This window comes from Macaca fascicularis, chromosome 5 (assembly GCF_037993035.2).
Source record: "Macaca fascicularis isolate 582-1 chromosome 5, T2T-MFA8v1.1".
Taxonomy (NCBI): domain Eukaryota; kingdom Metazoa; phylum Chordata; class Mammalia; order Primates; family Cercopithecidae; genus Macaca; species Macaca fascicularis.
In genome coordinates this window covers 100043057-100286849 of record NC_088379.1, presented here as the reverse complement: position 1 = coordinate 100286849, position 243793 = coordinate 100043057, and the positions used below count along the sequence as shown (strand labels likewise).

The following is a 243793-nucleotide window of genomic DNA, read 5'->3' as shown; positions in this document are numbered from 1 at the left end:
TCCCTCACCCTTCTTCACCATGCTCCATTTACCATCTGATATTCTGTATATTCAGTTGCTAGTTGGTTTATTCTAGTTGATTTATGCTGTTCCAATTAAAATGGCCTGTGCGTTTGCATTTGCTGGTTAGACCTTATATTGATACAGGAATGTATATCCATTTGCTACATCTCTAATATGATACATGGAATTAGAAGTAATGTAATTTTGCTGTTTTTTAGGAGACCTCTTGGTCCGTAAAAAAGACTAAATACTATTGTAGCAGAATGTCTCGCTCCTGACTGGATGTCAGCTTTAAGAGGGTAGAGACTTGTACTTTGTTTATTGCTAGATCCCCAGTGACAAATATGGTGCATGGTAAATTCTAGGTGCTCCACATATCTTTGTTCAATAAATGAATGTGTGAAAGGGTGAATGAGGCACCAACATATGTGGTTCATATTCTTTCAACTCCCTTGCAGAAACGTGTTGTGAGATGACAGTATTCTGCTCTTAGAAAGCGTTGATTAAAAAAACATGACTTTATGTAAATAACGGTCTTCCCTACCCATTCAGAGTTTGAAAACATGGGCCATTTTGTTGCCCAATGTCTCTCACAGAAGGATTAACACAACAAATTCCTTCAAGAATCCAGGGCTTGGCGATTTCTCCAGAGTAACACTTATTTGCATCTTTTGAAACTGACTGTGCAGACCACAGAGCACTTTTTTCTTAGCTTAGCTGCCAGGAAAATAATTTAATACCACTGTTGCTACTAAGTCATGGAAAGTGTGTGTGTGTGTGCATGAGCCTGCACAGGATGCTGTTCTAATTAAAATGACCTGTGCTTTTGCACTTGCTGCTTAGACTTCATATTGATAGAAGAATGTATATGTATTTGTTACCTCTAAGATGTTATACAGAATTAGAAGTAATGTCATTTTGCTGTTTCCTAGGAGACTTCTTGGTCTTTGAAATTGCTTCTGAGTCCCCTGAGATGGCAGAAACTAAAAAATAAGACCAAATATCATTGTACTAGAATAAACCAAAAGGAGAGCCATCTGCCAGACCATGGGCAGATGAGAGAGAGAGAGAGAAAGAGAGAGAGGGGGGGAGAAATGGGGAATTAAAAGAGAAGGACCGGTACTGATAGAAGTAGGGGAAGATTGCATGCTATGGCCTCAAAGCTAACCAAACGGTATCCTGGAATATCCATTACTCAGTGGAGTACAGCATTCACGTTGGCCTCTGTCCAAGCAGGTTTAGTGGGAAAAGTATTAACACCTGCAAGGTGGTCCCACAGCAAGGTCCCTGAGGACAGAGGTTCCAGTATAGCTGGGGAAGGCAGGAGGAATAGGCTGATCCCAATACCACAGAGCCTGCTGCTAAGTGACAAGGCACTATATCATATAACAAACTGCAGCTTTAGAATGGGAGATGCTGGAGGAATGATTGAAACCCATGCGTCCCACAGATGGACATGGAATGAGTGAGCAGGACTGCCCTTGGAGAACATAATCTACATACCAGAACAGGCATGGGTTTGTTTAGGTATAAGCCATGGCAACAAATTTTAGCTTTGCAGCTCTCAGAACAGCTGTACAGCAGGGGCCTTGGGCAAGGCCAGCAATGGCGTTCCTGGACTCCCTACTCTGGGTTCTGTTGTATTATATCTTCAAACAGCACCTAAGTGTTAAACCTTCAGTTCATTTGCACAGCACAGCTAAGAAAACAAAGCAACTCCCAGACCTCCCCGTGCGGCTGCAAGACAACCATTCCACTTACCTCCTCTCCCAGAGTGAAGCAGTTTTCAATAGTTTGAAAAGAAAAAAAAAAAAAAATCTGCCTATTAGTTTTAAGGGGGAAAGCATTGAAGAAATGGATTATGATTTAAAACAAAAACAAAACTCTTCTTTAGGAGAAGCCAAAGCCATTGTGGGGAGTTTGATTGGGTGTGCATCAAACAGCACAGACCCTCAATCCCCCACAGCTGGTTGAATGTGTGATTAGAAGAAATGTAGGAAGCTTACAGCTGAGTCAGTTACAAATCTTGTTTGTGAGAACTGGAGGAATTCAGAGGCCTTCCAGTGGTTTTGCAAGTTAGAGGTATCTCCTCCTAAAAAATGAAGACATGAAAGTGCCCAGTGCTTACTTCCTGCTTGTTTCTTGTATTGAGTTCTCAAGGCTTTTAAAAGAGTCACTTTTGCCTTTTCAATAATAGCCATTCTGTGCTTAAAAAGAAATGTGTTCACATGGACATAGAGAGTAGAATGTTAGGTAATGGAGGCTTGGAAGGGTGAAGGGCTAAGGGTAGGAGTGGGGAAGACAATGATGTGGAATTATATATAGGGGCAATGTTAATCAGTTGATACCCTTAAAGTCCTAACTTGACCACTATGCATGTAACAAAACTGCACATGGACCCCATAAATTTGTACAAATAAAAAGGAGGCCGAGTGAGGTGGCTCACACCTATAATCTTAGCATTTTGGGAGACCGAGACAGGCGGATCACTTGAGGTCAGGAGTTTGAGACCAGCCTGGCCAACATGGTGAAGCCCCATCTGTACTAAAAATACAAAAAAAGTAGCTGGGTGTGGTGGAGCACACCTGTAACCCCAGCTACTCAGGAGGCTGAGGCAGGAAAATCGCTTGAACCCGGGAGGAGGAGGTTGCAGTGAGCTGAAATTACCCCACTGCTGTCCAGCCTGGGCAACACAGTGAGACTCTGTCTCAGGAAAAAAAAAAAAAAAAAAAGGAAAAAAACCCCTAAAATTAAAAGGAAACTAATTTTAAAAACAGAGTTACGAAAGCAAACTGTAGAAGACCTCCAATCTAGTGGATTTGTATAGAGAAGAAAGCTCTGCTCAAACCTGGTCAAGTGACTTTTGCAGTATCGGAAAAATATTAAGTGACCAGCCGGCCAAAGACACAAATTCATTGCCTCCGGCTCAGTGTACGCTCTTCTGTAACTTACTCCTGCCATACTTCCGTGAGGTTTATTGTTAAATATTAGAGAAATTAGCATTCCTAATCTGGAATGATGAAAAAAATCTACCATTAACTGAATTCCAAATTCCCTTGCAGGGCTTACATCCATTGCTGGCATTTAGTGTTCTGGCTCTGCCAATAGCCCATGCAGGCTCTGTTGTACCAGTTTTACTTTTCACCAGTGTCATAGAAATTCTAAAAGAAAAAAAAAAATGATGAAAAAACCTTAAAAAGCTTTCAGAGGAGATCATATTTTTCTGTGTATCTAATTTTCAGAAATCAAAGCATGATTCCCTGATTTTAGACTACAGAGGAGGAGAGAAAACATTGGGCTTTACCTTCAGGCTCACAAAGTCCCTCAGCATTCTGTTTTGTGACATCTAAGCCAGACCCTCAAGTGTGACCACACTTGTCGGAAATGCACACGTATTGGCCCCACTCCACTCCCACTGAATCTGAATCTCTGGAGGTGGGTCCCAGGTGAGTCATTGAACACAATCCCCAGGTCCTTTGTTCGCATACTAAGGTGAGAAGTGTTGGTCTAGATCTAGAACAGGTGCTTCCCAAACAGTGATCCCAGACCAGCAGGATCAGTTTCACCTGGGCACTCGTTGGAGCTGCAGAGTTTCATCTTGCTCCAGACTTTCTAAATCAGGAACTCTGGGGGTTGGCCCAGCAATCCAATTTTAAGAAGCCCCCCAGAAGATTCTGATGTACACCAAAGTTTGAGAACCACTGGTCCAAAATGTGAAGAGAGGCACAACTCAGGACATTCACCCTAAACAAACAGAAGGGATGAACCAGTGTTTCCCAAGTTACATTATGTAGAATAGGTGTTCTTTAAACAAGGAGTCCATGGTCAGATATATTTTGGAAATATGTAGTTAAAACTGTGCAAGACTATTCAGCTTAAAGATGTATTATGAGTCTCTGAGATAAGACAGTTGATGGTAATCCCCAATTTATTTGAGATCACTTAAGATTTAAGGAATAGCAATCCATTCACGTATTTCCTAATATGTCTCGTTTTTCTGAACAAAAGATTAAAAATTTGAATTTGTTTTTTGAGTAATACCTCATCTGTATTCTAGGAAAAAGGGCTGAAGATGTTGTCTGAAGCTCTGGTAGTGTCACACACACTATCTCATTTGTGTCACATGGTTCTCCAAGACTGAGAATTATCCTCTAAGATGATGAGGGAACACACTAATGAAGAAATGAAGGTTCAACCAAGTTATGTAGTTTTTCCAAGGCCAGAAGATTCCTAAGTGAAGGAATATTGGTTAGAGTTGATCAACTGGACAATTGCCCGGGGTGCCAGTCCATGAGAAGCTCTAAGACATTGCTGGAAACATTACAAGATGGAGACGATAGGGTGGCTCTTGGTGAGAGAACTGTGTGGGGCTGGATGTGGTATTCTGATAAGCAGCCTAGAGTCAGGGATTGAAGACTCCTAAGAGAGATTCTGGAGCAACACCTGAATCTCTCCTGGCCAAGGGCTGCTTTCCTGAGTGGCAGGGGTAAGTGAGGGACACAGCTAGGTGATCAGAGTATTTAACAGGCTGATCTTTGTTCCCAGTTATTCTCTGTTTCTTCCCTCCTCACGACAAAGTGCTCAGTCTTCCCTCTACATAAATGTGGAATAATGATTTAACAAAGCAACACAATTGACTTGAAAGGGATCCAAATTATTAGCCAGTCTGTGGCACTCCTACATATAAATTCAACCTGAGTATCATCAAGATTCATGCTCAGGTGGGTTTTTAAATGCCAGTACCTGTGTTCCTCATAAACAAGATCTTTTCCTTTTAAGAATTTGACTGTTATATTTACATATAATTGCTATATTCAATTACTACTGGTTAATGCTTCTACTTTAATAGCAGTTTAAGTTGCTCTTGAGATAAACTGTAATCCCTGAACATATCCCATTGGCTACCCATCATATTGGTGTGAGAATGACATTTATTAGTAGGAGAGTGAACTTTATTACAATGCTTTCAGGAGAGATTCTTTAGTGATTTTTTTTGTTTTAAAAATTTTGGGTAACTAAATATTTTCAGGACCCTTTGTTACAACTTAGAACTCAGGCAAGCATTCCAACAAAGTCCTAGATCTTAAATGAGAGTAAAGTCAACTCACACAGGTTTCTGAAATATAATAAATGTAATAGAACTCTAAAACACTATTTCATCAATGTTATTTTAGTTTGAACCAGTTTAAGAGCCTAAACACTTAAGATTCAAGTCACAGCAGTCCATTCACATATTTCATAATATGTCTCATTTTCTGAACAAAGGATTAACAACTTGAATGTAAGAAGCAGGTGTGAGTACTCTCAATAGGTCAGATCCTTAACACCACCCAGACTAGTCTACAATTTCTGGGCACAGTACATGGCATGCGTGAATTTTGTTTCAATATGTTTTCCATAGCTATAGCTTAGAAAGTCACATAGCCATATCCTACCCAGACTTCCATTCCTAGTGGCAGAAGTATTTGCTGATGATTAAAAGGTCATGCAAAACAGATGTGAGGGCAGCTGGATTTTCCAGCTATGCTTCAGTGGACTTAGCAGTGGTGCCTGTCATTACCAAATAGTAGAGAGATTTTATTTCAATTGAATAAAACCAAGAATCTTATACAACCTTGTCAATATAATTGGGCATACATGCAGTTTCTTTCCCCTCTCATGGAGGTCTCACCTTCTCCATCCTTCATTTTTCAGACTCACAGTCTGGAACTAAATCCATCAAACAGAAAAGGTAACAATTAACTGGGTGTCAACCATTCTGACCTGTTTTTCCAGCATCTTATAAATAGGTATTATTGACCTTGCTGTGTGAAAGTAATTTTAATTGCATTTCCTATAGTCTTCTAATTTGTTTGATACCACATTTGGTATTATGCACACTTCAAATAAACTTTCTCTTCTTATTTCTGTGGTTGTTTTATATCCAGTGTATAGACTGTGAAATGTAGTGAAAACACAAAGAACAGCAAATGGTGCATTGCAGAGAGGACTATCAATTCACAAATACCCTTGAAGAACAGATGGTCCAATTGCAAACCTCACAGATATTGACATCTGTGTAGCAGGCAACTGCACAAGTCATATAGAGACAGTCTTTAAGTTTTACATACTGTAGCAAAACTAAATACTTTCTAACGATATCCTTTACTAACTTAATATATGGGAATTGTCCCTTATTAATAAGAAGGACCTTAAGGGAATGTGGATAAAGTAATACATTTCCTCCCTGGACTATTAGAAAGTCTAAGTCTCAGATTTGCTTTAATAACTGTTTTTAGAGACTCATTTTGCTGAGTTTTCATATTCTCATCTGTAAAATGTAGATTTAAAAATACTAGACTCTCAGAGTTTCTCCAATTCTTAGAACTTTACGGTATACTAGTGTACCACGTAATATAGCACACAAATTACACAGAAGATACAACAAATGTAAGCTGTTATTATAGATCTGCTGGGCTTGAGCCCTTCATGGTTTAGTTTATTGAGAAAGGGGACTTGTTTATCTCCTTGCTTTCTATTGCTAAATATGAAAATCATTCATTTTTTTCTATATGACAAGGATTGGAGTTTATACAGAAAAGCTTCTATAAACTGAAATCCCAGTTAACTAACATAAGCCTTCAATTAAGAATGTTTTACTCATTTTAACTGTAGGAAAAGCATTACAGTAAAAGAAAATGAACTAAAAAAGAAAAAAAACCCCAAATCTTCAGTCATATCTTAGTATACATCCAACTAAATCTCTTGAATATTCAGAACTATTTAGTTATACTGAATATTTAGACCTTGAAAAACACAACCAATGCAACATTGTTAACTTTGCACACTGAAAGCATATTAATGAGAGGATTTTTGATTAGAACAAAGTTAGAAGAATTTCTTGTTTAACTTTATAATTCACCAAGTATATGCAGTGACATTCTGGATAATGGAAGTTTCAATATAGTTGAGCATCTAGTTTCTATTTTGCATTCAAGAGTGCCGATTATCAATTTACTGACTTGCACGTCCAAATTGCACCCTTTACTCTTCAGCACCAGCTTTGTGATATTAATCATTTCTCCTTGACAGTGATGAGGAAGCTTTGTCCCGAGGGAGCAGAAGGACTGCTGCAGAAGGGGCCTCTCTTCCTGGGTCTAGGTGTTGCATTTGTTTTTTTCTGTGTGGACCATCAGAGCGCACGTATGTGGAGACAACTGGTGGAGCTCTGCCCCAGCTGTGCTTCCAGCGTGCACAGTCCCTCAGAAACTTCACGTCCCGGGCTGGGGCCTTCACATCACCTTGCTTCATGACGTGGGTACTGTGTATTCCGGGCCTGTGCCCACAGCAGCACCCAGCTCTCTTTGTGCACTCACCCATCAATCTTGTCTGCATTCCAGAGGATTCTTGCCTTGTCCGCAGAACCTCAGCAACCCAGAGAACGGTTATTTAGTGGGCTGAAACCAGTTTCTCCAACAAGGTCCTACCCCCAGTCATGAGGAGGGCATCTCCTTCTAAGCTTATCTTCTTTGGGTCCTCTCTCAGCCCCAGGCTATCCTTTAGAGGTCACTTTGTATTTTTAGTTACTCTCCTATCACAGCTTAATAATTCCTTATACTAGACTCTAAGTTATTTTGTGATTTCTGTCCTCCTGATTGCATTCAGACTGATCTACCAGGAGTAACCACCTTTCCCCCTCAGCTGTAATTTATATTCTTGATTATAATCTATGTTGATATGGTCAAAGGTCATCCAGAACTTCCCAGATACAGGCGCAAACAAACTATAAGAGATTCAGATCAATTTATCTTTTCTAGGGGCAGGAGAATTCAAAGCATTTATAATGGTATTAGAAAAATCACTAAGCAGTAGCATTAATAATTGAGCAAAGCAGAATGAATGGTAAGTTCCAGTTAATTAAGCTGGAATTAATTTAACTTATATTTCAAAGTTCATACTTGAAAAGCTCCATGGATTCCTCTGCTCTCCGTTTCATTCAATTAAGGAGACTAAAATTGTCAGGATTCTCAAGGAAACAGGGATAGAGAAAGTTTCCGGGGTTAGATGACATCAATATAGGTTAAGTAAGCAGTTTTATTATGCCAAAACTAATATTGCTGTGATGTAACTGGAGTTCCATTTACTTTCTCATTTACCAAGGGAACAAATGGGCATATTAGTACTAAGTTAGGGTAGAAAATTCAAGACACACCTGAAGGTATTATAGTCTACTAAAATACTTTAAACAAAGAAACAATGGTATTTTTGAGTAAGTTAGAATAGCACCAGTTGTGTGTGCTTTGCAAACAAAAGAAACAAAGAAAAAAGGAAAAAAGAAAAAAAAAACCCATTATATTTGAACTAGAGAGCGAACATGACAGTTCAGATGAAAAATAATTTGGAACTCAGGAAACTTCAGACAGAAAGAACAGAAACTTTGTCCTTTGAAACATAGATGCATAAGAGACCGTGTCAACCAACTCAAGGACCCGGCATAGAAGTCGTTTCCCTTGGGAACTATATTTACCATATTTGAGAAATTGAAAAATTATACTCCCTGAGAATTCTGAATTGCTTTATTTATCCCCCCGAGGTCAGACAAGTGGTTTTCGGACATGGAAATACTCCATTCTACACTAAACAACAGCTCCAAGCTTTATTGTGTGTTATTACATGCAGTCACAGACAGGACAAAATAAAAATTGCCTTCTTGGCAAACTTCTGTTTAAGAGGGCTTCTCGGCCGGGCGCGGTGGCTCACGCCTGTAATCCCAGCACTTTGGGAGGCCGAGAGGGGCGGATCACGAGGTCAGGAGATAGAGACCATCCTGGCTAACACGGTGAAACCCCGTCTCTACTAAAAATACAAAAAATTAGCCGGGCGTGGTGGCGGGCGCCTGTAGTCCCAGCTACTCGGGAGGCTGAGGCAGGAGAATGGCGTGAACCCGGAGGCGGAGCTTGCAGTGAGCAGAGATCGCACCACTGCACTCCAGCCTGGGCGACAGAGGGAGACTCTACCTCAAAAAAAAGAAAAAAAAAAAAAAAAAAAAAAAAGGGGGGGGCTTCCCTAGTGCTCTGCCTTTGGCGCAAATCACAAAATTCATCTCACTTTTCCCCAACCCCATGTTCAAGGTATGAAGGCTGGCCACACCTTTCTTATTAATCATTGATGCAATCTTGCCACTTACCCAGACAGATTCTAAATCTCAAAGACTCAAAAGTTCCGTAATATAATACTATAGACAAATGGTATACGGTGCTGTAAATTCTCCTCAGAAAATGAACACTTTGGCAAATCAGGCACTTGCCACATTAAAAATAATACGCATATCTCCTTAGTACGATAAATATACAGGCAACATTTGGGCTCGGTGCTTACTGAGTTAAATCCTCTCATTCATATGTACAGCACAAAACCGTATCAGTCTGAGATTTCTGTTAGGTAGCCATGTGTCCTAGCCCCTTTCCTCTGTTAAATTTTAAATACTGCAAAGGAACCATTTTCCCTGGGAGGCTCCCACACTTGGGATGAAACTTTCTCTGCGGAATTTTGGCACCCTATTAATTAGTGGTTATGAGTGGGAGCTGCTCTCTCTCAGCAACTCCTATTCTGCCATCAGTCAAGTGTGATTCTGCAATAAATTTCCACGAAGCAAACTATTTCTGGTAATTCTCCCTAATTAACACCAGGCCTGCTAATAATACATCAGTACCTATGTGTTTCTGATATAACCAAGATCTTGTCTGAGACTACTCAAAAAGTGAAACCGCCAACCCAAATTAAGCTTTTGCTGGGAAAAGGATTTTATATGTAGTTCTGTAAGAAAACCTTTGATAATCTTATATTGGGGACATTTTGACTAGAAAACACTGAACGACAGGGAGGCTTGCTGTGGTTTGAGCACTGAATGGGGATTTATTGTGAACACACAGTTGAGACTTAAGCCTATAAATCTTGTACTGGATTACTGTTTCTTAACGAAGGAATGACAGATCTCTTATTTTGTCGGTGCATTTTAATGTGCAATGACGTGATTGATAGAAACCAAACAGCAGCTATTAAAATGTCAGATGCAGACTTGATGCCCTTAAAAGTTTGGCTTCTGGAGTTTAATATACTGTGAGCAAATAGACTTGAATTTTTCTTTTATTCCAAACATACAGCGTGCAACAGAAACATTTGTCTTTATACAGTTGGAAAAAAATCTTACTCAAACTAATAAACAAATGAGGAAGAGGTGAGCCTACCTAGTTGTGGAACAGTCAGCTAATGAGATTGAGATGAATTAAGCATCCCAATATCTAATGCAAAATGTGGAAATATGGATGATTTATGTTCTTTGATTATGTTCTAATATAATGTTTGATATGACAGGTTGTTCCAATAAATCATTTCAGCAATAAATATTTTAAAAAGACAATTGAACTTATTTATCTATTAATTCATAAACATTGGGTACATTCTACATGCACAGCATAAAAACAGAGAGAAATACAATAAATGTGACAGTGTTTTCAAATATTTTGTTTCTGAGGCATTTTGATAAGCAAGTATCATACTAGAAGGGTTCTTCTGAGAATTATTACATCCTATCCTAACCTGTGAATATGGAACTTGATTTTTTTCCCATGATGACTTGATGGAAACCACTCACCAACCAAAAACAACAAAAAGGAGAGTTCATTTACAACAATGCAGTCATTTATTGAATATGTGCACATTATGGTATTATTACTATACTGATTATACTTATCATGTGACTTCTAATTAGAAAATATATCAAAAAGCAAAACAGCAGATAGACAAAATTAAAGAGACAGAAGATAGAGATTAACAGATAAGGCAAATTATACATTAAGAATCCAAATCCAATACCTTTAAACATTTGGGAAATGAGGGGGACAAATGGAAGCCAGATCAAATTTGTGTAAAAGTATTCAGTATGTTTCTTTTGCTTCATGTCTGAAAAGTCTCTCCCCTTCAATAGGGATGACAAACTTCAAATGCCACACAAATGTTAACAGAATATACTAGATTCACACTGGAACAGGGGTAAAGAAGAAATTATTTTCTATAAAAGGGCTCCTAATGTAGTACTGCTTGAAAATGGTACATTTTTGTTGTAGATTATTTTAAACATAATGCTACACTAATATTTTGAAGATCTGAACTGTTATTTCCATTTGTTTTTACACTGTGACCAAATGATTAGGTTTTAGTTTTAGACTCTAAACGGAACCTGATTTAATAGGAAATAAACATGGTACTATAGTGGTCCTATGGTATCCCCATGGGCGATGGGTTCCAAGGACCCCCTAGGATACTGAAGTCCGTGATGTTCAAGTCCCTTAGAGAAAATGGTGTAGTATTTGCATATAACCTATGCACATCCTACCATATACTTTAAATCATCTCTAGATTACCTATAATAGCTAATACAATGTAAATGCTTTGTATATAGTTGTTATACTATATTGCTTAATGACAAAAAAAGTTTGTACATTTTCAGTAAAGGCGCAACCATCCATTTTTTTCCCCAAATATTTTTGACCCACAGTTGGTTGAATCACAGATGCGAAGCCTATGGACATGGAGGGCCAACTGTAGAAGCATAAGCAGAGGCTACTTTTTAGGTTGCTACTTCAGCAGGCAACATTCTGTCCATGTAAGTCCAGAGAAAGATTATAAATCTAAACTTATCACTAAAAATTTTAAAATGGGAACTAAATCCAAAGAGTTTTTAGTCATGCATTATGATTTTAATCTATGATATGCCAAGTACAGCATTCCAAAATATACATCTAGAAAGACTAAAAGTAAATGCTCTATAGTGAAGAAGTAATAATTAAAAAATGCTACTAATATAGAAAATTTATAATCAGAAAAATAAATATTCAGGGAGCTCACCAGAAGAATAAAGTGCTCTGCCAGTTATTAAAGGATTACTGCTGGTGAATTAAATACGGCATTCCCTACTGGAAATACAGAGATTCTTCTGGATTATGTTCAATATTTATTTCACAGGATTAACTGTTTTAGGAACAGATATAAAGCTTCGCCACGGAAGAGCTGGACAAAGCACAAAGACAACATGATATCTTAGGAAGCAATACTACCCTTTCAGGCATAAAATTTGTAGAAATGCAACATTATGCTTCATGAATAATATGTAGAAAGAAGGTCTAATGAAAATGACATCCTTAATGTAAGATAACTTTATAAGAAATGTGGGTCAAATAAAATTCTTTGAAGAAAACATCCAAATGCCATTCACTTACCAAATACTATCTTGGCATATAACCTATGAAGGCAAAACTAAACAAACAAACAAAAAAAGCTCACACCAAACAAAACCATCAACTTATTTTGTATTCTATAACGTAAAAGACTAAAGATGTGACACTGTACATTATATGACAATGCACATTAGCCAGCAAGTCTTTTGTAGGTGGTTTCAGCAGCAACGATAAATAATGCAGAATTCAGTTCCAGCACTTTATTTCAAAAGAAATTTCCTGCCTCCCTCCAAGATGCAGGGTGAGGAGGTAGCTTGGGGTTGCTATTGGAGAAGTATTCAGTTTGCTACTTTGTGTCACCCCTTGCCATTCTTTTATCCCCAGTTAATTATTATCTGCATATAATATAAATCTGCTAGACCATAAATTAACAGCTTTCAGGACAGATGCCTTGAAAGTTCTTAGGGAGGTTAAACAAATATTGTAGCCTAAAACCTCCTCTATAACAAACATGCACACAATGGAAGTGATGTCGTAAGTGAGTGATGGGGCAGGAAGGACCTAGGGCTCTGTCTCAACTATAAAAGCACCTTGCCTCAACCAAATTTAAATTATAACTTAGGGGGTTCATGGACTTTCATCCATTCTGGAAACAAAAAGAAAACAAAGAGAAAACCCAAATCAAATACCAGAATCTGTTTTCTCAATGGGCAAATAGCAACAGGATCCACAGTTTTACCACAATTGTTTCCCTGTCTCCATGTGGTATCTACATAATTCTTTTCCCAAAGGAGGAAATAAAATAACAGGCCAATCTGAGTAATTAAACACCCCTCCCAACACTACCAAACCTCTGTGAATAAGAGCTTTCAAACTTTGTGATCATATTTGAAATTGGTTCACTTATTATTGAGAGAAAACCACAATAAGTCTCAATTTCATCACATCCTCAAGCCAATCTTTTAAATTTTAAATGTAGAAGAAGAAACAAAATGAAACAAAAAGATTATTCTGCAAAGAGCTCTCAACTCTTCATCAGCCAGTGGCATAATTCAGAAACTGATTCAACTAATTTATTATTTGAGAAAAGGGGATTGAAAAAATTGGGGGGTACAATCTTCTGATTCACAATTCCCAGCCCCATTCCTTTCTACTTATTCTCTCTCTCTCCCTCTCTTTTTTTTTTTTTTTTTTTAAAGAGACGAGTCTTGCTCTGTCACCAGGCTGGAGTGCAGTGGTGCGATCTCAGCTCACTGCAACTTCTGTTTCCCGGGTTCAAGCGATTTTCCTGCCTCAGCCTCCCAAGTATGTGGGACTACAGGCACGCCCCACCATGCCCAGCTCATTTTTGTATTTTTAGTAGAGATGGGGTTTCACCATGTTGGCCATGATGATCTTGATCTCTTGACCTCATGATTCGCCCGCCTTGGCCTCCCAAAGTGCTGGGATCACAGGCGTGAGCCACCGCACCCAGCCCTCTATTTATTCTCTCTAAAGAGACAGAAAACTATTAGAGGCCAAGATTATTTAATTAAATCTTTATCTTAGCACAGGGAAGGGAAAAAATAGAATCTGCCCAATATAGGTGATGAAGCATACACAATGAATAGAAACAATCACATTTTAGTAAAAGGCAAAAATTTGAGACTTATAAGCTATATGGTAGCTTATTTTTGAGTGGGGAAGAAATGAGAAAAGAATATAACATCTCTTACTGGCATGACACATTTTCATAAAAAATTTCATTGCCCTTTCCTACTAGAATGATCCACTGTAAGGCAAAAATAATATACAAGCAATTTTTTTTTTTTTTTTTTTTTTTTTTTTTAATGAGATGGAGTCTCACTCTGTCACCCAGGCTGGAGTGCAGTGGTACGATCTTGGCTCACTGCAACCTCTGCCTCCTGGGTTCAAGTGATTCTCGTGCCTCAGCCTCCTGAGTAGCTGGGATTACAGGCACGTGCCACCGCATCTGGCTAATTTTTGTATTTTTAGTAGAGATGGGGTTTCACCATGTTGGCCAGGCTGGTCTCAAACTCCTGACTCTCAGGTGATCCACCCACCTCGGCCTCCCAAAGTGCTGGGATTACAGGTGTGAGCCACCGCACTCGGCCTACAAGCAAGTTTTAAAAAACTGACACCTATTACTGATAAAATTCTCTGTTTAAAATCCTATTTACTATTTTAAAGATAAGTATTAGTTTTTTTTTTTTAATACAGTGATTCTCTTATTGATAAAATTTAAGGCATTTTCATTGCCTTTTGCAGATTTACTTATAACTACCTAACAAGGAAAGAAGGTATAATTATTTCAGATTGGATTATTTATTCTAAAATTAAATTCTTCACTAATTTATTCTAAGATGAATTTAATAGTCCATCAGGAAATTGGTTTTTATAAAAGTTATTTTATGGGCATAAAATACAGGAAAAAGTAATAATAAATGCCAAACTGTCTCTTTACTTTATGAAGCCAAATATTTCCTCAGACTTGGTTTTTAAAGCTGGAATTTATTCCTTCAGGGCCACTATTATTTTTCAAAACTCCATATAAATATTGAATCTAAAAATTAGTAATTTTAATTTTCCTTTTTCTCTTCAAATTTCTTCTCTTCTCTTGAACTGTTGCCTTTCAAAAATTCACAGAATGAGCATGTTTCTTACACAGGGGCTTGTCCTTCTTGGAGAAAAAGGTCTGACCTTCTAAACTTTCACAACACACCTGAAAAAGAAGCAGTATTTAAGAGGATATTATGCATTATTTAAGAGGATATTAAGAGGATTTTATCAAGTATGCTGGAGAAGGAGAAAGTGATTTTTTCTCCCACTGGATAATATGACAAAACACTTTAGTTGGTTAAGTTAGACTCCCTAATATTTCACGGTTACTATGACATTAGATATAATCTTTCAAAAGCAATGAAAAATAGCTTTTTCCTAGAATGTATTCTAATTTATAGAAAGCACTGATCATCACTTTTCTTTATCCAGAGGGAAGATTTATCCCTAACTTAAAAATCAATATAGAAAGAGGGCTCGTTAAATATATTTTATCTCCCCAAATTATAAACATCTTAATTTTGCTTCGTGTTGTAGAGACTCATTTGCTTTACCAAATCCTCTCAAGCCCAACGTTAGCTTGCCCCCAGTTAACACAGGCACAGCATACCTGAGACCTTTTTTTTAAGGGCTGCCTTGTGTTCAAGCTGAGATATCTTTTGTTTGTTTCTTATAGCAAAAAACCAGGCCAATATCTGGCTGCTGAGGATTATACAGTCAGTCCACTATCTACATTTATAGCTCCTTGTTCTTCCTATTGCCTTTGTTAATTAGAATGAACAGCTTTATTAGAACAGAAAAGGTAAATCTGCTAAAAGTTTTGCTTTTTATAGACTTTATGAAGTCTAAGAGATGGATGAGGTAAACAATAAAAAGTTCAATGGTAATGTTTGGGGAAATCATTAGGCATCGATTAACATTACTTTTGCCCCCTTTGTACAGTGGGTATTGAAAACTGTAGATATGTTAAATCTAATTTAAAAAAAATCAAACACCTGAACAGAGCACGTTTACTGGATATTTACTTCCTACATTTAGAAACTATATATTTTGATCTTTGAATCCATCCTAATCATTAAACATAAAACCAAACATATTAAAATATCAAATGAATAGGCAAATACTTTATTACATGTTTATTGGACCATAGTCTCAAAAAGAAAAGAATATCCAGGGGCAATTGTTAAGAAATGACTCAACATATAGTTTATTCCCAGTGTTAATCCAAGAATCGATTTTTATAATTATTTATTTATATTTTAAGAAGTACTTAACATTTCCAAAAACTACAACAAACACTCCAGTAACAGAGGTTTTTTTTTTTTTAAAGTAAAGGAATCTTACTGTTTTAAGAAATACATAGCTTCTCCTTATAGACAAAAATATATTAAATTATATTTTCTCTAAGGGCTAAGGATCTCACTGTGTGCCAAATAATTTCAAAAATGCCAAAAAATTTAATAAACAACTTTTGAAATTTACAAAAAAGTAAAAATAATTTTTCTTTAGGTTTGAAGGACTGAAAGACACAAGAGCTGATGTTTCCATTAAATACTAAAGCTAGAATTGGCCATACTTTACTCCTCTAATTAGGAAATAAGACATTACTTACTGAGCATACAAAGCAAGTGTCATGCCAGGTGTAGCCCAGAGCTTCCAGGAACATGTCACCAGCTTCTATGGGAAATTCACATCCATGGCATATAGTACCGAAGAGGGCATAATAATCTGTATTGAGGCAGGGCAGAGAGACATAAGTTAAATACGATGAAGTTTTAGAATGATCGTTCCTAGATGGCAGCAACAAAATCAGGATTAGATGAGATGCTGAAGACAAAGATATTAGGAATTTGAAAAATTTCAGGAGATGGTATAACATTTGGCTTGAAAGATATGCAACCTAACATTCTTGATTATAATTTTCCATGTAATACTTCTCACTTCTCACCAACTACTTAATTGCCTAAATACATATAAAGAACTGTTCTGGCTGGGCGTGGTTGCTCACTCCTGTAATCCCAGCACTTTGGGAGGCTGAGGTGGGCAGACCACGAGGTCAAGAGATTGAGACCATCCTGGCTAACATGGTGAAACCCCATCTATACAAAAAATACAAAAATTAGCTGGGCGCGGTGGCATGTGCCTGTAGTCCCAGCTACTTGGGAGGCTGACGCATGAGAATCACTTAAACCCGGGAGGCGGAGGTTGCAGTGAGCCAAGATCGCGCCACTGCACTCCAGCCTCGTGACAAGAGTGAGACTCTGTCTCAAAGGAAAAAAAAAAAAAAAAAAAGAACTGTTCTGTGTCCAGTTAGCAGTAGACAAGACTGTTCTGAAGAAATACAAAGGACTTCTAATAACTAGCAACAATAAGACTAATGAACAGAGATCAAAAATAAAATCTGATATTGGCAAACTTCATAGCGTATCTGACTTGGTCAAGGAAGAAAAAAGAAATGTTACAGGAAACTATCATGAACAAGTGCTATGACTGAGTTTCTAGCTAGACTGTATCACAACAATATTAGCCACAATTTATTTTGCTGTATTTTCCTTTCAATTTTATGACTTCATGTTGAAAACTCTTAGCCAGAAAAGACCATTTACTTGACATAGATTACAGTTACAAGAACACTAACAGGATTTCCTTCTAATGAAAGCAGTTTTGAAAAGATGTTTCTCTACTACTAAATTAGAATTTTCTTTTCTTTTCTTTTTTTTTTTTTTTTCATTGGAGAGACATGGTCTTGCTCTGTCACCTAGGCTTGAGTGTAGTGGTATGATCATAGTTCACTGCAGCCTCCACCTCCTGGGCTCAAGCCATCCTCCTGCCACTGTCTCCCGACTAGCTGAGACTACATGTACAAGCCACCAAGTCCAACTAATTAAAAAAAAATTTTTTTTTGTAGAGACAGGGTCTTGGTAGGCTGCCCCTGGTGGTTTTGAACTCATGGCCTCAAGTGATCCTCCTGCCTCGCCTCCCAAAGAGCTGGGATTAAAGGCATTGAGTCACTGTGCCTGGCTCTAATTCTCTTTTCTTTTTTGTCTTTTTGAGACACAGTCTCACCCTCTCGCCCAGGCTGGAGTGTAGTGGCACGATCTCGGCTCACTGGAACGTTCACCTCTCGGGTTCAAGTGATTCTCCTGCCTCAGTCGGGATTACAGGCGCCCACCACCACACCTGGCTAATTTTTTTGAATTTTTAGTAGAGACAGGGTGTCACCATGTTGCCCAGGCTGGTTGCCCTAATTTTCTTTTATGCAGCTCCTCTCACTACTGTGTTGTCTCATGGTTCAGCCTTTGGCCTCTGACATTGTCAATCCAACCTCAGCTGGAGAGGAAGGTGGCTATAATTTGCAATTTGATTAACCTTACTTAGCAACTGTCAATGTTTAGTATTCCTTAGCACCATTTGCTCAGCATAAATCCATGCAGTCTACTGTGGGCCAGGCATTGTTCAAGGCACTGCAGGGGTACAGTGGTGAAGAAGACAGTTGAGGTTGCTTTCCTCATGGGGCTCATATTCTCATTGGAAAGAGGATGTCATGATTTATTGAATTTAAAAAATAAATAATAAATCATTTCAGAGTATGATAAGTACTATGAAGGAAAGAAAATAGTAATTTAATATAAAATAATTGGGGGTCACTACACTATTAAGGAAAATTAGAAAAGGCCTTTCTGAAGAGGTTAATAGTTGCAATGAAACGTGAATAAAGAGGAATCGCCACAGAAAAGCTGATGAAGAACATTCAAGTTAGAAGAAACAGTAAGCACAAAAGCTCCAAAGAAGGAAGGGTCTCGGCATGTTCCAAAAAAAGGCCCTGGGGCTGGGTATGGGTAGAATCTGGTGACAGAAGGTAAGGTGAGAGGAGATGAGGATGGCAAAACAGGCCCTCTGAGTGTAACTGGCCGGGCGCGGTGGCTCACGCCTGTAATCCCAGCGCTTCAGGAGGCCGAGGCAGGCGGATCACTTGAGGTCAGGAGTTCTACACTACCCTGGCCAACATGGTGAAACCCCATCTCTACTAAAAATACAAAAATATTAGCCGGGTGTGGTGGCAGGTGCCTGTAATCCCAGCTACTCAGGAGATGAGGCAGAAGAATCACCTGAACTCGGGAGGTGAAGGTTGTAGTGAGCGGAGATCTGGCCACTGCACTCCAGCCTGGGTGACAGAGTGAGACTCCATCTCAAAAAAAAAAAAAAAAAAAAGTGTAATTTTTTTCTAGTGGAAGCCACTAAAGGGTTTAAGTTTGATCTAATTCACATTTCAAAAAATATTTCTATAGCTGCTCTGTGCCTGCTGTTTGGAGGTTGGAAGAAAGGGGAGGGGCTATTCCATTTTAGTGCCAATTACAATGCCCAAAGGGTGAAAGCAAGTTAGGTTTAGTGACAGCTGAGATGGAGAGAAATAAATGAATATGATATACACTGGAGGTAGAGCTTCCAGGATTTACTATTTAGATTGGATAAGGAAAGAACAGGGGAAAAAGCAGAATCCAACACGGCCTGCAGGGTTTTGGATAGTGGATGGTGGGGCTATTTATTGAGATGGAGGAGACTGGGTTAAGAAATCGTCTGGGGGTTAAAAGAAGAAAAAGAACAAAAATAGACCAAGTTCATTAGATGTGACATTTAAATAAATATTCAATAATGTTTTTCCTTTTCTATAATTATTTGGCTTTTAAAATTTGACTTCAAATACATTAAATATGGTATTAAGGCTAGACTGTTTTGTGTTTTGGCTAGACAGGGGCTACCTGCCAGTTAGTCAAAATGTCTTCCAAAGCTGCTAAAACAAACAAATCAAACTAAAAACCAAACAAAAAAACCCAACTCCTTCTTCAGAAAAATTAAGTGGAATTACAAAATGTGGAGTATTCTGGTTGAATCGAGGAAGGCAGCTTGTGGCCAACCTGTCCCCAAACAGCCCATGGGGTACTTCACTGGAATTTCCGGGGTTCCTGGGAGACAGTCTGGAATATATCCAGGTTGGTTCAAACTAAGGAACTGAAAGGAAGATGAAAATAAGAGAATACTGAGTGGGCAAAGAAGGGCTGAATGATTATGGTACAGCTTCAACTTAGAAGCTGACTGCTCCTTTAACTCCATTATTCTGGAATAACCCCTTCTTTCAGCACAGAGCTTTGAACTGTGAGGTAGAATAACAATAAAAGTAGTGAGAATGCAGTGGTAGTGAATAGAGCATGATAAAGGAAACATGTTCTACATTTTGAAATCTGTATGTGGTAGTAATATCTAAGTAAGGGCAATATTAATAAATAAATGTTATTAAAGTTCACTGACAGACTTTGGGAAGGAAAAGGAAACGTTCTGAGTTTGTGTGATAAGACAAATGTAGTAGATAGGTCCTTAGAGCCTAGTTTATTAAAAATCATTTTACCAAGGGAACAATCCAAGTCAGGATTACCTTCTCATTCAGTAAAAGTAAAAAAGGATCTCAAGTTTATTTTCAAGGCAGTTGCCTTAAAGGGCAAATCAATATCATATTCTAAAGTGGAACATTTCTGATGTTTACAAAATTCACTACTGGACTATAAGAAGTGGCCTTAAGGTACATGATTTAGTAGAATTTATATCCACAAATTATTGGGAATTCAAGCAAAATATTTTTCCTACTAAGTAATGCTTACATTCTCAATTCTAATAATAAAGTTAGGAATATCTGTTTTGACAAAGTCACATTAAAAAGTCTATATAGGGCTGGGCACAGTGGCTAATGCCTGTAATCCCGGCACTTTGGGAGGCTGAGGCTGGTAGATCACCTGAGGTCAGGAGCTCGAGACCAGCCTGGCCCACATGATGGAACCCTGTCTCTAATAAAAATACAAAATTAGCTGGGCATAGTGGCACATGGCTGTATTCCCAGCTACTTGGGAGGCTGAGGCAGGAGAATTGCTTGAACCTGGGAGGCGGAAGCTGCAGTGAGCCGAGATTACGCCATTGCACTCCAGCCTGGGCAACAAGGGTAAGACTCTGTCTCAAAAGAAAAAAAAAAAAATCTACATAGTTTTCTCTATATGTTTAGAGTAACACTAAATGCTCCCAAAACAATTAAGAAAATAACTTTGCCTAATATTTTCATGAGCTTTATAGTAATATAAGGGTTAATGCTTTACCTTTATTCAAAATTCAAGAAACAAATGGCTCCCTGATCTTACCAGTCTCACAATAGGGTTCACCATCCTCCAAGTGAAAAACATTGTTCCGAATGGGCTTTCCACAGGCTACACACACAAAACAGGAAACATGCCAAGTTTGTTTCAACGCATTGATGACTTCCTGTTACAGAAAGATAAATGGATGTAAAAAAAGAAGATGACAATAAATACATAAATGTTTACTCTAATATCTGTACCAGTAAATCCCTGTAAAGCTAATCCAAAGTAGGCACACGTACTTCATTTTTGTCTTGAGCTTTCCCTCAAAGTAACAGGAGATACTTAAGAACAGACTCACAAATCATCTAAACGGATGCATGTTTAGATGTGTGTTCTTTACAAATGCCAATCAGTAAATTTAAACAACGATCACTATGTTATTTATACATTATATGTACAGTGAATAAAGTAAGCATTTCATAAATGCTTCCTACAAAACTTTCTGCTTCTTCTCAAAGGGTGTCAGGAAACATTAACTTACAAAGGTTTTATGGTATTATCTGCAAAAGTTCTGGGGGAAGGCGGAAGCATTTAAAAATTAAAACAAACCTATACTTTGGTGCCTTCTAGAAGCAATAATATTATATATAATATAACAATAAAACATAATGGGGCCAGGCGCAGTGGCTCACACCTGTAATCCCAGCGCTTTGGGAGGCTGAGGCGGGCGGATCACAAGGTCAGGAGATAGAGACCACCCTGGCTAACATGATGAAACCTTGTCTCTGCTAAAAATACAAAAAATTAGCTGGGCGTGGTGGTGGATGCCTGTAGTCCCAGCTACTCGGGAGGCTGAGGTAGGAGAATAGCGTGAACCCATGAGGTGGAGCTTGCAGTGAGCCGAGATCCAGCCACTGCACTCCAGCCTGGGCGACAGAGCAAGACTCAGTCTCAAAAAAAAATGAAATACAAAATAAAATAAAATAAAATGTATATAATTATATAAAATTGTATATATATTATGTGTACATAATGTATATAAATGTATACAATGTAATAAAATATAATAAAAATATAATATAATCCAATCAGTTTAACACGTATTTAGGCTTTTGGAAATCAGCTAAGATGGCACTAAGCACAGACTCGAATGTCTAAAATTTGGACCATATTCTAGACAGCAATGGCCCAATGGTTAAATATACCAAGTTAAAAAGATTTGGGCCAGCTATTAATTAGTAAAAGATGTTTTGGGGTGTTGGTTTTACAAGAAATCATTTCTTTGTATTGAGAGACAGATGGAGCCATTAAAATAATTTCTGATGAATAGTGAATATTCTTTCATAATATTTTTTTTTTTTGGAGACGGAGTCTCGCTCTGTCGCCCAGGCTGGAGTGCAGTGGCGCGATCTCGGCTCACTGCAAGCTCCGCCTCCCGGGTTCACGCCATTCTCCTGCCTCAGCCTCCCGAGTAGCTGGGACTACAGGCGCCCACAACCGCGCCCGGCTAATTTTTTGTATTTTTAGTAGAGACGGGGTTTCACCGTGGTCTCGATCTCCTGACCTCGTGATCCGCCCGCCTCGGCCTCCCAAAGTGCTGGGATTACAGGCGTGAGCCACCGCGCCCGGCTCTTTCATAATATTTATCACAAAAAATATTATACATAAAGCACGGTTACAATTTTGTAAACAAATTACTAATAAAGAGCAAACTGGAAAAAAACACATCATACGGTTAACAGTAATTATCTGTGACTGGTAAATATTTAGGTCATTTAAATTTATTATTTAAATTTTTTGTGTTTTCTAATTGTTCTTGCGTGAACTACTTTCTTTTATAAAAAATATCAAAATAAAATGAAATAATACAGAATTATTAGCCATAGAAATTGTCACAGTTCACCACTGAAGGACAATGGGAAGAAACAGACATTTAGATCCAAAAAATTCACCATGAACATCTGTAGAAGATGTACATTGAATCAAACTATCTCCCAAGTCTTCCAAAATATTCTTCACTTTCCATCCTTGAGACAAGTCTTTAACAGGTAATCAAATAACTAAAAACCAATCTAGACAAGCTTTCGCAGTTCTGGCCCATCTCCAAAGCAATGAGTATGAGATTTCCATTTCCTAGAACTTTATTTGGGTCTAAGACTCTAACTTCACTTTGTTTTATTATTCTAGCATTCACAGAATACCCGGATACACTAAAACCGTATTAATGAATATTCTATTAATTATTTGTTATCATTTGGGAAGGTACAGTCTGAACCATTTCCACTTCTTTGTTCCCAACATATTACGCAAATTAATAATCTAGAAATATTTCAGGTGGCATATATATAATTTTAAGTGTCTTCAATGTTTTAGAAATATTTAAGGATATCCTAAGAGATATCTTAAGACTACTCAATAATTCACATTACCTATTCTCTCAATTAACAATAATTAGAGTTTCATTATCATATTTCCACATTGAGAGTATATTAGAGTTCAGCAGGGCCATTTCCAACTTTTGTGTGAAGCCAGGTACTTTGGCTTCTTCTGAAATCAGATTCCAGCTCCTAGTCACCCATAAAGTATGCCTGGCCCTTACTTTTTCATTAGAAACCAGGTATTCCAGAGCAAGAAATTCATGTATTCACCATTATTTATTATGTACTGTATCTGATTCCTAAATTACTCCTTTTTTTGCGAAAAAAGGAAAAAAAATATTTTCCATCACATGTGTACTCTCATAAAACTGAGATTATATTTTTAAACATTGTATGTATTCAAGAAAAATATATCATTTATAAACCTCACGTTTTATATATTTCATGAAATCAGTGTCCTGTGCTTGAACTCTGACAAGTGGGGAAATACTGCTCTTATAAAAGCTATGGAATTTAATTTAAAACAGTGAAGGTGTCAGTTCTGAGAACTCAGATGTGTGTGGTCCTATGCGACCTCTTCATTCCTGAGCAAACAGGCTCCTGTTGAGGAAGCACACCCACAGTAAATTATTTTTTCCCCACAGTGGCTAGACTTTCACCAGACAAGCCAGCACTCAGTGAGACAAAACCAAAGACAACCTAACCCCAGGAGTCCGATATATTTCCACAGAGGTCTATTTAGTTTTGCTTTACAATAATAAATAGTGATGAAAGCAGAGAAGGCATAAAGCAAGAAGAAAATAAAAAGTTAAAATGATAGAAGAGTTTCATATCAAAAAATTATTCTACTTTAAAACTCATTGAGAATAAAAACGTTTCCATTACTTACTCCAAGGATCTTCCTTTGGCATCGACCACATTCAGGAGCAAAGAATTTCTCATAGCACAGCTCACAATACAGGGCTCCTTTCTCCTCTACAAATCCAACGTAGGCCATTGTATTTTTGCAGTGAGCACAGTTGAATTCTTCTGGGTGCCAAGATTTCCCCAGTGCCACTAAGAATGGTCCTCTGACAGAAGAAAAAGAGGCCAAGTTTGAGAATAAAAGTTTCTAGGGTTAGCCTGGATAGGACCTCTTTTATGCAATGTCCAACCAATTAAATACTTGCTCAATTTTCCTTCCTAAGGACTGAACTCATGGGCGTTGGGTGTTGTAAATTCACAGTGGGACTCTGCATTGATGTGAAGAGAAAAGGGGAGAGGCGTACTTTAGGGATTCCTTCAAGAAAGGGCACTCCCCACCCCTTTTTCTGTCTAAGGGAATTTGGTGATATGTTTTATTGAGCTGAAATGAGGCAATCTGTCTGCACCATGGGTAGGATTGAGAATGAGGATGCTAACTGTGACTGTGACAGAACATGAGGCAACCAGAAAAAAATACATGGTTTAGGCAGAGATGAGACTTTGACATTTCTATAAAAGAAACAAACAAAAATCTCAATTCGGTAAGTCAAAAGTGCTAAAAATAGTAGTAACTATTACCTGAGACAATTTCTCTTCCCCACAATCATTTCTCTTCCCCACACATTCTTTCATATACTTATTTCTCAACTTTACTAAACACATCAAATCCTCACCCTCCAAAATGACTACAGAAAGTGTAAACTAGATATCGATTGTCTGAAACTACTCGGAAAGATTTCATTTCATTCAAATATAACTGATTTATTTCAAAAATTTAATTTTATTGTGGTAAGAACCCTTACAATGAGATCCACTCTCTTAACAGATTTTTAAGAGTACAATGTAGTATTGTTAATTATGGGCACAATGTTGTACAGCAGATCCCTAGAACTTATTCATCTTGCATAATTGAAATTTTATACCCACTGTGCACCAACTTCCCTTTTCCCCCTCCCCACCATGACTGATTTTTAACACACATTTGTATCAAGGTAACAAATGTTTGTAAAGAGATTTTTTTTCCCCCATTAAATACTTTATGGTCATGAACTGATAAGATGGGCTTGGTTTGCTTGGCAGGAATCCATTATGAACCCTTATCTAGTCATGAAGCCTGCAGAGACTAACCATTCTAGCCTCTGCAACATACTTTTCAGTAGCTATATCACACTAATTTATATTCATAGAGCAGCTTTACCTCCAAGGCACTTTTACACTTATCTAATTTGTCCATGCAACATTCCTGTGAGATAGACCAGGACAGTTATTATGAATTCAGTTTAACAGATGGAGAAGCCAAGGTACAGAATGTTCACAAGATATGACAAATATCATAAAATCACTGACCGAGCCAAGGCTAGAAGCTGAATTTCCTGATTTCTAGTATGCCACTCTAGTCAACTGATATTCTGCCTTTGACCTCATTAACATCACTTATCATCCCTAAGCGACCACATGGTAATTGTTAGTAAGCATCAGATACCAGACTTCTAGGCAGATTATTAACAGGAGAAGTCATAGCAATGAGTATCACAAAGTCAGAGCAGTTTTAAAATTCTGACAATAACATAAACCTTGCTATTCAATAATTATCTCCCACTGCAAATTCTTTGTCAACAGATTGATGTTTACTCAGAATCAGCACCTAATTCTGCAAGAGTCACAAAAGGAGAAAGGCTCTTGATGAGTGATTAAAAATTTTAAGTGGGATGTAAGAGGGTATTTTCTAGCCCTACTTTTTGTTAACTTGTTTCTTATTAATAACATGATGCCATTTTGTATAAACTAGTACATATCATTCTCTTAAGTTTGAGATAGGCAGTTAATTATCATTATTTTTAAAACTTTAGGGTACCATAATTTTGTTATGACTAATAAGGAATGCCTTTGTTTACTAATTCCTGCCAGAAAATAAGGGCTAAAGATCACCGATTCTGTAATCGAATATATTACTTTTGGTAAGTGGTCCGTCATTTTTAACTGACTTATAAAATAACAGTCCTACTCAACGAGTTCCTTCATCTGATTTTCTCAGTATATGTTTGGCAAGTAGTTTATCAACAAAGATAAACCAGGAATCACACTGCTCAAAGCCAGACAAAGTTTGATGAGTGTCCTGTGTTTTTCCACCAGGTGGGTAACTGGTTATATAGGTATGAAAAAAAAAAAAAAAAAAAAAAGAAAAATCTTCCATGCTCAATTTACTGTGACCATAACACAGAGCATGGTAGAGCCTTGGGGTTTCATGCTACTCTCTAGGTGCACATTAAAACAGATTCAAAACCATTTACTAGGATGAGTATTTTACTAGGGCACATCTTCAGCTCATCCATAAGGCTGAAGGACTCTTGAGGCTAGTATTCTTTTTTTTTTTTTTTTTTTTTTTTTTGAGACAGAGTCTTGCTCTGTCGCCCAGGCTGGAGCGCAGTGGCCGGATCTCGGCTCACTGCAAGCTCCGCCTCCCGGGTTTACGCCATTCTCCTGCCTCAGCCTCCCGAGTAGCTGGGACTACAGGCGCCCGCCACCTCGCCCGGCTAGTTTTTTGTATTTTTTAGTAGAGACGGGGTTTCACTGTGTTAGCCAGGATGGTCTCGATCTCCTGACCTCGTGATCCGCCCGTCTCGGCCTCCCAAAGTGCTGGGATTACATGCTTGAGCCACCGCGCCCGGCCGAGGCTAGTATTCTTATTTGGCTTCTCAGTTTTCAAAGAAGTCAATCCAACTTCAAACTGCATTCTGTTAAAGCATAAGTGTTGGTATGTACCTGGAACAAAATGAAAAGCTCTGCTCCTGGAACATGTCTATCAATGCTATCAAATATTTGACAAAGTTCATCTGAGAAGAAAAAAAGACATTTAAGAATAACTGACCAAGGAAAATACATTCCATTTGCCAGATTTTCTAAAATATGTGCTGAATTCAAGTCAGATCATCAGAAAACTGGGTTCTGTGAATCACAGCATATTGGGCCTGCTGCACCCCACAGGATTATTCCTTTTACGAACAGTGCTTGTTGTGATACATGAGCCTGTACTGATAGTTGTTACAGGACACAGCTCTATGAAATTCACCCTTGCTCTTCCTGCAAGTTGTTGCTGGAGTGTTGTTAGATCACCCAGCATCATTTTCACATGGACTCATTCAGAAAAATTCCTCTCTGATTTTTGTAGCAAGAACTATTATACTTTTCCTCAGCAATAGTCTTATTTTTATCTTATTGTAAATTGCAAAACTACCTTTCATTTTTGGTAGACTACTAGAAGGCCTAAAGTCAAATTTACAGTCCAACCAGAGGTAAGTGGGCAAGTCATTATTTTAGTGTTGTCCAGTCTGGACATTAGCTTCATTTTTAATGAGCCTATCCATGAATTTAATTCTTTTTCCCCTTTTGTAATTTATAAGATTATATTTCACATACCTGTAAAAGTCTTTCTACAAACTTGCTGGGATATAGTTCACTATAAATACATAAATTAAAACTATAGTCAATTAAAAGGATGATTTTAAAGTATTTCATTAGTTCCCTTCAAATAGCAAAAGGAATTTTAGACAGTAAAGAAATTCCCATTGCACCTTTAAAAAACAAGTTGAAAATGACGCTTGCTCATGTCAGATCTGCTCTCTTAAACAAGCATGCTCAGGGCAACTACTGGCCTAACTTGATACTTCTTGACTGTCCTGAAAGAGCATCTTTCCCCATCAATGCCCTTGAAATTAAGCATAGATTAAACAATAAAATGAAGCTTTTACATACAGCAAAGTGTTCTCTTCTCTGTGTCAGCAAAGACTAATTTAACAAATTCATTAACACAGGATTAACACTAAATAAGTTTTTCTTGTTCCAGGTAGGATTGGGTTTCCATTTGTGAACAGGAATGACAGACCTGGATAACTGCAAAGTGGAATTAAGTATTCAGCTATCTCTTCTAATACTCGATGTCCTGTGAGCCCTTACTAAGTTTACATGTTGACTGACAAATGGAGGGCGAGGAGGGATTTAAAGCATTTGGTTGGCTGACAGAGAAGAGCTACGGCATGAAACTTTTCACCCTGTTTATCCTCTGTGAGACCTATCCAAAAAGCGGGGGCAGCTGGGGAGAAGAAAGGAAAGGTAGGGAAGGATGCCAAGGAAGAGTTCAGAGAAAAAGGAAAGCTTACAAATACAAAGGTGAAAGGAATTCAGATTTCAACAGGCACAACCTAACTGGGATTTAGCTTCAAAATCCGATGCTTATTTTTTGCTTCCCTTTGTTATTTAATTCTCACAATAACCCCAGTGATAGAAATTAACTTTTTCATACACATGCAGATAAGGAAACATCAGAGAAATCAGCCAACTTTCCTAAGATCATATGGATGATGAACTAACTGTAAAACTGGAATTTTTCAAAGCCCAACCACAACAGATTTTATTCGACTGAAAATTACTGTATCAATAGAAGTCAAAAACAAAAGTTTCCCAAAGCTATAAAAAATTGACATGCTCAAGAATAAAAACAGAATCTGATATTCTACTTAGTTAAATATACTAATACAAATGTACAAACCACTTTTATGTTTTTGTTTTGTTTTGTTCTTGCCAACATTAGGAAGGGCCTGGCATGAGCAAAAGAACAACACAGCCACAGGAATAGAGTGAAATAGAAATAAGATAATTGGGAGAAACTGCACATATATACATTCACAAACATTTACACACAAAGACACAAGCAGGAAGAGAGTAAAAGAGAATTAAACACACAGTGACTATCGTCTTAGAATATTCAAAACTGCAGACAATAACAATCCTTCCTAAAATTTGGAAACACTGTATTTGTCACTCTTAATTCTTCATTTCCAGTGGATTATATGCAAACTTTCCAATTTGGAACATTAAAAAAATAATTCTTTCATTGAATGTCAACTTTAACTTTTGGTCCTTTAACATACTACATTTAAAGCATTGTGAGGCCACCTATAGTTTTATATCTGAAAAGCGTAAATGACTTGCTTCTCAAAAATAAATGCACAGGTAACATCAGTTTAAACATAATAATGAATACAGAGAACAAGTTCTAAAGGAGGTAACCTTAACTGAAAATTTTTTAAAAGTCTACTGGAGACAACTACAGTCAATTCTTTTTATTGAGATTATAATAAAAATCTGCAAAGCAGGATAAATGTAATTCAATAATAAGACAAGTGAGATATAATTTCAATTTGGCAACACTAATATACGTTCTACAAATATTTAAAAGTTCATCAACTGAAAAAATTTACTAAATGCAGTATGTGCTAGGCACTGTTCTAGAAACAGGAAATCTGGCAGGGAACAAAGCCAAAAAAATCCCTGATTGCATGGAACTTATTATATGCTAACATAGGACAGGGAGATGACGTAAGATAAATAAAATATATGGCACGTTAGATATTAAAGACTGACAAGAAAAATAAAGCAGGGAGGGCAGAGAGGAAGATGGTATATGTGGTAAGTAGGGATGAAACCAGAGAATTTAAATAGGTGACCAGGAACACTCTGATATTTGAGTAAAGACCCTCTCCATGAGTGTGGGTAAGAACCTGTGACCATGATGGGGTATCACTTCTGTGATTAGATAACTTTGAATGGCAAAAAGGATTTTGCAGATACAATTACATCCCCTAGGTTAGGCATGGTGGCTCACGCCTGTAATCCCAGCAGTTTGGGAGGCTGAGATGGGCGGATCACTTGAGGCCAGGAGTTCGAGACCAGCCCGGCCAACATGGTAAAACCTCGTCTTTACCAAAAATACAAAAATTAGCCAGGCATGGTGGCGCGTGCCTGAGGTCTCAGCTATTTGGCAGGCTGAGGCAGGGGAATAGCTTGAACCCAGGAGGCGGAGGTTGCAGTGAACGAAGATTGCGCCACTGCACTCCAGCATGGGTGACAGAGTGAGAATCTGTCTCAAAAAAACAAAAACAAAAAAACAAAACCAAAACCAAAAAAACAATTACATCCCCTAATCAGTGGATACTGAGTTAATCAAAAGACAGATCATCCTGGATGGGCCTGACCTAATCAGGTAAGCCCTTAAAAGAAGTTAAAAAGCAACAGGAGAGGCTCTACTGCTGGCCCTGAGGAAGAAAGCAATTATGTTGTGAACTGTCTAAGGTGGGGACGGCCTATAAGGACGTCAGTCCCAGAGCTGCAAAGAACTGAATTTGCCCAACAACCTGAGTGAGCTTGGAAAAAGATCTGGATCTCTAGATGATAACTTCAGCTCAGCTGATACCATTATTTCAGCCTGGTGAGATTCTGAGCAGGGTACTCAGATAACCCATAGGCTCACAACACAGAAACTGTGAGATACTGGCTGGGCATGGAGGCTCATAATCCCAGCATTTTGGGAGGCCAAGACGAGCGGATCACTTGAGTCCAGGAGTTCGAGGCCAGACTGGCCAACATGGTGAAACTCTGTCTCTACTAAAAATACAAAAATTAGCCAGGCGTGGTGGTGCAGGCCTGTGGACTCAGCTATTGGGGAGGCTGAGGCAGGAGAATCCCTTGAACTTGGGAGGCGGAGGCTGTAGTGAGCTGAGATCCCGCCACTGCATTCCAGCCTGGGAAACACAGTGAGACTCGGCCTCACAACAAAAAACAAAAAACAAAAACCTGTGAGACACCTTAGTGTTATTTTTAGTGATTTGAGTCTTCTTTTTTTTTTCTTGGTAGTTTAGCCAATGTTTGTCAATTTTGTTGATCCTTCCAAGGAACCAAATTGTAGTTTCATTGATTTTTTTAAATTCTCGATTTCATTCATTTCTGCTGTAATCTTTGTTCTTGCCTTCCTTCTATGTTTTGGATTTAGTTTGATATTTCTCTAGAGTCTTAAGGTAGAAGGCAATATTACTGATTTGAGATCATTCTTCCTTCTAAATGCAGACATTTGCCAGCTATCAATTTCCCTCTAACCACTGCTTTAGCTGCATTCAATAAGTTTTAGTATATTATATTTTCATTTTCATTCAGCTTAAAGTATTTTCTAGTTTCCCTTGTGATTTCTTTTCTGACCCATTGACAGTTTAAGGAGTGTGTTTTTTAATTTCTACATATTTGTGAATTTCCCATATTTTCTTCTGTTACTGATTTCTAATCTCATTCCATTCTGGTCAGAGAGCATACTTTGTATGACTTCAGTCCTTTTAAATTTATTGAAACTTGTTTTATGTTTTAACATATGGTCTATTCTAGAGAATATTCCACATACACGTCAGAAGAATATATAATTCTGCTGGATTCTGCTGTTGCTGAGTGGAATGTTCTATAGATACCTGTTAAAGTCTACTTGGTATTTAGTGTTGTTCAAGTTTTCTAATTCTTTTTGCTATTCTGACCAGTCATCAATTATATCCATTAATTAATGTGGAGTGTTGAAGTTTCCAACCATTACTACTGAATTATATATATTACTCCCTTCCATTCTGACAGTTTTTATTTCACTTATTTTGATGCTGTTAGGTAAATATATGTTTATAACTCACATTTTCTTGATGGATTGAACTTTTTATCATAAAATGTACTACTCTGTCTCTAGTAATTTTTTTTGTCTTAACATCGATTTTATCTGATATTAGTATAGTCATTCTAACTCTCTTACGATTACTAATTGCATAATTTTTTTCTATACTTTTACTTGTAACATATTTGTATCTTTTATTTTAAACTGTTTCTCTTGCAGACAACTTATAGTTAGATCGTAATTTTATCTACCCTTTCACTCTCTCTTTTAGCTGGAGTGTGTGATTTATTTATGTTTAATGTAACCTACTGATAAAGTAGGATTTATTAGTGGCATTTTGCTATTCATTTTCTCTATATTGTATGTCTTTTTTGTTCCCTTTCCTACATAAAAAAGTGAAAGAGGAATCAAAGTCATCAGCTAATAGTGAGGATGGGAAAGGAGATTTTAGAAGTTTGAGGAGAAAGAAGATGTGAAATGGGTTTTTGGGGGAAAGTAAGCATATTAGAGAAACAGCAGTCTTTCGTTACTATTAAGAATATACCCAGGGAAAAGAAGGAACATACCTGAGATTAGTAGTGATGAATTTAAAAGGAGACTGGTAAGTGTGATTGTGGGATTCCTTCCAATCACACCCATCTGTTCGGGTGTGAGCCTGGGGTATGCTAGAAATATATACCATGGTGCCAGTATGGTAACTTGCATAGAAGTTTTCAATGGACATTTGTTGTACAAAATATTGATTTATGAATAGACTTCTGAACCTTACTGCTTTCCATTCTTTTCAAATAAAATAAATTGGTTTGTTGAAGTTGGATAATCCTCACCTCTCCTTTTTGCACCGATGTAATCCTAGATGTATCTCTATTCGACTTAGCATATTAATTTGTTAGTTGATTTGCTTGTCTGTATTTTTGATTAGACTATAAACTGAATTAGTTTGCCAGGACTGCCTTAGCAAAGTACCACAGACTGGGTGACTTCAACAACAAGAATTTATTTTCTCACAGTTCTGGAAGCTAGAAATTCAAGATCAAGATGTCAAGAGGGCCTCTCCTCTTAGTGTATAGATGGCCACCTTCTCCATGTGTCTTCGCATGGTCTTCCCTCAGCATGTGCCAGTGTCTCAATTTCCTCTTATAATGACACCAGTTAAATTTAATTAAGGCCCACCCTACTGATCTCATTTTACCTCTTTAAAGACCAAATGCCCTCTTCAAATATAGTCCCATTCTGAGGTACTGGAATTTGGGATTTCAGCAAATGAGTTTTGGGAAGACAATTCAGTTGATAACAGTAACCTTCTTAAGGAAAAAGAGCATGTCTTTGATTTCTGTGCCAGTGATACCTAAGGAAAGCAACACACAAAATACTCAATGAATGTTGCTTATACTCTTGTATTAGATGAGAAACTAGAAAAGTGAGCCCTAGGTCACCTATATGAGTTTAAGAATACTTACATGTGGTACAAAATAATTTTAGAGGGGAGATGAGAATATTTAACTGTTCAACTTGTTTATTATCTATTCTCTTCTTTCTCATTCAAACACTATGAATAAAAGTACATTGCCTTACTCTTCAGTTATGGCAGGTTTACTGAGGGTGTTTTTCTGATTTAATACAGTAATATATATCATTGTGTGTATATTTACTAATCACAAACACACAAACACACACACCCCTGTGCAATAAATTAGAAAGACTGAAGTCAGAGAGAGAAGAAAATAAACATCACATCAAATCCAGTTATCTGGGGATTATAACTCTTAATTTTGGGGTATAGTTCTCTTTTGGTCTTTTTCTAAAGCACACTGGCTATATGTATTGTTTACTATTATATTTCTAAAATCAGTGGGATAAAACAGTGTCTGGTTCATTATAGGACCCTCAATAAATATTTAATGAATTAATGAATGTATTTCAGAATCAAACAGATGGGTTCCAGCCCTGGCTCTACTATTTAACCAGCTTTGTGACTTTGGGCAAATCAATCTAAGTCTCTGTATTCCCATCTGTAAAACAGGCATAAGAATATATCTACTAACAGGAAAAATAAGTCAGTATATGAAAAAGATACTTGCACATGCATGTTTACAGCAGCACAATTCACAACTGCAAAAATATGGAATCAGCCCAAATGCCCACCAATCAATGAATAAAGAAACTGTGGTATATAAATACAATGGAATACTACTCAGCCATAAAAAAGAATAAATTAATGGCATTCACAGCAACCTGGATGGAACTGGAAACTACTATTCTAAGTGATGTAACTAAGGAATAGAAAACCAAACATCGTATGTTCTCACTCGTAAGTAGGAGCTAAGCTATGAGGAAGCAAAGGCATAAAAATGATACAATGGACTTTGAGGACTCGGGCGGAAAGGATGGGAAGGGGGTGAGGGATAAAAGACTACAAATTAGGTTCAGTGTATACTGCTCAGGCGATGGGTGCACCAAAATTTCACAAATCACCTCTAAAGAACTTACTCATGTAACCAAATACCACCTGTTCCCCAAAAACCTATGGACATAAAAAATTTTTTTAAAAGAATAATGTCAATTCTCTGGAGGTATTTTGGGGATCCAGTAGAATGATACTAATAAAGTTCTTGGAATGGGCCAGTTGCGGTGGCTCACGCCTGTAATCCCAGCACTTTGGGAGGCCAAGGCGGGCGGATCATGAGGTCAGGAGATCGAGACCATCCTGGCTAACACGGTGAAACCCCATCTCTACTAAAAATACAAAAAATTAGCCAGGCATGGTGGCAGCGCCTGTAGTCCCAGCTACTTGGGAGGCTGACACAGCAGAATCACTTGAACCCGGGAGTTGGAGGTTGCAGTGAGCCAAGATCGCACCACTGTACTCCAGCCTGGGTGTCAGAGGGAGACTCCGTCTCAAACAAAACAAAACAAAAGTTCGTGGTATGATACCAATCATGTTCAATATATAGTAGTTATTTTTATTGTTATCAGGCTTAAATACATATCTTGGTGTATAGTTTCTTTACACAAAATTGGAATCATACTTTAGAGTTCCTTATTTCATTTTTGCCATATTAATGTGATACTATAAACATTTCCTATGTAGTGGTAGTGAAAAGCATGAAAAAAATTAAAGTTAGACAAATCTGGGCTCAAATTCAGGTTCTATTATTTACTATATATGTAACTTCAAACAAATACATAACTTCTCTGTGCCTCAATTTTCTCAACCTTGAAGTCGAATAATCATAGCAACTGTCTCACAGGGTTGTCATGAAAATTCAGGCAAAATTCTTAGTGCAATATTTGGAATATGCTAAAAACACATTTAACATTAACTATTATCTGAAAATTACATTATATAGATGCTGCGCATTTATGTTCTTTCTAATCTTTCACAACACTAAATAGTGAAATCTTGGTCTCTGCCTTGCTTATGAGTCTTAATCAATGTCTTTAGTTGTTTCCTTAAATACAAGGGCTAATACATTGCCAGGAGGCCTTTTATTTTCAAGTCAAATCTTAATCAGTGGGGATGATAAATAAAACCTATAAATAAAGGGGTGCTCAGAGACTGAAATAAATAGTAAAACAAGCAAAAAATTCTGCATGTTTTTCCTTGGTAAACTGAGATGGTGCTCCTCAGAGCAGGTCTGAAAACCACTGAGCAAAAAACAAATCAATAATGTTAAATTTTTTTCTCTCACTGGAACAAACAATGGACTGGCTGTATATGGTTTTTCTGGTGATGTACTGTAGGCCAAGACAAAACAATAGTAATGTGGCTATTTAAGCATTCCATATTTAAGAATAAATTCAAGCACTATAAGCCCCTTACTTCTTTCACAAAGATGTCAAGAAGCTGAACATAAATAGTTCAGTTAACTCCATGTAATACAAATGGTCATGTAACACTTAAAGAAATAAGCTAGATTGTTCAAAACCCCATTCTACCAGGGAAACTGAAATATGGTTTTGGCTACAACTGCCTGATTTTCTATGATTCTCTATTATCCTAGCACTCCAACAGTCAATCTATTCACAAGTATGAGTCAAATAAATGATGCTTCTATCATAATTTGACTGAAAATGTCCCACAGCAAACTTAAAGCTTTAACAGAAGTTCCTAAAATGTAACTTCCTATTCATTTGTAGCTAAAGTGATGTCTCCATAATACAATTTAGGCAAAATATCCATAAACTTTTCACAATTCAAATAAACCAAAAAATTTTCAAACTTTAGATCCAAATAAGATTACGGAATTTTAAACTGAATGTGTTCTATAAAGAGACAACCAGTTCAGTTCTAACATTCAGATTGCTGAGGTTTTCTAAAACAATCAACTCTGCTGAAAAAAAAAAATAATAATAAAATACAACATAAAATGTGCTTTAGTTTGCCTTTACATAAAAAAAGGTTTTTGGCAAATTTGAAATATTGAAAAGTAAATATAAAACAAAACAATATAAATTAGTACAAACAATATAAATTATATGGTAGAAAACTCACAATATAAATTATAAATTTAAACTTCTCCAAGCTTGCCAGGGTATAATAGTCTACACTGAAGGTATCAAGCCTGAAACTGCAGCTTGTTTTAAAAACAGGTGTCCAAGAGAATGTCACTTGATCTAAAGCCTTCTTGCTTTGGTAAGTAATAGTGACACTGAGGCCAATAACTAGAATTATGCTTTGACTAGGCCTCTGAACTGACCACAATTGATTCAAGCTGCTTAAGCATTTGAGCACCAGGCAAATGTGCTATGTTAATTACTGTTACATGATCTTGACATGAACTAATCCCCATTCCTATTAACTTCCTTAGTAAATGATGCTTTAATGCTTAACTGATAACAAGTACTGGATAATCCAGAACAATATAACATTTAACAGATGAGGGAGCAATAAGTGATGGCTACTCATGTTAACATAACACATATTTATTTTACACGGCAGGCTGATTGTGCATTAAAATTGCATCCTGGCCTGGCGTTAAATTTAAAACCAAGGCAGGTAGGGGTGGTGAATGTAATTTCTACTTTGATCTTCACATTTTCTCCATACTAAGTTTTTTAGAAGTGCCAGAAGTGGTGATTACATGATATCATGGAATTTGATAACTAGACAACATGAATCAGCAACTGATGTGGTATGACATTTTGTTAACTCACCCAGTAATTACTTGCTTACAATAGCATACAAATAACAGCAGTGACTCCTGTCTCCACAAAGGGTGTTTTTATCCAGAATACAGTATCCCCAAGCATAAGTCTAGGCAACCAAAGTACTATAACTTACAGAAGCCATGTTACAAGTCAGAGTTTGTTTCTATTTTATCGATATTAAACCAAAAATATAACAGCTAAATGCAGGTAGTATTAAAACATTGTTTTCTTTATTAGGATAAAGGAGCAACATACTAGATCTTATATTAGTTTAAATATTTCTATAAGACAGGACCCCATACTAGTACTTTCAGGAAAATGACTAACCAAATTGACATTATGGCCTAAATGATGAATGAATGGGTCTAGAGTCATGTATGATCTATGTAGTTAAATATTTCCTGAATGCCTTCTGTGTGTTGAATACTGCTCTAGACTTTGGAAACCTTTACTGATTTTCCCTTTCTCCCCAAACCCACTATTACCACTACCACGGCTGCTGGCTAAATCTTACTAAGCAGGTACTCACTCTGAAAAATACTATTTAAAGGAAAAATAACAGCTTACAAAATACTGTATTAAGATTCCATTTTTGTAAAATAGTATCTGTCCTTACGTGTGAATGTTTTAAAAGTCTGAAAGAAAATAGTAATAGCGGTTACCTTGGGAGGTGCGATTATGTGCAAACTTTGTTTTTTGTTTTTTGTGTTTCTATGTTTTCTAAATGTCACAATGAACATTGACTACCTTTAAAATAAAACAAAAACTATTCAATTTTGAATGGCATACTGTGTGCTATGTTCTTGACACATATATTATTCAATTAATAGTAGGCTAAAGAGAGGGGTGTTTATATTTGACTCTTAAATGAAGTATTGAGGTTTCCTGACTCCATTTTAAATATTACCTAGAAACATTATGCTATAATTATGTAATAGAAGAGATGAAAATGCAATTAAGTTTTAACCTTATTCAACTTTAGAGAAGTCACTGTTTCAATTATTTCAAAGTAGGATAAATTTTAAAAGAAGAGAGCTTGAGAAATCACTTCAAAGGATGATTTGTTTCTGCCAACAAGGCAACTCATGAAGTGCAACAAGGTCCTTTGGGTGGGATGTCTGCAATCAGCATTGGTGCCTACACTGCCTAACATTCTAAAAGCCCCTTATTCAGAAATACTGAGAGATCCAATAAGGTGCAGTACAGTGCATTCTTAAGATCTCTGAGACTTTTTCTTCTTGTAATTAAGAGACAATAAATAGATTTGGATAAAACATACTTTAAAGAAGCAGGTCATTACCTAATCTAACATTCAAAACATTTATGAACAGGTCTGAAGGTACCTTTCAGTGCTTGTGTACTCAAAAATCCAATCTTCTTTTTCTCTAAGGCTCAAAGTTATTTAATGTCACTAGTTATTTTTCATCTAAATGAATGTCCTCAGTTCTATAATTTGTAGAATAATAAAATTAGGATAAATGACTTTCAGGGTCCCTTTGAGTCTTACAATGTTATTATTCTCTGAAAGGCCACATTAATCACTTTTTCCTTAGTTCTAATAGGAATTGATAACTGACAACGAATGCAATTAGTACTTTTATTTTCACAGACCTCTGTATTACCTTTCATTAAAATAGATTCTAATGGATAGATATTCATATTTATCTACTCAATAATTAGTACTCTATAGGATTATGGCAAGAAAATTTTCACTAATTACATTACACATATTTCAAAATGCAAAAAAAAAAAAAAAAAAAAACAAAAAACCCTAATATTGATATTAAGTACTTTCAAGAAAATTTCAAAAAACAACCAACCTGATGACCTGGTTACACTGGGCGCACATTGGAGTTCGTTTCCCTGCTGGAATGTGCTCAGCTCTTTGCACTAAAGTGTCCTGGGCACTTGGCTGGGGTTGTCCCAAAGCTGAGCTGGCTGGTGCCACTGATCCTGAGGAAGTGGCGCTGTTTGAGATTCTTCCAGTGGAAGGCACTAGGAGTTAACACAGAGAATCAGAATGAGAATAAGCCACATATAAACTTTTCCTAACAATCAAATAATAGAAATTATTATTTTAACAATAATCTATTCACTTGCTATTCACTCACTCACATTTACAGTGAGGTTATGAATCAAACACTAGGCTGTGACTATGTAGGTGAATAGGAAAGAAAACCAAAGATTCCAACAAAGTAAAAGAATTATGACAGATATATGCACAGAATGCTTTAAGAAAAGCAGAGTTACCTCTGCATTTTTTTTTTTTTTTTTTTTTTTGAGACAGAGTTTCGCTCTTGTTGCCCAGGCTGGAGTTCAATGGCACGATCTTGGCTCACCGCATCCTCCGCCTCCTGGGTTTAAGCGATTCTCGTGCCTCAGCCTCCCGAGTAGCTGGGATTACAGGCATGTGCCACCACACCCAGCTAATTTTGTATTTTTAGTAGACACGGGGTTTCTCCATGTTGGTCAGGCTGGTCTTCAACTCCTGACCTCAGGTGACCCATACCTCTGCTTCTATGAGGAGATATAGTTAAGGTAAATATTGAAGGTGAGTTATTTCTAATGATCTAGACATCTCTACTAACCATTAATTAGATTTAATTCCAAATATAGTCATAGATATATTAAAAATCCCAATGTGTTGAAGATAACAAAACCAAAAATTAACTCACTATATTCTCTGTTCCTGGATTCTCTAAGTAGACTGTGCAACCAGTCACCCAGGAATAGAAGGCAGCTACATAAGAAGCATCCTTGGTCCTTCCTCCCTCACATTTGTAGTAATAGGTCCTGCTGCTTTGATATTCCACACTGTTCTTAACTTTGCCTCCTCTTCCCTATTCCTATAATACTGTCTTAATTTAGATCCTCAATGTCACCAACCTCGACCAGCTACCAAAAATGTCTTGTCCTCCTTATATTCATCCTCCCAGCTGCCACCTAAGACTGAAATCTGACCCAATAGCATTTAAGGATCTCCCTATTTGACCCCTGAATGTAGTCTCTGCTTATATGTGCTGCATACAAATGCCCCGTCTCTGCTTGCCCCACAAATTCATCTTAACCGCTCTTTGCCTTTCACTTTATGCTCCAGTAACACTAAACTGCCTCACTTTTTCTTGTGAATGGGTCTGTGTATGCTCAGGCTGTTTTCACCATCAGTAATGGCATTTTCTACCCTTCCTCCTATTTACCTAGTAACCACTACTTCATTGTTTAAGTCTCAGCCCAGAAGTTGACTACTACAAAAACTCTCCCTGAACTACATTTCTCCCCAACCCTTTCCATATAATCTGGATTAAATGTTTCTCTTCTGTGTTCTCATAATTTTCTGCTGTCTTTATTACTGTTTCTGCTGTATTATTTCTGTGCCTTTCCTTCCCCTAACTAGATAGTATACTCCTTGAGGGCAGAAATTATGTCTTATTCAGCACCCTAGCAACTTAACAGTGCCTGGAGAGAATGAATGAATGAATAAATAAACTGGAATCAATACAGAAGTGAATGAATGAGAAAACAGTGAGGATTGAAACCAACACACGGCCTATTAAAATCTAGTGGAAGAGAAAAGGTGCATATGAAAGTAGCCTAAAAGGAACAGCTTTTAAGAAAAGCATACAAATAATACAAATTAAGAGTATATTTATACAGATGAATGTATTTACATAAATATACATATATATGTAAAAACACATTGACAGTATATTAAAGTGTAGTTGGAATTGGGAAAGATTAATTAGGATAATTGATATGATAATTCTCCCTCACTAGAATAAAGCCTGTTTGCAATAATGTGCAATTACAGATCCAGAAACCCAGCGTTTATAGACACTTCGCACATCTTCTACAGTGCGCTGCCTGGCACTTGATCTATGAAACGGCACTTTCTACTATTGCCCATGTTTCAAGTAAGTCAACTGGACTAGGAACACGCTTCCATTCTCTTAGACCCACACTTTCTCTTATAGAAATGGGGAAGAAAAGTGTTGTAATATTCACTTAGTACACTACTTTCTTTCTTGTTACCTAATTTGCCAAAACAGCCCAACTCTTACCTCTGTGCATCTTTAATTTCTATATCCAGGCCTGATTTCTTCTGAAGCACCAAATACATATTCTCAAGGGCATTTTCAACTCTAACACCAGTTATTATCTTTAAATTCAAGACATGTAAAATATATTTATTCTTCTTGTACATACGACCAGCTCTTGCCAAGAACTCCTTAGATGCTTGCATTCTCCCACTCACGCAGGCACAGAACTCGGCCTCCTATGTCCCCAAGGGTTACTCCCTAGACTCTAACAACTGTTTCATAGAAAATGTTTCTTTCTCAGGTCTGTCCTTCCTTTCTAATTCAAACCCAACCTCTATCTTTTGAATTCTGGTCTTGAATTCCTCAAATCTGGACTATTGCAAGTCTCCTAACCACTCTCTGCGGCCAGCCTCCTCTTCTACCTATTCTGCTAGATTATTTTTCCAAAAACACTACTCTGATCATATGTTCCTGCTTCTAAAATAAAGCCTCTGTAACTCATTACAAACTATATGTAGTCCTGAAAGTCCAGTCCCTCAATGAGCCCACTCTAATCTTCTGTAAAACCTTGTCCTTGCTGTTTCCCCACATATCACTGCCATCATCTTTAGACTAAATTAGAGTTATTTAATATCTAACTTGTGCAATTATTTAATCCTATTTGAAGGCACTCGTATTTATTTATTTATTTATTTATTTATTTATTTATTTATTTTGAGACGGAGTCTCGCCCTGTCGCCCAGTCTGGAGTGCAACGGTATGATCTCTGCTCACTGCAAGCTCTGCCTCCAGGGTACAAACGATTCTCCTGCCTCAGCCTCCCAAGTAGCTGGGATTACAGGCGCCTGCCACCACGCTGGGCTAATTTTTGTATTTTTAGTAGAAATGGAGTTTCACCATGTTGGCCAGGCTGGTCTTGAACTCCTGACCTCTTGATCTGCCCGTCTCAGTCTCCCAAAGTGCTAGGACCACAGGCATGAGCCTGGTCTTGAAGGTACTATTCTTAAATCCTTACAATAGCCATATGATTTTGGTATTAGTACCACTTTTTAAATTTATGAGGAATCTGAGGCAAAGAGAAGTTTAAAAATCTGCCCAAAGTCACATAGCAAGTAAAAGTCTTGAACTTGGGCTGTCTGGCTCCAGAGTCTGCTCTTAAACTATGCTATAGCTTATTCACTATCCCTTGAACATGCCACACCAGACATTGCCTCTGTGACCCTCAGCCAAGGAAGTGTCCCTTTTTCTACTGCTACTCATAGTTTTCCCATTCTGTAAGGCCCACAGAAGTTTCATTTTCTTCTCCCAAGTCTTCTCTGACCACCCCAGCTAGAAGTAACACCCCTCACATGTATAATTTATCAGCTATTTATCAATATCCTGTCAATATCTTTTCCTCTCTAAGTTAATTATTAATTATTTAAAAATGAGTATAAACTTTATATACTTCTTTATATCCAAGCCAAAAATTACCTTACAAATAAATGATGAAATTAAATGAAAAAATGAATATTCCCAATCTCTTTCTCTCTCTCTCTCTTTTTTTTTTTTTTTTGCCTTTTTAAAGAAGACTATAGAGATGGATATGTTAAAAATATGGATTAAGTTCAGGATTTCAAAGAATGGGAAAGTAACCAATTGGAAAATCTGAAAATCGGACCTCAAAGAAAGCCAAACTCTTTCATCTACCACATGCCTTTATTTTATCACACTATCTATGCATAAGCTCTAAAGTACTAAGTCACTGAGATACTATTAGCAATAAAAGAGTGTGGTAATTCTCCATCAGTCATTGTAAAATGGGACATAATCCATCTGGCCCATGCCTCAAGGAGAAGGTATATGGGGAACTAACTTATTTAGCATGAGAAGCCATTCTTAAACGTGAAACATGTGACTGTATCTCAAACACACATAAAAAGGCTCTAAGCTCTACCACTATTCCTTTCTTGGGAAGAAAAGCCTTGCTTTCTGTTACTGCCCCATTTTAACCACTTTGGATATGAAACAAATTCTCACACCTCCATTTGTTTCTGCGTTGCTAGCACATTGGCCCGCACACAAAGCTACACAAGCTCTATTAATTACCAAGTCCTGAACATTTCCAAGGCACAGTTATTTCCTGTATGAATAAAGTGATGTTTCATTTCTTCAGACTGAATTTCTCACCGCTCTAGCACAGGAATGGGCAACCTTTGAGCAGTCAAGTGCCAGCCTCCTAGTCTCTGCTCACTTGGCTTATGGGGAAGAGGGAAGTGTAAGAGGGTGAGGTCTTGGGAGAGGGGAAGCACCATAAATGAGCCCTGCTTCCATTATAATTTTGTAGAGAACTACACTACCATACAAAGAAAACCAGTCTTCCATGGGTAGTACATTGGCCTCTAAAATGCTCCAAATGCATTGAACCCATTGCAAAAACCATCTACTTCTATGTAGAAAAAAAAAAAAATACACCTCTTTAGAGATAGCTTAAGGATGACAATCTACTTGTTTGTAATACAGTTTTTTTTTTTTCTTTTAAGTTCTAATGATAACATTAAACAGGAGCATTGAATCAGCCCTATTTCACAATCTAGGAATGTAAGTCACAAAAACTGTGACTTATTTGAACTGAATAATAAGCAAGTCAGGAAACTGTCACAATGAGAACATTAGGAGGAAACTGGTTCTTGACTCAAGATTTCCTTTTTAACCTTAAACTTGAGCAACTTTCATTAAATATTGGCTTCTTTTATGGCTAATCTCTACTCCCTGGGAGTTTGTTTGAAAATTACTTTTTTTTTCTTTTGTACCAAATACATTTCACCACCAGAAAACTAGAAATTCAAATCCATTAGCTTCTCTCCAAACCAATAGTGTTGGTAAGAATCTCTTTTGTTAACTTTAGAATTGCTATTTATGAGTCTTCTAAAGGTTCAGAATGATAACATTCATATTTAATCTTTTCTTTGGATTTTCAACACTATGATAGTCAAACCTAAGATTACAATAATTATCATTAAATAAATAAACATAAATTTACTGGAAAACCTAGCAACATATTAGAAAACTTTCTCAGCATACAGTATATAAATTTGTTAAGTTTATCCAGTAAAATATACCTAATCCACAATATACAGAGTTGCTAGAGTTTCCAGTGAGAAAATATTAATTAAAATCCATCAAGTTCCTGGTAGTACATGTGTGAATTTTTTGAAAACAGATGTTTTCTCACTGGATTAAGAATAAAGTGGGGGTTATTTGATATTTTTGGTCTCTGTTCCTGTTCATAACGGCTGTTAATTCTAAACCGACACACTTAAAAGACAGTAGTGAGGATTATAATGCATAGATTAAGCACCTGGCCAGACTGTACCTGAATAGGCATGAAATTAATCAGTTGATTCTTTGGTTCAAATAAAATTATCCAACTACCAGTAAAATATTCTTACTACCGACATACACTATGTGAAAAAAATACTACATTCTGTCAAACTATACTTGAAAACTTAACATAAGTCAGCTGGGAATGGGGGATGATATCCCAAAGAATAAACTTAAACAATAACAGATGTTGCTAGTGTCTTCTAAGGCAGCTTACTCTTATTAGAAGTAGTGCTTCTGTATTGCTAAACATAAGCAGTAGGAGAGAAAGTTTGGTGTTCGGAGATGAACTGCTCATGATAATACAAAAACCACATCACATAATGACGTCTCACCACCTCCATAGCACATCTTGGTCCAAGCCACCATCTTCATTTCGTGCTTGGATTAGAGCAGTGACTGCCTATAGATCTTGCTTCTACCCTTGCCACCAACACAAAAGTCAGTAAAAATGAAGTCAGTATATAATTGGAGGGTTTTGAACAGATACTCCTCTGTTCAAAACTCTCCAATAGTGACCGTTTAACCCAGCACTAAAACCAAAGGTCTTAGAAAATCTGACCTCTGCTATCTGTCTGACCTGATCTCCTGCCACTCTATCCCTGGCCCATTATATCCTAGACACGCTGGCCTCCTGATTATTCCTCTGTACTGGCCAGCGTGCTTCTGATTCAGGGCCTTTGTACTTTCTGTTCCCTCTGCCTGGAAATCTTTTCCCCAGTTGTTCACATGGCTTGCTCCCTTACTTCCTTCTGGTCTCTACTCAAAGGCTATATTATCAATGTACCTTTCCTGGACCATCCTATACAAAACAGCACCCCATTCCCCACAAAGCAGCAGTTCCTATATTCCTCAGCAGTTTCTCTTTATCTACAGCACTCATGTTATATTCTTTTTATTGTTTATTCTGTCTTCTCATACCTTGAGGTCAGGGATACCATCTATTTTGTTCATTGCTCTATCCCTAGCACCCAGCATTCCCTGGCATATTGCTCAATAAGTCTTTATTCAGAGAAAAAATGACTCCTGCACCAGAATTATTGTCTTTCTACTAAAGGGAACCAGAAGTCTTAGGGAAATTGCTGATTCTAGGATTGGAGCAAAAAATGAATAAGGAGAGTCTGGAATGTCCTGTCAAATTAGAAAGCAAGGAAAATGTTCAAGACTCACAGAGTTGCATCAAAATAACTTGAATAAGTAGATGGGACAGTTTGAGCATTAAGAAAAATAAAAATAAGAACTACAATGGATTGAAATACTTCACATATAGCTAAATCTATGAGTTTACAATGATTCTAGGATTTTTTTTTAAAATCCACATTGCTTATGTGTAGAGGATGCTAAGGAACCAATTCATTATTTGAAAAACTAGTACAACTTAATAAATGGAAAAATCAAGCTTTGTTAATCATTGCTTCATAATTAGTCACGTTTCCCTAATATCCCACTTGCTCCCCTGCCATCTCTGAACTATTATGAAGCAAATTCAAGATATGCCATTTAATCTATACTGTAAAATAATCTCTAAAAGAGTACTCTTTTAAAAAACATAATCATAATACCATTATCACACTTAAAAATATTCCCTAATATCACAAAACACCCAATTTCCAATTTTTTTCTGATTATCTGATCATCAGTTTTCTATTGCCACTGTAACAAATTACTAATAACTTACTGGCTTAAAAACAACACAAGTTTATTACCTAAACCTAACAGTTATCCTACACATATATAACTGGGTCAAAATCAAGGTGTTGGTAGGACTGTTTTTCCTTCTGAAGGCTCTAGGGAAACTAAGCCTACCTAGTTCTCTGGTTCAAAGCCCCTTCCACCATCTTCAAAGCCAGCAAGCACGGGTTGCATTGTTTTCACCTAGTATCACTCTGATCCTCTCTTCCGCCTCCCTGCTCTTCCACTTTTGAAGGCCCTTGTGATCACACTGGGTCAAACCAGGATAATCTCCCCATTTTTAAGGTCAATTGATAAGCAATCTTAACTCCATTTGCAAACTTAATTCGTTTTTGCCATATAACATAACATAGTTACAAGTTCTGTGTTCGTGGACATCTGTAGAGGGGGCATTATTCTGCCTACCACACATCTCCCAACACAGTAATTTTTTTGTTTGTTTCTACTTTAATTTTTTTTTTTTTTTTTTTTTAGAGACAAGGTCTCACTCTGTGGCCCAGGCTGGAGTGCAGATACATATATTTGAATATTTTTCTATAGTAAAAAGTTTTGAAAAGTGAATAACTGAATTGTTTCATCTTTACAACATTTCAAGGTACTGTCAACTATTTAACAGATCAAGAATATAAACCTCTGAAAGGATAACTAACTTGCCCAAAACATGCAGAATCATGAAATAAGGCAAATGTTTTCTGAACAACTACTATATACCAAACAATGCACTGGCTCTACCAATATGAACAAGACAAACATGGTTTCTGCCCTTACTGAGTTTAAAGAGGGTTATAAGCCAGTAAACAGTCAATTATGTTATAGTGGGATAACTGCTAGAAAGGTGGAAAAATGCTGACTTTACCTATAGATATCTTTCACTCACAAGTTTATGCTAAGAGCCTGTAATGAGGCAGATGCTACGCTAAGCATGTATTCACAGTGGAGGACAGCACATGTATGTTCAAGTTGGAGGCGCCTGTGGTCCATCCAGTACAGATCATTTATTGAATATGAGAACTCAGGAGAAGTACCTAAGCTAGAAGAATTGATTCAAGAGTCACCAACCTATTGACGACATTTGAGTCTGTGGGGTGAACGAGACTATTTCAGGGAAAGTACAGCATAAAAACAGAAGAGCTCCGTAGGCAGAAAGCAAGTAACACAAATACCTTAGGGACTGATAGAGAGGCAGGAGAAAAACCAGGAGAGTATGTCATGGAAGCCAGTGGAGGGGAGCAGAGAATACGAGATCCAAAACCATGTCTATTTGACTCCAAACACTATGTCCTTATGCATTAATTCATCAATAATTATTATGTACCTACTGTGTGCTAAGCTCTTTGCCAGTTAATGTCTTGATCCATTAAAATATGAAGTCAGAGCTCCTTAAATGTTATCTAAATCTGGTAGTACTCACTTCTGGACCAGTTTGGAGGAGGGGATAGTGATAGTTGAGGTGATTTATTTCTGCTATTTTAATTTCCTTACCGAGCCTGCTAGGACAAATGTAGGAAAAATGTATGAAGGTGTTATTTTTTAATTTTCCTTGAAGTCTCTAACAGCTTAGATTATCACTTTTAAGCCCTTCATGTATTCTGTAAAATATGAGTTTCTTAGAGAAATACTACTTATTTCCATAAACCTGACTGCCCAAAGTTTTTAGCCATTATAATTAATGGCTGCAAAGTTCCTGAAATAAAACATATGGATAAAAGGCTGCATTCTTCACATTTTGAGAAACATTTAGGAGAATTTATATAAATTGCTTTAGAAGAGAAATGTGGCCAGGTGTGGTGGCTCACATCTGCAATCCCTGCACCTTGGGAAACTGAGGCAGGAGGCTCACTTGAAGCTTGGAGTTTGAGACCAGCAACACAGTGAGACCCCCATCTCTACCAAAAAAAAAACAAAAAACAAAAAAAAACTTTGGCATGGTGGCATGCACCTATAGTCCTAGCTACTCAGGGGTGTGAGGCAGGAGGATAACTTGAGTCCAGGAGCTCAAGGTTGCAGTGGGCTGTGATCACATCACTGCACCTCAGCCTGGGTAACAGAACGAGAAACATAATTACAGATGTAATACTTTTGCTAAGGACAAACAGCCTTAAAGTACTAAATCTATTTTATTGTATAAACTTCATATCGGTGTGAATACTTCAACTACTACATTTGGATTAAGGTAAAGCAGCAAAGAAAGTTATGGGGACAAATCTACAAATAACCATAAAAAACTTTTTGATTCCTTATTTTAAAAATCCTATAATACTTCATTCTCATTAAATCAGAAGAAAGGCTGATACTGAAAATATCAATGGATACTAGGTTGGGTGCAGTAGCTCACACCTATTATCCCAGCACTTTGGTAGGCTGAGGTGGGCGTATCACTTGGGGTCAGGAGTTTGAGACCAGCCTGGACAACATGGCAAAACTCTATGTCTATGAAAAAATACAAAAATTAGCCGGACGTGGTGGTATGCATCTGTAATCCTAGCTACCAGAAGGCTGAGGCAGGAGAATCGCTTGAACCCAGGAGGCAGAGGTTGCAGTGAGCCCAGATCGCACCACTGGACTCTAGCCTGAGTGACAGAGGGAGATTCCGTCTCAAAAAAAAAAAAAAAAAAAAAAAAAAATCAATGGATACTAATAGTCCCCCTGATAAAAGACAAATGTTGACAGCCCCAACAAGGCAGAGATCATACGTGAGATTTTCTGGTGTGAAAAACAACTGGCTCAACTGCAAGAGATGTTCTTGTTAAAAACACTGAGGCTAATGTTGTGCTTGTATAAATAACTGGGCTACATCAAAGTGGCACTCTTGGGGAGATAAAGTATTATAATTCAACATCTCAGGAAGTATGTTCTCAATGGTATGGTAGCAATTTTACACATACTAAATTGGGTAGCAGTCACGGCAACATGCTTGCATACTATTGTGTGCAGCAAGTGCTTTCTTCTCTGCCCCTTCCCCAGCCATCTCAAACAGATGGTGGCCAAGAGAAGCATAGAATATGTGCATTTTGTCTGTCAAGCTCCTTATGTTGAAAGCCTAAACAACAGTCTACTCTTCATAATCCAGGCATGAAATCATATCCAACAGAAATGGAGAAAGTTAAGCCAAGATCTGGGATCAGAGGAAAGCACATTCTGGAGACATTTGTGCAATTTTTAAAAAATGAAATCAAGGACTTTTTTTTTTTACTCAGTGATTAAAAGCAAATTGGACAGATTAAACTATTACCATTTCTCTAAGCAGTGGAGAATGCTGGTATGCACACTAGAAAGCACTGGAACAGGTGCAACCAAGGCTAAGTATCAAATATGTCCACATCTTCAGGAGGCTTCAGGAGGCTAGCTTCCTCCATTAGCAAACCAGCCTTTCAACTTTAAGAACCCAGATTAAGCTGGATCTACAATATCTTAATTAAAGTGAGTGTGGGGACTTGGATTATGTTCAGTTCTCTTTTTAATTTCTTATACCACACATAATCAAAATTCAGTACACATCGACTTGCCTTTTTGTCCTAGCTGATCTTATATAGAAAACTTCCATTTGGTCAGAGACACAAGTAAAAGAGACCCAGTATGTACCTTGAAGATAAAGATATGAGATCTTAACATATCTGGTTCTACCAGCATTCAATTAAGTCAACAAATTATTTATCACAATGTACACAGAATTTTCTTTCTTTCTTTTTTTTTTTTGAAACTAAGTCTTGCTCAGTGCAGTGGCACGACCTTGGCTCACTGCGACCTCCGCCTCCCGGGTTCAAGCAATCCTCCTGCCTCAGCCTCCCAAGTAGCTGGGACTACAGGCATGCGCCACGCCCAGCTTATTTTTGTATTTTTAGTAGAGACAGGGTTTTACCATGTCAGCCAGAATGGTCTCAATCTCCTGACCTAATGATCCGCCGGTCTCGGCCTGCCAAAGTGCTGGGATTACAGGCATGGACCACTGTGCCTGGCCCAGAATTTTCTAAATCATCTTAATATCACTGTTCCATTTTCCACTTAGAGTGGGAAGACAAGTCTATGCTTTTATTGTAGGAGGCCGATGTGTTTCATTTTCTTAAAAAAAAAAAAAAGAAATAAAGAATAAAATTAAAATATTTTTAAAAAAACAAAAACAAAACTGAGAAATAATTCATGACCTCAGGAATACCAAAGATCAATGGTAAACTCATATAGACTTTGTAAGCTTAGAATATATTTAAAATATTAAATTTGTACAATTTTGCTCATATTTGGATGAGAAAACCATAAGGACATACATTAAACTCATTTTATACTCATATTATGTCTAGAGTTCTGACATGTCTTACTTCCAAAGTCACATGAAAGCTAAATGGGTTTGGCTTTTACCATTTTCCCACCAATTTTCAACCATTGATATAAATGAGAAAGCAGCCTAATTTCAGAAATGAAGGAGAAAGGTACCTATGGTTTAAGTTGACCATATAAATAGAGTTCTAATCATGTAGGGGGAAAAAATGAAGCAGGGAAAAAAAAAAGAGAGAAATTTTAAGATTTCTCCATGTCAATATCCACAACGTCTCTAATGATGAATACAAATTATTGCAAAATATAAAAACTGGGATACACCTTACATTTCTATTACTATCACTAATTCCCTAAGATATCTCTCAATTAAAGTCATTAGGTCTCCAAAATAAATGATACTTTATCATTTTTCAAAGTTATGTTTTAATTTAGTATCTTTTAAAAGCAGAGTTGGTAGGTCAGCTATTTTATGGTGGAAGAAGAAGTACATCTAGCATAAAATCTAAATTTCAAGATACACAGGCTCCTAGTTCTGGGCTTTCTAGCTGTGATGTTAATATGTCAGCATTCTGGGTCTTAAGTTACCTCATTTGTAAAACAGCAATAATAACTACCTCAAAAGGTGAGAGGATTAAATAAAGTAGTAAAAGGGTTTACTTACACTTCCTTGAATCGGTAAGAAATGCTTTATAAGAGTCAATTATTATTACACTCTGACATAAGATCTTACATAGTTAAAAAATAAAACATCCACTCATTCAACAACTACTTAGTACATACAACGTTTTAGATGTAAGAAGTCTTCTGGTGTGGAAGATACATTTAAGGATAAGATATCTGCCCAGAAAGAGTTTATCTTCTTAAAGGCACTACAGACAAGCAAATAGGCAATCATAGTATCTCAGGACTAGTGCTACCAAGGGTGTTGATGGCTGTCAATGAAGTCTGCAACTACTATGCGGAATTATCAAGTATCATTATTCTTATTCATGCGTTTGAAAACCAGGGTTAACAAAACTTTTTCCGTAAAGAGCCAGAGAGTAAATATTTTAGGCTTCGTGGGCCTTACAGACTCTTGCAACTATTCACCTCTGCCACTGTGGCATGAAATCAGCCATAAACAATATGTAAACAACTGTACTGTAGCTGTTTTCCAACAAAACTTCGTTCACAAAAATCAGTGGTGGGCCAGATGTGACCAAGGAACACTGTTTGCCAAACCTTGGTTTAGACCATATGCATCAATTAATAATAACAATTCTTTATGAAAAGCATATATGAACAAATATAGATGTCTGCCTTATAAAAGGTTTAATATTTTAGTCTCAGAATGAGAAGAAAACGGGGAGAAAGAATAGCTTTCACAGATGATGCCTTGCATCAGCACTGGAAAGCTTCCAACACAGAAATAAATTTCAATGAAGGAACAATTAGAAGAAAAGAAAACAGGCAATTAATGGTTGTAACTTTTATTTTTTTCCCGAGAATCAGAAACAAAAATCTACTTGTTATGTAAGGAGATGGGCATATTTACATGTTTCACACCCCAGTTTTGACAATGGACAGCTCCAGTCAGGGCTTTATGGCAAGTGGGATGTTTAGTTTAATGATGTCAAAATGCAGGGGAGCAGATGGCAATAAAACATTATTAGAAGAGCTGAAATACACGCAACTGGTAGCAGTTTACTTATTCATATAAAAATTTTAAAATGGAACCAATAAATCTATCCATCTTAGCTAAGCAAATCTAGTTATCTCGATTTATTACTGTAGTGCAAAGCCTACAATGAAATTTGGGATGGTTGTAGAAACAGTAATTTCCTTTCTCACCCCTATCTCCCTTAGACTTCAAATAAAAGATAGAATTTATATCCACTTATAACTGAGATGCACATCATTCAGTCTTTGATCTAATCAAATCTCACAAATATATTTGAGTCTTTCTCAAAAAAAAAAAAATTAAAAAACACCAAAACAACATATCAGATCTCTCCAAAGCTCAGTCCATAATGAAGTAAATAAGCTTTTCTTTATTGCTAAATGTAGCACATACCAGAAGCAGGGTATGATCAAAAACAAAAAAAAAGCATATTAACTAGAATCTTAGCCAAATGATCTAAATTTCAAAAATGGAGTTTAGATGCAAAGAAAATGTTACTTGAAACAGATCTTAGCAGTTGCCAGTCACTTGAAGCTCCCTATTATCCAAGGCAAGAATCCTTTCTATCCCATCCCTAACAGATATAGTCCTCTTTAAGTATGTTCACTGATATTGTCTTGTGACTCAGGAAAATACAGTATTCAGAGTCAAAACAGCTGGGTTCAAGTCACTACAGAACTGTAAACAATTCTTCTGACTTTTCTCAGAGGCTGTTACCTCATTAGATAAATAATGCCCATTTACATTTTAAATTTTAATGACATTACCTTATTGTGCATTCTTATAAAAATATCTGTTACAACTGAAAGTATTATAAAAACAATGATTACTACTAATCAATGATAGTCATCATTCTACTGTGAAATGTCAAAGGTTTGTTCCTTTTAGGCACCCATTGTATTCATGAGTTCCCAATCCTCAAATAGGGATGATGAGAACCCCTCAGATGAGGTACAACAGAAGCAAAAATTAACTAACTTTTTATTTTGAAAAGCAAGTTTGTGTTTTTCCCCCTTTTCGTTAGATCAAAAGAAATTTACACTGTCCCCAAAAGACCTTCAAATGGTCACAACTTTTATATTTATAGCTTACTTGTATCATGCTTCTTCAAAACACAAAACAACTTGTATTCTAAAAAAGAATAAACTTTTGTTTTTACATTCTTGTCAATTAAGAGCCTTTGTCTTTACTACATATCCAAACTGTTTCATAGAGAAAAGCAAATCACTAAGATAAAGCTTACATACTATCACCTAATTCACATAAAGGGAATGGTGCCTTAACAAGACTGTAGGGAAATTGGTATCTGTTCAATACAGAATATCAGAGGTTAAGAATGTCTAATATTGGCCGGGCGTGGTGGTTTACGTCTATAATCCCATCACTCTGGGAGGCCGAGGCGGACGGATCACGAGGTCAAGAGATCGAGACCATCCTGGCTAACACAGTGAAACCCTGTCTCTACTAAAAATACAAAAAAATTAGCCGGGCGTGTGGGCGGGTGCCTGTAGTCCCAGCTACTTGGGAGGCTGAGGCAGGAGAATGGCATGAACCCGGGAGGCGGAGCTTGCAGCAAGCCGGGATTGAGCCACTGCACTCCAGCCTGGGCGACAGAGCGAGACTCTGTCTCAAAAAAAAAAAAAAGTCTAATATTAAATGATAAAATACTACTGCCTTGAGTATGTCGCCATAATATCATATCAACTAATATCAATATACGCTTTTATTTTCCTCAGTAGAATGCCTGCCTCCATGGACACCTTTAATAATAAGAAGAAATCCACTAATTTCTTGTCAACACCAGGGACATGAGAGTAAACAGGCCTCAACTGGGACTTGTGTGTACACATAATTAAAGAAAGTATGAAGGTAGCATTCTAATATGCTATAAACTGAATATAATACTCCACTGGTGTTTTAACAGAGGATACATAGATACTCTATAGGGAGTCAAGCTCCCAGGGAGGGCAATGGTTAAAACCAGCAGCCCAGTTAGGTTAAAGTATAAATACCCTGCAGTCACCCTGTCCAGGGAATTGTCTCCAAAACACTGCCACTGCCACTGCCCAGTGCAATATTCATTATCATATCTCCAGATTGGATTACCTGAATAACTTCTTAAATGGTCTCCAGGACTGCAATCTTTATCTCTACAATGAAGTCATGATGATCTTTTAAACACATTAATGCTATAATAATCTTTTAATAATGCAAGTCTGATTTTGCCACTTCCGGCCTATAAATCTTTTAATAGTTTCCTTTCAGCATCAAGTCCACACTCTTACATTCAAAGCCCCCATTAATCCACCCAATCTTCTCTCTGGGCCACTAGACAGTCTTGAACATACCGAACTACTTGCCTTTCCTACCCGAAGCCAAATTCTCTCAGTTTTCGCCTATGTTGCTCCCTCTACAAATTGGCCTCTTCCTAAAAATGTTCAAGCATCGTTGACTACATGCGATTTTGTTTTAGGCACAAACATTAAAATATTATTTCTGCATAAAATAGGACTTCATTATAAACAAACACATACTTTACCTCAAGATTGTATCCTCAGAACTTTAAGTCTTTTTCTTCCCTTTCCACTGATCCACACCTCCATGCCTCTGACCTGGGACTCATAGTCTGATTTGACTCTTCTTTGCACCTTTTTGATAATTTCTATATTATATACTGGTGCTTTGCATCTAAGTTAATTCGTCCACAATGACAAAATAGGCGATTCCACATTCCTAATATTTCCTCTGTATTCCACTGCTTGGTTCCTTATATGCAGTAAATTATCACATTTTTTTAGATGGGGGTCCAGCTCTGTTACCCAGGTTGGAGTGCAGTGGCACAATCCTGGCTCACTGCATCCTTTGCCTCCTAGGCTCAAGAGGTCTTCCTATCTCAGTCTCCCGAGTGGCTGAGACCATGGGCGTGCACCAACATGCCCAGCCAACTTTTTTTTTTTTAATTTGTGGAAATGGGAGTCCCACTATGTTACCCAGGCTGGTCTCAAACTCCTGACCTCAAGCAATCCTCCTGCCTTAACCTCCCACAGTATTGGGATTACAGGTGTGAGCCACAGTGCCCAGCCCTCATACTTTTGAGAAAAAAAAAATTCCTATCATAGGGCTTTACAACTATTATTATTTTTTAATTTCTGAAAATAAATAACGTATTACTAGTGATAGTACTGCTCATGTTCACAATCTTAATTCTGAAGAGAGTTAAATGCTTCAAGGAGAGTGGAGCTCCCTTTTCCTTAGCAACATGCTTATTTTCTAATAGCAGCCTTTGGCAGACAGTGCTCCCACCTTTTCAATGACTGTGGTGGGAATTTCAAGTTTGGTAAGAGGACAGAACAATATCTTGGCAGATGAATTCTGCATCCTTCAGATCGTATGATGTCCTAAATAAGACAACTGACTTCTCTACCCACTCACTTTCTCGGGGACATTTACTGAGGGCCTATAAACTGTGCCAGGCATTGTTTAGGTGCCATAAAACAGAGATCAGTATGAGTTGGTCCCTGTCCTCAAAGGAATCTAAAAACAGTCATAAAAGACACCTATGTAAACAATTAAAATGAACAAGATGAATGCTATAATAAAGACTATTGAAATTTTGTAGGAGCATTGAAAAAGAACAGGTAACAAGAGGGCTCAAGAAAGCTTCACAAAGGGGGAACAACTGGTCTTAAAGGATAAAGAGAAGTTTGTCAGGAGTAGAAGGGATGGAAAAGCATTTCAAACCAAAGGAGCAGCTTGTACAAGGCAGAAAAGTGTGTGCCAAGGAATGATATGAACTCATGAACTTCAGTGTGAGTGGACTATGGGGAACAGTATTATAAAATGAAGCTGGAGGAGAAGGTTGGCCTGAGATTGCAAGGGGACCAAAAGTTCTGTTAAGAAGCTAAGCATTTTGACTGTGGGCAGCAGACAGCCCCAAACATTTTCAAGCAGGGATGTCATATGAGAACCAGTTTTTGGACGGTAACAATGTAAGTTATTAATGCCATTAAGAAAAGGAATAAAGGCATAGAAAGTTAACCTCTGAGTATCCTCTAAGTATCTGCAGCCTAGTTATATCATTTGATTTCACAAGAATGCTATAGGAGAAGTTTTTAAGGTCTTTATTTTAATAGTTAAAGAAATGGAGGCCAGGCGTGGTGGCTCATGCCTGTAATCCCGGTACTTTGGAAGGCCAGGGTGGGTGGATCATGAGGTCAGGAGATTGAGCCTGGCCAACATGGTGAAACCCTGTCTCTACTAAAAATACAAAAATTAGCTGGGTGTGGTGGCAGGCGCCTGTAGCCCCAGCTACTCAGGAGGCTGAGGCAGGAGAATTGCTTGAACCCAGGGGGCCGGAGGTTGCAGTGAGCTGAGATCCCGCCACTGTACTCCAGCCTGGGCGACAGTGAGGGAGGGAGGGAAAAAAGGAGGGAAGGGTGAAAAGGAGGGAGGGAGAGAGGGAAAAGGCTCACAAAAATGCTAACCTTCTGAAATTCATACCGGCAAAGGGTAGGCATTTCTATTTTGGGGGGCCACCACCAGTCAGAAAACTGGCTCAATTAACAATGGGTCCAGATCTTTCAAAGCGTTGCTTATATTCTAATGAATTAATCATTCTCATTTTGTATATGATTAAACTAAAATTAGAAAACTGATGTGTTCTAACATACAAAGGCTCTTCATGACTTTATGACTGAATTTTTGAAAAACATTTCATTACATTTGTAAGATAGTAATATTTTATATATATATTTGTATCTAATGAACCAAATTTACCTAAGCTGGTATCCATAACTTAAACAGGAACGCATGAACACATGATGAATCCGCTATCATCTTCTAAATCAAGACTTTTTCATTTGCATCAGGAAGCTTTTGAAACTATTTATCTAAGACTAACAGTACATTTTGAGATGATTTTGTTGTTATTGCCTTCAAAATATGGTATTCCATTGTGTAGGGCAGCAGAATTTGAGTGGCTGGGAATTTTGTATTTATTTTTAAATTGTCCAAAATAGTACAAAATAAGTTAATTTTGCCACAACATAATAACTGATAAAATGCCTGCTTATAGCACCTGGAGCAAGATAAATTAAATAAGAGCTCAGTAAATATTTTCAAAATTGAGCTAAGAATTATGATGTAATTCAACTGTGACTTCACAACAGGAAAACAATCTTTTTATAATTTTGCTTTATAATGTTATATAATGTATAATGTTTTATACTGTTGTAGTTTTGCTCATATAAAATTCATTTATATTTTCTAGAAAAAGCATAATGTTTTAAATACTAACCATGTGACTCATTATTATATTTGCTAATATTGGCCTACTTTGATTATTCTCACAAATTTAATTAGGCTTGGAGAAAGCACTCCATCGCCCTCTTGTGGTAATTTTGCTGTACTCTATATTCACCAAGAGTTCAAAAGAAATGAATTTTTTCTTTCCACTTAAGAGGCAGAGCAGTATTTTAACCATAAACTTCTGAACTTCCAAAAGCCGTACATAAACTTTCTGTCCTCCACTGTCCATATACTTTGCGCCTTCTCTTCAGTTTCTACCTCAGAAATTTAGTCTTTTCGTTGCTTTTTACAAAACATTCTCCTGTTAGCTTCCAATTACCATACCAATAGCATTTTTCTGAAAATTACTTTCTGTATTCAAATGCACAAAATAATTACAGAAAATCTTCATCATCATACATAGGCTTTAAATAAATAGAAATAACTAAAAAATGTATGGGGCTGAGCTTGGCATTTTTTCCCCAAGAGAATAGGTTATGCTAAGTCAGTTAATAGTCCAGAAATTTCAGAGACTAATAATATTAGACTAAATATTTTAAGTTTTTAGAAGTAATAAAAGTCTTTCCTCTAAAATAGTCTAACTCATATGCCATGGCCTGTCCTCTTTCCAACACAACAGAAATATATTTCTTACTTCTTTTTTTTTTTTTTTTGAGACGGACTCTTACTCGCCACCCAGGCTAGAGTGCAGTGGCGTGAACTCGGCTCACTGCAACCTTTGCCTCGTGGGTTCAAGTGATTCTCCTGCCTCAGCCTCCCGAGTAGCTGGGACTACAGGCGCCCACCACCACACCCAGCTAATTTTTCTTGTATTTTTAGTAGAGATGGGGTTTCACCATGTTAGCCAGAATGGTCTCGATCTCCTGACCTCGTGATCCGCCCGCCTTGGCGTCCCAAAGTCCTGGGAGTACAGGTGTGAGCCACTGCACCTGGCTAGTCTTTCTTCATTTTGTAGATCAGAAAACTGAGGGTATCAAAGAAGCTATGTGACTTTATTTAAAGCCGTTAATCTGTAGAAGTCAATGACAACTCAGGTTTCCAGACTGAGGCCAAGATGTTCCATCCTGCTGCTCAAATGCTCTTTCTAGTGCTGTGTCCTTCTTCCCCTATGCTACATAAATTGTGAGAACAAGAATTGGAAGATGCTTTCTTCAGTTATTGTTTGATGGCAATAATGTTTCTGTGGTTATTTGTACGTATCATCAAAACTAAAATGTTGTATTTCCAAGCATAACCTTACAACAATATATTTTGTTATTAAATAAGACCCAAATTTACAATTCAACACATGCTTCCTGAGTATTCTGGGAAACAAGGAAATGCCCAATCCTACAATTATGAATAGCAAATGCAACTGTATCAAATACACACAAAGAATGTTTATGAGATGTCTCAGAGAGAAAAATAGCTATAGTTAATCTTGACAGTCCTTTCTAAATCTTAGATTATTGAGAATGGGTTTTACCAGTGAATTCTACCATATATCCCAGAACACATTTTCATAATGACACTCATTATGAAAAGCAAGAACTAAGAGATTTTTTTGGGCTACCTGCTTGGTTTGGCCGTTGCCAGCTTGGTGACTTGATGACACCGGTGGATCCTACAGGCTTGAAGGCAGCTGCAGTTGTGAGGCTGGCTACTCCTGGTCTGCCGGAGGCTGGGCTGTCCAGGCTTTCGGGCATGCTCCGTGTGGAAGCTACTGAGGAAGTCAACTGTGGAGAAGGCTCCTGAGAGTTACTGTAAAGGAAATAAACATCTTTGGTGAAGCGGTAGCAACATAACTTAGCAACAATCCTTTCTTTTCAAAATCCATGAATCAATCAAAATCCATTGGTTAATTGATGTTTTAGAAAAGAAAATCTTTAAAGTCATGACTGAAGGACTGCCTCTCTTTAAAACAGAAAAAAAGAAAAGGGAGTCAGATTGCATTTGTTTTATGCTTTGAAAATTCTAAAAGGTCTACCACGAGAAATTAGACTATTGAAAATTTACACAATTAATCTTTTAAATGATAAAAATTTCCCTGATACCTCACCCCTTCCCAGTTACGCTTCTTCTTCTTCTTCTTTTTTTTTTAGATACAGGGGTCTCACTATGTTCCTCAGGCTGGTCTTCAACTCCTGGCCTCAAGCAATCATCCCACTTCAGCCTCCCAAAGCACTGGGATTACAGGTGTGAGCCACCATGCCCAGGCCAGTTACTCCTTCTACTCACATACTCACTCGTTCATAAATATTTAAGCACCTATTATATGCCAAATGTTGGTTGTGCTATGCACTGGCCACAAAACAAGAAACAAGAAACAACATCCCTTGCCTAACAGAACATCCAGTGTTATGCATTCATAATAAAGGGAAAAAAGAGACAAGACTGCCATTACCTTCTTTCAACCAGAGTTACCTGTTTAAACAGGAGGGCTTATCTATGCTAGTTCCAGTTTGGTTTTGAAGATCATATGGCCTTTATTACCAAGTCATTTGTTATTTATAATTATATATAACATCATTTCCAAAAAATAATAATTATAGGTAGCCTAAATTATAAAATATATGCTTTGGTATGATATAATATATAGCAGTGGTTATTTCTATCAAGTAAAGTATAACAATAATACTTAAAAGTAATACTTTCAGGCTGGGCGTGGTGGCTCACACCTATAATCCCAGCACTTTGTGAAGCCGGGTCTGGCAGATCACCTATCTCTACTAAAACTACAAAAATTAGCTAGGCATGGTGGTGGACGCCTGTAGTCCCAGCTACCTGGGAGGTTGAGGCAGGAGAACGGCTTGAACCTGGGAGGCGGAGGCTGCAGTGAGCTGAGATCGTGTCATTGACAGAGCGAAACTCCATCTCAAAACAAAACAAAAAAAACACAAAAAACAAACAAACAAACAAAACCTTTCTACTACTTAACTTTTCAATGCTGGTTGCTTAAAAAATTCCATACACAGAAATTCAAATTATTTCAATACCTGAAATCAATAGCTGGAGGAACAGACTGATAAAGACAGGGTAATATATTAACAAATTCAATAAAATACCCTTAATTAAGTAGAAATTATTTTAATAAAAATAAATTTCAAATTAAATATTGTCCATATTATCAAGTGAACAGTAGTTTATAATTTCCCCAGTAACTCTTAAATCTTATGTAAAACCTAACATAGTAAGCCCCAGACTGCCCATCCATAGAAGACTTAGTTGCAAAATTGGCCCTTGACTGGCATCTAGGAACTTAGCTGGTAAGCTGTGGCCAACAGTGACATAAAAGTTTCTCTAAATGCTGGCTGGGAGCGGTGGCTCACACCTGTAATCCCAGCACTTTGGGAGGCCAACGCTGGAGGATCACGAGGTCAGGAGATTGAGACCATCCTGGCTAACACGGTGAAACCCCGTCTCTACTAAAAATACAAAAAAATTAGCTGGGTGTGGTGGTGGACGCCTGTAGTCCCAGCTACTAGGAGGCTGAGGCAGGAGAATCGCTTGAACCAGGGAGGCGGAACTTGCAGTGAGCCGAGGTCATGCCACTGCACTCCAGCCTGGGCAACAGAGTGAGACTCCATCTAAAAAAAAAAAAAAAAAGTTTCTCTAAATGCTAAGAGTAGCTCTCTGCACCTTAACTGTTTGGATAAACAATACGGTTGATGTTGAACATCTGCTTTCCTTTTGAGAGTCTAGAATCTTGGTAGAAACTCACCACGAGGTGCCTATGTAATAAGCCCTTAAGAAACCTTGGGTATGTGGTCTCTACTGAGCTTCTATGGCAGCAACGCTTGGCATGTCTTGCCACACTTGCTGCTGGAGGAATTGTGCACTCCCTATGTGACTCTACTGGGAGAGGCCTCTTGGAAACTTGAGCCTCATTTCCTCCAGATTTGGTCCCATGCACCTTTTTCCTTTGCTGATCTTGCTTTGTATTCTTTTGCTATAATAAATTTTAGTCATGAGTGCAACTATACGCTGAGCCCTGTAAGTCCTTCTAGTGAAACAATAAACCTGGGAGTAGTCTTGGGGCACCTCTGACACTGAACAGTTTTGAAAAACTATACGAATGATTTTCTTGAAATATTGCTCCCTATTCTTGTTCTCTTAAATCAAGCGTCATAGAGCCATCAGCTTTTATTATTTTTGATCAGTTTAATTAAAAAAACGAAAACCTGCTTGATAATAAAACACGCTATATAATAAAAAACTTTAAGCACTTTAATAATCTTGATCATAAATAAAAAGTCAAAGACTGCCTCCCTCATGGGAATATTGAACACGATTATCAGTAAAGGCAACACAACAAAAAGCATTAATGGAATCAGGGTTCGAACATTAGAGTATAGTGGTTATGAGCATCTTTTACAAATTATTTTACTTCTCTAAGCCTCAGTTACCTATACTTTAAGTGGGAGTAACATTTTGCTCATAAGATTTCTATGAGACTTAAATATGATAATTATGCATAAAGTCCAAGGCACAGAATATAACCTTAACATATAAAAAGGATAATTACCATATTAAAAAATAAAAGTAAGCCTTATTTTCAACATTTTTACTCATCACAAAGAAATGATTTTTGAAATACTTATATATAGGTCATTTTCATTCTAGGATTAAATTACTCTTGCAGATTTGATTTTTAAAACTAATTAATAATGTATATAATCATGGTTCTAAGAAAAAAAAATTATGACCAAGCAATGCTAGGAATTATCGATGAAACAAAAATATATAGTCTGGAAAGAACAAAACCCAATCCATCACCATTTAATGTGTAGTCATCTGAAAGAATTAAAATTTAATTCCAGGAGAGCTGCCAGACAAACTGACTTAAAAAAGAGGAATTCAGTGTCAAGCTTAATATAGTTTGGGTGAAGGAACTGGTAATAGCAGCCCAGGTTATGAAAAAACCTAGAGAAGCATGACAGCCATCCTCAAATGTCTGACATGCAGATTCACTCTATGTGACTACATTGTTTGCCTAATTTCAAGGAGTGAAATCTACAGTGAGATGGATTTGCTTCAATAAAAGGTGCTTCCTAATATAAAAAATCTTCCAAAGGAAAAAAATCTGTGCCTAATGAGGCTTTCTGTGAGAGCCCTGTCACCAGAAGCTACTTAAGCAGAGGATGGAATGCTGCAGAACGAATTTAGCCATTTAGCCTGTGGGAGGCTCAGTTATGTTTCAGCATGACACACAAAGCCTTCTAAGATAAAACTACAATCTACCAGCCTAGATTGTATCACTATGCTATACAAACTATATTCTGGCCACCCCTACTGTCTGTCCACAATTCTACATTTTTTTTCCAGATTCTACATACGAGGTACATCTACCTACTCTCTCTCTACACCCATCCACATCTTATCCATAATAATAATAGAAGTAAATATAATATGCATCATGCACTGTGTTCAAATTAACATATATTATTTTGTTTAATTATTCAAGCCTCCAGCAGTAGAGACACTCCTTTTAATTCTGGACATTTGTTACCTGCATGGCATATAATTTTACACTGATTTGTAATAGTTGTTTTAAAATTACTATTAATAGTCACTTCTTTATGCATCTTGTCTCCTCCTCTACATTATAAAGTACCTGAGGTTGGGGACTTTACTGTGACTGTAGGTAAATTATTTAAACTTGGCAAATTTCCTCACCTGTAAAATGGTATAAAAATACCACCTTTATCCCAAGGTTACCGTTAATAATGAAATAAGAGATGAGATAATACATACAAATTACTTAGCGCAGTGCCCAGCACAGAGTATATGCTCAGGAAATAAAAGAGATTCTTACTTCTACATCCTGTAATATCTGGTTTGGTGATAATAAAATTAGCTATAAGTACATTTACTAAACAAGCATCCTTCATCTGCACTCAGAAATTTGCTTCTTGGATGTACTGTGGATCATTTGGGGGCAGGGTATTGACCCCAGACAAAATCTTGCTTCCTCAGTTCAGTTTTAAAAACACACAATACTTCTTAAAGTTCCCACAGGGTATCATACAAGCTAAATAAATTTCAGTTTTTGATATCTTTTGCACAGAGGTTTGTATACATTCTCTTTCAGAGGCCTAAGATGTTTAAATCTTAAACAGTACTTTAGTTACAAAGGGCTTGGAGTAGACTATAAAGAATTCATAGAAATCTAAGTTATTACTAAGGCAGTTTTTCCATTTATGCTTAAATCCAGAATTGATCTGAAGTTCAATTTCCTCTGAGGACAGAATTTAATTGAACCATTTAATGTTGTAATGGAAGACTATTAGGGTTTATCTAGACAATCACATATCTGAATATATGATGCCCAATCCTCTAAAAACCAAACATTTTTCCCCTAATTTTAACGATTAGCTACTATTTAAAGAGAACACATAAACATGTGGTATTGGCTGGCACAGTAGTTCATGCCTGTAATCCTAGCACTTTAGGAGGCCAAGGCAGAAGGATTGCTTGAGCCCAGGAGTTCGAGACCAACCTGGGCAACACAGCAAGACCTCGTCTCTGTAAAAAAACAAACATTGTACTAAAGATGAAAGGATTGGCTGGGCGCGTTGGCTCCTGCCTGTAATCCTAGCACTTTGGGAGGCTGAGGTGGGTGGATCACGAGGTCAAGAGATGGAGAGCATCCTGGACAATATGGTGAAACCCCATCTCTACTAAAAATACAAAAATTAGCTGGGCATGGTGGCGCATGCCTGAAGTCCCAGCTGTTTGGGAGGCTGAGGCAGGAGAATCACTTGAACCCGGAGGTTGCAGTGAGCTGAGATCGCGCCACTGCTCTCCAGCCGGGTGAAAGAGCAAGACTCCATCTCAAAAAAAAAAAAAAAAAAAAAAAAAGAATGGATTAAAAGTCACTGGCCATATTATTTTATATGTGGGAATAAAATATTATCAATAATCACTAGCAACACATTTCTAAAATTAATGATTAATGTATTAATATAGTACGGCATTGTTACTTAGATTGCTATTTTATTTCTGAACTCATGATTCAAATGTTTTTTCTGAATCTAAATTGTTTAAGGTGTACCTAAATCCTAAATAAAATTTAAATGTTTTCTAAATAATTCTAATGAGGAAATTGGTATAAGTCCATAAATACCCTGGGCTGATACCACAGATACTGATATTAAAATATGGTTATTTTAACTAATCTGCCAAATAAACAAGGACTGAAATGAAATAATAAATTGATATGACTTCTATCTTAAGAATACCAAGATTTTTGTTTCATTTTTTCAAAAACTGAAAATAGAGACAAATACACTAATAGAGCAAAAGTTTATTTTCAAGATGGAGCTAATGAGGAAAAAGAAAAGGAAGAAAAGCTAACTCTCAGTGTCAGCAACCTGATTTATCTTGAGTTTACATTCCTTTCCCACATTTGTTTAACTATTACAACAAATAAAGCTCAGATACAGATTAAGAACACTTGGGAATTTTAAGTCTATTTTCAAAAGAAAAACTCTGCTTGAAGAATACTTTTGAGAGTAACTTATTCTAATTACATGTTTACATTTTAAAGAAGACAACTGTACATCACAGGTTTAATTATCGATGTTTAAGTTAAACAGTTTTTGGCTAAAGTCTTACCAAAAAATGGTATACTAATATACAGATTCTGAAATGGCAGGAAAGGAGTATTTCTGGAAAGGCCTTAGTTACGAGCAATTGTTTATTTTATAGAATTCCTCTGTCAGGACTCCTTTAAAGGACCTGGACATGTAGAGAGAGTAACGAGTGTCCTTCCTTCCAGAATTCCATATTTAGAAGAAAATTTTTAATATTTTCCTAAGCAAAATTCTTTAACTTAGAGTTTGTAAACCAAAATTTAAAATATGATGTACTAACATATATTATAATGGAAATATATTTTAATGGAAAAATATATTTTAATGGAAAAAATAAATTTGGTATTATACTATATTTACACTTTTAAAGATTACTATCACACAAAAGTAAAAATCAAGATAAAATGTCTCTGACACATTTTATGATTACTCTCATACAAGATAAAATGTATCTGGTCTTTTGGGTACCCCTCTCACTAAGTTAGCAAGGGTCTCCTCAGGAAACCCCAGAATGCCAACTAGACTATCTTTTTAGAAACCATTTCCCTCTCTCAATATCAAACTATATTTTGTCTGTGTCCTGCTGTTAATAAGCAATGGTGATGACTACTAATACTTGCTCTAGAGGTGGGGCCACAGATAGCACAGTCAGTCCATAAATGCATGCACACTTTTGCATGTATATGCACACAGGTACTTTTCTGGAGAGAGGATCTATAGCTTTTACCAGGTTCTAAAAATGTGGTATAAGTGTACTCAAGTACTCAAAGCGTACTCTAAGCAACGTCAGTAACCTGCCTCTGTACAATCTCAGCCCTGACAATGAAAGACTTCTGCTCCCTGAACACTTACAATTCTGCAAATATATAATTTCAGGTGCTGTCTTAGAGAAAAATGTACTATCATCTTTCTCCCTTGTTTAAACACCTCCCTTAAAAGTTACCCAGAATAAACATATGTATATTTTGTTGTTGTTGTTTTGAGACAGAGTCTTGCCCTGTCGCCCAGGCTGGAGTGCAATGGCACGATTTCGGTTCACTGCAACCTCTGCCTCCTGCGTTCAAGTGATTCTCCTGCCTCAGTCTCCGAGTAGCTGGGATTACAGGCACCCACCTCCACACCCAGCTAATTTTTTGTATCTTTAGTAGAGACAGGGTTTCACCATGTTGGCCAGGCTGGTCTCGAACTCCTGACCTCGTGATCCGTCCGCCTCGGCCTCCCAAAGTGCTGGGATTACAGGTATGAGCCACTGCACCTGGCCCAGGTAAATATATTGAAAAATCTCTATAACAGTGGTTAGAATACAAACATCTAATCAATATCAGTTATATCAGTTATATAGCCTAGTTATATCAGGTTTTCACTAAGTATGTTGTATACTTTGCCACTGATTTTATGTTCTGTCGAAAATCATTGTATACAGTTATTTCACTGAGTTTATATCTTTAGTAAACACTTGTGATATTTTTATTTTTATATTATGCCTAAAAATTTCTGGCTTAATCCTTAAGCTTAATAGAAAAATCTATTTTGGTGTTTAGCATTTCCCAAATAGTGGAAATTAAGTTGCTTTTCCAAGCAAAACCTTCATATTTAAGAACTAGAATATGTAGTCAATCAAAATTGATCATTATTATTTTTTGTTTTTCCAAAAGGTATGTCTTACTAAACATTTGAAGATTCTAATACAGCTATATCTATGCAATAAAAGACAGAAATTCTACTGCAATTTAAATACTTGTACAATTACGTGGAATTGCACACCAAACATCAAGTATGCTAAGGAAAGATGTCACAAAAGGTTAAAAGGTGAGTTAATAATCATAGGACATACTGTGCTTGTGCATTAGCATGGCATTGACATTACAGTTAATTCAAAATTGGGCGCAAATCCCTAGAGCTCTAGGATGTTGTCACCCGGCCTGTTAATACAGTGGTGATGTGTTAGAGAAAGCAGTATCCTTAACAGCAAACCACCACTTGCCATATCTGCTCCCACAGTACCTTGTTTTCTTAACATGGATAGAGCCAGTTGATTTCCTTGAGGACTGCAGATAGGAAAAAGCTAAAGGCTTGGAGACAGGACTGATGCAAAGTGCATCCAAGAGCGAGTGATATCTTTCAGGAGTGTAGAGCCTGGTAAGCATTTAGAAAGAGTTTTAAGTCAAAAATCGCACTACCAATAGACGACAGTAGTTTTTAAGGTCTGTGATTTGAAACATTTCCTTTATGAGAAAGAGGGTGGGGAGAGAGAGGAGGACGGAGGGGAAGCACAAAGCAGCAAAGGAGGATAAAAGAAGCACCAAGAGTTTATTCTATCGCTTTACTCATTAATATAACATTGATTAGATTTTCACCAAAATGGTCACAGCCATCATTTAGAAAGCATTTGAAGCTCTAAAGACTATAGAAATTATCTAAAACCCCCAAACCACGAAAATAAAACCAATTTATTTCTTTTTGGGAAAGGATGCAATTTTATTTTTTTAGGGGACAGTAGTCTTCAGATCACCCTTTAAAGGTCGTGGGAGAAGATAAAATCAATAGAAACTTAAAATACTCATTAATACTTTATTGTTTCAAATATAAAACCTGAAAATCGTAAAAATCCAAGTGCCAATAAGCACACAACATGTAATAATCCACGCAACTGAGAAATACCATCCATAAATAGCAGCAATGGAGAGATTAAAAGGTGATTTTTAAGAAATAAACAGTAACAAATACTGTGAGATTCATCCACAACCTAAAATATCCACTACACAATTAAGAGCTCACAATAGAGCTATGATTGCTTCAAACAGATATGTTTTCTTTGAGGTGAATTGTAAGACAATGAAGAGCGCTGAGATTGCATCAGACAGACGCTGCACGTGTAGTTCTACCTGGTTTTTGCAGCAATAACAGCAGACACAGTAGCAGCTGCACTGCTCAGAACTGCAGCACTGTATCTAGCAGGAGAAGAGAAGGTAGAAAAGTTTCGAAAACCTTCGAAAGAATCTTCCACATTTCCTGTGGAGCTGCTTAAACTGACAGGTAGGGAAAGAAAAACAGGAGAGGAGCAAAAAGGAAAGTGAGAAAGGGTAGCATAATAAATACAAGAGAGTAACCATTCCATATTAATATCTAGGCATTATAAAAGTGTGAAGTGTCAGAAGTGTAATAGGAGTTCAGGTCATTTAGTTACTGCTGCTATGATTTCTCTCAGAAGATAAAAGCTGATGTATAATCCTCCATAAAGCTGATTTTGACATACAAATACTTTTGAATGTATTTAAGTTCACTAACTGTATTCCTATTTAAAATTACCTTGTATCACACATTTGAAGACTGACTTGCCAACAACTTAGCAGAAAATAAATCTAAACATGAAGTTTGAATTTCTATAAGCATAGAAAGAAGAAAAATTGTTTTTTCCCAAAAAGCCTCTATATAACGAGCTTTATGTTAGAGACGATATACACTGACAACATGACATTTTAATAAGGCTTATGTTTTCAGGAGAAGCAGGTACAACTGACTGCTTATTGAGAAGCAGCAATATGTATTAACATGAAAAGAGATAATTGTTTAAAATATTGAGAGTAAAGCTATTTAAGGAGGGAAAGGACCTTTGCAAAAATAAACAGATGTTCCAGTGAATATGATCAAAACATCACCTTTTTTGCTGAGTTTCATATTTCTATTTTCAGTTAGTTCTGTAAGCATTTTTAAATGCAGGCATAGCATTTTATCTTCAGAACTAATAAGTATTTATTACTTAAAATAATAATTCTCCCTTGGCCTTTCAGAAAAGAACAAATGCCTAGACAGGAATGAATATCCTATCATTACGACTGTAATGATTTTCAAATTGGTTATTAAGTAAAATAAAAAGAGTCTAAAATGCATAGTGTGAAACTTGTAGTCTCTCTTCTTCATTATGGGTGCAAGTTATCAATGAGCATCATCACTACAGTATGACCACTTTTTTCAATAGCCACCAACACAAAGTAATTACGTAGCAAACTCAACCTCTGGTTAAAGTGAGCTTAGATGTCTGAAACTATGAGGGTTGACATAAGTCTCTTTTTCCTATCACAAGAATTTGATAAGTCATTCTTCCAAGTTCCATAGGCTATAACTTTACAAAAACCATTAGAAAAAAAATTAATAGTTGCAAGCTATGTTTTCAAAATGACACAGAATTAAGTAATTTTTTTGATCTATCTAAGTCTATCCATTAAACTAAACTGTATGGCTAAGTTTTGACAACTGTCGTGAATGGTTAGAAAAGAAAACATCAGGGGCTGGAAAGAGAAAAGAAAGATGTTATCAATGGCAGAGCAGGGTAGGTAGCATGAATGTCAAAGGGAAGAATAAAGTTATCATGTGATTCCACTTCTGAGTTTCTGAATTACTCTGCATCTTTGAGACAATGGTTACTATTTGGAGACGTAGTGGTGAATAATAAGAATTAGAAAATCTAGTTAGAAATTAGAAAATTTTAGTCTATTAAAAATCACTTAAAAAAATAATTCAGCTAATTTATTCTGCTCCAGGAAGGAAACAGTAATGAACTTCTTTCATCATAGTGTATCACAAATAATAGAAAAGGATTTAGTATCAGCAGAATCTAGTGATATCTCATAAGCAGTTACTTATCTGAATATCTTAAGAAAATGGCTGGGCACCTGGTAACATATTGTGTATGATCTTTACCTGTCTTTGAGGCAAATGCTCTAATTCAGAAAAGGAGACTTATGACAAAGCCAGCAAGTTAACTTTTCCAATCACAAAGTGAATAAATAAAAGAGATTTCTTGATTCTATATTAGAAGTTATAAACTAAACCAAAATAAAAATACAAAAGCAGTGAGAAGTGCTGTTTTGAGGCTGAGTGCTAAACTTTCTCGTCTATATGTTAATGATGTCAGTTCTGTAATCGACAATCATCTTTTCTTTTTCAAACAGTTTAGTATACTTAAATTCACTACCAGTTTTGAAATTTAGAAACAAGAAGGAAAAGTCTACCTAGAATAAGTAGTTGCTACTTTAGAAAGTATGGCCACTTGGCTACCAATGGTTAACACCTGAGGAGTTGCAGGTGGGTGAGGTCCACTCTTAGGCAGGTCTTCCAGAGAACTGTCAAACCTAAGTTTTCAGAAGTAAAATATATAAGGCAAAGGAAATAGTAATGAAAAGTACAAAAGACATTTATCATCTATACCATCTTTTAAATGTCTATTAGTTCAATTTTGGGAACACTGTTTTTTTTTTTTTACTTCACATCTACAAATGGTTAAAACAAAAACCAACACTTCTGCCACCACAAAATATGGGCTGTTTTCCCCCAAATTCTTTAACATGACTACTTCTATGTAATAAAATATTATGCTTACAGGCGAAAAGAAAGTGGAAATTCCCATTCACTGACTATGTATTTTGAATGCTTTAAAAAAACTTAGGCTCCAAGAAGTTAATTAAGTTGCCCAATACCATACATCTAGTAAGGGTCAGGTGGAATTTGGACCAGGTCTGCCTGTACTATTTCCACTATATAATGTTTTCCAGCACATTGTGAGGCAGCTGCCTAAAAGTGTCCTATAAGAAAGCAACCAAAAAGTTCACATCAGAATGTTGTGTTTGTAGATCTGAAGTTATATGGATGTTGTTTGTCTTGATGTAAACAAACTATTTTATCTGCTCGTACAACAGATGGTGGCATGCAATCGCAGGGCTTTGTTTTGAGTATTCTTTACTTTGATTTTTTGTTATCTGTACTATTTTTTATTTAGAATGCCAGAATTAAATTTTAGAAGAACTATTGCCAGGTAAAGAAAAAATGAAAAACTCAGTGTTAAGTTCAATAAAAAGAAAGCATCAAGTATAAAGCTTTGGGAAGAAAAATAAAACAGGAAAAATACAAAATTAGCCATTAAAAAAAAAAAAAGTCTGCGGATAAAAAAATAGAATGGTCAGTCATTTTACACTGATTTTCAAATGAATTAAAAAATAGAAAAGGAGAGGTTCTATTCCTGTTTTTTATTCCACATTAGTCATACCTTTACCAGAGTGTTGAAAAAATGTAGACAGTTGAAGAAAAATGTTATGATAGAACTAAAACATTATTTAAGAGATAGAGCAGAAAGGTTAAGAGAATAAGAAACATAAGAACCATAACAAGGGTCAGCAAACCATGGCATGCTGGCCAAATTCAGGCCCTGCCTGTCTTTGTATGGCCTAAGAATAGTTTTCATATTTTTAAATGGTTAATGGTTAAGAAAATCAAAATAATAATATGATGACACACAAAAATTATATAAAATTCAAATTTCAGCATCCATAAATAAGGTTTTATTGAAACTTTACTGGAACACAGCCAGGTTCATTCTTCATATGTCTATGGCTACTTTCATATGATATGAGAACTGACCAATTGTGACAGACCATATGGCCTGAAAAATCCAGTACATTTCCTATCTGGACCTTTACAGAAAAAAATTTGCGACCCCTGTCCTAGAAAATAACTTCTCCACATAGCTACCAGAGTGAACTCTGAAAAATACAAATGTGATCATGTCTGTTGCTTAGTCTAGCCCTGCTCTAAGTGATCCTGGGCTACCTGTTCTTCAGTATTATGTCATGAAGCTTGTCCACTCTCTTTGGCTTGCTCCAGTCCACTGGGCCTTCCATTTCTTTTTGAAAAAGGCCCTGCTTCTTTCCCCCTCCTGGCCTCTGCACAGTCTCCTACTCCTCACTGTCTACAGCCCTCGCTCTACCACACCTTCACTGGGATAACTCCTAAGCATCCTCCTGGCCTCAGTTTAAACGTCACCTCCTCCCAGAAGCCTCCCTGATTCCCCAAGCCACCTTAGCTGCCCCTGTCATGTGCTGTCATAGCAGTCTGTACTTTTTACTCATAGAATTTGTTATTATTATACAATTTGTGTCATTATTTAAATCCAGACAATCTCAGTAGACTAGAAGTTCCCTGACATCAATAGTTACTATTATACATGAAGTGTAACAAAATGCTTACCATAAGGTTAACAAATATTTGTGAATAAAAGCTTGAAATTTATTTTTTCCCAATAATGAATTCACAATATTTGTATATTGAAACACATTTGTACCTTCTAAAGACTGTGTCACAATTCTGACTAAACAGATTTTTGCATAAGTGGACACATGATAACTTCAAAGGAATGGATAGTGTTCCAAAAATACCTTTAAAGAAATGTCCTTTATGATATTAAAACATTACAAATATTTCAGGAAAAAAGAAAATATGCGTATGAATTATTATCAATATCTACATATTACCACAGGACAGATTAAAAAGAAAAAAAGAAAAAGGATTTGGAGAAGTTGAGTCTTCCAACATCTCCATGAAATATGCTGACTGGAAAAAGCTGAGTGCCATTTGAGAATAAATTTCACATAAATCATGAAACACCTTTGGAGATGATCTCCATGCTTCCAAGCAAATGCACTTGGGAGGTTTCCCATGTGTTACACATATTGATTATCTCTTCGTTGCTTAGCCAAACTCTTAAAACCTGACTTAAGACAAAATCTTAAACTACCTTATTTACTATGGAACAAACATCAGTGTCCGTTCTCACTCTGACATTCCCCAATGTTTACTCCTTTTAGGTTGGAAGAAGCTCTGATTAACAGCATATCTGCAGCAGCCAAATTTTTGGCCTTGTCTTGCTTAAATGAGTTTTCATTTCTCACCACAGAGAGGTATGAAGACTTTCTCTTTCCCAGATAAAGTCTTTCCCTTTTGGCTTGCTTTTCTCAGGATACAAGAACAAAAAGCTATTGATGCAATGTGTCTTTTTCTGCACAATCTCTGCACTTGTTCAATAAGGTCCCTTGTGAACAATCTGTCCAGCAAATCAGGTGTGAGTTGTCCATCTACTAATTTACCATCCTTACCATCCTGTAGGACCAGTAAGAAGAATTCTTTTTCTATACCCTAGTCCTGACAACTGCCCAATAGCAACATTCTTATGCTGTGTACTCCATCTCCTCCCTTAATCTCAGTGGCCTCAATTATTCCATCTCTCCTCCTCTACTGGATGCTTTGAGTCCTCTTTTAAAATGCTGTAGTTTCTCTTAAAAACAACAGACTATCTTTACCTTCTATTTTCCTATTCCCCTTACCAGCCAGACTCTGAAATAACAGTACACTCACTTGACTGTCAGTCTTCAGTCATCTCAACTAGACTCCAATCCCCAACACTCTATGAAACTGCATCTTGCTAAGGTCACTGATGACCTTTTTGTGGCTAAATTCAATGGACAATGTGCATTCCTCATTTTAAAAACTGTGGTAAAAAATACGTAACATGAAACTTACTATCTTAACCATTTTCAAGTGCACAGTCAGTAGTGTGAGGTATGTTCACATTATTGTGGAAGAGATCTCCAAAAGTTTTTCATCTTGCATATTCGAAACTCTATACCCATTGAACAACTACCCCTACCCTCTCCACCTAGCCCGTGGTAACCACCACCATTCTACTGTTTCTATGAAGATGACTACTTTATTTTAATTCTTTTTTGGAGACAAGAGTCGCACTCTGTCACCCAGGCTGGAGTACAGTGGTGCGATTCCGGCTCACTGCAACCTCCACCTCCCTGGTTCAAAGGATTCTCCTGCCTCAGCCTCCCAAGTAGCTGGGATTACAGGCACGTGCCACCACGCCTGGTTAATTTTTGTATTTTTAGTAGAGACGGGGTTTCTCCATGTTAGTCAGGCTGGTCTCAAACTCCCAACCTCCCAAAGTGCTGGGATTACAGGCGTGAGCCACCGCACCTGGCCCAAAGATGACTACATTAGATACTTCCTATCAGTGGAATCATACAGTATTTGTCGTTTTGTGTGCATTCCTCATTTTACTTAGTGTCTGGCTCAACTGACTACTGCTTCTCTTTTCCTGTCATCTGTGCCTCAACCCTATTCACCTGCCTGTTTTTATTATTCTTTCACTGGCTATTCCGTTTCCTGAGAGTTCTCTGTCCTAGGCTTTATTTCTCTGTACTCTTAGTGACATTACTCTCTCCTGTAGCTTCAATACCACCTAATGTCCAGATTTATATCTAGCCCAGCTCTCCCCTATGAGCAGTAGCCCATATTTTGAATTGCCCTTTAGTTATTAGTACCTCTAATATCTCTCTATCTCAAATCATCTTTCACCATGTCCCAGTGACTCTACTTCCAAATTTATATTTTTAATCCATCGGTGGTGTGACGGGTCCCCTAGCAGGTTACTTAAGGGTATTATATTCAATGCTTGAACCTTGAGGGCCAGGCAGTTAGCTACGGCCATGGTGCCTAGCCAAGGAGCAGGTGTCCCTGAGAACCCAAACATCCTGAGGCATGGCTGGGAATATACCAAGGAAAACAGTCCTATTATATGCACACACGCACATGTGTGGGCGTACACACACACACACACACACACGGCGTACACACAAACACACACATACACACACATGGCAAAGAGCCAGAAAATTAGCTTAAAAGCAGCCTAGGGATGGGAGGTGCTGTGGGTCTCTTGGAGCCATACTGCTGCTGTCCAGTAGTGACCTGTATGTAAGTCCTCATAAACTCATCTACTCATCAAGCTGGACTTGCCTGAGTCATTCTTTAGTCTCTTGGCAACTTCCCAGTTTTCCCAGTTTGCAGAGGTTGGGGGGGGCATTATAGTCCCAAGTTTTTCTCATTACACCATCCATCTATCCCACTTCTCTGCTACCACCCTTTCTCATCTAGACTATGATAAGCACTAACTTATACTAGTGATTTAAGAACTGTCTAACTGCTCTCTTGCTTCCTCTCTTGCCAAATCCTGTCCCATCCAGCCCCTGTGTTTTCTGGCATGGTTTAGTATAGCCCACATGCCTTAAGAAAAAACAAAACACATTTTATCAAATCATTCTTTTGATTAAAACCTTGCAATGAATTCCTACCGCAGTTAGGATAATACCCAAAATGCTTAACATGCTCTACAAATCCCCAAATGACCTGTTATGATCAACCTCTCAAGTACCTTTCCACACCAATTTTCCCTTTGTTCACTGAACTCCAGTCACATTAGACTACCTGTTCAATGTCTTGAACAAACTAAGTTCTTCCATAATTCAGGCTCTTGGTCATTAATGATAATTTATAATAATAAAAGCATATATTTTTTCATCACTTAATATGTATCATCATATTTAATCCTTCCCAATAATCTTACAACGCTGGTATTAAAATTATCCTTGGTAATATGCTAAAGTCAGTAGTTTGGTATATGGTGGAGCTACTGTACTAGCACCCATGGTTAGAATAACTTCAGTGGAATGAGGAGAACAGAAACCAGGCTGCAGGGGCCTGGCACGGTGGCTCACATCTATAATCCCAGCACTTTGGGAGGCCAAGGCAGGTGGATCACCTGAGGTCAGGAGTTCGAGACCAGCCTGGTCAACATGGCAAAACCCCGTCCCTACTAAAAAAAATATAAATGAGGTTGATTTTTTGTAAGAGCAAACAAGGACTAACTCAAAGAAATCATTTTTCTAGGAGCTTCCCACTTACTTAAGCAAGGAAAAGATAAGGAAACAAAAAAGGGATATTGCTGAAGGAATTGGAACTTACCATTTGTTGCTATACAGTGAATGTTTGTGTCCCCCCACCCCCAAATCATATGTCAAAATCCTAACCCCCTATGTGATAGTATTAGGAGGTGAGGCCTTTGGGAGATGATTAGGTCACACAGGCAGACAGCGCTCATGAATGGGGTCCCTTATAAGAGATACCTTAGAGAGCTCCCTCTCTCCTACCATGTGAGGACACAGTGAGAAGGCATCATCTATGAACTAAGCAGCAGTCCCTCACCAGACACTGAGTATACAGGTGCCTGGATCTTGACTTCCCAGACTCCAGAACTATGAGAAATAACCGTTGTTTAAGCCACCCAGTCCATGATATTTTTTTTCTAACAGCTTGAACTAAGACATTTGTGTTAGGGGAAGAGTTTGCTCTTTGATGACAATTTCCATTTTCTCACATCTTTCAAACTCTGCCTTAACTTGTACACATTTCTCTGCTGTTGCCACCCTATAACGGATTTTATCATTATTAAGTGTTCAGTACTTAGTATTTTGTAAATTCTTTAGTTATCTAGAGTATTCTTTGATCTCTACATAGAAAATGTTCTATAGGGTCTAAAGCCAGGTAAAGAATGAGCATGTATTATATCTATACAAAATGCAAATATAATATGAAGATTTTAAGGTGTAACGACAACTTAAAAGTCACTTGGAGCAATCCCCTGATAAAAGCCTGACTTCCTCAGTAACTGCAGGGCACTTATCACTAACTTTAGGCCCTCTCACTTTCCATCACCAATTTCTTCACTGGATCATTCTGATCCATGACTTCAAAAATTTATACTAGTTAGAAATAGCTTCTTATATGCAACAAAAATCTGCCATTTTGTAGTTTTAACATAATCCTAATATTAGAAAAAGAATTTATAAACAATAAAGGTATTTTTCAGATTCGGGATAAAGAGGAGAAAGGCATGTATTATTTAATGAATAGTGTTGAGTCAAGTTAGCTGTTTGAAAATATAAAAGAATATGTCTGAATGTGTACCACTGAACAGCCACCCACAGTGAATCCTTAAAGAGGCCACATTTCTTGAGAAAGCCACCACAGTACCTCACGCTCCAGTGAGAGTGTCCTGTTGGCATTACAGAACAATAGCCAAGTGGCTACACACTCACTAACCAAATATTCTGGATCATATGTCCTGAACGCACCCATTCAATCACTCATCGCGTTCACTCATTCATTCAGTAACAAAAAACAATTACTTGAATTCCCACTTTGTGTCAGGCACCTTCACACATCCTATTGTCCACTTTAATTTCCTGCTTTCATGAAGCTTACATTCCAGTATCCATTTTCCTGTAATGGACTCTGAGGATTAATCCCATCAATCTTCCCACTTATCCTTGTTTACCTGCCACAACCAGAAGGTCAAATCCCTTGGGTCATCGAGCATCTCCTGGACTCTTACTTCTTTACTGCTTTGTTCATCTCCTAATCTAATCACTTCACCATCTATCACAGCCCTCATAAACCCTTTACTGTTTTACTATACCTTCTTTGCAGTCTCTTCAAACAGAGGTTGCTTTTTCTTTTATATGCCTTATTCTTATAAACCTGGAGATAGAGCAAGTGTGCTCCTCGTTACTGTTTTAACTACTATCAGTCATCTTCGATCCTCTAAAATCCCAAGTCCTTGGAGACTCACTATACCATTCACTATATGGCCTTCCTACTGTCTTGTCTCTACTTCACCCACTGTTTGTTTTAGCTACTGACTGCCTTCCTCTTTACCCCATTCCAACAATCTCTCATGATTATTTCAATAATCATGTACAATCACTGAATAAATAATATTACTATTAAATTCTTTGACTTCTTCACTTCAATGATATATTCCTCTAAGGCTAAGCCTTACACCTGGAATACATCAGGCATGCACTCCAAAATTCATAACCTTTAATTTTTCATCAACAAGTACAACATCTCTGAAATTTAAATTTTAAGGACCCTTTTTTTCTCAGTCTGCTATCTCTTGATTCTATTAGCTTTTTTTACTGTACCAAATTGACTCTGACCATTCTCATTAACTCTTATCAACTGAACTAGTTCTTTACAAATTCACTGACTTACCAATTTTCCACTCTCCATTACCCTCCACCTCAATATTTCTACACACCTATCAGCTCTTCCTCTAAAATACAAACCTATCCAATGCTCTCTATCTCCACAGCCACTACAATGCTTGCCTGAACTATGGGGATACTCATGACAGTCTCCTGCTTTCATTATTTCTCCCTTACAATGAATTTTCCATAGTATTCAGGGTGATCTGTTAAAAATACACATCAGATTTACTCCTATGACTACAATCCTATATTGGGCCTCTCATTTAATTAGGAAAATAATCTAAACTCCTTAACACAACCTACAAGGCAATCAATAATCTGGCCCCTGACTACTTCATGTACTCTCTTATCATTTTCTCTCTTATTTACTATGCCCCATTCATAATGGCTCTTTTTCAGTTCCTTAAACACACCAACTGACTCCTGTCTCAGGGACTCTGCATTTGTTCTTCCTTCTGCCTGGAGAGGACATCTCCATATCCTCATGACTGACTCCTTCAGGGCACTCACATTTCAGCTCAAATTATCTTTTTCTCTAACTAGAGTCTAATGACCTTACTCTTCCCCTCCCCTCATTATATTGATGTTGTACTATATTACTTTATAGAATATATCATAACCTAAAACTGTATTTTTCCTTATTTTGCTTTTTCATTGCATGTCTGCTCTACTAGACTAAGTTCATAATAGCACCTTCATTTTCCTAGAAACCAGCACAAATAAGTGCCTGATAAACATTTGTTGGATGTATTTATTATATATAATATATGCTAAACATGAGCAGGGGCCACTGCTAATAAGTGAGGCCTGAGACTAAACTAGAATGTTTAGGGAAAAAGACCCGCTTGGATTTAGGTCAAATAACCAGCCCAGATTATCATCTAGTATCAACTTCTCATATAACTGCTTTTCACCCAAAGACAGCTTAATTGTCTCAGTGAGTCTTCAGTTGATTTTCTTGGGATTATCTATGTAATTGTCAGAGATTAATGTCAAGGACTAGCATAATATGCCACCAGGTGGGATTTACTAGTGCAAAACAGAACTATTGCTTATCATTTTAGGAGCCATACGACATGACTCACTCTTACTGGGTTTATTTTCTTTTAAAAATCCTTCTTTAATATTTAGTTTTGCCAACCTTACTGGTTACTGAACATGTATGCTGTATCTCCCTGCTTCATGGTACTCACAAATATGGGCAGCAAATTGTGGACCTCCTCATCCAAGTCACTAATCCTTTAAACAATATTCTTTGGCTAAACTCCTTCAACCTTTTATGCATTTACAAACTTGATACTTATCAACCTCATTTCATTATTAAATTCAAAAGAATTTTAAGGGCCTTTCTTTGATTAATTGTTAAAATTAACATCTCCCCCCACTCTATCCAAAATGTGTTAAGTTGGATGTGATGTGTTTCTTGAGAACTTATTCTGGGTCTTGGCAATTCTGCCCTCCTCTTCTCAGTGCTCACTAGCCATGCTTTTCAGAATGCCTGCTTGACTTTTTTCCAGGTGATCTCAAGTTCAAATTAGTTTATGGTTAAACGTTCACTTTTTTTTTCTTTTTTGAAAATCAGTACTATATTTTCCTTTTACCACTCTTCTATTTTCTTTCCCCTACAGGATTTGAAACAAACGCAGATAGTACTCAGTGAATCTCATCTGTAAGTCGTCTACATACACTGAACTGTAAGTCATTAGGGAAAAGAGGCTAGCGAGAACCATTTAGAATCACTTTCTATCTGGGGCTTCAAATCCCTCCAGGATGTAAATAAACGTCTGGATTTCGGTTATTTTTATTTGCTATGTCTTTCAACACAGAGCATTTATTAGTTTCACAATCACCCTTGACAACATCACTTCTTTTTTTTACTTATCCCTTGAATAGATGCTATCTGATTGTTTTACCTTTCATATATAAAGGATTTTTGGTTTTACTGTTGGTGGGTGTACTTTTTTTTTTTTTTTTTTTTTTTTTTTTTTTTTTTTAAATTAATTTATTATTATTATACTTTAAGTTGTAGGGTACATGTGCATAACGTGCAGGTTTGTTACATATGTACACTTGTGCCATGTTGCTGTGCTGCACCCATCAACTCGTCATTTACATCAGGCATAACTCCCAATGCAATCCCTCCCCCCTCCCCCCTCCCCATGATAGGCCCCGGTGTGTGATGTTCCCCTTCCTGAGTCCAAGTGATCTCATTGTTCAGTTCCCACCTATGAGTGAGAACATGCGGTGTTTGGTTTTCTGTTCTTGTGATAGTTTGCTAAGAATGATGGATTCCAGCTGCATCCAAGTCCCTACAAAGGACTCAAACTCATCCTTTTTTATGGCTGCATAGTATTCCATGGTGTATATGTGCCACATTTTCTTAATCCAATCTGTCACTGATGGACATTTGGGTTGATTCCAAGTCTTTGCTATTGTGAATAGTGCTGCAATAAACATACGTGTGCATGTGTCTTTATAGCAGCATAATTTATAATCCTTTGGGTATATACCCAGTAATGGGATGGCTGGGTCATATGGTACATCTAGTTCTAGATCCTTGAGGAATCGCCATACTGTTTTCCATAATGGTTGAACTAGTTTACAATCCCACCAACAGTGTAAAAGTGTTCCTATTTCTCCACATCCTCTCCAGCACCTGTTGTTTCCTGACTTTTGAATGATTGCCATTCTAACTGGTGTGAGATGGTATCTCATTGTGGTTTTGATTTGCATTTCTCTGACGGCCAGTGATGATGAGCATTTTTTCATGTGTCTGTTGGCTGTATGAATGTCTTCTTTTGAGAAATGTCTGTTCATGTCCTTTGCCCACTTTTTGATGGGGTTGTTTGTTTTTTTCTTGTAAATTTGTTTGAGTTCTTTGTAGGTTCTGGATATTAGCCCTTTGTCAGATGAGTAGATTGCAAAAATTTTCTCCCATTCTGTAGGTTGCCTGTTCACTCTGATGGTAGTGTCTTTTGCTGTGCAGAAGCTCTTTAGTTTAATGAGATCCCATTTGTCAATTTTGGCTTTTGCTGCCGTTGCTTTTGGTGTTTTAGACATGAAATCTTTGCCCATGCCTATGTCCTGAATGGTACTACCTAGGTTTTCCTCTAGGATTTTTATGGTATTAGGTCTAACATTTAAGTCTCTAATCCATCTTGAATTAATTTTCGTATAAGGAGTAAGGAAAGGATCCAGTTTCAGCTTTCTACTTATGGCTAGCCAATTTTCCCAGCACCATTTATTAAATAGGGAATCCTTTCCCCATTTCTTGTTTCTCTCAGGTTTGTCAAAGATCAAATGGCTGTAGATGTGTGGTATTATTTCTGAGGACTCTGTTCTGTTCCATTGGTCTATATCTCTGTTTTGGTACCAGTACCATGCTGTTTTGGTTACTGTAGCCTTGTAGTATAGTTTGAAGTCAGGTAGCGTGATGCCTCCAGCTTTGTTCTTTTGACTTAGGATTGTCTTGGAGATGCGGGCTCTTTTTTGGTTCCATATGAACTTTAAAGCAGTTTTTTCCAATTCTGTGAAGAAATTCATTGGTAGCTTGATGGGGATGGCATTGAATCTATAAATTACCTTGGGCAGTATGGCCATTTTCACAATATTGATTCTTCCTATCCATGAGCATGGTATGTTCTTCCATTTGTTTGTGTCCTCTTTGATTTCACTGAGCAGTGGTTTGTAGTTCTCCTTGAAGAGGTCCTTTACATCCCTTGTAAGTTGGATTCCTAGGTATTTTATTCTCTTTGAAGCAATTGTGAATGGAAGTTCATTCCTGATTTGGCTCTCTGTTTGTCTGTTACTGGTGTATAAGAATGCTTGTGATTTTTGCACATTGATTTTGTATCCTGAGACTTTGCTGAAGTTGCTTATCAGCTTAAGGAGATTTTGGGCTGAGACAATGGGGTTTTCTAAATATACAATCATGTCATCTGCAAACAGGGACAATTTGACTTCCTCTTTTCCTAACTGAATACCCTTGATTTCTTTCTCTTGCCTGATTGCCCTAGCCAGAACTTCCAACACTATGTTGAATAGGAGTGGTGAGAGAGGGCATCCCTGTCTTGTGCCAGTTTTCAAAGGGAATTTTTCCAGTTTTTGCCCATTCAGTATGATATTGGCTGTGGGTTTGTCATAAATAGCTCTTATTATTTTGAGGTACGTTCCATCAATACCGAATTTATTGAGCGTTTTTAGCATGAAGGGCTGTTGAATTTTGTCAAAAGCCTTTTCTGCATCAATTGAGATAATCATGTGGTTCTTGTCTTTGGTTCTGTTTATATGCTGGATTATGTTTATTGATTTGCGAATGTTGAACCAGCCTTGCATCCCAGGGATGAAGCCCACTTGATCATGGTGGATAAGCTTTTTGATGTGTTGCTGAATCCGGTTTGCCAGTATTTTATTGAGGATTTTTGCATCGATGTTCATCAGGGATATTGGTCTAAAATTCTCTTTTTTAGTTGTGTCTCTGCCAGGCTTTGGTATCAGGATGATGTTGGCCTCATAAAATGAGTTAGGGAGGATTCCCTCTTTTTCTATTGATTGGAATAGTTTCAGAAGGAATGGTACCAACTCCTCTTTGTACCTCTGGTAGAATTCGGCTGTGAATCCATCTGGTCCTGGACTTTTTTTGGTTGGTAGGCTATTAATTGTTGCCTCAATTTCAGAGCCTGCTATTGGTCTATTCAGGGATTCAACTTCTTCCTGGTTTAGTCTTGGAAGAGTGTAAGTGTCCAGGAAATTATCCATTTCTTCTAGATTTTCCAGTTTATTTGCGTAGAGGTGTTTATAGTATTCTCTGATGGTAGTTTGTATTTCTGTGGGGTCGGTGGTGATATCCCCTTGATCATTTTTAATTGCGTCGATTTGATTCTTCTCTCTTTTCTTCTTTATTAGTCTGGCTAGTGGTCTGTCAATTTTGTTGATCTTTTCAAAAAACCAACTCCTGGATTCATTGATTTTTTGGAGGGTTTTTTGTGTGTCTATCTCCTTCAGTTCTGCTCTGATCTTAGTTATTTCTTGCCTTCTGCTAGCTTTCGAATGTGTTTGCTCTTGCTTCTCTAGTTCTTTTAATTGCGATGTTAGAGTGTCAATTTTACATCTTTCCTGCTTTCTCTTGTGGGCATTTAGTGCTATAAATTTCCCTCTACACACTGCTTTAAATGTGTCCCAGAGATTCTGGTATGATGTATCTTTGTTCTCATTGGTTTCCAAGAACATCTTTATTTCTGCCTTCATTTCGTTATGTACCCAGTAGTCATTCAGGAGCAGGTTGTTCAGTTTCCATGTAGTTGAGCGGTTTTGAGTGAGTTTCTTAGTCCTGAGTTCTAGTTTGATTGCACTGTGGTCTGAGAGACAGTTTGTTATAATTTCTGTTCTTGTACATTTGCTGAGGAGTGCTTTACTTCCAATTACATGGTCAATTTTGGAGTAAGTATGATGTGGTGCTGAGAAGAATGTATATTCTGTTGATTTGGGGTGGAGAGTTCTATAGATGTCTATTAGGTCTGCTTGCTGCAGAGATGAGTTCAATTCCTGGATATCCTTGTTAACTTTCTGTCTCGTTGATCTGTCTAATGTTGACAGTGGAGTGTTGAAGTCTCCCATTATTATTGTATGGGAGTCTAAGTCTCTTTGTAAGTCTCTAAGGACTTGCTTGATGAATCTGGGTGCTCCTGTATTGGGTGCATATATATTTAGGATAGTTAGCTCTTCCTGTTGAATTGATCCCTTTACCATTATGTAATGGCCTTCTTTGTCTCTTTTGATCTTTGATGGTTTAAAGTCTGTTTTATCAGAGACTAGTATTGCAACCCCTGCTTTTTTTTGTTCTCCATTTGCTTGGTAAATCTTCCTCCATCCCTTTATTTTGAGCCTATGTATGTCTCTGCGTGTGAGATGGGTCTCCTGAATACAGCAGACTGATGGGTCTTGACTCTTTATCCAGTTTGCCAGTCTGTGTCTTTTAATTGGAGCATTTAGTCCATTTACATTTAAGGTTAATATTGTTATGTGTGAACTTGATCCTGCCATTATGATATTAACTGGTTATTTTGCTCATTAGTTGATGCAGTTTCTTCCTAGCCTCAATGGTCTTTACATTTTGGCATGTTTTTGCAATGGCTGGTACCGGTTGTTCCTTTCCATGTTTAGTGCTTCCTTCAGGATCTCTTGTAAGGCAGGCCTAGTGGTGACAAAATCTCTAAGCATTTGCTTATCTGTAAAGGATTTTATTTCTCCTTCACTTATGAAACTTAGTTTGGCTGGATATGAAATTCTGGGTTTAAAATTCTTTTCTTTAAGAATGTTGAATATTGGCCCCCACTCTCTTCTGGCTTGTAGAGTTTCTGCCGAGAGATCTGCTGTTAGTCTGATGGGCTTCCCTTTGTGGGTAACCCGACCTTTCTCTCTGGCTGCCCTTAAGATTTTTTCCTTCATTTCAACTTTGGTGAATCTGGCAATTATGTGTCTTGGAGTTGCTCTTCTCGAGGAGTATCTTTGTGGCGTTCTCTGTATTTCCTGGATTTGAATGTTGGCCTGCCCTACTAGGTTGGGGAAATTCTCCTGGATGATATCCTGAAGAGTGTTTTCCAACTTGGTTCCATTTTCCCCCTCACTTTCAGGCACTCCAATCAGACGTAGATTTGGTCTTTTTACATAATCCCATACTTCTTGCAGGCTTTGTTCATTTCTTTTTCTTCTTTTTTCTTTTGGTTTCTCTTCTCGCTTCATTTCATTCATTTGATCCTCAATCGCTGATACTCTTTCTTCCAGTTGATCGAGTCGGTTACTGAAGCTTGTGCATTTGTCACGTATTTCTCGTGTCATGGTTTTCATCTCTTTCATTTCGTTTAGGACCTTCTCTGCATTAATTACTCTAGCCATCAATTCTTCCACTTTTTTTTCAAGATTTTTAGTTTCTTTGCGCTGGGTACGTAATTCCTCCTTTAGCTCTGAGAAATTTGATGGACTGAAGCCTTCTTCTCTCATCTCGTCAAAGTCATTCTCCGTCCAGCTTTGATCCGTTGCTGGCGATGAGCTGCGCTCCTTTGCCGGGGGAGATGCGCTCTTATTTTTTGAATTTCCAGCTTTTCTGCCCTGCTTTTTCCCCATCTTTGTGGTTTTATCTGCCTCTGGTCTTTGATGATGGTGATGTACTGATGGGGTTTTGGTGTAGGTGTCCTTCCTGTTTGATAGTTTTCCTTCTAACAGTCAGGACCCTCAGCTGTAGGTCTGTTGGAGATTGCTTGAGGTCCACTCCAGACCCTGTTTGCCTGGGTATCAGCAGCAGAGGTTGCAGAAGATAGAATATTTCTGAACAGCGAGTGTACCTGTCTGATTCTTGCTTTGGAAGCTTCCTCTCAGGGGTGTACTCCTCCCTGTGAGGTGTGGGGTGTCAGACTGCCCCTAGTGGGGGATGTCTCCCAGTTACGCTACTCAGGGGTCAGGGACCCGCTTGAGCAGGGAGTCTGTCCCTTCTCAGATCTCAACCTCCGTGTTGGGAGATCCACTGCTCTCTTCAAAGCTGTCAGACAGAGTCGTTTGCGTCTGTGCTGAGGTGTCTGTGTGTCTTAGTTTACTGTGCCCTGTCCCCAGAGGTGGAGTCTACAGAGACAGGCAGGTTTCCTTGAGCTGCTGTGAGCTCCACCCAGTTCGAGCTTCCCAGCAGCTTTGTTTACCTACTTAAGCCTCAGCAATGGCGGGCGCCCCTCCCCCAGCCTCGCTGCTGCCTTGCCGGTAGATCACAGACTGCTGTGCTAGCAACGAGGGAGGCTCCGTGGGTGTGGGACCCTCCCGGCCAGGTGTGGGATATGATCTCCTGGTGTGCCTGTTTCCTAAAGCGCAGTATTGGGGTGGGAGTTACCCGATTTTCCAGGTGTTGTGTGTCTCAGTTCCCCTGGCTAGGAAAAGGGACTCCCTTCCCCCTTGTGCTTCCCAGGTGAGGCAATGCCTCGCCCTGCTTCAGCTCTCGCTGGTCGGGCTGCAGCAGCTGACCAGCTCCGATCGTCCGGCACTCCCCAGTGAGATGAACCCAGTACCTCAGTTGAAAATGCAGAAATCACCGGTCTTCTGTATCGCTCGCGCTGGGAGTTGCAGACGGGAGCTGCTCCTATTCGGCCATCTTGCTCCGCCCTCGGTGGGTGTACTTTTTTAAAACATACCTGTGATTCTGCTCCAACATCCCTGCTAAGAGCTTTGCTGATTTTAACAAGTATGTGATTCCACTGTTGTAAGCCAAGGCTAAACTTGATTCCATCAAATTTGTTTAAGTGTTGCTTCTCTGTATTAAAGCTTCAAGTTCACTCACTGTCTAACCAATGATATGCAACTACCTGAAGACATTAAAATCTTTCAGAAATTTCTTCTCAATTTTTTTCTTCTTAAAAAGTACTAGCATTTCAGGATAAAGAATGAAGTATGTGAAGAGGCAAAATAAGTGTGTACCACTAACTTGAAAATTATGCAACAGGTGTCACCTTAGTTTTAACACATTCTTCTGTTCAAAGATATAAATTCAGAATCTTTGGGAGTAGTCAGTTAGGTGCATCTGTGAGATGAACACTTATTACTGAGTTGGACACAGGAGTAGCATTCAAACAATACCCTTTAATACATACAAAAATAGAGAAACACAAAAGAGAATACATGGACACGTGAGACTAATTTTAAGATAAATGCAATTTGTAGATAGTTCTTTAATTTGACCAAAAGGAAAATGAAGATGTCCAAATATCCTTATCTGTCATATGCTTTATACTATATTATGTAATATATTGGTTCAATTTTCTTTTATAAAATCATATCATTCTAATAAACAAACCTTCACATAATATAAAAGTAGAAAAACTCAGACTTCTTAAACCTTCAATGTGACTGAAATACATAAAATAGAATAACAGCAAAAGATAGAAATTAAGCCTTCCATGATTTTGAAGACTGCCTTTTATCAATGTTCGTAATTAATTTTTAAAGTTGTGATTTCTTTTGAAGTAAAAAAAAAAAAAAAAAAAAAACTAAAGTGCAGAAGTCTTCTTCAATACTGAGTTTTAGTAAAGATAAGTTTCTTTAATTTTCTGGTTTAATTCAATAAAATAATTTTCTGTGTAATTTACTTCTCTAAAGGTGAAATGGAAAACAACTTATCCAAACAGCATTACAAGAGAAGAATTACCGGTCTGACAAAATTCTGCCTCTAAGGAACTTGGTGAATATTCTGGGATTATGAAAGCCAACTGTGCATATTACGAACACTTTTATAAATAACAGATCTTTGTAAGTGCTAATAGTACAAGTTTAATTTGGTAAACAACAACAACAGATATTTCCAGCATTAACAGAGAATTAAACAATTGTATATGAAAATACATAGGAACTATGTTTCTTGCCTCAATAATTTTTAAGTACTAGTCTCACAAGGAACTGAAGTGTAGTAATTACTTATGTTCAATAGATGGCGACCTTTACATTGTAGTCAGCAAAACAGTATTTGCATAAAACAGTATACTCAACCAGCAGAAAATCAAAGATCAATTAGAAATATTCCATTATTTTGCAAGAGACAAAAACTACTTGATCATATACCCATTTTTTTGACCCGTGGTCTTTTTTTACAGGTTGGCAAACATATTTTGTGAAAATGTATCTTGCTGTTCTATATTTTGGGGTAAATCCAATTGTTAATTCTTACTTCATGAAAATATGTGCAAGTATTAGGCTAGGGAATAATTCCTGCTTTCTTCGCATAGCTTATTAAGAATAGCAGCTTTAGGTAATATACTCAACTAATGTTGTCTTACTTAATAAGGACATGTCACAAGAGACCAGTATGTTTGTGAAACACAGCAATAATGAAGACACGGGATGGGTCAGCAAACTGTTTCTTCATTAATCTATTTAGTGTGGGTCAATGAATATTAACAAACAAAGTTTTCTTAAAAAACTTACAAAACAGTATGTTCAGAAATATGTAATTTATGCTTCCTAAATTTTCAATGAATGTACAAAGGCAATAGGTTTCTCCTTATAAAGTAACTTTAACTCTATTCTTCCAGTTCTAAAATTTCATTCTGATGGCCTTCAGCCAGAAATCATGTGGACATTATTTGGTGCTAGAAGATAGTCTATAAGAAGATGGTTTCCCCCCCTCAACATAACTGTTTCAGTTTGTGTATTGTAACTGGTAACCTGAGTTTGAATTGTTTTTCTACTAAAGGGAGAAGCAGTCACTCTTCTCCTAATGAACATTTTAATTCTTTGACAATTGGGAAGCCATATCATACCTTATAATTCTTAACCATTGATATGGTTTGGCTCTGTGTCCCCACGCAAATCACATGTCAAATTATAACCCCTACGTGTTGAGGGAGGGACCTGGCAGGAGGTGACTGGATCATTGGGGTGGTTTTCCCATGCTATTCTCATGACAGTGAGTTTGTTCTCACGAGATCCGGTTGTTTAAAAGTGTGTGGCACCTCCCCCTTCTCTCTCTCTCCTGCTCACCATTGTGAAGATGTACAGTTTCCCCTTCACCTTCCACCATGATTGTAAGTTTCCTGAGGCCTCCCAACCCATGATTCCTGCTAAGCCTGTGGAACTATGAGTCAATTAAACCTCTTTTCCTCATAAATTACCCAGTCTCAGGTAGTTCTTTATAGCAGTATGAGAACAGACTAATACAACCATAATAAATATGTGAAAAATCAGAACCCATCATTCTTTAAGCAAGGGAGATAAAGGAACGACTGATAAAAATAAGTTTTGATCATTATTTTAGATATCCTTTTGCTAAACTAAAATGCCACTTTATTTATATATAGCATTAAAAATTTGAAACTACATAGGTTGATATTAATATTATAATACAGTAGAAAACGAGAACGTGGTGAGATCAAGAAAAACATTTTTTAACTTAAATTGCACTTTGACAATATGATTTTTCGGCATAAACGTGTGTGTGTGTGTGCGCGCGCGTGTGTAACATAATTATCTCTAAATAAAATTTTCTATGGTCTCCTATAATTCTCTATTCTGGTAGGCCATATATTAATAACTTTCTATTATTAATATGTTACTGATAAGATGGCTGTTGCCTCTTTTAAATCAATGTTGTAGATTAGATTCTTAAATTTAAACATTTCCTTATTAATGATAAAATTTTCTCAATTAGTATTTCTATTCAGAGTACAAACTAAGCATTTCATGTACCTATTTTTAAAATTGTTATTCTCTCCTCACAGGAATCACCATGCTCTTCATGTTGAAACACACCAAAAACACAAAGGAAGACATTAAAAAACAAATGTTCATTTAATGAAAAAAAGTCTTTCACAACTAATTAACAAACAGAAAATATCAAGATAAAAATGTCAACTTTTGGCAATTAGATCACTCCAACAAAGGACAACTCCCCTTTCAAGTGACTTAGGTATGGTTTCACTTTACTTTCAATATAGGTATCAATGTTTTGATATTTTAATGTCTTGATATTTTTATTGAACTTATATTCCATTAGAGATAGTGTGTGCCATGCTGTAAACAATTTCCCTAAAATTCAACAATTAGAGAATTGGAGAAATACGCAATTATATGTAATTAGTAACTTTTAGTACCAAACATGGTGGGGCATACTAAAATTCTTATATTCAAAGAGCATATACTCTAGTTGAGGAAAGAGAACATGGAGACAGATACCGGTCATCCAAAGGAAAAAAGGAAGCACCAAAAGAGAGGTGACAACAATACTTCCAATTGGGTTCAAGTCAATTATTCTACTTAAGAATAACTTTTTCTTAAATGATAATCTGTCAAAATGAAGATTAGTATACAAAGACAGTTGGTGTATGTTATGGACCGAACTGTATCCCTCCAGTATTCATATGTTGGAGCCCTAACCCGCAATGTGACTATTTTGAGATCGGTCCTTTTAAGAGGTAATTAAGGTTAAATGAGGTCATACAAGTGGGACCATGTCCTCATGAGAAAAAGCGACCCCAGAGCTTTCACTCTTTCTCTGTGCCCCAACAGAGGAAAAGCCACGTGAGGAGACACAGTGAGACAGTGGCCATCTACAACCATGAGGAGAAGCCTCAACAGACACCAACTCTGCTGGCACCTTGACCTAGAACTTAAGAGTCTCCAGAACTATGAGATAATAAGTTTCTACTGTCCCAACTAACCAATCTGTGTATCTTGTTGTGGCAGCCTAAGCTGACTGACAACAGTGTATTTCTAATTGAAGAAACAGTTTACCAGAGATGAATTTTATAATCTTAACAACCATCTTCAAGATGAGTCATTTCATTGAATAGCTAGGCCTTTACTTACACAGCTACAGTTGCATCCAGGAAGAAATACCATGACTATTAGAATCCCTTTTCCTTCCAATTTATACTATTACACTAAGATTCTCATTTTTAAAGAGCTCAAACTTTAGTTGGAAACTTAAGACATGTAGACAAATATCCATAAGACAAATTACAAAAGTAAGTGTCAAATGAGAGGTAAAAATTATATAGCATGTAAGTTCAGAGGTGAGAAGATTATTTCTACTGTGGGGTGGGGCAGTGGAGAGGGCGCTCTATAGGTGAGAATGTATGATTGTGGGAAGGAATAAGAAAATCTAGGCTAGATGTGATGGCTCACACCTACGATCCCAGGACTTTGGGAGGCTGAGGCAGGCAGATTGCCAAGAGTTCGAGATCAGCTTGGGCAACATGGCAAAATCTGCCTCTACAAAAAATTGGCCAGGTGTGGTGGTGTGTGCCTGTAGTTCCAGCTACTTGGGAGACTGAGGTGGGATGATCACTTGAGCCTGGGAGGTCGAGGTGCAGTGAGCCATGATAGCGCCACTGCACTCTAGGCTGGGTGACAAAGCGAGACTCTGTCTCAAAAAAAAAAAAAAAAAAGGAAAAAGAAAAACAACAACAACAACAAAAAACCAACTTGGAAAAGGGAATATTTACACTCAATCCAGTCATTCTCAGTAGCACACAACTGGTATATTGGGCTGGATGATTCTTCCGTCTGTGGGATTCTTCAGTGCATTACAAGATATTTAGCCACCATTAGCATCCTCCTTCCTTTTAACATCTGTACATTACCCTACACATTTCCAAAGGCAACAGAATCTCCCCAGAAGAGAACCAGAAGTAAACTTTTAAGGATGTGAAGAAAACAGCAGGTGTGTTCACACAAAATTCATTAAGTGAAATTAAATGGCTAATACATAAGATTCCAAATGCTATATATGGAAGACTAGAACACGTAAAATCATAATATTCTAAGTTCTGCTTTCCTGTTTTAAGTGTTCATTATATTTAATTGGTAAATCCTAATTTCCCATTTTGAAGCTTCTCATTTCATTGCTTCATTCACATATCTCTGATTATATTTGATTTCTAAATACATTTGCTGGCTCATTACTCTTAGGCTGCCTGTGATGAAGTCAACAAATAAACATCCTTAACTTGAGGCAAAAAAAATAAAGTAAATGCATGTTCCTTTTGACTTTCACATGCCTTTCAGTCTTCCCTTAACTGATCTTTTCTTTGAAGACTTCTAGATGCTGTGTTTGTGATCTGGGTTGAAGATTTAAGGAGAAAAGATAAGAAGTGGCCAAGATGAAGAAAGTGACGAGAAGATGAATAAAAGAGAACCTGTGCAACTGAGGTCTAAACTGGGGTCTACAAAAATATGATTCTTTTGCAGATCAGGTTCTCCAGAAAGCAGAGCTTAGCATGTAGGATGCTTATTAAGAAATGTCTCTAGGGTCAATAACTGTGAAGGGGAAAGGACAGAAAAGGAAGCAGGAATGGGCAGGAGAGGTGGAGTTGCCAAACAAAACTTAGGACAGCCTCAGCTGACTCCACAGCAGCTCTGGAGCTAGAACGGTCCCTTCAAGTTGGTCTTAATTGGGATGAAATAACCAGGTTTTTTACTTCCCTCTCTTCCCACTTATCAATCAGTTCACTGCATGTGGGCAGACCCACCAAGCCTAGGGTCTTGAAGAGGGACTGTCTGCAGCTGAGGTGATTTGTGAAGGGGCTGGCACATGAAGGCTGTTTGCCTACCACACTCCCATCAGCAGAGGTATCAAGTCCTCCACTGAAGTGATATCTGAGTGGGCAGCACAGTGTCTACCACAGATTCTAACTCCAGAGAAGTGGAAACTTGGGGGCAGAAAGTAATCAGTGAGTTACAAATCTCAGTCTAAAACTCAGAATTTATCACTTGCTGCTTCTTACTACTTCTAACCAAGAAAAAAAATACTATAATTCCTACTTTGGAAAGAATGTGCAAGGAAATATTTACTTGCTTTAAGGAATTTTCTGGAATGGGATAAACAAAAGGAAAGTGTCCAGCCAATTCTAGCCAAGATTTTACAGAGCAGCTAAATCCTCAAATTCATCACTATTATGAAGAGCATCATATGTCAAATTTAATACATCAAAGTGTTTTCGTATTTTCTGTATGGTTTTATGTATGCTCTGTAGGATATTCTGTTTGTGTTCCCTACATACATGTTATCAACATATATTTATGCCTCTCTTTTCTAGGTCTTCATTGGGTCTCAACAGGAAAAATATTAAATTGTTAATAATCAGGGCTGGCACCAACTAGGTGAGTGCACTGCAATTAGCCACCTGACAGGAACCCTCCCTGCTTCTTCATTTTCTAATTTTATTTGCAAGCAGTTAGATATGATATCATAATTTCCCATTTAAAACGTTATGGATAGGAATGGGAACATAAGTGCTTTGTCTATGTACAGGAGTTCTAGCACGCTTCCCTGCCTAGCCTGGACTCCAGTCACAATGACCTTTCTGTTCTGTGTTCTTGCATGCTCCTTTCCACACTTGTCTCCCCACCTTCCAGTCATCACACGGCTGACTCCTTTTTTCTCCCAGCTGCTGGCATTAAGGTTGTCTCTTCAGAGGTCCACATAATCTAAAGTAATCCTTCCCTGACTAAGCCATACTTATTTTATATTAACTTATTATCTTGGTAACACAATTACCTTAGCTCATCTTGCTTATACATTTATCTGTTATTCATTACTGTATCCCTAGTACATTGATTAGTGCCTGGCATTTACATATACAGCAATTATGCATTTGAAAGAATGAATGCTGGCAATGAGTAAATATTTATGATTTATATGATTTTTAAATACACATCAGAAACACAATAATTACAAAATTACATACCTGGAGGGAAAATCAATTCATTCTATATTTTTGAATAATTTTGAAAAAAAGAAAGAACTGCTACTCTGTGTCCTAACACCACAATTTGTATTAAATAAACTCTAAGATGTCTATATATCTGAGCCTTCCTAAAGGGCACAATGATGCATGAAAGAATGCTTTTGTTTCCACAAATACTATAATTTTTGAGGTAACAAAAATACATTGGACCATGTGTGAGACACTCAGTCTTGTGAATAAAACACTATAAGAAAAAAATGTTGAGGCCGGGTATGGTGGCTCACGTCTATAATCCCAGCACTTTGGGAGGCCGAGGCAGGCGGATAACTGGAGGTCAGAAGTTCGACACTAGCCTGGCCAACATGACGAAACCCTGTCTCTACTAAAAAATATATGAAAATTAGCTGGGCATGGAGGTGCATGCCTGTAATCCCAGCTACTCAGGAGGCTGAGGCAGAAGAATCACTCAAACCTGGGAGGTGAAGCTACAGTGAGCCAATATCGCGCCACTGCACTCCAGCCTGGGTGACAGAGCACAGCTCTGTCTTAAATTAAAAAAAAGAAAGAAAGAAAGAAAGAAAGAAAAAAATGTTGAAAACATTCTTAAGAGCAACTTCCCAATTTCACTTTAAAAACAGGCCTATAATGAAGAGTCTGTATAAGAGAGACAAACAAAAACAAGTCATAAATTAGGTCACCAGATTTACAATAATATTTTTGCAAGAAGCTTTTATAATTTTTGGCTAGTGTTTAAGCTAGGAATATAAGATGTCCCAGGAGATTCACTGAGCTCAGGAATTCATCTTCTGACAGGGTCAAATGGAATGTCCTTTATGATCCTGGCTGAATATTTGTCCTCATACTCAAGTATGGATCATTCCATTTATCTAAGTCTGTGCTTTCAATGAAATACTAAATACTTCATTTTTAATTAAGCAAGGTATTAAATTTTTATTTTAATTACATCTGTTTTAAGTTGTAACTCTATACAGGTTCTCTTGTCTGTATTAGGGAAAATTTTTCCCATTTACCTAAAGTTCTTTTGAGTTGTTCTTTCTGTCCACTCTGTAGTTATTCTAGAAATTGGATTATTGTGGAAAATACCACGTTTACTCAACCACACCATTTATTTTTATGAGGTTTTAATTCTATAGTTTCTCAAACATCATCTTTTGGGATCCTGGAAGAATTACTGGGTATAGGAAAGCCTGGTCTAAGAAAGTAGATTTTCTTACAGAGGCCAGAGACACAGTTATAACTGGGATTGATGTCAGCATCATAAAAACACAAGCAGGCAGGACATCTGTCTTAGTATCTGAAGAAGAACTAATATGACAAAAGAAAGATGTCTTATATATCATGAGGTATACTAGAAATGAGCATAGATAAATCCTAGAATTATTTTTAAAATGCATTTGGCAGGCCAAATTTTATCAATCACTATCTAAAATTAATGTTAGTTTCTCCAAGTTCTCAGGCAGTTGTACTAGACTATTATGTCACTAAAGTGAAAGAATACCTGGAAAAATAAAAATAGACCCTTGAATGCAGGCAAGGTCCTTCAGCAGTAGTTTCACACGAATAATAATTCTATATTGCACAACAGTCAACTGATCTTATGTTACTCACATAGGATACTACATATTGTAGTAATTCAGGGGGAAAAATCAAACATGATCCTTTACCACATTTTATTTATTTATTTATTTAGAGATAGAGTTTCGCTCTTGTTGCCCATACTGGAATGCAATGGTGCGATCTTGGCTCACCGCAACCTCTGCTAGTGAACCTCCCAGGTTCAAGCGATTTTCCTGCATCAGCCTCCCGAGTACCTGGGATTACAGACATGCGCCAACATGCCCAGCTAATCTTGTATTTTTAGTAGAGACAGGGTTTCTCTATGTTGGTCAGTCTGGTCTTGAACTCCCGACCTCAGGTGATTTGCCCGCCTCGGCCTCCCAAAATGCTGGGATTACAGGCGTGAGCCACTGCGCCTGGCCTGCCATGTTTTATACCCATATTTTAGTAACCTCACAAAGTTGAAAGTGTTTTCCAAATGAAATGTCAGAGAACTGTTTATTTTACCCAGTTATACTGTAACAACTCCTGGATGGCACTGTGTCTAGCCTCAAGGAAACAGAACCAGTACAAAGCTAAGTTAAAGGCAAGTTTATTACAATACTTTTCCAAACTTCAAAATGCATTTATTACTAAATGTAGCTCTAATATATAATACACTATATTACAAGGCAGAAAGCATTTCTGGTCATATATTTAGCTTCCATGTATTGCCCAAAACACAGCTTCCTAGGAATAGCAGCAGTGCACAGTAGTTTATATCACTAAGTAAAATATTTCTCTGATGTCTCATAATCATTCATATTATAATTTATGTTCTTCTGATTAAAAAAAGCAAAGCTATCTTTTCTATATCTTATTAGTTAATACCTAGAAATTGTCTATACTCTAAAAACATCCACTAGCTTAGAGATATTTCCTTTGATAGGAAATAGGATTTGAAAATCCAACCAAACCAAAGAATACTGTATTTCTCCATTGCACATGGGGTAAAATTCTCTTCTTTCCTTTTCCAGGAGCCAAATCTGGACCTCCTCCTCTTCATAGAGCCATCCTGAATAGTACCTACTTTAAAAGATACCTAAATCTACACTGCGTGCACTCTTCTTTAATAAAGTCTTCTCTGTTTATTCTTGCCTCCTTATATTTACTTATTTAGAATAATTTACAATCAACCTTGAATGTTACATAATAATAAACTTAAAAAGTAATCTTGGGAAATGTTAATAACATAAAGGAAGTATTTTCCAAATTAGACAAGGACATTATTTGCTCATTATCCTCTGCTTCAACCAACCAACCAAATTCAACTTATGAAAATAATTCATTTTCCAAGGTTACTACCCTAATAACAACAAAAACAGATACAAATCCACTGAACAGATCTAGTCCCTTAATATTCTTTCTTTCTTTCTTTCTTTTTTTGGTTTTACATTTGTGAGCTACCAGCTAGCATAAAACATGTTCATCTTCCTTTTCTCACAACAATAGGAAATTGTTAGAAAAGTATAGAAAAAGTTCTATTTTTTCGTAAGGCAAATTTAATACAGATTTTGCTATGAAGTTGAAAAAAAGTAAATGAAAAGGTATGTGCTGGCTGCTTGGGGGACAAGGCTCATAAATCACTGTACGTTAAGAGCACGTGCTGAAACTTCATGGTGCCAGTCACGTAATTTTGTGTATTTGGGACTAAAGACGTGAAGGGGTATCTTTTCCCTGTGGAAAAAAAAAAAAAAAAAAAAAAAAAGAGTGATAGAAGAGTCATAAGAAATAGAAGGAAAAAGGTTCTAAACTAATTCCATCATGCAGAAAACATGCCTTATAAAAGCTTAATTTCACATAGCTACTTTATTAAGTGGCAAAGATTTTAAGGGTAGAGCATTTTTAGAAATACAGAAATTAATCCATAGATCCCTCTTGGAAACATATATTTTTATGCTCAAAATAAAGTGACTGCAAGACAACACACAAGCACATTCACAGACATATGTATTGTTAGCAAAGCACCCCAAAATACACCCTTCTGCCCACTTCTTATTTCAATACTAAGGAAAACACGCCTTAAAACCCAGACAATACCCACTACTTTAAAAATCTGCAAGTTGTACATTTAGGTCACACAAAAGGCACCAAAGTTAAATGCTTAGCTTCTAGCTGCAAAGACGAAATGCCATACCATTACACTTGACAATCTGAAAAACCAAATTGAGACCATTCATGAAAGGAAAACATTCAATTGACAAAAAGATAGAGAACTTACTTTGCCTTCTTTGTATTATCAGCTTCAGATTCTTTCACTGAAATATAATAAGCAATATCCAAATATTAGTTTGTTTTGTTTAACTTCAAAATCACTTAAGCAATTACCTGCACCAATCAATATCAAATGTTCAACTTCCATGGAGCCACTAAAACGAATTCCACAGTAGCCTGTTGTTGGCTATAAACTATAGTTAGTACAACTACTATTACGTCTATACTTTTCATGGGCTGGTGATTTATTTATTTATTTATTTATGAGACAGAGCCCCTCCCTCCGTAGCTCAGTCTGGAGTACAGTGGCATGATCTCAGCTCACTGCAATCTCTGCCTCCCCGGTTCAAACGATTCTCCTACCTCAGGCTACCAAGTAGCTGGGATTACAGGTGTCTGCCACGATGCCTGGCTAATTTTTGTATTTTTAGTAGAGGCAGGGTTTCATCATGTTGGCTAGTCTGGTCTCAACTCATGACCTCATGATCCTCCTGCCTCGGCCTCCCAAAGTGCTGGGATTACAGGAATGAGCCACTGTGCCCGGCCTGGGGTCTTATTTATATTACCCATGTTATGCACAGCATAATTTAAAAGCAAACTGTCTCGGGGTTGTTTTCTAACAACTACCAATCAGTCTCAATGTTACTCTCTGTGGCAAAAAAACACTCATCCATTAGGACACCTAGAAGTTCACTTACAATGTTCAGTCCCAGTGATCTGGGCAAGGATTCGGAAAGAGCGAGACTGAGTTGTTCCAGTCCTTGGACGCCAGTCTTCAGTATCCTCAATCAGTCTCTTCTTGCTGGCATCACTGTGAGTGGGTATATGATAAAACTCTGTATTGCGCTCCACAATGTGTTTTCTTGGTGGGCTAGGGTTAAGGAGAAAAAAAAAAAAAATTTAATTGTAAAATTATATTAAAAGGATAAAATATCTTCTAGTAAATTATTTATAATTTATATGATTAATCTTCAATGTTCCTTTTATATAAACAGTTTGCTTTGCAAGTATATTCAGTCTCAATTTTTTAAAAGATCTATCTAAAATAGGCTGGGCATGGTGGCTCATGCCTGTAATCCCAGCACTTTGGGAGGCCAAGGTGGGCGGATCATGAGGTCAGGAGATTGAGACCATCCTGGCTTAACATAGTGAAACCCCATCTCTGCTAAAAGTACAAAAAATTAGTTGGGCATGGTGGCATGTGCCTGTAGTCCCAGCCACTGGGGAGGTTGAGGGAGGAGAATCGCTTGAACCTGGGAGGTGGAGGGTGCAGTGAGCCAAGATCGTGCCCCTGCACTCCACCCTGGGCAACAGAGCGAGACTCTGTCTCACAAAAAAAAAAACAAAAGAAAACAAAAAAAAACCTTTTAAATTATAAGTAAAAAACTGCACTTACAATGTTAATATAAAATAACGCTATTAGAATGTATTCAACAGAAAGATTACCGTTTAGGTGGGATTTTCCTTTTAATTGACAGAGGAAGGCAGCAGAAGAAAGATTTCCAACATGAAGAAAAAGGAAAGGAAAATGATAAGAAAAAAAGAAAACAACTAGAAAATGAAAGTCCATAGTAGTCAAAATCAAACTTCCTGAAATTATTTGTATTGTTCATTGTATGCCACATGAAACATAGATGTGGACTATATTCACAACGACCATTAATATCAATATGCTGGTAGAATGTACTGGCTTTCATGAAATTAAATGATCAAATCTTCACTAGGCCCAGGAGCCAAGTATGGTTTAGTAGAGGCTAAACTAGCAATTCCAAATACAATTTTGAAAAGAGTCCAAACTATTCCTTTCCACAGTTTTCTCATTCATATGTACAGGTATTCCCTATCCTAAAGATAGCTATGTGTGGGATCAGCACAGTGAAGAAGAAGTACGGCATATGAGCAACTACTGAAATAGGTATTAAAAGATCAGAATTTAAAGCTTGGCTCTAAGACTCTTTAGAAAGTCAGTCTCTTGAATATCACATACAAAGTAGTGTTCTGAGGATGTGTAAACTACAGAGTTCAAGAACTTTGAGTTTGCTATGAACATTCATTTTTATTTTAAAAGGGCATAAATACAAAGGAATTTGCAATGTGTATTTTAACACTGTATGATATACTGAGCATAATGAATAGTCTCCACTTCTCCCCCCTCAAAACAGGGCAAATGCAAATTTTTGGAGGCTATGAGTTTAATTTCAAGAGAAAAAGGAACATGAGTCTGGACTAGGAGACTACTGGCACAAGATCTGAGTACAGAAAGTGTTATAAATGTGGTCAGATGTGAGTGGCAACACCTGCTAGGTTCAACTCACCATGAGAAAACAATAGTGCTATCCGCAGGCCACATGACTGTTATCATTTTAATAGCTACATAACCAAAACTGTCTCAGCACACTGGAAAAGCTTTTCTCCAGTGAAGAACAGGATAGAATTACAGTTAGTAACACTGGCTTTAAAGTCAGATTCAGTGTGTGCTTTATGCAAGTCATTTCTCTAAGCTCAATTTCCTCATTTGAGAAATAAGACTTGCATCTTAAGGGGTTATTTAAGAACAAATAAGATAGATAATGTATGTAAGGTGCTTTCTGCAGTATATAACATGAGGTAATGATCATCATAATGTATTCTTTTATGATTACTAGAAAATCAACTGCAATACATGTTTAAGACTATGAATAATCTGCATATACAAAATAACAAATCAGTAATATTTATGCAAAAAATCATAAAAAATACTATAACTTGTGGTAATATGCTAATATCATATGATTCCACAAATAAAATATCTAAAAGACCTTCCACTAATATTGAACAAAACCTAGTTCTTTTAAAAATGAACAAAATGTTTTAAAATTAGGAAACAAGCATAGATTTCTTCATAAACACACTGCCTTTGGCAGACATAAAACAGACAACTCTTTATCTAATGCAAGTACTTGAAAAATTTTATATTCAGCTATTAAACTTATTATAGTTTTAAATTTCTCCACAAGTATTGAGTGTAGTTTGCTCTTAAATGATGTTAATTTCAAGTGTAAGACTATTTTATCCTCTATAAAAGGTTTGATCTCTAAAAACAAAACAATGGTGTCAAGCTAAGATACCACGAATAATAGAACGACACTACCTAAGTAGCATTTTTAGCTATGACACACTTGTAAAAAGTACACTACCCCTTAGATTCTTTGTGTTGTTTACCACACCTTAAGGTCTTATGCAAAATGATATGAAGTTTGTAAACATTTAGTGCTTTCTGGTTCTGAAACTCCAGAGTGTGATAACTATGATGAAAGAAAAGAAAAATTTCAATAATTTTATTTTAAAAAATACATTTGGTATAGAATGTAAAATTTACTCTCAGGGGCAAGTAATTTATTTCAAAATATGAACATTAAAAATAATAATAATAAACTAAAGGAAAGCCCAAACTACAGTTCTAACTCCGGTATACACTGTCCATAATACTCATCTATCTCAATGAAGGTTAACTTACTAAGTTTTTAGTTACAGAAGTGTGGGTGTTCTAAACATACCACTGATGCATACGAAATTCTCTAGCATAAAAAAAAAAAAAAGCTTCTTATGCTCCTTAACATTTTTGAAAATTCTTATGAGAAAATCCTAACAAAATTTGCTGGTAGTATTAAATTGAAAGCAAGAAGGAAAGTTACAGAGACAACTACAAACTGAATCATTGGTTAAGTACTTACACAGTGCCAGGGTTACTGAGGGAAGAATAATACACACAAAAAAGATGTGATAGAGAAGAGAAGACATTGATGTTCCCCGGAAGATGACCAACAGACAAAGAGGGGAAAAAAGAAGAAAAAGAAAATAAAATGAAATTCATAACACAATGATTTTCAGTGAAGATGTTACACAAACATCATGCTTCAAAATAATCATGTAAACATAGACAAAAAATGAACAAATGTTAGTAAAAATTCTACTACACTGTTATAATCAAGACAACACTTTTGTTCCCCCATCCCACAAAACACTGAAAACTATTTTACATATTAATGCTACTTCAAGTATCAAGTGACTGAAAGATCCACTATTTTTTTAATGCACAAGGTTTTATAAAAATCATTTAAACATGAATCCAAATTCTTATGTTCTTAACAAAGGACAGAAAACAATCAGATGTAAAATACAGAAACAGATCATTTTAGAATCACTTTTAAAATCAGAAAAGAGTAAGAGAAAAATCTTTCAGTCTCACATAATAGAAGTATATATTAATAGCAAGTGTAATTTCTCACATGAATTATCTTGAATCATATGTTATAGAAGAATAATTTGTTATTTGAATTTTTTCTTGTTTCTATGATGAAAAATGTAGGAAGCACAATGGATCACAAATAATGAGCTATCACTCAATTTTCTTACTCTCTCCTGTCCCTCATTAATACCACCCTCATTCACAAGCAAGTTCCAGTAACTTTAGAAGTGATTTGTGGGAATTCCATAGTTCTGCATTATCAGTGACACAATTATTGCCCAGAAGGCATGTCTGGTAAGACATGGTAAAGGAACTAAGTTAGTAACACCTGAAGCAGGAGAACCTCAAAACATAATTCATTCACATAGCCTATCTTTTCAGTACAGAATCATTAACAACACATTCATATTACAGTAGGGATAGAAAAGACTAAAGTATAAACTGTATAGTTTGCCAAATAACACACTGTAGCATTTTTCAATTCTGCAATGACGTTTAGTCAGAGTAAGTGACAATTCACTACAAACATAGTAAGAAAAACTGCCTACCAGTTTTAATGCTAAGGCTGGTCAGTGTTGCTATATTTCCACATATCAAAATCAGTTTCATAAACTCAAGAGAGGGTTGAGTTACACTGAGTGAGTGTGAGATGCAGGATAAAGTTGATCTCAATAGTTTGCTTGCATTTACTCTTCTGTAGCCACAATGCACAGTATTCTCTCCTCTGCCTTGTTATTTTAAGTAGCAGGGAAATAGGTTTGCAAAATAATCTCATCCTGAACAGAGTTGAGTTTTAGATGTATATTTAAACATTTTAAAGTTTAGGAAAAATGTTTTATATTAATGTGAAATTAAGTGGGGGTAACTGTTCAATGGTGTGGTGGAGGGGCAGCAAGTGCAGGGTTGACTGATTTCAACCTAAAGGTGACAATTTGAGTATGCCAAACAAATATTTTTACATATTTTAGAAAAAATGCCCAAATGGAACAGTCCAAAATACACAGCAGTGGCAAATGTGCTAACATGATAGTCAGGTGATCTGGTTTCTCATTCTGGCTGTGCTGCTCACTTTCCCCCATGCCCTGGGCAAACTGCAATCTACAGAAGCCTCATTTTCCTCAACAGTGAAATCAATGACAATTTCTCTGTGTTTCAGACTTCCTCTAAGGGTTGATGTTTAGCATATTTGAAGACACTTTGAAAACTACACAAATACAGGTTTACTGTTGGAAAAGATTACCCAACTGCTCAAAAAAAAAAGGGGGGGGGAGTATCTAACCCAATTGTAGTATATGTACATCAACTGATTCATATAGCTTCAATTCAATTCTATAATCATTAAGAATAAATACGAATCCAAAGTGACAGAAATAAGCCCAATCACAAGCAGGTGACATAGGGAAACACACATCAAAATTTGGCTTCAAAAGACCTAGGCTCAAATCTTAGCTCTATTACTTATAAGATGTGTGACTTGAGAAAAGTATGTAATCTCTTGGCATCAGAGTTTAGAGAACCAAATCACATAATGCATTTAGAAACACCTAGAACAATGCATAGTAATACCTAACAGATTAATGAATCTTAATCTTGAATTTAAAAAAATTCTATCTAACCTAAATGCTTGTTTTTCCAAATCCCATTCTCCCCCTTTACAAGTCAAACATTTTTACACTGGAATCTAGTAACTAGCCTAAATCTCCATCCAGAAGAATTAACTTTAAATGGACATAAAATAGAACAGGGTTTGGGGATGTTTACACTGGTATGCAATACTCCTATATATATAAAACGTAAAACTGTTCAATTAGTGAGACCATAGCCACACTGGAATGAAGTTGCTCTGATAATTCAGTAGTTGATTCTCTTGGATGTGTCCCAGGAGAGATACTTCGTATGTCCAATTCTACTTTATAGGATGATGGTAAAAAAAAAAAAAATTTAGTACACGTTCAGAATAACTATAAGTTAACTAGTAAAAATTATTTTAGGTTCTTATCTAATGTGATTTTTACCTATTTTTTGTTGTTGTTGTTGTTGAGACAGAGTCTCGCTTTGTCGCCCAGACTGGAGTGCAGTGGCCGGATCTCAGCTCACTGCAAGCTCCGCCTCCTGGGTTCACGCCATTCTCCTGCCTCAGCCTCCCGAGTAGCTGGGACTACAGACGTCCGCCACCTCGCCCAGCTAGGTTTTTGTATTTTTTAGTAGAGACGGGGTTTCACCGTGTTAGCCAGGATGGTCTCGATCTCCTGACCTTGTGATCTGCCCGTCTCGGCCTCCCAAAGTGCTGGGATTACAGGCTTGAGCCACTGCGCCCGGCCGATTTTTACCTATTTTTAAAGCTAGTAATCATCAGCCAGTGTAGTGTCAATACCAATGGAACACAAAAGTGAGGTTTGAAAGTTATACCATAGTGATTCCCAACATCTACACCAATAGTGACATTTAATCAGTTGGTATTTATCTCTCTTAACAAATTTCAAAAGTATGTGGACTTTCTACTATCCACTGACACACAACTGTACCTATAGAGGTCTGAACCCGTCAGCAACATTGAATTAAAAATCTCTAGAAAAATCATAAAAGTTCTTAAGAGACCTTACCATTGGCTTTTGACACTGATTTGGACATCAACTCAGTTTTACATGTTATTCACTAGTTGTATAAATGTTTATGCTTTCTCTTCTGTCTTTGTGTTCTACCAGTCTCGACTAATATAAATTACATTCTCCCAAGCACTGTTTCTTTTAAGCCAATACATAGCAAAACCCACACACATTTTATGACTTATGTTAAACACTACTATTTACTACTATAAAGCAATTCACCACAACATAGCAATACAAACCAAGCTTACTGAAAATACTAAATGTGGTTATTCTAAATTATGGCTCTTTTGCAAAATTTAACTTAATTTTGCAAAAATCAGGCATTCATGCTGTTTACTCATATATAAATCACCATATTTCCTCTCCAGTAATGTGGATACTAACTTTGTCACTTGTGTTTTCTGCAAAGAGAAAAGTATTTTAAAATATTACTACACTATCATTATTTTTTTAATCTTCCAAGGCCAGGTTCTTCAAAATACCACACAGGAGCTGTTAGAAGAAATTTCAGTCCAACAAAATTAAAATTATTATAACAGACTAAAAGACTTACCTCTTGAAAGCAGCGGCACATTATAATGCAAGGATATATGGAAAAGGAAAACGTAAATCACTTAAACTACTTGATGCAAAACAGCAATCCTTCCAGTTTGAAATATAAAGTCCCACTTTGCTCTTAGTAGAGTAAGGAGAGTAGTAAAGAAAGCAGCCAGTCATGACCAATAATTTGTACATATAGAAGAAAGGTTTAAAGTTTCTTAACATGCCTTAATCCTTACTCATAGGAAGAAACAGGAATGCTTACATACTATTAATTTAAAATATTCTAAAAATATCAACATTATGTACAGATTTCATGCTATTAGGATGAACATCTAATTATTTCTTAGTAATGATGCTTCATTAATACGCATCTGTTTATGTCTTATGTTTATCAATGTTATACAAATCTGTGTGGAATAGCTATCAAATTAGCTTAAAAACTAAAAACTGATAGTCCTCCTGGTGCTTTGAGGAAAAAGACAACCTAAGCATTTAACTTTACATCCTTCTGAACTCTTACCATTTTTGGTCATTGGTATGTATTTTTTTTTTAATTAAAAAGTAACTAATATTAAGTAACAACTCTCGACTTTAAAAGAGTTTTGTTGTAGGTATTTTGCAACATTATAAAAATCTGGGAAATATAATAGTAACAAGTTTGACACTGACTCCAGAAAAAGTTTCACAACTTATGCAAAAAATGCATCCATTAACAGCACAGAACACCCACTCTTCAAAATGACACATCACTGACTAGTAAAGCATGTAATTTATTTTTATTTCTACAATCTAAATATTGTGAGAGAAAGGGCACTACCAATGAATGTGTCTCAGAGTTTCACAGACAACACACTTTAGTTTCAGAGTAATCAAGTTTTTATTGTCCTAACATCTAGACATTTTAAAATCAAGCTATTTTTAAATATATGCAGTTTGCAAATGCAAAGCAGTAACTTGCCTGAAAATGATGCAAAATATGTAGTAATCTCTTTTCTCCTGAATTTTGCACAGTGCTGGACAGCAGGCATGTGCTTAATAAACATGGTCAATTGATTAAGAAGCCATCATAAAGGCTCTATAATACTGCCTAGTTTCAGTTTAAAAATAATAAGCTTTAAATCATTTCAAGTTTTATCACCAAAGCCGTGCTTACAAAACACAAAACTTAAGCTTGGTATTTTCAGATGTTTTAAAAGCAGTACTTTTCCATAACCTCAGTTTGCTTTTAACTCTACAACTTTCCATTAAGAAGAGTTTTTTATGAGATTTCAAGAAGTGCTAGTAGAAAAGATTTTAGTTAAGACACTTCCTTCAATGGATGTTTTTCTACTGAACTTGGAATTTAATAAACGTAATAAACTTCTGTTTTAGTCTTCTGTGTGGTTTGCATTTAACAGACAGCATCTTTCTTTGCAGGGTATCTACCCTGATTACTCGAAAATATATTGTCTTAAACATACTTAAAAAAAAAAAAATTACACCTGAACACTCCGTACTGTTTCTCTTCCTCACATGAAAGAAAAAATAACATTCTGTTTTGAAGGATACTAGTTTTCCTCTCTCTTTCTCTCTCTAAATATATATATATTTAAATATATATAAGTATATATTTAAATCTCTCTCTCTATATATATATATAGAGAGAGAGAGAGAGGACTATATATATATATATATACAGAGAGAGAGAGAGAGAGAGAGAGAGAGAGAGAGGACTTTAGAAAGCCACCCACAACCTCGAGACCGTATGTACAGCCCAGGAGCTGTTCTTCCAGAGCTCCTGCTCTCCCTTCTCTCAGCAGCAGCCTGGAGTTTTGCCACCTTCTCTTTCAAAGCCCCAAAGTTGCCATGGCAGCAGTGCTACAGAAAGCACAGCCTCTTCATTACAGGAATTAACATTTGGAAGGGATTATCTCAGAGAATGGACCTATCCACACAATTATTTTAATTATATTTTCCTGGGAACTGGCATTGGTAAAAATCATCAGGCCTGTAGACTATTTTCCTTTGTTTTCCTTTTAAGGTACATTTTTGTCACAATAAATCTGATCAAAATGATTTTAAATAAATGACTGCCTTAGAGTATCACCCCTGAATTCCAAAAGGAACAGAAAGACCATCATTATTTTCTCTCTTTCCTTCTTTAGTTTTTACTTTGCAAGTAGGATTATATTATAGAAAAGAATTATTTTTTAAAAAGATACTGTACATGACCTCTCATGGCCAACTTAAATCCTTGCTCCTCAACATAAATTCCTATCTGATAACATTACATTTGAACTGGAAGTGTTAAAAAAATAAATAAACAAATAATTAAAGGTTGCTGAAAGAGAGACGTGTGATCTTATAACTATGTGTAGTTCAAATAAGTTAATAACTTCAACCAATTTTTTAAATAAATACATACCCCCGAAAGGGAAAAACAATATGAAACAGATTTTCAAAATGTTCTGCTAACATTATATATTTAGTGTCCAATAGTTTAAATTTACTCATTTTAAAAAACCTTTACAATGAATATAATTTTTATATTCATTGTATTTTTATAATTTTATAATTTGCTTCTAATGCTTTCTAAGCATGCCTTGTTTCATTACTGTCTGCTTTTAAAGAATAAATTCTAACTTAAACTTATCTGAAAACAATGTTGTTAGCTCTCTGCTCTAAGCTAATGCTTCATATATAGACATGAGTCAAAAGTAGACTGGTTTTCCTAAGATCACTTTCTAGAAAAAAAATCACTTACAAATTCATGATTTACCCTCTCCTTAGGATGAGCTGCATAAGGTGACAACAACTGTAATCACTGTTTGAACTTTTGGTGGCCTGTTTAAAAGGATGAAAAAATTGAGGAAGAAAGATTCAAGATTTGCCTTGCATTATAACTGCCAGCTGCTCAATGCTGTGTCAGGACTTGCAGAAAATGAGTTACAGAGATGTTACATGGTTCAGAACATGTCAAAATGCACAAGTAGGTTTTGAATAAGTGATAATTGCTTTGCAGAAAGTACCCTATGTATATAAAAGCCATATGTTAATGAGGCAAATAACACTTCATCTCCCTTCAAAGAAAGCTGGTTTTGGGGGAGGGGAATGTAGATTATTTCCTGGAAATTACCTGAAAGAAGAGTTCTGGTAAGAGCAGAAAGCACCCTTAGCCACCTACCCATTTTGCTGTTTACTGTCACCCTGGGATCCTCTTCTCTGTCCCTCTGCTAGCTCCTGAGAAGTCTCGGAACACACGCTGGTGACTGTGGGCTGCCGTGGGACATTAACTGCAGTTTTACCAGCGCTCAGTGCAGATGGAGACTGGTCAGCACTAAGATTGGCATTAGCATGCAGTCCAGATGCAGCAAACAGGGGAGGAGTGACGGCAGCCACGGGTGAAGGGGAAGCATGTGATGAAGTGGTCGCATGGGCTGGGGTGAAGGCAGACGATGGTGATGGGATGGATGTGACTTTTGGTGAAGACACAGAACCAAAAGGCCGTGGTGCCTTATTGTAGGCCATGTTGTTTGTGGAAGTGACTTTGGACACAGCAGGAGATGTAATGGGCACAGGTTTAACTACTTCTTTAGGTTCTCCCTATGTAAAACAAAAATAAACATACACAAAACCACACCAAACACATGCAAAATATATTTCACTAAAAAGAACACAGAGCTGATTTTTTAAAAGACAAACACAATCAGGTTAGCAGCTCAAACATCACATTTCCAAATAAAAACAATGGGCTGATAAAGCACAGCATGCATGCTAACTAGTCCCAACATGCATAACACAGATGCACACACTAAGTATAATTTTTAAAAATAAAAATGAAAGTAGTTTCAAAATATTTCGGAAATACAGCAGGAAAACTATCAGAAAGCATAAAGCCCATCATCAGTTTCAACCTAGGTATACTCCAAAGAAAAAAATTTTAAATACCCTACGATAAAAAAAGCATTGCTAACTGAGGTGGTTTTTTATTTTAAAATATCCAAAGCCCATCTTTCCATCTTTCAAAGCCCATAGTTCCATTTTTCAAACATGTTTAATTTCTCTCCAGAGTGGAATTATTTGTTTCATGCAGGAGAATCAGCACATTTATAACTCTTTAAGTTAAAAAACAAAACGAACAAAAACAAAACAAAACAAAAGAAACAACAGGGAATAAGTTTCACCTAACTCAGTAATGTGCAAGCTCTAATTAATAATCTTAAAGAATGTGAAAAAAAAACTTTAAAAAGCAAGCAAATAAACAAAACAAAATCATTTCTTTCCTGTAATCCACCTCCGTTTCTCTCTCTGAATGTTTTAAGATACAATTCAGAGATAGAATAAAATTCTTTTCCTTTTCCAAAATAAATATCTAATAGTTACATGAAGAAAAAAAAAATCTTCAAGATTTCCTCATTGTCAGCAGCCAAAGAAAAAACAACTAGTAAGAAAGGTCAGCTCCTCCTAAAATTACCAGAATTTGTATTTGCAAATCCTTATTCTAAAACATATTTAAAGTTAAAATCAGACTAAGCTTCTACAACATTCAAGAATAAATCCCAGGAGCGGGGATAACTCCAAGGTAGAGCATTAGACTTCGGATCAAGAATAAATCCCTACTCTACCCTACCATATCAAAAGAAAATCAATCAAATTTTTGAAAAATCACAGAATGGTGGTTCTCTGTTTAATTTTAAGAAAAAAGGTAATCTCAATTCATCCTTTTTTTTTGAGATGGAGTCTTGCTCTGTCGCTGAGGCTGGAGTACAGTGGTGAGATCTCAGCTCACTGCAATTTCCACCTTCCAGGTTCAAGCGATTCTCCCACCTCAGCCTCCTGGCTAGCTGGGACTACAGGTGCGTGCCACCATGCCCGGCTAATTTTTTCATATTTTTAGTAGAGACGGGGTTTCACTGTGTTAGCCAGGCTGGTCTCAAACTCCTGACCTCGTGATCCGCCCGCCTCGGCCTCCCAAAGTGCTGGGATTACGGGCGTGAGCCACCGTGCGCAGCCTCAATTCATCTTACAGAAAGAAGAAAACTAATTGAGAAGAATAAGTAGCTTAGTGCCCACACGAATCAATACAGGTTGAGTATCCCTTGTGTAGACAGCTTGGGACCAGAAGCATTCAGATTTCAGATATTCTCAGATTTTTGAATCTTTGTAGAATGCAGGAGCATCCCTAATCCAAGAATCCAAAATCTGAAATGCTCCAATGGTCATGTGAGCATGTCAGTACACAGAAAGTTTGGGATTTTGGAGCATTTTGGATTTTCTAATTAGGGATGCTCAATCTGTATAATGAGTAGTTCAATAAATGGGCACAAACAAAATTAGGGAGAAAGCACCCAGAAGCATAAAACAGATATATATGAATAGTAGTTTGAAATTATTTTGAAGACATATATGCAAGAAAATGGATACTTGCCAATAACCTAAGAATACTCTGAAATGTAATTAAGCACTTATTAATAAAATGTTATTAAAGACTTATTGTGATAATAATTTTCAGTAACCACTTATTTATTCTCTTTAGAAAATATATGGATATTGATAAAGATGGGCACATCAAAATGAACAGAAATGTAGGAAATCTGACATAAGTTATTGTAATATATGGCTTTGGAAATAATGTTTTATAACATGTATAATTACAAATGGTATGTGCTGATCTCCATTTTCCTCCTCATCCCTGAAGGAAAAGAACTACAAGGAAAATTGCACTGAGACTATAAATTAAATGAATGTCAGTATGGTCTGAGACAGAAATGGGAATTACAGTAGCTCAGCAAGGACAATCAAATGATACCCTGGATGCTAGCTTAGAAACATACCTTTTGAACAGGAACCGGCTCAGGCTTGGGTGTAGCAGATGCTCTGGGGAAAAAAGAAAGAAAAAGAAAAAAAAAATGAATTTTTATAAACTTGCAGACTTCTTAATGGAATTTTTACTATTATAAGCCTTAATATACTGAATCATTGGAATTTATAGTTTCATAATTCATAGTTTTTACTATTCACAATCTTCCAATTTGTTCGTGTAAATCAAATGCTGCAAGATTCAACATTTTACACACTAGGTATTCAATAGCAGTCTCTGGTTCTCTACGCATTCAACTGAGGAATGACAAACATCAATCCTGTTTGTGAGTGCACCCATGTTTAATCGTTAAGGCTATCCCCCATCTAAAAGGGTAAAGTATAATAAACATGACCTTCTGATCTTTGAGTGGCTCCTCAACCATCTAATCTGACTCCTATCTCCAATAGTATCTGTCTTTTCTCCTAACATCCATGAACAACATCCACAGGATATTGGGTCTCTGTGAAGATGCTGAATACATTCTGGTTGAATTGGGTCAATGAATGAATATTTATTCTGTATTCCTATTCTTAAGTGTTTATGCAAGTTAATACATTTATTTTGCTAAAAGTAAACTGTAAGTTCTTCTACTAGGCTATAATTTCAGTAAAGGCAATGACCATGTCCCATCTGTATATGTATCAGCATAGAGTCTGGAATGTAATAGGTCATCAGTGATGAGTATGTAAAAGAGAGAGTGAAGAAAAAGACAAAAATTTATGTATATATTTCCAAATTCAAATTAATTTTTATTTTAAATATATGCTTTTGTATTATGTTATTATTGTGCCTTTGGTTAGCATGGGCTCAACAGTAACAATAATTAATTTGGAGAAATTATCTCTTATAATCTTAACTATACCCAAGTAAAAGCTATCGTTATCCTAATTTTTCAGAGAAGAAACCTCAAAAGAAGTGTAGGTAAATTACTTAAGATGGAGCTGAGGTCCACAATTGTTAAATATAACAATATACTGGTTGTATTCAAGGACAGGAACTAAATGACTGGGAAAGCCTCTAACGTTTTAAAGCCTATTTACTTAGTGTTAAGGTATATGTTACGTTTAATATGCCAGTAGCAATTTGATTCCTTTCATACCACACCAGCTGGAAGATAACACATCAAGCACAGAATTCAAGAAATAGAAGCATAGCAGGTAAATACTAAGTGATGATAATTTTAAGCTATAAACCATGAGCTTGTTTTACTTTAAAGACAACAGATCACAAACAGAATACACTAGCACAGGATATTCGGTTTCTATGAGCATCACCTAATAATGAACTCTGATCAACATTTTTAGCAACTGAATTTTCCAAAAACAGTTAATTTGGTTAGCTATGGCAAGCACTGAGAATTGGCTAACCTAATGAGAGGTAGTAATGGATGTTAATATTCAGTTACTGCAATACAGATTACACTCTGTGAAGTTGCCTAACCTTCCATGTGTACTATTTAATAGACAATTTCTCTTTTAGCTTGTAGGGTTATTATAAGGAGCAAAGGAAACAAGTTCAAGTAAAGAACAGTGGAATCCTCCTTTCACAGTGAAATTTCATAGTAAGACAAGGATCTACTCATTAAAACCACCAAGACATTACAGAAAGTGTGCCAATAGGGATGATGGTATCCATTTTCCATCTGCACCCCAAGGTGCAAGGGGTGCTTCTTGTAAAATAAAAGCAATTTGTAAAAACAGGACATGATGTTTAACAGTCATTGGGCTACTAAACTTAGATAAAATGAATATATTCTATGTTTCTAAAAACAAACCCCTTAGTTTTTTATAGGTGTCAGGCTAATTTAGAGTGTTAGCAATAACAAAAGCATTAGAATGATTAGTTTTCATTAATTTTGGAGTCTAACCTTTTATTTTGTTGAGAAATCATAAAATGAGTCCCAATATATTTTACTAACTGAAAGCTCTATAAAAATACTACTGGAAATTTTCAATTCACACATAAAAATCTAAATCTAAAATTTGAATGTTTATCCTGCTTGCCTTCTGATAAAGTCTCAGAAGTGCAATGACATGAACTAAGACAAGCAAGCAGGGAAAGAGGGGCAACATGCCTTCAAAATCCCTAGGTTGAGTCCATTACACATTAAAATCGCAAACACCTTTTTGCAGAGAAAAAAAAAATGGACTGGCTTATAATTAAATGTCAGATAAAATAACTGACATTAGATGCAATAAAAATTGGTTCTTCTAGTTTAACCACCAAATGAGTCAAAAATCATTTGAAACTTAAAAAAGAAGGTTCCTTAGAGTTACTTTATTATATGCTAATCAGGGGGTTGTCTGACTTCTGTTTGAATATTTATAGAAGCTCATAATTTTGGCCACATAAATTTTGAAACTTCTGCTTAAATGGTCTTCATCTTAGTGTGCTATTTGCTTACTGAAGTAAACAGAAGAAATCAAATTATCCACATTACATTAAAAAAACTGGGAAAAACATTTATAACACACAGTATATGTATATAAAATCTAGGCCAGGTGTGGTGGCTCACGTCTGCAATCCCAGCACTTTGGGAGGCTGAGGCAGGTGGATCACCTGAGGTCAAGTGTTCAAGAAAAGCCTGGCCAACATGGCAAAACCCTATCTCTACTAAAAATACAAAAATTAGCCAGGCATGGGGGCAGGCGCTTGTAATCCCAACTACTCAGGAGGCTGAGGCAGGAAAATCGCTTGAACCTGGGAGGTGGAAGTTGCAGTGAGCCGAGATGGTGCCACTGCACTCCAGCCTGGGTGACAAGAGTGAAGCTCCATTTCAAAAAAAAAAAAAAAATCTATAACGTGTACTAGTTACACTTTAAAAGATCAGTAAGCTACAAAAATCTTATATTTAATTACATATTCTTATGAGACTACGACTACTGTGGTTCAGGTAATTTAGCATACATAACAAATGAAATCTATAAAACAGATGAATAACAAAGACACTAGTTTTAAAAAGCAATTGTTACTAACTCTCAAGAAACAAAATATAAAAATATACCACCTTTTCCTTAACAACTGTGTACAGATTTTGTTAATGTTAATACACAATGCTTGTGAATACTTCTAAATGTATTCTTCTTCCAGTATTGGGGAAGAACTATATATTAATACAGCTCTTTTGGAAAATGGTATTTGTTGGTTAAAAGCCCTGAAAAAAGATCATGTCCTTTGACACAATAACTTCTGGGAATCTATTAGAAGGAAATAATCTGAAATATGAAAAATACAATGTATAAAGGTATTCATTTGCCACAGTATAATTTATAATAGTGCAAAATTAGAAACACCTATTAAATATACAGCAAAGAGGAAATGATTAATTTTAATATAATACGCTGAAACATTATGCAATAATTAAAATAATTCTTAGAATTCTGCCTTGAATGAGAAAATGCTTACTTTATGATATCAAGTAAAAAAATATATAAAATGACATATATACATAATTGGTAAATGGAAAAAAAACGGATGGAAACACACGAACATTTAGGAGAGGTTCTCTCTGAAAAGCTATTTTTTTCTCTTTCGTGTGTGTTTTCCATATTTTATATAAAACAATGTATGTGTACTATATTTATAATACAAAAGAGTATTTCTCAAAGTATATTTCATGGAAAAGTACTTTCCAAAAACGTAAAAGATTCTGTTATCAAACATATCTGGAAAATATGGAATTAAAGTTAAAAGCATCTTAGCTAACAGGCCTTCTCAAAGTCTTTAAATGCCTAAAGAAGAAAATACTGTGGATTGTTGCCCATGCTCATTTGAAGGAGAACTCATTATTTAGGAAACATTTCTCCAGACTAGAGTTAGGAGGAGAAGAAAAACCCTCCGGGAAATGTCATTTTAAAAAAATATTTAAAGAAAGAGTAAATCTTTGTAAAGTCTGAAATGTTTATTAAGTCTCCTACAAGTGGCTAAAATTAAGGGAAAGAAATATTATAATCTTTAAAATTCTCAAACCCTTTTCTTATATGAATTATCTTTCTTATCAAACTAGTACTTTCTTGAACTTTATGTTTAAAAGACCAAGAGCATAATTTAATCAATGCTTAAGGAGGAAAATCCTATTTCCTTCACCGAAGTGAAATATATCTATTTCTAATATTCCTTGGGGAGAAAATCCTAATATGTGAATAAGGAAACTTATTTCTCAAAATTAGAATTGTTGTAATTGTCTTCCTTTTCTTTTCAAATATTGAGCATCTTTTACTTTAACAATGTCATAGATTACATAAAAACAAAAATTTTTAAAGGATGTTTAAAAAATTGAGGTATAACTATGAAAAAAATTCTTCCTACATTTTTCTCTTCAAATCCTGGCAAATATACAATGGGATGACAGACCCCCTTTGAACTACAGTGTTCATCACAAGTCACTTTTGTGTAGTGTGAGCTTCAAACCAGCAGAGAGAGATCTTGTCAATGGCTTTGTGCTACGGGCTCAACAATTTGCTTACTGTTCACTCTCCTGGTGTGAAGACACTGTTCAGGAGTAAGCCATGATGGTGAGATACGAGCGCCTTAAGCCCAGTAGTATCCTCAGTTCATGAAATTCAAAGAACAAAGCCATCAATGTGGCTAGAACAATCTATCTGAAGTTGATTGACTTCTGTAAAAGTAGTATCCAAAATAAAAATCCCTGATACATTATAACCAGTTTCAGAAACTCTACCTGAACAGTTGAAGGGAGTTTTAAGTGATAACTGACTATATTAAAAACTAAAATTGTGATGTACCAGTTAGAATAACACATAGGAAAAATTATGCCATGAATAAACTGCAGTCTTATCAAGAATTAGATGCAAATGAATCAAGCTAAACTGCATCTTTTGAATACCCAATGCAGTGTTATACTTAAGTTATGTTTTTAACTAATTAATGTAGTTTCCTAAAACTGCTTTATAAAATAACGTTTTTTAGTTAATAAGGTTCTGAATGTTCACATTAGTGTTTAAGAATGAGGAACTAGACAACAGAACTAGAATGATAAAGATTATGCACATTACTCATTATGTCTTGGTGACTCCCTCAAGCATCTAATATACTTAACTCATAAACAATCATACAGAAGAAAAGGAGGGTGTTTGGTTCATCTGCTATGAGATGAGCTCTTATCTAAGTTTCCCACAGCATGGCCATCTTTGGATCCACTGACCTTGGGACCCATAAACACTAGGGTACATCATTAATCACTTTAATTGCAAAGTTGTCAATCTGTAATAACAAAGCAACTCTAGAAGGAAAAAAGTGAGCACTCGAGTGCAGAAGGATGTCTTTCTAAACAGTTTCCTCACACTTTCTTGCATACTCAGCTAGTCTACTGTCCCAAATACTCAAACCTTAAACATTTAATCACTATGGCAATGTATTAGTAGGTTTTTCTAAACGGTTTGAGATTAGTAAAGATTCTATTTCCTATAAACAAAAGTACAAAATAGTTAAATATCAGCATAACACTCTGTGGCTTATAAAGACTGTGCTCTTCACATACACACGCACTCACACATACTCTCACTCCTTTGCTCTATCTTTGCATCTTCTCTATCTTACTATAGGAACTAATATGTACATTTTTTTTTTCCTACAGAGAGATAGAAATAACCCATAGCTGGTCAGGCTTTTTGAAGAATCAAAGAAAGAAGGAAAAAAGACAAAGCAGCAGAATTGCTTTAGCCCACGTGAGTACCAGTGGCCCTCTGTGCCTGTGCTTGATTTTAAATTGAGTGTGGCTCCAATACATATCCAGAACAGGCAGTTACCATTTCATAATTATAATACTTCTCTAAGTATACCTAATTATAATATACCTAATTATAATAATTCTCTAAGAATTATAATTATAATAATTCTGTAAGTAGGGTGAGTGCTTTTCTTGTAATAATCCTTTTCAGGTGGCCATGCAAGTTTATTAGGGTTTGAGAAGAAATTTTCATCAACCAGATATAAGTCAAGCCAGAGAACCAAAGAGAGAAATAAGAGGGTATTAGGGCAGAGTATGAGTGATATCACCCCAATTTGTTATTTTAAAGTTCAAATGATTAATACTTAAATACCTGTAAATCACTAAGAAAGCAAGCATTTTGTCAAGCAGCAAGCAATTCAAGCAAATTTAAATTTAAGTAGTGTAAGTGGAAACAAAGACTAACAGCTGTCTTAGATTTACTCTATGTGCCAGGCACTCAACCACATACCCATATACTATATTTTTCATTTATGATAATCTCATGACTTAGGCATCATTTTCTCATTTTACAGATAAGAAACTCAAACGCAAAGGGGTAAAATTGACAGGCATGCTGGCTCGTGCCTGTAATCAATCCACCACTTTGGGAGGCTGAGGTGGGTAGATCACCTGAGGTCAGGAGTTTGAGACCAGCCTGGCCTACATGGTGAAATCTCATCTCTACTAAACATACAAAAATTAGCTGGACGTGGTGGTGTGTGCCTGTAGTCTCAGCTACTTAGGAGGCTGAGGCAGGAGAACTGCTTGAACCTGGAAGGCAGAGGTTGCAGTGAGCTGAGATCGTGCCACTGCACTCTAACAAGACTCCATCTCAAAAAACAAATAAATGAAAAAACGAACAAATGAAGGGGTAAAATGACTTTATCAAGTCACCCATCCAGTTTGGAGTGGGAGACTAGTTAACATCCCAAATGTTCTCCAAAGACTTTGCTCTTCAGCACAAATTGTTTGAATTTCTAAAATCAGTGTCAACCCAAGCAAAATGGCTTTCCAGTATCACCCTCTCTTCTAACCCCTCACCATGGAGGGGGCCATTTTGTGGGAAAGGCACTTATTCCATATGGGTACAGGTCATCTCTAAAGGTAACCACAATCCAAAATTATACAGAATCGTGTCATAGAAGAAAAAGAATCAACAAAGATGTCATTTCACTCAATGTGCCAAAAAAGAAGAAGTCCAAAACAAAATTCACTGTGGGCACACCCCAAATTGACTTCGTGAACTGGTGATATTCCATGTAAATTCATTTGGTCAAAGCCTCAATCTTCTAAAGTATTCCAACAAAAACACGACAATTTGTTATCTCCGTAGGTATATTTATTTTAAAATATTAGTATATGACATATTTTTAAGAATAAGTGTTTTATATATCCCATAATTTATTTCCATACATCTTTCTTAAAGCTGTTTTCAAATTATGTGCAAAATTTCACAATATTTTACTTGATTTCAGAGGGAGAAAATTTATTGTTGTAATTCTACATTTATTTCCATAGTAACAGTTTTATGAGGGAAAAAAAAATTTCATTTGCCCATTGTGCCTCATTTCCACACTCAAAAATAACTTCAGAATCTTTTAAAGAAAAAAACCCATTTTTCTAAAGAGTATTTATAAAATTTTTACATCAAAAGAATGAAGAGACTGCATAATTTTAGATGTATTCAAGAATAAAAGAAATTTCAAATTTAAGAGTAATTCATTATTACTATGGAAAAAATTTCATTACAGTGAAAATAGCATTTCAATAAACAGTTTTCTACAAACAATCTATTTTATATGTCCCACTGTTAAGAAATGGCAAATTTTATTATACAGGGCCAGAGAGTAAATATTTTAGTCTTTGTGTGTCAAATGATCTCAACTATTCAGCTCTGTCACTGTAGAGAGACACAGACAAAACCTAAATAAGTGACCATGGTTGTGTTCCAACAAAACTTCAGTAAAAACAAGTGGTGGGCAGGATTTGGCCTGTAAGCCATCATTTGACAGCCTCTAGTTTCGATTATAACAAACTTTCTAGTAAGTAATTCTACATGATCATGGCTCTTTTGGTCTCTAAACCTCGTAATCATTCTGCACAATGCAAAGCCCTAATTATAATATGTTCAGATACTGATATAAGAAATGAAAGTGAAATGTATTATTCCTTCTGTGGTTGCAGGACACTACCTTTAAATTCTTCTTATCTCCTCTACCTAAAATGTTTACACTGTTTATAACTCTTTAGATGATCCATCTGAACTTCCATATCACCCATTCAAATGAAATTCATACCACACAGCACTGATATTGAAGTTTGGTGAAGGGTCAGATTTAATATTATTGGACTAGAATAATATTTTAAGCACTATTTGTAACTCTGCTAGTCAGCACTGCAGTTCATTTGCTAATAAATGATAAAGAGCGCTAAAGACGTCTTTTATCCCTGCTTCTACGTACTATAAATGGAGCTACTAGTAATTATTTTTTTTAAAATCCTAAAAGAACAAGTGAAAAGGATGCACCCTGCATTTTTACGCAAGGGAAGAGACTGACAAGTATAATTCCCTTCTCTCCCATTCTTTTCTACCAAAACTCTCTATTTTTTAACAGTCATGAATTATAGTACCTTTAGGAATGAAAAAAAAAAAAAAAAAAAAAAGAAGCAGGAAACTGTACTAGAATTGCACTCTCTGAAAACTTACTAAGGTCCAATGGTAGGTAATTACTTCCACTTGATAGATTTTCTCTTCCAACTTCAATCAAGTAGATAAAAAATACATTTTTACCAACATAGTACTTCATTACTAATATAAAAATAATAAAACTTGCAAAGCAAATTATCTGCCTCTGAAAAACTAAAAGTCTACATTTTATTGGCCTTTTCGTAACACTACTAAAATGCCCTTAAAACATATAGTTAAGATTCCTATTAGGAGACTAAGTATCAATAACAGAACCATATTCAAAATTCTATTTCACAGGCTTTAAACAATGTATATAAAATTAACTGCTTCAGGAAAACCTTGATAAAGGTCAGATGTTGAATGACGGTCATATACAGGATAAGAGTAGTATAAGTCAGCACAGTTCATAACCTCAAGTTTGACTACTTATTTTTTTCTTCCTTTCCAGAAAAGCTTAGAGCCCTAAAGAGACACAGAGTTCCTGCCTTTTATATTCAGGCCTTCTCTTATGAAACTCTTTGTTGATACAGGAATTCTTTGAGGAACAGAACAAATAGCTGAATAAAGGTTGCATTAGGCACCACATAGTTTATTTGTTGACACGAGTTTATTTGTTACCTCCCTTGCAGAACCTTTTTGAGGATGGAATGAGGTAATTTATGTAACATATCTAGTAGAGTGCTTGACACAAAGTAAGCAGTGATAGATGGCACCTTCCCTGTAAGCAGATGACCTGACTCTGGAGTTCTGGAAATTATTCTGTGGCTGATTATATACTGTTAGAATCAAATTACTAACTGGATCAATTTCAAGGAAAACAATAACAACAAAAAAACCTAGAGATAAGCAAGAAAATATCACTTAAAGAGTACCTACCAAATGTCAATAATTTCACTTGACCCATTATATAAGTTATCTCATTTATTTTTCCTGACAAAGTAGTATGTTCTCATTTTAAATATAGGAAACAGAAGCTCAAATACGCTAATTTGACCAAAACTTAGAATATGAAAGTGACAGAAGCCGGATTAGAACCCAAGTCGTCCAGAAGCCTATATGCAGCCCTAACATTCCACCTTCTAGCTGCCTTCCGGAATAACATCAAAGAGAAAGTTATAATATAACTTTGGTAAAGAACTTCAGAGAGTAATGGCTTCAAACAATGAATAACTACTTTCTATTAACAAACAGCTATTCATTTTCAATGACATGTTTACAGAATGTCATTTTCGGTTTAATTCAAGTAAACACAGAAGTTACTCATTGTATATAATATATATATATGTCTTTGTGTCATCAATATATACAGATACATAATATATCTACCTCTCTATAGACTGAACATTTTACAGACTGTACAACATGCATATAAATAAGAGAGTAAGTTCTTCAGAAAATTCCCAATGAAAGCTCAGTAAGTAGATGCAAAAACAAAGAACTGGTTTCAGTCCATTGTTCTTTACTTTTCTGGAAAAGAGGAGTACTTTTTCCCCACAGCAACGGGAAATCTCTAATAATTTCATTTTTCAGCAGGATGGGGTTGGAGGTTCCTTAGTGAGTATCTGCTCTGGTGCTAAATTGGGTGTTCTATTTGATATAGTAACCAGCTTCTGACATTAGTAGTGATGCAGATCACAAGATACCACATCACATAATCTTCTTGTGGGTCTTGAGAAAATAAAGGAAGTGGCATCATGGTCCCCATTACAACTATCGATGGTGACATGCTACCAATAACAGAATAAAATTAGATTTCAGGACCGATGTGTGCCCCATGATACAGGGCGTTGCATACTGAGCATGCAAGATTTACAGAAATAACTACGATGGTTCCTTTCTAATTTTGTTTTGACTACACATTCATATAACTGCGTATATACCTAATCACTGAATAATACATTTTTTATTTTGTTCAGCTCTTTTTGAATCGGCCTGTACTTTTATAAACATATAAACAAACACTCTTATGTTATAGTCAGAATCCAGCTCCTGTCAACCTGTTAATCCTTAAGGATTACTACGGCCTTCTACATTACCAGAAACTATTTAACCAATCAACTTATCATTCCTGACTGATAATTATTTTACTCAGCATCGTCACTTTAAGTTCAAGGGCAACACTCGTGCTGTCTCTTTTCCTTAAAATAATTTGTTATTTCATTAATTTATTAATTAATTCCACAAATATTTATTAAACCCATGATACAGAAGGCTCTATTGTAGGAGGTGGGGCAACAGTAATAAAACAGATGGGCTGGGCGCGGTGGCTCATGCCTGTAATTCCAGCACTTTGGGAGGCCGAGGCAGGCGGATCACAAGGCCAGGAGATCAAGACCATCCTGGCTAGCACGGTGAAACCCCGTCTCTACTAAAAATACAAAAAAATTAGCCAGGCATGGCAGCATGCACCTGTAGTCCTAGCTACCTGGGAGGCTGAGGCAGGAGAATCGCTTGAACCTGGGAGGTGGAGGTTGCAGTGAGCCGAGATGGCGTCACTGCACTCCCGCCTGGGCGACAGAGCAAGACTCCGTCTCAAAAAAAAAAAGGGACAAAATTCCTCCTTTGACGGTGCTTATCATCCATTTGAGAGACGCAGACTAACAAGCAAAATATTTCACATGGTAGCAAGTGCCATGGGGCATAATAAAGCAAGACACAGGAAAGGACACACTACTTTATACAAAAGGGTCAGAGAAGGCCTCTCTAATGAGGTGAACTCTGAACAGAAACCTGAAGTATGGAATTCCTGGCAGTCCAAATATCGAGTGCAAAGTCCTGAGGCAGGAATGTACTAGTGGGGCTAGAATGGTTCCAGGAAAAGCTGGGGAAAGCAGTGAGAGATAAAGCTGCAGAGATGGCCGGGGGCCAGAAGACATAAAGTACATGAACCCATTACAAGAACTTGGTCTTTTATTCTGAGAAAGATAGAAAAGTATTTCTAAGGCCGGGTGCGATGGCTCACACCTGTAATCCCAGCACTATGGGAGGCTGAGGTGGGCAGATCACAAGGTCAGGAGATCTAGACCATCCTGGCCAACATGATGAAACCCTGTCTCTACTAAAAATACAAAAATTAGCCGGGTGTGGTGGTGCACACCTGTAGTCCCAGCTACCCAGGAGGCTGAGCAGGAGAATCGCTTGAACCCGGGAGGTGGAGACTGCAGTGAGCCAAGATTGCACCACTGCATTCCAGCCTGGGCGACAAGAGTGAGACTCTGTCGCAAAATAAAAAATAAAAATAAAAAAAAAAGAAAAGAGAAGAAAAAAGAAAGAAAAAAAGAGGAAAGTATTGCTAAATGCAGTACTTCATTTTGGAAGAAGGTTAAATCCAAATCTCAGTGTTAAGCAATAAATTAGCCTATATATATATACACACACACATACATACACACATACATATATATATGATCTGTAAAAGCCTACTTACTAAAAGAAAGGAAGAGAGAAGGAATAAAAACTGCCCCAAATCTTAAATGTATTGTGATGAACAAATAGAAAACAACAAAATATCTAATTTGTCTTCCATCTTTTCAAAGTATGAGACATGCTATTTGATGTTCACCTTTATATGCACCCTGTCCTATGCTAATACCAGAGGCACATCTCTTTTTCTATTCCTGTCCAGGCTAAACATGTTAAATGGCAAACCTTTTTTGTAAAGTGAGTATTTTTAAGTATTTCAATAAAATTTAAGGGGATAAGTATTCCAGCACTCAACACAGCCTTATTAGGAAAACAAAGTCAGTCTGCTATCTTGTGTGTCAAACACATGAAATGAGGATTCTTCATAATCTCAACTTAGCTTTTTCCAGTTACGTAACACTTAAAAAATAATTTTGGGTGAGTTTAGATATTTTTAAAAATCTGGATGTATTCAGAGTCAAGGAATTTAAAAATTAGTGATCAAATGTGGTTATTTTAGCCATAGATAGGCCAAGTCTATCCTTGTTTAATAACTTCAAGATGAGCCTTTAATTTCACCTTCATTAAAAAGTAGAATCTTGTCCAACATCCTTATCACTAAATCTCATATTATTAAATTAAGTCAAGGCATTCAAAGTGATAATAATATCTACATCTAAAAACAGGAATTTAAAAGTCAGCTAAATTTTCAAATATTTATTTTTACTACTTCTTATATTATTTGTGATTTATCTCACATTTATACCACCACAGAACTGAAACTCACTCAACTGTTTATTAATATTCTTTATTTTTGTTTATAGAAAACTGAATTTTGTTTATAATAGAAGACTTTTTTATATTACTGTTGATAATTTAATGGATTTTGTTGAAAATTTAAGCTAAATTAGAATTCCAAAGCTTTTCAATATTAACAAAGTATTAGTACCTTTTTCTCTAACAAGGGAACCACAGAAAACATAAATTATATTCTTCTTCTTCTAATACCTTTTCTATGTTATAGTTAAAAAAATCTGAAACCACAGCCAATTAGCAACACATTATGTCTAATTTACCAAAAGGTAAGCTTCTTAAATTCCCAAGAGAATTAATGCACCCTCTCTCCACCACTCTTTGAGTCTAATAGATTAGGAAATGACCTAAAATGCTGCTAAACACACACAAGTCACAACGTATGTTACTACTCATCATGGAAGCTCAACACCCAAACTGGACTATACTTATTCAATGGGACAAATCCACTAAGCAAAAAGCTTGAAAACTGTGGCAATGTGAAATTGCTACAAAAGTTCCTAAATGCTTATTCTCAATTTCAGTGCTTATCTCCCTGCAGACCAGGAACAAACAGTTCAGACTGGTAGCTGTCCAGGACCCACAGATTAAACAGCACTGACCTAGAAAACTGTTTTCACACTTTTATCACAGCAAGTATCAGAAATACATTTTGTATCATTTATCTACCTAATACAAGTATGAAGCAATAACATACATATTTTCCTGTGGAACCCGTTAAAGTATATTATTTTTATTTACAAAACAAAACAAACTAGCTGGGGGGAGAGGATGCTGATCTTGACCCAAAAAAACCCTGAATATGTAAGCCTCAGTTTAATAAACACCAACCTTGACTCAAAGGTGGAGATCTCAGAAAGGTCTGGAGGCCTCAAAGGTCACATAATAAACATGATGACTGGCTAATAGAGGTCACAAATGAATTGCAGTGAAAAAGCCCATTCATAAAATACTATTAAACTATTTTTAAACTATTCTAACTTTTAAAAAATTCTGCATGCAATAATATCCTCAAAGACATAAAATAAGCAGATCTACCAACAACACAATAATTAACACAGAGCTCTGGCTAGGACATGTCTGTAAAGCTCATCGTCACCAAATTTGCTTTTGACATAATCAAAATTACTGAGAAGAATAGAAATGCTGACCATAGATTACTGTATGTGTTGTGCCAACAATAACATCCTGTAGCAAGTGCTTATAAAACTGAACTAGACAAGAGAGATTTCCCCTATTTGGCCATGAGTAAAAATGTGAAGACACTGATGCCTATCTCTTAAGATAAATAATCTGAAAAGTATTAGATTCCTTGGTAGGAGAAAAACATACCCTCTAATCCGAGTCTTCCTTACTTTGGCTCTAAGGATCCCCTAAAAGACTGCCAGAGAATGGGAATAGCAGATTCCTGTCATATTAATTTCCTCTTTTATTAGAGTCACGGAAAGATCTGAGACGTTGCAAAGGATAATAACCAGTGCATAGAAAAAAACACATGTTCTATGCTGTGATCTTTAAAAAAATTATGATAAACGAAAAAGCACGTATATAACTCTAGCATCAAAGTTACTGACTCCTTTCAAGATAATGATCCGTTTCTCCCAGAATTATTTTGTAACTCTTTTGGCTGCTTTTCTAAAATGTTCTTGCTGAATACCAATGGTGAGTTTTTAATTCAAAAAACTTTCCCTTAATTAGCATCGTCTAACTGGAATAAGCTGTATCACTGTATCAGGGGTTCTTGAGGAGGGGGAAGGATGAATTGGCCCACAAGATCTCTTCAAGCCCAAGGGAACTTGAATAATAGCACTACCACACAGCCTGTATCATGCAGTGTTCTTCCTCATTCTGAAAATCTGTCTATATTAGTTAATTATTTTATTTTTCTCAGGAGCATATTATTTGTAACAAGGTGGAAGGAACTCAGCACAGACTGGCAAATAAACCTGACACTAATACTGACTTCAAAGACAAGCAAATCATAGGTACATTTTTAAAAAATCATCTAAGTCAGCCAGGCGCGGTGGCTCATGCCTGTAAACCCAGCACTTTGGGAGGCCGAGGCGGGCAGATCACGAGTTCAGGAGATCAAGACCATCCTGGCTAACACGATGTAAACCCCGTCTCTACTAAAAATACAAAAAATTAGCCGGGCGTGGTGGTAGGCGACTGTAGTCCCAGCTACTCAGGAGGCTGAGGCAGGAGAATGGTATGAACCCAGGAGGCAGAGCTTGCAGTGAGCACTCCAGCCAGGGCAACACCAAGACTCAAAACAAAACAAAACAAAACAAAACAAACACCTAAGTCTTAGCCAGGTTAATTTGATAAGAAGTATAACACAGCCTCAAAAATGTCTAGTATTCCAGAGCTAAAAGCAGACTGCCCAGATTCTAACCCTAGCTCCTCCATTTACTAGTTGTTCAACCTGGGGCAAGTTACTTAACCTCTCTCAGTTTCCTTGTCTGTAAGATGGGAACAGTAATAACAAGGTATTTATAAGAATAATAATAAGGTACTTAGGACACTAAACCCAATACTGTTTTGTGAAAGCCACCTCACCAGACTTATTTCAAAAAATGTCAGTTCTTGGCTGCCATAATAATGGGAGAGTATGGGAATAATGAGAAATGAAATAACTCAGGTCCAAATTATCCATAATATATAAAATCACCCCTAAGTTCCTAGAGTGAAACTAAAGTCCACCTGTCTTCTAAACAGTTTTCCCAATTAGCAACAACCAGGGTTTGGTGGCAGCTACATTAGTTTCTGTAAAGTTCAATCAAAGAGAAAGCAGTTATATGCTGAGTCACCAAGGTGAACTAAATGACTCCTTTTCTGAATTCCTCCCAGGCCCTTCACTGAATCCTAGGTACAAGGACAACACCTAGGATCACCATAACCTAGAATTACATGCATTTGTCCCCAAAGGCAATGTTTGGGGGACAATGTAGGCCTTGGATGCTTCTGAGCCATCACAATGATTGGCAATGGAGTCCACGTAGATAAGAAACAGTCACAGTCTGGCCAGAGAAGAAGCTTTGCTCCTAGTCCCCACAAAAAAATCCAACATATTAAAATTTTCTCTACAAGTGCTTCCAACTATTAAGCTCTATGAATAAAAAAAGTTATGATGACACAAATAGCCAGTGCCAAAAACACATATATTACTGTGTATCCAACATGTTTCTTCCTTTTTCATTTGCATCAATGGTTATAACCCAAAGGCCCAGTCATAATGGCAATAAAATACAATAATTACAGAACAGAGTAGCAGCTGCATTCATGGACCACACCCAAGGCTGTGGGTGAGCTGCATACCACAATTAATGTTGAGATCCATATTTGAGGAAAATTGGACTTGCATTATAATCTTTGTTCCTGTTTCGACATGCACAACATCTAAGAGTTTGGCTTTCAACCACGGCCTTGTTTTCAGCCGTCTGTCACATAAAATTTCAATTTAGCATCTCACTGATCTGTTTTCTAGGGAAACTACCCCAAAGCAAACACTGGCATATGCTGATGCTTCAGTGTTCCAATGAAAACAAGATGTAGCATGATTCGCTGCTCTTCTTGTTGAATCTGTGCCTTATGTGAGTTCTAAAGAGATCAGCAGTTAAATGTGCTAGAATATTGATGTGTATGGGTAGAAGACAGAGTTATAGAAGAAATGTTTGACAGTAAAGCAGTCTTGTAAAAATAGCACTAGATAGAAGGTCGGGTTCAGATAATTACAACTTTCCATCTCAGAGCCACCAAAAACATCTGTTATAACCTAGATACTTGCTGTAGCCTATGTTCAATAAAATTGGATACTAAGAAAACTAGACTAGTTTCTGAAATTTCACAAAATTCTCAGAAAAGGCTTGAGAAATCAAAGGATCATAATAAAATCTTTTTTATTTTTTTCAGGTTTCATGATAGAAAACAGTAAGTTGGTCGATGTGAAACTAATCACAATTTCTTACTAGGCTAATCAAAATCCTTATCCTATATTTTCTTTAGTTTACCAAAAATAATGAGCATAAAAACTTAGTCAACTTAAATTTATCATTCCTATAGCTGAAATGCTTTAGACAAAAAAAATTATCATAACTACTTTCAGAGGTGACCCAACACATGGTTTCATTAAAAACATTTAAGATCAACATCTACTTAACATAACTTAGTTCTGATTAAATTTTTTACTAACCACCCCTCCCCAACACACACACAAAAAAGACCATGACAGTTCATTTTACAGAACAGTGGAATAAGGAACTGATTTATTAATTCACCTAGAATAAAAAATAAAGCAACAAGAAAAACCAGAAAGCCCACATTTTTATCCCCCAACAATGTTAGTATTATAATTCTTAGTCATATTTGACTATAATTCAAGGTTCAGTATATAACACAAATAAAAGCAAAGCTTCTCTGGTTAAAATACAAGTATAGGCAGAAAACTCAGAATGTACTCTACTAGGCTGCTGTACCACCACCTTAGGATACCTCAAGACAGACTCTGATATAGTTGAACACTCATATATAGACAGGAAAACAGAAATTCAGCAAGAATAGGTTGACTACTATTTTATTGCCCATTCTACCACACTTAAATGCTAGCCTTTTTTTTCTATGCCTAGGTCTGCTCATTTGAGAGATGGCTATAATGATTTCCATGCATCTACTTCACCATTACAAAGAGACAGCATAATATCAAGAAAATAAAGAACAGCATGAATTTTACTTAGAGCCAAGCAAGACTTAGGTCTCAACAATAAACTTGCCCAAGTTAGTTAACTTCTTTAAATTAGTTTCCTCATCTATAAAGAGGTTAATACCACCTACCTCACAGGGTTATCCCAAAGATTAAATGAAGAAATCTATGAAAATTATCTTACCCTATACCTATACCTTGTAGTTAATAAAATAACATAGAATTGGTACAGGATATCCTTTACAATATGAATCTTTTCAATGTTACAATCATTATATGGTACTTTCATGGGGAAATTCATTATTAACAATTTATCTCACTATTCTGGCACTTCAGTAGTGGCTGAAATAAAAGATTTAAATGAAAAAGGTTATAAACTAAAGTTAAAAGCACAAGGATTCTTCACACTAATATTCAATTCTATCAGACCACAATTCTATAATGAAATAACAATTGACAAATTTACATACATCGCAGAGTAAGTTTTTCTCCATTTATATACAGATGCTTCTAGGCTAACGATGGGGTTATGTCCCAATAAACCCATTTTTACTTGGAAATATCATAAGTAAAAAATGCATTTAGGCTGGTGTGGTGGCTCATGCCTGTAATTCCAGCACTTTCAGAAGCCAAAGCAGGCGCATCACCTAAGGTCAGGAGTTCAAGACCAGCCTGGCCAACATGGCGAAACCCCATCTCTACTAAAAATACAAAAATTAGCCAGGCATAGTGGCGCGTGCCTGTAATCCCAGCTACTCAAGAGGCTGAGGCGGGAGAATCACTTGAACCTGAGAGACGGAGGTTGCAGTGAGCAGAGATCTCTGCCACCGCACTCCAGCTGGGGCAACAGAGCAAGACTCCATCTCAAAAAAAAAAAAAAAAGAAAAAGAAAAAGAAAAATGCATTTAACACACCTAACTTACAAAACATCAAAGCTTAGCTTAGCCTACCTGAAATGTGCTCACATTAGCCTACAGTTAGGTAAAATCATCTAACAAAAAGCCTATTTTATAATAAAGTATTGAATACCTCATGTTATTTAATGAACACTGTACTGAAAGTGAAAAACAAAATGGTTTCACATCATCGTAAAGTCAAAAATTCATAAGTCAACCTTTGTAAATTGAGGACCATTTGGTAGACATAGATACAGGTATATATAGATACAGAATGTATCTATACACACACATTGCATATACCAAAGGTATTTTATTATATTTTAAAGTAAACTTTAAAAACAATTGATAAAACCTCTTCACAAATTTGATAATGCTACTCCTTCCTTAAAACTGTTCATGTTCTTATATGCATTTGTCAAAATTAGAATTATGTGATTGTATACTGAATAGCTCCTTTATTAGCTAGTGTGGCAGTTGCGTGGCAGCAGGTACCATTTCTCTCTTGTTCACACCTATCTTCCTGAAGCATGTTTTGAAAGAATGTATAATCTGTGCCTTTATATATACATATGTATGAATGTATGTATGTATGAGTGTATATACATATATAAATGAGTATATATGAAGAAAAAAACGGCTAGATGGATATCTACCAAAATATGCTTATTTTCTCTAAAGGGCAGATGAATTTCTTTTTTTCTGTATCTTCCAAATGTTTTTCAATATATGTGTAACTGTTTCGCAAACAGAAAATAGCTATTAAATATTTTCTTAAAGAGAAATGTTATTAAAAGGTAACAAGGAATAAGGAAAACAACAGCATTAGCTTGAAAAGTTACTTAAACTCAAATGATTTCATTGTCTCTGGATTGAAGATGGCCTCAAAAGGGATTACTCCATGTACTCAGGAAAAGCACAATGTAAAGAAAACCAATTAACTAGTTTTAAATAATAAAATTAAAATTATATGAAGACAACAAAAGATTATAAAGTCCAACAACAAAAGACAAGATGAATAGCTCGTTCTTGGCAAAGACTTTTATGATAGTCATTTTTCAAAGACAAATTATCTGTGGAGATAACACTGGAACAATGTAAATAAATATACTGACAATGTGAAAGAAGAGATTTTTAAAAAATGTATTTTCAGAAAATATTTTCACATTTCCCACAAGCTTACCGAATTTATTCATCCTCCAATGACATGGCCATATAATACTCTCTGTGGAAAGCTGAATTTCTTGATAAGAAATGGATTTCAAACATGCAGGTGGTAAACATAACACATGGAGAGCTCTGTAATCTGGCAAGGAGGGATGGGCTGCAGGACCATCCACACGACACACTAAGGTAATCCAAATAGTGAGTGGGGCAGTGGTTCACACACTTCTTTAGGGCCCACAATAACCACAAGTGCTCTTTATGGACCCTGTGGATTCTCTATTGAATTCTGATATACTGGATTCTCCCATAATTTGGCTCAGCACTGAATATTTACACTGCCATAAGAATAAAAAAGTTGACTATGGATTTTTAAAATTTATTGTTAAATAATGATGATACTGAGAAGATAGCAAGAGAAGTAGAATTATAAGGTAAAATCTTCACGTATCACAAAAGGAAGTCAGAGGCTAATAACCAAAACTGATCATTTGGCCAGGTGCAGTGGCTCACGCCTGTAATCCCAGCACTTTGGGAGGCCGAAGCAGGCAGATCACTTGAGGTCAGATGTTCAAGACCAGCCTGACCAAGATGGCTAAATGCTGTCTCTATTAAAAATGCAAAAATTAGTTGGGCATCGTGGCATACACCTGTAATCTCAGCTACTCAGGAGGCTGTGGCAGGAGAATTGCTTCAACCTGGGAGGCAGAGATCTTACCACTGCACTCCAGCCTGGGCATTAGAGTGAGACTCTGTATCAAAATAATAATAATAATAATAATAATAATAATAATAAAACTGATAACTTAAAAGTTAGCAGATGGTTAGTATTTAGAAATATAAAGGTAAATACTAGGAGAAGTCATTGGTTGCCTCTGCTAAAAGAGACCAGGTAAGGGGAGGAGCAAAAAAGAAATGACTGGGGTTTTTCTTGTATTAGTTGACACTATATTTCTAGCTATTCTTCTCCTGCTTCAGATGCAGTAATCAACCTAGACTACCAAAGTCACTTTTATCTTGCCCTGCCCCTTCTAGAGTTTCTGACCATGTCATAGATGTGCCTGATATTATCCTGACACGCATATTTTTTTCTGCTGCCACCATATAAAACTAGATCACTCTTTTTTAATCAATTTCTACTACTATAATTTTATGAAGCAAAATCTAAGGGGAAAAGATCTTTTCCTTCTCTATGATTCTACTTTCTTATATTTTTTTCTTATGAAAAATTTCATATTCGGGCTTTATATTTATATATTAGTATATATAATTTTACCAAGAGTAGACTTTGCTATAAAGAGATTTTTATATTTATCTGCATTCAATTGGTCAATGAATTCTCTATTGGGATCATATGCATAATCAGAAATTAATTTTAATGCAGCCTCTTACAGGCTCTTAAACATAAAGACAATATTTATAGAGTTGGAATTTAATCTATTGCTTTTTTATTTTAAAAAGACTCTAAATCTCACATATAATCCCTTTCCTAACGCAAGCTTTGAAAACAGCTTTTAAGCAATACTTTCATTTTTCCCTTATTTTTCCAACCACAAGAATGTTGCCCACATTTCTTTAAACAAATCTCTCAGCCACTCAACTTGATAACTTGTAGATATTTTTAAATTATGCTAGAGTATATATTACATTGTCAAAAAACAGTTGTCACTAAATGGAATAGAAGACTTAGGAGATTAAACTTCTCAAGATTCTGAAAATAGTTAACTGTGATGATATATAAAAAATAGCCATCAAAGTCTTTGTTTTACAACTGCAGTAATAAAAATTTGTATATATATCCACAGCTCATCCTAGCTACAAAATCACACTCTTATTAGGCATTAAGTAGCTATTGAGAACAGTGATTAAGTAAGCTTCAAAATCATTAGGCACAGTCCAAAATCTTACCTTAGTTTAAGTAAACTTTACTACATAATATCTTTGCCTAATAATCAGCTCATCATATACAGGAAAAAAGCCAATCAGTCCTTCTGTAGAGAATGAATAATGTATTTCCTAAAGCCAAAAAAAAAAAAAAAAAAAAAAAAAAAAAAAAAAAAAGACATTCTTCCACCTCTCCATATCATCTTTGAGAACAATTTATGCTCAACTGCACAGGAAAACTATTCTTTCTGAGATGACCTCAGTTGTGACCACTTGTTTCCTTTATGCGTCATATACCAGACACAGTAGCTGGTTAGGTAATTATTATTTTGCCTCAATTTAATTTCTCATGTTTATGTATATTTTAGCATTGCCTGTGTGTCAAGAGTTTTTCGTGTACTGAAAGAGATACTACATAGCTGAATAAAAAGTGACTCCTTCTTCCAAAGATCTTAACATTTATTTGGGGAGATGAAATGAATAAGCAATACAGGGCTGTGGTTAAAAACATGGGCTATGAAGTGAAAAAAATTTGACTCTAGAATTAAAAATCTCTGACAATGAAACCCAGTAATCTGTTTCATGCGTTTCAAACTCAATAAAGTCTCAGGGTCTTGATTTGGGAGAATCCAAGAGATACCCTTTGATTTACTGAAAACTTACAAAGTTATTCAGGTCCAGCTTTAGCACAAGTCATTTATGGGGCTCTTTGCAAACAGAGTCAATCTAGTAGTTTCAGACTACTAATTTTTCTGTCCTTAGCCTTTGGCAGCACTATTGGCATTAAACAGGTATACAACAAGCTAAATTTGTTAAATAATGTTAATAAATATAAATAATATCGCTTCACTGAAAATAACTGTGGATTTAACTGAGTTAGAACCAGACTGGCTATAAAACCCTGAGATAGAAATGATCTTTTTTAGCAGAGGCATTACAATGATTATAGCCTCATGTCACCAGTTATATACTGTCCTTAGCTTTATACTTTGATACATAATTGGATATCTTTTCGTCTTGTTCTTCAAACTTTTCTAAACTCTTCTTGGGCCTCTGCCTTTCCTTTTGAATTTTAAATTGGTATATTAAGTTCAAGCTGTTATTCTTTTTTCTTAGCATGTTTCCTATTCTCTTACTTCTTTCTGCATCTATTTACTTTTATTGCCATAAGGACCTCAACCTCAGTTCAGGTGAGTATATTTCAAAGAAAAGTTACATACTATTTTCATGACCTTCTTTCTAGCAATGCTTGTACAAGAAGATGCCAAAATACTATGATCAGTAATTTTCAATATGAAAAATAAAACCACCATTAACTGCAGATATCAGAACTGTTCCCTCCTGCTCCTCAAGTATGGAGAATTACAGTTGACCACCACAAAATTCCAAAATTGGAGTTTCAGAATTCCAAACTTTTAGAGTTCCAAAATGAGTTATTTATAGACTTGCAAGTCATCAAAGCTTAAGTCAATCTGTGGTGTGTCTAATGGGTACTTTGAATTGTATCAACTAAGCTAAAATGCTACTAGAGATAATACACCAAAGTTATTCTGAGAAGTGATGATAAGCTCTAGCCAAAGCCACACTGTTTGCTTGCATCATTCAGTGTGTGACAACAGATAGAGCTTAAAATAATTTTACAAGGACAATGGCATTTGCTAAATGCTTGAGACTAAGTCTTTGAAATTTCTCATTTTCTGTTAATTCACTTACTCTGTACACATTGGGAAGTAATTGAAAGATTTCTACTAAATAGATAATACATAAATCTTTCAGAAATGTCCTAACCTTGAATCTAAAAAGTGAGAATAAAACATATTTTATATAGAAAATCCATATGCAATCATAGCTTAGGAGAAGAATATTTAAGACAAGGGAGATGTCTTAAAGCAAACCTTATAAAGTGAGCAAACAACAAAAATGTATTCAGATGACAATTCTACTGAATTATTATGTAATTATATAAAATTACATTACCATATAACTTCCATATACTTAATATGTGTGTTTATGTGTATGCTGGATACTACACCACTGACTTATGTAAGGAAGTATATAAAATGAAGCTTTCTATTCTGTAAATCATTATACAAATATGAGGTACTGGTATCATCATTTTATTGAAGATTTTATACAGAACATAAGAATTTTTTTTTCTTGAGACGGGAGTCTCGTTCTGTCACCCAGGCTGGAGTGCAGTGGCGTAATCTCAGCTCACTGCAACCTCTGCTTCCTGGGTTCAAGTGATTCTCCTGCCTCAGCCTCCTGAGCAGTTGGGTAACTCCCAAGTAACTGCTACTGGTAAAAAAGCCAGTAGAGCCAGTGAGACAAAGGGAAATTATGTTAATTGAGCACAGAACACTTCATCCAAATTGCACTCTAACATGTGTGTACAGTATCTACAAATGTACACAAATACTACGCATACTGTTTTACATTATGCTTTTTTAACTCAACATTTTAAACTTTAGCTTATTTTTATTTGCTCAAAAACTGTTCATTTAAAAAATAATACATATTGTTCCATTATACAGACAGACGAAGACATATTGACTCCATTTCCTGCTGATGAACATTTAGCTTGCTGTTAATCCTTTAATAATTTACTTCAAATATACTTCATTTTACACATTTGTGAGTATATCTATCCAATACATTTATAGAAATGGAATTGATAGGTCAGAGGGTATAACCATTCCCTTCAGAAGGGAACAACCCTACAGACATCCTGCCCATCAAAGGCCTTTTCTAGGAATGCATACAAATAGGCAATCTACAGGAGAATGAGAATGCATACATCAAGACAGAGAAAAAAGGGTACAGAGGTTAATTAGCAACTAAACCTCTACTCCATATAGAACCTCCTCACATATAAGAATATGACGCTTGGCAGGCATTATGTTACCCCAGAATGCTAGCACACAAATGAAGGTCAATTAACTCTGCGTATAGTGTTCTTAACTTTAGGACCAAGAGCAAATACACACAAAACTGATGTTTTCTACAAACAAGTATTAGAAACCAAGGATGTAGGAAACTTAAGAGTAACCAATTAAAGCAAAACATGAATTAACAACCTCATGTAGATACTGAGTACCTTATATGGCTTTTTTTTTTTCCTTTTAACTTAGCACCTTAGATGGCTTTTTCAACTCAAGAAATATTGCTAAGGCAATGGAAAGCATAGGGTTAGGCAAAACACTTGTGAGTCAGGTATTTATTTATACATATAAGGAAGAAACTGAGACAGAAGAGGAAGAGCATGGCCAGCCATGGGACATCAAATCACCACTGGCAAGGTAACTACATAGCAAAAGTGGTGAGCTGAGAAAGACCAATTTATCTGTGAACTATACTAAGCTTAGAGGGAAGTGGGTGTGCCCTAAAGAAGATTAGATGAATTCCTAACATGTTTTTAAAGTAGAATAATGTGAGTCAGTCAGAGGGAGTAAACAGGCACTTTATATCTGATGTCTTTTGGTTCACCCCTTTATTTCCTCTCTTATCTTCCCTTAGAAAAATGTCATGAAAACAATCCAATTCCTTATCTCTTTCTAAATTGAAAATTGGATGTATATGAACTTTCTACTGAATCTACTAAAACATCAGCAATAGCTCTCCAATTTCCTGCTGTAGACCTCTAAGAGGGTGAGGCAAAATGAAAATATTTCATCTAACTCCTATCTTCCTGCTAGTAAATAAATTTATGTTCAAAGTATTTTCCTTCTAGTCTTAAAGACCTCTTTTCAAAAATGTCAGGACAAATGGATTTCAAAAGTAAAGGCTTAGAGTTTAGAATGAATGTTGGATGGCACTCCATTTGAGTGGTAGGTATGGGCTCTTCTGGATTAAGTAGCCTGGGTTCAAATGCTGAATCAGTTATTGATGAGTAACCTTGTGTAAGTTACTCAAACTTCCATTTCTTTATTAAGAAAAAAAAAAGTTCTCTAGCACACACAACAACGTGTGAAAGAACAAAGAGTACAGTCAGCATCAAGAAAATCAGGGTAAAATTAAAAGTGTCATAAAAGCACCCTCAATGAGTAGATGTTAAGATATATCAACTACGATAACGGTGAGAGACTTGATGATAGATAAGGATGGGAACAGGCCTTTTTTTGGTAAAAAAGAAACAACCAAAAGATCACTTAATAGCACTGTGCTTACCAGGAGTGAGAAGAGATGGCAAACACTGACATTTTCTCAATAATAGTCCTGAATGACTCTGGTACAGAAAATCTCTACAATGTAGGAGTACAGTCACCTGCATAAAGTACTAGGAAACTACAAGACCAACCAATCAACCAACATGAGAAGTCTGGAAAGGAGTCTGAATATAATTCTGGCAAACAGGTGGTAACAAAATACATCAGTCAGACCTCCTATCTCACATAATCTACACTGTTATAGTCAGTTCAGTATGCATAATTTACCCTTTCAGAAGACAAAATGTGTTAGATAGAATAATGGCTTCCCAAAGATATCCCTGCCCTAATCCCCAGAACCTATGAATATGTTACATTAACATGCAGAAGGGAACTTAGGGTACCAGATGGAATTAAGGCTGCTAATTAGATGATCTTAAAATAGGAAGATTATCCTAGATTGTCCAGTGGGCCTACTGTAATCACAAGGGCCCTCAAATGTGGAAGAGGGAGAAAGAAGAGTCACTGTTAGACGTGATGTGAGACAGACCCCTTAGTCACTGTTGCCTTTGAAGACAAAATGAATGCAAGTCAAGGAATGCAGGTAGTCTCCAGAAACTGGAAATGGCAAGAGAAATGATTCTCCCCAAGAACCTTCAGAAGGAAGGTCGACCCCTTAATTTTAGCCTAGTGAAGCCCATTTCAGACCTGTAACCTCCAAAACTGTAAACCAATAAACTTGGGGGTTTGGGGGGTGCGATTTGGCAACTAAGTTGGTAATTTGTTACAGCAGGAAAAAGAAACTAATACACAGGTAAATAATTTTTGGAAAACTTTTATGAAAATGTTATAGTAAGCATTTTTTTAATTGATGTCAATTTACCTAGCAAATTCAGTTATTCAGAATTAACCATGTCCTGGGGTTTCGGGGATAACTGAAGTTTTGCCACTTTAGATATATATTTATTTTTTCCTTAAGCCCTAAGATCATTAACAGTTAAGTGTAAAACCTAGATGTTACAATGTTAATTAATATAACCACAAAATAATTCACATGCAATTTCAAATACCTTAAATTCCTTGAATATTCAGGTTGAAAAAGGTTGGGGAGGGGGGCCTAATGTCAAAAGACTGCTAGGGTTGAACATATTAACTAAAAATTTTAAATAATATATATATATTAAAACACTAATGTTAAAAAATTTAATATCGCTGGTGTTTTTGCACCACTTACTGTAGATTTAGCTTTATATTTTAAAAAATACTTCAAGTTGATAGAAGAGGTATTGTAAAAATCAAGAACACCTATGAATAAAAATATCTTCTATTGAGGACAGCAAATTTAATTTGTATTTAGTATCAGACAGATAATTAAGCCACATTAAAGTATTTCCCTAAAGAGTATTAGGAAAAAGAATCTGTTTGGAACTTCTTGAAAGTAATAAATTCCAAAGATTTCCTGATAGCTTTTGTTTGATAACAATTTAGAAGTGAATGTAAAGAGGAAAAAAAACTACTTACATTTGCTTCTCCAGATAAAGTTTACCTTTTTTTTTTTTTTTACTGTTACTTCCAATGCAAAACTATTCTGCTTGGAACAGAAGTGAGGTTGTGTGTATATAGATGTGTGGGGCCGGGTGGGGTGAGGTAGGCGGTAAGGTTTAAATGGGATATAATAAGGAACAAAGCATTTTCTACTCCAGGAGAAATTAATACCAGGGACAGTACTGACAATGCAGTATCATTTGGGTCAGAATATTTTAAAAATCCATCATAATGTTCAGTTCTATGAGGATATCCTCTTCCCAAAGCAAGCATCATAAATGGTCAAAACAAATTTCATATCCATCATTTGTATAATCTGCACAAAAGTGGAAAACAAATATTTATAAATAGTATTGAACTGAGTTACAACCTCACAGCTTTTTGCATTATATAATCAATGGCTCCACTTAAGACAAATAGAATAGACAATAGTCTAAGAGTTGTTATAAAATGTCGTGAAATAAGACATATTTCAAAAAACACTTTTATGAAAATACACTTTTGAAGGCTGCTCAGTTGTCAATGATTTAACAGGACAAGAAAACACAATATATTGGGAAAAAATATTAGGCCTTTCATGAGAAATTAGATGAAAAATACATCTGACTACCATGATCTTAACAAACAGACTTACACAAGTGTGAAATGCATACAAGAATAAGAGAACAACTAGACTAGGGCAGTTTGTTTTATTCAGCATCCAGCCATCTCAACAATCATCTACTAAAAAATGACTATAAAAATGAAAGATGATTGTGTTTCCTGTCTAGGAAATATTATTCACAATTGGAACACAGTGCTCTTAAGAAGAAACAGTGACCTCCAACCTTAACAAAAATATCTTCTTAGGAAGGGGCTATCAGCCACAAAATGCCAAAAGTACAATAATCCAATGTTGTGATCTGAGCAACATTCTTTCTCATAATTTTCCCATTTTTGGTATGTGTGTCAGGCACTAAGTAAGAGAAATGATCCTTCCCCCCTCCAGAAAAACATACACAAACAGTGAAACTACTGTGTGTTGAGAGAGATACCACAAATAGGCAAAGCAAATATTATTTGGGCTTCTAAAAAGATATCATATGAGTATACGGTTAACAAAAGATGCTGACATATTAGAGTTGTAAAAATTTAAAGGAGCAAGCACCATCATGTGTGATGTAAAAAACGGTCCCAAGAGTTTTATTGCTACATTAGAGGTAAACATAAGCCTGAAGAAAATCATAGACATTCGAGTTATATTTTTAAAAATATTTACATGCTTAATTTAGGCAAACTCTCAAATTCTGAGGCTTAACTTTTTAAAGTAAACTAACTACAAAATAGGAATTCCTAATTTATGGGTAGATAAACCCACAGAATTGAAGTAACTTCCTCATAGCCAGTAAGTGATGAAGTCAGGTTTAGAACTCTGATATTTCTGATTCGTCTCATTAACCAGAAAAACAGGTCTATGCTGTTGTCAAAGTAGTGAACTGCCTTTTCTTCTGCTCAATTTAACCATGGCAAGGTACTGCTAATCTTTGCATCAAGAGATTCATCAATAAATCTTACGCACATACTTCCCAAAACAGAGGTTACCTAAGCAGTAGCAAAAACTGACCAGATATTAACTGGCTGTTGTGGTACATACCTGTAATTCCAGCTACTAAGGAGGCTAAGGCATGAGAATCACTTGAGCCTGAGAGGCGGAGGTTGTAGTGAGCTGAGATTGCGCCACTGCACTCCAGCCTGGGCAACGGAGTGAGTGAATTCATCCTTAATTAAATAAAGGACTAGATTTCATACAGAAAATGCCTCAAAACAGACCCTCTACAAATCAGAATAAATCAGCATGGCATAACAGTGTGGTGGTGGAGATGCATAGCTCCTAGTCATAATGCCTGGCCAGTGCCAGCTTCACCGCTTACTCAACGTATCCCTATAAAATTGGGAAAATAAGAATATGTACCACTCTTGAGCCACTTGCTCGAGCCCACTCCCACTCTGTGGAGTGTACTTTTGCTTCAATAAATCTATGCTTTTGTCTTCAAAACAAAACAAAAAAGAATATGTACCTATATGGGTTGAATGGTGGTCCCCCAAAGAGATGTGTCCATATCCCAATACCCAGATCCTATGAATGTTACCTATTCGGGAAAAGGGTCTTTGCAGATGTAATTAAGTTTAAAACCTTGAGATGGGATCATCCCAGATTATACTCAGGTAGACCCTAAATCCAATGACGAATGTCCTTATAAGAAACAAAAGAGGAGAGGACACAGACCAACTAAGAGGAAGAGACAAGCTGACCAAAGAGGCAGAGGCCGGAGTGATGCAACTGCAAGGAATGCCAAAATGATCACAAGTGTTGGCGAGGATGTGAGGAAAAGGAAACCCTTGATGTATTGTTAGTGGGAATGTAAACTAGTACAACCATTACGGAAAACTGTGTGGAGGTTCTTTAAAAAATTAGAAGTAGAACTACCATATGACCCAACAATCCCACTCTTTGGTATATATTCAAAGGAAATGAAGTCACATGTTGAAGAGATATCTATACTCCCATAATATGGAATCAACCTAAGTGTCCATCAATAAATGCAAGGATAAAGAAAACACACACACACAGACACACACACACACACCATGGAATACTATTCAGCCTTAAAAATGAAGGAAATCATGTCATTTGTGAAAATGTGCATGAACCTGGAGGACGTTATGTTAAGTGAAATAAGTCAGACACGGACAAATAACGCATGATCTCCTATGTGGAATCTAACAAAGTTGAACTCACGGAAGCGCAGAATAGAACGGTGGTCACTGATGGAGGTGGGCTGGGGAGATGTTGGTCAAAGGATATAAAATTTCAGTTAGGAGGAGTAAGTTCAGAAGACATTGTAAAACATGGTGATTATACTTAATAACAATGTAGTATATTCTTAAAAATTGCTGAGAGAATAGATATTAAGTGCTCTCACCCCAAAAAATTGGTATGTGGGATAATACATATGTTAATTAGCTAGGTTTGGCATCCCACAATATATACATATTTCAAAACATCATGTTGTACATGATAAACATATACAACTTTTATTTATAAATTTAAAAAATTAGGAAAAAAAAAAAAAAGAACTGCCAACAGCCACCTGAAGATGGAGGAAGGAAAGAAGGATTCTCCTAGAGGGAATGTGATCTTGCTAGCACCTTGATTTGGGACTTGCCTCCAAAACTGGGAGAGAATAAATTTCTGTTGTTTTAAATCCCCCAGTTTGTGGTAATTTATACAGCAGTCACAGGAAACTAGTATTGTACCCAAAAAGAGTTTTAAAAGGATCTGATAAAACAGTGTATGCAAAGCACCTTCATCGGAGTAATGACTACTAGTGAATGAAAATATATGAGGGGCTGACCATTCTGTCCACTTTTGCATTTTCCCAGGGTGGAAAACGTCACATAGTTCTTTCTTCCTTGTGAAATGAATTACAAAAATATACTTAGTGCCTTAGTAAGTATATTTTTTTAAATTAGTAATTATAATCATTAAACTTTGTTTTTAGGAAGTAATTTTGTTTTAATAATTTTTCTCATTTATTTTAACTTATGCTTATCAACTTCATTTATTTCTATACTTTGGTTTCCTAATTCTTGATAAAAGCACTTTTACAAAGTTTTCATCCATTGGGTGCAACACTCAGTTTAACACATATTTTAGCACACATCAAGTGGTAAGTTTGCAGAAAATGTCAGGGCATACTACTGAAAGCAAAAGAGGAATGGCCTTTGGCCTTAGGGAACTTACAGTCCAGTGGCAGGTGTGAATGAGGTTTTACATGGATGACATTTTTTTTTTTCCTCCTAAGGCCAAGACATTGGAAAATTGGGAAGCGGTGGTGTATGTTAGGAGATACTAAGTATTCTACATCCCTAAGAGAGAAAGTATAATGGCATACGAGGCTCCAGCTCTGACCTTAGAGAAACCAGGAAGCTGGGGATCTCACCAGCCCACACGAATTTGTCTCAAACAGTTTTAGACATACAAAGGAAGATGAAGTATGCAAGCAAATGACACACAGTTCTCCTAGAAGTTTGTATCATTCTGATGACCTCTCTTATACTGACTTCTGTTACAGGTTTTGACTTAGCTGTCATACTATAGCAAATACTCCTGAAAGATGAGTACTCTGTATCTTTTTCTTTTTGTAACTGCACAACAATTAATGCAGACTCATACCAACCGAAAACTGACAAGTAAGTTTTAAATGAATGAGTATATTTATGTTGCTAATGGGAGGCAAGAAAAGGGAAATACTAAACAAAAGGAGCAGAACAGAGTTTTAAATGGAAGGTAAGCAATGGAAAGGAGACAATAAGACACGGATCAGCACAGCTGCTCAAAATAAAGTCACTCAACCAGTTTTAGGACTTTCAACACTCATCACTGGAACTCTCATTCCTCCACCCCAACTCTCTCCTAGCGCCCAGGCCTTCATTAGTTCCCATCTACACTTGTGAAACAGTCTCCTCTGATTGGTCTCTTTTTTCTCTCCCTACACGTATTACACAGCCAGAATACCTGTGTTTTTCATCCCGGCTGTGTGACCTTTGGCAAATTATTTAGACACTGCTCCTCTACTTCCTTATTTTTATTAAAAGAATAATAGTAGTATCTATGCCTCACAGAGTTCTTGAAAGGATTAAGTGAGTCATATTTAAGCATTTAAAAGAATGTCTGACACACATTACCTGCTCTATAAGTATTATTATTGTTAGTATTATTATATATTTTATTATTGCCTTATAAAAAACTCTCCCACAGTTTCCCACTAACTTAGAAACGAAATTCAAAATTTTCCTTATGTCAGCTAAGACTTTTTATAATCTGAACCCTCCCAACCCTCTAACCATCTCCCAACTCTTCCTGTCCCCTCAAAAAATCTGTATTTTTGCCCCACTGAACTACTGATAAGTTCTCAGAACTGAGTGCATCTTTGCTTAAACTGTCCTCTCTGCCTAGGATGGCCTCCTTCTTCCTATCAACCACCTAGAAAATTCTGTATTCAAGTTTCAGTTTATGCATTGTCTCCTGGAACATGCTGACTTCTCCACATTCCTTTCTCTCTGCTCCAGTTGCTTCTTGTACATACCTACCTTCTGAGAATCATCCACCTGTATTATAAATATTGTCACTTTATATGTCTGTTTCTTTCCATTAGGAGCTTCTTGAACTGAGAGGTGCATTTCTTTTATCTACCTATTCCCTAATCCTAGCGTAGACCTGGCATACTACTACAGTGAAATAAATGCCTACAGAAGAGAGAAAGAAAAGAAATGAGGGAAAGAGGGTGTTTTTTTCCTTTATATATCATGGGTGGCCCCAATCCTCTTCTGCATTCTTCCATTTCCCATATAAGTCCTCTTTAGCCAACAAGTTCAGCCTAAAGCACATGTGACAGATTTTCTACACTACAAATGAATTCTGGGGTATGAATTATATATTATACATAGATATATATAAGTACAAGTAATGGGGAACTCTGTTCATCTTGTTACTTATTCACATATTACTAAGGTTTGTACAATCCTTTCATGCTTCTTTTCCTAATCTATGCTTGATCCCAACCTCCAGTCCAGTTCATCTCATGTGATTCCTGGGAAAACTGAGTACTCTACTAACTTATTACTTGCCCTGTCTTTTAATCATGGAATCCCTCTAAACTAGGATCTCTCTTCTTGAAGATCCCAGCAAACTTTATCACTGTCCTTAGTTTTGAAAATTCTTTTCAGAATCTCAAACTTGAAGTGACTAAACAATGCTACTCTGCTCTCTCCTACCATCATCATTCATCCCAATCTGTTGTTACATTAACACTTTTCCAATTTCTGTAATTCAGTTACATAAGGTTTATTCAAGCTCTACATATACAGAGTTGAGAGAGGACATTTTGGTACCCTAGAATCAAGTGGAGGGATTTTGAGGCTCTAAAGAAAGAAGAAATTCAGGAAAATAAGCAACTTAAAGAAAGTATAAGAAAAGGTTACAGCAAATGGAAAACATGCTGGTTTCTTTAACAGTTATGGTATTTGCTATAAACCAATTTACCACTAAATCCAGAATTTCCCATTCTCAGCATAAGATACTGACTGATGGGATACCTAAAAGAATATTGTAATTAGTCCACAAAATAGATGGAGAAAGCAGTAAAGCAAGGTCAACAGGGTGGAAAGGTTAAGATCACAGGTTAATACCAATCTGTTCTTCCTTCCCTCCTCTACCACACAACTCCAATTTCTGGGTCACTACTGTGACAGAGTTGTCACAGAGCTGTCACAGTAGGCAACCTTTTACACAAACCAAAATGAAAGTCTGAATCATAAATAAAGACAAAGGGCTCTGCTGGTAAATAGCTGGAGTTGCTTCAAACTCTAAAATGCTATGAATTTATGAAGTTTGTTATCAATACTCAAACTTAACCGTGTATTTTAATTCAACTAACAAACTATTTCACAGATGAAGATCGTATTAAAGCTACTTTAATTAGTATTAGTGTGCAGAGAATGCACACACTGAAGCTGCTAAGGAAACGAATGAGGTAATACTGATACTGGAATATTTTGTAAGCTACTAATAATGCAAAAATTTTCAAAGAACATTGACTCCTTGCTAGAAGTTTCCATGGCATTTGAAATTACTGGAATATCAAACAAATGTCTTCATAACTGCCTCTTTCTCTGCCTCCTATGAAATACATTTAATGGCGAAAATTCTTACTGTGTTGTATTTGGAAAAGCAAAACAACTTTTAGAGAAGAAGTATTTATAATTACTGAGCAACAAAAATATTTTTAAATTTCTGTACTTAAAAAGATATATGCAGACAAATCATTACATTGAGAGAAACAAATCTGAGATTGAACTCTGAACTCTTATTTACTTACAAGTAAATAAATAAGTTGATAAATAAATAAGTAAATAAATAAGTTGCTATTAAGATTAAATGACTAATGGATATAAAGTTCCTACCTCAGTAACTTCTTAGAGGTAACAATTTAAAGTGTTTAAGTTATTTTTTCTTTAATATGCTTTACTTACTAAATTCCTACTATATACTAAAAAACAAGCTGCTTCCCTAACAACTTGAACACTTTTTCCCTCATATCTCAGAAGAAATACTATTATCTAAAGTTCTTAGAATCAAGAATATTGTTATAATTTATTTGTGTAAATCCTCTTCAAAGGTAAAATATTTCTTTCAAAACATAAAAATACTTTTCTGTTTTAAGAATAATTTCGGAACCAGAAACATTCTCAGGATAAGAAAACATTCTGGACTAATAAATAACCTATTATTTCAAAGCCTAATTCCAGTAAAACAAAAGAATCTGGAAAGTCCCTCACATTCATTGTAACAGGAAAAAGTGCTATAAACTTCAGCCAAAACAGCCAAGATAAAGGCAGACTTGACTGTAAGAGAGGTATCTGAATGCAGGATTATTCCCTGTGAATTTCACTGTGATGTGGAAATGAACCCTTACTGTATTACCCAAGAAATTAAAAGTTCATAAACAAACAAACAAAAATGAATGAGAGACCATTTTTCATCTGCATTTCAATTTCAGAGAAAGAGTATTAACAGGGATCACTGCAGGTAAAAATAAATTTATTAGGTAGGACCAGTAACATTTGAAAATCTATTTTAAAGCTGATTTACTGTGAAAACGCAGGCTTTAAAATACATTAAACAAAAGAGTTTGACAGTGTAAATACTCTGCCGTGTTTTGCACGGCCAACCACTCCCATGTACTTTTCAACTCACATAAAGCCTAAGCTATTTCAGTCTTTGAGACTATAATAGCAGCAACAGCCACTGGAAAACAGTTGGGAATGACTTGAATTTCAATCCTTTCAAAAATGTCTGGAGTTATGGACAAAAATGTTTATGTGGAACTCTAAGGAGACTGCTGCCATTAACTACAGGACAATGACCAGCTTGTCACTATTTACCTCACTAATAGCTTGTTAATGATTTCTAAATTTACCAGGCAAAAGTAGTAAAAAGTGCTGTATTTATAAAAGCAGCATTCTCTACAACTCAAGGTAATAAATACATATTTGGTATCTTCTATGACTACATCCAAGCCATGGTGGTAGGCACTGGAGTAGGTAACAAATAAATACACACAGTTTCTGCTTTTGAAGAGCTGGGTATGACTGTGTTACCACTGAATTAGTGAGCACGCCGCATTTTATTCAGCTATTCCTTTTCATCAAGGAAATATAGAGTAATTCTCACTTTAAAACTGAAATTAAGCTATTTTTATTTTTAAAATGACAATAAAGGTGAGGTTAACTTGGTGGAATCCAATGTTATAGAATCATGCTCCTTTTAATCTGCTAATACGCAGATATGGCCAGGAGAATCTTCTCATGTTACTCCTTCAGCTGTCTTCCGGCCTGGGATTTTTCTATCTCTGCTACACTCCTCGCCCTCTTGCTGTCTCTCCTCAGTCTCTCCCTCCCTGCGAGTATCTCTGCTTCCCTGTCTCTACTCCCAGATGGCTTAAAATATTTTTGGTCTGTGCATCCCAACTCATATAAAGTCACACCTGAGGCAGCTGGAGGTAACTGGCACATGGTTTTAAGTGTTTACCAGTGATCCATGAACAAAGTCTGAATAAATCTTCAATATATTTGGATTTTTAAATAAATGTAGATTCTTGTCTATCAAAGTAGAAAATCTACATCTTCATTTAAAACTGCAATACAACATTTATAAAATCTCCAGCTACTAAAAATACAATTATTATCTTAATGTGATGGGGGAAGGGTTGTCCATAAAACACCTGACATTTAAAAAAAAAAAAAAATAGAGGACCTTATGTAAGGTTACAAAGCAGTGCCCAGCACTGTGAGCCCTAGAGCAGGTATGAGAACTTCCTTTCTATCCCCAGTGATCTACACAGCAAGTGTTTAATTAGTATATGCTGAAACACGAATCTTAAACATTTTCGTTCAAGATATAAGCATAATGACTAGGAGCTGGGCCTCTCTCCACCACCATGCTGTGATGCCACACTAATTTCCTCTACTCTATTCCTAGTCTGTTTTGAGACATATATACAAAGGCTAATGAACAGGTGGCTACAGATGAAAGTGGGAGGTTCAGGTGAGGAAGGTATCTTTTTGATCTGGGTAATGGGGTGGATGGTGGGGCCATTCACCAAGACACGTGCAGCGGCAGGAGACACAAATTTGTAAGACAAGGCATAGAGCTTACTTTTGACCACATTGAACTTGCAGAATCTGTAATACATTTTAGTGAGAAACAGTTTCAGTAACATGACAGGAGCAAAGCCAGACTTCAGCGAGCAGAAGAGCAAGAGGAAGGTGAAAGGGACAGAACACTGAGCCTGGGCCTAAGCAGGATAAAATCCTGAGATACTTCTGACTCTTTCTTCATTCTACAATCTATCCAGAACACAACTGTGGCTTACAGAAGTACTGGTCAGTTCTCACTTCTCTAATTTCTCCTGTTTTCTTTTTCAAGCCCTCACTAAGCCAGGTTACTGCAATACTTGCCTGACTAGTCTCCCTGCCTCTCGTCTCTCTCCACCTCCTTCCAAGCAGTCTCACAAAATATGGTCCTGAAAATGTCACTTTTCTGATAAAGCTTTCGATAACACCTCAGCGTCTAAGACCCTTCAAGGCTTAGTATTCTGACCTCACTTTTCTTTCATTCTTTTCTCTATTTCCAGTTGGTCAACATGGTTATCCCAACATCTGCCTGGGGATCTGTCATCTCCATACTACTTCAGAGGATATTCCTCCATCTGAGTATGAAACAGAGAGGGATCAGTTTCTCCCTCTTTTCCTCAGTCACACCCATTTTGTTGCCAAGAAACAAAACAAATATGATCTTCTAGAAGTACTTTACAATAGATACCATACTAATACTTATCAACTGAGGAGGGAAACAGGAAGAAAGGAGAGAAAACTTATCTTTATTACGTCCTAGGTTCTTTACATATGCTACTTCATTTAACTTCATTCTTCAAAGCCTAGTCCAGGTTTCTGCATCTCCACAAAGGCTTTCCATTAGAATGGGATCTTTAACTCTCCTTTGAACCCCTGTAGCATATTCTGTCTCATCTGATCCCAATGAAGATATTATAAATAATTTAAAGGCAAAGATTATAAATCTCTTCATATCCACCTCTTATGGCTGCTAGTAATAAGGTAAATCTGAAGGAAAAGTCCAAATGTTTAAATTTAATGAACATTATGAAATTTTAAACCTCAGTAATTAATGATAGTACTGAGGAAGGGTTTTAAAAGAAAATTTCTTCTAAAAGTATCAGAAAAACACGTTCAAAAAATTAGTAATTTTACTTGATTTTAATGTTACTCAGAAAATTACTTTAAAGGGAATATGCACGAAAATAAAATGAGAGAAAAACTCACATTTTTGCTTCTCTTTCTGACTTAACCCACAGCAAAGAAGAATTACATTTGCATTGTTCCTCTAAGATGAACATGAGAAGTTAGCAGAATAAACAAGACTAGGTGTGTACTGGTTTCTCTTTGCTGCCACTATCTTTCCTGCCATATGGGCCATAAATTATTGGTTTAGACAATAATTTTGAACCAAAGCAGTAATTAGCTGGCAGTAAACATGTTTGCATCCACTATACTCTTTGAAAAAGCTTTAATTACATTTACATGACCCAAAATCACTCATTTGACTAAGCAATCCTCTCATCTAAAACTTGCATCATTATCTTTCTGACTTTGTCAGGTAATGACCTACTGACTTCCCTCTCTCTGTTTCTCCCTGTTTCCCTCAGTCACACCCATTTTTGTTGCCAGGAAACAAAACAAATATGATCTTCTAGAAGTACTTTACAATGGATACCATACTAATACTCACTTACTAACTGAGGAGAGAAACAGGAAGAGAGAAAACTCATCTTTATTATGTCCTAGGTTCTTTACATAGGCTATTTCATTCAACCTGTGTAAAAGCCCTGGAAGGCAGGTATTACTGTGCCCATTTACAAGTGGTTAACTGAAACTCAGTTACATAACCTGCCTAAGGTGACATAGCCAGGAAATGGTGAAACCAGGATTTGGACCAAGTTTGCCTAATTTCAAAGCCAATGCCAGTGCCATTCACCTTCTTTACATCTCTATTTCATGGACCTTAAAAATTTGACATATTAAAATTTTCTTTTGCAAAGACTATTTTAGGTGTGATCCCAAAAAAATTTTTAAGATTTAAAACTAAAAAGGTGTTTAAACATATTATTCCTGGGATTGCTTTCCCAAAGGACTATAGATTGAAGTAAGTTTTCCTTCAGAGAAATAAATAAGACTTTCATATGTTAAAAAAAAAAAAAAAAAACCTTTCAAGATGTAAAGTGAAAGTGAAGAATTTCACAATACAAAATACACCCTAACCAACCCATATTTATCAGATCTGTTTATGGTCAAACTACCACAGACTATTCAGAATTAAAATGAGCCTTCCAGTCCATTTCCAACAATCTTTATCCCTACTGAATTGAAGAAAAAGAGATATATAAGATAAATACTTCTTTTCTATGTCTGCTGATTGATTTGTTGATTGACAATTATGGTCTCTTCCAGTGAGTGTGATGTTGACTAAACAGTCCCTAAAACATATTTTCTTTTTTTTTTTTTTTTAGATGGAGTCTCACTCTGTCACCCAGGCTGGAGTGCAGTGGTGTGATCTTGGCTCACTGCAACCTCTGCCTCCCAGGTTCAAGTAATTCTCCTGCCTCAGCCTCCCAAGTAGCTGGGAATACAGGAGCGTACCACCGCATCTGGCTAAATATTTTTTTGTATTTTTAGTAGAGACAGGGGTTTCACCATGTTGGTCAGGCTGGTCTTCAACTCCTGACCTCAAATGATCTGCCCACCTCAGCCTCCCAAAATTCTGGAATTACAGGCATGAGCCACAGTGCCTCGTCCCTAAAACTGTTGGAGGCCGAAAGAGTTAGGTCGTGATCAAGTCAGTATACCACTGGAGGCCATATGAATAAGCAGCAAACTGTTTCTCATAAATGCAGAATGTTGGCAAACTGACAAACTGTGTCTGCCACCCAGAAGGGCTGCTGAGGGCAGTCACGACCCAGGCGCAAGTGTTTCTTATGATTAGGCATAATTGAAGCCTGTTAGTAACAATATGAACCTGTGATCAATTAAGTAGCTCACCAATTGATACCTCCTCCTGCCTACTCTTGTTACCCAATAAAAACCAAGGACTGTAGAAGCTTAGGCGGCTGCCTTCGCTCACTAAAAGCAGGGAACCCTTTTCTTCTCTCTTCTTCTCCATTGTAGCCTTTCCTTTAAAACAGTTACTTTTGTCTAAAGTTTTCATTTCTAGGTTTGTCTGTCCCTTCATTCAGTCTGGTAATGATGGTCTAAAGGAATAACAGTAGTAACTGTTGTAATGAAGGTCTCAAGTAGTAACAGTAGTAACTGCTGTAATGATGATCTCGAGTAGTAGTTGTGGCAGTCAGCCACATAAAACATATTTTTGTTTAATTTCTGAATCTTTAGTTACTCACAGAATGCATACATAGAAGCATAGGAATGAACTAGCAAATGCAGTTAACAGGGTTATAAATTTGGGAGAGAAAAATAAAAGATGACTTTCTGACTTAGGGAAACCATATACACAAGTCAGCATCCAAATGAATGTTTCTATCTAGTGGCTCATTAACCTATTAGCTTTTCCCCCCTTTTCCTTTCACTCTAATATACAGGGTCTTTTTAAAGCACACAGAAAAATTTTAGGTATAATTTTTATTACAAAGTACTGACAGGGGAGAGTAAAAAATGAAAAGTACTTTTTAACAGAGATGCAGTTCCTTATAAGTAGAGGAAGAGTCACCCCTATTATGCATCTATCCCATCTTATCAAATATATACAAGGAAACTAGTCATTAAGTCCTTTGCCACAGGAAAGAAAGTAAGGAGGGCATAAGCTTTGAACTGATCTGAGTTTGTTAGGCAAGTCACATAAACTCTCTAGGCCAAGCTTGTCCAACCCGTGGCCCACAGGCTGCATGTGGCCCAGGATGGCTTTGAATGCAGCCCAACACAAATTTGAAAACTTTCTTAAAACATTATGAGATTTTTTTTGTGATTTTTTTTTTAACCTCATCAGCTATCGCTAGTATTAGTGTATTGTATGTATGGCCCAAGACAATTATTCTTCCAATGTGGCCCAGGGAAGCCAAAAGATTGGATATCTCTAAGCCATTATATATTCACCTGAAATAGGCTAACTTCTTCTTCAATGAATTGATACAAGGATTTAATGATATATGTAAAAAAAAAAAATTCACAAAGCATGCCAATACATGTTTGTCCTCTTTCCCTTTCCTAAGCAGCATTTCTAATTTTAATGATGGATGGGGGATATAATCAATCGGACTTAGTCCTTCTGAAAAACTGTCATCCTCCAACCTAAGAATTAAAAACAAATAAGCAAAGTAGTAGTAGTAAAAGCTAAACTGAAGAATAAACACTAGAAAAGTACATGAAATACCAAAGAGAAAAAAAAGTAACTTCAAATAGGATGATGTGAAACTCCAATTGTTAAAAGAAAAAAAAATCCAACTAAATATCTTAATTCACATGAACTGAAATATCCCAGACAGAGAACTGAAAACTTCGATTGAAAAAAATACTTTCTAAACTCCTGCCTCTACTCTATTGGTGAAAGAAACATCAGAGTTGAACTCATAAAGCTAACAGTAATGGGATATTAAACAATCCATTAAAATGAGACAAAAGATGGCTAATAGCTTCAGTCTGGTACAACAGCTATTTCTTCTTTTCTCTTATAATCCAATGTAACTATTAAATTACTCCAATCTGTCATTTATTAGCAGTAGTATTTGGACCTCTGGCAATCTTTTTGTTGTTTGAAGGATGAAGAAGAAGGGGAAAGCAGAAAGAGTAATACACCAATATTTTTCAAAACTCAATTCTTTTCGGTCTCTCACTTCCAATCATAACAAGTTATACAATAAATGAAGTTTGAAGAACAAGAAACAAAAATTTAAAAAAGCACAACATGCCACTACTAGTAATATAAAAACAAGGAAGGGTAGAAAAACTATATATATTCTGTGATTCTAAGAGGATTAATTTAACAATATAAAATAAGAATAAAAATACATAGTACTATATTTTCTGATGAATAAATGATGCTTGCATATCCATCTGATCTACCTTTCACCTTAAAGTGAGCAGAACAGTACAAGTCACTTTGTTAACCTGGCACAGTTTAAGATAACTCCAATGAAGAAAGTCCAATTTCCTGATTCTCTCAGCCAAAATAAGCAAACTTAAGTTGGTTTGATCTAACAGCAACTCTAGGGAACTTATCTATTTACAGTTGAAAAACCAGAATAAGAACCACTATTTTTATTACAAAAAGGGAATTTATAAATCACCTATGACCTCATTTTATAGTCTAGAAAATTAAGGCCCAGTAGTTTAGCCACCAGCCCTAAATCATACAATAAGCATGTAACAAGTGTATTTATGTCCTACTACGTAGCTAACTACTGAAATAAATGGAACAGTTAAAAACCTTATTCATCTGATGGCGAGTGATGATGAGCATTTTTTCATGTGTCTGTTGGCTGTCTGAATGTCTTCTTTTGAGAAGTGTCTGTTCATATCCTTTGCCCACTTTTTGAAGGGGTTGTTTTTTTTTCTTGTAAATTTGATTGAGTTCTTTATAGGTTCTGCATATCAGCCCTTTGTCGGATGAGTAGATTGCAAAAATTTTCTCCCATTCTGTAGGTTGCCTGTTCACTCTGATGGTAGTTTCTTTTGCTGTGCAGAAGCTCTTTAGTTTAATTAGATCCCATTGGTCAATTTTGGCTTTTGTTGCCATTGCTTTTGGTGTTTTAGACATGAAGTCCGTACCCATGCCTATGTCCTGAATGGTATTACCTAGGTTTTCTTCTAGGGTTTGTATGGTTTTAGGTCTAACATTAAAAAATCAGGAAACAACAGGTGCTGGAGAGGATGTGGAGAAATAGTAACACTTTTACATGGTTGGTGGGACTGTAAAGTAGTTTAACCATTGTGGAAAACAGTGTGGCGATTCCTCAAGGATCTAGAACTAGAAATATCATTTGACCCAGCCATCCCATTACTAGGGATATACCCAAAGGATTATAAGTCATGCTGCTATAAAAACACATGCACACGTTATATTTATTGCGGCACTATTCACAATAGCAAAGACTTGGAATCAACCCAAATGTCCACCAGTGACAGACTGGATTAAGAAAATGTGGCACATATACACCATGGAATACGATGCAGCCATAAAAAAGGATGAGTTCGTGTCCTTTGTAGGGACATGGATGCAGCTGGAAACCATCATTCTCAGCAAACTATCGAAAGAACAGACAACCAAATACTGCATGTTCTCACTCATAGGTGGCAATTGAACAATGAGATCACTTGGACACAGGAAGGGGATCATCACACACCAGGTCCTACTGTGGGGAGGGGGGAGGGGGGAGGAATAGCATTAGGAAATATACCTAATGTAAATGACGAGTTAATGGGTGCAGCACATCAACATGGCATATGTATACATATGTAACAAACCTGCACGTTGTGCACATGTACCCTAGAACTTAAAGTCTAATAATAATTTAAAAAACCCTTATTCACAGAAACCAGTTCTAATATGGTTAATATTTATTAGACATCAAAGCTTTTGAAAGTAATTTTCTTCTTGTATCAACTGAAATAATTTTTAAAATGATCCACTTTGACTTGGATCAAAATCACAGGCAAAATATATTTGACATTTAAAAATTAGCATTGCTATTTGCCTGACTTCCTGAAGAGTAAAAATAATTTTAAGTAGAATTTTTTATAGTCCAGTTGCAGTACTCCTAGAATTAGTTTCAGGTGCAGAAAAAATTATATATTTTCCATTTTTTTTTCAATGATAAAAGACAAAATAAAGTCATTCACACTTCTATATTCATTAGAAACCCAGAATATACTGAGTCAAGTCTTATTTTTTAGGATATCATAGAAAGAAAATGTGTTTGCTTTATTATATGCCCCCAAATTAAAGTAGACATAAATAACAGTTACAAAACCACCTGACTCAAGCAAGTATCTTTATCTTACTTTTTCTTATCTAAATCCTATTTTAAGATATTGAGGTTGGGTCTAAAAATGAAACCAAATTTTGAATATACACATACATTTTCTTAAAAATTAGTAGATATATAACAATATTCAATGCAAAAAAATTAACAAAACAAAATTACTGGCAATTTTCTTTTCGAAAATAAAAAATGAGTTTTCTCTCTTATGTTCTCTCCCTGGGAATTCTTAGGTGGAGGAGAGCAGAATTCGGCAGCAGTGGTCCTCATCCAGTGTTTCTATAGTGCTAGCAGGAAACAGCAGCACCACCACTATTGAGTGGGGAGAGACTTGGTCTGTTCCTTCCTCTGGCCTTCCTTTCCGTAACTGTAAGTTATTTATCTCCCAAACCCTAATCTAGATCCCTGGCCAACCAGCTATAACTTCCCAGAGCTTTCTCACAATGTTTTAATAGGTCCAGGAAAACTTAAATTTGATTACAAACAAGGCAATGACCCACAAGGCTCTACAAGTTCTTGCCACTTCTACTCCCTTCCTGCTGCCTCTCTGACCTTACTTCTAACCGGTCTGCCTTCACTCACTCTGTTTGGCTATGCCAGCCTCCCTGACAGAAGGCCACCACACTGGCTCTTCCCTCTGCTTGGGATACTCATGCAATTCCCTGGGGAATTGCAGTTTAAAATGGGGTGGTAAGGAAAGTCACAGTGAGGTTATTGGCTATCTGGGGCATGAGTACCCCAAGTGAGAAGGTGCTCCCTATGTCCCTCATATGCTTTATTTTTCCCTATAACACTTATCCACACAAGATATATTACATATTCTGTTCACTTGTTTATTATCTGTCTCAGTCCTCTAAAATGTCAGTACTATGAAAGCAGAGATTTTTGTTTGGTTTGTTCACTGCTATGTCCCTAGCATCTACAAGAGTGACTGGCACATAGTAAGAGTTCAGGAAGTATTAGTGAAATAGATAAATGATTCCCAGTTTGGGAAATAATACCAGTGCCTATCAAAAATAGACTACTATACAAGATGCTGTCAAATACAAATAGAGTAAAAAAACATACTCTTTGCTCTTAAAGAGTCTTCTTGAAGAACCAGGACTAATAATACACGGAGTGATTAGTAAATAACATAGGCAGTGCTAGGTATGACTATTAGCTAATTAGGTTTATTTGTATAAGACTCATGGAATTGCCCTTGTTATTCCTGATTATACCTAGTATATAATTAAACACTGAACTGAATGGCATAAACTATTTCATACAAGTTCAGAAGGGGAAAAAGGAATGAGGTGCAATAGTAGGAACAGACTGTGGGCAGGAGACACTCGATTTGGGTTTAGTGGATGTGAAGGCATGCACTGGCAGTGAACAGGTGGTAGGCATTTCAGATGAAGTGAATTTCATGACACGGCATAAAGGCAAGAGAAGGACAGTGAGAAGCCTATCCTAAATGGAAGAGAGGGCATTCAGAGATGAGTGGTGGTGATCTGGAGAGGACAATATGAGGAGGACTCGATTACAAAGAACATGACCTTCTGAGCAGAGGGATTAGTCTCGATAGAATCTCATAGCATGTGCTGTTGTCTATGCCCAGCTTAGATCTCCTGGAACCCTTCTAACAGCTTGTTACACCCATTCCCCAGGTGTTTCTTCCATTGCTGCTAATGGTTCACACCAGTAACTTTCTTTGGAAGCAATATAAGCTACCTCCTAGCCCTCGTCTCTGTTTACTCACACAACATACTTCCAGGACAGCTGACAGCTAATAACTAACAAATACAAGGAAGGGGGTACAAAAGCACAGTTTCGTTGCCTCAAGGCAAGACAGACTCACTCTGGGGTGCAATTTTGTTCCCAGGTTTCCTGCTGGATCAAGTGAAGCTGGATATCCCCTGAAATGATACCTTTGCTCATCTCAATTTCTTCTGCTTCCCAAGCCTGTTTCACTCACTCCCTTACTTAAAGGAATCCCCTACTGTATCACTTGGACAAGAATCCCCATCTCAGACTCTGCTCTAGGAAATTGGACTAAGACAAGTCTGTAAATGACGGTAGTACATATTCATGCAGAAACTTCAAGTTTTTGAAGGAAAGAGTTCACTGAGAAAGTATTCTTGTAGGTAACTCAGTTTGGAAGAATTCAGAGTAGTCTGATTGGTGAGAAGTGGAATGAAGAAGTGACCAGAGGACAATTAAGAATGCTGTTCAGGGCTGGGCACGGTGGCTCACACCTATAATCCCAGCACTTTGGGAGGAGAAGGCAGGCAGACAGATCACGAGGTCAAGAGATCAAGACCATCCTGGCCAACATGGTGAAACCCCATCTCTACTAAAAATACAAAAATTAGCTGGGTATGGTGGCACGCGCCTGTAGTCCCAGCTAATTGGGAGGCTGAGGTAGGAGAATTGCTTGAACCTGGGAACTGGAGGGTGCAGTGAGCTGAGATTGTGCCATTGCACTCCAGCCCGGGTGTCTCAAAAAAAAAAAAAAAAAGAATGCTGTTCAGGCCAGGCGCAGTGGCTCATGCCTGTAATTCCAGCAGTTTGGGAGGCCGAGACAAGCGGATCACTTGAGGTCAGGAGCTCGAGGCCAGCCTGGATAACATGATGAAACCCCATCTCTACTGAAAATACAAAAAAAAATCAGCCAGGCACAGTGACACGCGCCTGTAATCCCAGCTATTCGGGAGGCTGAGGTAGGAGAATCCCTTGAACCCGGGAGGTAGAGGCTGCAGTGAGCTGAGGAGATGGTGCCACTGCACTCCAGCCTGGGTGACAGAGCAAGACTCCGTCTCAAAAAAAAAAAAAAAAAAAAAAAAAAAAAGCCGTTAAAACTCGGAAAACATACTTACTTTGATATAAGAGAGAAAATTTGAGGAGAGAATGGTCCTGGTATAGAGAAGAATCACAGATAACTCTTCAAAGTTGTATTTTTTCCTTAAAAGGCAGAAGTATTTCTTCAGTAGCACTGTCAATATTATACTATGAATTTTGTTAACCACACACACTATCTAAGCAGGCTGACATTACCTAAGAAGTGTTCAAAAACTTGAAGAGAATGTCAATGAATAACAATGACTCTAAAATACTCCCCAACAGTTTGGGTCCTTGAATGTCTATTATTTAGAAATACAAAGATACGATTAAGTAGTATACTCAAATGTTTATAACAAGTCGATTTTGTAAGTTGGTTTGTTAGATTCTGTATAAGCAGCCTAAAAGAATCTTTATTAGAATCAGTAGCAGACTACATAAATTGGAAAGGCATTCAAACAGGACAACATCTGGTTTTTATCTATTCTTATGGGGCCCAAAGTGTTTTCAATAGAAAATAAGATACTGGTTCCTGAGTCATAAAATAAGCAGCACAATGTGGAAACAAGCAGGCTGGTATGAAAGAAATTGTACGCAGCCCATGAAAGAGCTCATAAACTTTCAGTTTTAGAATGTGTAAAACAGCCTGTCATCATCTCTATTTGTTGTGCTTTCTTGGTATCTCAAACAAGTTAAGTTTCTTGACCTCTTGATTTCCCTTCAAAATTCATACTTGGTAAATTAAAAATGACTACTTTCATTTGATTAGGAACAACTTTCATGTTACATGTCTCAATATAGAGAACAGAAGAATACTAATGAAACAAATTTTTTTATAACCAATGACTTTTCTTACTGACTACTTTCCTATGCATTAAAATGTATAGCTAATAGCCTATCAAAATTTAAAATACATATAAACATTGATTCAGCAGTCCCACTGAAAAGAATTTCTCTAAGTTTTTTAAAAAGACCCTAAAGAGGAAACTGGTTAGAAAGTCATGATACCTCAAAATAGATCTGTATGTCCAAGTCAGTCTAAGTTTGTAAAAACAATTTCCTTTTCAGTTTTAATACCAAATTGATATTCACTCAGACAGGTAAATATAATTTACCCTGTAGAAATTCTTTCACTAGCAATCCCTAGGACAGCAGTAGCAAAACACAGAGCACTGCCTAAATGTTTTTCACAAAACACGACTCCTAGGAGGGGCTCCAAGAAAAAGCTTCCATAGACAAATACTTTGGGAAGGTACCAGGTTTTATTTCCCTCTTTCTTTTCAATTTTACTTTTTTTGGGGGGGAGGGGCGGCGGCGACAGAGTATCGCTCCATTGCCCAGGTTGGAGTACAGCGGCATGATCTCGGCTCACTACAATCTCTGCCTCTAGAGTTCAAGTGATTTTCCTGCCTCAGCCCCCAAGTAGCTGGGATTACAGGCATGTGCCACCACACCCATCTAATTTTTGTATTTATAGTAGAGACTGGGTTTTACCATGTCGGCTAGGCTGGTCTCAAACTCCTGACCTCAGGTGATCCACCCACCTCGGCCTCCCAAAGTCCTGGGATTACAAGTGTGAGCCACAGCGCCCAGCCTATTTCCCTCTTAAAGATTCATAATATACATGATAATTTACGGAAGACTTAGATAATTATATGCAATATAATTATGGAAGAGATTGGGGAGGCAGAAAAAGTAGTGTTTTCCAAATCTGATAGAATTCAGAATACTTTTTGTAATCATCAAAAACAAGATTTGCTTAAAACCCTCCACAACTACCTCGTACATGATCAAACTACCTTCATTATAAAGCTGAAGGTTCACAGCTACCCTTCTATCACTCTCCATTCCCTCTTTCTCCTCCCTTGCCTTCGGCCCAGGATACTACAGTGATCAAACTTTATAAGTCATAATAACCACAGAGAACTTCAACAAATATAACTCCTGGTCTTTCCTCCCAGAAATTCGGATTCAGTATAGACATCAGTATTTTTAACAAGCACTCCAGGTGATTTTGGTGCAGGTTTCAAATGATGGGATCCTCAAAATACCTGATATATTATAAACAATGTGATGATTAATTATTTTATAATTTGAGGCCAGAGTGACTTTAGAAAGCAGTAAGTTCAAAAAGTCCAGCCTTCAAAGGACTGTATTAAAAATTATTTTTCTACTCAGAAAAAAAGAGAGAAAAAGACAAACTAACGAAAGCGAAATCATATCCTAAAAGAATATCCTTTAATATACTGCTCAGAATTTTACCTAACAGAAAGAACTCTTAGCCTGCACTCCATTGAGAAATTTCAAGAATTCCTGAATTCTCTGAAGCTGTATACACAATTTCTTTTTCTTTTTTTTTTTTTTTTGAGACAGGATCTTGTTCTGTCACCCAGGCTGGAGTGCAGTGGCACAATCAGAGCTTCATGCAACCTTGACCTCCGGGCTCAAGCAATCCTCCTGCCTCAGCCTCCTGGGTAGCTGGGACTACAGGCCCATGACACCATGCCTGGCTAATTTTTTTATGTTTTGTAGAGGCAAGCACTCATTATATTGGCCCAGCTGGTCTCAAACCCCTTAGCTCAACCAATCCTCCCACCTTGGCCTCCCAAAGTGCCGAGATTACAGGCCCACACAATTTTTCTTAGTATGGAAATACATGCCTTTTGATGGGGAAATAACTCATAGCTTTCAGCAATTCTCATGCTGCTCAATTATCCAATTTAAGAGCCATTATATTTTTTATTTACCTGAAACAATGGCAGCAGAAACTGAGTCTTAGTTAACACCATGAGTCAGACACACAAAAACACATTCCTCAATGTTGGTTTCTCTTTCAGGACAAACAGAAAGCAACTTACCTTTGCAGAGTCATATTCAAAGAGCCTGTACAACCCTTAATCTTATTCTGGGCTTCAAGATGAGTCATTCCTTGTGCACTTATTCCATCAATGCTGAGAACCACATCGCCTATTCTTACATTTGCCTGGGATGCCTTGCCGCCATCTTTTAGCTGTAATAAATACATTTCATTAGGAGTGTCATTCTGAAAAAGAATAATAAATGCTGATAAAAATTATACTTTTGCTTATACCAAAAGCATATTAATACACTAAGTAACACAAAACTATCTTGTTCAACATGTAAAGAATTTTAGCATGTAAAGTTAAAATTCAAATGATTTAAATGTTTATTTTCTTAAATTCTTATTTGTTCTATATAAAAAAAAAAACGAATTTTCTGAGAAAGATTCCCTGATCATTTCTCCATTTCTTTATTGTGCAACAGTAGTTGTGTGATTTTTATGAATCAGGAAGAGAAGCAGCCAAGGAAACTTCACATTTTAGCAGAATAAAAAGAATGCAATCTGAATGGGGTTTTTATACTCTTTTGGAAATAATTTTTTAAAACTCTTAACAGCTGTATTTTTGTTTGAGCACAAAGACGAATAGAGAGGGAAGATCTGCTAAACAATCCTTCCTGTCGAGTCCAGTTCACATGCAGCGTTTGGGGACTGAATTCTTTCAGATTCCAAGCCCAAATATCTTTTATACTAGGTGTGCTTCCTGCTGTAGGCATTTGCAGAAGGGAAACTCTTTGCATCTGAGACAACTCGACTTTTTTGCGTGTGTCACAGTCCTTAATCCTTAGTCTTTCTTCTCCTGCTCAATAAAATCGTCTATGTGTTTACATTATTTAGTTTGATCTTCTCCAAATTTCGTGTGTATATATTTCATTGCCCCAAAAGAAGCACATATATTACGCTGGGATAAGTGACAGTGAACTTTTCATAGATACCTAGAAATATGAAACAAGTACAAATTAAAGAAACCATTCAAATTCAAATGACAACTCAGCATTCAATAAGTACAATAGATCATACTGAATACTGAGTTGCTGAAGGATGGGAGATACTAGGCTTGAAAAAGCAAGTAAATAACCAGTATTCATCTAGTACTTGAAACTAAAATCTTATACAGAGTTTCTGTTTGAGATGATGAAAAAGTTCTAGAAATAGATAAGTCAGAAGGTTGCACAACACCGTGACTGTATTCAGTGAATGCAACTGAATTACACATTTTAAAATGATAAACCATTTTGGGAGGCCAAGGCAGGCAGATCCCTTGAGGTGAGGAGTTTCAGACTAGCCTGGCCAACATGGTGAAACCCCATCTCAACCAAAAATACAAAAATTAGCCAGGCGTGGTGGCGCACACCTGTACTCCCAGCTACTCAGGAGGCTGAGACAGGAGAATAGATTGAACCTGGGAGGCAGAGGTTGCAGTGGGCCAAGATCGCACCACGGCACTCCAGCTTAGGCAACAGAGCAAGACTCCATCCCCCCCAAAAATAAAAAATAAAATAAAATGATAAACATCGTTAACTTCTATGTTATGTATATTTTATCACAGTTTAAAAAAACACCAATGATTTTAGAAAACATTTAAAGAAAACAGTTCTGAAAGCAAGCGAGCTACACACCACTTTCTTTGGGACTTTGGGAAGGTTGTTCCACTTACACTATCAGGTTATCATAATGATTATACATAGATAATATAGTTGGATAAATGTTAGCTATCACTGTATTATCATTCCCTTGATCTCAGATTACTGATCTGAGAAATGTGGGGCCTGCACCAGATGATCTAAGAGGACTTCTAAGGTCCCCGCCAGTTTTAAAAGTTTATCTGTGAGCTGCTACCTATACAAAGTTACAGGTTTGATCCTACAATAAAAGTGAAATCTGGAAGGCTTCTGTGAGACAAAGGGACATCTATTCCCTACTAAAATCCACAAATGAATTAAAATTTGACATCTTTGTAAAGAGAGAAAGTAAACATAAGTCATCCTAGATTTTATTTTAGCAAAGAAGGACAGGCATTAAACAAAAAATTAACTAGAAATAGAAAGCAGTTAAATTACCTCACCACCCTCACATAAAGTAGCCTTAAAACAGAAACACGGAAATCTATGGGCATTTGTTCTAAATGTGCCTAACAGAAACAACTTAAATACTCCTAGTTCAGTAGTAATATAAAGGTAATGAACAATGTAGAAACAAAATAATGGAATCAAAGACAATGTCATAACCAGATAACTTTTCTTATTCTGCTCCCTTTACATACTAGATCTCTTGAGAGTCTATCATCTCAAGATGTTCAAAACCAATTTCTTAGAATTACCTTCCCTTCTAGGACTGCTTTTATTCTGTCACCCTTATTTTCAAATCATGGAGCACAGGAATCCTATAGCCACATGGATTCTGCCTCTTAAGTACCACATCTAGGAAAATTACTAAATGTAACAATGTAAATGTGATCTGTCCATCCTTCCATTCCTCTCCTATGATAGTCCAAGTCTTGATCATCTTTCACCTTGCTCTTGCGTACTTGCCTTCCACTAGAGTTTTCTACAGACCTTTCCTACCTTCACATCTCCATATTTGTCTCCTTTTCTTCCATTTTAACATTCCCGAATGGTGGCCCCATTACCTCTTGCACTGGAAAGTTCTAATCATATCAACTCCCTATTTATAAAATGAGAGTAGAAAAATTGCAAATGTCTTCTGCTTCCTATAATGTAAAGAAAATACAAGCCAGCTATAATTTGTCACCAATCTGTTTTCAGCTTCAAAACAAGTTCCATAAGGTCAGGGATCATGTTTTATAATTTGTTCTTCTCCGAGAGCCTTGAATATTGTAGGTTTTCTAAAACTTTCACAGCTTCCTTGGTAACTTTGTTAACAAGTATTAGGAAGAACTTAACTGTACTGAATCTTAATTCTTTCTCAACCAATTACCACAAATGGAAACAAAAGTCCATCATGGGCTTAACATATATTTAAAATGCCATACAAACTCCTTTTTGTTTACAGTTTTCAGTTTTTCAACATGAATCATCTTGAGTTTTCGACACTGATGTCTTTTTGGAATCTCTAACCATCTTCACTATTCTCTACCCAGGCTACCTACTCATATGATGTAAACTTAAGGGCATGATGAGCTTGAACTAATGCTATATATAGTGGGAAATGCCCAATACACAGAAAAACAAATTTAGGACTTGTAAAAAGGAACACTTAACTAAATACTCCTATGAGCTTCATTTATCTCCAGAACCACTTCCTCAATCTGTTCACTCATTAGAAAGATAAATGTTGCCTTTCTCTTAATTGGGTAGGATGTAGCATTATCAATCTAAGCAGCCAAGGAGAGACTACAAAGTCATTCATTATTTGCACAGCTCTTTTTTTGTTTGTTTGTTTCACTGTTTTTCAAGTCTGAATAGCTTGCATTTGTTTAAAGCAGTAGTAACTTTCTGTCATCAGTACATCTTGTACACGGCAGCTGTAAGTGTGTATGTATTTCATAAATGCACAGCGTAGGAAGGAAGCAGTTGTGGGAGGCTCCTGGGTGGAGCTCAGTATAAATCAAACTAATCACAAGCAAATGCTTCCTTTTTGATCTTTAAATGCATTTTTCAGTACTGCTATCCAATTTTCCACAGACTTAATTGCAGCGGTGTGCTTCTTCAAAAACATTACTTTGTGGTCTCACTTTAGTTGCAAGCACACACGGCTGTACATGTTGGAACTGCCTCTGAGTTCCGGTTTGTTCACTGATGCTGAAATGAAGGAAAACCAGAAAACTGTATGCTTCTGAAGAGAGTGTTATCTTTACTAAGCCTCCCCATTCACTTCAGGACAAAAGGATCTAATATCAGTTATCTGTACTCAGATTAAAACTCATCCCTAGGAACAGCTGCATTTTAACCCTTTTATCTGTAACCATGGATTACAAGAAGTCTTCTCTTGAAAAGGAAGTCCAGTCTTCAGCAAGCAGATAGGAAAGATTGTGGGAGTTTGGGGGAGAATGTAAAAGAAAATGGAATAAGAGCCTTGAGCTTGCCCATCTTAGTTTACTAGGAAAGACCCAAAGGTAAATTTTTTTCAGTTTAGGAAGGTAGCTCCTCTCACATAGTGTTTTACTGTCCTAAGAAAGAAATGACCCAGAAGAAGTAATCAGTACTATATTTACCAAGCATGAACAGTAAATCGGGGACTTTGGGGATGCTTCATCATTCCTCTCTTTTGTAAGGCAGTTGTAGTCTGTTTTACAGATGGGAAAATAGAGCTTCAATGTGATCAAATAACTTGTCTATGTCCATACAACAATAAGACCACAATACTGAGCACAGGCTTTGAGGTCAGGCAAATAGGAGTTCATATTCATGCTCTGCCATTTACTAGTTGTGTGACCTGAATTAGTTGACCTCTCTAAGTCCCAGTTTCCGCTCTTTGAAAATGAGGACTAGAATTCCACCTGCCTCACAGAGCCGCTGAGCAGGTTAAATAAAATACCAGGACAGCATGTACCACAAAATGCACTGGAAATGTTCAGTATTATTGTTTATTCTTACATGATGTCACAAATTCACATAGGCGGGAAGCCTACTTCAAGGTAATACAGGGCAGGGAAGACAGCGTTTCAAACTGACTGGTCAGACCTCCTTCTGGCTTTTCACTTCCTTCCGCTTCTCTAAGCCTAACTTTCCCCTCACTCAGCAACAGAAATGAATATGCCACACATTCAGAGCATAATTCACTGCATCTCCCTTCCCTGCTTACTACTATCCAATTACGAGTTTCCCAAAATCCATTCCTAAAGAATGGTAGCCTCTTGTCACTTCTCAGAAGCATTAGGTGTTGCCACTGTACCAAAAGGCCAAAGGATAAAAATCAATAAAGTAATGTTGGTGAAGAACTCTTGAGCTGGAGGTCAGAGAAGGACAGGAATAAAAGAAAAAAAGAAGAGAGGGAAACAAACGAGAGTATTGGTATAGAAGGTAGAGGAGGGAACCAAGACCATGAGGAAAGAAAGATGTCCCAGGTGTTAGAAAGCAAGATCCAGGCTTTAACTCTAGGTGTGATATATATCCAAGTACATATGCACAAAATAATATTTAAACTGAACAGAACATCAAAATAACAATTAGAGAAGAGAGAAGATTCTATGTTCTGATTTGCATTTAAAATAATATACATGAATATTATTAGTAACTATGATTTCGAGTAAATTTTCTCACCGTAATACTTGTGTGTTAAACATCTCATTAATTTATTGTTGTCAAATAAAATTTATAACTAATATTACCCAAAATGCTTAGCCACCAAATACAGTGTTCCAGTATTTGTTCCTAATCATTTTAACAATAAGAGAAAAAGTAGTACTGTGTCTCTATAAAATTATACTGAAAATAAAATATTAGTATCTCAAGACAGCAGATCACTTAGACAAGGAACTCAAAAGTGCACTAAATGGAAAACTTATCCACAAACAATATGTTATTTAGGATTTATAAGGAGTTAGATATATCTGCTACACTAACTCTTCCCCTTAGCTATTACCTCTTGAGAGCACTTCCATCAGAAACAAACCAATAGAGCTTTCAGTTTTAAAAATTATAATCCATTATGGCAGGTATCATTTTAAATAAGTCTAACCATCTAAGATTTCTCTTTAATATGATCATTCAATGTAGCTCCTATATGCCCTAAGCTTTTCCATAAAGAGGCACAATGTTTAACCGTAACAGTGACTCCAGGGTCTTAGAATTCTCTATATATGAAATTTATCCTTCTAAATCGCAGGAAATACTCAAAATGTACACAAAAACCTCTATTTGCTTTTCCTTGGAAATAAGCCAGCAGTTGCCAAATTAAGAAAATAGGCATCAGCAATAGAAATTATTTATAATATAGACAGGTAACACCATTTTAATAGTCAGATATTTACTAAGTAGAACAATTTATGCTGATTCGAAAGAAATTTACTTTGGTGATTATCCTATAATGTACTACAGGCAACAAGTAGGAGACGTGTACCTATATAATGAGCCACTATCAAAGGGCAAGTTTCAATCTTCTGCATATTTTCAACAAATATGGAATGCTTGGAAACACATGACCCTAACACCATGGGTATGGCAGGAATGCCGTCAGACACAGTAAATGTAAAAAAGGAACATATAAACATGAGAGCTACAGAAAGAAACACTAACAGAAATTTCCCATGTCCAAAAACCCTGGGAACCAAACCATGGGAAAATGGAAGCTGTTGTTTTTCTAACAGTGCTGTTACCAAAATTTGAAGAATTATGCTAATAAAATTACATCAATCTGAAAAACAAGACTTTCTTGAGTCAGAAAAAGTAAGGAGAAAAGTGTTATTTTTCTTAAGATCTAATTAATAAGCAATCTTGAATTTTGTTTTAAAATGTATTTTCCAGTACCTGCTGTTAAATAAGAAATTTGAATCTGGACATATGAGACTATTGTTGACAGTTTCTAGTTATCTCTCTCCCACATATTTCCCAGGATGCCATAAACATGACTACATGACGTTTTTTTTAACATCACCATCCCCTTGCAAAACACCTACATAAGAATGTGTGGGCATTACACCTATGACAGAGAACTTTCACGTAACTTGCTTTCCTACCAACATAAGGTACTACTCAACCCACTCAATAACACACATAAAGAAAATCCCAGTGAAATTTTTCCTAGCAACTGAGGGACTAGCGAAGCGAGCAGAAGTAAAGAAAATGTGTGAAGTGCTGATTTTCACCCCCAATGTATGCATTAAAGCTTTTTTCAAATCCTAATTGGTTTATTACCTTCCTAGTGCTTGTTAATCTACCTTATAATACTACACTTCAGCACTGAACATTGTTCTGTCCTGCACTATTTGTTGTCATATCATGTTGGCACTTTGACCAGTCTACAAATGCTATTCAACTACATTTAAAATGTCAATCTCCGGTTTAGATGTCTAATGTAAACATCCCTCTTAAAATCTAAGGCTGGGGTGGGCACAGTTGTTCATGCCTGTAATACTAGCACTTTGGGAGACTGAGGTGGGAGGATCGCTTGAGCCCAGGAGTTTGAGACCAGCCTGGGCAGCATAGTGAGACCCTATCTCTACAAAAAATTAAAAAATTTAGACGGGCATGGTATGTGCACCTGTAGTCCCAGCTACTCAGGAGGCTGAGGCAGGAGGATGACCTGAGCCCAGGAGATCGAGGCTGCAATGAGCCATGATTGCACTACCATACTCCAGCCTGGGTAACAAACGAGACCTCATATCAATTTTTTAAAAAAGCAGAAAGAGAGAGAGACAGAGAGAGAGAGAGAGAGAGAGAGAGACTGCTTTGGATTTATTACCTTTTTCTGTGAAATAAAATGATATGCCTTTTTGTAGATTAGAATGGTAGGGAAATAAAACAAGCAATCACTGATGTCTTTCTGTGAGCAAATGTGTAATCCTGACTCATATGAGCAGTACTTACTTTAACAGTGGGTCTTCTTTTGGTTATGCCAATTTTACTCAAAAGTTAGAGAATACACCTTATATGGTAGCAATGAGGAGAATACCTCAAAGTATGTGTCATCATTCCTTATAAAACCAAACAGAAGAGGGCAATTATGTCTCTTTCCTTATGTAGTCATGGAGCTATCTAGTTCAAACACAGGGCTTTTGCCAATATGGCACGGTCTGTTCTACTAGTCTCTTTCCTATGATGAGCCCTTATTTAGTAAAACAGCATCTTACTCTACTCTACCAAAGGCCAAACAAATAGAAACACGTCTTCATCAACTGTGATTTACTACTGAGATGCCTCATTAACAATTTTGACTTACAGCTAATCTATATATGTCTAAATCCAAAGTGTTTATGTGTGAATATCCTACTAGAAATGTGAAAGTATGATAGTCTGTAAAAAGAACACATCCATAAACATCTGAAAATCAAATTTGTTAATTACAGAGAAATCAGTGTTTCTATGTAGTCTACTCTGGAATAGTGAGAGACAAGATAGGAAATGTCACAAATAATTATAAAGACTAAAAGCAAATTAGTCAAATCTACTATATCTGGGAATGGATTAACAATGATAATCATACATTTCAACTCTCCCTCAATGATGAGACAAATCTTCTGAAATTGTATGCAAATTCTGTGCAAGCATGCATGTATTTTCCATTGAGTGGGACCACAACTTTCCACAAATTCTCAAAGGCGTCTATAACCAAAAAAATGTTAAGAACTTACGATTTAATGAAATGTGAGAACAGAGTTTCTCTAAGTGTGGTTGGTAACCACCACGCCAGCATACTTCTATGATAGGAGGAAAAATCACAGGCCTTTCAAAACCCATAAGCTAAAGATTTTCGAAACAAAAGCTCAAGAAAATTTCAGAACTTTTAAAACAGAATGCTTCTTCCAAATGGTGCAAAATCATGATTTCACATGTTAAGGTAAGTATAGCTTATAAAAACAGGGATTCGCTTTTTAAAAACCTCTATAATCTTCAAAATGTTAATCATTAACATTTAACAAGGGCCTATTCCAACAAGGCATTACCTTCAATTCTAAGAAAAGATTAAAGAAGAGGCAAAGTTGTTTCTCTCATCTACTGTTTTACACTATTTCACTTTTCAAATGTGTACACAACTCTCCATAATACAATGCTCCTCAAACTAACTGTATCTTATATTTCTATTTAGGTATATTGTACACAGATGTAAACACAAAACACAATAAACATCTGATGAACTATCACACTGCAAATCAAAGTTTGCAGGCTACTATTTAGTCTTTTAAGTTACTTCCTAATTTTTTTGTTCTTATACATAAAGTAATGAATAATATTATACTTCTATTTTGGCATATGTATCTGTTTCTTTAGAAATTCTTTCTTAAAAGGTATGCACATTTAAAAATAAAATCAGAAATTAAAAAGGAGACATTACTACTGATACTGCAGAAATCCAAAGGATCATTAGTGGCTACTATGAGCAACTGTAAGCCAATAAATCGGAAAATCTAGAAGAAGGGACAAATTCCTAGACACATATAACTTACCAAGACTGAACCAGGAAGAAATCCAAAACCTGAACAGACCAATAATAATAAGACCGAAGCCATAACAGAAAGTCTCCCAGTAAAGAGAAGCCTGGGACCCAGTGGCTTCATTGCTGCTGAAGTCTACCAAACATTTGAAGAACAAATACAATCCTACTTAAACTGTTCTGAAAAGTAAAAAAGGAGAGAATATTTTCAAATTCATTATATGAGGCCAGTATTACCCTGATTCCAAAACCAGACAAAGACACATCAAAAAATGAAAACTGCAGGCCAATATCTCTGATGAACATTGATGCAAAAATCCTCAAGAAAATACTAGCAAACTGAGGCTGGGCGCATTGGCTCACGCCTGTAATCCCAGAACTTTGGGAGGCTGAGGAGGGCAGATCACGAAGTCAGGAGATTGAGAACATCCTGGCCAACATGGTGAAACCTCGCCTCTACTAAAAACACAAAAAATTAGCCAGGCTTGGTGGCGGGCACCTGTAGTCCCAGCTACTCAGGAGGCTAAGGCAGGAGAATGGCGTGGACCCGGGAGGTGGAGCTTGCAGTGAGCCGAGATCATGCCACTGCACTCTAGCCTTGGTGACCGGGCGAGACTCTGTCTCAAAAAAAAAAAAAAAAAGAAAAAGAAAAAGAAAATACTAGCACACTGAATTCAACAATACATTAGAAATATCATTCATCCTGACGAAGTGGGATTTATCCCTGGGATGCAAGGATGGTTAAACATATGGAAATTAATCAGTGTGATGCATCATATCAACAAGATGAAGGACAAAAACCATATGATCATTTCAATTGATGCTGAAAAAGCATTTGATAAAATTCAACATTCCTTCAAGATATAAACCCTCAAAAAACTGGGAATAGAAAGAACATACCACAATATAATAAAAGCCATATATGACAGATCCACAGCTAGTATCATATTGAATGGGGAAAAACTGAAAATTTTTCCTCTAAAATCTGGAACATAACAAGAATGGCCATTTTCATCACTCTTCCTCAACACAGTACTGGAAGTCCTAGCTAAAACAATGAAACAAAACAAAAAGATATAAAGTATATCCAAATTGGAGTGGAAGAAGTCAAATTATCCTTATTTGCAGATGATATGATCTTATATTTGGAAAAACCTGTAGAACCCACACACACACACAAAAAGCATTTAGAACTAATAAACAAATTCAGTAAAGTTGCAGGATACAAAATCAACATACAAAAATCAGTAGCATTTCTATATGCCAAAAATGAACAATCCAAAAAAGTAATCCCATTTACAATAGCCACAAATTAAATTAAGTACCTCAGAATTAACTTATCCAAAGAAGATCTCTACAATGAAAACTATAAAATGCTGATGAAAGAAAAGGAAGAGGACAGGAACAAATGGAAAGATAGTCCATGTTCATGGACTGAAAGAATCAATACTGTTAAAATGTCCATATTACCCAAAGCAATCTATAAATTCAATAGAATCTCTATCAAAATACCAATGACATTCTTCACAGAAACAGAAAAAGCAATCCTAAAATTTATATGAAACCATAAAAGATCCATAATAGCTAAAGTTATCCTTAGCACAAAGAACAAAACTGGAGGAATCACATTATCTTATTTCAAATTACACTACAGCGTTATAGTAACCAAAACAGCATGGTACTGATAAAAAACAGAAATAAAAACCAATAGAATACAGAACCCAGAAGAAAATCCACACACCTGCAAGAAACTCATTTTCAACAGAATTGCCAACACCATACACTGGGGAAAAGACAGTCTCTTTAATAAATGGTGCCGAGAAAACTGAATATCCACATGCAGAAGAATGAAACTAGACCTCTATCTCTTATCATATACAAAAATCAAACCAAAATGGATTAAAGACTTAACTCTAACACCTCAAACTATGAAACTACTACAAGAAAACACTGGAGAAACTCTCCAGAACATTGGTCTGGGCAAAAATTTCTTCAGCAATACCCTACTAGCATAGGCAATGGACAAATGGGACGCATCAACTTTAAAAGTTTCTACACAACAAAGGAAACCATCAACAAAGTGAAGAGACAAAACACAGAACAGGAGAAAAAAATTGCAATCTACCCTTCTGACAAACAACTCTGTATGGAAAAAAAAATCTAAAAATCCAATTAAAAAACTGGCAAAAGATTTGAATAGACATTTCTCAAATGGCAAACAAGCATATGAAAAGGTGCTCAACACTGATCATCAGAGAAAGGCAAATCAAAACTATGAGATATCATCTCATCCCAGTTAAAATGGCTTTTATCCAAAATACAGGCAATAACAAACGCTTCAAAATACAAGAAAAGGGAACCCTTGTACACTGTTGGTGGGAATGTAAATTAGTACAACACTATGGAGAACAGTTCAAAGGCTCCTCAAAATTACAAATAGAGCTACTGGCCAGGCACAGTGGGTCACGCCTGTAATCCCAGAACTTTGGGAGGCCAAGGCAGGTGGATCATGAGGTCAGGAGATTGAGACCATCTGGGCCAACATGGTGAAACCCCATCTCTACTAAAATTACAAAAATTAGCCGGGTGTGGTGGGGCATGCCTGTAGTCCCAGCTACTCAGGAGGCTGAGACAGGAGAATCGCTTGAACCTGGGAGGTGGAGGCTGCAGTGAGCTGAGATCACACCACTGCACTTCAGCCTGGGTGACACAGCAAGACTCCATCTTAAAAAAAAAAAAAAAAAATAGAGCCACTATATGATCCAGCAATCCCACTGCTGGGTATATACTTAAAAGAAAGGAAATCAGTATATTGAAGAGATATCTACTCTTTCATGTTTGTTGCAGCAGTATTCACAACAGCCAAGATTTGGAGGCAACCTAAGTGTCCATCAACAGGTGAATGGACAAAGAAAATGTGATACATACACATTTTGGAGTACTATTCAGCCATAAAAAGGAATGAGATCCTGTCATTTGCAACCACATGAATGGAAGTAGAGATCATTATGTTAAGTTTTTAAAAACCAGGCACAGAAGGCTAAACACATTTTCACTTACCTGTGGAATGAAAAAAGCCAAAATAATTGAATTCATTGACAGAGAGAGTAGAAGGATGGTTACCGGCGGCTGGGAAAGGTAGTGGAGGAGTGAGAGAGTGAGTGTGTGTGTGTGTGTGTGTGTGTGTGTGTGTGTGTGTGTGTGTGTGTGTTGGGGGGGATGGTTGATGGGTAAACAGTTTAAATGAATGTATGAGACAACTTCATAGTACAACAGGGTAGCTATAGTTAATAATAATTGTACATTTTAAAATAAGAGTGTTCCTGGATTGTTTGTAACACAAAGGGTAAATGCTTCAGGAGATGGAGACCCGATTCTCCATGATATGAATATTATACATTTCATGCCTGTACGAAAACATCTCAGGTACTTGATAAATATATACACCTACTATGTACCCACAAAAATTAAAAAATAAAAAAATAAAAAGGTATGCACACTAAAATTTCTGTTCTATGATACTAGGTGGCTAGCCAGAATATTTGTGGCCATTTATAGTTTCACAAACTATGTATGCAAGTGCCTGACAGTCCATGCCCTTGCAACCCTTAGTATTATAAAGGAAACCTAAGGGCAATTCTAGCACTATTACCACTAACAAACCTAGTGACTTTGGGCAAGCCATTTATATCTGTGGCCTCATTCTGCTTAGCTGTACAAGATGGTTAGATCAAATGTTTCTAGCGTCCTTTTCAATTCTAAGAGGTGATAAATATTTACATAGACTTTACAATTTTTCATTAGTCTAAACAGTTATTAACACTAATACTCATTTTTCATATGGGCAATAAATTTGTACTCTTCTCCAGTTGCTACAGATATATTATTTTTATTTCCTTATTTTATTTTATTTGCACCACCACGCCCAGTTAATTTTTGTATTTTTTTAGTAGAGATGGGGTTTCACCATGTTGGTCAGGCTGGTCTCGAACTCCTGACCTCAAGTGAGCCACCTCCCTCAGTCTCCCAAAGTGCTAGGATTACAGGTGTGAGCCACCGCGGCCGGCCTATTTCCCTATTTTATTTTAAAATATTAAAATAACTGAGAGAATTCTTGAGATTAGCATTAAATGGTTAAAATCAGTTCTAGGTCTAACATGAAAAAGACAAGATCATTGCAAAACTGATTAAAACAGCAACAAAATTAGGACTATCAGATGAACAATAATCAAATTTGAACATACAGAAGTAAAACTGAAAACTACTAAAAGGTCTAGGTTTTGGTATAATAATCTAATACACAGGAAGGGAAAAAAAGGGCATGGTAAACTACGTTTCAGACAGACATCACTAAGAATGCAGATTGGGGAACCATTCCAAACACATGAAGACAGACAAAAAAAAAATCTAGGATGTCATCAAAGAATTTATTTGGGAAAAAAAAAAAAAAAACCATGGTGTGCAAATACTTATACAGATCTTACAAATAATTTCCTCTTGTCTTTTCCAGCAAACATGGGTATTTCTCAAAAACGTAAAACCACATCACCAGTAGAAACCCAAAAACTGGAGTGGAAAATTCCAGATAAAACCAGGAGTGGAAATAATCTAGCTTTCCTACTTTTTCAGACCTTATTTTTTCTTTAGAAAGAATTCATCTAAAGGGCAAGAATCTTCTTTCCACTGGTAGCAGTTGAGCCCGCTTACATGTAATACTGAACTACACATTTATTCATTTACTATATATTTACTGAGTGATTACATAAGTACCAGATGCTGATGACTATAAGAATGATCTATTAGACTAGTGGGGTGTGATGGTTAATACTGGGTGTCAACTTCATTGGACTGAAGGATACAGAGTATTCAAAGTATTGATCCTAGGTGTATCTGTGAGGGTGTTGCCAAAGGAGATTAACATTTGAGTCAGTGGTACGGGAAAGGCAGACTCACGCTTCATCTGGCTGGGCACCATCTAATCAGCTGCCAGCACAGCTAGAAAAACGTGAAAAGGAGAGACTGGCCTAGCCTTCCAGCCTACATCTTTCTCCCATGCTGGATGCTTCCTGCGCTCAAACATCAGACTCCAAGTTCTTCATTTTTGGGACTCGGACTGGCTCTCCTTGCTCCTCAGCTTGTAGACAGCCTATTGTGGGATCTTGTGATCGTGTGAGTTAATACTTAATACACTCGCCTTTATATATATGTGTGTATATATATATATATATTTATATTTATATTCCATTAGTTCTGTCCCTCTAGAGAACCTAATACATGGAGAAATAAAATATTCATTCATTCTATCATTCAACAAATACTTGCTAAGTATCTACTATGTGCTAGGCTGTTCTAGGCATGGCGTCATACAGCAATGAACAAAATGAGGTCCTTGCATTCATGGAACCTAAATTCAGTAGGGGGAAAGAGAAAATCAACAAATAAACATAAATATGTAATAAAATGTCTGGAAGTAAAAGATGTACTACAGAAGAAAAATAGAGCAGAGAAAGGGTACTGAAAATGCCAAGAAATGCTATTTTAAGTTTGGGTAGTCAGGGAAGACTTCTGGCAGGGGTGACATTTGAACAGAGACCAGAGACCAAAACAAAGTAAAGGAGAGTGCAACGCAGATATCCAGAAAGAAGGCATTCCAGGCAGAGGGACAAGCAAAGAGAAAAGATAACCTGGGCCATTATGATATAATGATGAAATGTATACAAGCTATCAACACAAAGACTGGAACAACTAATATACTTTGGAGGCATGAAGACGGTTTCTCAAGAGATGATGACAACTGCTTTGAGTAATAAAATATGGGTTGGAATTTGAAGAAACAAAAAAGGAAAGAAGTATGTACTATAAGCAAAAACAAAAACCATGTGAAAGACATGTCGATATGAAAACACTACCATTTCCAGGGAATGGCAGGCAATTAAAGCTGTCTACAGCATAGGGAGAAAGTAACAAGAAAACTGAGAGTCAAGGATAGCAAGGCTGCCAAAAGTCATATTAGGTTGGTGCAAAAGTAACCAGTTTTTGCCAATTAAAGTAATGATAAAGAGCACAGTATAGGACGATAAATAACTTCTGAACAATCTAAGTTTATAATCTGCTTCCACATCAACTAGTGTGATTTTATTCTTTACAACAGATTGTATATATTATGTGCTATTACTCCTGGATGCCAGGTTGTTTCCAAGAAATCCGTGCTTGCCAACTTCTGGTTCCTCCTATCGGTGCATTTTCTACTAAGTGTGTTCTAACCCTTAGAGAAGACGAGGAAGTCTTCAGCCCATTCCAGCCCCAGGACGTATGGCATCAGACTCCTTTATATAGCTGCCTTTCAAAACCAAAGTTCATCATCACTTGACCCAAGGAGCCAAGTTTCTCACCTCCAAGGAAGCCTTTTCCTTCCAGCTCTTTGTTTAGCTTAGAACTTCCACCAATACCACTTATAAGTTTCCTGTACCTTTTTTTGCAATCCTAAGTTTATTTATTTTTTGCCCAATAAGCCAGCCTACACAATTGGCTTTTATCAAGACAGCACCAAATGTTAGTAGATCACTTCTAGCTCTCTGGTCTCTTGCCACAAAGCATTGATTTAACTCTAGCTGTTTTACTTCCCCTACAGAAACCAAATGCACAATCACAAACAGCAGCTAGAAATGGAAAGGAAATGTTCTTATGTCAGTGCCCCTTTTTTAAATTTTTCTTTTTTAAAACGAAGAGTAAAATAAATTGAAGCAATACTGAAGATTCTTTTTCTACTGAAGTGGTGGACCATGTGTTCCTGTGCTCTGGGTAATGCTAGGCTTGGCAGAGGGCAGGGTGCCGACAGCAGTTAGGGAAAATCTATTAAGCAATGTCACTGTTTCCAGTTGAGCAAAGTCCATACCAAGGAGGGAGTGAAGGAGCAGAGGAGCAAGATTTTGGTTTGCCTGGCAGACTATTTCTCTAGCACACTGTCTGCTGATTCATCCTCTCCCACTCATTACGTTAGTGCTTTGATGAATCAAATCACCTCTGCCCTTCAAAGTAACAGCCCAGAAGCACTCAAATGTAACGATAAGGCTAAAGCCATTTCTGTTAGAATGGCTACCAGAAGTTGCAGGTAAATCTAGAATCCATATAGGGCTTTCCTTGTGTATACCAAAAATGATCAGTACTACCAACTATTGATAATTATTGAATGCTGAGACCAATATTTTATTGTAATCTTAAAAGTCTGAATTAGATTAGTTTGCCATGAGGTTCCATTCTTTCAGCAAATGGTTATAATGACTGCATTATATATACGAGCATATTACCTGTTTGATCTCACAGGTTCACAGCTGGAGAGCAATTTGCCTCAAGGTGAATCATACCTTGAGTCTCACCCATACCCGATTTAGATATTTAAATGAGACTGCATTTCAGATTTTTGAGTTGATGCTGGAACAAGTTAAGACTTTTGGGGCTACCAGGATGAAATGAATGTATTTTGCATGTGACAAGGACATGAATTTTGGGAGACGAGGGTGTATTAGTCAGGGTTCTCCAGAGGGACAGGAAAAAAAAAAAAAAAAAAATATATATATATATATATATATATACACACACATATGTGTGTGTGAAAGGGAGTTTACTGGGGAGAACTGGCTCACATGACCACAAGATGAAGTCCCACGATAGGCCATCTGAAAGCTGGGGAAGAAAGAGGCCAGTAGTGGCTCAGTCAGAGTTCAAAAGCCTCAAAAGCAGAGAAGCCTACAGAGCAGCCTTCAGTCTGTGGCCAAAAGCCCAAGAGCCCCAGCAAACCACTGGTGTTAAGTCCAAGAGTCCAAAGGTCCAAGAACCTGAAGTCTGAGGTCCAAGGGCAGGAGGAACAGAAGGAAGCATCCAGCATGGGAGAAAGATGAAAGCCAGAAGCCTCAGCAAGACAGGTAATCCCGTCTTCTTCTGCCTGCTTTGTTCTAGTGGTGCTGGCAGCCTACTGGATGGTGCCCACCTACAATGAGGGTGGATCTTCCTCTTCCAGTCCACTGATTCAAATGTCAGTCTCCTCTGGCCAACACCCTCACAAACATATACAGAAACAATGCTTTACCAGCTATCTAGGCATCCTTCAATCCTATCAAGTTGACACCTAATATTAACCATCACACAGGGACAGAATGCTATGTTCTGAATGTTTATTCCCCCCAAAATTCATAATTCAAACTTAATCTTAAATTTGGTATTTAGACATGGGACCTTTAGGAGGTGATCAGGTCATGAGGGCTCCATCCCCATGAATAAAATTAGTAATTTTTATAAAAGAGGCCTGAGGAAGCTTGTTAGCCTCTTTGCCCTTCCTCCATGTGAGGCACAGCTAACAGGTACCATCTTGAAGCAAAGTGAGCCCTCATGAGACACTGAATCTGCTGGCAAATTGATCTTGGAGTTCCCAGTCTCCAGAACTGTGAGCCATAAAATAATGTCATGTATAAATTACCCAGTCTAAGGTATTTTGTCAATCATTTAGCTGAGACATCAAGAATACTATCTGCAATTCAGTACCAGAGAAGCAATCACCATCAAAACACAGAAAGATCCATAAATTATATCATACTAGGAATTACTTTAAATATGATGGTGTTGAAAAGACTGAAATACTGTGTTTTACAGAGCAGTACTTCCCACATTTGGCTGATCAAAATTTGTGATACTATGTTTGGTCCACTTTCCTAGCTTACAGCTCCTAAAATCCTTGAAATCCCTTAATGATAAGTGTCTTTTGTATGCTAATGAGATGATAGTGGCTGGGGGCCCCAGGTAGCTTCAGGATGGGGGCTGGTCACCAGAAAGACCAAGGTATGATGAGACGATTGGGACTTTCAGCCCCACCTCCAACCTCCAGGAAGGGAAGGGGACTGAAGTTTGAGTTGATCACCAATGGCCAATGATCTAAGCAATCATAACTACATAATGAAGCCTCCTTAAAAACCCACAAGGACTAGATTCGGAGATCTTTTGGACAGCTGAACACATGGAGGTACCTGGAGGGTGGCTCCCAGAAAGGGCATAGAAGCGCTGTTCCCCTTTTCATGTGCCTTACCCCGTGCATCTCTCCCATCTGGCTGTTCGTCTGTACTGTTTTGTAATATCTTTTACAATAAACAGGTAAATGTAAACAAAGTGTTGCCCTGAGTTTTGTAAGCATCTCTAGAAAATTAATCGAACCCAAGGAAGGAGTCGTGGGATCCACCAGCTGATAGCCAGTTGATCAGAAATATAGGTGACTTCCAGTCATGCATGATGGCTCATGCCTGTCTGTAATCCCAGCACTTTGGGAAGCTGACGTGGGCAGATCACTTGAGGCTAGGAGTTCGAGATCAACCTGGCCAATAGGACAAAACCCTATTTCTACTAAAAATTCAAAAATTAGCTGGGCATGGTGGTGGCGCACAACTGTAATCCCAGCTACTTGGGTGGTTGAGGCACGAGAATCGCCTGAACCCAGGAGGTAGGGGTTGCAGTGAGCTGAGATCACGCCACTGCACTCCAGCCTGGGTGACGGAGCAAGATTGTTTCCAAAAGGAAAAAATAGAAGTGACTTAAGACTGGCATCTGAAATGTGGAGCAGTCTTGTGGAACTGAACCCTCAATATGTAAGATCTAAAGCTATCCCCAGGTAGGCAGTGTCAGAATTGAATTGCAGCACACCCAGCTGGTGTCCACTGGAGAAATGACTGCTTGGTGTGTGGGGAAATATCCCACACATCTAGTGTCAGAAGTGTTGTGCTGAATGGTGTGAAAATAGGAAAAACATTTTGCTTTTGTCCCCACCACCCCACTGCCCATCTCTTTAAAATCTCTCAGGGCACTGTTATAAAATGGATATGCAAACTCATTGCAAGAATCCTGGTTTAGAAAGTCTCAGTGAGGATCCAGGAATCTAATAATCCTCTAGGTAAGAACAATGGTCCATGAGTGCAAGTTCCAGAAAGGAAGATTTCAATACTCAGCACAGTTCAGAGTTTGGAAACATTCAGAACATTCCAAAAATAAAATGTCTTCACTGTAAAGTAATGAGATTACTGGGTATGTCTAAACACAAGGCAGACAACCACAAGCCCTGAGTACTGAATAGGAGACATATGAATCTGAAAATGAGAAACAGATTATGTACTTAACAAGTTACTGGTGCACAAATGACCAGACACAAGAGCACCATTACACAATTTCAACTATGTATGGTAGTCTTACTCCATGAAAACAGTATAACGGGCCGGGCGCAGTGGCTCACGCCCGTAATCCCAGCACTTTGGGAGGTTGAGACAGGCAGATCACGAGGTCAAGAGATGGAGACCATCCTGGCCAACAAGGCGAAACCCCATCCCTACTAAAAATACAAAAATTAGCCGGGCATGGTGGTGCACACCTGTAATTCCAGCTACTCGGAAGGCTGAGGCAGGAGAACTGCTTGAACCCGGGAGGCGGAGGTTGCAGTGAGCCTGCACGCCAGCCTGATGACAGAGTGACACTCTGTCTCAAAAAAAACAACAACAAAAGTCGTACAACCGTGAAGTTCTGATTCTCATTACACATCATAGTGATTTCAATCAGATCACAAACATTTTTTTGCTTTTTGGTGAAAAATGCTATAAAATGAAATGTGAGCTTCAATCTAGTTAATAGGAGCCTGGATTTATATTATTAAAATGAATAATAAACTTATTTTCAAAAGAAAATACTAAAATACTTTTCTATTAGACTGTGATAACACTAGTAAATGAAAGAAATAATAAAATTTCAGTATATAAATACAATTCTCATAAATGTGCTACTTCTTTAATGCAAGGTATTTTGAGAAGTGACATGTATATCTCAATTAGTCTAGGAGTCAACCAGTCTAGTTCCTCAGAAAGTCCAAGTGTTAGCTAGGTAGAAAGAATTTCAAAAAGAAGATACATATGTGTGAAGGTCCTGAATTGTGAATATGTCATTATGACAGGAAAATTTTTGTAAATGAAATATATGAAAACACAAAAGCATCTCTATTAAATATATTTATTTTTCATTTTCAGCCATGGGTGAAAGACTTCTGCAATCACTCCTGGGGAAGTATATGTAAATTTAGCCACTGAATTTGAATGAGGAATAAATGTTACACCTGTGTCCCTCAGCAGGTACAATCCAAAGGAGCCTGCTTTTCCTCATTTGGATTACTGGTTGAATATCTAGGTTTAGCTAAGGAGTGGGAAAATAACTCTTTTGGTTCTTCAGAAAGGATTTTCCAACAACAAATATAACAGTGTAGCTTTTCCTCTCAGGACACAGAACAAGTTAAAACTTCCCTTACAAACAGGTATCCTGAGTTCCTTCTCTCAGCATCCAAAGCTTTCTCAGCTTTGGATGAGAAAGGATGCTGTCCAGCATGTAGCTACCCATTTGATCTCGTAGTTTTAAAGAGAAAAATGTTGGTAGCTCACAGTGGCCCAAAATCTTCTAAGATTTGAACTACAGGATGGCCCATTAGATAGATATACATTCTAATGGGCAATATATTGTTCACACACAGTCAACACAAAACATTTCAGTTTTTTAAATGAAGCTGTTTCACTCTGTCTATATAAATCTTTTTGATGATATGCACATAAGACAAACCAAACTACAAACAGGCTTTAAGATAGAATATTTCATGTAGATGTTTTTTCCCTTTCTCTCTGCAATAGCAATGTCAAGGAAGCCTCAAAAAGATATCTTAAAAGATGAGCATAATCAATTTACTTTTCGGAAATGAATTTTGTATTATAAAATCAATAATTATATCATGTTTTATATAGTTCAGTGAGTATAAGTCCTTCCTCTACTTTTTACCTCTATTAGGATACTTATATTAGGTGTCTGAATTATTATTTTCACCTCTTTAAATAAAAAGTAGTCATTATTATTAGGATGAAAAACCAATTAATTATCTTCTCAACTTTAAAATACTAAGCAGAGGGCCGGGCGCGGTGGCTCAAGCCTGTAATCCCAGCACTTTGGGAGGCCGAGACGGGCGGATCACAAGGTCAGGAGATCGAGACCATCCTGGCTAACACGGTGAAACCCCGTGTCTACTAAAAATAATACAAAAAACTAGCCGGGCGAGGTGGCGGCGCCTGTAGTCCCAGCTACTCGGGAGGCTGAGGCAGGAGAATGGCGTAAACCCAGGAAGCGGAGCTTGCAGTGAGCTGAGATCCGGCCACTGCACTCCAGCCTGGGCGACAGAGCGAGACTCCGTCTCAAAAAAAAAAAAAAAATTAAAATACTAAGCAGAAAGATTTTACTGATCGTAAGTATATTACTGTTAAGACATGCCCTCATAATGCTGAGCAACATCATTAGGGATACAAAAGCCATCAAGGAAAAGTGTTAATTTAATTCCATCCATTTACAATGCCTTCTTTTGAGATAGACAATACATAGGACAAAGAATCATACATAAAGCAGCCTACAAAAAATGAAAACTGCACCCAAGTACAGTCTTAAGCAATTCTTAGATTACAATTCACCCACTTGTAATCTTAAAAGTGAGCTTAAAAGTGTCAAACTTGCTTGGCATAAACCTTCTAAAATCAGTAAGTCTCAAACTTTAATGCCTTTTTATGTACTATCATCAATAAAAATTTACAGGGCAACTACACTATGATAAAAAATAACTTTAGATAAATCCAATATTTCTGGAACTACTTCAGTGTACAAGCTGTTATCTACTTACGCTCTCATTTTTAGGATTAAGTCAAATGGAACCTAAAACTGGCAGTGAATTATCAGTTCATTAGGTCAAATGTGCATCTGGGCTGGGCGGGGAGGCTCATGCCTGTAATCCCAGCACTTTGGAAGGCCAAGGCGAGCAGATTGGAACGTGAGCCTGGGAGTTCTAGGCCAGCCTGGGAAACATGGCAAAACCCTGTCTCTACAAAAAATATAAAAATTAGCCAGGCATGGTAGTACACACCTGTGGTCCCAGCTACTTGGGAGGTAGAGGTGGGAGGACTGCTTGAGCCTGGGCGGCAGAGGCTGCAGTGAACAGAGATCTACCACTGCACCGTAGCCTGGGCAACAGAGTGAGACCGTGTCTCCAAATAAATAAATAAAGTGTGCATCTGGCAAACTGTTCACCCAGATATTTCCTGGGCATTAGTCTGCCAGCCAAAGCAGCCCCTAAATGATTCAACCTAATGTATTAGTGCTATTCAAGGTGCAAGAGGAATAAAGCAATCCCCAGATTTCACTTGGAAAAAAAGTTGTACTGATCATCATTAAAATGACCTCTAATATATTCATCAATTTAATAAGACTTCCAGAAGAATTCCAAAATTATTTTTGTTTTTACCTACAAAGTAAGTAATACATTCACCTCATTTCTACTTAACAGTCCAAATGACTCAAATTTTTAAAAATTTCCTAGACAACTGGTTATATGTAAATCATCTGTTTTTGCTGCTTGATGAATGAATCTGTAAACCTAGGGTAGATAGACAAATAACTACAATGCCAAACCTTTTTTTTTGTTTTTTGGCAAGAAATATCACATATTCTTTAATGAAGCTGACTGAAATCCCCATTCCTCTGAATTGAGGGAAATTCAATTTTAGCCATTGTTAGAGTTTTCTTTCCTCTCTTCCCTCTCCCCAGGACAGGCAAAAATCCTGAAGTTTCTCCGCATAGCAGGCTATTCAGGAAGACCCCTCTGGCAATTGGTCCATGGTCATCTTTCAAATTGACTGTCATCTTTCAAGCTCACACAGCTCCAGGAAAATTGGAAATTCTCTGCAACTACATCACATATGAGGTGAGGAACTTCTGCACCTGCAAGCCTTGCTTCTGGGGTGTACCCCCCTGGAAAGCATGAACCATTCCACACTGAGGACCTCCTCCCTTCCTGGAATGGTTTAAGGGAGTGGGACTCTGTCCTTAGTAATATGCATCATGATCTTCTTACCATTCCAGTTACAGCTCAAAAGTCACTTCTGCAGGGAGGCCTTTCCTGACCATAGAGTATACCATCCCTGTTCCTAGCATATGCAACTTCATCTTCAAAGTGGCCAAACCTTTTTTTCTTTTTAACTAAGCTCCATTTTAATTTTGTCATTCTACCTAACAGGAGATGTTGTTAAGGTCAATTTATGATAGACAGTTACTGCAACTTAAGAATTCTTAAGAAAAATTTAAAAGTAAAGTTTAACAGGATACTTTACAATTTTAAACAGTAAAATACCATGCTTATACAGTTGTGTCATTAGATATTATAAAACTCGGAAACAAATAAATTATTTTAATATGTGTGTTGTTGTCATGTACAATCACAAACATAAGTAGAACCTTTAATATAATCCTAGTAGGAACAGGATCACAATTAATAAGCTTTTAATAGTTTAATACAGTATTACTATGAAAGATATACTGTAGAATATAATACTGACGGGAAATCTGATTAGGTCCAAGCATAATTAAGTCACTGTTAAGGAGAACCACTATTATATGTCAGAAACAGTGGTCAGTTCTAGAATTCAGAGACGAATATATAAAATGTGGTCTGGCAGGGCACGGTGGCTCACACCTGTAATCCTAACATTTTGGGAGGCCAATGCGGGTGGATTGCTCAGGAGTTCAAGACCAGCCTGGGCAACGCAGTGAAACCTCATCTGTACCAAAATACAAAAAAAATTATCCAGGCGTGGAGACGTGTACCTGTAATCCCAGCTACTCGGGAGACTGAGCCAGGAGAATCGCTTGAACTAGGAAAGTGGAGGTTGCAGTGAGCCAAGATTGCACCACTGCACTCCAGCCTAGGTGAGAGAATGAGACTCCACCTCAAAAAACGACGACAAAAAAAAATGTGGTCAGGCACGGTGGCTCACACCTGTAATCCCAGCACTTTGAGAGGCCGAAGCAGGTGGATCACTTGAGGTCAGGAGTTTGAGACTAGCCTGGCCAACATGGTAAAACCCTATCTCTATTAAAAATACAAAAATTAGCCTGACATGCTGGCAGGAGCCTGTAATCAAAGCTACTCAAGAAGCTGAGGAAGGAGAATCGCTTGAACCCAGAAGGAAGGGGTTGCAGTGAGCCAAGATCATACCATTGCACTCCAAGCTGGGCGACCAGAGTGAAACTCCATCTCAAAAAACAAACAAAAAAAAAAAAGAAAAAATTCGTGAATGCTCAGGATAAACTTGTATTTAGATGTTGAAATTGAGAAAGATTTCATTCACAAGGGCCATATTGATTGAAGCCTTAAAAAATAAATAGAAATTTCAAGGTATATGTGCAGAAAAGCATGAAGAAATGCAGCTATAGAAGTCTTGGCTGGGCACAGCGCCTCAAGCCCATAATGCCAACACTTTGGGAGGCTGAAATGGGAGGAGTGCTTGAGGCTGGGAGTTGGAGACCAGCCTGGCTAACAGAGCAAGACCCCATCTCCACCAAAAAATAACAAAAACAAAAATTAACTACGCATGGTGGTGCATGCCGATAGTCCCTACTGCTCGGGAGGCTGAAGTGGGAGGATCACTTGAACCCAGGAAGTAGAGGCTACAGTGAGCTACAATTACACCACTGCACTCCAGTCTGGGTGACACAGTGAGATCCCGTCTGCGAAAAGGAAAAAAAAAAGGCTTAGCAATACACAAGGAACATGTATTACAGGGAGAGAAAAATTACACCAACCTGCAAGATTTGAAAGTAGTGTGGCCGGGCACGGTGGCTCAATGCCTGTAATCCCAGCACTTCGGGAGGCCGAGTGGGCAGATCACAAGGTCAGGAGATAGAGACCATCCTGGCTAACATGGTGAAACCCTGTCTCTACTAAAAATACAAAAAAATTAGCCGGGCGTGGTGGTGGGCGCCTGTAGTCACAGCTACTCAGGAGGCTGAGGCAGGAGGATGGCGTGAACCTGGGAGGCGGAGCTTGCAGTGAGCCGAGATCGCGCCACTGCACTCCAGCCTGGGCGATAGAGCAAGACCCCGTCTCAAAAAAAAAAAAAAAAAAAGTAGTCTGGAGTCAAGTATGTAGTCAAAACCTAATGTATACAGTGAGAAAGCAGATTACAGTAGTCTATGAAAAATGTATACTTCTAAACATTTTTCTGACTCTCAAATGCTCCCACTGTTGGAGTATAATCTTTCTTGAGGGCATTTTAGCAATAATTATCAAAAAACATAAAAATACATAAACTTTTGGCCCCAATAGTTATACCACTTGGTTTACCCTAAGGAAATTAACAAATAAGACTGCAGAATACCTAAAGCAGCAGCTTTTATAATACTAAATTATCATCTTTATGGTATAGAGTTTTAAAAATTATCATACATTCAAGAAATTATTATTCAGTGATTAAAAGGATCATTGAGACTAACCTGGGCAACATGACGAAACTCTATCACCACCAAAAAGTTAAAAAAAAAAAAATTATCCAGGCATGGTGGTACACACCTGTAGTCCCAGCTACTCGGCAGGCTGAGGTGGCAGGATCACGTAAGCCCAGAGACGGAGGTTGCAGTGAGCCGAGATCTTGCCACTGTACTCTAGCCTGGGTGACAGAGAGAGACTGTACCTCAAAAAAAAAAAAAAAAAAAAAAAAAATCCATCAAGAAAATGAAAAGATAATCCATAGGATGAAAGAAAATCACGTACATGAAAAGGGACTTATATCTAGAATACAGTTTTTAAAAACCACTCTATAATAAAAAAAATCATAATTTTTAAATAGGCAAAAGATCCAAATAGCAATTTCTCCAAACAAGATATACAAATGTTCAATAAGCACATAAAAAGATGCTCAATATCATTAGCCATCAGGAAAATGCAAACAAAAACACAATGATACCACTTCATGTTCACCAAGATGACTACAGACATAACAAGTGTTGCCATTTTATATGGAGAAAGTGCAATCCTCATACACTGCTGGTGGGAAGTAAAATGGTGCATCCACTTTAGAAAACAGTCTCACAGTTCCTCAAATAGTTAAATATAGAATTACCATATGACCCAATAATTCTCCTAGGTCTATACCTAAGAGCAATGAAAGTATCTGTCCACACAAAAAATTGTGCACAAATGTTCATGGCAGCAGGAAAAAAGTGGAAACTACCTAAATGACCACCAACTGATGAATTAATAAACATATGATAACACAATGGAAAATTATTCTGCAATAAAAAGGAGTAAGAAACTGGTATTATGCTGTAATAAAGATGAACCGCAAAAACCTTATGGCAAGTGAAAAAGGCCAGACATAAAAGGACACCTACCATTCCATCTACACAAAATACCCAGAATAGGTAAATCCATAAAGACAGAAAACAGATTGATGTTTGCCAGAAGAAATGGGGAGTAAATGCTCAATAGGTACCAAGTTTCTTCTTGGAGTAATGAAAATGTTTTGTAATTAGATAGAGGTGGTCGCACAATACTGAAAATCCCAAAATGCCACCGAATTATACACACTAAAATGGTTAATTTTATGTTATGTAAACTTCACCTAAATTTTAAAAACTACCACAATGCGTACACACTGCATGTGGAAGATCCTAATAAATTCATTTCAATCAACAAGAGAGAGTGGAGAGGATGTGGAGAAATAGGAACACTTTTACACGGTTGGTGGGATTGTAAACTAGTTCGACCATTATGGAAAACAGTATGGCGATTCCTCAAGGATCTAGAACTAGAAGTACCATACGACCCAGTCATCCCATTACTGGGGATATACCCAAAGGGTTATAAGTCATGCTGCTATAAAGACACATGCACACGTATGTTTATTGCGACACTATTCACAATAGCAAAGACTTGGAATCAACCCAAATGTCCACCAGTGACAGACTGGATTAAGAAAATGTAGCACATATACACCATAGAATACTATGCAGCCATAAAAAAGGATGAGTTTGTGTCCTTTGTAGGGACATGGATGCAGCTGGAAACCATCATTCTCAGCAAACTATCGCAAGAACAGAAAACCAAACACCGCATGTTCTCACTCATAGGTGGGAACTGAACAGTGAGATCACTTGGACATGGGAAGGGGAACATCACACACCGGGGCCTATCATGGGGAGGGGAGAGGAGGGAGGGATTGCATTGGGAGTTATACCTGATTTAAATGACGAGTTGATGGGTGCTGACGAGTTGATGGGTGCAGCACACCAACATGGCACAAGTATACATATGTAACAAACCTGCACGTTATGCACATGTACCCTAGAACTTAAAGTATAATAATAATTAAAAAAAAAAAAAAAGAGAGAGAAAGTAGGATGGGGAGACAGAAAAAAAAGAGAGAAAGCATAATTCAACACAAACTCAGTTAATTCCAACACATTCTCTTATAATAAAAATATGGAGTACCTTTCAAGCTAGCAAACACATTGAAGATCCTGCTTCATAAATTTAAATTTGTCCTCTCTCTTATCCATTAACTAATGGGAAATAGGAAAAGAAAAACAAATTTTAAAGCTGAAAACAGTGTATCAGCATTGACTATCATACAAATTACATTTAAAGGAGGACATTGAGGGGAGAGAATAGGAAGTTATTGGTCAAAGGATACAGTTTCAGACAGACAGGAGAAGTAAGTTTGAGACCTATAGCACAGCAGGATGACTACAATATTAATAATGTACATTTGAAAAAACTAAAATAAACTTCAAATGTTTCGCCACAAAAAAAAGTAATTGAGGTAGAGGCATATGTTAATTAGATTGCATTAATCATTCCAGATTGTTTACATATATCAAAACATCACATTGTACCCCATAAGTATAGAATTATGATATCTCAATTAAAAATATTATTTAAAAATAAAGTGAGAATATTTTATAGTAGGCTAAAGATTTCTATCCTATTATAAAAATGATATTCCTTCCTTTATCTGATTCGGGCACAAGAAACCCCTAACTTCAATGAGTCAGAGGTGATAAAATGCACATTCACCTTACCAATGCTGTAAAAAAAAATAAACACAGCTGACGCTTCTCAGTTGTAAAGGTTGTGAAACTTACTTTTCACTGAAAATCTCCAAAGGCATGAAAGAATAGCAATATAATATGAAAGTGATGAATTCATCAAGTTAACAAGGCCCTAAAGATACATTCCAAAGAGATTATTCACTATTCAATTTGTTCTCAGTCCAAAAAGAAAAGGAAACTGTCCCGAGATTTAAATAGAACTGGAAATAGTAAAGGTTCTATAATATGATAATGTCAACTCTAAAACATTAGATAAGGATAATCAATGTCAGAGATAAAAATCTCTGTAAAGAAATGATTTAATCAAACACCTGAATACCTCAAAAGCTTAGAAGAAGGTTAAGTTTCTTCTCTAAAGTACAAATGTTAGGTGCCAGTTAAATCAATCCCCTTAGCAGTCAGAATCAGTGTTTGGCTTTGCTCTGCATAAGGTGATGATCACCAGTTTTCCCACAATGAAACAGTGACTGTATCTCTCAATTAATATATCAAAGATTAAAATAAATGAAGAGCAACTAAAACCTCTGAGGAATCTTATCTAAGCGCTGAGCTGCACACCCACCACAATGAGCTTCCTGATTCCCTCTGTTAGTAAACACAAACAAGGTCCACACTAGCATATGAGAATTCCCAGTGGGAATAGATATGTTGCTTTATGATAGAGGTAGGGTATAATGAGCTTTTTGACAAATAAAGTTTATAAGAAACAATGGTATACAGTCATTTTATATTATAGTATAAAATTCACATTCACATAACAGTATAAAAATAACCAGTCATGGAACCGAAAGGCATATTAAGAAAGCACTCCTACTCTCTTCTGGGTAAACCCAAATTAATTTATTGAATTACTTAACATTGCAATTTATAAAAATCATCATTTAAAAGTATTATTTAACTTCTTGAATCATCACTTCTTGAATCATCTCTCAATTCACATTTGGATTACGTGATTAGCAGATCAGCCACAACAATTTTTGTTTAATCCTAAATTGGCTTCTGCTATCATTTAACATTTACACAATCATCAGAAATGCTGACTTATTTTAATATCAGTCTACATAAAACAGGATAATAAATAAGAAACTAAAGAAAAGTTTTAAAATGGTAATACATGCAATATCCAAAATCAATTAATTTGACCATGAAGTCCTTTGAGTCACCAAACCAATTCTTTTTCCACTGTTATATGGAAGGATATAGTCAGTAATTTTCAGTAATATGAATAAATAATATATAGTATATGGAATATAATTCTAGTTCTTTTACTTATAAGTCTTTAATAAGCTTATTTTTATTTTAACTTTGAGAAGAATTGAATAGAAAGCACATTTACAGATGTCAAGGGTTAAAATATTTATAATGCAATCTAAAATCATTAGAATATTATTTTATACAGAAACAAGTATATAAAAAAATTCATAAACAGAGTTTACAATATTTTAGTCACTGTTGACAAAAATGTTTAGGTTATTTTCAAATTGTTTATTAATTTTAACTAAAATTTACAGATAAATTATTACACTCAATAAGATTATACCACAGTTCATATTTGATTTTTTATTTACAGCCACATAAAGATATATATTAGGCAAAAAAAAACCCCACAAAAACATTCATTTAAAAATTTCTGGATATAAAGAAGAATTACAATATCAGTAGAAATTCTGATGTATAAAATATGTTACATCAATATGATAAATGTCTATATATACTGACTTGGACACATACCCATGATATATATTCAAGAAAAAAAAAGAAAGCTGCAGAACAATAGGTATTTGTGGGGGAAGTTGGTGCACATTAGAGCATCCAAATGAAGACAAAAATGCTGGAAAGATTACATACGGGAAGGAAGAAGGCTGGAAGAGGCTGAGGAAATTTTATTTTTTGTTTTTGTTTTATTTTATTTTTTTAATTTTGTAGAGATGGGGTCTCCCTATGTTGCCCAGGCTGTTCTTGAACTCCTGGGCTCAAGCAATTCTTCCACTTCGGCCTTCCAAAGTGCTTGGTTTATAAGTGTGAGCCACTGTGCCAGGCCTTGTATTTTGTATACTCCTATACTGTTTTAATATTGTATAAATATCATTAAACCTTAAGTTTTAGATAAATATTTTTATATTTATATATATGTCATAAAAGAGATGTTACCAGATACTACTCAATATTCTGAATATTCTGTACCTAATTAATAAGGATCATATTATGACAAAACCATAAAGCAACAAATTTTAACTGCCTGGCAGTCAAACTCTAAAATGACTTCATCATTTATATACTACTCAGTATTCAAATACAAGTGTCTATCCAAAGTATTTATAATATACATGTATATGCATTCAAAAGAACTGCATATTGTGTAACCTAAGATAATTCATCAGACATTCCCATACCCTATAAAGTTCCAGAACCGGAGACAGAGTGTTCCAGACTGACATAGGCCTGGTTCACAGCTGCTAAGACAGCTACTTGTCTCAATTAGCCATTCGATTCCCCCAAGACTAAAGAGGGACAATATACTATTAAAGAGGGCCCATATACTACCCAAGAATGAAGAAGTGCCAAATCTTCTAGGGCTACTTATAGTTCATCAAAAGAAGAAAACACACCTTTATGACCATTCCAAAAGGAGTATCTTCTGGAATGCCTGTTAATGGGTGGCGTACAAAGTAATTCTTCCTGCAAAATTACCTTCCATAAAAGGAGATGAGCTGTACTCCCCAATGACTTCACTTCCGTAGTACTGCTACCTCACCTTACTCATGGAGAAATAATTGCCTGTAAGGCAGATCCTTTATGGCATTTGCTTTAGTAAAGATTGAAGCACTTTATGATGACTAAAATAGTCCAATAAACAAAGAGGGTGGAGAGGGAAAATGCAAAACACATGCTCAACCAGGAACCCTCAAAAACACCTTCAGGCTAAACTGCAACTGGCATTGCTAAAGAACTGACTCGAAAAGTAGAAACACTTTAAAATGTGTTAAGTGTTCTATTTTAAATAGGTACAGAATTAGGCTAATATAAATATGTGTTTTCTCATGTATTTTACTTGGAAGTGAAATTTTTATAACAAAAAATAACAAACGATGTTTGTTCCATGGCTACTTACGGTATGCATTTAAACACAAAGGTATGGTTTAGAAGTGACACTCATTTTTTAAAATCTATTCAAAGTAGAAGCAAGTTATTTTAAGAATATCATAGTTTACTTTCAAAAATTATTTTTCCATTTATAAAGAACTTTAGGAAAGTGTGACTAAAAAATTAACACCAATGAAAGGAGAAAAAAAGATTTTCCCAATAAAATGGAAGTAACAAAAATTGCTGGAGAGCTTGAATATGAATCTTATAAGTCACATAAGCACCATTAAGGGAACAACAGCTCTTTGGCTATTTATTAAAAAACAGATCATTTCAATTCAACAATATTAACTAATCCAAGAAAAGTACTTTCCACAAACATTAAACACTCACATAAAATCAATCTAAATGTTGATTTCACAAGCAGAACCGCCATTCAGCAAGCTAGACTGCATCAGTGTCAACAACAAATGCCTGTAGTGAAAGATGCACTCACCAAAAGGAATAGGTTAATTCAACACCATAATATTAACACAAACACACAACTTAAAGAACTTCGGTGGGAAGTTGAGGGAATCTAGGAAGGCTCAAAAACAGTATTTCTCAAACATTTGTCCTTAAATCATGTGTACTGCTTGTTAAGACCCACTCCCTAGTCCTAATATGCTAATTAGGTAAATCTTGCAAGACACAAGAATCTGTGTTTTTACTAAGATATTCAGGTAATTCCGATACAGGTAAACCAAGCAATGCTGTTGCAGAGACTCCTCTACACCTTCTCAAGTTTCGTAAGAAACACAAATGGCCTATCCACAAGCACACAAATGCCTGAATACTCCCACCACCACTGTAGGAATGATTCTGTGCTACACAAGTCAAGAAAGCAGTTCTTGAACACTTGTAACATGTTACCAATAAGCACAATGGAGTCTCCATTCCTAATGAATATTTTACAGGGAGTACAGGGACCCTAACACTGTCAAGGAGAAACACAGCGACTTTTTGGATATATGTATATGCCATCTTTCTCAATGCCTTTCATCTCTTAAGGAATGGTCAGGCTGCAATAGGTGTGAAAGTTGCTAACTATACACAGAAACCTAACTGTAAATGTAAGAACATATCTGGATGCAAGGTTTTCTTCAACTTACTGCTCAGGAGGACAGAGGTCTTGAATCACTTGATTCTTGATGATATCTTATGCTCAGATTACATTGAAATTATGCGTTTTTCTCATAACTTCTTCATTCCAGCTGGTCAAGTTCTTCACTGGTCAAGTCTACTGACAAAATCTATATTGGGGGCTGAGGGGCAGTACTGATACCTTTTAATAACAAGGCTGTGATATGAGATAATGTAACAAAATTTTTTTAGGCAGCAAAATTAGGGCTACATTCAGCTGCCCATAGCAAAAAAACCCAAAAAAAGAATAGTTGTTATTTTCTTCAAGTAAAGAGAAGTATAAATAAAAGAAACCAGCTCAGGGCACCTCCACAATGACATTATTGTCACAGACTCCCTTCTTTCTATTCAGCCACCCATGTACATAGATTTCATCTACTTTTTATTTTATTTTATTTTTTTAAGAGAGAGGGTCATCTACAGCCATCTGATCTTTGACAAACCTGACAAAGACAAGAAATGGGGAAAGGATTCCCTATTTAATAAACGGTGCTGGGAAAATTGGCTAGCCATAAGTAGAAAGCTGAAACTGGATCCTTTCCTTACTTCTTACACGAACATTAATTCAAGATGGATTAGAGACTTAAATGTTAAACCTAAAACCATAAAAACCCTAGAAGAAAACCTAGGTAATACCATTCAGGACATAGGCATGGGCAAGGATTTCATGTCTAATACACCAAAAGCAACAGCAACAAAAGCCAAAATTGACAAATAGTATCTAATTAAACTAAAGAGCTTCTGCACAGCAAAAGAAACTACCATCAGAGTGAACAGGCAACCTACAGAATGGGAGAACATTTTTGCAATCTACTCATCTGACAAAGGGCTAATATCCAGAACCTACAAAGAACTCAATCAAATTTACAAGAAAAAAACAAACAACCCGGTTCATCAAAAAGTGGGCAAAGGATATGAACAGACACTTCTCAAAAGAAGACATTCATACAGCCAACAGACACATGAAAAAATGCTCATCATCACTTGCCATTAGAGAAATGCAAATCAAAACCACAATGAGATACCATCTCACACCAGTTAGAATGGCAATCATTAAAAAAATCAGGAAACAACAGGTGGTGGAGAGGATGTGGAGAAATAGGAACACTTTGACACCGTTGGTGGGACTGTAAACTAGTTCAACCATTGTGGAAAACAGTGTGGCGACGCCTCAAGGATCTAGAACTAGAAATACCATTTGACCCAGCCATCCCATTACTGGGGATATACCCAAAGGATTATAAGTCATGCTGCTATAAAGACACATGCACACGTATGTTTATTGCGACACTATTCACAATAGCAAAGACTTGGAATCAACCCAAATGTCCATCAGTGACAGACTGGATTAAGAAAATGTGGCACATATACACCATGGAATACTATGCAGCCATAAAAAAGGATGAGTTTGTGTCCTTTGTAGGGACATGGATGCAGCTGGAAACCATCATTCTCAGCAAACTATCGCAAGAACAGAAAACCAAATACTGCATGTTCTCACTCACAGATGGGAACTGAACAATGAGATCACTTGGACACAGGAAGGGGAACAATGAGATCACTTGGACACACACCGGGTCCTATTGTGAGGAGGGGGAGGGGGAAGGGATAGCATTAGGAGATATACCTAATGTAAATGACGAGTTAATGGGTGCAGCACACCAACATGGCACAGCTATACATATGTAACAAACCTGCACGTTGTGCACATGTACCCTAGAACTTAAAGTATAATAAATAAATAAATAAATAAATAAATAAAAGAGAGAGAGAGGGTCTTACTCTGTTGCCCAGGCTGGAGCACAATGGCATGATTATAGCTCACTGCAGCCTTGAACTCCTGGGCTCAAGTGATCCTCCTGTCTCAGCCTCACAAGCAGCTGGGACTACAGGCATAAATCACCACACCTGGCTAATTTTTAAATTTTTTTTGTAGAGATAGGGTCTTGCTCTGTTGACCAGGTTGGTCTCAAATTCCTGGCCCCAAGCAATTCTCCTGAATCAGCCTCCCAAAGTGCTGGGATTGCAGGCGTGAGCCATCACGCCTGGCCCCATCTATTTTTTTACTTTCACGTATGGTAGCAAGAAATTCCAAGCATCACGTTCACTTCCCAGAAAGGAAGAAGGAAATCAAAAGGGAATGGAAGAACACTTGACTCAGGGAAATAGAAATATTCCTTAGTAAATACCACTTAAGACTGCACTCAAGGAGTCTACAAAGGCAAATCTCCTAGGCTGGCACACTGCCACGCTCAAAAAAGTACAGTACTTCTAGTAAGAAAAAAGGGGATAAAAAGTATCTGATAGGCAAATTGCAGTGTTTGTCACACAAAACTTTCTTATCAGAAAAGCCATTTCAGCATTTCAGTCTACAGAGCTCACTTATAGTCTAATACTTCAATGTATCCTACTCACGAAAGATCTTTATCTTATCTCCTCAGACTTAAACCTATAAATAAGAAGAGAGTGTTTATGTAGAGGCTACATATAAAACCTTGCCTAACTTACCAAAAGCTAAAGGATTTTTAATAGTATCCTTTATTATTTGGTTATATCTCCAAATTAAAAAAAAAAAAAAATGTGTACACTATTTTGAGGAAAGAAATGCTAATACTAAGCTAGATGTCCGCAGACGATAACCTACAGGTCTGTACTGAGTGGTTGGAATGTAAAAATTTTAACTAATATCCTGGTGGCAGAAATTAGATTTTTTTTTTTTTTTGAGACAGAGTCTCACTCTGTCACCCAGGCTGCAGTGCAGTGGTGCAATATTGGCTCACTGCAACTTCCACCTCCCAGGTTCAAGCGATTCTTCTACCTTACTCCTGAGTAGCTGGGATTACAGGCACATGCCACCATGCCCGGCTAGTGGGTGTTTGTTTGCTTGTTTGTTTGTATTTTTGTATTTTTAGTAGAGACAGGGTTTCACCACATTGGCCAGGCTGGTCTTGAATTCCTGACCTTGTGTTCCGCCCGCCTTGGCCTCCCAAATGCTGGGATTATAGGCGTGAGCCACCGTGCCCAGCCAATAGTATTTCTTATGGACAAGGTTTATGAACTAAACAGAACTCCATGTGGTTCACTCACTTCACATAATTTCTTAACTATATATATATTACATTGGCCATGCAGTGTGTGAAATACTTTCATTTATAGACTAATCATATTGCTTGATGACATAGCTGCAGCACAATAATAATATATAACCAAAGAGAGACATACTATAGTCAGACTCCTACAGTGCTAACATGAGTAAATGGTGAAAGCATAAAAGAAATGAACTTAGAAACTAGAAGGGGTGGGTGAACAGGAAAGAAGAATTTGGCAAGAGCCAAACAGACAAAAGTAGAGATCTGTACTTTCTTCTGTTCTTATAAAGACTATTGCCATTAGTGTCTATCAAGTAACAGATACCCATTAGGCATGTATTTGACTTGTGACTCTGTTCTCAAGACATCAGTTTCTCTTTCCCCCTTCTTCTCCTTTCCTTCCCAACACCCCTCCTCTTAATACCAGAAACACACGTGATAGAGGAAAGTCCCTTCATACCCACCTACACTCTCTTTTATGTAGTCATGTGACTAATCACATGAGGTTTCAATAAAGCTACCCATGACAACTTATTGTCCAATTACTCCAATATAGAGGCTCCGCATGTCAAGATAAATATTAGGAATATGGTCTTGTTCTGTATATAATATCAAACAATTGTAACTACTCTCCTCAAAACTTCCATGGTACTCTATTATCCTTTATTATAGCATTTCCATAACAGAAGCCCAGTGATTTGAAATAAATTATCCAAGCTTATATAGCTAAGGTAGTAAATAGCACTAGGTCCAGAACATCCAACTTCAAACCCAGTGTCCTTTTACTACAGTATAAGACAAACCCCTACATGGTTCTTAATATCTCCTCTGACTGGCTGTATACCTATGGACAAATCACATGATTTCTCTGGGCTTCCCTCAGTTTCCTAGTTTGTAAAATGAAGACGATCGTTCCTTGTAGAGTGATATGAGATACAACCAAGAATCCAAGTAAAAGAGTTTTCTTATTTTCAGTATATTTATTTTGACATATAAACAAAGATAATCCATACGTTACATAGTTATATATAGTGATCCATGAAAATTAATAATTCTATTTGCCTCCAAAGTTCGTATTTTCAAATTATTTAACTTAATGCCTTCCTCACAAATTCTTAAAAACTTCTTAGAAATTCACTAGCTTCTTAATTTTATCATCTTCAAATTTAACTTTCTCTAAAAAAGAAAGAAAAATGTTTCCAGCTATTACTTAATTCCATTTATCAACAAAAAACTGATTATTTCAATGGGAATCCAGAAGCAGGGTCCTGTTTTTACTTGTTCCCCTGTAAAATTACATGTCACATGTAATGGAATTTGAACCTGAAAGATAAAAATGCTGAGTTGGCCGAACCATGATCTCAGATTGGCAACACACTTCACTAACAGGGTGCTAGTAAAACCATACTTTGCACAGAATGTACCTTGTTTCTGGAGACATGCAGGAAACGTATCTAAGGTTTCAAATTGGTCTCTCTTGGGGTAACTGATTAAATTTCAACATGAGAGGTAAGTGGAGGGAATAAAAAGAAGAGGAGACATTAACATTAAATCAGTGTATCCTAATTTGTGGTCAGGATTATTTTAGATGGTACATGAATGAAGAATTGTACTAAGATAAATATAACAAAGACATCAAATCCATGATTCTGCAAATGTGAAGATTAGAAGATAATCAAGTATGAATTTTAACTTTAAAAGCAGGGTAATAATCATGAAAGTAGTAAGCTAAGCAAATGACATATCTGGGATATGGCAATAATCATGAACGGAGTAAACAAAAGACAAATCTATAAAACATGATGTCGAACCATCTCTATTTTTCTACATTAAAATTATCCCTCAGAAAATTATTTTATCTAATTCAAATGACTGTTTATTTAACATAAAACTGCAAGAAATAAAGTACTATGGAAGAGAAATTTATAGATGAAAATGGATTTAAGAAACTTACAAACCATCCAAAAGTATGGACCTTATTTGGGTCCTGATTCAAACAAACTTTTAAAAATAATTATAAACATATACATGTATATACTTATGAATGACAATCAGGGAAATGAGAACACTGAGTATCTTATGTTGGAAAATAAAACTGGCCATGCACTTTCGAACCTCAGTGATAGGTACATTGGGTTTATTATATATTATTTATATAATGTTGAAAATTTCCACATTAAAATTTTTAAGTTTGTTTTAGTATGTTTTTAATTAATACTAATTATACCAAAATTTAAAATTATGATCAGAAGGAAATTAAAAACAAGTCTCTTATTTTGAAACTAATTTTGAGGGGCTACTTTTTGTGATAAATAAGCCATTTTTAAACACCTCCTCTCTCCTCACTCACCCTCCCACACAACTCAACTTTTTAAAAGGGCTAAGTTAACCATTCTGTTATAACAATATACTACACTTTAGAAGGAAATAAAAGTGATTTCCTCTCTAATTTAGATACTTTCAGAGTTCTAACACCCTCAACACAAGTCAATAAATTCACCAAGGAATAAAAAAGAATTAATAATTTTTAATCTTAACATTTTGGCTTTCACTTCCCTGTCTAGTACATTTTTTCTTTCTTTCTTTTATTTCATTTTAGTGACAGGGTCTTGGTCTGTCACCCAGGCTCGAGTGCAGTGGCACGGTCATGGCTCACTGCAGCCTTGACCTCCTGGGCTCAAGTGATCCTCCCGCCTCAGCTTCCTGAGTAGCTGGGACTATAGGCGCACACTACCATGCTCAGCTTCTACAAAAAAATTTTTAATTTTTTTTAGAAGCAGGGTCTCACTATGTTGCTCAGGCTGGTCTCAAACTCAACCAGTTCTCTTGCCTCGGCCTTCTAAAGTGCAAGGAACTACAGGAACAAGCCACTATGCCCAGCCCATCTACTAAATTTAGACAATGATCCACATCACAATTACCAGGTTAATATAATTACAGTAACTAATTTTAAAAGGCAAAGTCCAAAACTCATTATTAGACACTCATTATTCAACAGTCATTTCATTCTCCCAAAACTAAAGTAAATAAAGCGAAAATGATGACAGCTCTTTGCAGACTTGCACATAAAAAGCAAATAACAGAGATGCACGAACCAATATTGAACTCAGAGACGTTTATTAGTTAATCTCAAAAGGCCTTAAATGTCACTAAAACTGGGCTGGGTGCAGTGGCTCACACCTGTAATCCCAGCACTTTGGGGCTGAAGCAGAAGGATCACTTGAGCCCCAGAAGTTCAAAGCTACAGTGAGCTATAATCGTACCACTGCACTCCAGCCTGAGTGACAGAACAAGATCTTGTCTCCTTAAAAAAATAAAAAATAACCCAAATCACAACATGACATGCTAGACTTTTTAATTTAAAAAAAAAAAAAAAAAAAGGGAGGTAAAATATCTTAGGATAGCCACTTCACAGATTATTAAAAATAGAAGTACCCTATTAAGGAAGTAGAAAATGTAACACTTTAAATAAAATTTAGAATATTACTATAGATTGGTACCAAATTTAAAGAAATCCAGCACAGACAAGGCATTACGGAGAAAAGACCAAGATATCTCAAAGCATAAGTAAGCTTTAAAAACTGGAATAATGGGCTGGGCACAGTGGCTCACGCCTGTGCCCAAGGTAGGCAGATCACGAGAGGCCAAGGTGGGCGGATCACGAGGTTAGGAGATTGGAGATCGAGACCATCCTGGCTAACACGGTGAAACCCCATCTCTATTAAAAATAGAGTGCACTGCACTCCAGCCTGGGCGACAGAGACAGACTCTGCCTCAACAACAACAACAACAACAACAACAACAACTAGAATAATGGCCAGGCACAGGGACTCATGTCTATAATCCCAGTGCTTTTGGAGGCGATCACAAGGTCAGGAGATCAAGACCAGCCTGGCCAACATGGTGATACCCCATCTCTATTAAAAATACAAAAATTAGCTGGGCATGGTGGCATATGCCTTTAATCCCAGCTACTCGGGAGGCTGAGGCAGTCAGATTGCTTGAACCAGGGAGGCGGAGGTTGCGGTGAGCTGAGATCCTGCCACTGCACTCCAGCCTACCAACAGAGAAAGACTCCGTATCAAAAAAAAAAAAAAAGGAATAAGCTGTCTTTATCAGCATCAAGATAATGCATCAAACCCCACATAAAAATTAATTCCAGATGAATTCCAGAGTTTGAAAATATTGAAAAGTTAGAAAAAGCAAATGACAGGGTGTTATTTCAATGGAAATGACTACCTAATCTTTTAAGATATTTTAAAATGTAAAGGAAAAGACTTGAACAAATGAAAACAATAAATTTTTGCATATCCAAAAATACATAAACAACAAAAATGCAGATACCAGCAGAAATATGCACAGCAAATACTACATAATAACAGCTTAATATCATTTAATATCAAGGTTCATAAAAACCAAAACCACATACATTATAATTATTTCCTTCTTACACAAGGGATCTTGAGCCATGAGAGAAGATATAAATAAAAGCACTAAGCCGATCGGTTTTGGGGTTGGGGGAAGGAAACCTTTTTTGTATTGTCTGTGCTGGCAGTTGTCTCCTCACTCGCATGTTTTCCCTGCTTTTCTCTGCCCTCTCTGTATGACAGAGAACTACATTCCTCAGGCTCCCTTCCTCTCTCTGGTTTGTGGATACATCCCACCAATAAGAGGCAATGGCAGAGGTCTGAAGGGTAGAAGGAGGGGGAAAGCCTTGATATTTCTCTCCCTTTTGGTATCTTCCCCAAGGTTTCACCTCCTGTCTATCAGCCCCTGGCTCTGTAGACCCAGTTCCAGACCCATGCCTTCTCTGCAGTTTTCACTCCTGCCAGAAAGACCCAGCATTTGGGCTCTGGGAACACCACTTCTTCCCATCGTCTCTTTGGGTCCCTAAGGGTGGCAGTGGTTACCTGCTGTTGCTCATCTCTAGATTGCCCCACCATATACCCACATATCCTGTTTGATTTCTCTGTTCTACCAAAACCAATTTTACCAATGCCTTGTAATAAAATTTCCTGTTAAAAACATCTAGTGTTTTTGTTTTCCTAACTGGACTCTGACTCATTTAATTTCCAAATCAAGACCTTAATGGTTTGGGAAAAGTCCTTGATTTGGAAAAAGTCTCAAAGATCTCCTTATAAAAATTTCAATAGAAAATACAGGTAACTCAAGTAATGTTTTCCACATCTTATTTTTTAGAAAAAAATAAGAAAATTAAGATATGTAAATTACCATGATCTAGAATTACTTAACGCTAACCATCTTATGTATATTCTCTATGGTCCACATTTATCTAAAAAGGAATCATGGTAAAAGAAGTCATATTTAAAACATTTTTTCAAAGAATCAAAAAAAGACAGCTGCTGATTTACTGATCTTCTATTAAATAAGCTTTAGCTCTAGGTTCTTCTCAAACCCTTAACTTTTTCCTTCTCTCTCCTTCCCCTAGTGATATTTTCTTCAGGAGCAAAAATCATTGAAAGCTGGTGAAAGGCGGTGGAAAATGTTACACAGAACTTTGAAACTTAGATTTACATCAACTTTTGCCAGTATACTTCTGCCAAGATTAAAAATCAGGATTGAAGCAAAGACATAAAATGATGACAATATGGGTGAGAAGAGATAAATAAGCAGCATGTAAAAAAATCACAAGATATGATAGAATATTTTACCTATGTCCATATTTCACGTATATCTTAAAATGGAATAATCAAAGAATGGTTTCGTTTCTCATCATGGTTTGCCTTAAAACAATCCAATATACAAAGATCTCTGGCCAGGTGCAGTGGCTCATGCCTGTAATCTTAGCACTTTGGGAGGCCAAAACAGGCAGATCGCTGGAGCTCAGCAGTTTGAGACCAGCCTGGGCAACATGGCAAAATGCCAGCCCTACAAAAAATATATAAAAATCAGCTGGGCATGGTGGCATGTGCCTGTAGTCCCAACTACTTGAGAGGCTAAAGTGGGAAGATTACTTGAGCCCTGGAAGGTAGAGGCTGCAGTGAGCCATGATTGTGCCACTGCACTCCAGTCTGGGCAAGAGTGAGACCCTGTCTCAAAAAAAAAAAAAGAAAAAAAGAAAAAAAGAAATCTCAAAGATCTCCTTACAAAAATTCCTAAAAGGGCCATTTTGTCTAACCAATAATAGGAAATAAATTGAGCAAGAAAAAAAAATACTGAAATAGTGATTTTGGTGTGTTTAACAAAATGAAAAACAGGCTGGGCACAGCGGCTCATGCCTATAATCCTAGCACTTTGGAAGGCCGAGGTGGGAGGATTGCTTGAGCCCAGGAGTTTGAGGCCAGCCTGGGCAACACGGTGAGACCCCCATCTTTACAAAAAAAAAAAAAAAATTATCCAGCCCTGGTGGCACATGCCTGTGGTCCCAGCTACTCATAAGGCAGAGGAGGGAAAATCACTTGAGCTCAGGAGGTTAAGGCTGCAATGAGCTGTGAAAGCGCCAATGCACTCCAGCCTGTGTGACAGAGCAAGATCCTGTCTTAAAAAAACAAAAACAAAAACAAAAACAAAACATCAAGCACACCTACCTTCTTTTGGACAGAACCCAGATTCATTTAAACCAAAAAAATAATTTTAATGAAAAACAGCACTGTCTTAAAAAATCACTGATTCTATATATTTCAGCAAGTGGCCTACCATTTCTGCTTAATAACCTAATTCAAGCATAACTGAGCCATGACCTGTACATTTCTAATAGTAGTTTAAAAAACCATTTTCTGCTGGTCACAATAACTTCCCTTAGCTTATGTGCCTAACTTGGTATCAAAAGTAAAATAAGTAGACATAAAAATTAGCAGTCACAAAATCAAATATTATTTTAAATTATACTACAAAAGAATTGATGCCATAAGTAGAATATAGATTTCCTTGATTAATAACTTTACATTGACTTTTAAGGAGGTTCATGAAAGACTACACTAAAATAAAACTTTATAAATACAGTTGACTCTTGAACAATGTGGGGATTGGATGTGCTGACCCCCAATCCCATGCAGTTGAAAATTCATGTATAACTTTTGACTCCCTAAAAACTTAACCACTAATGACCTACTGCTGACCAGAAGCCTTACTGGTAACACAAACAGTCAATTAACATGTATTTTGTATTACATATACAAACACTTTTTTTTTTTGAGACAGAGTCTTGCTCTGTTGCCCAGGCTGGAGTGCAATGGTATGACCTTGGCTCACTGCAAACTCTGCCTCCCGGGTTCAAGCAATACTCCTGCCTCAGCTTCCTAAGTAGCTGGGATTACAGGTGCCAGCCACCATGCCTGGTTAACTTTTGTATTTTTAGTAGAGACAGGGTTTCACCATGTTGGTCAGTCTGGTCTACTCCTGAGCTCATGATCCGCTCGCCTCAGCCTCCCAAAGTTCTGGGATTACAGGCGTGAGCCACCGTGCCCAGCTGATACTATATTCTTAAAGTAAGCTAAAGAAATCATTCTATTTTTAAAAAATCATAAGGAAGAGAAAAAATATTCACTATTCATTAAGTGGAACTGGATCATCAAAAAGATCTTCATCCTTGTCATCTTTCTTCATGTGAAGTAGGCTAAGGAGGAAAGGAGGGATTGGTCTTACTGTCTCAGGAGTAGCAGAGGCAAAAGAGGTGGAGGAGGTGGAAGGGGAGGCAGGACAGGCAAACACAGCAGGTGTAACTTTTATTGTAAAAAATCCTCATATAAATGGACCCATGTAGTTCAAACCCACGTGGCTCAGGAGTCAGCTGTATATATAAAACCATAAGCCAAAATTTCTTAACTTTTTTGTTTCATTACATTTCTTGTATTACTGACCATTTTAAAAACTATTTTAAAATAAAAGCCACAGTCTTACTCTTTTCCTCCAAGTTTCAACTTTTAAAGAAAATCATGGAGAGAAGTCAAAAAGGCCAATTCCAAAAAAAGGAAGTGTCTCTCCAGATAACACAGGTCACTTTCAATACTTGAAGAACATTTAAACACACAAATCAAGAAAATGTTCTGTAACGTTACAGAAGTGTATCTCCAAGCTGGACTGCATGCCAAAATTTACAAACTCATATTAACTTAAATTGCCCTTTTACTGCCTCTGGGTTGAAAACCTTTAAAACTATTTCCTAAACACCAGGATATAGCAAGGCTGGCTCTACTGAGAGCAGCTATAGTCAAAGGCCACCCAAGATACCCCAACGGCAATATGGCCAGAAAAGAATGGATAACTGCCAACAGTAACTCCACCCAGATCACTAAACCTAATACTTCCTTTCTACCACTCTTCCCTCACCCCATCTCCTTCCAATAGACACAAACAAAATATCATGCACAAACTTTTGAAGACACAGAAGCTGGGAAGGGGCATGTATAGATGCTTGAAGCAAACACTAAATCTCTATCTTAAAATATTAACAATCACAGAATCCATAATAACATTAACAGCAGTTTATATTTACATTGCATAGTCTGTCAGATAATGTTCGGAACTCTATAATATAGGCATACCATTAATAACTATTAACAAATAAGAAATAAGAAAACTGAGACCTTGAGTTTTATAACTTACTCTGGGTTACACAGCAAGAAAGTGTCATCACTGCAATTTGAACCCACAATGGCTGGCTCCAGAATCCAAAGTCTCAAGAGTTGGGATATCCTGCCTTTGTATCACTGTATTTGTTACCTCTCCTCTAAACTATCAACATATAAGCAGGAAAAATTTAGGTATGAAACCAACACTGTAGAACAACATACAACCAAAAAAGGGATGATAAAGGTCGTTATATACTCATGATGGAGGAAGATCCAAGGTGTACTGTTACATAAAGAACGTCAGAAAAGTGTTTTCACAAATATTCACAAAAATGTCCACAGTAGTTTTTTCAGTAGTTGGATTTCAGGTTTGGCAGGGAGTTTTATTGTTTTGTTTTTAGCATTTTTGTTGTCACTGTTTCCTATGCAGTTTCAACTGGAATATATACATGTATAATTTTTTATAATCAAAAAGTAAATTTACATTTTCTTCCTCTAGTTAGAAATTATTATTTACAAAAAAAGACAGCAAGAGAAAGCAACTAACTCTTAATAAAAATAAAACAATTCTTTAGGCTTTACTGTTAGGTGGCCAGAAAGGTTTGGGTTAACTAAAAACAAAGTCACATTCTTATCCACCCAAGATAAAATATTCAAAGTACGTAATTATAAATAATACACAATCAGAAATAATGGGTGTGCAGAATCAGGTTTCAGGGTGTTCAACAGTTAGTACTAAATTATCAAGTGCATCCATACTTTATTCTCATGAGACATGTAGGCATGAATTATATTTATGACATATTTGTTTTTAGTTTAGAAACGATACAACTTTAAGAGTTACCTAACAGCTGAAACGACCTAACAGCAATCTATACCAAATCTTTACAGTGATTGTGTATGTTTTAAGAGAAGGCATAACACAACTGCCTCATAGTTATTGAACTGGGAGGTGATTTGCCAATTCTGACAAACTTTACACTGTCTTGCAATATAGAGGCTATGTCCTGGTAAATCTGTTCAATTTAGTTAAGAAACCATACTACCATAATTAAACAAATCCCCGAGGTAATTTGTAAAATTCCAGGTAAATATGATATCATTTTTTCTCCTATTTTTTAAACCATCTTAACCATTTTTAGATGTACGCCATTTTAAAATGTGTAGTTAGTAATGTTAAGTATATTCATATTGTTGTGCAAAAGAACTCCAGAACTTTTTATCTTGCAAAACTGAAACTATACTCATTAAACAACTCCCTGTGTCCCCCTGCCCCTTAACCCTGGTAACCACCATTCTACATTTTTCCTACTACTTTTTATTTTTATTTTCATTTAAAGAAAGATTATAACTTGAAGTTGAAAAGAATTAACCCTAATGCAAATACTCATCATCATTTCTAGGGAAGGGCATATTGACCATGAAACTCAAGAGTCCATTGTTTATTTGCAAAAAACCTGAATTATCTAAAAACCCAATGCAAGACCTTAAAAAGCCTGCTAAATCAACTCCCAAATTGTGTTGAAGAAAGTACTTCTTTAAAAAAAAAAAAAAAAAAGAAAGTACTTCTTTAACGGAATTATTGAAAATTAAGTTTTAAAACTGTTACCAACTCTAGAGAGGCATATCATCTGCATGGCATTCAGAGCATTACCATTAAACTGAATTTAGAAAGTACTTCTCCATTAGAATAAATCCCTCCTTTATACAGCAACCTCCTTTGAGGAGAAAATTTCTTGCATTTCTTGCCCCTCTTTTAGGTAAAAAAAAAAAAAAAAAAAAGGTCAAGGGAGGGCAGAAGTTTCATTGACCCAAAGGGTAATAAAGTTGATTATAAAACTTTTCAATGGGATAACTTAGATAATTGTCTAACAATAATAAAACTTAAGGAATCAAAGTTGATAAGAAAAATAATTTGGAAAAACTGCCCCTTCCCAAGAAAATACTTAGCTATTTTTACTGAAAATGTCAGTTGGCTTTGGTGGCTCATGCCTGTAATCCCAGCACTCTAAGAGGCCAAAGCAGGAGAATAGCCTGAGTCCAACAGTTCAATACCAGCCTGGTCAAAATACCAAGACCCTATCTCTACAAAAAATTTCAAAAAATTAGCCGCGCCTGGTGGCATGTGCCTGTAATCCCAGCTACCTGGGAGGCTGAGGTGGGAGGATCCCTTGAGTCCAAGAGATGGAGATTACAGTGAGCTGTGGTCATGACTGCCTTGGTGACAGAGCAAGACCCTGTCTCTAAAAAATAAAAATAAGAAATAAAATTTTAATAAAAATAGTCTAATGACTACCACAGAAGTCAAGACAATTGGTCTGTGGCTACCAGTTCACCAGACAAATCAGCTGTCTTCAAAAGGTGTAAATGGGCCAGGCATGGTGGCTCACACCTGCAATCCCAGCACTTTGGGAGGCCAAGGTGGGCAGATCACCTGAGGTCAGGAGTTTGAGACTAGCCTGGCCAACATGGTGAAACCCCATCTCTACTAAAAATACAAAAATTAGTCAGGCGTGGTGGCGCATGCCTGTAATCCCAGCCGCTCGGGAGGCTGAGGCAGGAGAATCACTTGAACCCAGGAGGCAGAGGTAGCAGTGAGCCGTGATCACACCACTGCACTCCACCTTGGGCGACAGAGCAAGATTCTGTCTCAAACAAAAAGAAAAACAACAATAAAAAAAGTGTAAATGAAATGTTTTAATGATCATCCATTGAATGATACCAAAGTTTCCCAAGAAAGGCTTCTGAAAGAAAAATTTTAAAAGCAATTTCAAATGTTATTTGACAAATCCCTAAACAGACTAAAACATTCGGCATGCTAATATGCTTAGAATAATCTGCCTGTTACTTTGGTGATTACCCAAAAGATAGTAAAATTTCTCAGCCTCCATTTTCAAGCTGAAATCTTGGTGTAAAGACAAAAATAATTTTATTTCACCTTAATTTTTAAAGTATTATTGTTAGGATGATGGCAATTAAAATAAATTAGTCACCACTCCATAAAAATTATCACTGAACTATGTATTTAATGTGACTCCACTTCTCATTCATAATCACTCTTCCTACATATCAAACAGTACCAAGAATGGAAGTATCACCACTGACTATCTTTTAAAACTTCAAATACTATTAATAATTAACATCAGTCCTTAATAAAATAACATTGCAATCAGCAGACACTTCAAACTTGAGAGAAAATATTTACTGCTTACCAAAAACAAACAAAACACTCACTATGTTGACAAGACCTTATTTTAATCCAAGGAAAAAGTGCTTCTGTCCCATCCACTAACCATAGCGCAGGATTTTAACACAACTAATTTTGAGAAGTAACTACCTTCAGCTCTCTAAAATCATCTGGGCCGGGTGTGGGCTCATGCCTGTAATCCCAGCACTCTGGGAGGCTGAGGCGGGCGGATCACGAGGTCAGGAGTTCGAGACCAGCTTGACCAACATGATGAAACCCCGTCTCTACTAAAAATACAAAAATTAGCCTGGCGTGGTGGCGCACACCTGTAATCTCAGCTACTCGGGAGGCTGAGGGAGGAGAATTGCTTGAACCCGGGAGGCAGAACTTGCAGTGAGCCAAGACTGCGCCATTGCACTACAGCCTGGGTGACAGAGTGAGACTCCGTCTCAAAAAATAAAATCATCTCTTGCCATTCTCACCCTCATTCTGTCTACTCCAGCCATTGGAGCCTTGTTGTTCCTTGAACAAGCCAAGCAAATGCTCACCTCAAGGTCTTTACCCTTTGCCCTGAATACTATTCCTAGACTTTATCCAGATCTCTGCTCAAATGTCACCTTATCTGTGAGACCTTATTTGCTCACCTTCTGCAAATTATGTAACCTCCATGCAACTGTCACTCTTTCCCTATACCTCTTTGTTTTGCTCCATACCATTTTATCACCATTTGTTTATTTTCTTTTCTTCACCTCCCTAAAACATAGATTTGAGAGGATACAGACTTTGTTTTATTCACTGCTGTATCTTTAGTTCCTAGGACAATGTCCTGCATATAATAAATGTTCAAAAAATATTTGCGGAATGAGTAAATAAATCAATGAGCGAGCAATAATAATTTACATTTGTATGACTGAAGCTCAGAGTTGCTAAATTTTATAATTTATTTCATAAAATCCACAGAGGTTGTAACTAGTGTGACAACATACAAATCTCCCAACTTTATCTATAAAGGCTGCATTTAGGGAGGCACTCATCCTAGTCCAGCTGGCCACCACCAGGGATACAAGATGGCAAGATAAGGAGCATGGTGACCTCTACCCAGAGGCAGCTGATATTGCAAAAACACCTAGAATGCAATAGTACAAATGGCAGATACATTGCTTAGTTCATCTAGTCTACACTCATTCCACTTACATATTCTCTCTTGTGAATTCATCCTTCACTACAGAAGAAAACTGTTCCCTACAACAACTGCCTAACACCAGCAATATTGTATATAATGCTACTTTAAAAGAATCTAAAAAAACAAACAAAAAAAACAAACAAAAAAAACCCACTACACTGAATGGCAATCACTGTGGAAAGAATGTCTAATTGGAGGTACTACTGGTGCCAACTCTCCTTCAAATCTCTTCGAGAGTTTATGCCAGACCATGACAGATGGAAGAAGGAAATGGACCACTCATTCAACAAATATTTACTATGTACTGACTATAAAGAAGAGACTTCCTAATTAATTCAATTGAAAGTACAGGGGGTGTGTGTGTGTGTGTGTGTGTGTGTGTGTGTGTGTGTGTTTAAAAAATTGGTTCTAGAAAATCCTACATAAAAACATTCAAAAAAGAAGAGCAGAATTGATTTTTGAAGATGGTATTATCTAAGAAGCGAGGCATCTAGAAATATTATTTCAATAATAGTTTCAAAACTGTTTCAACTACATATTACTAGTAAATACTTATAAGGTCTTTATAAGTATAAGCACTTATAAGGACTTTATAAGTAAATACTTTTAAGGTAACTTACATTGTTATTAGGTAACCTTAACTGAATACTTACCATGTACCAGGCACTTCTAAAAATCTTACAAGTGTTAATTTATTTAATTTTCTCAACAATCCTATGGTGCAAATATTTTTACCCTTATTTGACAGGTAAAGAACTTGGGGCACTGTTCAATAATTTGATCAGTGGTATTACAGCTGGTAAATTACAGAGGCACAATGCACACACACAGGCATTCTGTTCCAGGGCTGGCACTTGTAATAACTACAATCAACAGCATGTAGAATATAGTTCACTAAAAATGTAATCCTAAAGTGGTATGTTGAAAGAAAGTATAAATCCTAAAAGACTGCTATGAAAAAAGCAATACAAAATACAATATTAACATATGAGCTTTGATAATATAATGTTTATAGATATTTGACCATTCATCACTATATAATCATGGTTAACTGAAGTTGTTTTTTTTTTTTTAGGCTAGAAAGTTAAGCACTATTAGATTACTCTAAATCTGATAAAATCTTTTACAAAACTATCGCTCAAGTAGACTTTATGGTGTATTATGTTATGTTTAATGTAACATGTAATTTATAAGTTGGTTTTAAAGTAGTATTTTGCAACTATACTCCAAAACTCACAGAAAAACTTGCTACCCTGAATTTATAAAAAGCTGATCTTGAATATTGATATGGCTTGGCTGTGTTCTCACCCAAATCTTGAATTGTAGCTCCCGTAATTCCCACATGTCACGGGAGGGACCCAGTGGGAGGTAACCAAATGATGGGGGCGGTTCTTTGCCATGCTGTTCTCATGACAGTGAATAAGTCTCATGAAATCTGATGGGGTTATACAGGGGAGTTCCCCTGCACATGATCTCTTCTCTTGACTGCTGCCATGTTAAGATGTGACTTTGCTCCTCCTTCATTTCCACCATGATTGTGAGGCCTCCCCAGCCATGTGGAACTGTGAGTCAATTAAACCTCTTTCCTTTATAAATTACCCACTCTCTCGTACATTATTAGCAGTGTGAGAACAGACCAATACAAATATGAAGTATGAAGTTATATAATTTACTACTTCATAATGTAGACATTATTATCTACTACTGAGGACCTAGAACTATATGATATTGATGACATTTTTGTCAATTACAATATGTTTCAGGCTGAAAATCTGAATTTACTGAAACTAGACATTAACTCTAAGCAAGTGATCTCTCTGAAAGTTCAGAAATGAAAAACGTATTAAAACTTATACACACCCTCCACTAGAAATAATAAAACAGATACAAAATGTAACTCTTGGCATTGGCTATATTAACCAACCAATTGGCTAAAATATTTTTTTTAAAAATAGGTATATTGTAAAACTTTTTTCAGCTCAACAGATCTGACCTAGAATAAATACCCTAACACTCACTTTGTCTTTGAGGCAAATTCTAATAAATGTGTTACCAGCATAATCTGTAAACAACTCCTGAATGTGTATGCAACATTTCTTTATTAAAGTAGAAAAGGTCATAACATCACAAGGAAATGAAAACAGAAGCCATCTGGGAGACAAGCTGCATCTTACAATAAAAATAACACAATTTAGGCCAGGCGCAGTGGCTCATGCATATAATCCCAGCACTTTGGGAGGCCAAGGCAGGTGGATCACAAGGTCAGGAGATCAAAACCATCCTGGCTAACACAGGGAAACCCTGTCCCTACTAAAAATACAAAAAAATCAGCCGGGCGCGGTGGCATGTGCCTGTAGTACCAGCTACTTGGGAGGCTGAGGCAGGACAATTGCTTGAACCCGAGAGGTGGAGGTTGCAGTGAGCCGAGATCATGCCACTGCACTCTAGCCTGGGTGACAGAGTGAGACGCTGTCTCATAAAAAAAAAAAAAAAAAAAAAGGAAAAAAATTAAAAGAACACAAAATAGGAAAAATGTAATCAGTGTGCAACTAGTCAACAAATAATCATGTATGTATTAGAACTATAACAATTTTCAAGACAAACATATATTAAAATGAGTGTTTCACTTCCAAATAGTCACCTCAGAAGGCTATACAATTATTCCTTTGCTCAAAAAAAAATTTTTAAATTCTTGACCTGGAATTTCTATCAAAAGCAATTTATGAAACATGCCCCTTGGAGATATGGTAAGATCACAATAATAGCAACCCACTCTCTCTAGCCCAGCTCAAATCCAGAGGAATCAAAATCTATCTAAAATCCCCAGGAGTTGTCCTACCATGGCCTCCAGTGTTATCCTCCTCATTACCAGGAACCTCTTTATCTCTCATCCTGGCACCGGACATACTTCCTATTCTCACTCCACTTTCCTCCTTGCTCACGGCATTGCTGCCACACTAGCTTCCTTTCTATTTCTTGAACACACTCAGCTCTTTCCTGTCTCAAGGCCCCTGCACTTGCTAATCTCTATGCCTGCAATGTGTTTTCCCAGCTCTTTGCATGATTAGTTCTCATTCTTAGGTCAATGCTGCCTCGTCAGAGGGCCTGTCTTGACTGACCAATCTAAAATGAAACTCTTACCCCTAAACACCCATCCCTTTCCTCCAGTTATTCTCTGGCACATCACCTTATTAAATTACATTGCTTGTGTGTTTTCTTTTTTACTTGTGAGTTACCACTCCCCCTTACTAGACTATAAGGTACATAACTTTGTTTTGTTTATCGCTGTATTTTCAGTGTATACAACAATACAGAGCACATAGCTGACACTCAATAAAGACACAGAATAAATGATTCTGTCTGCCACTACTACTTCTGTGTCTGCCCTATGGGTTCTATAAATCCTAGTCTAGAAGTTCCCAGCAATCTCAACATAGGCTGTGTGGTCAACGCTCATCTTTTCCTTTCCTAGATCTGATGACATTTATGTCCTCTCCTATGCCCAGTCTCCTTCCTACATTTCATATCATGTTCCATGTGGCCTTTGTCAGAAAATAGAAAAGCATACTCTATATCCAAGGCCCAGAACATGGTAAGAGATCAATAAATACATGTTGACTAACACCCCTTCTTAAGGCTCTGACATGGGTCATTCAGAAAACCATACCAACAGGACATAACCTGCCATACTGAGAATCTACCCACTTCTCCTAAAAGATAGTAAGCAGTAACAGTAAAATCTGCAAGGACTAAGTTTGACTATACTTCAATTATCTTTTTCCTAAATTTATTCTCATGAGCCTTTGATTTCTCATCCAAACACACACCACACACACATACATACCTAAAAACAAAACAAACAAAAACACCTGCTTCTCTTAGGCTCTCCTAATCTCCATATTATATCCAGACAAGCCTCAATATGCACATGTACAGAGCATAAACTAGGTTTAGTTTTCTTTCTCTTTTTATGTCTTCTCTTAAACAAAAGACATAGAAATAGTAAAAATTTCAAGCAGTACAAAAGTGCACAGATGCCAGGTACCATAGTTCATTCCTGTAATCCCAGAGGATTACTTGAGCCCAGGTGTTTGAGACCAGCCTGGGCAACAAAGCGAGAGCTCATCTCTACAAAAAAAATGTAAAACATTAGCTGGGCACAGTGGCGCGCATTTGTAGCTCCAGCTACTTGGGAGGCTAAGGCAGAAGGATCACTGGAGACCAAGAGTTCAAGGCTGCATGGAGCTCTGATTGTGCCACTGCACTCCAACCTGAGTGGCAGAGCAAGACCCTATCACCAAAAAAAAAAGTGCACAGAGGGAAAAAAGTGAAAGTTCCATTAAGCCCATTGTTCAGAACAGCTTCTAAATCCCACTTACCGAATCATACAAAAATCAGTTTCCTTACTTTATAACTAAAACTTTGCATTGGTCTTAACATATCTGAGTTACTAGGTTCAGTTCTGGGAGCTGACTTAAAGAGACAATTAAAACCTAAACTACTTTTAAAGGTAAATGCTAAGGGATGTGAAGATAGGGAACCTGTCATGAGAGAAACATCTGAAGAAATGGCTTCTTAAAGAATATCCACAAGACTCAAAGGGAAATATAACTCATTCACCTATTTGAAAGGCTGTAATATGCAAACATGTATGTTTGTTGTGCAGGGCACTAAAGAACAGAAGCAGAACTGTTGGGTCAGAAAGACAAAAAACAAATCCTGGCTGACACATGGGAAGACTACCTTGGGAAGTGAGGGTCTATCACATAATGTAACCTCTAGGGTATTTCCTAGAAACTTAAAATCCTGATTAGGATTGAAAGCAAGGAAAACCAAAACATTTCATTAAAACGTTTCATCAGGCCAGGCGCGGTGGCTCACGTCTATAAACCCAGCATTTTGGGAGGCTGACGTGGGTGGATCACAAAGTCAGGAGTTCAAGACCAGCGCGGCCATGATGATGAAACTCTGTCTCTACTAAAAATACAAAAATTAGCCAGGCGTGGTGGCGGGTGCCTGTAATCCCAGCTACTCGGGAGGCTGAGGCAGAGAACTGCTTGAACCCGGGAAGCGGAGGTTGCAGTGAGCCAACATTGCACCACCACACTCCAACCTGGGCAACAGAGCAAGACCTCATCTCCAAAAAAAAAAAAAAAAAAAAAACAAAACACAACTTTCATCAGGTAATTCTATCAATCAGGCACCTTAACAAATCTAGAAGAAACTTGATTGCAACCACAATCCAGCTTCCCATTCGTCCTCTATTACCACTGTGATCAGTAATCAATAGTTACTGAACATGTACTAGGAATTCTAAAGTAATCTCAAATAAATAAGACTCGGGGGTTTTCTTGAGTGATAAGAGAGGCTCATGATCTAACAAAATACATGAACTATTAATTATATTTAAACTGTACTGCTGTGAAATCTAATATGGAGTACAAATATTTGAATTGCTCTCTCTGGCAATGGCCTTAAAAGACTGTAACTTGTTTAACTTTAATGTAACTACTTTATCATTAGGTATAAAACAAAACCTAGTATAGCCAAGGATTTCTCTGTAAGTCTTTGGTAAATCTAACATTCAGTATTAAGTGTTAAAGCATTAAAATATTATAAATAGCATGCCAATTTCAAAGTCCTCCAGATCTTTGATTTGTCATAAAGGTGTTTACAGCATCATAAACATAACACCTGATGTCATATATTATTAAAACTGCCATTTACTTCTAAAACAGATTTGACCTATGGTGACTGAACTCTGAAAAACCAGGAAGAGGTTGGCAGTTGGAGAAAAGCAGATCTATCACATTATTTATTCAACTCCAGTTCAGACTGCAAGTAACTTACCCTTAACTTTTTTGCTGAAATGATCTAAGTAACAAAAGCTCTATAATAAAATTGTTTTGTTTGTTTTTACAAAAACAAAGCTATATATGGTTCTCAAACATAAGTACACAAAATGGAGCCCAACTGGTGTAGGAGAAACATCTAGAAAGCAAGTTAAAAATGTGGAAACTAATGAATCCCTAATTATCCTAAATTCAAAGTCTGGGTCAAAGTCCTATAATCTGCACTTTTAAAGTCTCACTGATGATTCTGACTACGTCAGTCTGGAAACCAGTTTTTTTTGTTTGTTTGTTTGTTAATAATCTCAGTTACCCCCATACATACAAGTTTTCGATTCTCTAGGATCTATTCTCTGGTTAAGAAACACACAGACCTGGCCCAGTGGCTCAGGCCTATAATACCAACACTTTGGGAGGCTGAGATGGGAGGATCACTTGAGGTCAGGAGTTCGTTGCCTGGGCAACATAATGAGACCCTGTTTCCACAGAAAGTTAAAAATTTAGCCAGGCATGGTGGCATGCACCTGCAGTCCTAGCTACTTGGGAGGCTGAGGTAGAGGTAGGAAGATCACTTGAGCCCAGAAGGTCAAGGATGTAGTAAGCTGTGATAGTGCCACTGCACTCCAGGCCATGCGACAGGGCAAGACCCCATCTCTAAAACAAAGGGGGGATAAAAAAAGACAGACACACACCCACACACACAAATTTGGCTATCCCTAGTGAAAGCTGTCATCTATTCCTCGGAAATAAGAGCATAATAGGTAAATGCATTATTACTACTCAGTTTGGCTGATTTCAAATCTTGAGCCTAACCAATTACTAGCTGTGTAACTTTGGGCATGTTACTTAACCTCTCTGCCCCTCAGTTTCTTCATCTCTAAATCAGAGATTTAAAATCATACTTCCTAGCCAGACAAGGTGGCTCATGCCTGTAATCCCAGCACTTTGATAAGCTGAGGCGGGAGTCAGGAGGTTGAGACCATCCTGGCCAACATGGTGAAACCTCATGTCTACTAAAAAAAAATACAAAAATTAGCCAGGTGTGGTGGCACATGCCTGTAGTCCCAGCTACTTGGGAGGCTGAGGCAGGAGAACCGCTTGAACTCGGGACGTGGAGGTTACAGTGAGCCGAGATCATGCCACTGCACTATAGCCTTGGTGACAGAGCGAGACTCCATCTCAAAAAAAAAAAAACAAAAATAAAATAAAATAAAATCATACTTCCCCATGGGGCTGTTATGAGAATTAAATAATTGAACATGTACAAAACATCTAGAACAGGACTTAAACAGTAACAAGGGTTCAATAAACATTAGCATATTTTCATTATTATCATTGTTATTATTTAATACAGGAAAGAAAGGAGACAGAACTGAACTGGAGTAGTCAAACATTTCAAAGAGCAAAGGATACATGAGTGTTCCTTGAGGGAGAGATAGGGCTTTAGGGATGGTAAGAATAAACAAAAGTAGTATGCAAAAAGAAAAAAAAGACTAAGGACTTCAGGGTTCAAAATTGGCATTCTGGACTATAAACTTAAGTTATAATAAATGAGCCCATTTATATGCAACTTGAAAACCAACCAGAGAAATTAAGTAATAATTCAAAAGATAATGGGAAGCTCATACAGTTCTTAAATAAGGCAGTAATATATTAAATAGCGGTTTCTAAAATTATTGCCTAGTCAAGATGCTAGCCTGAGGATAAGGAACCAGTCTGAAGGAGGATAAGCCATTCAAGAATTTTGGAAACACTTTCATCTGCTAAAATATCAAAGAATCATTCAGAGAACTGGACACCAAATAAACAGAATCTTCCAGAATAGATAGAGGTACAGATAAACAGAGACGTCTACCCTAAAAAGATCAAAACAACCATTTGTAGGATATTTGCAAGTGAGTAGCATAAAGATACTTCAAAGGAATGACCAAAATCATGAAAATTACACATGTAACACGATAGCTAGCTAGCTAGCTAGCTAGATACAATTTCTTTCTCCAGAACATTTCTAAGGGGTCCTAGTTAAGGGACAAAACATTTGTTTTCTAAAGGACATTTGTCCTCCACTACTGTTTTCTCAGAAGAAAAATACTTTCAGAACAAACATACTCATAGTCTGCTCTGGCTAGTGTTATACAACCTTACTAAATCTCTTAATTTTACCACTTCCAAAAGTTAATATCCCAGAAATCATTTGAAAAATATTGGGCTGTTAATTAGATCTCAATGGAACTGAATCACAACACTTAAATCCCTTCCAATCAATGGTAAACAGCATTGAATTGTTAATGTCATTACAATAACTACTTTCTCTTTTCTTCGATTAAAATTTAGCCAGGACAATTATCATGAAGTACAGTGGCCATTGTTAAATCAATTTCTGGACTTTGGGGAAAAAAATGCTTAACAATTCACAGAATTCAAATAACAAGTGTTGCAAATTCTTCTCTAATTCAGAACTCTTCTCATCATATTTAACATTTACAGCAACACACTAAAGGGAAATTCCTCCTTCCCTCACCTTTACCACAAAAAATATAAACATCCCTGGCATCCTTACTCTTTTTATTATTATAGTTACCAACACATACACTCTACTGCTCACACTGGGCTAAAATGAGTAACTACCTTGTGCCACACATTAGTATACCTTCGCAATGCCTGACTCATCATGCTACAGAATACTCTATAAACCTACCTGATTTCAGTTAACTTCCATTAGCTAATAAAGGTTGATAATAAAAACACACTGAGGCTCATAAGGGTGAAATCTGTCATTCCTCGGACCATAGTGAACACCTCATAATGGTCAGTCTCCTTGTCACATCATATAAAAGGAGCTAGAGAAGACTGGAATTCAAAACCATACATACAGTTGACGACCCTTGAACAACACAGATTTGAACTGCACGGGTCTACTTACGGGCAGATTTTTTTTCAATAAAAGTTACACCAAGTGTGCCCACCTCTCCTGCTTTCTCCTGCTTCCCTTCCACCTCCACCTATTCTACCTCTGCCATCCCCTGAGACAGCAAGAACAACCCTTCCTCTTCTTCTTCTTTCTCAGCCTACTCAAAGTGAAGATGACAAGAATGAAGACCTTTATGACGACTCCCTTCCACTTAATGAATAGTACATGTATTTTCTCTTCCTTATGATTTTTAAATAATGTTTTCTCTAGCTTATTTTATTGTAAGAATACAGTATTTAATATGTATAACACACAAAATTTGCCTTAATCAATTGTTTATATTATGGGTAAGGCTTCTGGTCAACAGTAGGCTATCAGTAGCTAAGTTCTGGGGAAGTCAAAAGTTATAACATGGATTTTTGACTGCACAGGGGGTTGGTGCCCCTAAACCCTGTGTTGTTCAAGGGTCGACTGTGTATCAGCCTACTGAGCAGACTCCAAAGGTAACAACTTTGAATCTATTAAATGTGATTTGCTTAATTTTCCAAAAAGTCTACGACGGGGCACTATGCCAAAAACACAAAATCTTTTGCCACGTAATTGGGAGTAACAGGTTAAGATACAGAGGAAGTTAGTTTGGAAATGGGAAACAAATGATAGAGATAATTACTAATAAAAGCTCTGGATGAAAGAATTCAGAAAATGGCATCTCTAAGAAATTAAATGGTATCATTTAAAGAAGAGCAGCATGTTTTTATTTCCTAGATTCCCTTGCAAAATGGAAAACAAACCACTTAAAAACACAAAAAATCCTTTGTAAAATACTTGTGACCGAGCCCTGTAAAAAGAAAACAGGTGGAAACCGGCCCATCTGATTGGAAATGATCAAGGTCTGTTGAAACTCAGGCTAGCATACTGTGAGCACGAGTGTCTCTATAAAGATGGCAATATCAGTCAAAATTACAAATGTACACACTCTGACTCAGCAATTCCATTTCAAGCAATTTATGTGACAAATATACATACATACACACACATATCAGCAAAACTTAAATTCAACGTCAGTAAAAGCAAAAAGACTAGAAAAAAATCTAAATGTTTACATATATATATACACACACACACGGGCAAAACTTACACTTCGGTGTCACAAGACTAGAAAAAATCTAACTGTCTATCAATAGGAACTGATTTAAAAAATTATGACAAATCCAAACACAGTGAGGCAGTAGAATAGGAATGAAGATATATTTACTGATGTTGGGTTCAGTGAACAAAACGCCAAAAAAATAAGTATTTCTGTTAAGCATACTATTTGTGTTAAAAGGAGGGTGTGGAGGAGATATACCTATACAGATTATCTCTGGAAGTATACTACCAACACAGGTTGCTTCCAGGAAGAGGAAATGAACAGTAGGGCACCAGGAGACATTTCCCCCTATATGCTCGTGTATCTTTTAAATTTCGAACCATATGAATGTCTTACCTAAAGAAAATTAGGCCGGGTACAGTGACTCATGCCTATAATCCCAGCACTTTGGGAGGCTGAAGTAGATGGATCACAAGGTCAGGAGTTCGAGACCAGCCTGGCCAACATGGTGACACCCCATCTCTACTAAAAATATGAAAAAATTAGCCAGGCATGGTGGCGAATGCCTGTAATTCCAGCTACTCAGGAGGCTGAGGCAGAGAATTGCTTGAACCCAGGAGGCGGAGGTTGCAGTGAGCCAAGATCACGCCACTACACTCCAGCCTGGCTGACAGTGAGACTACATCTCAAAAAAAAAAAAAAAGAAAAGAAAAGAAAAAGAAAAAGTAAAGAAACTTTAAAAGGGAAGAGAGCTTGTGAAGGCTTAATCAAGAAGATTTCTTAAGTAACAAATCTGAAACGCTGCAGACTTTTAAAAATGTCCTCCTTATTTTCTTCTCTCATCTTTTTCTTTCTCATTCCCTCCTATTAACTTTTCCAGTTCATTTTACTCTCCTCTATTTATACCTATTAGGGACATTTACTACAACTGCTTAGCCCAGTTGGGAGCCCGGTTACTAAATGTCAACAAGGTTGGTGAACTTTGTTTTAGTAATTATCATAAAAAATGGGTGACAACATCAGCTATAAAAGAAATCTAAGTATTTACAGAAGGGTAGATAACTACACTTAAACAACGGGAAAGAAAAAAATAAGAAAGAAGGTGAAGGAATAAGGGAATACTCATTCAATATTCTCTGCTTTGTTCATTCTTAGTTTATTACCTTTTTAAAAAACCTCTTAATAAAAACAAAGTATGCTAGAAAAGTGATTTTTCCCTCTCTGTTAATTAAGGAACCAAACCTGCATTCTCAACAAGACTACACAGTGGCCCAACACACAGAATACCTAAAGAATCAGTAGACACTATGGTCACTGCTCTTTAGTTATTTAGTGTTTTCTCTTTTCATTCCCATTAGGTCATTTATTTGCAAATAGATCCACATATTGTTATTTCACATGCTAATATCTAGTTTTGTCAAATTTTATATCAAATACTCAATATATTTTGCATCTCAGATACTGAAATAAAGGCCTAGAGTCTCATCTACCAAAGCTGAAACATAATTATCTCTCATAAGATGTCAAAGTAATAACTCCTTTTTTGTCTAAAGCAACGTTTGCTTCTAGAAATAACTTAATAATAACTGATTTGTCCTCCATACAGTTGTAACTGGGGGAAAAAGACATAACTGGTCCTGTGGTACACGGGAATCTGGGTAAGAACTACTGCTAACAGGATGTCACAGAGAAAGACCACTGCTCAACTGTGTATTCAAATGTAGTGTGACTAGCAACTATCATAAAGAAAAGCTCTTTGCCTCAAAAATTCTAAAAAAAATTGAAAGCTCATAGGCTCCAAATTATTAATAACAATCATATCTACCTATATAATACTTTTTAATTTACAAAGCATTCCCATACATCAAAGAAAATCAGAAGCTCAAATTAATGAACTGATTTTCAAGCTAATATTTAAATCCAGGTCATTCCAATATATAGCTGTACATTATCTATTGTCTATCTATTCTTAATTTAAGTAGGTAGATATATCTAACTCATGAGTAGATGAATAGGTTATACGAAAATGTTCTTTCCCAAGGTCTAAAGTGCTATTTTTTTTCTTTCTTTTTTTTTTTTTTTTTTTTTTTTTTTTTTTTGAGACAGGGTCTGGTTCTGTCGCACACACCGGAGTACAATGGCATGATTACAGCTCACTGTAACCTTGAACTCTTGGTATCAAGTAATCCTCCCACCTTGTCCTCCCCAAATGCTGAGATTACAGGTGTGAGCCACTGCACCCAGCCTGCTAGTCTTATTTTATCCTAACCCTACAGCGGTTTTCTCCATCAAGATACAAAAGTCCTGCCTACCAGTAACATTTCTCTTAATAACTTTTCAAAATGCCCAACATTTACTAAAATCAAATAAGCCCCTATTTTCTAAAACTACTAATTTTCAATTTAAAAAATATAAGATTTTCATTTCTTTACAAATCATAGAGCGGAAAAATTTATCCAGAATTATATTGAGATTCCTAGCATTTGTGACCACAAAACATATAAAACTACCACATGGGAAAAGACAGGTCTCTGAACCTTACACAAAAAGTAATTAATATTTTTAAAGCAAAGTGAACACACATATGAAATATACATCATATAGTCATACAAACTAATTTTCTAACTTGGCGTAATGACAGGGTAGCTGGGAGGGAATATAAAAGAAAATACTCGAGCTTAAAATTAACAATGGGCCCATTTATTCAAGGTAGGATGGCTCTCTCATTTCAGCTTGAAAGGACTGAAAGTCTTTCTGTCTTCCTCTAGGAGGGAAACTCTGCAGCTGGCAGGTCTGGAGAATCACTCAACTATATTCACAGCTTTACTTGGAGTCAAGCGATGGCAAGAAAAGTCTTCATCTTCACTATGCACTGGACAACACGGAGAAATGCTGACTTTGAGGTGTTTAAATTTCATCCTTTGAGCATCAGTTCAATTAACTTCTCCTAGAGGAAACCAACCCCCATGAACAATAGATTTACACCCACTGAAACTGAGAAACACTTATCAGAATCTGTCATTTCATAGAATATTGACTTGTGACAGGTCTTAAACACTGTCTAGTTCTACCGCACTGTGCTTATTTCTTTTCCATCCAACCTTTGTACTCCCCACTTTGTATCTTCTTCAGTGGCTTCTAGGAAGTATTACTATAACTACTGAATCAATGAATTCACAGCAAAGTGTTTCACAATTCTGTCTTTCTTTGTTCTGTGTTAGACTCCCAAACAGGGCTCCATAATCCAAGCAATGATAAGTTTCTTTTGCTTTTCAAATCCAATTAGAATTTTGTCCAAGCTTATAACAATTTATCCTCCCCTAACTCTTGAGAATCAAAGTCATTGTTATTTAGATGTTAAAAAGTTTGACCTAATTCTTATCTCTTAAAGAAACATCTAAAATGTGTTTACAGAGAATTGGGAGACCATCTTCAGGTAATCCAAATATTGACAGTGAAGAAAAGAGACCAAACATAATGAGAAAGTAACACACAGCAGAGTATTTCAACTTTAGGATATAACAACTTAAAAGATGTTACTCACAAATATATAATCTTTCTTATAATTCCATCATGAAGAGTATCAACTGGCCAAAATGTAGCCTTGAATTATCCAACAAGTCTCCTATTTCTTGTTATAAAATACACTGGCAAAACTCAACAAACCCACACTGCTACAATGAAACCCATCCTCACATTCCATGGCTTCAGGGCAATTCCATAAATACAGGGTCATAAAAAGACAGTCTGCAAACTTATGTAGCCAGCACTCCATTTTAAGGATCGGAAATTAAATGACATGTGATCATCCAGCTACAGCAACCTGAGGATCTTTTTAAAAAGCTAGTAGGAACTGCCAATCTTATCTTAGAAATCCACCCACAAAACAGTACACAAAATTCATACAATACAGATGATGAAGAAATTTGAGTACAATGTGAAAATGTTATAGCTTGTAATGTTTTAGGACACAAGTTGTATTCAGCATATTCACGTGCTGATACAACAAAATCTAAAGAAAATGAAATGTTCAAGTCCCTGCTAGTGGCTTATTTATCTCAAAACACAATTCGATACACCAGAGCTCCAATGTTACAAAGGAATGTAAATGACCCTTTGGAGTTCAACATAATAATACCTAATCAGAGGACAAATTGTAGTTTTGAACTCTAAAGATGCAGATTCCTAGCTAAGTACAAACTTCTGATTTTTTTTTCCTTTCTTAATTTTAATGGACAGTAAGTTAAAAAAAAAAAAAAAACATAACTGCTATGTTCCCTACAACTATGGGGGTTAAATACTTAATGTTTTAAGTCTCTAAATAGTTTTCTTTTTAAAGTTTATAATATTATTATAAAAGATAATTGAGAGACTGCCAGACCTTGCTAGGAATTTCATATGCATTATTAAAGTAAGTGAATCATTAAATTACATGTTTTAAGCACACTTTCAGGTTTTAATTGTTTCTTGATACTATTAATTAAATAACCCAATGACCAGTAATATCCCAGTAATTTTACATAATTAAGGCAGAAAAAGTATAACCAAAGAACTAATTAAGATGAGAGTAAGTTAAAAATTTATAACATTAACAATCTTACCACAATATAAATTAGTTATTAAACACAAACCTTTATTAGGCAATGTTACCAGGCATATTTAAACCACACAAGGGGTTAAAAATAACTATAATGAAAGGCCAAGAGCCTAGCAGCCCAATTGAGCCAACATTCCCTTCTCTCCTCCCCCTCCCCTTCCAATCCTCTCCAGTCCAGAATGAATTGCATGCCCCACTGCACAAGGCCCAAAAAGGTCACAGTAGATGGCAGAGACTTTTGTAAGAGAACAGAAATAACTCAGCAGCTTTGTTACCATAGTCTCTTTTAATCAGTATGTTCAAAATCCTTTAATTAGCACTCTGTCTACACAAGGAAAGCATTTCTTCTGTGCCAGGGGAGGGCACGTATGTATGTACACAGTGTTCTGTTGTATCAGCATCACAACATGGAGCTAGTACCTCAAACTGTCTGCCAGGAAACTGAAGCACATGAAACTTTTTTAAAGGCACGGTACCACAAAATTCACATACATACTCTATTTGCATTTCTATTACCACACAACAAAGTGATAATTAAGTTTGGCTCATTTAGGTGTCAATTTGTTTCTGAACTTTTTTTCTGCTAAAAAGTAAGCATTTAAACTAAATAATAACTTGATTTAGATAACTAAAGTAGAATATTTAAAATATAAAATGCTAACAAAACATAAAAACCAATAATAAAGATTGCTTCTGTTCCCATAATAGATCATCAGTAGAAGGAATAAAATACCAACTCACTCAAACAGGAATAAATCACATGACACATTTTCGCATGGATGCTTTACATTTAAAATTTCATCCAACCATGAAAGGTGTTAAAACTTGCAGGCTGGATTATACATACATATTTCCTTATAAAATCTAATTAACTGAAATCAAGGCAGAAATTGATGATAAATTAAAGATATCTTCAAAAAATCCACAGCCAAGAAACAAAGGAAACTCCATTAGTAAAATGGGATCTGCAGTATTTTAATGAGGATAGTTAGGCATTAAAAACTTATTTTTAATCTTTCAAAATGAAGTTGGATACACATATAAGATGCAGAAGTGTGTGTGTGTATATATATTCATACATACATGTATATTATTAACCAAAATGACAATCTTCTAAATATCTGATTAAAGAAACAACCTAACTAAATTTAAGGTAAAGTGAATTATTAAAGAGGCAGCACAGCATAACTGCTGGAAAGCCAGCTCTTCCATACCAGCCATGTGAGCTCACAGCACAGTTATATACAATGGGAATAATATCACTATTTTGTAGGTTGGTATGGTAATTAAATGAGATGATGCATTCATAACACTTGATAAAAATCCAAAAGTTTGTTGGTAAGACTGGCACGAAAATAGTATTTTCATGCATTGCACAAAAGTGTAAACTGGCACAACCTTTCAAAATGATATAGATACATATATTCACATATATATGTATGTACTTATATTTGGTATTCACTGCACCACTGTAACAGTAATATGGAAATGACATAAATACTCTTCAGTAGGGGATTGGTTAAATGTCACTTTCCCTATAAAAGAAAACTATACAGTTGTTTAAAAACACACACACACCTCCTTATATATTAATAGAGAATGATCTCCAGGGTGAATTATTGCAAAAAAAGCAAAGTATAAAACAGTGTGGGCCAGGTGTGGTGGCTCACGCCTGTAATCCTAGCACTTTGGGAGGCCGAGGTGGGCAGATTACCTGAGGTCGGGAGTTCGAGACCAGCCTGACCAACATAGAGAAACCTTGTCTCTATCAAAAATACAAAATTAGCCAGGTGTGGTGGCACATGCCTGTAATCCCAGCTACTCAGGAGGCTGAGGCAGGAGAACTGCTTGAACCCGGGAGGTAGAAGTTGTGGTGACCCGAGATTAAGTCATTGCACTCCAGCCTGGGCAACACAGCAAAACTTCATCTCAAAAAAAAAAAACAAAAAAAAACAGTGTGTATAATATGCTACCATTTGAGTAAAAGAAGAGTGGAAATTCATATTTATGTGAATCTGCAAAAACAAACCTTTTAGAAACTTATATAAGTAATTAATAGTAATAATTACCTACTGGTGATGAAAGCAAAACAGTACCTGACATACAGTCAAGTCTCAATAAATAGAAGCTGTAATTACTCCTCTCATTAGTGCTATCATCATCATCATGAAAACACATCCTTAAAATATATACACAGAATACATTCAAACTAAATCCATGAGGTAAAAAAACAAATCTCAATTATTCATAGGCTGACTATCTAGTTGGAGCTCTAAGTCCTTCATTTCCTCTTCAAGGGTAAGTAGCTTTTGGCCAATTTACCGTTGGCTATCACCTCCACTAGAAAGTGAGCTGAGGAAATAATTCCAAAACAATCATTTTATTCAATTTTGATCAACAGTTTTTAATAAACAGCTTTTGGAACTGAAAGAGATTATTAAAATCCCATAGCACGACCTTCGAAAATTATATATGAAAAAACTAAGATTCAGAGAATTCCCCAAATTAGGGACAGCTCAAAAATTTACAGTCTGTTCCTAGTTAAATGCTTTTTCCATTGTATTATTGATAACATGGGGGAAAACAGAAAAGAAGTTAAATTGAAATCAGTTATCCTTGCTAAATCCACTCCCCTCATCCTTTATTATAGATAACCAAATTTGCCAAGATCACATCCCAGGAACAATGACAGTAAGTAGAGTACAGGTCAACGGAGAACTAAACAACTCAGCCCGAGGACTAAGCACTGAATGAACATCTATAACAAAATCTGTAAAGTTTACTTACACTAGAGATTGTCAGAGGCATGTTGAAATCCTTGCCGCCTTGCAGCCGGAAACCCCAAGGAGCTGGGCCAACAAGTGACACACTGTAGTTGCTCATGGTTCTAATGGCTCAAAGTCCAATGACAGAAAATGAAATATGCTGTGAAAGAAAATCAGATGATTAGCAAAAATGTTTACTTGAAACCCTAGAACATAAATTATGTTTAGTATTTTGTTGGGGGGCTGAGAGGATATAGAAAATAAGTCTCAATTAAGTTCTTCATTAATTTCAGTTTAAGAACAGCAATCTGTGAGCTAATATTAAAATTTCTACACTCATGGCAATTTCCATGGTCTAAAAATTCCGTATCAGAATACATTTCTAGATACTTAACCTGTTTCACAACTTGCTACAATCCAATTTTGCAGCTTCTTGCCTGCAAACTTTAACTCAAAGTACTTTATAATACTTCACTAATGTAGCAAGATTTTATTTCAGGTTGAATTCAAAATGATTTTCTCCTTCCCTCCACTTCATGTATTCTTGTGTCTGCAATTGACAAGAGTCTTTCAACCGCACTTACTTAAATTCTAAGTTACTCCAACATGTGAAAGAGACTGCAAACCAGTAGGCTCCTATTCATGCTTTCCAAATACTAAATTATTTACAATGAGAAGCTGTTTTTCAATGCACAAAACTATTCTCTCCAATCAAGAACTACAACTTGTATTTCCTCTTATAGGGACATGGTATTTTCCACACTTAAAGTGATATCTACTTTTCCTTCAGATAGTCAAAGATAGGCAATACTCTAGTACAGTGATATGTCAGTCACAATCTGCTTTTTATTTTATACACACACCTCACCAGGCAGAGAGTAAGCATTTGCTACTCTGTGAATAAGATTATGACTAAATACGGCAGAAGTGCAGGGTTAACCTTAATGCATTCAAATGGAATTGGCAGTTTAGAAAAGAACCAGTGCTTCGGTGCTTTCTTTTGCCTGTTTTGCTGTGTGTGCGTGATGACTCTCCCAGTAGCACTTTCATATAATTTTTAAAAAGCAAAAAAAAAAAAAAAAAAAAACTTCGAGTTTCCTATTGGTTGTTATAATGGCAGGAGAGGAATGAAGTTTTATTTTGTTTTAATGGAATACTAAGAAACAATAATTCTCTCTCTTTAAGAAATATTAAAAACATAACAGATATGTAATTTTATAATTTTAAAAACATGCTTCCTTGGAAAAATCTAAGCTATTCAACCAAATCACCACCTAATATTACCTGTCTTAAAATTTTTTCAACCCATTCAGATTTCTAGCCCATCACCCCAAATTCATAGTCGCAGATATAGATATTTGAGCCATAGGTATATTTAAAGCAAACATTCCTTCTTCTCACAAAGGGAAAATGGGGCAAAACTTTCAAATAAACCTGGTTTTTAAAGAAAAATTATGTCAGGGAAAATAAAAATTACAGAAAATTGTATCAGAAACCGAAACAGCTTTTCTACTGGCGTGGTAGTATACTGAACTACAAGGCAACAACACATTACTCAAGCATTGAAGTAACAGGCACAGACCACTAAAAAAGATCCAAAGGCCAAACCGGAAGTCAAACTGTATATATAGGTGAAAAACTACTAGTGGGAAGCTAATAATGAGCCACACATCATTCAATTGCTTTCCCGCTATAAAAAGAGAAGATTTTCAGAAAACTAATAGAAGGACTGTCCTGATACTGACACAATACAAATCAGAAGCGTGTAAAACCACTGATATTTCACAGCCAACCTGCCCTCCTTTATTAATCTTTAACTTGTGTCTGGGGAAGGATATGAAAGTTAGGCTCAACTTCCTCTGACCCCATTCTTCCCTACGAGAAAATGTATTTCATTTAGATTATCAACCCATGTACATGCAACTTCCCTTTACTTGGGAATTCCCTTCCTAACTTCTCTCATTTGTTATTAAAATTCCTAGCACTGGCAAGGTCACAGCCACACTACAAAACCAGTGTCATTTCATTTTTAGTCACTGTTCGTTCATTTCTAGATCCTTCTTCTGCTAGCTTCATTTGGAATTCATTTGGCTTAAAACAGTCTGTGCCCCAAGCAATGGCAATATTTTTATTGGCCTTTCCAAGACTCCTCCATCTGGTTATTAGTGCCCAAGCCCTTCCTCAAATGCCAAGCAGGCAGGAAATAGCAGCATACTCTTTCAAACACGTAGAAAAGGTTGGAATTTCTCTATAGTTATGGATTTTCTTTTAGGAAAAGTCTAAACAATGTCTTTGCTCTAGTACTAGGGAAGGAAGCTTGGTATTTCCCATACTTGTATCTCAGCTCCTTTAGTGGGGGGGGGGGGGGGGGAGGAGAACTCAAGATGAACTACAGAGAGTGACCAAAAAAAGGCCTGAAATTAAAGAGAAATATCTTGAGATTCTCTTTCCCCGCAATGGAGAGAGAATGTAGGTAGAGCTGAAGAACTAAAGCCACAGGCACAGGATGAAAGCAGCCGACAGGACAGTTTTCCAGGAGCGATTCACGCCTAGCCTTGTTTGCCAAATAAGGCTACCGAACGGGCCGTTTCCGTGGCAGGCGGGTTCAGACGTCCTCCCCGTCAGGAAGGCGGACTTGGGATAGGATCTGGCGATCACACCCTAAATCTGCCCTGCCCAGCGCCGCCACGAATTTTCTTTCCAAGCTCTGCCCTGTCCACACGCCCTTCCTTTTTCCACTTATTGTCAAACGCACCGAAGGCACAGTCTTACAAAAGCCCCAACAAGTACTCAAGTGTTAACAAAACTCGTGTTCATGACAGATGTGTTTTTTAAACAAGCTTTATTTCTGGACGCGCAGAAGTTTCCTCCAAACAGGTTACACAAAACTGTAAATATCTGGGAGAGAAATAAATGCTTCTCAGTAGCCTGAGAGCAAAGAAAAACTAACACGCCTTTTCCGTTGAGTCCCGCTTCCTACCCTCCAAGAGCCTGGCGCAGGACGGGGCACCCAGACGCCACGGTGGTGCCCGGCGACGCCGGCAGCCGGGTGGGTGGGAGCGGCAGTGCCCGGGAGCCAGTCCTCGCCGGCCCTCACTACCCCCGGGCGCCCTCCCGCGTCCCCGTCTCCGCTACGCTGGTCCTGGTCGGCCCAGGCTGCGGGGACCCCAGGGCTCGCCCTCTGGCCTCACGCGGACTCCAGCGCTGCCCTTTCCCGGGCGCTCCTTTTCCCAAGCCGCTCTCCCACCTCAACCGCTCCGCGCCCAGAAAGCACCTGAGGAGCCATCCCTGCGCGAGGAGCGCTCCCTTCTCGTCCCCAACCTGGCTTCCCTCCTCGCGCTCGGCGCACAGCGGCCGGTTCTTTCCCTCTTCCCTCCCGAGATCCGAGAGGCGCATCGCCGGCCGGCCGCCACTCACCTCGGGTCCGGCGCGGAGCTGCCTCCGCCTCAGACAAGGGCTGACAAGTGACTCGCGGTGCGGGCGCCGTCCCCACCGCCCGCGGGAACTTCCGCCTCCTGGCTCTCCCTCGCCCCACCCCCAGCCCGGGACACGCCCCTCCGCTCCCGGTCACGCCTCTGGGCCCTTCCTAGCAGAGCCGCGCCAGGGCGGGGAAGGCGGCGGCGGAGCCGGGCGCACGGGCTTGCTGGGGCTGGCTGAAGCAGCTGCGGAAAGACAATTGCGCTACCGAGTTTCGGTGGGAGTAGTCCTAGCGGATTTTGAGCGCCACCTGGCAAAGGTCTAAGGCTCCGCGCGTCCGTTTTGTAGTGGGTGCATTTTTCTCTCCAGAAATTTGAATTGGCAAGCAGTTGTTCTGCCTAAAAATAGAAGGGGACTTTGGATAAATCTCTATCTATGCAAGTTCAGTGGTTACTGCCTGCGTTTGTTTGTTTATTTATTTATTTATTTATTTATTTTTGAAAGAGCTTTACATGCTCTGAAAAGTGCAGACCCAGAAGTTTACCTGTCAGGAAGATGAAAACCGGTAACCCTAACAGATGGAAGTTAACACATCACACCAGAAGACAGTGATAACAGCGGCCAAAAGTGATTCAACCACTGTATCTTCAGTTTATTTTTCTAAATCCAAATCAATAGTCCACCTTCCAGCCTTCTATAGGGTTGCTTGATACGCCTGAGGAATTCATTCATCAGAAAACTTGAATAATGTTCAGTGAACATACGGAAAGTAACTAGACTCTTATACTATGAATTGGCTTATAAAACGTGAAAAGGACAATTCTTAACCAAGGAGCATATAAAGCAAGGATGAACTTAATGAGGTCTGTGAGTCCCCCGGCCCCCGGAAGTGCAAGCAAAATTCTAAAGGTGAAGATCCAAAGCTGCTCTTTCCCTAACGGTAGCCACTGGCCACATGTGGCTATCAAACAGTTGAAATGTAGCTACCGTAACTGAGACCATGAATTTTTTTGTTTTACGTAATTTTAAGTAATTTAACATTTAAAACTGAAGCAGGGTAACATTTCTTTACTTTTTTTTTTTTTTTTTTTTTTGAGATGGAATCTTGCTCTGTCTCCCAGGCTGGAGTCAGTGGTGCGATCTCGGCCCCACTCCACCTCCCGGGTTCAAGCGATTCCCCTGCCTCAGCCTCCTGAGTAGCTGGGATTACAGGCGTGCGCCACCAAGCCCGGCCAATTTTTTGTATTTTTAGTAGAGATGGGGTTTCACCATGTTGGCCAGCCTGATCTCGAACTCCTGACCTCACGTGACCAACCTGCCTCGGCCCCCCAAAGTGCTCGGATTAGGGGCGTAAGCCACCGCGCCAGGCCGTTAACATTTCTTTTAAGCACTACATTTAAGGACTAAAGTGAAGTGAAATGTAGGACTACATTTCACTTTACCGTTGAAAATGTAATGCCCAAATTGAAATACATTGAAAGTATAAAATGCACACTGGATTTCGAAGACTTGGTATGAAAAAAAATGTAAAATGCCTCAATAATTTTTATATTGAGTATATGCTGAAATCATCATATTTTACGTTTGGTTAAATGATACATGATTATGACCCGGCTCGGTGGCTATCGCCTATAATCCCAGCACTTTGGGAGGCTGACGCGGGTGGGTCAGCTGAGGGCAGTAGTTCGAGATCAGCCTGACCAACATGGTGAAACCCTGTCTCTACGAAAAATACAAAAATTAGCTGGGCGGTGGTGCATGCCTGTTATCCCAGCTACTTGGGAGGCTGAGGCAGGAGAATCACTTGAACCTGGGAGGTGGAGATTGCAGTGAGCTGAGACTGTGCCACTGCACTCCAGCCTGGGCAACAGAGCAAGACTCCGCATCCAAAAAAAAAAAAGTAATAATAATAAAATTTGATTAAAATTAATTTCACCTTTTTTAAAAAAATGTGACTACTAGATAATTTAAAATTACTTATGTGAGCAGGGTGCAGTGGCTGACACCTATAATCAGCCTTTGGGAGGCTGAGGTGAGAGGATGGCTTGAGGGCAGGAGTTTGAGGTTACCCTGGGCAACATAGCAAGACCCATCTCTACAAAAAATTCAAAAAATTAGCTGGGCATACGCCTGTAGTCCCACGTCCCAGCTATTCATATTGCTGAGCCCGGAAGTTCAAGGCTGCAATGAAATATGATCTTGCCTTTGCACTCCAGCCTGGGTGACAAAGCAAGATCCTGTCTCTAAAAAAAAAAAATAAGTAAAATTACATATGTGCTTTACATTATATTTTCATTGGACAGCACCAGTCCATAGCTTTCACCACATTTTTCAAAAGATGGCTTTGGGGAAAAGTATTTCCTAGTGTGAGAGCTGATTTAGAGAGTCTCATATATGTTATCATGTTTGACATCTCACCCAAAAATAAAAAAAAAAACAATAGCTAACATTTACAAATACCTACCATGTGCTATGAAATGTGGTAGTCCTTACAATAACTTTATAAAATGAATGCCATCCTCATTTATAGATAATAAAATTTAGGTTGCAAGCAATTACAGCTTGCGCCAGTTCCACAGGGCCATGGCTCGAGTTAACCTCTAGGAGTCCCAACTCTGCCCCTCCTCTTCTGTTTGCTGTTGATACAGTTAAATTGAGCTTGGATCAAAAAAGATTAATTTAAATACATCAACTGCAGATAGCCTATGGAGTTATCACCGGAGGAAAAGCCTCTTGAGGTGATGAGGAAGAGTTGAGAATGGGCAGACTGTTGCTTACTTATGCAAATTCTACTTTACCCCACAATTGCTAGCCTGTCTCTGAAACTCCTCCTACTACTGCAGTTTAAATCCTGGGCTATACAGTAAATTAACCAAATTAAGGTGTCTTTCGTAGACTGATATTTATCCAAGTGTCCTCTAAAGGACCGATTGCATAAAAATGACATGGACAGCTGGTTAAAATTGCATTTTCCTGGGTCCCCTCTGGACTCAGAATCCTTGTAGATGAGCCCTTGGAATATTTTTAACAAACACTCCCTCCCCACCTCCAGGTAATTATTAAACTGCAATGCTTAAAAACTACTTCCCTAGAGATAGTGCTGTGTCTCTGGTTTACTGTGAACTGTGCTCAGGTAAGAACCATGCATTACAGATGGCAGCAACTTATCTCAGTTTCCTCATCTTAAAGGAAATGATAATTGTAAATAACCTTGTGAGATTATCATGAGGAATAGAGATAATATATATAAAACACTGCACAGCATGCTTGGCACCAAGTAAGGATTAAATAAATGGTAGCCATATGAAAACTTCCCTAACCAATTGATTAGATTTATTTATGTATTATAAAAAACAAGTAGAGAACTTTGACATTCATTATGCAAGTACTATGTTCTTAGTGTCCTATGTACATTATTCTACTTAATTCTTACAACTATATAAAGTAGATGTTTTTTCAAAGGAAGAAATAGAAACTTGGAGATTAAGAAATTTAACCAAGGGCACACAACTAATCAGTGATGGTAGCAGAGCAAAAGGTCTGAGTCCAAAAACCATGTTATTTTCATCGCAACACACTGTCTCTTGGTAAATTCATTAAGCCATCCAGCTCAAAGACCTGAGGAAGATGGAATGTTTTCGAAACTAACACTGCTGAGGGCCATAGAGGTGTAAGCCATACCAAATTATGGAAATAAAATAACTGCTGAGTAATTTGTATATAAGGGAAGATGAAACTCCTGAGCCACTTCCAGGAGGGCATGTGCCTTAACTTGTTTTATAACAAATTGCCACGGGGCCATTCTGACTCCCCTTGTCTGTTTCCTTCATAACTAACATTTATGAAATGGTAGGCCATGTTTGAAGGACAGCCTGTGACTACAGACGATCAGAAGTTACTGGTTAATTGGGAAATCAAACCAATGTCCTTGGCCTCATTAACGCTACAGGGCTAAGTAATGAGGCACTGAACACAAAGGAAACCATATGAAAAGTTTCATTTTATCATAACCAGGAAAAGAAAATCTGGGGGTGGGGAGCGGGCGGGAGGAGATCAAAAGATTAACTTATTTAGCAAAAAGAGTTTTTAAGAATATTCCATCTAAACACAGTATTTACCTAAGCACATAAATGTTTTCTCTAACATTTTATTATCCAATCTATGACTCAGAACCTCTTGTAGCACTTCAAAAATAACAGAAACTTAATTACAACATGGCATGGCTGTGACAAGTTTTTACAGTTGCACCCAATAAACTATAAAGTGCCAGTCTTTTTAAAGTTCCTATATTACTAAGTCAATTTATCTTTTAAGTCCTAATCCTGGAAGGTAAATAAACCACTCATGAGCATTTAAAGTTTAAAATCTAGAATAGAAAGGAAGCATTAACTATTCTAATAACTAAAGAAACATTTCATAATTTAGGGAGAAAAGATAGAAGGCACAGTGTCATTCTAAAGTTTACTAAAGAAACCTGGGAGAAGGGCAGAACTAAATCAGGCACGGAGAGAGTGGAAAGGAGAAATGGATGAGAAAGACTGTAAGAGCAGATCCATGAAGCCTAGGGCAACTGAGTAAATGTGTAATTGAGGAAGAAGGCAAAGTTTAAACTAGCCTCAGGGATTCAAGTCTCAGTTTGGTGGGTGGTATTCATAACTGATATTGATTGAATGAAGAGGAGCAAGGAACTATGCATTTTACTGGCAGTTTCTAGTAAGAAAAAAAAAGGCAATTGGTTGGTTAGTGAGGGGTATAAATAAAGAAGGATAGATAGGGTGGACACTGAAAAAAGGTATCAGAGAGTCCCAAACTTGAGATTTCAGAAGTAAAGGAATATTCCTCATAAGATGTTTTACTCAAATAAAGTCAGTTCACTGAGGAGTCTGGTGAGTGGCTGAGAGGATAGAGAATATGTGGGAGTAATTTTGGAGATGAGATGGAAACTAACATGCGTGTCAATAATTGTAAAAATCTGTTATGTGAAGACATTACAGTAACCCCTCCCTTATCTTCAGAAGACACATTTCAAGACCCCCAGTAGACACGTATAACCAGAATAGTACCTAACCCTACATATACTATGCATGAATTTCTTTTTCCTTCATAATTTCATGCGTCTTAGTAACATCAGCACACAATTTTTTTATTTCCTTATTAAGTCGGGAATTTTCACCTTTTCACTTGAAGAAAGCGGTTTATGGTTTCTCTTTGGTATGTCTGAAATGCCAGCATCACTGCTCTTATGCTTTGGGGCCACTGTGAAGTAAAATAAGGATTACTTGAACATAAGCACTGCCATACAGGGACAGTAGAACTAATAACCAAGATGGCTGCTAAGTGACTAACAGCGTGGGTAGTCTATGCAGCATGAATATGCTGGACAAAGGAATGATTCATGTCCTGGGTGGCATGGAGCAGGACGGTGTGAGATTTCATCACACTACGCAGAACAGCATGCAATTTAAAACATGAATTTTTCTAATGGAATTTTTCCATTGAATATTTTTGGACTGCAGTTGACTCTGAGTAACTGAAACTGCAGAAAGTAAAAACACGGATAAGGGGGGACTACTGTATTTTAAGAACGTTAAAGTAAGAAATGGACCTGGAGCAGAATTTCCCAATTAGTTGGTTGTGCCAAGAAATTAATCTTCTCAACCTGGGAGGTGGGGCAGACTGGAATTGGAAGCCTCATCCATTTCCCCAGTTTCCAAGTTTGCCTTGGTGTGAAAAGAGTTGAGAAGCACTGTATTAGTATATCAAAAAGAGACAAATGAGAAGATCATTAGCTTTTCATTTATCTCATTAGCATTATGTACTCATCATAATGCCTTGGACATTTCTACTAAGGAGTTAAGGAAAACGTGAAAGAAAAGGCCAGAGAGAATGCTCACTGTGATAATGCTCAGTTAGAAAGATCTTACTCATAAAAGGTAGTAATAGAAAACACCCTGCCCATACCACTATACAGAGTCCTTTATTAAATTATTTTCAATTAAACACATTTGAGTATACCATTGCTTTCCTCTGAAGACCGTGACTAACACATTATGGGTGATTCTTTTAATTATCAACACCTTTTCATAAATCACTAAAATGCTATGCACTCTCATTTAATGTCTATCATGCACCAAAGATATAAGTGATGTCAAAAGCAAATTCATCTTTTGGAAAAATATTGAAATTTTTGCTTTTTGGATTTTTTAAATGGCTGACTTTTAAAATTAGGCACTTTATTGTTTTTAGAAGCGTTTTCATTAAAGTGGTATGGTATAAGCCACCATCATTTAAAATCTTGAAATAAATGTCTTCTCTTTTTTTGCATCATCAACTTTCTAACCAATAAAAGAGCTAGTACCGACTGTGAATATTCTGAATCGCAAATTTGTTTTTTTGAGACAGTCTCAATCTGCCACCAGACTGGAGTGTAGTGGCGCAATCTCAGCTCACTGCAACCTCCACCTCCCGGGTTCAAGCAATTCTCCTGCCTCAGCCTTCCAAGTAGCTGTGACTACAGATGTGTGCCACCACGCCCAGCTAATTTTTCTATTTTTAGTAGAGACAGGGTTTCACCATGTTGGCCAGGATGGTCTTGATCTCTTGACCTTGTGATCTGCCTGCCTCACCCTCCCAAAGTGCTGGGATTAAAGGCGTGAGGTACCACACGTCCAGCCATTAATTGGCTTTTAAATCTCAATTTGGTATTTGGTCCTGAACTACTGATCTAATCTCTGCTGATTCATTAGATAGTCTTTCTCATGTCTGGGTTTAGAATTTCTGAAGCTTTTCCGTGAATCTTTCCATCAATAGCAGGGCTATGAGGACATCATCATTAACAAGACAAATGTACAAATGAGGTCTTAAAGAAAGTGGCATTTTGGATTAGAAAGATCCTTGGAGAAACCTAATCTTAACATGCTTTATTTACAGGAAAATCTCTCTACCTGAAAAATAGTACCTCTACTATTTTTGGTTTTAAAATCCATTTATATACTCTGGGAAAGCAAGGAAACCAATATTTTGGTTGGAAGGTACCCACATTTATAGTCATAGTGGAATGCATTAAGGCATGTCATTCCTAGCCAAAATGTAAGGGATATAGTCCTAAGAGTGATGAATCAATGCATTAAAAATCTGATTAAAGCATAGAATTGTTTCTAAAATCAGGAATACTATGAAAGAATGATTGTGGATCAATAACATATACTAAAACTAGACTATCCCACTGATAAGATTTAATTTACACATCACAGCAAATTCTGCCAGTCTGTGCAATATGCACATACCTATCAACATTTAATTTCGTAAAATTAATTCTGGGAATATTCTCAAAGCCACTTTCTCTCAACTGTGAAAAGGTTAACAGATGAAGGAAGTAAGCAAGACAATTTTTTAAACTATGGGATATGAAACTGGAATCTAAATATTTTCACGATCTGATTATTCCACATGACAAAATGTTTTCTAAGCAATACTCTAGCCAAAATTTGATGCCTGCTTCTTCTCAGAATTTAAAGGTATGAACAAAATAACAGGAGTTTTACTAGGTATGAATAACAAAATATAACCATTTTCAGTTAAATATTATCTTACTCATTAATGCTTATATTTTAAAATTCATGGAAAAATGCAACTATAAATGTTATCAATAGTTGTCCTGTAGTTGGTGAAACTTGCTGTCATTTTATTATACTTCTATTTGCTTTTTATACTTTCCAAATTTTCTATGAAAATATTTTACTTTTATAATAAACTAAAAATTAGGAGTAGCAGTATTAGTACATATCAATACACATAATGTTGTTTTATACACATACTTTGGTTATATACATTCATATACACATAACAAATACCTGTGGAACAAATGGGAATTTTGAATCATAACAATTTCTTATAACATTTAATAAAAGCTAAACACTCTTCCGAAGCCTTCATATATATTGACTTATTTCAACCTCACAGCAACCTAGGTACTTACTATTAAAGTTTCTTCAGATAAGAAAATGAAGACACAGGGTTAATGTAACTTGCCCACAGTTGTACATCTAGCTAGTATAGGCAAAGCCAGGTTTTAAAACCAGACAATCTGCCTATATGAATATGAACTTAACTAAAATACATGGCTGCTGTTACAGAGTATATTATGGAAGTTTGTATCTCTGGAATTCTCTCTCTCTCTTTTTTTTTTTTTTTTTTTAGACGCAGTCTCGCTCTGTCACCGGGCCCGAATGCAGTGGCGCTATCACAGCTCACTGCAACCTCTGCTTCCCGGGTTCAAGCGATTCTCCTGCCTCATCCTCCCGAGTAGCTGATTCAGGATCTAATTCAGGATCATAAACTTTCTTGACTGTTTTTATGTTTTGCATAAGTGACACACAGCATTAGGTAAACTAAAATAGGGTAAAATGATTAATTATAATAAAAGTCACTTCAGGATTGGGAGATAAATCCCCAAACCTGATTGTGAAAAATATTTCCTCAAATAGTTTAAGCTGAAATCATTATTTCTTTTAAGATTTATAGCCTTTCCTACAGAAAGGGGGCTCTTGATAATAATAACTTATTTTTCAGTATGTGAAAAAGCAGGAAAACCAAATTTAAATCTTCACAGAATGTTTGGTTTTCTCTATGAATTTCTTCTAGGAAGGAAAATACGAGGACATATATATGGTTGTTCCATTAATACCAATCATCCGAATTAAATCTAAAAAATAAAATATTTACAAGTTTGGTCTAGGTAAAACCAAACTACAAGACATTTTAATTATGTAATTTTATTTTATTTTAAAATTTAACCCGAGTACTTGATATAGACACACCTTAATTAGTCTTCATAGATCAGTCTTAATCAGTTATATTAAATGGTAAAAGATAATTTTGATAATTTTTTAAACAAACACCCTGAACACACCAGTTAAAGTAATACAAAAAGAGTACTGTGAAAAACATAGGCAAAATAAATACCACATTTTCCAAATTAACATCAATTGAAACATGTATTGGACTGATAAGTCTCTCTGGAAGATTTAATCTTTAGGGGGGAAAAAAACTAAAGACATTTCTAGTTTTCCTTATATTTATCTGGTCAGATTGCTTGACAAATTCTTGTTGTCTTGTTATATTTAAGATAGTTTTATATTATTTATAATTTATATTATTTAGTAAATTTGTTATTTAGAAATGTATTATTAAATGTATATATATAGTGGCAATTAAATCAGTGTGTTATCATTTTGGAACTTAGACCCTGTAACACTAAAGTGTTTCTAGCCCAAAGATGGAAATATATATAAATTTTGAACAAGAGATCCCCTTGGCATGCAAGGGGATACAGACCTTGCATTAAAAAAAAAAAAAAAAAAAAAAAAAAAATTCCAGCTTCTTATTCTTTCATCAATACAGCAGAAACACATTCCCCCTAGGAAAATAAAAATGCTATCTCTTTAAAAATACTTCAATATGATTAGCAAGGGCAAATGAGTAACAATCCCTCCTAGAAAAGAAATGAGTTGGTTCATTACAACTGGAGCCAAAGTATCAACTGTTATACCCAGATCCAAATATAGTGCCTTCTGGCACAGAAAGAACTCAGAGCCAGAGGCAGAGCTGGTGGACACCTGATAGCATTACCCAAGTAACTGGAGCTAAAGTTTTACTTGTTGTGGAGACAAATACACCGAAAATCCAGGCAGAGAACAAATCACATTACCTCCATTTTAGAAAGTATTTTGAAGATGGATTTTAAGTCTCCTGGTATGTCTTCTTGTTTGTTTTTTGTTTTGGTTTTACCTTTTAAATTTTCAAAAGTACACAAAATAGAATAATATAATGAACACTCAAGAATAATATAATGAATAGCCTCAATAATTACCATCATTAATATAATTTACTTTTGGGTTTTTGTTATTGTTGTTTGGTTTCTTTTTTTTTTTTTTTTTTTTTTTTTTTTGAGACAGGATCTTGCTCTATCACCCTGGCTGGAGTGCAATGGTGTGATCATAGCTCACTGCAGCCTCGATCTCCTGGGGTCAAATGATCCTCCCACCTCAGACTCCCAAGTAGCTAGAATTGCAGGCATGGAACACCACACCCAGCTATTTTTGTTTTATTTATTTTTTGTTGTTGAGACAAGGTCTCACTATGTTGCCCAGGCTACTCTCAGACTCCTGGCTTCAAGTGATCGTGCTGGTATTACTTTAAACTAAAGTTTTAAACATAGTTTTAAACAAACGTAAGTATTACACATGTCAAGATTTCACAAACTATTTTTCAGGTTAAATGAAAGAATGTGAGTTTCAGTTCATCCATATTGAAGTTCAAAAGTTGGTTTTAAAAAAAATGTTTGGCAGGTTGTTTTTTTTTTTTTTCCAAATGGAAACTCTCAGGGCAAGTAAATCTTGGTGAAGTTCCATCAGTTTAAAACTGAGTATGCTCAGAAATTCACTTTTATTAGTCCAACTACTAAATAGACAGATGTTCAGGGACTCATTTATGTTAAAAATCAAACTTGCTAGATAGAAGCTTGTAAAAAACCCAGAGATGGTTAGGCGCGGTGGCTCACGCCTGTAATCCCAGAATATTGGGTGGCTGAGGCAGGAGGATTACCTGAGGTCAGGAGTTCGAGACCAGCCTGGCCAACATAGTGAAACCCTGTCTCTACTAAAAATACGAAAATTAGCCAGGCGTCATGGCACACGCCTGTAATCCCAGCTGCTGGGGAGGCTGAGGCAGGAGAATTTCTTGAGCCCGAGAGGCGGAGGTTGCAGTGAGCCGAGATCACACCACTGCACTCCAGCCTGGCTGACAGAGCAAGGCTCTGTCACAACAACAACAACAACAAAACCCAGAAGTTGAATTTGTTAATTTACACTAAAAGGTTACCTGTGAAGCAATCTGAATCTTCATGTCATTTTACTTCCAGGAGGGAAGTCTAGTTGAAAACTAAAATTTAGGTCAGAAGTTTGCTCGGTGAGTATAGAATCAGAGTAGAAGGAGGCGCAAGAAGTTAAGGAGAAGCCTCATCCCATTGGATAACCAAATAGACTATTACCTTGTAGGGTGATGACTTCAGCAAGTGATTTAGGATGCAGCTAACACACCTTCCACAGGCTGCAGTTGGAGAACACTAACAAGGGCTGTTTCAAACTCTTCCTTGTCGAAATGCCTAATTTCTATTTCTTTCTATTAATAAAACACCTTATTGTGAAGAGATACCATTTCTTTTTCTTTTCTTTTTTTGTGAGACAGAGTCTTGCTTTGTCTCCCAGGCTGGAGTACAGTGGCGCCATCTCGGCTCACTGCAACCTCCGCCTCCCGGGTTCACTCCATTCTCCTGCCTCAGCCTCCCGAGTAGCTGGGACTACAGGCGCCCGCCACCACGCCCGGCTAATTTCTGTAGTTTTAGTAGACACGGGGTTTCACCGTGTTAGCCAGGATGGTTTCCATCTCCTGACCTCGTGATCCGCCTCGGCCTTCCAAAGTACTGTGCTTACAGGCATGAACCTCCGCGCCCCGCCAGAGATACCATTTCCAAGGTTGTAGCTTACCTACACGAGTAGCATTTTAAATTAATGTCGTCCATCTTCAGGGAAACTCCCAGGCCCCTTGCTGAAGGTTAGGAAGCAACCGACTGAGCAACTATTGACTCTCTGGTGTGCTATCTACCACACCTCAGGTCATTTAGATTTGAACACTGGCAAAACACAAACGCAGATTTTTCCTGTTTTTCCAGATTTCAGAGAAAAGATCACAGTTGTTTGATTGTTTGTTTTTAATGAGATGGTTAAAGAAAGACTAGGCTGTAACCCAATTTCTAAGGGATGGCTTCCCAAAGAATCAAAGTTCTTCCTTAGATTTTCAGGTTGAACACCAGAAAAACACATTTTCATCTTTTCCGGGCTTGTTGACTCTATTAATATTTGTTTCTCTGTAAGATTAAAAAAACAGATTCTGTCTTTCCTTTGTGCATGCGTATGTTATCAATTTATTATTATGTATTAGCTTTTCTTTATCAAAGGATTGAAAATTGAAACAATTTCAAGACTTCTCATAGTATTAAAATTTCTGTTTCATTAGGTCTCTCTCATACTGTGAACAGGAATAAATGAGAAGCTTTCAACAGGCCCGGAGGTTTCATGACTTCCTTCATTTGTTCTATGTGGCTTCCTTTCTAGCCAAACCCTCACCAATTCATAAGAATTTGACCTGATCAACCACTCTGTTCTGAAGGAGAAAAGATTTCTTTTCCCACCAGTGGCTAAAATATGACTGAAGCACCTATAACAAAAAGCAAATTGTCAAGAGAGAAGCATTCAAATTTATTTAAGTTTTACGTGACTCAAGAGCCTTCAGAAATGAAGAACCAAAGAAAAAGGGAAATCAGTATATTTTTTTGATAAGTTTGATGAAAGAGTGGATAGTTGTAGAGAAGGATGACTGCACAAAGGGGGTATGATACAATGGTAATAAACTGGGGGAAACTTAGCAAGGCCTGTTTGTTCAGATTCTTCTCTGTGTCCCTGTGTCTTCAGAGATAAGGACATTCCTTTCCTCTAGGTTTAGGGAGGGCACGTCTCACAAAAGGGTCTTATAACCTGCTTCAGAGGAAGGTCAGATAATTCTTTTATGGCTTGCTTCATGGGAGAAGAGTGTGGAGAAGATCAAGGAGTCCTTCCTGCTTCTGCTGCTTTCTTAAATGCCAAGGTGTCATATACTGGGATACTGTGTCTTGAACTCCATCACTGTCTACTAACACAAATTCTTAAAAATTAATTTTATCCAAAGGAATAATACTAGAGATCATTTTATTATACCCTTATTGATTGCCAACGCATTTTGATTCTCGCATTTGTAAAGAATAGCTTCCTCTTCTGCTTGTGTGTTCCAAGACAGTTGACTGAAGACTATGTAGTGACAGAATGGTGGGGGTGTGGAAGAATTTTCTTGCTGTAGAATTTAGGTATTAGTAACATCTCTGAAATAATGACATTTGGTTATCTTATTTACAAATATAATGTTGGAAATAAATAATCTCACCAAAAATAATTCACTTTTTAGCTTTGAAGTTAAAAAATCCACTGGTTAGTTCCACAAATTCTAAGGCAATTGCTATGGTTTCAATGTGTTCCCCGAAGTCCAAATGTTGAAACAATGCCCAATCCAGCAGTGCTGAGAGGTGGGATGTAGATTATTAAGTCATGAGGGCTCTGCTCTTATGAATGAATTAATATTATTATCAAGGGACTGGGTTCCTGATAAAAAGATGAGCATGATTCCCTTCCCTTCTCTTTCTCTCGTGAGCTCTCTTGCCCTTCTGCTTTCAGCCATGTGATGATGCAGCAAGAAGGCTCTCACTAGATCTGGCCCTCCAGTCTTAGAGTTCTCAGCCTCCAGAACTGTGAGCCAAATAAATATCTGTTCAGTATAAATTACTCAGTCTCAGATATTCTGTTATTATATTATATATCTATAAGTATATGTTATAAAAGCAGCACAAAATAGACTGAGATTAGCAATCTTCTTTTTTTTAAATTCTGATTTACCTGTTTGTTTGCTGGTTGATTGACTGATTGATTGATTGATATAGGGTCTTGCTCTGTCACCCAGACTGGAGCAGAGTGGTGATATTACAGCTACTGCAGCCCTAATCTCCTGGGCTCAAAGAGATCCTCCAGTCTTAATACCCTTTCCCTAACCCCTCACTCTTCCGCCTAATGGCTGAGATTACAGGTATGGCCATCCTGTCCAGCTAATTTTTTTTCTTTTCTTTTCTTTTCTTTTCTTTTGAGAGAGACTAGTTCTCGCTACCATGTGCAGGCTGGTCTCAAACTCCTGTACTCAGGACATCCTTCCAGTTATTCCACCTTGGCCTCCCAAAGTGTTGTGATTACAGGTGTAAGCCACCCTGCTGGGCCTGTTTTCTTATCTACATAATAACTATCATTATGGATTGACAAGTACTTCCTTCTTTTATAATTAATTTTTTATGTTTATTTCAACAGATTTTGGGGTTAAAGAAGGTGGTTTTGGTTACATGGATAAGTTCTTTTTTTTTAGATGGAGTCTCATTCTGCCACCAAGGCTGGAGTGCAGCAGCACAATCTCGGCAAGCAATTCTCCTACCTCTTGAGTAGCTGGGACGACAGGCATGTGCCATCATGCCCAGCTAATTTTTGTATTTTTAGTAGAGATAGAGGTCTCACCATGTTGGCCAGGCTGGTCTCAAACTCCTGACCTCAAATGATCTGCCCGCTTCGGCCTCCCAAAGTGGTGGGATTACAGATGTGAGCCACTGTGCCCAGCCTGGTTACATGAATAAATTCTTTTTTTATTTTATTTTATTTTATTTTATTTTATTTTATTTATTATTATTATACTTTAAGTTGTAGGGTACATGTGCATAACGTGCAGGTTTGTTACATATGTATACTTGTGCCATGTTGGTGTGCTGCACCCATCAACTCGTCATTTACATCAGGTATAACTCCCAATGCAATCCCTCCCCTCGCCCCCCTCCCCATGATAGGCCCCGGTGTGTGATGTTCCCCTTCCTGAGTCCAAGTGATCTCATTGTTCAGTTCCCACCTATGAGTGAGAACATGCGGTGTTTGGTTTTCTGTTCTTGTGATAGTTTGCTAAGAATGATGGCTTCCAGCTGCATCCATGTTCCTACAAAGGACACAAACTCATCCTTTTTGATGGCTGCATAGTATTCCATGGTGTATATGTGCCACATTTTCTTAATCCAATCTGTCACTGATGGACATTTGGGTTGATTCCAAGTCTTTGCTATTGTGAATAGTGCTGCAATAAACATACGTGTGCATGTGTCTTTGTAGCAGCATAATTTATAATCCTTTGGGTATATACCCAGTAATGGGATGGCTGGGTCATATGGTACATCTAGTTCTAGATCCTTGAGGAATCGCAATACTGTTTTCCATAATGGTTGAACTAGTTTACAATCCCACCAACAGTGTAAAAGTGTTCCTATTTCTCCACATCCTCCACCTGTTGTTTCCTGACTTTTTAATGATCGCCATTCTAACTGGTGTGAGATGGTATCTCATTGTGGTTTTGATTTGCATTTCTCTGATGGCCAGTGATGATGAGCATATTTTCATGTGTCTGTTGGCTACATGAATGTCTTCTTTTGAGAAATGTCTGTTCATATCCTTTGCCCACTTTTTGATGGGGTTGTTTGTTTTTTTCTTGTAAATTTGTTTGAGTTCTTTGTAGGTTCTGGATATTAGCCCTTTGTCAGATGAGTAGATTGCAAAAATTTTCTCCCATTCTGTAGGTTGCCTGTTCACTCTGATGGTAGTTTCTTTTGCTGTGCAGAAGCTCTTTAGTTTAATGAGATCCCATTTGTCAATTTTGGCTTTTGCTGCCGTTGCTTTTGGTGTTTTAGACATGAAGTCTTTGCCCATGCCTATGTCCTGAATGGTACTACCTAGGTTTTCCTCTAGGATTTTTATGGTATGGAACCAAAAAAGAGCCCGCATCTCCAAGACAATCCTAAGTCAAAAGGACAAAGCTGGAGGCATCACGTTACCTGACTTCAAACTATACTACAAGGCTACAGTAACCAAAACAGCATGATACTGGTACCAAAACAGAGATATAGACCAATGGAACAGAACAGAGTCCTCAGAAATAATACCACACATCTACAGCCATCTGATCTTTGACAAACCTGAGAGAAACAAGAAATGGGGAAAGGATTCCCTATTTAATAAATGGTGCTGGGAAAATTGGCTAGCCATAAGTAGAAAGCTGAAACTGGATCCTTTCCTTACTCCTTATAGGAAAATTAATTCAAGATGGATTACAGACTTAAATGTTAGACATGAATAAATTCTTTAGTGATGGTTTCTGAGATTTTGATGCATCCCTCAACCGAGCAGTGTGCACTGTACTCAATATGTAACTTTTTTATTCCTTATCCCCCAACCTCTTCCTCTTCCCCGAGTCCCCAAGTCCATTATATCATTCTTATGCCTTTGGATCCTAATAGCTTAGCTCCCACTTAAAAGTAAGAACATACGATATTTGGTTTTCCATTCCCGAGTTACTTCACATAGAATAATGGCCTCCAGCTCTATCCATGTTGCTGCAAAATACATTATTTCATTTGTTTTTGTGGCTGAGTAGTATTCCATGGTGTGTGTGTGTGTGTGTGTGTGTGTATACATCACATTTTCTTTATCCACTTGTTGGTTGATGGGCACTTAGGTTGGTTCTATATCTTTGCAATTGTGAATTGTGCTGCTATAAACATGCATGTGCCTGTATCTTTTT

The 243793-nt window shown here is 36.9% G+C and overlaps 2 protein-coding genes and 1 long non-coding RNA gene across 25 annotated transcripts; all 3 read right to left on the bottom strand.

The window, feature by feature from the left end:
• Positions 1–10665: 10665 nt before the first annotated feature.
• LOC102132539 (PDZ and LIM domain protein 5) lies at positions 10666–227568 on the bottom strand. Of its 23 annotated transcripts, XM_005555460.4 has the most exons (18): positions 227495–227568; positions 224100–224237; positions 158573–158724; positions 109735–109777; positions 103763–103779; positions 100255–100269; positions 97988–98005; positions 97240–97412; positions 96549–96585; positions 69786–69905; positions 67659–67802; positions 66778–66909; positions 58752–58939; positions 38689–38863; positions 24167–24347; positions 20960–21080; positions 16390–16505; positions 10666–14940 (listed from the first exon to the last, which is right to left on the bottom strand). In XM_005555460.4, exons 2-18 carry the CDS (start codon positions 224193–224195, stop codon positions 14851–14853), a joined length of 1818 nt encoding a protein of 605 aa, XP_005555517.1. In that variant the 5' UTR covers positions 224196–224237; positions 227495–227568; the 3' UTR covers positions 10666–14850. The 23 variants fall into 23 exon arrangements, with proteins under 23 accessions (XP_005555517.1, XP_065401316.1, XP_073896268.1 ...); XM_065545244.1 differs by lacking the exons at positions 100255–100269; positions 103763–103779 and adding an exon at positions 107085–107503 and having other exon boundaries at positions 227352–227568; XM_074040167.1 differs by lacking the exons at positions 100255–100269; positions 103763–103779 and adding an exon at positions 107085–107176 and having other exon boundaries at positions 227352–227568.
• LOC141410324 (uncharacterized) lies at positions 183994–186605 on the bottom strand. The gene is made up of 3 exons (XR_012434967.1): positions 185990–186605; positions 185736–185848; positions 183994–184184 (listed from the first exon to the last, which is right to left on the bottom strand). It is a non-coding gene; the product is annotated as an uncharacterized lncRNA (long non-coding RNA).
• Positions 220923–223195, bottom strand: LOC135970961 (protein GVQW1-like; the record flags this gene model as incomplete). The annotated part of the gene is made up of 1 exon (XM_065545248.2): positions 220923–223195. A coding segment is annotated over one exon (267 nt), but the record flags the coding sequence as incomplete, so codon positions are not given.
• Positions 227569–243793: the final 16225 nt, after the last annotated feature.

What these genes read in the sequence shown, in the direction of transcription:
- LOC102132539 (XM_065545244.1), bottom strand. Translation starts at nt 224,195, where the DNA reads ATGAGCAACTACAGTGTGTCACTTGTTGGCCCAGCTCCTTGGGGTTTC. An exon ending in GATCACTGGGACTGAACATT is followed by an intron (nt 96,586 to 97,239) that starts GTAAGTGAACTT and finishes ATTATATTTCAG; the next exon opens with TGAAAGAATCTGAAGCTGAT. An exon ending in TGAACCCTATTGTGAGACTG is followed by an intron (nt 16,506 to 20,959) that starts GTAAGATCAGGG and finishes GCCTCAATACAG; the next exon opens with ATTATTATGCCCTCTTCGGT.